Source organism: Rutidosis leptorrhynchoides, chromosome 4 (genome assembly GCF_046630445.1).
Source record: "Rutidosis leptorrhynchoides isolate AG116_Rl617_1_P2 chromosome 4, CSIRO_AGI_Rlap_v1, whole genome shotgun sequence".
Lineage (NCBI taxonomy): Eukaryota > Viridiplantae > Streptophyta > Magnoliopsida > Asterales > Asteraceae > Rutidosis > Rutidosis leptorrhynchoides.
In genome coordinates this window covers 483,151,879-483,440,236 of record NC_092336.1, presented here as the reverse complement: position 1 = coordinate 483,440,236, position 288,358 = coordinate 483,151,879, and the positions used below count along the sequence as shown (strand labels likewise).

Here is a 288,358-nt window from a genome sequence, read left to right as displayed (position 1 = left end):
AGGCTCGTCTGTTTATTCAAAGATTGACTTACGTTCCGGGTATCATCAAATGCGGGTGAAAGAAGATGATATTCCAAAGACTGCTTTCAGAACACGTTACGGTCATTACGAGTTTATGGTTATGCCGTTTGGTTTAACTAATGCACCAGCTATGTTCATGGACCTTATGAACCGAGTGTGTGGACCATACCTTGACAAGTTTGTCATTGTTTTCATTGATGACATACTTATTTACTCAAAGAATGACCAAGAACACGGTGAACATTTGAGAAAGGTGTTAGAAGTATTGAGGAAGGAAGAATTGTACGCTAAGTTTTCAAAGTGTGCATTTTGGTTGGAAGAAGTTCAATTCCTCGGTCACATAGTGAACAAAGAAGGTATTAAGGTGGATCCGGCAAAGATAGAAACTGTTGAAAAGTGGGAAACCCCAAAAACTCCGAAACACATACGCCAGTTTTTAGGACTAGCTGGTTACTACAGAAGGTTCATCCAAGACTTTTCCAGAATAGCAAAACCCTTGACTGCATTAACGCATAAAGGGAAGAAATTTGAATGGAATGATGAACAAGAGAAAGCGTTTCAGTTATTGAAGAAAAAGCTAACTACGGCACCTATATTGTCATTGCCTGAAGGGAATGATGATTTTGTGATTTATTGTGACGCATCAAAGCAAGGTCTCGGTTGTGTATTAATGCAACGAACGAAGGTGATTGCTTATGCGTCTAGACAATTGAATATTCACGAACAAAATTATACGACGCATGATTTGGAATTAGGCGCGGTTGTTTTTGCATTAAAGACTTGGAGGCACTACTTATATGGGATCAAAAGTATTATATATACCGACCATAAAAGTCTTCAACACATATTTAATCAGAAACAACTGAATATGAGGCAGCGTAGGTGGATTGAATTATTGAATGATTACGACTTTGAGATTCGTTACCACCGGGGGAAGGCAAATATGGTAGCCGATGCTTTGAGCAGGAAGGACAGAGAACCCATTCGAGTAAAATCTATGAATATAATGATTCATAATAACCTTACTACTCAAATAAAGGAGGCGCAACAAGGAGTTTTAAAAGAGGGAAATTTAAATGATGAAATACCCAAAGGATCTGAGAAACATATTAATATTCGGGAAGACGGAACCCGGTATAGGGCTGAAAGGATTTGGGTACCAAAATTTGGAGATATGAGAGAAATGGTACTTAGAGAAGCTCATAAAACCATATACTCAATACATCCTGGAACGGGGAAGATGTACAAGGATCTCAAGAAACATTTTTGGTGGCCGGGTATGAAAGCCGATGTTGCTAAATACGTAGGAGAATGTTTGACGTGTTCTAAGGTCAAAGCTGAGCATCAGAAACCTTCAGGTCTACTTCAACAACCCGAAATCCCGGAATGGAAATGGGAAAACATTACCATGGATTTCATCACTAAATTGCCAAGGACTGAAAGTGGTTTTGATACTATTTGGGTAATAGTTGATCGTCTTACCAAATCAGCACACTTCCTGCCAATAAGAGAAGATGACAAGATGGAGAAGTTAGCACGACTGTATTTGAAGGAAGTCGTCTCCAGACATGGAATACCAATCTCTATTATCTCTGATAGGGATGGTAGATTTATTTCAAGATTCTGGCAGACATTACAGCAAGCATTAGGAACTCGTCTAGACATGAGTACTGCCTATCATCCACAAACTGATGGGCAGAGTGAAAGGACGATACAAACGCTTGAAGACATGCTACGAGCATGTGTTATTGATTTCAGAAACAGTTGGGATCGACATCTACCGTTAGCAGAATTTTCCTACAACAACAGCTACCATTCAAGCATTGAGATGGCGCCGTTTAAAGCACTTTATGGTAGAAAGTGCAGGTCTCCGATTTGTTGGAGTGAAGTGGGGGATAGACAGATTACGGGTCTGGAGATTATACAAGAAACTACCGAGAAAATCATCCAAATTCAACAACGGTTGAAAACCGCCCAAAGTCGACAAAAGAGCTACGCTGACATTAAAAGAAAAGATATAGAATTTGAAATTAGAGAGATGGTCATGCTTAAAGTTGCACCTTGGAAAGGCGTTGTTCGATTTGGTAAACGAGGGAAATTAAATCCAAGGTATATTGGACCATTCAAGATTATTGATCGTATCGGACCAGTAGCTTACCGACTTGAGTTACCTCAACAACTCGTGGCTGTACATAACACTTTCCACGTCTCGAATTTGAAGAAATGTTTTGCTAAAGAAGATCTCACTATTCCGTTAGATGAAATCCAAATCAACGAAAAACTTCAATTCATCGAAGAACCCGTCGAAATAATGGATCGTGAGGTTAAAAGAATTAAGCAAAACAAGATACCAATTGTTAAGGTTCGATGGAATGCTCGTAGAGGACCCGAGTTCACCTGGGAGCATGAAGATCAGATGAAGAAGAAATACCCACATCTATTTCCAGAAGATTCGTCAACACCTTCAACAGCTTAAAATTTCGGGACGAAATTTATTTAACGGGTAGGTACTGTAGTGACCCGAACTTTTCCATGTTTATATATATTAATTGAGATTGATATTTACATGATTAAATGTTTCCAACATGTTAAGAAATCAAACTTGTTAAGACTTGATTAATTGAAATATGTTTCATATAGACAATTGACCACCCAAGTTGACCGGTGATTCACGAACGTTAAAACTTGTAAAAACTATATGATGACATATATATGGATATATATATAGTTAACATGATACTATGATAAGTAAACATATCATTAAATATATTAACAATGAACTACATATGTAAAAACAGGACTACTAACTTAATGATTTTTAAACGAGACATATATGTAACGATTATCGTTGTAAAGACATTTAATGTATATATATCATATTAAGAGATATTCATAAATGATAATATCATGATAATATAATAATTTAAAATCTAATTTGATATTATAAATATTGGGTTAACAACATTTAACAAGATCGTTAACCTAAAGGTTTCAAAACAACACTTACATGTAACGACTAACGATGACTTAACGACTCAGTTAAAATGTATATACATGTAGTGTTTTAATATGTATTTATACACTTTTGAAAGACTTCAATACACTTATCAAAATACTTCTACTTAACAAAAATGCTTACAATTACATCCTCGTTCAGTTTCATCAACAATTCTACTCGTATGCACCCGTATTCGTACTCGTACAATACACAGCTTTTAGATGTATGTACTATTGGTATATACACTCCAATGATCAGCTCTTAGCAGCCCATGTGAGTCACCTAACACATTTAGGAACCATCATTTGGCAACTAGCATGAAATATCTCATAAAATTACAAAAATATGAGTAATCATTCATGACTTATTTACATGAAAACAAAATTACATATCCTTTATATCCAATCCATACACCAACGACCAAAAACACCTACAAACACTTTAATTCTTCAATTTTCTTCATCTAATTGATCTCTCTCAAGTTCTATCTTCAAGTTCTAAGTGTTCTTCATATATTCTACAAGTTCTAGTTACATAAAATCAAGAATACTTTCAAATTTGCTAGCTCACTTCCAATCTTGTAAGGTGATCATCCAACCTCAAGAAATCTTTGTTTCTTACAGTAGGTTATCATTCTAATACAAGGTAATAATCATATTCAAACTTTGGTTCAATTTCTATAACTATAACAATCTTATTTCAAGTGATGATCTTACTTGAACTTGTTTTCGTGTCATGATTCTGCTTCAAGAACTTCGAGCCATCCAAGGATCCGTTGAAGCTAGATCCATTTTTCTCTTTTCCAGTAGGTTTAGCTACTAAACTTGAGGTAGTAATGATGTTCATAACATCATTCAATTCATATATATAAAACTATCTTATTCGAAGGTTTAAACTCGTAATCATTAGAACATAGTTTAATTAATTCTAAGCTTGTTCGCAAACAAAAGTTAATCCTTCTAACTTGACTTTTAAAATTAACTACACACATGTTATATATCTATATGATATGCTAACTTAATGATTTAAAACCTGGAAACACGAAAAACACCGTAAAACCGGATTTACGCTATGCTTAGTAACACCGCGGGCTGTTTTGGGTTAGTTAATTAAAAACTATGATAAACTTTGATTTAAAAGTTTTTATTCGGAGAAAATGATTTTTATTATGAACATGAAACTATATCCAAAAAATATGGTTAAACTCAAAGTGGAAGTATGTTTTCTAAAGTGGTCATCTAGACGTCGTTCTTTCGACTGAAATGACTACCTTTACAAAAACGACTTGTAACTTATTTTTCCGACTATAAACCTATAATTTTCTGTTTAGATTCATAAAATAGAGTTCAATATGAAACCATAGCAATTTGATTCACTCAAAACGGATTTAAAATGAAGAAGTTATGGGTAAAATAAGATTGGATAATTTTTCTCATTTTAGTTACGTGAAAATTGGTAACAAATCTATTCCAACCATAACTTAATCAACTTGTATTGTATATTATGTAATCTTGAGATACCATAGACACGTATACAATGTTTCGACCTATCATGTCGACACATCTATATATATTTCGGAACAACCATAGACACTCTATATGTGAATGTTGGAGTTAGCTATACAGGGTTGAGGTTGATTCCAAAATATATATAGTTTGAGTTGTGATCAATACTGAGATACGTATACACTGGGTCGTGGATTGATGCAAGATAATATTTATCGATTTATTTCTGTACATCTAACTGTGGACAACTAGTTGTAGGTTACTAACGAGGACAGCTGACTTAATAAACTTAAAACATCAAAATATATTAAAAGTGTTGTAAATATATTTTGAACATACTTTGATATATATGTATATATTGTTATAGGTTCGTGAATCAACCAGTGGCCAAGTCTTACTTCCCGACGAAGTAAAAATCTGTGAAAGTGAGTTATAGTCCCACTTTTAAAATCTAATATTTTTGGGATGAGAATACATGCAGGTTTTGTAAATGATTTACAAAATAGACACAAGTACGTAAAACTACATTCTATGGTTGAATTATCGAAATCGAATATGCCCCTTTTTATTAAGTATGGTAATCTAAGAATTAGGGAACAGACACCCTAATTGACGCAAATCCTAAAGATAGATCTATTGGGCCTAACAAACCCCATCCAAAGTACCGGATGCTTTAGTACTTCGAAATTTACATCATATCCGAAGGGTGTCCCGGAATTATGGGGATATTCTAATATATGCATCTTGTTAATGTCGGTTACCAGGTGTTCACCATATGAATGATTTTTATCTCTATGTTTGGGATGTGTATTGAAATATGAAATCTTGTGGTCTATTATTATGATTTGATATATATAGGTTAAACCTATAACTCACCAACATTTTTGTTGACGTTTTAAGCATGTTTATTCTCAGGTGATTATTAAGAGCTTCCGCTGTCGCATACTTAAATAAGGACGAGATTTGGAGTCCATGCTTGTATGATATTGTGTAAAAACTGCATTCAAGAAACTTATTTTGTTGTAACATATTTGTATTGTAAACCATTATGTAATGGTCGTGTGTAAACAGGATATTTTAGATTATCATTATTTGATAATCTACATAAAGCTTTTTAAACCTTTACTGATGAAATAAAGGTTATGGTTTGTTTTAAAATGAATGCAGTCTTTGAAAAACGTCTCATATAGAGGTCAAAACCTCGCAACGAAATCAATTAATATGGAACGTTTTTAATCAATAAGAACGGGACATTTCACCATTCACCATGGGGCGCTCCGATTTTGTTTATTAAAAAGAAAGATGGATCCCTACGAATGTGCATCGATTATCGTGAACTAAATAAATTGATGGTTAAGAACCGGTATCCTCTTCCGCGCATTGATGACCTCTTTGATCAACTACAAGGGTCTTGTGTATATTCAAAAATCGATCTCCGCTCGGGCTATCATCAACTAAGGGTTAAGGGGGAAGATGTCTCCAAAACCGCTTTTCGGACTCGTTATGGTAGTTATGAATTTCTTGTAATGCCATTTGGTCTCACTAATGCACCGGCAGTGTTCATGGACCTCATGAACCGCGTGTGCAAACCATACCTCGACAAATTCGTTATCGTGTTCATCGATGATATTTTGGTCTATTCTAAGAGCGAAGAAGAACAGGAGGGACATCTCCGACTTGTGCTTGAACTTTTAAGATAAGAACGACTCTATGCCAAATTCTCCAAGTGTGAATTTTGGTTGAAGGAAGTTCAATTTCTTGGTCATGTTGTAAGTTGTAACGACCCGTCAAAGTACACTTGACGACCATCGTTATCTTGGTCTCACAGCTTGATCATAACTCTATATGAATTTAATAAATAACCTTGCATTCTTTGTTTAAAAATGATTTCCTATAAAGGAAATCTACCAAAATATGTAAGTTTAGAAAAACCATACATTATTACTTAACCAAAAGTTGACCAAAACAAAGTCAACAACACCCACTATTAAATGTATCAAAATAGAATGCAAGTTATTGTTTAACAAAAGCTGCCATCATAAATATGCAGATTCTCTAAGCACAGCGAAAGCAATCAATCATGAACCTGAGAATAAAACATGCGAGTAACTGTCAACAAAAATGTTGAGTGAATTATAGGTTTAATATTGCAAACAATATTTAATTTAAACAATAAAAATTTATGTTTGAAAACATAAAAACTCCTTTTCGGACCACAAAATTATATGATAGAAAACATATAAAAACATTATTCCATTTACCGTGAGCCACCTGGTAACCACTTAACCATTTATTTACCCTTGCCAAACACAATAAATAATATACACCGAACAAGTGTATCTACAACAAAATACGAAGTACTAAACATTCCGATTATAAATTGCTAGCGCGACTAGCTCGAAATGGGGTTGTCAAACCCGATAGATCTATCCGTAGGATTCGCGTTCACCAGTAGAAACCAGTGATTACAGTTACCAGACTAGGGAATATTTTTGTTCAACTCACAATTTAAACCAACTTCCACATGTATCCAAAAATATAAAATAAATTGCGTGTATTCTCATCCCAAAAGATTTAAAATAGAAAAATGGGACTATAACTCACCTTAATAGCAAACGAAGTAACCATACAAATAAGCGAACAGCAATCGAAGTAAAGTGATCAGGAATGATCACAACGCCGACCTATAAATAAAGCAGGTCGATATAAATAACTAACTTAGGTCAAGTCTTAGTATGATAGCTATTGTACATGTTGCAAGTAGACATAGAACAATACTCAACATCCATCGGTTTGATCGGAACAGCGTACGGACACACACTTTCTATTTTTAGAAAGTTTCTATTTTTAGCAGGTTTCCATTTTTGAAAATTTTCTATTTTTGGAAAGTTTCTATTTTTGGAAAGTTTCTATTTTAGGAAAGTTCCTATTTTTGGAAAGTTTCCAAATTAAGAAAGTTTCTATTTTTAAAAAGTTTTAAGTTAGGAAAGTTTTATTATTTAGAAAGTCAACAAAAGTCAACTAAAAGTCAAAGTCAACCGAAAGTCAACTCAAAAGTCAACCTCAGTCAAACATAGTCAACATTAATTTTAAAAGTATAAGTTATAATAATAATATAAGTTATAATGTTAATTAAAGTTAAATATGTATAATTATGTCATAACATAAGTTTAATTAAATTAAAATGAATTATTAAAGTTAACATAAGTTTAAATGATATATTTAATATAACATAAGTATGTAATTAATTAATTAAATATTAGTCATATTATAAATATTATTAATTAATAATTGATTTTAAATCATGTCATAAGTATTATTAATTAATAATGAATTATTAATCATATCATAAGTTTCTAATTATAATTATTAAATCATAAGTATTTAATAATTAAATTATAATTAAATAATAACTAAGCCTTATAATAAATAAATAATTAATTAATCCTTATTATAAGTCTTGTTATAATAATCTCATAACATAAGTTTAATACTTACCATAAGTATTTTTCATTAATAATAAAAGTATTATTAATCATAAGTTTAATTAAAAGTTTAATTAAATCATAAGTAATAATTAAATGATATAATAAATATATAACATAAGTCTTAAATTATAATAATTACTTTTTATATCATAAGTAATTTAATAATAATGAAAATCATTATTTATGTTATAAGTTTTATTTAATAACCATAAGTTTTAATCAAAAGTTCATCGGGTCATAGCTTGAGCCCCGGGAATCAGTTTTTGGCGAGCCTTATATATGTCTTCGCCTAAGCAACCCACCCGACACATTAGTGTGCTCAAGAACATCCCAATAACAGTCACCAAGTCGTGACTTACAGCACTTAATCAGTTTGGACCTTTAATCCGCTCAAAAACGTGTTTTAGTCATAACGGGTGATCCGTGGCTCGGATTTCGATGACCCGAACATGAAAGTTCATCCCATCATCAATCATAACACACTAGTACATCCTAAGGACTCTAAAAATGGTCAAAAAGTCGGACCAAACCTGGTTCAATTCGTTTTCATAGTTTAATCTCCACATAACACCATTTTAATCATATCTTAAGCTCCGGGAATCGAAATGACATGAATCCGGAGTCTAAAATTAATGTCTTGATGAGATAAACTCATCTAAATACTTCAATTTTACTTTTATAACAGTTACATAACCAGAAATGAAAGAAAATGCTGTTGTCCCAAATTAATCAAACCGAAAACATATATAATCGAGCAATTCTACGCATACAATCATCAATACAACAATGCACAAGTGTTATACTATCATAATAACATCAAATACATACATAATCAGTAGAAATGAATAAGAATTGAAAAATTAGGGTTCATAGGTATACCCAAATCAAAGAACAAAGGATGTAATCGCGTAGAGCTTGAAGAGTAGAATCCGATTATGTGAAAAGCCTAAATCTTCAAGGTGTAAATCAAAAGATGATGATGATGATGTTTATGGTGGTGGTTGACGGCTCCAAAAGGGAGAAAAGAGGAGGAGAGAGCAAAAAAAGATGAGAGAAAAATAATAAAGACTTGCTAGTTTTAGGTTTAAGAAAGAAATGAGAAATAAAATGAAATAAAAATTTGAAAAAAAGAAAATGGGGTAAGGGTGGAAGTATTTCGGCCAAAAATGAAAGGGTGGGCCCCTTTGTGGCCCAAATTTGTAAAATGTTCAATAGCTTGTGGCCCGAATGCCCGAACGAAGCCCGAAACGCGAAAACGCTACTACGCGATTGAAAATTCGGAGAGATAACAAATACGCGACGAAAAATATATATAAACACTATATATAAATATATAACACTAAAATATCATATTTAAAATAATTAGGATTTAAAAATCCCAAAAGCTCAACCGTTGGTTTGAAAACCGAAAAGATTCGCCGGATAGAAATCCTCGACACGTAGAAACGTACGATTTAAAATATGAATACAAATATTCATTTAACACATAATAATTAATATATTATTACAAAAATAATAATATAGGTCATAGAAATGACGTGGCACGAATAAAAGTTAACGGTCGTTAAATAATTAACTGTAAAAGATAACGGAAAAGTAGGGTCGTGACAGTACCTTCCCGTTACGGAAATTTCGTCCCGAAATTTAAGCAGGTGCAGGGGTTGACTCAGCATCTGGGAACAAATGCGGGTACCTCTGCTTCATCTGATCTTCACGCTCTCAAGTGAACTCGGGACCGCGTCTGGCGTTTCATCTAACCCAGACAATAGGAATTCTACTCTGTTTAAGAGTCTTAACCTCTCGGTCCATAATTTCAACAGGCTCCTTAATAAAATGTAGTTGCTTATCAACATGAAGTTCCTCCAGAGGAATAGTCTTATCGGCCTTGGCCAAACACTTCTTTAAATTCGATACATGAAAAATATCGTGAACAGCACTGAGTTCTTGTGGCAGCTTCAAACGATAAGCCAGTGGTCCAACTCTCTCAATAATCTCAAACGGTCCAACAAAACGAGGATTCAACTTTCCCCTTTTACCAAAACGTACCTCACCTTTTCAAGGAGATACTTTCAACATAACACGATCACCGACCTGAAATTCAATATCGTTCCTTCTTTTATCAGCATAACTCTTTTACCGACTTCTGGCGGTTCTCAATCTTTCCTTAATCTGTACGATCTTCTCGGTAGTCTCATGAATAATTTTAGGACCTGTGAGTTGAGCATCCCCAACCTCATTCCAACAGACAGGAGACCTACACTTCCTAGCATATAGCGCTTCAAACAGTGCGGCTTTAATACTTGCATGATAACTGTTGTTATAAGAAAATTTAGCTAGCGGCAAATATTTATCCCACCCATTACCAAAATTAATGACACACGCTCGTAGCATATCTTCTAACGTTTGAATGATCCTTTCACTCTGACCATCCGTCTGAGGATGATAAGCGGTGCTCATATCTAACTTAGTTCCCAAAGCTTCTTGTAAAGATCGCCAAAACCTCGATATAAATCGACTGTCTCGGTCTGAAATAATGGATACAGGAACACCATGTCTAGAAACAATCTCCTTCTAATACAAACGAGTAAGCTTCTTCATTGAATCTGTTTCCTTAATTGGCAAGAAATGAGTTGACTTAGTGAGTCGATCAACAATCACCCAAATGGTATCATAACCACCCACAACTCTCAGTAACTTCGTAATAAAGTCCATCGTAATACCTTCCCACTTCCACTCGGGAATTTCAGGTTGCACCAAAAGTCCTGACGGTTCTGATGTTCAGCTTTAACCTTAGCACAGGTCAAACACTTAGCAACATACGTAGCCACATCAGCCTTCAAATGAGGCAGCCAATATAACTCCTTAAGATCATGATACATCTTTCCTGAACCAGGAATGAATAGAGTACCTAGACTTATGAGCCTCATCTAAAACAAGTTGTCGCAGATCACCAAACTTCGGAACCCAAAGGCGTCCCGTAAAATACCGAGTACCATCGGTTCGTACCTCTAACTGTTTACTCAAGCCTCGGACCTTCCCGTTACAAAATTCTCCTCCTTCAAGGCTTCTTGTTGTGCCTCAAGAATCTGCCTTGCGAGGTTTGTTCGAATGGTCATATTTAAGGCCCTAAACCTATGAGGTTCAGTCCTCTCTTTACGACTTAACGTATCGGCCACAACATTAGCCTTCCCCGAATGATATAAAAGTTCACAATCATAATCATTCAACGTCTCAATCCATCTCCGTTGCCTCATATTCAACTGTTTCTGATCGAGGATATGTTGAAGACTTTTGTGATCTGTGTACACTGTACTCTTGACCCCATAAAGATAATGTCTCCAAATCTTAAGCGCAAACACAACAGCTCCCAACTCTAAATCATGAGTTGTATAATTTTGCTCGTGAATCTTCAACTGACGTAACGCGTACGCAATAACTTTCTTTCGTTGCACCAAAACACAACCAAAGCCTTGACGCGAAGCATCACAATAAACAACAAAATCATCATTACCCTCAGGTAGTGACAATATCGGAGCGGTAATCAACTTCTTCTTCAAAATCTGAAAAGCAGTCTCTTGTTCATCCTTCCACTCATACTTCTTCCCCTTGTGCGTTAAAGCAGTCAGAGGTTTTGCTATACGAGAGAAATCTTGAATGAACCTTCTATAGTAACCTGCCAACCCTAGAAACTGACAAATCTGAGTAGGAGTTTTCGGAATTTCTCACTTTTCAATCGCCTCAATCTTGGCAGGATCAACTTGTATTCCCTGTTTACTAACAATATGTCCAAGGAATTGAAATTCTCTTAATCAGAAAGCACACTCAGAGAACTTGGCGTACAACTCTTCTTCTCTCAATAAATCAAGCACCAACTTCAAATGTTCTTCGTGCTCTTCATCATTCTTAGAATAAATAAGGATGTCGTCGATGAAAACAATAACGAATTTATCCAGATAGGGCCTATACACGATGTTCATGAGATCCATGAACACAGCATGTGCGTTTGTCAATCCGAACGGCATAACAAGGAATTCGTAGTGACCATAACGGGTGCAAAAAGCAGTTTTTGGAATATCAGATTCTTTAACACTTGATGATAACCGAAACAAAGATAGATTTTAGAATAAACAGATGAACCTTGAAGCTGATCGAACAGATCATCAATTCTCGGAAGAGGGTAACGGTCCTTAACTGTAAGCTTGTTCAACTCGCGATAATCAATACACCATCGAAACGAACCACCTTTCTTCTTAACAAAAAAAACAGGAGATCCCTAAGGGGACGAACTGGGACGAATGAAATGTAGTTGCAACAATGAAGGAAGAAATATATGGAATAGTCACATCGGTGGCATAGGTATTTAAGGCAATTCTCTCAAAGGAGAAAATGAGGATCATGGACTTCAAAGAAAATTTTCATTACATTTCCGATAGGAAGACGTACGAAAGGTGTGATATTTCAACAAGAGTGAACTTCCTTGTACAATGAGCGAGGAAATCTAGGATTCATCCATATTCTTAAATTTATGTGTGGATGAAAAGAACGCCAATCATGGGTTATAAAGAATGGTCGACTCCAGGTGAGATGAATCTCCAAAAATAATTTCGTGTACCTCAAAGTATTGAATCCTAGGATTGATGTTTACGAGGGTGTTGCGGTTAACAACGAATTTTGAGAGTAGAAATTCCTCAAACGGTCTAGTGTAATATATATCCATGATACCCACTATACAACAGTTGGGGTAGAAACCCACCTAGCGCCTTTTCTACAATAGGGTGACCACCGAGTGTACCCCAGAAAATTGATTTATCGATCCGCATTTTGGCCATGTCCAACCATAAGAGGGAAAATTTTATGAGCGCAAAGACTTTCCAACAAATTTTATAAAACCGGCATCCAAAGTGGTGTAAGAGTTTCTATCAATGAACTTAATGGTAAGTTTCATCCTTAAATGGAGGATGAGAAGAACTGTGATCCAAACACTCTGTAGAGTAATGCGAAAATTGATAAAATCAATCAAAGGAGTTTTGAAAAAGCTTTAAACGTTTGATGCGACAACATAAACGGAGCGAAGTTCTTAGTAATTTAGAAGTATGTACAACGTATACCATTTTATATAAAACAAATTGACTTAATCAAACAGCTCAATAAATGGGTGGTTTAAAATAATTTTTGAAGGTATGATTTAGTATATACTAGCCAAAATAGGTAAGGGTAAATTTATTCATTTGAATCCATACGTACATATATGATTTTATAAATTGTATACATGACAAAATATTTCATTACTTCTATTTGCCCATAAATCTCGTGAGAACCGCCCAATTAAACAAATGTGTAAAACTCCCGATGATAAACAGAGTATCTGTATTGCAGAGGTTACAAGTTGAAGTAAGATCGTGGAAGATCGAGTAAAGGACTTGAATCGTCGTGCGACATTTGACCAACAAATGTTACGAGGTCATGAAAACCAATGAGTTAAATGTTGCGTTGACTAATATCAGGACATAAGTCCTTGGGCTAAAACTGTTCCCGAGCGAAGCTGTCACGACCCGGAAAATTTTGACTAATTTTAAACCAAACTCTCGATACGATATTATATCTTTGACACGATAAGCAAAGTATGTTAGGTTGAATCTCAAAATTTTTGAACTATTTCATATATTCAATTGACCTTCGACTGTTCTCTGCAATTCACGAACAACTATTTGTATATATATATATATATATATATATATATATATATATATATATATATATATATATATATATATATATATATATATATATAATTTAAAGTATTATTTGAAATAATATATGATTAAATTGTTAGAATTAAATATATAAAATAATATGCGATGTAATGGGAACTATATTTATAAATATATAGATATATATAATTATATATATATATATATATTACTTGTAAATATATAAAGTTATACTAAATATATTTGTTTAAAAATATATAATATATTTGCTTTAGTAATTAAAACTTACTCTTTAAAACTGTTTGCATATAGAAAGAGAATATACTAAAAATAATTGATTTCGAGCCTAATTAGTAAACGTCAGTGATACTCGGTTGATGTTTCGTTAGTTTTAATATAGATATAATACATGTACATGAAAGATTAAGATAAAAGTTGGACTGTAAATTGATTACGAATATTTTAGGTTTGTTAGAAATATTTTTACATTTTTAAGTTTAAATATTAATACTCCGTACATATGAATTGGAACAGAAAATAAATAATTATCGAACCTTTTTGATTAGGTTTCAAACAGTTAATGAGTGAAATAATTAAATATATTTAATCTAAAAGTTTAGGATTTTTAGGAACACTTTTATACGCTAACTGTTTTGCAATGGACACGATATAGCCATTCGGGATAAATCGTCGGCACAATACTCCAAAATAAACGGATGCTAATGAGATTACTATTAGAAATTACTGTGCTTCTTTTGAATCATGCATTATTAATTATTAATTTAATATTATATTTATATATTTATAACTCCTATATATATGTATGCATATATATATGATTCAAAAACAAACAGCAACCATGATCGATCACCACCATCTCCGGTAACCCATCACCTCACGGCCATCTTCACCACCACCGTGAACCATAGCAGACTACCACCACCACACAATTACTCTTTTTCTCTTCGCTCTCTCCTTTTTACCTTTGTTCTTTTCTTCGAGAACCAAGCAATATCAAGAATATCAACCATCGTGAGTTGCTGCCAACTTCCACCATCTATAACCCACCACCCCATGATCATAAACCACCACCACGACCTCCACAGCCCAACCGTAAACCACCACACCCAATCCTCATCCTTCTCTCTCTACTTCTCTCTATCTATATATAAATTTTTTTTTTTTCGTGAAACCCATTACACCATCGATACCACTGTTTATGCTGCTGTACGTGCCCTACCACTTCTGCTACAGTAACGATAACAGAAGAAGATGACGAACAGTGAACCTGCAAACCTTTTTTTTTATTTTCGTTACTGCTTCGCTGCTGTTTACTCCGTATTATTTATGTTTCAGTTTTGAATCGGTGATGATAACGAGGAAGCAATGGAGATTTTGATGATGATAGAAGATGAATGATCATGATGATGGTTAGATATGATGATATAGATAGTGACAATTGATGATGGTGCGTATGTTTCTGTTAACCAACAAACCCCACATCCACTAATGTCGAGTAATTGAATTGAAATCATGTTGTTGGACTTTATATTAAGTGGGCTTATGAACTAAATCCTAGTTGGGTTCGTTTAACTCTATTTTTGGATTGCCATTTTCGGTTTACTGTTGGGCCGAGTATCCCCTGTTGGGCCGAGTTGATATAAACTAAAACCTAGGATTTCCATATAAATGATGATACAATTAAAATGATGATGATTGATTTATGATAATATCGGTGATGATGATAAAGATTAATGATGATCGAATCGATAATGATCATGACTTTGTGAGGAACGATAGGATGTTAAGTTGATAATAATGATACGTATGATGACGATGATATAAAGATATCATGGTGAATAAGTTGTGATCATAATATACGATAGATGATGATGATGATTGAATCACGATGACGTCTTGATAATGAAAATTCCATGATATGATGATGATGATTAACGAATACATGACGATGATGGTATAAAACTCTTATTATCCTTACTAATATAATTATTATTATTATTATTATTATTATTATTATTATTATTATTATTATTATTATTATTATTATTATTATTAAGATTATTATCATTATTATTATTATAATTATAATTATTAATATTATGAAAAATAATAAAAATTATAACATAATTACAATTTAAAAGAATGATTAATGTTAATGTAATTATTGTCATTATTGTTATTATTATTATTATTATCACGATTAACATTTTTATTAGGCTGTAATATTATTAAGTAGTAATATTAAAATTATTATCATTATTATTTTCATTATTAACATGATTATTATTATCATTATTTTTATTATTATTATTATTATTATTATTATTATTATTATTATTATTATTACTATCATAAGTATCAGTATTATTATTAGTAGTAGTATTATCATTATAATTATTAATTAATATAAATATTAGTATCATTATTATTATTAGTAAAATCATTATTTTTATAGTTATTATTATTAATATTCATTATTATTAAAATTAACATTTTTTTTAAAAAAAGTATCATTTTATTAAAGTTATCATTTTTATCATTAATATTAAAAGTATCAGTATTTACTCTATTATCATTATTATTATTTTTATCATTACTAATATTATTTTAGTATTATTATAATTTTAACAAACAAATGATATATATATATATATATATATATATATATATATATATATATATATATATATATATATATTACATATAACATAACAAAATTTATATTTTGTTTATTTTAAATATATAAAATGAATATGATGAAATATATAATTTACTAAAATAACAAATAATATATAAATTTGTTCGATTACCAATTTATGTGTTAATATATATATAAATGTTATAGGTTCGTGAATCCGAGGCCAACTCTACAGTTGTTCAATATCGTCATATGTATTTTTTACTACAAAATACATTTGGTGAGTTTCATTACTCCATTTTTATATATATTTTTGGGCTGAGAATACATGCGCTGTTTTATAAATGTTTTACGAAATAGGCACAAGTACTAAAACTAATTCTATGTGGGTTTAAACCAAAAATATACCCTTAGCTTGGTAACATTAAACTACTTGTCTATGTACGGTAGGTGCGAATCCTAAAGATAGGTCTATTGGGCCTGACAAACCCCATCCCGACTATGGGATGCTTTAGTACTTCGAGGTTATTTAAAACACACCTAATCTGGTGTACTTCAGAGGGTAAAATATGAATGTTAAGGCTTGTTACCGGGTGCCTACAACTTATAGAATACTTTTATACACTTGCGAGTGTACATATATTTATAAACGGAAATATTGTAGTCTATTAATATATTGAAATGATTGATATGATAAACCTATGAACTCACCAACCTTTTAGTTGACACTTTTAAGCATGTTTATTCTCAGGTATGAAAGAAATCTTCCGCTGTGCATTTGCTCATATTACATGGAGTCGTTTATGGCATATTTAAGTCAGTACCTCGCAATGGAACCAAATGTTGAAGACTTCGTCCAGGAGGATTAGGACGGGTCATCACAGGTGGTATCAGAGCGGTGGTCTTAGCGAACCAGGTCTTGCATTAGTGTATCTAACTGATAATTGTTTAGATGCATTAGTGGGTCTGGACTTCTACCGTGTCTGCATGTCAAAAATTTTGCTTATCATTTCGTGTCAATAATTACCTGCTTATTATCCTTAGAAAATTACCTGCTTATCATTCTAAGTCTAGACACGTCCTACTGCCTTTATTGCATAGATAGTGTATAGACAAATTCATATCTTAGCGTATCTATTACGGAATACTTTGCCTGATTTATTTCGTAAATTTCTCCGTAACTTATGCATTGAGAATACCATCCAACTATCAATTGCTGTCACTAAACTCTTCATACCAAAAATCTTTCCTGAGATCGCGTAAGATGGCCTCTACGAATCGACCAAGTTCCTCTGACTCCGAAGACAGCGTGACAGGAGCACACCAACCAATCAACTACCGTGATTACTGGAGAAAATGGGGATGGGTTCGCGACATACTCATCCTATGGAGAAGGGAAGAAGGTACTCCATATCATGAACCGAATCTACCACCTAACCTTGGAGTACTCGACCCGCTCACCGGCGAACCTGTTCGCAACACCGTTTATACCCTTTTTGTGAGAATTTTTCGTCTTGAGACTACCATTAACGGAACTAGAGATGATATCCGATCTCTACCTCACACTGATAACCAACCAGGGATAGTAGAAGAAGTTAAAGAACTTCGAGCTCGAGTGCTAACCTTGGAGAATATGGTTCAAAACTTACAAGCACCAGCAGCATCACCGGCACTAACAGTACCACCAACATCAGTACCAGCAGCACCAGTATCACTAACCACAACATCCGCATCACACATCTCGACACCATAATCTATACCTCGAACATCAACATCATACGCACCATATATACCAAGGTGTACCAACAATAATTAACGATGAAGTATTGATCCATAACTTCATTAATATTCTGCGAAGAATACGTGGTTCCTAATAATTTTAGAGATTACTTATTATAGCACAAACCGAAAAGCAAATGAGATTAATATCATATTAACTCATTAGATCCATGATTACATCTGAAGAAAATATATATGCAAGTATATTTTCATAAAGATTGTAATTAAAAATTCTTTCGTACAAACTGTTAATGTTGAAAATATTTTAACGGGTAGGTAATACCCGAGGAATATTCAGATTTCACATTAATAAGTACACTGTACATTCTTCTAAATCTAATTCAATAGTCATTTACGATCATATTTACAACCACCGATATACGTATCCGTTCACCACAGAATAACCATTTTCATTCAATTTCATATTTGGATTTTGACCTATCAGAATCCAACAAGTGGCATAATGAAGAAAACACTGGACAAAATAAAATTTGTTAGAAACAAAAAATTAACTACGAGAAAAATTTTGTTAAGAATCCACGCTAACTGTTCCTAGCTAACTGTTCCTAGCTAACTGGTTACATTTTATTTACCGCAATTTAATTATCGCAATTTATATTCTCGCAATTTTATTTATCGTCATTTAATTTCCGTTATTTATTTTACGCATTTTAAATACTGGGACACGTATACAAAGTTTTGACATATCATATCGACGCATGTATATATACTATTTGGAATAACCATAGACACTCTGTATGCTGTAATGTTCGAGTTTACTATACAGGGTTGAGGTTGATTCTACAATAATATATATACTTTGAGTTGTGATCGAGTCTGAGACATGTACACGAATTCTGTAATTGTATATATGTATAATAATATTCTTGGTACATCCTAACACAATAAGTATACAATACGTTTTGATAAATTCTAAGACAATACGTACACAATACATCTTAGTTAATTCTAAGACAATACGTATACAATACATCTCTGGGTTAATGCAAAGACAATACGTATACAATACATCGTGGGATAATTCTAAAATTATATATATATAAACCGATTATTGGACTATCAACATTGGACAATTAAAAAAATGAATTAAAATATTGATTATAACATATGAAACTAAACAATTCTTCAAGTTTGCCACTTGATTTCATCTTAACCCTCATTTGTATCTTGACGATTACAATCTGCGCTCAAACCTTTAATGATTCTTGAAAACACCTCAACCGAGAGGATGAACCAACCGCACTTCATCTACGTAAGAAGAGATTGATGCATATAGTTATGCACCTAAAAAAAACTCTCAGAAACTGAGTAAATGTTTAACCCGTATATGTGCTAGCTCATTTGGCGTTGTTATTACTGAAAACAGCTTTGTAATCCCTTTTCGAGTAGCAAATTTTGTCACAGCTCCATCAAGTTAATTTCAACTTTTCGTTCGAAACAACCTTATTATAACCTTGAAATATATGCGTACTCATTTATTGTTATCAGAGAACTTTTTATATTCCACCATACTACCATCAGCGATTAATCATCTAAAAACACAATTCTCCTGAAAATACCTCGGATTGATAACCGACGATTCAGATATGGCTGCATTAAATGCAGACGAAACAGTAAAATTGTAGATGGCCTAAATGGCCAAGAGTTTGATGATAAAGAATGGAGTGTTAGGAACGCTCAATGGAAAATTTAGTACTGAAAAACGAATTGAGTTAACCACGAAGGAGACCAAGGACAAATACAAGGACCAAATTCTATATTCAAAGAATCCAAGTAACGCTGGATCCAATGAAGTCTTCAACGAATATCTTGCTCCTTATTCATGTTAAAATCTTGCGGAAAATCTTTCTTCATCAACCTTCGAATTTAGAAATCCCAAAATATCATCATAAATATCTTCGATATTTCTGAGGATATTTTCATAAATATACTCGTCCGAAATTATATACCTCTTCGTACTATCTGTATTTCACTATATTGGAAATTTCTGTAAGATCTAAGTATAAATTATGAATGAATTGTGGAGAAGTATTGGGAATTGAAGCATGGGTTAGTATAATATAATGACGCTTGGTCAACATGATTATATTACAGTAAGTCATGCTGAGTTTCTAATGAAACATGATGATGATTCACAGTAGATAATACCATCATCATGTGTCATGTTACATGACTCTATCATTTTACTTAACCTCTGAACATATCAAGAAAATGTATTCTTGATGGTTCTACCTTCCGTAATGTTGATAAATTTGAAAATCAAATTTCGGGACGAAATTTCTTTAACGGGTAGGTACTGTCACGACCCGGAAAATTTCGACTAATTTTAAACCAAACTCTCGATACGATATTATATTTTTGACACGATAAGCAAAGTCTGTTAGGTTGAATCTCAAAATTTTTGAACTATTTCATATATTCAATTGACCTTCGACTGTTCTCTGCAAATCACGAACAACTATATATATATATATATATATATATATATATATATATATATATATATATATATATATATATATATATATATATATATAATTTGAAGTATTATTTGAAATAATATATGATTAAATTGTTAGAATTAAATATATCAAATAATATGCGATGTAATGGGAACTATATTTATAAATATATATATATATATATATATATATATATATATATATATATATATATATATATATATATATATATATATATATATATATTACTTGTAAATATATAAAGTTATACTAAATCTATTTGTTTAAAAATATATAATATATTTGCTTTAGTAATTAAAACTTGCTATTTAAAACTGTTTGCATATAGAAAGAGAATATATTAAAAATAATTGATTTCGAGCCTAATTAGTAAACGTCAGTGACACTCGGTTGACGTTTCGTTAGTTTTAATATAGATATAATACATGTACATGAAAGATTAAGATAAAAGTTGGACTGTAAATTGATTACGAAGATTTTAGGTTTGTTAGAAATATTTTTACATTTTTAAGTTTAAATATTAATACTCCGTACATATGAATTGGAACAGAAAATAAATAATTATCGAACCTTTTTTATTAGGTTTCAAACAGTTAATGAGTGAAATAATTAAATATATTTAATCTAAAAGTTTGGGATTTTTAGGAACACTTTTATACGCTAACTGTTTAGCAATGGACACGATATAGCCATTCGGGATAAATCGTCGGCACAATACTCCAAAATAAATGGCTGCTAATGAGATTACTATTAGAAATTACTGTGCTTCTTTTGAATCATGCATTATTAATTATTAATTTAATATTATATTTATAACTCCTATATATATGTATGCATATATATATGATTCAAAAACACACAGCAACCATGATCGATCACCACCATCTCCGGTAACCCATCACCTCACAGCCATCTTCACTACCACCGTGAACCATAGCAGACTACCACCACCACACCATTACTCTTTCTCTCTTCTCTCTCTCCTTTTTACCTTTGTTCTTTTCTTCGAGAACCAAGCAATATCAAGAATATCAACCATCGTGAGTCGCTGCCAACTTCCACCATCTATAACCCACCACCCCATGATCATAAACCACCACCACGACCTCCACAGCCCAACCGTAAACCACCACACCCAATCCTCATCCTTCTCTCTCTACTTCTCTCTATCTATATATAAAATTTTTTTTTTTCGTGAAACCCATTACACCATCGATACCACTGTTTATGCTGATGTACGTGCCCTACCACTTCTGGTACAGTAACGATAACAGAAGAAGATGACGAACAGTGAACCTGCAAACCTTTTTTTTCTTTTCGTTACTGCTTCGCTGCTGTTTACTCCGTAGTATTTATGTTTCGGTTTTGAATCGGTGATGATAACGAGGAAGCAATGGAGAGTTTTATGATGATAGAAGATGAATGATTATGATGATGGTCGGATATGATGATATAGATAGTGACAATTGATGATAGTGCGTATGTTTCTGTTAACCAACAAACCCCACATCCACTAACATGTCGAGTAATTGAATTGAAATCATGTTGTTGGACTTTATATTAAGTGGGCTTATGAACTAAATCCTAGTTGGGTTCGTTTAACTCTATTTTTGGATTGCCATTTTCGGTTTACTGTTGGGCCGAGTATCCCCTGTTGGGCCGAGTTGATATAAACTAAAACCTAGGATTTCCATATAAATGATGATACAATTAAAATGATGATGATTGCGATATGATAATATCGGTGATGATGATAAAGATTAATGATGATCGAATCGATAATGATCATGACTTTGTGAGGAACGATAGGATGTTAAGTTGATAATAATGATACGTATGATGACGATGATATAAAGATATCATGGTGAATAAGTTGTGACCATAATATATGATAGATGATGATGATTGAATCACGATGACGTCTTGATAATGAAAATTCCATGATATGATGATGATGATTAATGAATAAATGACGATGATGGTATAAAACTCTTATTATCCTTACTAATATAATTATTATTATCATTATTATTATTATTATTATTATTATTATTATTATTATTATTATTATTAGTATTATTATTAGTATTATTATTATTATTATTATTATTATTAAGATTATTATCATTATTATTATTATAATTATTAATATTATGAAAAACAATAAAAATTATAACATAATTACGATTTAAAAGAATGATTAATGTTAATGTCATTATTGTCATTATTGTTATTATTATTATTATCACGATTAACATTTTTATTAGGCTGTAATATTATTAAGTAGTATTATTAAAATTATTATCATTATTATTTTCATCATTAACATGATTATTTTTATTATTATTATTATTATTATTATTATTATTATTATTATTATTATTATTATTATTATTATTATTATTACTATTATTATTATTATTATTATTATTATTACTATCATAAGTATTAGTATTATTATTAGTAGTATTATTATCATTATAATTATTAATTAATATAAATATTAGTATCATTATTATTATTAGTAAAATCATTATTTTTATAGTTATTATTATTAATATTCATTATTATTAAAATTAACACTTTTTTTAAAAAAGTATCATTTTATTAAAGTTATCATTTTTATCATTAATATTAAAAGTATCAGTATTTACTCTATTATCATTATTATTATTTTTATCATTACTAATATTATTTTAGTATTATTATAATTTTAACAAACAAATGATATACATATATAAAATATATATATATATATATATATATATATATATATATATATATATATATATATATATATATATATATATATATATATATATTTATTACATATAACATAACAAAATTTATATTTTGTTTATTTTAAATATATAAAATGAATATGATGAAATATATAATTTAGTAAAATAACAAATAATATATAAATTTGTTCGATTACCAGTTTATGTGTTAATATATATATATATAAATGTTATAGGTTCGTGAATCCGAGGCCAACTCTACAGTTGTTCAATATCGTCATATGTATTTTTTACTACAAAATACATTTTGTGAGTTTTATTACTCCCTTTTTATATATATTTTTGGGCTGAGAATACATGCGCTGTTTTATAAATGTTTTACGAAATAGGCACAAGTACTAAAACTAATTCTATGTGGGTTTAAACCAGAAATATACCCTTAGCTTGGTAACATTAAACTACTTGTCTATGTACGGTAGGCGCGAATCCTAAAGATAGATCTATTGGGCCTGACAAACCCCATCCCGACTATGGGATGCTTTAGTACTTCGAGGTTATTTTAAACACACCTAATCTGGTGTACTTCAGAGGGTAAAATATGAACGTTAAGGCTTGTTACCGGGTGCCTACAACTTATAGAATACTTTTATACACTTGCGAGTGTACGTATATTTATAAACGGAAATCTTGTGGTCTTTTAATATATTGAAATGATTGATATGATAAACCTATGAACTCACCAACCTTTTGGTTGACACTTTTAAGCATGTTTATTCTCAGGTATGAAAGAAATCTTCCGCTGCGCATTTGCTCATATTACATGGAGTCGTTTATGGCATATTTAAGTCAGTACCTCGCAATGGAACCAAATGTTAAAGACTTCGTCCAGGAGGATTAGGACGGGTCATCACAGAAGCTGTTGCTAACAAGCGAGTTATTAAGGATAGAGCATGAGATAGATAATCCGGTTAAAACGAGCTTCCCGTATATCAACAAATAAGATAATGAATATTTTCCCTACGCATGTAATACATCGGAATTTTTGAATGAGTATCGTAAAAAAAAATTTTGACTCACTTTCTATTCCTCATGTCACAATATTGGGACTTCTTTATGAATTAACGTAATATAATCACGTTGGCCTGACGCCATTATATTTCACTAATTCATAGTTCCATTCCAATAGCACTACATGAGGTCAAGACACGCGATCAACCTCGAATTTCCACACAATTTCTCTAAAATGATTTCTTAAACAATGTGCTAAGGATAGCACAAGAGACAAAATATCAAAAAGTAATGAATAGGAATAACGATGACATAAAAATGTCTTCGAAGTACCAAGAATCTCTAAAAGTCAAGAATGACGTTTTTCGGTTCAAAAACCAAAGCACATAGGCACAACGGTACAAAGGCACGTAATATAACAAGAATGTTATATACCTAAACATAATAGCTGACATTGAAATGCCGAGCATTTAGAAGTCAAGAATGACATCTCGCGTAATATAACTCAAACGTTATATACATAACCATAATAGATGACATAGAAATGTCGAGAATTTCAGAAGTCAAGAATGACATTCCTCGGTTTCACTATCCGAGGTGTTCTTATAAGGATAAGTTCGCATGAATCGGAGAATACGTTTAAATCAGAATGAGAGTTCCTCCCAGATTCAGAACATAATAGAGATGTATGTATGATAACAATATACATACCAATACGATACAAATAATCACATATAATAATATATTATAGGCCAGGCTGTAGACTAGACTCACTAATGCACCCTATTGACTCGGGTAACGACATCAATGCAGCCTAATTCCCTACAACCTGGCTCTGATACCAGCTGTAACGACCCGTCAAAGTACACTTGACGACCATCGTTATCTTGGTCCCACAGCTTGATCATAACTCTATATGAATTTAATAAATAACCTTGCATTCTTTGTTTAAAAATGATTTCCTATAAAGGAAATCTACCAAAATATGTAAGTTTAGAAAAACCATACATTATTACTTAACCAAAAGTTGACCAAAATAAAGTCAACAACATCCACTATTAAATGTATCAAAATAGAATGCAAGTTATTGTTTAACAAAAGCTGCCATCATAAATATGCAGACTCTCTAAGCACAGCGGAAGCAATCAATCATGAACCTGAGAATAAAACATGCGAGTAACTGTCAACAAAAATGTTGAGTGAATTATAGGTTTAATATTGCAAACAATATTTAATTTAAACAATAAAAATTTATGTTTGAAAACATAAAAACTCCTTTTCAGACCACAAAATTATATGCTAGAAAACATATAAAAACATTATTCCGTTTACCGTGAGCCACCTGGTAACCACTTAACCATTTATTTACCCTTGCCAAACACAATAAATAATATACACCGAACAAGTGTATCTACAATAAAATACGAAGTACTAAACATTCTGATTATAAATTGCTAGCGTGACTAGCTCGAAATGGGGTTGTCAAACCCAATAGATCTATCCGTAAGATTCGCGTTCACCAGTAGAAACCAGTGATTACAGTTACCAGACTAGGGAATATTTTTGTTCAACTCACAATGAATAATTTAAACCAACTTCCACATGTGTCCAAAAATATAAAATAAATTGCATGTATTCTCATCCCAAAAGATTTAAAATAGAAAAATGGGACTATAACTCACCTTAATAGCAAACGATGTGATGCCCCGTACAAAACCATCGTGTACGAATTATCAACAACAGGATCATTACAAGGTTAAGTACTATATGCTGTAATTAAAGAAGTTGCATTCACGATAAAAGGTGATGTCATAACCGACATCAAATGTTTTATATTTCAAAAGCATGCTTCACTAAGTAGAAGCAAATAATAAGTGTACGTGACCCCAAATGGTCGTTACAAGTCATAATTCAAAAGTACTAATGTTTGAATGCAAAGTAAAGTAGTTCATGCGTGGACAACTCTAAGCAGCGGGTGTCTACAGCACAACAAGTAAGACAGTGGAAGCAACCTCAAGCACCTGAGAAATACATGCTTAAAAACGTCAACACAAAGGTTGGTGAGCTATAGTTTAAGTATAACAGTAAGTAAGGTAGGCCACGAGATTTCAGTGCTGCAAAGAGCGTTTCAAAACAGTATGATAAAGTATATGTTAACCGTGGGCACTTGGTAACTAACTTAACGTCTATACCCCCTGAAAGTACACTTGGCAAGTGCGTATGTCTACGAAGTATTAAACACTCATTAAATGCTAGCGCGACTAGCCCGAGTGGGGATGTCAAACCTTATGGATCCATATCTAAGATTCGCGTTCACCGGTTCAAAAACCAATGACTAAACGTTACCGAGCTAAAGGGAATGTTTCTGCCGTTGTATAACCCACACATATATAAGTTTAAGTACTCGTGCCTAGTATGTAAAACATAAAATCCGCATGTATTCTCAGTTCCCAAAATAAGTTAAAGTAAAAAGGGAATGCTATAACTCACAATGATATGTAGCGGTAAAGTAGTAGTCGGGAAAGGTGTACAAGTAAACGGTCCGAAGGTCCTCAACCTAAGGAAAATAGTAATAAGTCAGTAAATCATCTTAATAGGTTTAAAAGTATGTAATTAAGGTCTTAAGGGTCATCATCAATCATCATTAAACAAAAGGCGTAAAGTAGGTTTCGTTTATGAAAGTAGTTTAAAACAAAGTCTGACTTCAGTCAGTCACCACGGCCTCTACCCTTACTGAATTAAGGTGAGACCAGTGGCCATGGCTCCGTCTATGAGTCCCTTAAGTGTGGTAAAATTTACAGAAGCAAACTCGTCTTGGTTTGACCGTGGCGACAGTCTAAGTGCGAGTAGGTCAGAAATTTCTGCACAACGTTAAAGGACATAGTAACGATCGGAGGGCCATAAATCCTAAACCGTAACTCGGATTAAGACGAGTCCTATATGAAAAGTTATCTACTCGAAAAGATCTATCTAAAAATCAAGGTTAGAACAGCCCAGGTCTACTGGTCTATTACAGAATCACCAGACCAGTAGCTTTTGGACAGAACAGTGAGTTTAAAAGGATTCCGGTGGTCTTGGTGCTTGATGTTCATCATGGTTCTCATCCTTGATGCATATAGCTTCAAGTGTACAACTCATTGATGTATCTACATCATCTTAACCAAGTCTTGACCATCATAATCCATGTGCAAGTCTAAGACATGAAGCACAACTCACTTAAGAGTTGTATGAAGTTTGATGAACCAAAGTTGCATCAAAGTCTTAGATCTAACACATACATGGACTTTAAAGCTAATAACAAGTTACAAACTTGAAAGTAAACTAACTAATCAAGATCATAAGTAGTAGAACATAGTTCTTAGTTTGATCTTGAAGATCCAAGACTCAAAAGTCTAGATCCAAAGTTATATTTAAAGAAAACTTATTTGTGTGTTCTTGAACTTTCAAAGTTAACTTAATTTGTTCAAGAGATATGAGATCAAGACTAACTTGTAGTACTTGACCATATAAACTAACTACATGAAATTAAAGTGCATAAATTGAAGAAGTAAACTTAAATAAACAAGAAAAGGTTCATGGTTGTTCATACTTTAAAGATTCAAACCAAAGTTTGATCTTTAGAAAGTAAACTTTAAAGTTTACTTCATGAGCTTCAAGTGTGTCTTTAATCAACACATGGAACTTGCAACTTTTGAAACAATTGAAGTAGAATCATAAACTAGTGAGTTTATGTTCTTGTGTGTTCTTGTAAATACAAGATAATATGAAGAACAAACTAAAGAGTTTGGTTCTTAGTAACAAGTAAGTAACTACAACAACTAACAAGTAAACAAACAACAAACAAAGATTGATGATGAAGAGGTGTTTGGTTTCGGTTTTGGTCAAGAAAAGGAAGAAGATTTATTCAAGTTACTTACAATCTTAGAGAGAAAAGATGAGAGAAATATGAAGGCAAGTAAGAGTGTGTAAAAGTGAGGAAGTGAATGAGAGAATACAAGTAATAAGTTAACAAAGTTTGAAAGCAAAAACCACTCCCCCATGATGCTCTAGCCGACGGTTTTTGGGGTTCCAAGGGGGGAGGGATTAGTCCACAAGTCCATTGCATGTTAAAGGTTCAAAAGTTGGTTATTAGATGTATTTGCATGGGAAGGATGAGTAAGTAAATGGTAACTAGATTCCTTAAGTGTTTAATCCATTTAGTTAAGTTTGAAAGTAATACTTACATGTAGTATGGGCTAACTAAGTCCACTAGTAGTGTAGGGTGGGCTTGGAAGTCCAATAACATGAGTCCATTACACTAACAAAGCCCAAGTTCAAATAAATCACAAGTTAAACCAATTAAAGCCCAAGTAACTAACTAATAGCCTTAGTTAATTAAAATGATTAATAAATTTAATCATGAATGTAAATAATATCTAAAAATATTATTCGTGAAGTTTCGTGTGTCACAAAGACGTTTCGGGCACTTAAAAGTCAAGTACGGGCAATCATGGTAACATGTAAATGTAATAACATACATTCGTTTAATCACACGTATTAATAATAATTATTATTAATAAATAAACGTTGGAAAATCCAGGGTCATTACAAATGAAGTAACCATACAAATAAGCGAACAGTAATCGAAGTAAAGTGATCAGGAATGATCACAACGCCGACCTATAAATAAAGCAGGTCGATATAAATAACTAATTTAGGTCAAGTCTTAGTATGATAGCTATTGTACATGTTGCAAGTAGACATAGAACAATACTCAACATGCATCGGTTTGATCGAAACAGCATACGGACACACACTTTTTATTTTTAGAAAGTTTCTATTTTTAGCAGGTTTCCATTTTTGGAAATTTTCTATTTTTGGAAAGTTTCTATTTTTGGAAAGTTTCTATTTTAGGGAAGTTTCTATTTTTGGAAAGTTTCCAAATTAAGAAAGTTTCTATTTTTAGAAAGTTTTAAGTTAGGAAAGTTTCCTTATTTAGAAAGTCAACAAAAGTCAACTGAAAGTCAAAGTCAATCGAAAGTCAACTCAAAAGTCAACCTCGGTCAAACATAGTCAACATTAATTTTAAAAGTATAAGTTATAATAATAATATAAGTTATAATGTTAATTAAAGTTAAATATGTATAATTATGTCATAACATAAGTTTAATTAAATTAAAATGAATTATTAAAGTTAACATAAGTTTAAATGATATATTTAATATAACATAAGTATGTAATTAATTAATTAAATATTAGTCATAATATAAATATTATTAATTAATAATTGATTTTAAATCTTGTCATAAGTATTATTAATTAATAATGAATTATTAATCATATCATAAGTTTTTAATTATAATTATTAAATCATAAGTATTTAATAATTAAATTATAATTAAATAATAACTAAGCCTTATAATAAATAAATAATTAATTAATTCTTATTATAAGTCTTGTTATAATAATCTCATAACATAAGTTTAATACTTACCATAAGTATTTTTCATTAATAATAAAAGTATTATTAATCATAAGTTTAATTAAAAGTTTAATTAAATCATAAGTAATAATTAAATGATATAATAAATATATATCATAAGTCTTAAATTAAAATAATTACTTTTTATATCATAAGTAATTTAATAATAATGAAAATCATTATTTATGTCATAAGTTTTATTTAATAACCATAAGTTTTAATCAAAAGTTCATCGGGTCATAGCTTGAACCCCGGGAATCAGTTTTCGGCGAGCCTTATATATATCTTTGCCTAACCAACCCACCCGACGCATTAGTGTGCTCAAGAACATCCCAATAACAGTCACCAAGTTGTGACTTACAGCTCTTAATCAGTTTGGACCTTTAATCTGCTCAAAAACGTGTTTTAGTCATAACGGGTGATCCGTGGCTCGGATTTCGATGACCCGAACATGAAAGTTCATCCCATCATTAATCTTAACACACTAGTACACCCTAAGGACTCTAAAAATAGTCACAAAGTCGGATCAAACCTGGTTCAATTCGTTTTCATAGTTTAATCTCCACATAACACCATTTTAATCATATCTTAAGCTCCGGGAATCGAAATGACATGAATCCGGAGTCTAAAATTAATGTCTTGATGAGAGGAACTCATCTAAATACTTCAATTTTACTTTTATAACAGTTACATAACCATAAATGAACGAAAAGGCTGTTGTCCCAAATTAATCAAACCGAAAACATATATAATCGAGCAATTCTACGCATACAATCATCAATACAACAATACACAAGTGTTATACTATCATAATAACATCAAATACATACATAATCAGTAGAAATGAATAAGAATTGAAAATTTTGGGTTCATAGGTATACCCAAATCAAAGAACAAAGGATGTAATCGCGTAGAGCTTGAAGAGTAGAATCCGATTATGTGAAAAGCCCTAAATCTTCCAGGTGTAAATCAAAAGATGATGATGATGTTTATGGTGGTGGTTGATGGCTCCAAAAGGGAGAAAATAGGAGGAGAGAGCAAAAAAATATGAGAGAAAAATAATAAAGACTTGCTAGTTTTAGATTTAAGAAAGGAATGAGAAATAAAATGAAATAAAAATTTGAAAAAAAAGAAAATGGGGTAAGGGTGGAAGTATTTTGGCCAAAAATGAAAGGGTGGGCCCCTTTGTGGCCCAAATTTTCTAAATGTTCAAAAGCTTGTGGCCCGAATGCCCGAACGAAGCCCGAAACGCGAAAACGCTACTACGCGATTGAAAATTCGGAGAGATAACAAATACGCGACGAAAAATATATAAACACTATATATAAATATATGACACTAAAATATCATATTTAAAATAATTAGGATTTAAAAATCCCAAAAGCTCGACCGTTGGTTTGAAAACCGATAAGATTCGCCGGATAGAAATCCGCGACACGTAGAAACGTACGATTTAAAATATGAATACAAATATTCATTTAACACATAATAATTAATATATTATTACAAAAATAATAATATAGGTCATAGAAATGACGTGGCACGAATAAAATTTAACGGTCGTTAAATAATTAATGGTAAAAGATAACGGAAAAGTAGGGTCGTGACATAAGTGATCAAGGTATTAAAGTTGATCCATCAAAAATCGAAGCCATTAGTAAATGGGAGACTCCTACTACTCCTACTCACATTCGTCAATTCTTGGGTCTCGCCGGATACTATCGTAGGTTCATCCAAGATTTCTCTTTGGTTGCTCGTCCTCTAACCGCGTTAACTCACAAGGGGAAGAAATTCATTTGGGCAACCGAACAAGAATCCACATTTCAAATCTTGAAGACAAAGCTAACCACCAATCCTATCTTGTCACTTCCCAAAGGCAATGATGATTTGTTGTATATTGTGATGCCTCGAAACATGGTTTTGGGTGTGTATTAATGCAACGAAAGAAAGTCATTGCTTATGCCTCTCGACAACTGAAAATTCATGAACGGAACTATACGACACATGATCTCGAACTCATAGCCGTTGTCTTTGCACTTAAAATGTGGAGGCACTATCTTTATGGGACCAAAAGTACCATCTTCACCGATCACAAAAGCCTCCAACACATCTTCGATCAAAAGCAACTAAACATGAGACAACGACGGTGGATTGAAACCTTAAACGACTATGATTGCGAGCTTCGCTACCCCCCCGGGAAGGCAAATGTAGTAGCCGATGCCTTAAGTCTAAAGGAAAGAGAGGTGCCTCTTCGTGTCCGAGCTTTAAACATCACCATCCACACCAATCTTAATAATCAAATTCGTGTAGCCCAAGATGAGGCTCTCAAGGATGAAAACATCTCTCGCGAACACTTGAACGTCCTCCCCTCTCGATTCAAAGTTAAGGAGACCGGACTCCGATATTTTACCGGAAGGATTTGGGTGCCTAGTTATGGGGATTTGCGAAACCTTATTCTAAATGAAGCCCACAAGTCACGATACTCGATTCACCCCGGTGCCAATAAGATGTATCACGACCTCAAAGAACAATATTGGTGGCCGAACATTAAAAGGGACGTTGCTACTTATGTTGGAAAGTGCCTAACTTGCTCCAAAGTCAAAGCCGAACATCAAAGACTGTCCGGACTACTTCAACAACCCGAAATCCCGCAATGGAAGTGGGAAAGGATAACGATGGATTTTATCACCAAACTACCAAAGACGGTGGGCGGTTATGATACTATTAGGGTCATTGTTAACCGACTCACCAAATCCGCACACTTCCTAGCTATGAAGGAAACCAACAACATGGAAAAACTTGCACAACTTTACATTAAAGAAATTGTAGCCCGTCATGGTTTGCCTTTATCGATTATTTCCGACCAAGATGGCCATTTTGTTTCTAGATTTTGGCGTACTTTTCAAGAAGCATTGGGAACACGTTTAGACATGAGCACTGCATATCATCCACAAATCGACGGACAAAGCGAACGCACGATTCAAACTTTGGAAGACATGCTATGAGCTTGTGTTATCGACTTTAGAAAAGCTTGGGACAAGCACTTGCCTCTCGCCGAATTCTCCTACAATAATAGTTATCACGCGAGTATTAACACCGCACCATTCGAAGCTTTATATGGCCGAAAATGTCGTTCACCTCTTTGTTGGGCCGAAGTAGGCGACACACAAATTACCGGACCCGAACTCATTCATGAAACAACCGAGAAGATCATTCAAATCCGAGATAGACTTAGGACGGCCCGAAGTCGTCAAAAGAGCTATACCGACAAGAGACGCAACGACCTCGAATTTCAAGTCGGTGACCGCGTAATGTTAAAAGTCACGCCTTGGAAAGGTGTAATCCGTTTCGGGAAATTCAGGAAGCTAAATCCGCGGTATATTGGTCCTTTCGAAATCTTGGAGCGTATTGGAACCGTTGCTTATCGTTTAGATCTTCTGCCTCAATTGAGCTCCGTTCATCCTACTTTCCATGTATCCAACTTGAAAAAGTGCCTTGCCAAACCCGAACTCGTCATTCCTCTCGAGGAGCTTACTATTGATGACAAACTTCATTTTGTGGAGGAACCTGTTGAAATTGTGGACCACTCCGTCAAAACGCTAAAACAAAGCCGAATTTCAATTGTCAAGGTCCGTTGGAACGCCAAAAGGGGACCCGAGTTTACTTGGGAAAGACAAGATCAAATGCAAAGGAAGTGTCCTCATTTATTCGTGAATTCGAAAACGCAAGATCTCGAGGAAGAAACAACGACTACTACGCCTACTTAAATTTCAGGACGAAATTTCTTTTAATGAGTAGGTAATGTAATATCCCGCCTTTTTCCGTTTACTTTCCGTTAGACTATTTTAAAGTCCGTTATATGATTATAACATCTTCCGTTAATACGCGTTTTAAATTATCTCGTTTAGGTAATTCACGCACCCGATTCAAACTTGAGGGACTAAACTTGCCAAGAGGGTAAAGAGGTGACTAGGTCAACTAGTCAACTCTACCCTCCTCCATTCATTATCCTCTTTCTCTCTTTTACTACTTCAATTTTTCTCTCAACCTTCAAACAAAGAATTATCATCTATTTCAAATCGAGCAAGCATCAATCCAAACAAATTACATAGTTGGAATCCTCGTATCTTCCTCTTCGAATCCATACCGATTACATTTCATTTGGGTAACTTTCTAAAAACACTAGATTTTGTGTTCTTGATAATTTTAACTTATAGAAGTGTTAATTAGTGTCTATGGCTCAAGTCTAACATGATTATGTGATTTGTATGCTCGATCTCGTTATTTTAGTGTAACTAGCATAAACTTGAAAAGTGTGTTTGATCTTGAGTTTTGGATGATTAAATGTTGTTGATATGCTAAAGTGCAAGTATTAATTGTGTTACTAGCATCACTAGCTTCATTTTGATGTGTAGGTTGATTAAGAAAACTTCAATAACATGATTTATGAGTTTATGATTTTTGGTTAGGGTTTGATGGTCTTCAATGTGAATTTTGATGCCTTAAATGCTTGACAATGTTGCTTGCAAGTGTTTAGTTGCAATGTGTGATTAATTACCTTCGAAACGGCATATCATTTATGTAAAATGGATCACCGAATCATGAAATGAGATTTATGAACTTGGATGCAATAAATGATGAGCATTAAATGCGGTTTTGATTGTTGTAAGTGGTAGATTGATTGATGAAATGTGTTTAGTTATTTTCCTCATCAAATTATCTTCCCAACGGTATAAGATACATGTTTTGATTGTTTGCGGATCATAAATTGTGTTTGTTTGGGTTTTGGTTCGTGCACTCGTGAAAAATCAGCAATCAGACCTGGGCACTGATCTGGACGCCGTCCAGATTCCTGGACGCCGTCCAGGCCTTCACATCTGGACGCCGTCCAGCAAATCTGGACGCCGTCCAGATGAACTGTCAGGTTCTGATTTGGTTGGTCATTTTTCATTTAATTCTAAGTATGATACGCACCTCCGATTCACATGTAACTTGTTCTAACATGCTTATATATGATTAAAAACCTCAGAAAAATAGTTCGGAACCTGACCCGAACGTGTTGACTTTTTCGTTGACTTTGACCCGACCAAAGTTGACTTTTGATCAAACTTAACCAAATACTTATGCAATCGTTCTAACGTGCTTTCATACATGTATCTTGCATGAAACTTGACAACGTGACTCACATGCTATATTATCGAGTCGTAACGAGCCATAGGACTAATTGAACAACTTTGACCAATCGTGTTTACCGTTATTGATACAACCTACTTGTTTAGGTCAAGACTAGCAATTGTCCTTGCACACGTTTACTTGTGAAGTACTTTATTACTCGTACACTCAAGGTGAGATCATAGTCCCACTTTTACTATTTTAAACTTACGTTTGGGATGAGAAAAACATAAACGTTTCGATTAACAAAGTGAACACAAGTACGGAAACAAACATTCTACGTACGAGTTAGAACAAAAATCCTCAATTCGATTATCATTAGTTACACTTACCGGGTGTAAGCGAGAACTTATGTTTTATGTCCATATGGGTTTGACAAACCCTCATTCGGACGGTTCGCTACCGTTATGCGGATGAAATATATTTAAGAAAAAAAGTGTATGTTCTAACCCTATTGTGATGGGGTAATGTTAGTTAAGCATTGATAATTGGGTGCTCGTGAAAACAACTTTTAGAATGTTCTTACAATTACTTCAACGCTATAAATCTTGTGGTTCAACTTACTTACGTACTCACTTACTAAACCTATGATTTCACCAACATTTTCGTTGACAGATTTTCTATGTTTTTCTCAGGTCCTTGAACGATAGGTGTTACATACTTCCGCTCACTATTTTGATACTTGCTTGGAAATCAAGTTTACATGCATACATGGAGCATCTTTTGACTTTACATTTAAACTGTGTCGCATAGGTTTCATTTGTACGTAAAACATCGTAATGTCACTAGTTGTTGAACTACTTTTGTAAACTTGAAACATCTTTACATTTGAAATGAATGCGACATATTTTGGTCAAACGTCATATTAAAGACTTATGATCACGTGACGGGACCTAAGTAGACGGCACCGTCAATGACGATATTGTCGGGTCGCTACACTTATGTTTTCAGTTGGGCCGCTATGTTGTGGACTATCGACTAGTGGGCCGTGAACTTAATAAGACTAAATAATAAAAATGACCACAAGGTTGATAAGTGTTAGAATAGCAAATGAAGATGATGTTACGAAATAATAATGATAATAGTAGGTGATGATCATGAGGAATAGAGTATGATGAGGACCGAATGCACAATGATGATAAAAAAAAAAGAATGATCACTAGGGTTTATAGATATTGAGGTAGTACATGATGACGATGGTGATGGTATTTGATACATGATACATAAAATAACGATAGATGAATAATATTACAAGAATGATAATGATCGTGAATGATAATCATGATATGATCACCGATTATGATGGTCTTATGATAATAGTTTGTAACGAAAAAGGATGAACATGATGATGATGGAGATATCAAATGAGTTTAGTAGAAGGCAGTAGACTTATAAAATAAAATACATTAATGTGAGAATTAAATTAGAAAAGAAACAGCGGAGCATTGGTTTAGGAGTGTGGTTGTTGAACGAGAGGTCTCGGGTTCGAGCCCGGGCTGCGACGTTATTTTTGAAGCTATTTCTTTAAGGTAGTATACTTATTATTCCTATTATTTTTATTTTTATTATTATTATTATTATTATTTTTTACTACTAATATCATCATTATTATTATTAACATTACTAACTATAACTTTAGTTTTAAATGTATTTTGTATATAAAAAAAATAACTATATTTTTATGATCTTAAACTAAAATAAAGATAGATATTATAAGTTAGATACAAACATTAGATATATTGAAGTATATATAACAAGTATACTACTTTTACTAATAAAATACTTTTGTTCAGTTACGATTTAATATAACTCAAATTTATTAAAAATACTATCATATTAAAAATTATGAGTATTTAAAAATATTAATGCTAATTATTTATTCAAAATATATTAATAAATTATATAATATATTATTAAGATGATTTAATAAATATATAAAATAAAAATATTTAAGAAATTATTATTATTATTAAATTTAATATCACAAGTATATTACTAATATCAAAATATATATTTATTTGAATATTATTATATGTGTTAATATACATACTTGATATAGGTTCGTGAATCCGAGGCCAACCTTGCATTGTTCAGTTCCGTCGTATGAATATTTTTACTACAAAATATCGTATAGTGAGTTTCATTTGCTCTCTTTTTAAATGCTTTTACAATATATATTTTTTTGGGACTGAGAATACATGCGCTTTTATAAATGTTTTACGAAATAGACACAAGTAATCGAAACTACATTATATAGTTGAATGATCGAAGCCGAATATGCCCCTTTTGCTTGGTAACCTAAGAATTAGTAAACCAGTCTACTAATTGACGCGAATCCTAAAGATAGATCTATTGGGCCCAACAAACCCCATCCGTTGTAGCGGATGCTTTAGTACTTCGATGTTTTTTATCATGTCCGATGGATGTCCCGGAATGATGGGGATATTCTTATATGCATCTTGTTAATGTCGGTTACCAGGTGTTCAACCCATATGAATGATTTTTGTCTCTATGTATGGGACGTATATTTATGAGAAATGAAAATGAAAATCTTGTGGTCTATTAAAATTATGGAAATGATCGATTATGATAAACTAATGAACTCACCAACCTTTTGGTTGACACTTTAAAGCATGTTTATTCTCAGGTATGAAAGAAATCTTCCGCTGTGCATTTGCTCAATTTAAAGATACTACTTGGAGTCAATCATGGCATATAGAGGTCCGTTCATCGCAATGGTACCATATGTTATTATATTCATTCAGAAGAATTTGGACAGGGTATGACATTGCCTACCAGAATTCTCGCATTCACGAGATATCATTCGAGGTCATCTTCCAATCGTGAACTCCATTTTCCCTATCGTGAATCCTGTCCACTCCAATCTCGCGATCGCGACATACAGTCTCGCAGTCGCGAGTTCTTTTGTCTCGCTGTTCTTGTTCAAGCTTCTTCACTCCAACAGTTTGCGGGTGGTTTTGGGTTGCGACGGTTACCAGTGTAACATTTGAGTCATTTTAAGTTGTGGCAAGTAACTAGAGATATGAGTTGTTTGAGTTATAAAAATTTGCATGATTATAAAATCTATTGGCAATTTCGCATGATCTCGAGTATATGATTTTGAAAATCACCTATAATGATATGTTGGTTATATACTAGCATCTATGAGTTCAAAATCATAATTTTGCTAGTTGATCATATCCTTTGTTGGGTTATATGAAATAGTCATGTGGATTGTTGATAACTTTCTTTCGGGTGAGTTGCATAGTAGCATCGGGTGGTTGCGATATTAGATGGTGATTGCAAGTGGTTTGTGTTGGTATTTTCGTGCTTTATAGGCAGCGGCGGAACTTGAACTCAGATACAGGTGGGGCGAGTGTAAATTTTTTTAATTCTTTCATAGTCAGCAGGGACGAACACTAAAAAAAACCTTATTTTTTAGTAATTTTTTTTTAGTGTAAAAATTTTTGTTACGTAAAATTCAGGGTGGGCGGACACCACCTTTGGGATACCTTAAGTACCGCCACTGTTTATAGGTCATAGTGTTAAGGGTGATCAAGATCAATGTATAAGATTGTTATGATTTTATTCAAGGTTCATGATCATTGTTTCTAGGTTTATGTTCGTGAAATTAAATTTGTGTGTTCGGGTTATTTCGATATTTAACTTTGAGGTGATTTCATGCTTGGGGGTTCTTGTTGATTCGATGTCTAGCGCAGGATGCAAGTCATGGATATTGGTTGTAATTTTACATTCATAGTTTCTTTTTCCGCTAAAATTTTGACATTTCACTATACCATCACTTGGTTAGATTGTGTGGTCGACAGGTTTATCGTTGTTGTCGTGGTGTTGGTCGTGGCTAGTTTTTCGCCTGGTTTTACATTTTATAACTAGTGTTGCCCTTATATGTGGTCTTGTGTGATATTGATTTGGACGATGATTAGAAACTTAGATTGTTAGATTGTAACCTTATTTATCGTACTTTTTCGAGGTCTATAGAGTCGTTAAATCGTGGTTGTTGAAGTTACAGAGTATTATTTAGGATTGTTGTAATTACTAGCTTCTTGCTAGTTTTATTTATTTATAACATTTATTGCTTTCAAAAAGAAAAAAAAGTTTATATGTGAACATTATATTGAGTAAATTATCAATTCTAACGAGTTGTAAACTAACCTCTTAATGGTGTATCCTAGGGGATACATGCATAAAAACATTATTTTATACAGAAAAATTGAACAAAGAGCACAGAAAATAACAAAATCTAGCGGTGTTCAGTATTTGTCGTCCAGCGTTAAGCAGGCCGCCCAACGTCAAGCGTAAGCCCTGCAAGCAGCTTCTATGCATAAGCCCTTTAACTCTGCACGTGAATGGCACGCAGCCACGTCAGCACACGCCACTGATATTCCGGATACTTCACGTAACAGAACCATTCAGTGATTGACACATGTATCCAGTAAATTTCGGACATTCTATGCCTATAAATAGACCCCCTGGGTCACCACATTTCAGGGGATTCTGATCTGAACTTCCGTCAGAGAGAAGTACACTTTCTCTCTCACACAGTTCTTTCTCGCTCTAAAACAACATTAGCCGCTTAGCAGCAGTGCGCTAGACGGATCATTACAGATTGATCCACAGATTGATTGAGGCCACCCCACAGATCTTACATCTGTGTTCCGGGTCTGCGGAGATTATTTCTCGAGGGCAAACAACAATCAACATTATAAGCCATACGCTAAGCAGTTATTCTCTGTACTAGTACCTTACAGTCGCTATACGGAAAATCGTACTAACAAATGGCGCCACCCGTCTCAAAGACCACCAAAATCACCAAGAGCACAAAGGCAACTGAAACAACCTCGCCAAAAACAAAACGTGAACTAGTCGATGAAAACCTCATTGAAAATATACCAGTTGATCAGTTAACTCTTGAAGAGACTTCCGTTGAAGAAGAAGATCATTTGCACACTGACTTAGCAGATGATCAAGTTCATGAAACCATACCACGATTGAGAAAATCATTGATGGGAGGTTCCAGCACAGGAATATGGAAGGCCAGGCGAGGAACACATAATGTCTCTTTCAAGAAGACTTCTGATGTGAACGCTAGGCATAACAGCAAAGGGAAGTCAATTTCCAAATCACAATTGTCCAAGCTATTCAATCAGTTGAATGCCTTAGTTAATGATACAGACAATCAACACAATGATGAAGGTTTTTTGGACGATGATTGGAATTTTGAAGACGAAGGTGAACAATTTTTTATGACTGAAGAAATGGCAAGCAAGTTACTGGATGGAATTTTAACTAAAACAGCGCCATCACGATTTAAACAAAAGTTAGCACAACCAACCATCCGTGCAACAGCTGTGGATAATTTGTTTGCTTTGATTACTGGTGATGAAGCTATCAAACCACCAGCAATGGCAGAATCAACACAGTGTTTTATTTCTCGAATTGCAGATTATCCATTACCAAGAAATTTGGGAATTCCATCAATCGGTGTTTATGTACAACAGATCCGGAGGATTTTTTGACTATGTTTGAAGGTGTTATGAGGTTACAGCATTGGGAAGATGAAACTGCGTGTCATATGTTTCCAATGGTACTGCAGAAAATGGCATGCGAGTGGTTTGCTAGTTTGCCACCAAGGAGTATTACCAGTTTTCTTTCGTGATGCAGTATCAGAGTTTGAGAAGCTGCACGTTGTCACATCTTGATGCACATGAGATAACAATGCGTCAGAATGAATCATTGAGTGATTTCATGAAGCGTTATACCATTTAATGTCAGAAAATACCAGACATACCAGAGTCTCAGCTTGTTTCAGGATTTATATTTTGTCTCGATCAGCGACGTTTTGGACGATTAATTCATGCTTTACGTTATGATATTCCAAAAACATTGCATCAAGCGTTGGGTATTGCTCAGAAGCATTTACGAGCAGGTGAAATGGGATATCCAAGAGTGGATAATTATCAGAGAAATTTCAGGCAGCAAGGCGGAGAGCAGAACAGGAATGACAATTATCAGAGGCAAGGGGGCTATGACAATAATTACCAGCAACAGCAAAGCGGTTGGAGAATAAATAATCATCCAAATGACAATTATCACCATCGAAAGCCATTAGACAGGCATCCACTTATTATGGCATTAACCAAAACTCCAAAAGAAATCTTGTTCACCGAGCCAATTAAGGAATCATTTCACCCTCCACCACTGATGGAAGAGCGTCAGGGACCACAGAGTGATAAGTGGTGTGACTTCCATGAGGCATATGGACATGAAACAGATAATTGCAAGTCATTAATGAGAGAGATCATTGCAAAGATCAAGGTTGGAGAGCTGAATCATCTTTTGCCAGAAAAAAAGTATCGACGAAATGATCCAAACAAACGTTTTACTTGGCAGGGAAAAGTGCGTCACGGTGGACGATGTGATTGGCACAGAAGGGAAGAACGGAATGATGAAAGGGATCCAACTCCAGAAATGCACATCAAGATCATATGGAATGAGGAGCAGGAAAATGAAGCAGACGGAGAACGCAGAACGGAGAGCTGTATGTATGCTCCAATCATATTTCATACCATTCCAAATTGGCGCCTGTCAGAAGAGCCTGTGGTCATTTCAGCTGTAATAGCAAACAGAAACATCACTCGCATTTATACTGACACAGGTAGTGAAGCAGATATTTTGTATTTGCATTGTTTTAAGGAGTATCCGTTCAGCGTGAAGGATCGGCTACGCTACACGAACTTAAAGATTGCTGGTATTATAGGTGAATCAATAAGAGCAGTTGGTAAAGTAAAACTGGATGTCACACTGGGAACACACCCTTTGGTCCGTACAGAAATTGTGGACTTTACAGTTCTTGATGGCAGATCACGGTTCAGTGCGTTGTTCGGTAGGCGGACCCTTCGCAAATTTGGAGCAATTACCTCTACACCGCATGCAGAATTGTGGTTCTCAACACCAAACGGTGTAACAGTAATACACTCTGAATATGTTGAACCATCAAGGGAGAGATCAGTTGTTCATGAAGCTCCAGAAAATTTTGTCGGGGGGGGGGGGGGGGGGGGGGATCATCAAGGCAGTTGTTTAGTAGAAATGATGTGAACGGGTACTTCAAACCACCTAAAATGTGGCAATATTGAAAGCAGGACGCAACACGATACACGGAAGATAGTATAACAGCATGAATCTCGCAGAACAGTTTTTATCACATTTTTAATTTTCATCAGTTCAGGAAACAACACAATACACTTTTTGTAATTTTCTGATTGAGACTTGATCACCCCATACGAAGATATTATACAAAAATGTTGTATGTGTGACAGTGTTATCAATAAAAATTTTTAAATTTTTCTTACACACAGCATTACGCGTTACGAATGTAAAGCATGGCATTCATTTCTACCCACATAAGGCAAGGCATTTTTATGTCCCCGATGGTAGAAGCTCTTGTGTCAACATTATAGACACAAGGGATTGACTAGCGTAAAGTGTTTACTTCGCTAGAGGGCATCGAGGCAAAACTAAAGATCTCATAATGTCATGACATACAGAATGGTTTATCACAACGGCATAAATCCATTTATAACTTGTAAACAGAAAACATTAAATACAAGCATATTTTATAAAGCCGCACAAAACCTAAGCGCAACACGCTAAACGGAACATTGCTAGTTCCATAAACAGAATTATCTCTAACACATTTATCAATTTTTATAACATATAGACAGAATACCATCATTATGATTCATTCACATCCTATTTCAGAAGTTATCAAAAGACTTCTCGATATTTCTTCATAACATAATTCAGCTAATGCAGAACGGAGAATGGATAAGTTGTTTACGCAGTAATCATAAAAATTATACATGTTTTGATCAGCTACAGGCCAGATATACAATTTTTAAACCGAATAACACAATGACATTTATGTAGCAGCATACTTTAGATTCATAAAGGAGAATGCTGTGATGGGGTATTACGAACAACGGACGACGGATTACAGTTCAATGCATAATCAAAAATCAGTTTAAGGCAAACATCATTTCATATGACATGCTATATGAAATTCAAATGCACATAGCAGCAAAATAATAATAAGAATAGCAAAATATGCTAACATTAAGCATAATGGAAGTATACACAAACAAATTATTAAGTTATTACATATTGTTATTACAGAGAAAATATTTCCTTAAATAGGCACATCTAAAATGTCCTTAACTGACACATCTTTCCTAGCACACACCTCCTCTACAGAGTTAATCTTCAACGAAGTAACTTCATACATGGCCACTTTCAGTCTAGCATCAGCACTTGGTTTGATAAATTTTGCAACAGCAGCTGGTAGGGGGTCAGGCTTCACGGGAAGAGCATCCAAAATTTAAAAAGTAGCATATGAAAGATCACTTTCTGTGGATGCCTCAAGATATCTATGAAAAGTTTGCCCAACAACGGGAGAACTCAACACCCTCTGCATTAGTGCAGGAATCCCATTCTTCATTTCCACAAATTTTTTCTCTGAAGCAGCAGCAGTAATGTCTTTTTCATCAGCATGACCTTTTTCTCGTTCAACCATTCTTTTCAATTCTTCTACTTCTTTCAACAGTTTTTCTTTCTCTTCTATAACCTTCTCTTTCTCAGTCCTCTCTGCAACACATTTTTTCTCAATTAGCTGCAATGCCTCCTCCTTCTTTTTTGCCATGTCAACTGCCGTTTTCCACTTAAGATCAGCATCTTTTAAGTCAATCTCCATCCTTTTCAGCTTGCTGGCAGTATGGATAGCATTATCCACAAGAGTTGCTTGGGCCTCTTGCATTTTCAGACCATGAAGAACATGGTGATTCAGAAGCAGTAGTGATGCAGCTGTTGATTGGCAACTTTGTAAAAGGGTCATTGCAGATAGAGAAGAAGAAAGATCAGCAATTGTATTTCCCTGCAACATAACCATACGATCAATAAATTACAGTCAAAATGAACAATACAGATAGATTTCCACGAATTAGCTGATAATATGCACCTTCGGAAAATTGGCAAAGCTGTCAGATTTATTGACAGGATTTTCTAAAAACCCTCTTAAGCCGGCCAGGGGAACAACGGAAGGCGGCTGCGATACGGAAGAAGACTGTGTTGTATCAACCCTTGATGAAGTTAATGGATTAGTATAAGGAGGAGTTTTAACAGTATTATCTTCATCTGCTTCTTCATTCTCTTCTTCATCATTATCATTCTCAGCATCAACAACTTTATCACTCTTATCACCACTAGCAGTGGCCTTGTCACCATCTATTGATAAATTCGGTTCTGCATCATAGATAATCAATCTTACAGATAAACATTAACAAACATTGTATAGTACAGAAGAAAATGATGAAGACATACTTCTTTTCTTTGATTGTTGAGAAGCTTTGCTAGATGCACGATTCCACAAACGCTTTATGCGTTTTCCAGTTTTCTTAGTGATAGGCGGTTTTGGATCAGACTCAATAATTTTCACATCCGATGAGGAAGGTTGCACAGTATCATCATTATCACCTTCCGTAGGCCGTTCAGGGCTTTTCAATTGTTCTTCAAATGCAGTATCTCTGGCCTTGTCAGCCTCAAGTTCAGCAGCAGTTTTTGGCCGTTCAGAAACAGTAAGAGCATCCAGATTGGCCTTCTTGAATATTTTAAAAACCTGCATTTCGTTTTCTGCAAAGCATAATAAATGCATTGAATGCAAGGCACATGCGAATACATTTTACAGTAACATAATGTAAGTAAGACACATATAAGTTGCCTACCACAGCCTTTCCAATGCAACACTGGCACAAATCCATCACGCCAATTATCACTCATTCCACACCGTGCTAAGATGGCTTCATTATCAGCATATGAACGCTGTGGTAATTCCAGTGATTTCCATTTTTCAACAGTAATTCTTTCATCATCAGACAAAACAGTTGACTTACTTACCCCTATTTTGGTTTTCCTCCATTTTCGAATGTTTGCCCAATTATCCTGAATAACTCTTTCATTAACAAAGAAAAAGGGTTCTTTCCATCCTTTCAGAGAAGTTTCTTTTGTTCCAGTAAAGGCTTTATTAGCTTTACAATCAAAAGTATACCAGCATTTACCAACCAATCGAGTCCTAAACAACTCGTGAAAAATATTTATACTTGGAGTCTTGCTAACAGCATTGCAGTATAGTTCAAAAAGCACAATTTTTTGTAAACCTAGTGGGTGAACCTGACTAAGGCCAATCCCACAGTGAGATAACAGTGTCTGCAGGAAAATTGTGGGGGGAATACGAAGATTTCCAATTGTAAGCTGAAGCTTATACAGTGTAATCATCTTCTTAGGGGGATTATTTGCCCTCGCATCAGGAGAGGGAACCATGGGGTTCAATAGTCTAAGGTTTCTATGATCTATACATAGCTTGTCGATTTCAGCTTCAGTGATACTGGACAGAATAGTGCTCGCATCTCGATTATCTCTTTGAGATGAAGTGCTACAGGATTCGGCCATGGTAGTGTGAAAAGTTAAACAGGGAAAAGAGGTAGACAAGTGACGAATAATTACACTAACCTTGAAATTCACAGCTTTGCTAAAACAAATATTTGCAGTTGTCTTCAGCACAGATGATAGGTTTTCGAAAGAGTAAAAAGAAAAAAGGGAACGGTTTATGTATAAGTAGATTAATGAATGGAAGAGGGGACGAGATTACGACGCGTGTATGGATCAGATTAATCGAACAGAACAATTTGAATTTTGAAAATATATCAAAAAGATTTTGGGGGCAAATTCATAATTAGATATGTGACGTCAGAGCAGAAAATCAGACGGCTGCAGCAGTTTTGTGTCTTCGAGGAAAAAGGCATTTCTTATTTTTTAGTTTAATGACTTTATTTTTTACAAAAATAAAGACATTAAACTGGGGGGACTTAATGGTGTATCCTAGGGGATACACGCATAAAAACATTATTTTATACAGAAAAATCGAACAAAGAGCACAGAAAATAACAAAATCTAGCGGTGTTCAGTATTTGCCATCCAGCGTTAAGCAGGCCGCCCAGCGTCAAGCGTAAGCCCTGCAGGCAGCTTCTATGCATAAGCCCTTTAACTCTGCGCGTGAACGTCACGCAGCCACGTCAGCACACGCCACCGACATTCCGGATACTTCACGTAACAGAACCATTCAGTGATTGACACGTGTATCCCGTAAATTTCGGACATTCTATGCCTATAAATAGACCCCCTGTGTCACCACATTTCAGGGGATTCTGATCTGAACTTCAGTCAGAGAGAAGTACACTTTCTCTCTCACACAGTTCTTTCTCACTCTAAAATAACATTAGCCGCTTAGCAGCAGTGCGCTAGACGGATCATTACAGATTGATCCACAGATTGATTGAGGCCACCCCACAGATCTTACATCTGTGTTCCGGGTCTGCAGAGATTATTTCTCGAGGGCAAACAACAATCAACATTATAAGCCATACGCTAAGCAGTTATCCTCTGTACTAGTACCTTACAGCCGCTATACGGAAAATCGTACTAACACCTCTCATTCCATGGTGACTCCCCAATTCTTCATATAAAATTTTCAATTTAGTCTCGAAAATTTATCTAACCGTTACTCAAACAATAATAAATATACATTTGTTTTGCCAACCCAAATTTAAACTATAAATAAAATCACCAATATTCGCGTGAATCAATATGATATCATCACCTTACATAAAGAACAGAGCTAGCACCATAATATATAATGATATGCGTGTCATGAAACACTTTCCAAGATTCATTGTAATAGCTTTTCTATTTTATTTAACAACCATGATGCAAACACTCAGTCAATAATTTATTGTTGTACCCCACTGTGGATCAGATCTCTATTTTCTCCATTATTATATTATTTAGTTTTATTGTAACCTGCAACTCTCAAAATCAGTGGCTACTTTCAAGGTTTTATTCTCTGAAGATTTGTTACTTTCATATTTCATAATAGTTCAAGAATCTATACTTACTTAAACTTTCTGTTTTTAGCTCTTTGTTTCTGCAACTGTTTTTGGTATGTACGTCAATTCAGCCTTTTGTATTTAGGTATTTCTGTTTGGATTCAGTTGGGTTAAGTTCTCTATTGTTCATCAACAAGTGTGAATTGAAGCATTCTTCAAAAAAGTACAAGCTTTACTTCCTATTTGCTAATGCTATGAGTAGCATATACTATATTCTTGATTTTATCTTTATTAGGTAACAAATAATAGGAGTAATCATGATATTTGCATGTGTTTTACTTATGTTTAGGACAGAACATAACACTAGTTATTAGCATATATGTTGCTAGATCCTAGTGATTAGCCTTAAAAACTGCTGTGTTTTGCCTTTTCATTTTTTTAAATCTTGAAAATGGGTTTGTATTTTTTGTTTTTATGTTAGTTTTGGGGTAGTTTAGCATATTTGAAAAAGATTCATTTGGGTTCAGTGTTATAAAAATAATTTGGGATGAGGTCAATAGAGGATAAGGGTTGCATAAATCATAAGACTCCTGGTGTCGGTTGTGGTGTGAGCCGCGGCGGTGGTGGTTCGCATCACCACCGAGCGGCTTTAGGCAAACCGACACCATCAAAATTGGACGATGCCCAAAAATGGTTAGTGAAGTTGTCTAGGGGTGGAGAAAAGAGTCACTCAAATAGTGAGCCGCGTAATTCGAATGCGGATGATAGGAGATTAATCGCACCGGTTCCTAAAAAGGAGTACCCGAGTAATGAAGACGAAGAAGAAAGTGGAGTTATTGTACATTATGGAGGAATAGAAACAAAAAAAGTTGATTATGATGATTCAGTATGGAGATCAAATGAGAATAATAATAATCCGGGGTCAGTTGTGAGATCAATTTGTGTTCGAGATATGGGAACCGAAATGACCCCAATGGCTAGCCAGGATCCTTCAAGAACGGCTACACCAATTCGAGCCACAACTCCGGCTGCACGGAGTCCTATAGGGTCCGGTTCCTCGACTCCTGCTAGATTATTTCCGAATGGTGGACATGGTGTGGATGTGGGTGGACCCACGAGATTTAATCGAGAAAGGGTTGAGAGTAATGCTGAAAATGTGCTCGAAAGCAAAACGTTAGATCAAGACTCTAAGCGAAATAGTCTTGAAACCCGAGCTATGGCTTGGGATGAGGCGGAACGCGCAAAATATATGGCTAGGTATTAACCTTTTCTCAACCTTTTTAAAGTACAATTTTAAAGTTGTATAATTATTAAACTTTTACTTGATCTCGGCACATTGACTGGTTTCATACAAGTTTTGATTCATCAATTCATATGAAAAATGAGAACCACAAAAAAGTTTTTTTTTTTTTTATTATTTTGTTTTACAAAATTACTTATGTTCAGTGGCAAAAACATAATTTTTTATTTACCGGGGGCGAAAATTTTGTTAAAAACGTAGCAACTTTTTTGGGTAAAAATATGGAGTTTTTTGAGCAAAATATAGAGTTTTTTGAACAAAATATGAAAGTTTTTGAGCAAAATTTGGAGGTTTTGGGGCAAAATTTGAAGGTTTTGGGGCAAAATTAAAAAACCCAAAATTTTTACACTGAAAATTGTAAATCCATTGGGGGCGAGTGCCCTTGTCCCTTAGTGTTTCCACCACTGCTTATGTTGTTGCTGTTTGGAAGGTACAAACGCGAAGAAGTGAAGATACAATCTTGGGAGAATCATGAAAAGAGAAAAGCCGAAATGGAAATGAAAAAACTGGAGGTACATCTTTATCATTTTACATTCACAAAAAAAATGTTTTTAATCAATTCGGACTCCATCATTAATACGAAAGACAACCAAAACTTGCAATAATTTTGTTGCATAAGGTGCCCAAACTTATTAGGTAACGATTACAGTACAAGTTTTCAAAGGCCTTTTGTGCCACTGTGGTCAGAAATTTAAGGGAATGGGTTGTGTTTATATTTCAAACTTGTCAAACAATTATTTGACTAATTAAAGTCAAACTGGGTGAAAGTTGCCTATGTAGTTTTAAGTGATTGGGTTGTGTTTCTATTTCAACCCATGTTTTAAGTGATTGGGATGTGTTTTTATTCCAAACTTGTCAAACAATTATTTGACTTATTAGAGTCAAACTGGGTGAAAGTTGTCCCATGTAGAGAGTTTGATTATAGGTGTAACATTAATATTTGTAAGTAGTACAGTGATTAAGAGTAACCCAAATAGACCCGACCCATTTCACACCATTCTAAGAAATACTTGTCTTAATCTACGAATCAAACCGCCCTTCTTGCCACCTCTATAAACAGTGTTACACAAAAGGCAAAACAATTGAAAACACAAAACACAGAGACACACACTGATTACTTGTCTATGGTTGTTTGAAATCTTTGATTAGGCGAAGGCAGAAAGATTGAAGTCTCGAGCGCAAGAGAAGTACACAAATAAACTAGCTTCAACTAGACGTATTGCAGAAGAGAAGCGAGCGAAAGCCGAGGTTAATTTGAATGAAAAAGCAGTGAAAACATCTGAAAGAGCAGATTACATTAGAAGAAAAGGATACCTGCCTTCTTCTTTCTCAATAAAGCTGCCTTATTCAAGTGTATTTAGATCGCATTGTTATAGTTGTAACAGTTAGTTAGTGTTATAATTCAGTAGGCTTATAACTACCTTTAGTGGATTGGTTCTTGAATATAGACTTTGAAAATCTTAAGAACAAGAATATATGAGTAAAGAGAGAAAGGAAGAAACACTATGGATGTAAGTGTGAGAAATGGTCCATCTTTACAAGCATAACTCATGGGTATTTATACTACAAAAAGATACTATGGAAGTGACCCCAAGTTGACTATAAAATTGTACCAAAATTGACTATCCATACTTGCATTATTGTAGTTCCATACTTGCACAATTATTATTATTATCATAACACTCCCCCTTGGATAGCAATTTTGTTTGTTAAAGATCAACTGTAAGTTACTGCCTCGTTAAAAACCTTGGCCAAAGAAAAACCCAGTGGGATAAAAACTTTAGCTAAGGGAAAAAGAGTGCAGCATATAGTTGACTCCCCCTCAAGTAGACATTGCTGAGCTGTTACATCTTTTGAACTTGCCTCATGCCAATATTGTGAACATGCGTTCTGAAAATAGCAGTTGAAAGTGCTTTGGTGAAAAGATCAGCAGAGTTTTGATGGATTGAACATATATCATTTCAATCTAGTTGTCCTTAATGATGTCTTGAGTGTATGAGAAGAATCTAGGAGGTATGTGTTTTGTTCGGTCACTTTTGATATATCATTCTTTCATTTGTGCTATGCAAGCTGCATTATCTTCATAGATAGATGTTGGACTTTTATCGGGTTCTAGTCCACAAGAATAAGTAATGAGTTGTGTCATTGATCTCAACCAAAAACATTCCCAAGTAGCTTCATGTAATGCAATCACTTCGGCATGATTTGATGATGTTGCAACAAGTGTTTGTTTTTTTAGAACGCCATGATATTGCAGTACCTCCATTTAGGAATACATATCCAGTTTGAGATTTAGCTTTATGTGGATCAGATAAATAACCTGCATCTGCATAACCAACCAAAACTTGTTTTGATTCGTTAGAATAAAATAATCCTAAATCGGTAGTTCCTCGAAGGTATCGAAATATGTGTTTGATCTCATTCCAGTGTCTTTTGGTAGGAGCAGAGCTGAACCTTACCAACAAATTAACTGCAAAAGAAATGTCAGGTCTTGTATAATTTGTAAGATATACATAAGAGCTCCAATTGCCCTAAGTTATGGTACTTCTGGTCCCAGAATATCTTCATGATCTTCACATGGACGAAATGGATCAGCTTCAACATTGAGTGATCTAACAACCATAGGAGTACTTAATGGTTTTGTCTTGTCCATATTAAAATGTTTCAAAATCTTTTCAGTATATGTTGTTTGATGTACAAGTAAACCATTAGGCATATGCTCAATTTGTAAACCAAGGTAATACTTGGTTTTTCCGACATCTTTCATTTCAAATTCTTTCTTTAGAAGTTGAATGGCTTCATGGATCTCTTTATTTGTACCTATGATGTTAAGATCATCGACATAAACAGCTATGATCACATATCCGGATGTTGTTTTCTTAATGAATACACATGGGCAAATATAATTATTTGTATACCCTTTGCTTATCAAGTAATCACTTAATCGTTTATACCACATGCAACCCGATTGTTTCAACCCATATAAAGACCTTTGTAACTTGATTGAGTACATTTCTTTAAGTTTTGCATTGGTTGCTTCTGATACCTTAAATCTTTCAGGTATCTTCATATATATATATATCACTATCAAGTGATCCATATAGATAAGCAGTCACAACATCCATGAGATGCATTTCTAAATTTTTAGAAACTGCCAGGATGATTAAGTATCTAAAAGTAATTGCATCCATAACAGGAGAATAAGTTTCCTCATAATCAATTCCTGGTCTTTGAGAAAAATCTTGAGTTACAAGTATAGCTTTACCTTGTAACTTCATTTTTCTCATTTCCTTTTCGGGTAAAAATTCATTTGTGTCCCATACGTTTCACATCTTTAAAGTGAAAATGATTTATCCGAAAACTTTTCTTTTATTGAGCAATTCTAATTCAGCTCGTATATAGTCATGTCTATTTTGACATTCAATGACAGATTTTGGTTTCAGCTCATCATCTTTATTCATGATGTCATTATATGAAAAATTCTCATCAATATTTGTCATTCCATTTCGATTCCATATTATTGCATAATTTATTGCAATTTATGTATTTACATTTATCAATACCCTCTGCAGAAGGAATATTGATTTGTGGTTCTTCTTGAACACTTTCTTTTACCTCATTATCAGCTGATTTTTCTTTTCGAGGATTTTTATCTTTGGAACCAATTGGTCTCCCACGTTTCAGGCGTGGCAAAGACTCATGAGTGACATTTCCAACTTTTAGAATTTCAATTCTAGCTGAAGCATTTACTGCTGGTATACATGATTTAGTCACTCCTTTTTGTATCTGTAAATGCATCAGGTAATTTATTTGCAAGTTCTTGCATATGCATTATTTTTTTTTAACTTTCTTTTCGCATTCTTTTGTGCGATGATCAAGATACATTAATTTATGTTCACACCATGAAACATCCTTTTCTTTATTTTTCATTTCTCTCCCTAATCTAGGGAACAATGATAATCAGCAAAACGTGCTGTAAAAACATTATCCGTTATAGGTTCAATATATCTTATAATTGAAGATGTTTCATATTTAACATATATATATATCCCCATCCTCCTTTGAGGACCAATTTTAGTGCGTTGTGGTTGTGTAACTAGAATATACACTGCACAATCAAATGTTCTAATGGTGGGAAATATTTAGCTCTCGGCCAAAATCAAGTTGTAGGGGAGAATATTTATGAGTTGCACTTTGTCAAAAGTGAAATAATATCGCAGCATGTAAATTTGCATGTCCCCATATATATCACCTTGAATTCTTTCAAGAAACATTGGTGATTCTTTCTCAATGTGTTTTTCATTAATCACCATATGTGCTTTTCATTAATCACCATATGTGCTTTTCATTAATCACCATATGTGCTTTTAATTAATGGTTTTTCATTAATCACCATATGTGGTTTTCATTAATCATCATATGTGCTTTTTATCATATGCACTTTTAATCATATGCGTTATGGTCTAAAACCATTTATTTATGAGTGATACATAACAAGCTAGGAATCTTAGAAAATTCAAACCATTCAAGTCTCAAGGTAGCTCATGGTTTATTTAATTAAGATTTTTCAACAGATTCACTCTCGTTTTCTTTTCTTTTGGGACTTATTTGTAGAGCTAAATAAGATGTTCATGTATTCAAGAAATAGTTACGCACAAGGAATTCAAATGATTCCAAACTTTAATCACGCTCACAATTTGAGCATTATCTTCCCTTTCATTAATTTGGGGAGTGGTTCAGGCAAGAACCTCGCAAGATTCAACGTTGCCAGATAAAAGAACATCTTTTACTATTAACACATGAAGTTCACACTAGTAAACTTTTCCGATTTCTCGGCATGAGAGAACCGAGCATGCATGCTCGAAGTGGGGACAACTTACTCAATGAACCCCACAATGTCAATCATACATGATCAACATATATCATTAACCTTATGTATGCATATAGCAAAACAATATAAAGCAAATAAGCATGCTCATATCTAATACTCCCTCCAAAAACAACAGTAGTAGAGGTCATGATCAATTATGGGCTGAGATAAACTCTAGAATGGATATATTTCAAAGATAGAATTTTGTTATCTACAATCACAATGGACATGTCATAATCACAAATAGATATAGACTAAATAATTCAAAAGTCCATGACTATTGATTTATATGATCGTGCATTCGTAATGGCTACAAAATAATCACATATGATATGTTAGTTTAATAAAAAAAAAAATCTCACCATTCTGATCATAATTGACATATATTATTATATTATTATAATACAATAATACTTTTGAGTTTTGACCATAGTAAATAGACATATGCATTACCATTACCATTTACAACATATGCATAAAGAATTAGATATTTTCAGACGAATCTTTTAAACCAATTAGTTGTTCATAAAAGCAGTTCAAATACAAAAGCATATAAGCAGTTATATGGTCACTAAAATTAACAACCAGTTTAATTGTATCTAATTCCATGGCATACTCTTATTGACCATTATATCTAGTGGTTGACCATTATTCAAATACTCGTATATGTGTAATAGTCAGTACAAGTCTTTAAATTAAAGAGGCCCACACATATTTACAAGATATCCAATTACCCATTATCTAAGTGGACCCATGAAAATGTATTCAACAAGATCATTATCACATAGCCTTGATGAAATCATATTAATTTAAACCATACATATTAATTTAAACCATATAATCAAGGAATACATTAGGAACACATATGGACAGAATGATTAATTTAGCATTATGCAGTATAGCATATCATCAACAACTATGCTCAACAACTACACTAGCACAATTATAAATAGCCCCACTATCATCATCTTTATCTTTATACGTTAATATAAAAATAATCCATATCAATAATTCATATAAATCAAATGAACCATTATTTGCAACAAAATAATAATCTATACAATATATATAATCTCTATATATCTTTATGTCTATATTATTTATGCAACAAATAACTAATCCACAAACCAACAGAATAAATAGTGAACTCTGTCAAACGAGTTTATATATTCCGATTTTAGAAATGATAGTGAGCATCTCTTTTTCAGGCAACTTTTAAGTAAGATATACATAAATTATCAATATTGACTAATTTATAACCAACTCGGCAAATTTATGACCACCCAAAGTATCCGCAAAATAAATATGTACGTTAACTATTGGAGATTTTTTATTTATCAACACATAAATACAAAATAAAAAAATCTACCCAAAAGCTGTCTGTACACTATCTGATACATGTGGTAGATAATCGATATATTAAATCAAACGATATCATATATTGAAAATCCATTATTATGGTCATAAAGGACATATAATAATAAAGTAATAATAGTTTCAACATAGGTGTTTACAGCCAATACCTATCAAATCAATAGGATATATATTTTATATACATATTACAAAGAATTTTATATGCTGTATGTTCATAAAAGTGGACCGTGGATAAAAAAACGGCACCGGTGTTTATCGAAAATAAACGAACAAGTCAGTTTGTCTTATAAAACCTTTTGACCAACGAATGATCTGTTGTTTATAAAAGCTCAGTTTCGTTTATCGAGTCTGTTTAAGATTGTAAGGAAATTGTTATGAAACTGAATCAGATAAACTTCTCATGTTAAACGGATTTTAAACATGTATAATCTAACTATAAGCAATCATAACAAATAATCAGATTATGAACAAAGATTGAAACGATCATACCACAAATAGGTTGAACAGGTACTCTGCGGTTCCGAAATCTGCAAAAGAATAACAAAACCAGTGGAACCGGGCTTGTGTTTGACACAATTTCCTTAAACAGATTCGACGTCTGTTCCCAGGGTACACCGGTTCGAAGCAGCGTACTGCCGGACTTGAATATTTATCTTGATTAGTGACTTGTACTTGCTTAGATAAACCTTGTTTATACGGAGCACTTCGTGCTGATAACGTGTTATAATTCAGTAGGCTTATAACTACCTTTAGTGGATTGGTTCTTGAATATAGACTTTGAAAATCTTAAGAACAAGAATATATGAGTAAAGAGAGAAAGGAAGAAACACTATGGATGTAAGTGTGAGAAATGGTCCATCTTTACAAGCATAACTCATGGGTATTTATACTACAAAAAGATACTATGGAAGTGACCCCAAGTTGACTATAAAATTGTACCAAAATTGACTATCCATACTTGCATTATTGTAGTTCCATACTTGCACAATTATTATTATTATCATAACAGTTAGTTAGTTGTTTCCCTTAATAATAGTTAGAACTCAACACATATATTCTGTACTACTTTTTACGTTACTGACTTTGGTTATTATGTGATTTTAATATTATGTATTAATTATTAATTATGTATCCTTAGTTCAACATAAATTCCCACTACCGCACCCTTTTGTCTCCAAAGATTTGCTTATGATCGTTGTCATGGCTCTGATATGAGTTACTACTATATTAATTCTTTTCATTGAACAAGTTACACCTAATTAACTAAAACTATATACACCAAGAAAATACATTTTAAATGACATAAATTTATTTATATTTATATTTATATTTATATTTATACATTATATTATATACTAGTCAATACGACGGTGAAAACTCAGATTTTTTCGTTATTGCCTTTTGTTGAAGGAGACTGCCAATTCGTTACTTGGGGTTACCTTTAGTCTCATCTAGACTTATGCATCGAGATTGTAAGTTGCTGGTGGATAGAGTTCGGGCTAAAATAAGTGATTGGAAGAATAAATTTCTTTCATTTGCGGGTAGAGTGCAACTCATAAATTCAGTCCTCATATCGATGCAAGTGTATTGGTGTTCCGTGTTTATTCTTCCAGTAGCGATTATTAAGGATATTGAAAAACTCATTCGGGGTTTTCTTTGGTGCCAAGGGGAGTATAAAACGGGTAAAGCCAAGGTGAAATGGGACGATGTATGTTTGCCTAAGGATGAAGGTGGATTAGGTATTAAACGGTTAAATTATTGGAACACTGCCTTAATGGCATCTCATCTACGGAGGCTTATAACAAATAAGGAGTCGCTTTGGGTGCGTTGGATTCATGAATACAAATTGGCCGAGAGTAATATTTGGGTTGTTACGGTTTCTGCTAACTCTTCTTGGACGTGGCGAAAACTGTTGCAAATTCGCTCGTTGGTTCGTGATTTTTTTGTTTTTCATATAGGTGATGGTCGACAAGCTTCTGCATGTCTTGACATCTGGAATGTGTCTGGGCCCTTGGCCAATGTTATTTCTGGTAATGATATTAATGAGGTAGGTCTCACTATGACAGCTAAAGTTTGTGATATTGTTTATAACTTGGGTGGCCAGAGGCTTGGTTACAAAGGTACTCGACTCTTTAGCAAGTACAGGTGCCAATCTTAACTGATGAACCTGATAAACTGGGATGGATGGACCTAAACCATCATGTTCACGATTTTTCGATAAATATTGTTTGGGATACTATTCGGTCGAAAGCAAGTAAAGTGGCGTGGTTTAATGTGGTGTGGTTCTCTCAATGTATTCCTAGACATGCTTTTTTGTTGTGGTTAGTGATGGGAGAAAGGCTCAAGACTCAGGATAGGTTGAAACCGTGGGAGTTACGACATAATCATGTGCTCGTGTGTTCTTTATGTAATCAATGCATGGATTCGCATAATCATTTGTTCTTTGAATGTGTGTTTTCTGCGAATGTTTGGGGCAGGTTATTGAGCAAGATTCGGCTAAATTTAGGTAGTACCGAATGGAAGCTCATTATGGAAAACATAGCTCGAGTTAATAATCGGAAGTTTGCTCGTTATGTAGTGGCTAAGCTTTGTTTCGCTGCGGCTGTGTATATGATTTGGCAAGAGAGGAATTATCGAATTTTTAAGCGAGTTAAACGGTCTACAGATCAAGTGTTCAAGGCTATTGTTTCAAATGTCAGATTAAAGTTGATGACGGTTTGTTTTAAACCTTCGGTTCATGTGGATAGATTGAAGGTGGATTGGCAACTCGTTTAAAAGCGTGTTGTATTGTGTCTTGGTCTAGCTGTCCGCGTCTTTTGGATGTTGTTTAGCTAGTTGTTTTTTTTTTTTTTTTTTCTGGGCTGACAGGTATGCTGGCAGATCCGCTTTGTATTGTTCTCATTCTTTATTATTTAATAATATTTGCCTGGGTTAATAACCCTTTATCAAAAAAAAAAAAGTACTATTCCGTTTCCGTAATATGTAAACATAAGGGTCAAAATTGAAAATTCAGTTTAAAAGATACAGGCCACTGTATTCCCCTACTTACAAACTCTTTCTAATCGATCAGCAACATCATTCGCATCTTTTTCTGAACTATCAAATCTCTTTACAATCATCGTACCACGCCGCCATCTTTCGCTGCCGTCGGTAAGCCATCCGACAATTCGTAATCTCCTACACAATATGAACTATTCGATGTGTAGAACTTTCTAGGTTTGGTTTATTATTTCATATATTATTCGGCTTCTAGGGTTTCGTAATTGATCCGAACTTCGAAAATTGAAGGTATTTGATTCAGTTACAATTTGGTTCGTATTACGTGTATATAATTGCTTGATAATTGCTCGTTTATAAAGATCAGAATTAATAGAATTGAGGATATTTTGTTCCTAGGGTTAGGGTTTTGGTGCTGAATTTTTGTGATTTATTTGATATATATATATATATAAGAAAGTATATGGCGGCAGGAAGGAATGGGGGATTCCATGATAATGAATTTACAGAGCGTGATCGTGTAAGGAACGGTAATAATCAGAGTTATGATAGCAGAGGTGGAGGTAGGGTTAGGCGGCGGGATAATAAAGAGAGGGAGATGGTGAATGGTGGGGGTTATGGTTCTGTATCCAGGAGTTATTCAGGTGGAAGTGGTGATGGTGCAGTATTGAGGCGTAGTGATCATCATGTTAGAGTTGGGGATCGAGAGCCTGGTGAGTTGTCTAGTGAGAGTGGGTCTGATGGAGGTGTTGATTCGGAAACACATGGTACTAAGAATAACGAAAGTTTTAAGACTGAGAAGGATTCTCAGTCGCCTTTAATTGCTAAAAAGAGGAAGTTTACACCAATTGTTTGGGATAGAGATGATAAGAATGTTAGTAATACAATTTTGAACAGGTCTTCACCTGTTAATGTCAAGTTACCTCCCCCACCTCCGTTGCCTAAATCTTATCATCGATCGCCTAACGTTGTTCCTGCAGCTGTTCTAAAAAGCTGCACGGTAGAAAGTAGCAAGGTTGAGAATGTACTGCAGTCTCCAGGTAAAAATGTAACTGATATTGGGAAGCATGTTTCTTCTGAATTTGAAGAGAATGTTGGTGTATCTTCTTATTCTGTTCAGGAAGAGTATGTAGGTTTATCTTCTTCTCCTGTTCAGGAAGAGCTTGTTGGGAATGGTATGGATATAAGAGAAGCAGAGAATGAAGATTACATGCCTATACCGACAATAAGATCTTCTCGGTGGGCAGATGCTGAATCTCCAGCTGATGAAGGTGAACTTTCTGATGCATCGGGTGATGGTAGGACCCAGCGGAGGAAAGAATCATCACGCGGGTCTATTGATATTAGATCAATACGAAAGCGTTCATCAAGTCCAGAGGCTGATGAGCGTTTTAGAGAAGGGAGATTATCTGAGTCCGATGAAGAAGGTTACCGTGTAAGGTCTTCAAGTATGGACGATTGTGCAAACATTGATTTGGAAAGGAAGGACCAAATGGAGATTGATGATGAACACAACAAAGATGATGATGCTCTAAGTCAATCAGAATCGGAGAATGAAGATGGTTCTCCGAGTACTCCAGATCCTGTTGGCCCTCCTCAAAGAAGTGTGAATATGCTGCAAGGTTGTAGAAGCGTTGATGAGTTTGAAAGATTGAACAAGATAGACGAAGGCACATATGGGGTTGTTTATAGGGCCAAAGATAAAAAAACAGGAGAAGTTGTTGCTTTAAAAAAGGTCAAGATGGAGAAAGAAAGGGAAGGGTTTCCTTTGACTGCTTTAAGAGAAATAAATGTTCTTCTCTCATTTCATCATCCATCAATTGTGGATGTGAAGGAAGTAGTAATTGGGAGCAATCTTGATAGCATTTTTATGGTAATGGAATACATGGAACATGATCTTAAGGCACTGATGGAGACAATGAAACAACCTTTTAGTCAGAGTGAAGTTAAATGTCTCATGCTTCAGCTATTGGAAGGAACAAAATACCTTCACGACAACTGGGTTCTTCACCGAGATTTAAAAACTTCAAATTTACTTATGAATAATAGAGGCGAGTTAAAGATTTGTGACTTTGGATTAGCTCGTCAGTATGGGAGTCCTCTAAAACCATACACTCATTTGGTGGTGACTCTTTGGTATAGGTGAGCAGCAATATTTCTCTTTTCGAATGTCAATTTATCTATGCTACTCTGTTATTGTACCATTCTTTGGCACTTTCAAGAATATATGTTTCTGCATTAGGTGCTTACTTGCATTCGTCTTGACTAGATTTGTAGAAGTATTTAATGTTAAGAAATTCATATTATAGTATGATTGCTGAAAAATATATTGCGTTATAATAGTGAATTACAAAATATAATTATATTTGTATTATATCAATATGTTGGTGTTTGTTTACCTTAGTTATGTCGGGTGGTTTGACATGTTTGCTATTATAATCTTATTTGGTGGCTTAACATTTTTTTAGGGCACCTGAACTTCTGCTGGGAACAAAATTATATTCTACAGCTATTGATATGTGGTCATTGGGTTGTATCATGGCTGAACTATTATCAAAGCAACCACTGTTTAATGGGAAAACCGAATTTGACCAGCTCGACAAGGCAAGTTGATCACGTATAGTAATGGTTCATATTTATAGGACATCAGTTGAATCCTTTTTTCTATTGTATCCTACTCTAGTATCGTTATATTGTTATTATATTTCAGGTTTTAAATTCCTTTTATTTTTATTTTTAATCCCAGATATTTAAGACACTTGGCACACCAAATGAAGCTATCTGGCCTGGATACTCTAAGCTTCCTGGAGTGAAGGTGAACTTTGTGAAGCATCAGTAAGTGTCAACTTTCTTGAATTAAATATTCTCTCATGTTGAATTTGAAGTTAACATTTCTTTTTTGCAACTGTTTTCCCAGGCTTCTAGCTTTGGGTGATTTTCTGGTCTGGCTTTCTAGCTTCTGTTGGTGACAGATTTATTTACATTTTAAATGCTCTTGGTTATATTCACTACCTTGCATTTATTGTAGGTATAATTTGTTGCGGAGAAAATTCCCGGCAACATCTTTCACTGGATCACCTGTTCTGTCTGATGCTGGGTTTGATTTGCTGAATAAACTTTTAACCTATGACCCCGAGAAGGTATCAATTCGCAATTTGACAAGCACACTTAATTGGTAAGTGAATAAATTCTAAATGAATATTCGGAATATGTACAGCGGATAACAGCCGGAGAAGCTCTTAATCATGACTGGTTCCGTGAAGTTCCTCTTCCAAAGTCTAAAGATTTTATGCCCACTTTTCCTGCTCAGCATGCTCAGGACAGGTATTTTAACTGTTCCTTTTAGAACTCTCATTTATAGATAAGGGCCAACTTTATTAAATGCTAGCCTACTTTTTTCAAATATCTATGTTGGGTAGCATTGTTTCTTAACACTATTCGGAGTAACTGCTAAGCATGACGTTTGTAATTAGTAAACTTGACGTATATGCGAAAAGACCAAATTAAAAAATATGAAAGTTGCTTGGCGTATATGCAAATGAATGTGGAATTCCCATATGATCTTTCTTTCTGTCTTTATGGTGTTGAAAATGTGTCCCTTTTTATGAGTGAAAAAGTAACATGTTACCCATAAAAGGGATTTTTTGAGGAAAGTTGATTGCTTTTCTATGCAATCCTTTCTAATATTAAAAATAAGTGAATCCCCTTTTCTTTGTTGATTCTAAGATATGGTTTTGTTGGTTATTTATTTGTTCACTTCAGACGCACACGGAGGGTAATGAAAAGTCCTGATCCCTTAGAGGAGCAGCGTCGGAAGGAGTTGCATCAAGCTGAATTTGGGACAGGTGGTCTGTTTGGTTAGGTTATGGATGAAGCTTTGATATTAATGATTTCTGGTTTTTATGCCATACTCACAAATTGATATTGTTGAGGTGAATGGAATTGCTAATATTGGTTTGAGATTATCATCCATGCTATTTTTAGCAGGCACCCATCATCATCAACATCATCATCTGGGTTGGGAGATCACTTCTGTTTCTCTTCTCAAATCTATACGTAGGAGATTGACTTCTTTGTGTAAGGTGTTACTCTTTAGCAGAAAGTTTCTTTGGAACTTGTATTTGTAACATATCATAGCTGACATACTGTAAACAGTTTACAGATTTGAATTTAGTACCATGAAGCATTGGTATTTATTATACTGTGTTTTTATCTCATCTTAGTTACCGTATTGTGTTTGCAAGAGATGGTTGGTGTATGGAGGTGGTGTTATTAGCTTTTCATTGACTGGAGTTTTTTCAGAATATGTGCTATTTTAAGGTAATATATCCCAATAACACATAGTGCTGTTTAGGACATACGATTGCTTGGGTAGTTGTATTATTTTGAGCCTAAAGGATTTTTTGAGACATAAAATCTGTGTGATGTCATCATTTAGTTGTGAACTCATAATGGTACTGACAAGTAATTGGATTGTACTTATCCCCTATACTTTGAGTCATCTACTTTGATACATATGCAATAGCTGTTAAGATTTTTCGAGTCTCAATCCACACCTTGCCCGACATAAATGTCCTCATTGTTGATGTGGTTGGGTTTTTGCAATGTAATTAGGTGTGTATGAAATTGGGCCTAGGTGATGGCTTTTAACTCTAGATAGCATATTGAATTTTACGTCCTTGCATACGTTTTGGCCTAATATGCGTTGATGTTGACAATTGTTTAACCACCTGATTTATACTTTGTATCTTTATGGGGAACAATAGGAAGTGTGTTTTTGCATAATTGCATGATTGTAAGTTCTAATTATTTAATTATGTGGCTAGGCCATCGGTAATGATAGCGTAACTGGTTTTGAAGTACCCAAGTGAATCATAGATATGACCCCACTTTTTTTTCCTCGTGTTTGTAATTTTATTAGTGCGGGAGATGCAAAGTTTTTGTATCTTGAACTTTTATGACATGTATCTGCAAATGTCACTGCAGTATGAAAGCAAGCAGGTTGTGGAGGTCACCCTGTGCAGCTTGTTACTTTTAAAGTTTCATCCAATTTTCCATTCTTCAGGTATTTTTGTCCTTCCGGCGTCATCATTATAACTCCCATCTCTATGTTTAAACCGTTTGGTGTCTACCTAATTAAAGTATCCCAACATTATGTGCTAGGCACTACTTTTTGTTAGGAAACTCGCCATTTGACCTTTGCCAGAATTGCTGAGTCACAGGTCTATCTTTATTAAAGTGACTGCAGTTTTGACTCATTCACTATTGAAAGGGATTTATGCTATGAGTTATGTCAAACAGATAAAATAAAAAATAGTCAACTGAACTGAAATTGGTCAAATGAGTCGATCTTATTTTCTCTAGATTAACCTAGGTCTCCGTCCGGTGAACCTTCATGTCCTCAAAGGGGTATATTTTTCTTCTCCAAGGATTTGAGCTTGGGACCTGTAGGTCTTTTCATCCTTGGAGACCAAGTCGATCTTCAATGCACGAACCCTGTAAATCTATATATTTAATAGATTTGAAGCTGCATTGATGGATATATTACAGCAACACTAATTATTATCTATTATGTATTTATTATCTATAGAATAATAAGAATGTATCAGAACTAAACTGTACAATTAAGTAACTGTAATCAGCCCAGTCCTCTGTCACCTCTGGGCCTCTTAATCAGGTGAAAATCTGTGAAGGGATTAGAAAACCTGTTTACTGATTACTGATTCCTTTATTGGGGGTAACCAGTTTTCTATCCCAATTTTTTGTCTACTGCCACTCATAGCTTTTGGTAGCCAAGTTGTTGAGGTTTAAGAAATTTACACCAACACTTCATATGAAATATATCTCTATTTTGTCTTTATTAAATGAGCTACATCTTTTATAGTCTTTTAACTGAGGAGAAAAGTTTTATGAATAAGTTAATGAGTTAAGGTTGGTTTAAGCTATGTAGTATCTGGGAGAAACAATTGAAATTTTATATAGTTGAGCATAATTACTGAGGTTTAACGAATGGAACACGGCAAGGGATTACTTTGCCCGATGCGAGTTTCTTGACCAAACAATTACAGATTGATCATGCCCCCTCTTGGTTTGCATTCCAAAGGGATTTGTGTTGATCTGCTGGAATCTCTTGCCATTTTCGTTAACACCCTATTTTAGAGATATGTAAAGAAAGCAAATAAATGAAGAGGAATAGAGATAAAAGAAATGAGATATTTTTTTTTCCCAGCGAAAAACGGATAAACTTCTATATAACAAAAGGAGCTTCATCCAAAGAATGATAACTCCTTTAACTTACAAATACAAGAACCGAGCATTACTAAACAAAACCTATTCAAAGCTCGAGAAACCAATAACAAAGTCGAAAGCCTTAAGAAACTAAACAAGAAATACACGAGGAACATGAAATCCAACCTACCTGAGAACCAGAAGATTAAGATTCATCAAAAGACGACACGGAAGACCGACATAACACGAAACAACGGAAGACCGACATAACACGAAACAGAGACGCTCAAGCGTCTTTGATGAAATCGCCGAATACCTCCAACTCTTCTTCATGAGTCAATTTCTTTTTTCTTTCCTACACAGTCATACATTATTATTCTTTTAAGCGTATATGAGATATTTATACTTTGGTAGCCGAATACCTCCAACTCTTCTTCATGAGATATTTATACTTCGGTCAGGAAAGATAGTAAAAGCATTAGTCATACATTATTATTCTTTTAAGCGTAGATGATGCAAATGTTCATACAAATCAACACATTTTATGGGTAATATTTCTATCATTTATGATAGATCCGCTATCAGTGTGCATTTTTTTGGACAGTTGTTAGGATCACCCAGAGGACTTAACCACCTACGCGTTCATCTCCTACATAGCCCAGGAGGAAACCCGCACCAATCCCATACGGGACATGGACGGTAAAACCCCCCTCCTCCCCTTTACCACCCCAACGCGATGTGGGAAAGGTGTCATGGGTGAAACTTCGATGAAATTGTGGGTTAATATGTAGCCAACGGGGGTCGAACTCCTGACCTCCCCTAAAGGAGGCAGGCCACCAACATGCTAGACCACATCACAACTTCTGCTATCCGTGTGCATTATTAGACCAAAAGTTTGTTTATACACGTTCCTTACCAGTTGCAACAAACCTCGTACTTGTAACACTTGAACTGAAAGTTTGTTGCATGCCATTAGACCAAAAGCTCGTCTGGATAGATTCAAAATAAACCAATGTTTTCAGGGATTCATATCCTACTAGTACTTTTTTTTTTTGGATATGTCAAAGGTGTATACCCATAGCTAGGAAAATCTACGTGGGAGGGTATGTGTCAATTTTTTTTCTTTGAAAAGCATGTCTTGTGTTACTAGCTATATGCCTGGAACTTGCGGGCATAGGCCAACGGTTCACCTCATGTTATTGAGTTATGGGATAGGGAGAGGTCATGGGTTCGATCTTTATAGATGCCCCTGATTTCTTTAAACCAATTGATCACTAATACTGGTGGTATATATTGACTCTATAAGGAGGTTTTACCGGTCCGCACGATGGGATAAAGGCTTGTCCACATGCCCGTATGGTTTGTGTTTCGATGTCCCCTGGTTAGCGGTTCGGGTTTCCGCCCGAACGTGTGCGTGGGTGACAAATGAGAGTATTCGATGTAAAAATTGCCGTAAAAAAAAAAAAACTAGCTGTATGCCTGCATACCTACCGTCTATAAGTTTTCTACGTGAATCATTCTTGCAGGGTGTAAATGTAATGCAAATTATTCTGTTAAAAATCCGTTGATTATTTTAGTTAGACTATCAATAAAATTTATTTCATTAAATTTAATAACTAATTTTACTAAAATGGGGCGTTTGTGAGCGTTTGGCAATGTAAAACGCAGCAAAAAGGTGCGCTTGTGGCTTCTTATATATTATTTTAATTATTTTTCTATTTTTTAATCACTTTTTAATCCAACTTCCAATTATATTTGGCCAGATCACCCACAATACTCCTCAACAACCTTCCCCATTACAACCTCCGTCAGTGCCATAACCCGAAAAAAAACCCCTTATCCCACTCCACCTCAACGTTACCATTATCCGTGGTGTTACTGAATTTAACTTGAAAAAACTGAGATAAGTTGCCTCATACAAGAATTGAATAGTTTGTCATATCTAATCTCTAAGAAGTAATATAAGCTTAAAATTATAATGCGTACAAAAAGTTTAATCATATGTAAACATATGAATAAGAGCCATTGTGTACCTCCCAACATGTATACACATCACCCGCGTCACCCCAAATAATTACTTTCCAAAAATAGCTTCTTTTGTCACAAGTTTAATCCCCCTAACCCATAACTCAGCAACCTCAACACCACCCTCGCAAACAAAATGCACCTCTTTGTTCTTAGTTGTTATCACCCGAAACAACCCGGCTTCATCACCATCATTTTTCTTCCTCCGGTTCCACAACCCGGCTTCATCACCATCATTTTTCTTCCTCCGGTTCCACCTAAACGACGAGCTCGGACCCACCTCAGCCCGTTTACAAACAACATTCCGTCTACTCGATTTCCCCCATCTCAAAATTCCACTCCCTTCAACCATAACTAAACTTTTGTTATGTGGACTCCCTTTACCCTCATTACAATGTTTCTTGACCCGACCCCCACTTGAAACGAGCCCACGAGCCATATGGTCTAGTAGCACCCCTTCAGCATCGTTTCCGACACCATTTACACGCGATAACTTAAGTGCGGTCTCGTGTCTTGCATTTTCAATGTCACAAATTGCACCGTTTGAGATCAAAAGCTCACATATTTTCCCGTGTCCTTCTCTCGCGGCTAACATAAGTGGCGTGTGTCCATCACTATCAGGGGCATTTATGTCATTTTCACTATTTGTTAACGATTCCACTGCATCATAATCGCCCCTACAAACTGCACGATGAAGAGTGTAAAATCCATTGTTACACGAGTTGGGCGTACCCTTCATAACTCCATATTCGTGTATAACCTTTTCAAATGCACCACAATCGATATGTGCTTCGGATAAACTAATTCCGGTTTCACCATACTTGTTTTGAAGGTTAACATTTGCGCCTGCGTTAACAAGCAACCGAAACGCCTCAACGTGCCCATTTATAGCAGCTACCATAACCGCCGAGTACCCGTTTTCATCTTGTTCATCAAGGTCAACAACACCTGTTAGGTCAACAATCTTTTTCAACGATTCGATATCGTTTACTCGTGTAACAAACATCAAAGTGGAGAATGTTGAAGCATCGGTCGAGTAAAGAATCTTCCCGGATCGAACCACCTCTAAAATGACTTGCCTTAACCCGAGTGTCCATCTAACCGATCCAGCAATTGACTGAACACATTGGTTAGCCTTATTAACCAGCCCAAAATCAGCACCTGATCCTGCTAAGAGCTTAATACAGTCAACATATTTATGTCTCACACATATCATTAACGCGGTCTCCCCTGTTTCTGTTCTCGAGTCAAGATTACAACTTGCGTCAACCAAGTGGTTCAGAACCCCGTGATAACCTAACGTTGCAGCCAAATGGATTAACCGGAACCCACTTCCATGGATGGTTTGAACCGGTAGCTCCGGGTCAGCACCACATTTTAATAAAACATCAACCGCTTTTAGATTTGCACAAACTATAGCATGATGGATAATTGATCGTCCGAAATGAGGAACGTTTGGGGAGATATATTGCAGTAGCATGTTTAAGATTGTACCGGTTTCTTCAAAATATTCAACCGCACACCATGTAACACTGTATGGCTCAGCTAGTCCCGCACCTACTCGAAATTCTTCTCCCGTGGTCATGTCCCATGACCATGCTCCTAGGCTCACCTTGCTGTCGGTTCTCGCACCGGCCTGGTCAACAAACAACATTTCTCAGTATTATAAATTGACTCTTTTTTGATTTTGTATCCACACAAATAGGTTACTAACTTCAACCTATTTACTTATGAATGTAGCACTCGGAATTACTCGGTAAGTACTCGGTCAAACTTAGTCAAGTTTGGTCAAACTCGGCCAGACCTTGGGATTACTCGGAAAATCGGTCAAAATTTTGGAAATTCAGTCAAAATTGTTCAAATTCAAATTTAGTCGACATCCTAGTACTCCTAGACGAGTACTCCCTAAAAAGTCTCGACCGAGTACTCCATGAGTATCGAATTTAGTAACCTTGCGTATGCATATGAATGATTATGTCTTACTTATTGAACTTCACCTGCAAAAGAAGCCGAACAACGGAGATGTGCCTATTAACTGTGGCGGCAACAAGAGCGTTACAAGTCACATCGGTATGCAGAAAAGGCTTGGATGACCGAAGCGAAACTCGCGCCGTTCCATTGATGTCTATTCCACACTGCAATCATATAGAAACAGGTACATTACATTACAGTACATTACATTACATTACATCTCTTATACAAATAAATGTAGTTAGTTTGTTACTAAACATTGTAATGAAGTTTTATACAAGTTATAATAACATGTACATTTAAAAGTGTGTCAACAACATCCACAAATCCTCTACACGATGCGATGACTAAAGCATGAACTGCAACGTTAGGACGAATGAGGTCGGATTTTATTAAAGTTTTAGCCGGTCTGGCTGAACCGATGTGGCTAGCTTCGATCAAAGCCTCTTCACAAGCAAGTTGAGACGCTCCAGCTTCAAGTAACAACTCTAGTATCTCAACATGGTTTCCCCTAACTGCGGCCGTCGTTGCGTATCCACGGAACAATTTCTTGTTTACATTAGCCCCAAAGCTCTACAGTTTAGCATCAAAACAATTAAAATTAAAAATGAATTCATAACAATGGTGGTTTTCATTTTTTGAACTTAACTTGTTCAAGTTGCTTGTATATTGTATTGTATGGTATAGTAATAGTAACATATATTAAATTGAGTCTTAATTAAATAATAAGATGTTATGATTGATAATTTAATTAAACATTAACTCTGCAAATCTGACCAAACATTCAAAATTCAAATTCAGAAACCATCACTTTCATAATCCACTTAAAAATAACTAACAAGTGCCTCTAATTACAATGTTTTCTAAATTACTCAAACATTGAAAAAGGCATGAAATATTTCTGATAAAAATTTGTTCTAAATCTCAAGTTGAAAACTGCTAATTTCACTTCAATTTTTCACTTCAATTTCGATAATCAATCGAAAAAACATCAAAACGCAATAATCAGATAACTATCAATAACAAGTTCTTGATCAGCTGATGATCTTACCAGTAACTTTTTAACGAGTGTCGCATTTCCAGAATGAGCAGCAAGGAACAAAGCGGTAACATCAGTTTTAAACTCTTGAAACTCGAATCGAACCTCGGCTGCAGACTCATCATGTAACACAATCTCAGTCTTTTTTGAATTTAAACACACAGTTCCAACAAAGTTTACATCAACAAAAGTATCTGCTAAGCATTCAAATGCAACCTTCTGATCATTAACATGTGCAGCTTCCACAAGGCGTTGTGAGATCTTTTCTTCGTAATCTTCTACCGGAAATACTTGCTTCACGGCCAAGTATCCGGCACCGAATGTGGACCCACCGGAGTTGTACACCGTCATATTTTTTGGTATGTATGTATGTATGATGAGTGTTTATAGGAGCGAAAATAGTTGAGACATGGTGTGTTTATATAACCTGTTTTCTTAACCGCGTTTACATTTACATATTTACATATAATAATGTAACGGATATTTCTATACTTTGTTGACTGATTATTTCACGTTCATATATATTTTAAAGTATCTAATGTACATGCTTTAGATTAACTAAACATAACAAAAGGAAAAAACAAGTTAATATGAAAAATATAAGTTTGAATAAGTCATGGATTATATATTTCTTCCCCTTTAGCAAATTTGTTGAATAAACGTTATTTTTAACTCTATATTTAACGCAAATTTGACTGAAAATCTTTACGAAAAAAATGATTGAAAGTAATAAATGAGTAGGACTTGAAAAGATTAATTAGTTTTAAAGCAGAATCCTAAACGTAGCTCTACATTTAAATTTATCATATTTAACTTTTCAAACTCTGTTGAATTAATTTTAAAATATAACATTTCCTTTTTATCATCGACTTTTCTTATATAATTTTAATCTTAATGTTATTCATGACAACTCTTAGTAATAAATATGTGATTAATTTATAATTAGTATGCTTAATGTAGCCTAACGTTTATCATGTTCCTATTTTAACTTTTAAGTATGCTTAATGGATCTCAAATCGATCGCGAAAGCTTACAATTGATTAGAACCAATGGCTTCTCAATCCTAGCATCTACGACGACTGGCTAATCAGATAAATGGTCATTTTTAGGCTAAAACTTCGAATGTAATATTTTGTGTTGTTCGTTTGTTTTGAGTTTTCTGTAAGTGCCAAAAGCTTTTCTCCTCATAAGCTTTTGGCGAATGTAATAGTTCTAGTTTTCTTTAATAAAATGGTTGCTTTTCCAAAAAAAAAAAAAAAAAAAACACAAATAGTTAAAATAAATTACTCGTATGTTAAAAATAAATAACAATTGGAAGGAGGAAAGTAATAATTGTACTTATTTATATTAATATCTAGTAACAGTAAAGAGGATCATTTGAATTCGGTGAACAAGAAGGATGTTGGCGTTACATGACCGGATTAGGCCGGCTAGCTCTTATGTCATTCAAGTAAGATTATCCCTCATTATTAATTATTAATTATTAATTATTAATTATTATTTTAATCCTTACATACAAAAACTCATGCCTAATGGTGTAGTTTTAATTAATTTGAATTGTATTTTTGAATACGTGCTCACACTACAATCGGTCCCTCAAACAGACCCTCAACTTTACACTTTCTCGGGGGTAGAAAGTGTAATATTAAAATAAAAGAAACTAATTCCCCCGAATATATAACGGGCCCTATCTTCTTGCTCGGTGCGAGTTAAATTTTTCCGAGACCACCTTTCAACTCGAAAAAGTCTCACGAACCCAACGGGACTAACTATATGCCAAACAGACACTTTTTAAAAAACGCTTAACACAACGACAGCCTGTATCTTTCTGTTCGCCGCAAGTTAAATTTTTCCGACAGCACCGTTACACTCGAAATTTTTTTATGAACAAAACGAAACAAACTACATTCGAAACGGACACTTTTTAAAAAACGCTTAAGACAACGACATCTAAAACGACGCTTAAGACATGAGCCGTTTTCCCCTCTGTAAATACACAACGCTACGTTAAATATAAATACACAGGCCGAAAGCCCCCACCGCATCGCGCGGGCCGGATCCGGCCTAGTTTAAATTTAAATTAGAAATAAATAATTATTATTATTATTATTATCAAATAAAAATAACTATAAATATAAACTAATAAACAATTGAAGCAGAATCAGTATGATATTATATCTTTTTAGATAATTTTATTTTAAGTCATGGGCTAAACACATTATATGTTACATGTAAATACGAAATGATGAATTGTACCTTTTGATTCTATAAAATTGTTCATCAAATCAATTAGACACTGTTTACTTAATTCAGGCTTTTATAACTAACTAGTTGTGGAGCCCTCGCTTCGCGCCGGGGGCTCCGTTTTGAATGCGAGTTAAAAAAAAGTCTTGATCTATTTTGTAAAAAAGAATTTTTTTCGACATAACATTGAAGGGTTGTTCCTTTGTGAAAGTTGCTTCTTTTAGCGTTCGGGTTTAATTTAAAAAAAAAAAGTTAGTAAAGTGGGGGTTCGATTTGTATTTTAATAAAAGTTAGTGGGTTAAGTTTGTGAAATTTGAAAAAAATTTACGTATAAAGTGGGGGTTCGATTTGTATTTTAATAAAAGTTAGGGGGTTAAGTTTGTGAAAATTGAATATTAGTAAAAAAAATAAAAATTAGTAAAGTAGGGGTGCGATTTGTATTTTAATAAAAGGTAGGGGGTTAAGCTTGTGAAATTTGGGAAAGAATATACTTATAAAGTGGGGGTTCGATATGTATTTTAATGAAAGTTAGGGGGTTAAGTTGGTGGAAATTGAAAAAGGAATAGTACTATTCATTTCCCCTTTACCTTTTAGATATAAAAAAGTTAGTAAAGTGGGGGTTCGATTTATATTTTAATAAAAGTTAGTGGGTTAAGTTTGTGAAATTTGAAAAAAAATTACGTATAAAGTGGGGGTTCGATTTGTATTTTAATAAAAGTTAGGGGGTTAAGTTTGTGAAAATTGAATGTTAGTAAAAAAAAAAGTTAGTAAAGTGGGGATGCGATTTGTATATTAATGAAAGTTAGGGGTTAAGTTGGTGAAAATTAATAAAGGAATAGTACTATTCATTTCCCTTTTATGTTTTAGGTATAGGTATATAATAAAAATACGGTATTATTTTCCCATTTCAACCATATCATCAGCTCATGGGCACAAAATCAGCCTAATTGAGTTGGCTAATACAAATGACCCTAAACATGCCTCTAATAGGGAACCAAAACTATGTCTTGTAAACTTTAGCAGTGCATGATGGGTCATATGCTAAAGTTTAACATCCTGGAAATGTGCAACATACAGACTACCTTCTTATTTCAACACACTATCTAAAAATGTATTAGTACACTGTATGTATTATACAACAACGAGATACGAAATGGGCATATAAGGATCGAAACAAACTTCAGGCAAAATCACCTTACGTCGATCTGTATTTGTACCAGACCATATTAAAGTGCCGCTGACTCAAAAGAACTCAAAGCCTTGATGATGGATTCATAGACCTTAATTCCCTCCAAAAAAACCGTATCCTTCAAATACTCGTTATGATCGTGAAGTAATATCGGGGTGTTCTTCATAGGAGAAAACCCAAACGTCGGTATACCAAGCTGTCGCACATATCTAGCATCTGTAGTCGAAGCCAATATTTCCGGCTTCGAAAGTTTCCCGCCGCACGTTTCAACAGCATCCTTAAAAACCGTCCACCATGGATTCGATTCATTTGTAACAGTCATTAAAGGCCTTCCCTTTAAATCTCTCAAAGGTCCTTTTTCCAAAATATGAAAACTCATGTTCCTAATTGCTGGGGCCCATTCATCACTAATCCGTTTTTTCAACAAATCCGGATCAACGGTTGGTGGTAACCGAACATCGTAACCAGCTTCCGCCTCAGACGGTTGCATGTTCATCGCAAAGTTCCCGTCCCCGGATGAAATACCCGCTTTTAAATAAACCGGGTTTGCTGAAACAACCTCGGAGTTTGTAAAAATTCCGGCTTTAACCAAATCAAACTGATGTTCCCTAAATTTCGACACAACCTCGACGCTTTTCATTAAATTTTCCATCGCGCTATTATCGTACATTCGCGAACCGTGTCCCGGGACACCAATAGCTTTAATGACAATATGCCATGGTGCTCTGTCAGCATAAAAAACCCGGTACTGATAGTTAGGTGAAGCTTGTCCCTCGTCTAAAAAAAACCCAACGTTTAATTTTTTAAATTCGTTAGATTCTACGAATTTGGCCATCCCATCGAGCCCGCCAATTTCTTCTTCAGGCACATAACATATATGAACCGTTCGAACCGGTTTAAACTCAGGGTCTTTTTGAAGGATGTTTCTAATGGCTTCTAGGTACTGAATGGCGATGCATTTGTCATCCTGTGCACCTCGAGCGAAAATTTTCCCATCGTCCGTTTTGAAAGCGGAAAAAGGCGGGTGGGACCACTTTGCGGGTTCAGCTGGGACCGAATCGAGGTGAGAGTTTAAGAGGATGGATGGTAGGGACGGGTTTAAGCTGGGAAACGTGACTAAAAGGAGAGGTTTTTGCGGGGTGGTTAAGTAGATTGTTTGAGTTTGAAGATTGGGAATCGATTTGGCTAATGCGTCTAGATAGGAAACCGCAGTGATGTAGTCGGGGTTTGGGTGGGCCGTGTTTATTCTTAGGTATTGTTGAAAGTGTGTTATGGCGTCTTTGTGTACTAGTTGTGTTGTTGGTGAGACACGAGCTAAGAGGATTATTGTGAGTACAAGTAGGCGTACGAACTGATGGTTGTACCAAGTTGGTTTAACCATGGTTATAACTCTGTTAGCGATAACCTGAAATAATTAGCATTCAACAGTAGTTACATTTTTCATAAATTACATTTTTATAGCTCACCTTTTCAATAAGCTCATTAAATATATTTCAATCACACAAAGTTAGAATTTTGAGCTTTCATAAACATACCCTTTCACTCACAAATACCTCTTTAGTGCATAGGCTTATAAAGTGGGTTCAACAAAAGCACAACTCAGCTTTAAAAAACAGGGAATTTAACAAGCTAAAACACAACAAGCAGTAAGCAATTACCAAAACTGTTACTAATTTATTTAAATAAGATTATATAAAAATCAATAAAGTTAGCGGCTAAACTACAGTACTTAATGAGCTTAAACCAAAAAAGTCAACAGTGAATCAGAAAGCATATGTTACATTGAAATTGTAGTAGTTTAGTAAAGCAAGCATATATATAGTTATAAACCTATAAAATACAAACCCTAGAAATAACAAAATTGATAATTTAATATTTGTGGTTTTTAATACCTGTGATTAGTTGTTGTTGCTGATGATGATGGTGTTAGAAGACCGGATCCCGGAGGTGGACTGACACCACCGGTGAGTCGCCGAAATCGAACAGGGAAGTAAGAGATGAAGCACGTGAGATAATTCTGATGAAACAGTACCTAATAACGATTAATATGGGTAGCTTATCAATTTTAGTTTTATTTACAGCTATTAGTTCACCCGAGGAGACGCACCAGTTGCAATCATCTTTAGTTTTGACTATGGTGACGCAGTGATAATAGCCCCGCTCCCATCGTTGCCCGAAAGGAAATCTTGAAACCGATCCAAGAGCACGACCAAATCGTCTTTTTTCTTTTTTTCTTTTTTCCTATAAATATTTACTCACTTTCAACTCATTTTTCTCCACCACTTTTATATCTATCTTTTTTTTCCATTCGATATCAAGCAATATTTGTCTTTTAATTTTTAATAACAATGTCATCTTCGAGTTCGTCGGACGATTTTACAAACTATACGCACGACACCTTAGATGAGCTTAATTTTTCAAACGATGATGGTTCAAATTCCCGTCGTTACATACGTCGTGATCATTATGGTGCACATGATCGTTTAATGGACGATTATTTTTGTCGAGGGTTGCAAATATACGGATGAAAATTTCAATCTACGGTTCCGGATACGGCAACATGTTTTTCTAAGAATTATGGATGATACTAGTGAAATGACTCGTGAAACCACGGGTGTGTTTAAACGAAATAGTTTAATGATATGTTTTAGTTATTAAGTGAATGTAAATGCTAAAGTCATTCAGTTTAAGGACCCATGGTACTACAGATTCTGACTAAAAAATTTGTCGTTGTTTTTACGAACATGTTGAGACATGTATTTTCACATACATATTAACTAATTAATCCCGTAAAGAGAATCCGTATTTGAATATTAATAATTTATTAATAAAAAATAATAATTATAATTATAATAATTAAAATAAATAACAATAATAAATTGAATATTTATATTTTTAATAATAATTAATAATTATTAGTAATAACAAAGGCCTTGAAACTTTTTTAAAGATTAAAATACAATTATTATATAAGGTTGTATAGTATTTTTCAAAATTTGTACATGTGTTCATTGAGTGTTTTGTAAAGATTGTACATGTTGTTTTAAAATTTATACATATGATCATGAGGTGTTATAAAATTGTACATAATACTTCAAATATTGTATATATGTTCATGCGGTGTGTTACCATAAGGTTGTACATAATGTTTCAAATATGTTAATGGGGTTTTATCATAATGTTGTACATAATGATTCATATATTGTATAATTAATATGTTAATATTTTTATTAAAAAAATTAATTATATTAATGACATTATCATGAGGGGCTTATAATTTTTCTTTTTCTTTTTGAATTTTTTTAAGCTTAGATAATCTTTATTTATAATATCATCATTTTAGAGATTTAATTGATAGTATAGATTCTAAGCTACTCCACAATTCCATTACTGTCATATTTTAGATGGTTTCAGATGAGACAAGATTAACGTGGCAAATGGAGTATTAGTACGCATTTGAAGATTACCGCCACACTACGTCAGCTAGCATATGATTATACACCAGATGCATTTGATGAGTATTTGCAAAAGTCCGAACGTGTTGCCCAGGAGTCTTTGCTCAACCTTACAGAATGCATCATTATTTGTATGCAAATGACTACCTAAGAGAGCAACGAGGCATGACATTGAAGAATTGTACGCGGCTCATGAAGAGATTCATGGTTTTTCGGGAATGATGAGTAGCATAGATTGTATGCACTGGGCGTGGGCAAAATGTCTAGTTGCTTGGAGAGGCCAATATATACGAGGCGATCACAGTCACTCAAACTATTATGCTTGAATCCGTTACCTCGTATGATAATTGGATTTGGCAAGCGTTTTTTGGTGTGTCGGGGTCAAACAACTACTTAAATGTCTTATATACTAGTCCTTTGTCCAACTCAATGCTTGTCGAAGACATGCCAGACATCCCTTATCATGTAAACCGTGTGGAGTACAAAATAGGCTACTAATTAGCAGACGGGATTTATCCAACATGGGCATCATTTGTCAAGGCATTTTTAAGCGACGTTGATGACAAGCGTGTTTACTTTTCAAAGAAACAAGTCGCGGCTCGCAAAGTTGTTGAAAGAACTTTTGGGATTCTACATGGGCATTGGCATATTCTACAACAACTGGCAAGAGCTTACGGGGTTAACCAAATGAAACGTCTTATGTATACGTGCATAATACTACACAATATGATTATTGAAGACAATGGTTACAACATATATGAGAATGATTGGGTTTATAAACCGGTTCAAAATATGCAACGTACTTGGACCGAAAAATTAAAATATAAAAATGGACACTGAAATAGACATGCACCTCCAACAAGTCCATTTCAGTGTCCAAAACGGAAGTCGAAATGGACAATGAGAAATTGACATGGACACCCTGTGCTCAATAATCAAACTCGTAAAACTGGTAAACTTTGTATATAAGATAACCTGATATTTAATGGTTTATCACATGGTTTACACGCATAAATTCATCATTTCTATATGGAGGAAACACTTGAAACATAGGAAAATAGTATTAAAAGTATTTTTTTAAAATAATTATCCATTAAGCGTTTTCCATCTAGATTAACAAATAAATCACACATCAGGCCGCCCAACATCATGCGTAAGCCCTGAAGGCTTCCTTTTATGCTTAAGCCCTAAAAAGAAGACGTGAGCCGTACACATGCCACGCCAGCGTAGAGCACAATGTCGGTTACACATTTCTCACATAAATCAATCAATAACAGCATGATATGTGTCTCCGAATATCACAGAGCACTCATGCCTATAAATGGGCTACCTGGACCATCACTTTACAACTAATTGTGCTTGTAGCAAAGATCACATTTTTTCTCCCACATAGTAGTTTCTCTCTCTCTCTAGAACATCAATATTTAGCTCCAGAGCGCTAGACGGACCAACTCATAGTTTGGCTCCACGAGATTGATAAAGTCACACCACGGTATTCTGGCCGTGAACCGGGTCTGCAGGGATTTTTCCCGAGAAAAAACATCAATCAACAATTTACCTCATCACACTAAGTAGTTCTAGTTCTAGTATTGTACTGGTACTTCTTAGCCGCTAGACGGAAATAGGTATCAACAATATTGAAAAATCATTATCATCCCGAATTTCAAAGCCACTACAGAAATTCAGCACAAGATTCTTAGGAGAAAAAAATTCATAATGAAAGAAAAAGAAACTAAGTTTGTCTTTTGTGTTCATAGAAAATATTTACAGAGTATTACCATCAAAGAACCAAAAAACAATTTCTGTCTCCGTAAGTACCATCCATCCATATGAATTAAATATATATATTTATAGAATACTACTCATTAGAAATAAGTAGAACACCTTAGTGTGACCCTATTACAGACACCTTACAACTTTCCATGGAAATGGTCAAGAAAGAAATTAAGTGTACATTAGGGGGCTTAAAATGACTGTAAGATTTGACTCGTTTGTAAATCATCTTGATAAACTTCGAACGCTCATCTGAATCTTCAAACGTCGTTCACAAATTATCATGTATTGTATCTGAAAAATGCAACCATAAGAATGCTCATCCTGTTATTCTTATTATGAAACATAAACACAAAACAAGCAATTTACAAAGATGTTATGAAAGGATACCTTAGTTGTAACATATCAGCTTAAAGGAGTCTTTAAAAGATCATAGTGTCCGTAATCATGATAAAGAACACTAACTGGGCTTTCGCTCCCATACTCTTGTCCGTATTGTGCTATAACCTTGATAGAATTTGACTTCTTATCCCTCATATAAACCTTGATAGGTACCCTGCAAACAGAGGATAAAATCTAGCAAAATAGCTTCAGAAAACGCGCATCATATAAACATTTATCATAACCATCCCAACATAGCATGGTGGCTGGGACTGAATATATTCAGGTTTGATGTTCAAATCTCACTTAAAACATAACTTTGGTGGCCAGTGAAAATGTTTGGAAACGGTCACGGATAACTCGGTTAGACCGTGTACATCTGTAAAAAAAAAAAAAAAAAGTAGCCTGAATGGAGAATACCTTATCTGTTTATAAACATGTATCATAGACTTCATATATTTAGTAAATGAATGCTTCATATCAGATTGCTAACAGTTAAAAATATCTTTTTTAGTTGAGATGCAAACATAAAGTTGCATCATAATATCATATTAAAGACTTAAAATAAAAGTATATCAGATGAATCATATATAGTTGAGATACATACTTAAGGACATGTGAGGACATAAGCAGTTCTGGTTCCCCACCCCAGACTTGTGACCGTTTCATATATGAGATATACGTCTGAAAATCGCCTTCAACAAACCTGAAAATTGAAAAACCGTAGTCTGATACATGTATTTGCTAATAACGATTAGTAACCAAACATATTTGTTGAACTAAGTGTCATCTTACCATTCGGTTTCATTTCGTCTCTTGATCAACTCATTTACAACCTATTTATGATTTGCAACCGAGCATCCAATTAAAATCTTATTATCCATTTCTGGATCAAGATGTGAACATTGATAATAGTAACATACATTTGTAAATTTGAGTACCTTGTTTCTTAGGTCATCAGCAAGTTGTTGCATAACGTTCTCTGATGGAACTTGCTTACCTGATCTCAAACGAGCACCAAGTACAACAGATCGAAACAAGCATCTTCCATCTCCACGAATACCTGCTCATCAAACTGTAACTATAAATCTCTTCAACAAATTGTCAAATTGTATATAAGATTTTAACTTCATACGAGACAACAACACGTACTGATCACACCCAAATCAGTTGGGAACAAATTATTTATAAGTTTAGACATGAATGTAACCAAAATTTAGATTGAAACTTATTAATTACTAATATTTTACCTGCTAGGAATTGAAGGAGAATATGATGTTTGGACAGTTGAAAGTGGAATGATAGAACTGGAATCATATTCCATATCTTATGTGTGGTGAATTGTTTTTTTGTATGGTTTGTATTCATTTAACCTAAGTTGGCTACTTTCGTTTTTATTCCTTTCATGTCATTAACTAGTTTTGGAAATTTGTTTTAAAATTGAACACTAATAGGTATGATATGGCTCAACTAAGTTATATTCCCGTTTCAAATTCGATATCAAGAAAATGAATACTAATACACTTCACCACTTATCACTAATATATACACATTTGTCCATTTCAGAACTTGAACGCTTAACCTCATAATTGAAAAGTGTGATATTGCTAAATCAATGGCCTTTGATACAAAGTTGTAAATTAAAACTCAAAGAAACATCCTCCTTAACTTTTAAGAACTTTGTCCAAATCTATTGTCTAAAATCACACGAGTAACTACCGATAGGGGTGTTTATCAATCGGTTTTCTCGATTTATTCAATTAAATTTGTTTGATTTTCAAAGTTTTGGTAGTAAAACTTAAAACCGAATTAAAATCGAATTTAAAATTTGAAACGAAAACTAATTACATTTTTTAATTGTTTTGGATGCTACCAAAATCTGATGACAAAATAACAAACACATTTCTTAGCTTTTTTCAACCTTTAACGGCCGATTATCGGGTAACGAAGATGAAAAAATGGAAGATGCTAGCAAATCTGAATTACGTGGAGGACTGAATTTGAACAAATCTGGAAAAGGAAGGTGAAAACTTACAAGAGACAAAATTCTTCTGATTACAAAGACTCTACAATCTCTTTTTGTGATGGAGGAAAAAACTACAAAATAAAATACCACCAGGTAAAAAAACTGAAATACTTTACTTTTTACACTTTCTACCCATGAGAATCAGAAATCAACATTGGTACACAGAAAAACTTTTGTTCTTCCTCCAAAAGCTCCATCCTCTTCCCATCTTTCGTCTCGATGTCGATTTACTCAACACTTTCCGATCATCTCCACCATCACACTCACACCACCCTTTATCGCCACCCTGGACCACAACCAGTGGGTCCCTCTGCCGCTGCTCTCGAAAAACCATCAACAACTTTTGCGCGTTTTGTTTCCCTTTCATCGTCCCATTAACCGAAATAGCTACTAAAGAAGGAATCACCCCTTCTTGAAGCACCATTTCACAACACTTATCGCTTCCCGTACACAAAATCAACAAACAAGCAACCGCCTGCTCTTGAACCTCGGGTTCACCCGTGTCAAGCAACATCGATAGCCCACTAACTAGCCCGTTAGCGGATATGATTTCAGCCCGGCCCGAATTAGTCACTGCTAAGTTTATTAACACGGCTATGGCTTTCTCGGTCCATGAGTTGGAGTCTAAGTCGGTGAGATACGGTTGAAGGGCGGTTAAGATACCGGACGATATGAGTCTTGAGATGTTAGAATGGAGCGATGAGAGGTGGTAAAGAGCGTGAAGCGAGTCGATTTTGCATTGTGTATCGAAAGTGCCTTGAAGGACCGAAATTAGAAATGGGACCGCCTCGCTTGAACCTATGATTTGTTTGGCTTCATCTAGACACGAAAGGGTTAAGTACAATGCTATGGCTGAGTTGATCGATTTTGAACCTTCGATCATTTGCGCAAGTAACAAAAGTATCCCAGCAGCTAACATCATTTCTTTGTTCCTGAAAAGTACGAGAATGTGATTTGTCAGCATTCACTAATATTTGTGAAAAAATGACACCAAAAACCGAAAAAATTAGGTTCTTCGCGTCAGATACGGGGCCTAGATGTTGGAAAGCAGGTAACGTTTTTTATGGGTCGGGTTAACCTGAAATTATTTTTGTTCCATTACTTTTTAATAGTAAGTAAGCATTAGAAATGACACAATCTAACCTTCTTGACCCATCCCTTTGAAAGTTATTATGTAACCCAAATCCACCCTCATAAAAGTAGATGGGTTGAAGTTGACACCCTAGATAGTTATTTATTTGACATAATCCTAAATAAATACAACCCAACATAACCTGTTTTTACACAGTTATACCAATAGATGTTGGAAAGCAGGTAATTTTTTATATGGGTCGGGTTAACCCACAATTATTTTTGCTCCATTACTTTTTAATAGTATGTATGCATTAGAAAAGACACAATCTAACCCTCTTGACCAATCTCTTTGAAAGTTATTATTCAACCAGAATCAACCCATGACAAAAGTAAATGGGTTGAAATTGACATCCTAGTTGGTTACTTATTTGGCATAATCCTAGATGAATACAACCCAACATAACCTATTTTTACACAATTATACACCAAAAATGGGGTAAAAAAATACCTATTGTTATTGACTGCAAGGTTAAAGAGCGCCATGGCACCACTTTCTTGAGCGAACTTGTTTTTTTCGTTCAAACCGCACTCCAAAAAACGTACCAACGCTTCAACAAAACCATTTGCACCCATATAAATCCTAGCCTCTTCGTCGTCCTTTAACAAACGTCGTATTTTCTCAACAACTCTACATTTTTTCCTCAAATTCTCTTCGGTATGCAAAATCATCAAGAACTCATCGTACCTTTCGAACACATTAACTTCGGGCTCAACCTCAACCGCCACCTCATCACCTTCAATCTCCTTAATAACATTGTTTTCTTCAAGAGGAAAAGGTGCCACCTTTATACCCTTAGTATACTTAAACGACCCGATACTCTCCATAGATTTCGAATTTACCGATTCACTTTCCGATAACGAGAGACGCCAGTAGTTAAAATCGAGGTGCTCGGGTGGGCCATCGGGAACCATAACCCCATTTTGTTCGCACCAACTAGCAACCAAACCCTTGACACAATAATTAGGAGTCAACCCAAGATGACTCAACTGCAGTTGACTTTTCGGGCACGTGTTATGCCCGTCACTAAACCATTTCTCGATGCAAATTCTCTCATACGTTTGCCCGGATGAGATAATAACCGGATCGAACATAAGTTGTAACGAAATCGGACATCGTAGTTCTTCGGGCGGCATAGGTACCTGCCCCGATCTACGAAAGTTAGGTTTAAAATTAAAAGAGCTTAGTTTCGAAAGTTGTCTTTCAAAAGCGTGGGTCCCGGTCCCACTTAAAGCCTCAAAAGAACCGTATAATGTTGGTGAACACGGTGTTGAGCCCTGTGAATCGTTATCGTCTGAAAAATCACTTCTAAATAACTTTGAGTATTTTCTCATGAGATGTAAAAGATAAGCTACTATTGATTCTTTTCTTTTGTCTTCTTCGATTCGGGCTTTTTCCACAAGTTTTTTAAGGGCCCGCCTTTCTCGAAGTGCGGCCCGTGAAGACGTAATCCCGAGCTTAGATACAGCTTGGTGGAACGTTTCTAATTCGTTATTGTCACTATTGTTGCTAAAGTTTCTACCTTGTTGAAGTAGCCCGATTATCTCATCGCCTATTTGCTTCTCCAACGGATAGAGTGAAAACTTGATTCCTTCAAGTTCGCATAACATTTCGGAAATCTACAACATTTGAATTCATCGTCAGATCCAAATGCATCACTATTTTTTTAAAAGATAACATTGACCAAATGTGTGCATTTAATGTTGCCTCTTAAATGTAATGACTTGACCCAAATAGAACAGAGAACTGACCTGTCTTGAACAATGACCCATTTTGACCCAAAATCCAATCTGACCCGACCATTTTGCCACCCATAATTATGATTAATATCAGGCAACTTCAATTATACAGCTAGCTGTGACAATTGTCGCCCATATCCTTATAATGGGCCGGTTCTTAGATGAAACCTCTAAATTATTTCATTTTAAATACCATATATACCATATACCATATTATATTAATGTAAAACAAAATAGGAAACTACAAACTTCTTGATGGAAGTGCTTCAACCAGCCTGACCAGCCTGTTTTGACCCGTACGGAAAATTTAAACACATTTTAGCCACTAACCAGTCCGTGCGATCCGCCCATTTTGCAACCACCACTAAAAAAAGGTTTGGCATAGAAGTTGCTTATATATACCTGACATCCTATAGTTTGCGGAACTATATCTTCAACCCTTCTAAGGCCATCTTCGAGAGCTGATCTCGCCTTCTCAAATTTCAAGACAACCGAGTCTCCAGTTATAGCCTGTGAAACATTAAAAACAGTCAAATAGACATAAATTAAATAGAAACGTTACTTGACCGTCAAAATATTAAATCTTACGGTACCAAATAAATTTTGCTACATTCAGCACAATGTTGAAGAACCATCTTTGCTTTCTCTAATGCTATATGCAAAGAACATAATGCCTGAATCCCTGATGTGCTACGTGGACGAGCATTTTCTAGCTCCGGAAAAACGCTCAATACTTTGACATAAATCAAAGCGAGCGTTTTGCACATTTCTCCATGTAGCTACAATTGATAATACCACATTGTTAGTCTTACACGAATGGGCTACGAGTCTGATAATCGGCCGGGCCCCAAAGTTGCAGCCCGTACGTGGTATTCATTAGACGCATTAACAACTAGTGATTGATCACAACACCAGGGGCGGAACATAGTGTATCACAAAGGGTATACGTCCCACCTGGATTTAACGGAAGAAAGAATTTTACACTAAATTTTTTTATTTTACCAAAAAATAAGGTTTTTTTTTAGTGTTTACACCCGCTGACAAATGAAAAATTTATTAAATTTTTACACTCGCCCCATCTGTATCCGAGTTAAGTTCTGCCACTGCAACACATTGGTCTAACTTTCTAAATACTTACCACATTATAGGTTTGATAATACACAAACAACGACTAGCGAAAACGATGCATACATATTTTTAAATACAGAAATGCAGAAAGTGATACATCACAACCACATCACTAAATTTGACTGCCATTTTTAAAAAAGATTACATTAAAAGTAACCTGTATCTACCTTTGGTTCACCAAGAGCAAACAAACTCTCTTCGATTTCGGAATTTTCCATTATTTATATTCCCCAAAATCTGAATTTTCTTCGACTTCAGATAACCTGTAATAGTAACAATTTTAACAATAATTAATAGCTTAGCAAATAATGATAATGATAATGATAATGATAATCATTTATTATTAGCTGAAAATATGGTCAAAGATCAACAAAATCTTAGATATAATACAATAAAATAAAAAAAGTTTCAACCAACCCATTTACATAAAGTATACATAAAATGATCACTGGATTTCAGATTTTAATAAAGGACATGAATTTGACTTGAACCGAGCTGCAAAACTAGTATCAGTAAAAATGTAAAATACATAAACCAAGAAAAATATATTAACCCACTTGCAGAAACATTTAATAATAAAGTTAGTACATTTTTGTAATTTCGTTGAAAATGAAAATAAACCCAGAAGTTAGGGCATGAATAAGATTGAAAATAATAACTTACGGTGATAAACAGGGAAGCTTCATGAAAAAACATTAAAGCTGGAATAATTGAAATAATAGTTGTATTATACTAGTAGTTTAGATTTAGACTTCAAAATATGGAGATATCATCATTTGATATTATTAAATTAATTGAGATATTTAAAAAGTTGAGAAACATAGATTGCAATTGATGCCTAATCTCAAGGGAGAAACAAAGTTAAGTTGAAGATAACGACTGTTATAAGGAGGGTGATGACTTTAGGTGTGTGCGACTCTAGATGGAGATATTTTTAAATCGACACGAAGTATAGAGATCCGTATTACAGAATATTAATATTAATATTTTTTTAAAAGGCATATTAATATTTAATATTAATATTAAATTAAATTAAACTAATAAACATTAAGAGTGACTTAGTATTTGGATATATTTTGAGGTGATAGTAAAATAAACATGGGATAACTTGAGGAATATTCAAATAAATCTAATTTTTAAGTTGATATACAAGGAACCAATCAGAGTGCGACATGTGGAGCGATAATCATATGTGATAGAAGAAAAAAAATTCAGAATTTTTTTTTTCGAATTTTTTTTCAATCACATGTGATTGGATTTGACAAGCAGTAAATTACATGTGATTCTGCATGCCAATCACACGTGATTGTAAAACCCAATAAAATGTGGGTCTGCATGTCAAATCCAATTACATGTGATTGTCGCGCCACATATCGCACTCTGATTAGTCCTTTAAATTTCAAAAAAATTGTTGAATTCACATTATTACAACTCTTGGATAACTTAATTAAATTGTATATATGTAACTAATAAATATTTGTACTTTACAATAATTTGAACATTAAAATTATATTCTTATTTACATATGATTCATCTAATTCTAATATATATATAATATAGAATAATAGTAAAGTATTTATTTGAATTGCATTATATATTTCTCATATCTATATACCCGAGTTACACGGATTATACTATCTTTGATATTGTATTTGGAATAAAAAAAAATACGATCTTTTGACATGATTTATTATATTTTTAATGTTCTTGAATTGATTCTTTTTATGACCCTATATATTATCACAACCGACCAAGATCCAAAGACACTCGCTCTGTGCGTCCACACGACCTAGACGAACAAATTGAAATCAGAGCGAGCACTATTGAAATTGCAAATTAAAAAATACAAACAAGTAACAACCGCCAGTCATAAACCTAAAACAAACATATAAACCCGACCCCATATCTTATCCCGCGATTGTCACTCTATAACACCCCGCCAAATTCTCATCTGACGGAGTGTTAATCGTAGGTCCCACAGTAACAGTTACTCCCTCTATATAAAACGTTTCAAAAGCAATCGCATTTAATTTTATTAACACATTTGACTTTAAAACATAAGTCAATAACCAAAGGTAATACTATTATGATCGTAACTATAAGCCAACAGTATTAAACAAGTTCAGAAGTTTAAATGCGAAAGTAATCAATGTCTTTATTAAATCATGCTGACTCCACGGCCACACCAAAGCATCAAACACACAGCGGAAGCTATACCTCTTATGGACCTGAGAATAAAACACGCAAAAACATGTCAACAATAATGTTGGTGAATGTACAGGTTTAAGTATGTATAACAGTATCTGAAAAAACAGTATTCAGAAAAATAATTCATTTGCATTTGACCACGAGATTTCAATAAGCACAACCCAACGTTGCATAAAGTTACATAATCCATGACCACTTGAATACTAGTATAAAGACCTGCGTATAGTATACACTACACTTATCCTTTACCCTATAAAACGTATACACTTGTTCGAGTGTACATACAGTTCAAAGTAAATGCACCACAGTTATAGTAGGGTGAGGTTTGTCTAATCTAACGGATCCGTCCATCTAAATTGTCCTTACCCGAAGGTAATAAAAGTATTCAAGCTAGGAGCTTTGTGAACAATAATTCAATATGTATAATATAGTACTCGTGTCAAACATAAAAGCATTTGTAAAATGTAAATGTAATCAACGTGTATTCTCATCCCAGAAAATATGTAAAAAGCGGGACTGTAGACTCACCTTTGAAAAGCTTTGTATGAAAAGTAAGCGAAATAGCTTGTACGGTTTACTGCCGATTAATGCAACCTAGGTATACGTATTTAGGTTGGTCAATATTTATATCTTATACAATACTGGTTTCATATAGTAAGTTGTCCTATTGTTCAGACCGACGCGTTTCAAAGTAAAAGTCAACACATAGTCAACTAGTTCATGCAATTCAACAAAAGTCAACCAAAGTCAAACTTGGTCAAAGTGGTCAACCAAAGTCAACACCTCAATAGGTTCATGTCAAATGTTGGTCAAATAATCAAAGTTGGTTCATAACATGCATTTTCAGTTTCGGTTTCAAGTTTCATCGATTTCCGACTTTGTTGTCATGCCGCATGTTAAGTAGTGTGCAACTAAGACACGTATGAGCATATGACAAATCAAGCTTCTCTTAAGGCATGATAGTGCTCCAAATGAACATATATTTAGGCACAATATCCTTCCAATATGTAAAGCTTTTAGTTGCAATTGTTCTATTTTTATGTAATATTCGTTTAAATAAATAAGTGCGAAGACAAAAAAAAGAAAACGATGATTTAAAGACGCAAATGACCAAAAAGCTCAAATGTACAAGATATAATTCAAGTGGTTAAATTTAATGATGAGAAACGTCTAAAAATTACAAGAGTACAAGCCGCGAAAGGCAAAGTACAAGATATCTCCGCGCACGAAAAGACGTTCAAAAATTCGGAACCGGGACATGAACCAACTACCAACGCCGACGCAACGGAGCTAAAATTACAATTCAACTATGCACATAAATATAATATAATATATAGATAATTCTTAAAATTATGTATATGATATTATATATTAAAAACCGTCGGCAAATTAGAAAACAAAGGGATTGAGCTGGATCCAGCTGGCCATGCGATCGCATGGCCAGGAAGACCATTATTCATGCGATCGCATGAAGCCAGAAACCTGGCCAGGTCCTATAAATTCAGCATTTTTCGACGAGTAAAACACATCTTTTTCTTTTCCTTTCTATGTAACGTAAATATATATATATATATATATATATATATATATATATATATATATATATATATATATATATATATATATAATATATTTTTAATTTTAAGTTAATAATAATAAGGTTATTTTAAGAATGTTTTACGGGTTTTAAGTCAAAATTCTGTCCGTGCAACGCTACGCGATTAATCACCACTGTAAGCTATGTTCTTCCTTTTTAAATTAATGTATCGTAACTAAGTTATTATTATGCTTATTTGAGCCAAAGTAATCGTGATGTTAGACTAAATATTAAAGACGGGGTTATTAGATTTTGTACCATAATTAAGGTTTGGACAAAAGACCGACACTTGTGGACATTGGACTATTGACTATTAATAGGAAGGGGGTATTGTCTAATTGAACGACAACTCATTGGAACCTGTCGAACCTATCTTCAAATTAGTTAAACTAATAATTATTAAAATGATTATGTATGTTCTATTTAGTGACGTTTATACGACATCTTTTACGATAATTTAATTAATTATTCGGGTTGGGTAATTGATTATTCATTCTGATCAAGTGGGTAAATTAATATTCATATCTCATTAAAACAGTGGTGGATTACATACAAGGATAATTGGTGTAATTTTTAACAAAGTATTAAAACCTTGGATTACACGCAGTCGATAACCGGGTGTAATTATTAACAAAGTATTAAAACCTTGTTACAGTTCGAATCCCTAATTAGTCAGAATATTTGACTTCGGGAATAAGGTTAATTTGACGAGCATTTTATAATTATGACCGATGGACTATTATGGACAAAAACCAGATAGGTATCAAATAAACCAGGACAAATGACAATTAACCCGGGTAACAATTAATTAAAATCAAAACGTCAAACATCATGATTACGGAAGTTTAAATAAGCATAATACTTTTATTTCATATTTCATCGTACATTTATTTACTGTCATTTTAATTACTGCAATTTACTTTATCGCAATTTAAATTCTGTCATTTATATTATCGTCATTTATCTTTACGCTTTATTTAAAATCGACAAACTGGTCATTAAACGGTAAAAACCCCCATTTTATAATATATATATATATATATATATATATATATATATATATATATATATATATATATATATATAGTTTTAAAAATATAGCGTTAAACTTGGCTAGTTCCCTGTGGACGAACCGGACCTACTAAAAACTACACTACTCTACGATTAGGTACACTGCCTATAAGTGTTGTAGCAAGGTTTATGTATATCCACTCTATAAATAAATAAATAACTTGTGTAAAATTGTATCGTATTTAATAGTATTTCGCAATAAAAATATATAACTATTTCGTATACGCTGCTGCACACATCAAGTATTTTTAGCGCCGCTGCCGGGAAACGCCGAAGCGAAACGCTATTTTTCTTAAAAAAAAAATTATAATTTTATATAAGTTTTAAATTTAAATATATAAATTAGAAAAAATATAAAATATAAAAAGTTATATTTTTAAGATTTTGTTTATAAAAGTATTTTTATTTTAAGTTTTTAAAATACAAGTTTATTTTTATTTTATAAAATTTAGCTATCTATTATTTTATAAAAATTAAAATCAGAAAAAAATAATATATATATATATATATATAATTAAAACGGGCCGAACCAAATTGGGCTTCCGAATTGTTTCTGATATATTGGGCCATGCGACCGCATAATCCTGAAGGTTTAAACTCATGCGATCGTATGAGCTGTTCTGACAGGCCAAATCAGAGGCATTTATTACGCAGCTAGGCTTTTAAATTTATTATTATTATTTAATTTTTAGGGTTTAATTAAAATATTAATTAGTAATTTAGTTTTATTTTTAGTTTTAATTAGTTTTATTAAGTTTAATAATTATTATTAACTATATAAATTAATACTTTTATAAAATAATAATATAAAAATAATATTTTTATAAAAATAAGTGATTTTATCATTTTTTGTTTCTTTTTATAAATTGTATATTTTAAAAATTTAATTCGTAACTTTTATATTTATCGTTCGTGCTTAGTTTTAAGATTAGTTTTTGCCGTAGTATTTTATTTCTAGATTTTTAGACTTTGCCGTAAAATTCCTTAAGTGCTTTTTCTTTAAACTAAGATTTAGGCGCTTTAGAATTTTGCGACGCCGTTTATATAATTTAGTGCCTTTTAAGTTATTGCCGTTTTGGATATAGATTTTCTTTTAAGCTTTAATACCTTTAGGCGCAACTTTTTAGATTTAGTTTTTAGACTTTTAAGTTTCGACGTTTTTCTTTCTTATTTTTATTTTTTTTCGATTTTTATTTTTTTTCGACGTTTTTCGACGCACTCTTTTTCTTTCTTATTTCTCGACGCTCTAGTTTTTAAGACATAGATTTTTTCTTCAAAATTTCGACGAAAAATTATTTTAAGCGGTTAAATTGATAGACACCAAAATTTTCTGGTTCGTAGTAATAGTTGGATTTGTTAGTGGCGAGTTGTGGGCTTCCGATTTAAAGGGCCCTGACTACCTGCTGCATCTATTGGCTATTTGAAACGTGGGCAAAATCAGAAAAGTCTATTAATTTGATAACTTATATAATTTTTATATTTATAACTAATAGGATATTCAGTGAATGCACCGAGCAAAACGTTCACCACCTTTCATACGTTCACCACCTGTAACTCGATCAAGACATCTAGCCAATATTATCGCCGTTGATTTTTCTTTAGAATCATCATCTAGTCGAACAAGTACTCCAATTCAAATTTTTGATAATCCATCTTTTGAATCCGATTTCACAATTAAGAACCCGGAGGATATTCAAGGACAATTCCAAGATCCTGAACCACTAATCATTCCTCCTGAACCACAAACCGTTAAATCAGAATCCTCTAGTGATTCGTATTTAACAAATTCAATTATGGAAGTAACTGAACCTCTAAGTATGGAAGACCGAATGAGAGCCACACGCACGGGCCAATGTCACGCCATTATTAAGCCATACATTAATGCGCCAGATTATGAAATCAAGGGACAGATCCTACACATGGTAACTAATCAATGCCAATATAGTGGTACGCCAAAAGAAGATCCAAACGAACATCTTTGAACTTTTAATAGGATTTGTACTCTATTTAAGATCAGAGAAGTTGAAGATGAACAGATCTATCTCATGTTATTTCCCTGGACTTTAAAGGGAGAAGCCAAAGATTGGTTAGAATCGTTACTTGAAGGGGCGATTGACACATGGGATGTCTTAGTTGAAAATTTTCTTAAACAATTCTTTCCGGCATCTAAATTTGTGAGACTTCAAAGAGAAATTGTTACATTCACGCAGAAGCCAAATGAAACTCTATATGAGGCGTGGACAAGATTTGGAAAGTTGTTAAGAGGATGTCCTCAGCACGGTTTAGATACTTATCAAATAGTACAAATATTCTACCAAGGATGCGACATTACTACACGAAAAGACATCGACATAGCAGCTGGTGGTTCCATTATGGAGAAAACCGCAACTGAAGCTTACAAAATTATTGATAACACCGCCTCCCACTCGCATGAGTGGCACCAGGAAAAAGATATTTTTCGTTCATCTAAAGCGGCTAGAGCCGATTCTAGCCATGACTTTGATTCCGTTTCTGCAAAAATAGATGCTTTCGAGAGACGAATGGAAAAGATGACTAAAGATATTCACGCAATACGAATCAGTTGTGAGTAATGCGGTGGACCACACTTAACGAAGGATTGTCACATTGAGCAAACGATGGAACAACGTGAGAATGTTTCGTACATGAACCAAAGGCCGAAAAATAATTATCAGAATAATTATCAACCACCAAGGCCAAACTTCAATCGAAATCAAAACATTCTTTACAATCCAAATGGGCTAAACAATAACTCGTATAACCAACAAGGTCCGAATAACCAACCAACTCAAAACAACACTTTCAATCAACAAAGACCTGGTTTGTATAAACCACCACAACAAACCGAAGAGAAAAAGTCAAATCTAGAAGAAATGATGGCAAAGCTAATGGAATCTCAAACAAAATTTATTACATCTCAAACCCAAACAAATGAGAGGTTTGATCAGTCATTAAGAACTCAACAAGCTTCCATTTTGAATCTAGAAAATCACGTAAGTACTCTTGTTAGCATGATGAGTGAGAGGGAACAAGGAAAGCTACCGAGTAATACTGAAGTAAATCCTCGGAATGAGAATGTTAATATGGTATCAACGAATTCTGAAAAACCATCATCAGAAGATGAGAAGATTTTTGATGTGAGTAACAATGAAGAAGTTACAATACCACCACCACCCGAGTATGTAAAGCCAGTGGTGGCACCATACAGACCACCCATCACGTTTCCAAGAAAAGGAGTTGAGTATGAGTAAGTAATAGGTAATAAAGTTTGTGATACCTCTGGAAAGAAGAAGAAGAAGAAAAATAAGAAAATACAAGAAACAAAAACAGTAGAAGTAAACCCGGTGAAGACAGTTCCACCGAAACCTCCACCCAGGTTGGGTGATCCGGGTGAATTTATTGTTCCTTGTCTACTTATTGATTGTATCATGTATGATGCACTAGCAGATTTAGGTGCGAGTGTGAGTGTTATGCCTCTTTCATTATATAAGAGATTAGGAGTAGGTGAGTTAAGTCCAACAGAGATGCGTGTCCGACTCTTTGATCAAACCATTAGGCACCCAGTTGGAATTGCTGACAACCTACCCGTTCAAATAGGTAATTTAACCTTTCTAGTCGAATTTATTGTCATTGACATAAAAGAAGACTCAAACATTCCTCTAATTTTAGGTCGACCATTCTTAGCGTCCACCGGGGCGTTATTTGATGTAATAGAGGGTAGAATGACACTTAGTAATGATGAAAAATCGATCACCTTTGTATGTCGAAAGACTAAATCTCCACCAACCAAAACCGTTGAACCAACAAAAATGATTGGTAAGAACCATATTGTTTTACCAACTCCAACGGTAGTGCTTAACAATAATAAAACGTCTAAGTGTGGGGAAGATGAAGTAAAACTTAATGATGACCTGATAACAAAGAACCCCATTGTTAATACAAAATTAAATGACCCCGATATTAATAGTTCAATGAAGAAACTTATTAAATGGATTCGCGATGCTAGAACCAAGGGGAACTTTAAGTTATGTAACCGGTTAGTATCCAATCTATTGCCTAAAAAAAGGCGAAACTAGTTGAATTTGTGGATATTACACAGGAATCCGACCAATGGCTTAAAGCAAAAGTCACAGATATACAAGTTGATTATGGTCTAAAAGAAATTGACGATGAGGTTAATCACAATTTCGACACCACAGCTACCTAAGTGTGGGGAGATTCAAATTTTCTAAAAAGAAAATACTGTCTAGAGTTAGTTGTTCTGTTCTTGTGTAGTTTCGAGAATGGAATCCGATTGGTCTTTTCCACTAGCAGACACTAAAGAACTAGTTTTCTCCCTTATTCTGAATTTTTGTAGGTTTTGTATTAAATTAATACGCATTTTAATTTTTGTGTGAATTTAAAAACAAAATTTACTTTATTTCATTAAGTTTAAAAAAATGATTTCTAAAATTCATCGTAAGTTGAAGACTAGGTCATAGAATCGAAATTGCTTTACCCGAGGGCGGGGCGAAAAATTTTGTTATCATTATTTTTAATATTATTGATCTAAAGTATACCAAAAAAAATAAAAAAACCCAAAAATCTTTGCTTTTAAAACAATCGCTTTAAAAACGACAAATTTTAAATTTTGTCGAGGGACGGACTAGGTAAACATACCGAAACTACCTAAAGTAAAAGGAAACAAAATTTTAAAAATTATTCATTTAAATTGTTTTAATAAATAAAGGTTTTATAAAAAAATATAATAAAAATATTATGTATGTTTGTAGTTTATCTTATGTATAAAACAGAGTAAAACAGTGCACTTTCAAAGACAGACATTAAGTTCAGCAAAAGCTACTAATTTTGACGACAAGACGCAAAATATCAAATGTGATATAAAATAATATGTTTGCAAACTCGGTATTTTTAATCACTTTTCTGCACTAATCACTCTCATGAATTTATAATTATAGTCTGATTTTATGCAAATGAGGGCATTGCATGATCTCAAATGTGGGGAAGGGTTATAAATTCTCTCAGGTTTACACTTAGTTTAATTGCCAAATTTTGTGAAAATTTGAAAAATTTTCAACTAAATGAATTCAAAATCATGTTTATACATATTTATGAACGATAAAACTAGGTGTTAATGCCAAAATTATTGTTACCTCAGAGAGAACATAAATGGAGAAACAACCCAAAACGCTTGAATTCATTTAAAATGGAATAGAAGAGAATAAAAAGGCAAAGAAAAGAATAGATAAAAGCTAAGTGTGAGAAGAATTTACCAAGTTCTTTAAAACACATATCACATATCTGGTACAGATTATTGTAGGTACTTTTGTTTTGGACTAAATTAACTGTTTTACCTGATTTACTGTAATATATTTGAAAGAAAGATGGATCTACACAATGAATCAATTCCATCATTAAAAGGAAGTAAAGTCTTCCGGAAAAGACACGCGCTTCTTGATTTAGTTCAGGAAGTTTTCGTCCAGACCAGCTGTAGGTTGACGAAAAATCTAGAAAAGTCATCTCTAAAATCAGCAGGAAATCCACGGACCTCAGCATCAAACAGGGTCGCCAAGTGGTCAGACTTATCCTAACCATGAGAGGATCTGTCTCGTAAAATGGGGAGGGCGCCATGCAAATTAGCATGATAATACTAATGAATCAGACCCCCAGAAAGGATAATCTCCTTAAAGATTAAAAATCAGCTTTTAAGCCTGATATTACTCAATCCTTGAGATTGACCTTAAAGATTGAGAATTACAAACTCATGGAATTCGATGATATCTAAAATCGAGCTTGAACGAGAAAATATTTTGATCAAATTAAAACCGATTTGTTTTCTGAAAACCCTATTTTCAATGCGTTCATTACCATTGAACGTAAAATCCTAGGAATTCACCTAGAATTCATTAGGTCATCTGAACCAAATCGGGTGTCAACCGTAAGAACAGTGGTTACATAGCATGGTCGAAGACAGGACCTTGTGCCAGACAGAAAAACTATAGGGTGATCTTTACTATTGCTCCTACAAAGGATAGTAATTGCATCTGACACGTTTTTGACCATAATTATCCGCATGTCACGGGACATTGCCTTAATAGTTGCTTGTTCAACGCTTTCCTTTACAACCGGACGGTAGTTTACTGAAAGGTAATATACGGAGCAAGTATACTGGACGTGTTGCTTTCCTAATACAAGGTTAGCAAGTGGGTGACACAAAACCACAAGTTTTGAGCTAAAATTTTTAAAACTGAAACCCACAAAACCCACAAAAACATTTTGCAAACACCGGTGAAGGGTTATTCCGGAAAACTTATCTAGGGTAAAATCTAGAATGAATTTTCAAAAGATCAAATGTTTTCATAAAGATCCAATTTCCTTAAAGGATCTAAATTTTCAGTCATGTGGGACTGTAAACCACATCGTTACTATCATTGTTTATACCGCCGTATCAAAATCACTGATGTATAAAGTGTGAGAATAAAAAAAAAGTGATTCGAGTGAAGTGTGATTTTATTTTAAGTTATGTATTGCTTGAGGACAAGCAACGCTCAAGTGTGTGGATATTTGATAGTGCTCCAAATGAACATATATTTAGGCACAATATCCTTCCAATATGTAAAACTTTTAGTTACAATTGTTCTATTTTTATGTAATATTCGTTTAAATAAATAAGTGCGAAGACAAAAGAAGAAAATGACGATTTGAAGATACAAATGACCAAAAAGCTCAAATGTACAAGATATAATTCAAGTGGTTAAATTTAATGATGAGAAACGTCTAAAAATTACAAGAGTACAAGCCGCGAAACGCAAAGTACAAGATATCTCCGCATACGAAAAGACGTTCGAAAATTCGGAACCAGGACATGAACCAACTATCAACGCGCGATGCAACGGAGCTAAAATTACAAGTCAACTATGCACATAAATATAATATTATATATAAATAATTCTTAAAATTATATATATATATATATATATATATATTATATTATATATTAAAAACCGTCGGCAAACTAGAAAACAAAGGGATTGAGCTGGATCCAGCTGGCCATGCGATCGCATGGCCAGGAAGACCATTATTCATGCGATCGCATGAAGCCAGAAACCTGGCCAGGTCCTATAAATTCAGCATTTTTCGACGAGTAAAACACATCTTTTTCTTTTCCTTTCTATGTAACGTATATATATATATATATATATATATATATATATATATATATATATATATATATATATATATATATATATATATATATATATATAATATAATTTTAATTTTAAGTTAATAATAATAAGGTTATTTTAAGAATGTTTTACGGGTTTTAAGTCAAAATTCTGTCCGTGCAACGCTACACGATTAATCACCACTGTAAGTTATGTTCTTCCTTTTTAAATTAATGTATCGTAACTAAGTTATTATTATGCTTATTTGAGCCAAAGTAATCATGATGTTAGACTAAATATTAAAGACGGGGTTATTAGATTTTGTACCATAATTAAGGTTTGGACAAAAGACCGACACTTGTGGACATTGGACTATTGACTATTAATAGGTAGGGGGTATTGTCTAATTGAACAACAACTCATTGGAACCTGTCGAACCTATCTTCAAATTAATTAAACTAATAATTATTAAAATGATTATGTATGTTCTATTTAGTGACGTTTATACGACATCTTTTACGATCATTTAATTAATTATTCGGGTTGGGTAATTGATTATTCATTCTGATCAAGTGGGTAAATTAATATTCATATCTCATTAAAACAGGGGTGGATTACATACAAGGATAATTGGTGTAATTGTTAACAAAGTATTAAAACCTTGGATTACACGCAGTCGATAACCTGGTGTAATTATTAACAAAGTATTAAAACCTTGTTACAGTTCGAATCCCTAATTAGTCGGAATATTTGACTTCGGGAATAAGGTTAATTTGACGAGCATTTTATAATTATGACCGATGGACTATTATGGACAAAAACCACATAGGTATCAAATAAACCAGGACAAATGACAATTAACCCGGGTAACAATTAATTAAAATCAAAACGTCAAACATCATGATTACAGAAGTTTAAATAAGCATAATACTTTTATTTCATATTTCATCGTACATTTATTTACTGTCATTTTAATTACTGCAATTTACTTTATCGCAATTTAAATTCTGTCATTTATATTATCGTCATTTATCTTTACGCTTTATTTAAAATCGACAAACCGGTCATTAAACGGTAAAAACCCCCATTTTATAATGATAATATTATATATATATATATATATATATATATATATATATATATATATATATATATACAAATATAGTTTTAAAAATATAGCGTTAAACTTGGCTAGTTCCCTGTTGACGAACCGAACTTACTAAAAACTACACTACTCTACGATTAGGTACACTGCCTATAAGTGTTGTAGCAAGGTTTAGGTATATCCACTCTATAAATAAATAAATAAATAACTTGTGTAAAATTGTATCGTATTTAATAGTATTTCGCAATAAAAATATATAACTATTTCGTATACGCTGCTGCACACATCAATGCATGTAAATGATCATTAGTTAACCTACAATCATTCATGAGTTCAAAATTATAGTCTTAGCATGGAACACATAACCATATTCACAAAACACGTTGCATGAAATCAGTTTCAATATGCGCATCAATCTCAAAATGGTCATAACCGGAGCTAGGAGCATGAAAAACAAGAAAGGTCAGTGGCCATGGTTCAAGGACAAGTTAAAATACCACATATCAAAAGATGAGATGTTTTTGTTTAGCCAATTGGTACAGTTTATTTCGCAAAGTCAGACCTTCTGTTTCAGCTCAATTCAGTAGTTATTAAATCTTTGGACTTATTGTGCATAATGAATAAACTAGACTTTGGTTACATATCATATAAAGATTAAATATCCAGAAGACCAAGTCCTCAAATTACACAAACTCAACTTATAGTGCTAAAGGTGCATACTTAACAGATTTAGACAGAATTCAGTTTATCGTTTTCGCACGCACATTACACAAGCTATACAAATCCAAACAACACATGGCCTAAATGAAAAGTTATCTACATCGTATGAATTTTACGGATATGCAAAGACTTGATTCAATATTTGATGTGTGCGATGTGGTGTATAAAATACTATTAAATTTTACAAGAAAATACTATTAAATACGATACAATTTTACACAATTTATTTATTTATTTATAGAGTGGATATACCTAAACCTTGCTACAACACTTATAGGCAGTGTACCTAATCGTACAGTAATGTAGTTTTTAGTAAGTCCGGTTCGTCCACAGGGAACTCTAAACAAGCTTAACGCTATATTTTTAACTTATATTTGTAAAAATACAAAAATATATATAAGTAGTATTATTATTATAAAAAGGGGGTTTTTACCGTTTAATGACCGGTTTGTCGATTTTAAAACTTTAGTCGCAGTTACAACCTAATGTAAAATATTAAAAATAAATATAACTTAATTTAAAGCGTAAAGTAAATAACGATAATGAAATTGCGATAAATAAAAGTGCGATAAAATAAAACTGCGATAATTAAAGAGTACGATAATTAAAAGTGCAATTAAATACAATGACAATAAAGAAAAGTGCGATAATTAAAAGTGCAATTAAATATGAAATAAAAGAATTATGCTTATTTAAACTTCTATAATTATGATGTTTGACGTGTTGATTTTTAGTTTATTCCCATGGGTTAATTGTCCTTTATCCTGGATTATTCGATATGTCCATATGGATTTGTCCATAATAGTCCATCAGTCATAATCATAAAGTGCAAAAGTCTTCATCAAATTATTCTTATTTCCGAAGTCAAATATTCCAACTAATTGGGGATTCGAATTGTAACAAGGTCTTAATACTTTGTTTAATGAATACACCAGGTTATCGACTGCGTGTAAACCAAGGTTTTACTACTTTGATAACAATTACACCAATTACCCTTGAATGTAATCCACCCCTGTTTCAACAAGTCTATTAACTATTAATCCAGTTCCGTGTCCGGTAAAATGAATAATTATTGGTATTTATAGAAATCCCGCCCACCGTACCCAGTCAAGCGTATGTGGTTATATATAAATACGTCAAATTATAAGTCTATATATTAAATTAACGAGGTATCATTTAGTTAATATAAAGCCCATTAATAGTCTATAGTCTAATTTCTACAAGTGTCGTTCTTTTGTCCAAAACCCAATTATGGTACAAAGCCCAATTACCCAATTTTAATATTTAGTCTAACATCACGATTACTTTAGCTTAAATAAGCATAATAATAACTTAGCTACGAGACATTAATGAAAATAATTTAAACATAACTTACAGTGATTTATTAATAGCGTAGTGTTACACGGACAGAATTTCGACTTACACCCTTACAACATTCGCTAACATACCCTTATTATTAGAATTAAAATTAAAATTAAAATTAAAATTATAATATATATATATATATATATATATATATATATATATATATATATATATATATATATATATATATATACGTATGTTGAAAAGAAAAAGAAGTGTAAAATATCGATCGAATGCGTTGCCTTTTATAGGCGCCATTTCAGTTTTGTTGTGCTCCGCGATCTCGAAGGGTTTCTCCTTCACATCTTCCGCGATCGCAGAGTAGTGGATTACAGCTCATCCAAGTTTGGCTCCTAGCTTGCCGACGGTTTTTTTTAATAAATAAATATAATATATATATAATTTTAAGAATTATTTATATATTATATTATATTTATATGCATAGCTGACTTGTAATTTTCACTCCGTTGCGTCGTGCGATGAAAGTTGAGTTAGGTCCCGGTTCCGGATTTTCGAACGTCCTTGCGTACAATTTAATATGACAAAATTTCATTCCTCGTCCCTGAACTTTACATCGATTTTAACTCCCTGTCCTTTTTCTTTTTTTTGTGCACTCCTCATCCCTAATGTATCATAAATCTACATCCCTCGTCCTCCCGTCTACTTTCAGTCAAAATCAGCCGTTTGTTTAGTCATGTGAAAAGCATGTGAGGGTACTTTAGTCTTTTAATTCTTTTTCTTTTCTTTTTTATATAACTTATTTTTCACCCTCATCCTCTTCATCTCATGTTCATCATCCCAAAATCAAGAACCCTAGTTTTATATTTTATAAAATCAACAAAATAAATTATGAATGTATACAATTACACCTTGTAATTCAGACTCGTTAATTAGTTGCTCCATTTTCCTTAATCTCAATTTTAATTAATATATTGCATATGGAACATCAAATCCATTTCCATTTTATGTTTTACATCATCATCTTCATTGTTCTCACAGTACACTCCCATAAACTTTATATACTTACAACACATAATTATAATATAATGTATAAATTAAATAAAAACATAAAAAATTTACCTAATCTGCATAACAATTACAACAATGATATGTAAAATTCTACAAATAAATATAACAATTAACAAACAAAAACTAACCTCCATAAGAAAATGCAAACTCTAAAACAATTTAATTGACATAATCACATGAAGTTCTTGAACCCTGAGTTCCAAGATCCGATTTGGTGACTGAAATCGTGACCTGAGGCTGCCGGAGTATTGGATCTACACCAAATCGTGACTGAAGTCGTGACCAAATCGTGACTGAAACCGGAGTATTGGATCTACATCCCTCGTGACTGAAATCGTGACTGGTCCCGTCGAAATTTGTAGATCTGGCATTTTCAGATCTACACCAAATCGTAACCACCGACTTTCATTTGTATATGAAGTGGATCTAATTTCCTTTCTACATCTAATTTCCTTTCTTGTTGAACTGGTCCCGTCGAATACATTGGGATCTAATTCCATATCAATGTATTTCTATTTCTAATTTCTAATTCTATATATAACCTCCATAATAATAATAATATAATTATATTATATTATATAATATATATAATAAATAATAAATATAAATGGGAAAATTTTTACAATGACAAAAATACCCTCACATGACATGCACGTGATAAGAGGTAACGGCGGGTTTTGACAGAAAGTAGACGAGGGGACGAGGGATGTACACTTTTTAAAGTTTAGGGACGAGGAATGCACAAAAAAAAAGAAAAAGGATAGGGAGTCAAAATCGATGTAAAGTTCAGGGACGAGGAATGAAATTTTGTCATTTAATATCTTGTACTTTTCGTTTTGTAACTTGTACTTTTGTCATTTCTAGACGCTTCTCATCAATAAATTGAACCTCTTGGATCGTACTTTGTACTTTTGAGCTTTTTGGTCATTTGCGTCTTTAAATCGTCGAATCTGCCTTTTGTCGTCACATTTTAATATTTAAACGAATATCACTTGTAAATAGAACAATTGCAACTAAAAGCTTATCTTTCTTGAGGAATAATGCTATGAATTATGTGTTCGTTTTTAGCATTATCAATATCTCATTTCAAATTGCTTTTAAAATTTATTTAAGCCTACCGAGCAAATAAGTTTTCTCAAGAACATTCATTTAAGCATAACGTGAGTTTTACAACTCCAAATAGCATGATATCCTAGTCTAAATTGAATGTTTTTGAATTCTCTACACAATAGTGATCAGTATATAATTCAATTCCTTACCCATTTTTCCAGAATTCGCATAAAGCACAGATTTATCAACAAAATTTCATTTAATTGTATCTTGTACATATGCTAATGAAAATACGCAAATCCAAAGCCTAAAATTATTAATTTTTCAAGAGGATTCTAAATATGTAATAATATTTAATATTCAACCAAGTTAAGTTTCTGTAACTGTGATGACCCGGAAATTTCTGACCAAATTTAAACTTAATCTTTGTACGATTAATATTTCTGACACGATAAGCAAAGTCTGTAAAACTGAATCTCAAAATTTTTGAACTACTTTCATATATTCAAATACCTTTCGGTTGTTCTTGACGATTCGCGAATAATTATATGTATATAGATACATATATATATATATATATATATATATATATATTCTATAACTTGAAAACGTAACAATGTATTAATTGTTTGATACCGTACATTAAACTTATTGGTTTAAATATTTATTTGAATATATATGAAAAGTTGGAATATTAATTGTATGAATAACTTGCGACGTATATTTAAAACGTGTTTATGAATGTTGAAAATATATATTAACTTGGTTATAAAACGATTTGTTATTATATATATATTAACAAATAGCGAGACAATGATTTATAGAAGTAAATGACCAAAACACTCGAAAGTTTAAGATACACTTAGAATGATATAGTTTATTGATAATTTAAGACTATATTTTAACAAAGGTACGAGTCACAAAACGTAAATTGCGAGTTTTCTAATCGTACAAAAATGCGTTCGAGAAACCGGAACAGGGACATAAGTCGAGTGACAACGTACGAGTCATCGGAACGAAAATTACAAGTCAACTATGCACATGAATTTAATATAATATATAATTAATTAGTTAAATTATATATATTATATATATTATATTTAATTATGTCGACAAACAAGAAAACAAAAAATATGTGAGCTGGATCTGACGGCCATGCGATCGCATGAGAAATAGGCATAAAACCCATGCGATCGCATGGGCATCAAATTTCAAAAAATTGCTTATAAAAGTCCAGTTTCTGCTCGAATTCTTTTACACATATACTCTGTAAGTATTTAATTATTATAATTATAATTATTTTTATTATTATTATTATTATTATTATTATTATTATTATTATATTATTATTATTATTATTATTAAGATTATTATTATTATTATTAATCTTAATATTTTTAGTAATATTATACATAAAATATTACGACGAGGTCATGAGCGTGTCACTTTCAAAACAAGCTTCAAACGGGATAGAACTAAGGAAATTATGGGTTATAGCTATGGAGGTTATGGGTAATGTTCATGGGTATTGTTCGCAAGTCAAACCTAGTATTTATCATCTCTGTTGCGTCTACGTACTTTCCTGCAATATTGAATCTCAATATTGATACGTGAGCATTCATATCTTATCTTTTATATATTAATAGTGTATACATGTCTAGTGCTCGAGTATATATTTATACATGCTTGTATGCTAAATTTTGTCGTTAAACAGTTTATAATGAATCACGAATTAAATACATATATTACTGGTAAAAGGTATATGATATACATGTTTTCGGAAAGCTGGTGAAAAATCAATAACTTTTCATTTAGAAATCACGTAATTTCGATGAACGAATCAAAAGATATGGTCAACTGAATTATAATTGACGTTAATTGGAATTGCTTTTAAATCTGCAATTAATATTTAAACAACCTGTTTATGAGATTGATAAAATACTACTAGCCAAGTAAATGAATCCTTATATAAGGCAAGTCTCGTTTTGTTGAACAATTGTCAAAATTGACTTTTTGAAATGACTTTTGATAACTTTTGTATGTCGATCTCGAGCATTAGGATTGTGATACACTATAACCCAACCTAGTTTATTAGACATGTATTGACCAACATATGTTCTCTAGGTTGAGATCTACGGTTAATCTTGCATTCCGAGTTACAGTCATTTTTTGATGAATGACCTTATGTGCTGCTAAGGTGAGTTTCATTTGCTCCCCTTTTAATTGCTTTTGCAATATATATTTTTGGGCTGAGAATACATGCACTTTATTTAAACGCAATGGATACAAGTACATACTAAATTCTACACTGAGTTTGAACCGAAAATCCCTTAGCTTTGGTAACTAGTAACTGCTGGTTATAAGAACTGGTGGGCGCGAGTAGTTGTATATGGATCCATAGGGTTGATATCCCCATCCAAGCTAGAGCACTAGCCTTTTAACGGACGTATGCTATTTGAGAAGCGTACACGTTGGTTTGCGTGTATTATTAAGATGATTATACAAAGGGTATAAATTATATATACGTTAAGTTTAGTTACCAGGGTGCTCAATTTCGTAGAATATTTTGATAAACGTTTCTGGATGAAACAACTGAAATCTTGTGATCCACCTTTATATACAGATTATGCGCAACATTAAAACTATGAACTCACCAACCTTTGTGTTGACACTTGTTAGCATGTTTATTCTCAGGTTCCCTAGAAGTCTTCCGCTGTTTGCTTATATGATAGACAAGCTATGTGCATGGAGTCTTACATGGCATATTTTTCAAGAAAACGTTGCATTCACCAAATCATCACCATGTATCTTATTTTGACTGCATTGTCAACGGAAGTACTGTTGTAAACTATTATTTACGGTGATTGTCTATATGTAGAAATCTTCAGATGTCGAAAACCTTTAATTTAAATATTCATATATGGTTTGCCTTTTCAAAAGAATGCAATGTTTATAAAACGTATCATATAGAGGTCAAATACCTCGCAATGAAATCGATGAATGACGTATTCGTCCATATGGATTTGGAGCGATCGTCACAGTAACCATGCAAAACAAATTCGGGATTAACCCTAATCACATCAATCGGACAAATTAACGCAAAAAATTAACATAAACGCGTATAGACTTGAGCAATAGACATCTTACACTAGCAAACTTAATCAAAATCAGATTTATAACAATTAGGGTTTAGAGAATTATACGTCAGATCACTAAATTGTTTATACCAACGCGCAGCTATCGATGTGAATTGCAATGTTTGTGTTGAAGGTTTAATCTAAAAAAGCAAAATTTGATGGTGATGTTGTTATGTTGGTGATCGACGATGAGGCAGAAGAGGGAGGGAGGGATCGACTGAATTAGAGTTGGGAATAATGAGCACTTTACTTGATAACAACTTATCTAAGTTAGGGCCTAAAATAAAGACTAGTAACAAAATAAGCCCAAAATAGAAAATAAAAGGGGTGGGGAGGGTGTGTTCGGCTGAATGGGGCCCACATGGGGTTCCCGAGCTCTCGTTGTCCATTAGCGTGTACTCGTGGTCCGTTCCAAGTGCCGTTTAAACGTACCGAAGGCCCGAAACGCTAAACCGATCGTTAAAACGCAACCAGTAAGTTTAATTTATTAAAATACTAAATAAATTAAATATTTTTCAGAGTTATTAATTATTAAAATAATTATTAAAAATAAACCCGAGCGTTTCGTTACTCGAAAAGTAGTTTTTGCAGTTATTCAAACCGTTACGTTTTATTGTATTTCATTATCCGAAATAAGTTTATCAATTAATATTAACCCATATTAATTCACGTAACCCTCCAAGGATCAAGTATGGATTTATTACACGTAAACACATATAAAGTCAAGTAATCACCGTTAAAACGATTAACAGACAGTTAACTACAGTAACGAAAAAAGTAGGGTTGTTACACACTCCTCGAAAATCGCACAACCAAAACGGTCATCGGGCAATCCGAGAACACTTAACCGAGGCCTTCAAACCAAGGCCATCCCTCGTATCCGAAAAATCCAATCGAGTCCCTCGAGTAAGTACCAATCACTGTTCGGGCAGACAATACGACCCCAAGAAAAACCCCAGCAAACATTCGTTTTTCGATGTCAACCAAGTCAACAACGTCGGTAACGGCACTGAGCCTACCCGAATAGACTCGACGACGGTTAAATGAAATGAACGAACGATACGAGTAGCAACCAATAGATCAAAACACGGAACTGCACCATAAATGAACCAGTCATCTGCGTCAATTTTTTGAGGATTTACAAGCCTGTAGACACCAGTAACCAACAGCCAGGAGGTAGCTCCTGTTGACGACCACCAAAGACAACCGGTAGCAGCCAGCAGATCCCGACTACCACCACACCGTCATAGGCTACAGGCAGCCACTAACAGGTGGCAACAGGTCCAGAATCACCAATGGCCGTCGGCATCCAGGTAACCACCGAACAGCCACCATAGCCCCAAGCAGTAGCCCCCACCCACTACTTGTAGCCACCCACAGCCACCCAGAACAGTCTTTGTCCACTAGCAACCACTCAAGGCTGATAGCAGCCACCAACCATCCATAGTAGTCGGATGCAGCAAATAGGCCATTGGAACCCAATGAATTTCAACATAGCAACAACAATCACCGGTTAACTACACACAACCCTAACTATAAAACGAACTGAGAACTGACCTTAAAGATTGTAGAATTCCGTCAAAATTCGTTGCCTACAACCACCAAAAGAAAGAAGACGACTACAATGAGTGAAGAGGAAGATTCATAAGAAAAAACCAAACCCGACAACAACCCAAAGCACAAACAAATCCCAGATTCTGTGAAATGAAATTTGGAATCGTCGCCTGGAAGTCGTTGAGTTACCGGAGAAGCCGAACGGAGAAGAATATCGTCGGAAAAGTAGGACCGAAGGTTGCAAATTATTACACATAAAGCATTAAAAGCATAAACCACCGGCGAGATGTCGGTGGCCGGAAAACGGCATATCAGAAGAACTACAAAACGACGACGGTTGTAGATCTAGAAGAAAAGAAGATGGCGGCTGTAGAAAGGGGAACCGAAAAAGAAGAAGAAAATAAGGTTATGGTACAGAGAGGGTTTTTAGAGAGAGTTTAAAATTATTTAAAACTATACAAGAAATATTAATCAATTATGAATTATTCTAAAGACAACTTTAAAACTGTCGTTAAGGAGTATAAAACCTTTCTACTTAACAATTACTCCGTATATAATTTAGAGTGACAAATATGAAATTATATATTAAATATAGGGCAAATGGCTCAAAAAGGTAACATAAGTTACCAAATTTGACAATCAAGGTAACCCCCAGAAAAACATGTCCGAAAATGATTCCAATTTAGTTTTTGCGCAAGAAAAGGATTGCGTGTTTAAAATTTTTAAAATTAAGGTAATATCCAATGAAAAAAATCTAAAATCTTGAATTACTTCAAATTGAAAGTTGGAACAAATTCGTAGTGCTTCGATTAGCATTTATTGTGAAGCAACTTGATCCAAAACATCACGAAAAACAACGAATCGGGATGAACAAGTCGCACTTGTTTATCTCGATTCGTTGTTTTTCGTGATGTTTTGGATCAAGTTGCTTCACAATAAATGCTAATCGAAGCACTACGAATTTGTTCCAACTTTCAATTTGAAGTAATTCGCGATTTTAGATTTTTTTTCATTGGATATTACCTCAATTTTAAAATTTTTAAACACGCAATCCTTTTCTTGCGCAAAAATTAAATTGGAATTCTTTTCGGGCTTACACGATTTGAGGGTTACTTTGATTGTCAAATTTGATAATTTATGTTACCTTTTTAAGCCATTTGCCGTTAAATATATACATCTTAAAGATGGTTCAAAAAATGAGGTTAGAAAATCTCATATTAATAAATTAATAAAAATATACTCCGTATAACGTACATTAGTTAACTTTAAAAAAGTAAAAAAAGGTGATGGGTATTTTCCCGCTTTTAGTCTCTCCCCGTTCACAGGCCGACAGTTGCCGACCTCCGAAGTTTGTCGGTTTACAGATCTGTTTCATAACTACGCTCTTAAAATATTTAAACTACCCTTCCTTTTTTACATTTTAACAGTTTTCGTCCTTTATAATGAACTAGTTCGGATCGGCCCGCGCGTTACGACGGGTGCTTTCGGGCTGCCTATTCATATTTAACGTAGCGTTGTGTATTTACAGAGGGGAACACGACCCATGTGTTAAGCACCGTTTTAAATGTCGTTGTGTTAAGCGTTTATTAAAACTATCCGTTTAAAACGTAGTTAGTTTTATTTTGTTCAATAAATTTTTTCGAGTGTAACGGTGCTGTCGAAAAAATTTAACTCGCGGCGAACAGAAAGATACGCGCTGTCGTTGTGTTTAGCGTTTCTTAAAAAGTGTCCAATTCGAACGTGGTTAGTTTCGTTTTGTTAATAAAATTATTTCGAGTCTGACGCTGCCGTCGAAAAATTTAACTCGTGACGAGCGGGAAGATACCGGTTGTCGTTGTGTTTAACATTTTTTTTAACAGTTGTTCGTTTCGTGTATAGTTAGTCCCGTTGGGTTCGTAAGATTTTTCCGAGTTGAACGGTGGTCTTGGAAAAATTTAACTCGTACCGAGCGAGAAGATAGGGCCCGTTATAAATTCGGGTGGAATTAGTTTGTTTTATTTTAATAAAATTATGTATTTACACTTTTAACCCCTGGAAAAGTGTAAACTTGAGGGGCCATTGTGTAAATATAGCCGAAGTTGGGGAAATGTTTGTAATGTAAACGGAAACTCAAAACAACAATCCGATATAACTGAAATGACACACATTACCACCGCTTTTAGTTTATAAGTATTAAATATTAAATTAATTAATAATATTAATATTAATATTAATAATATAATATTAATATTAATAATATAATATTAATATTAATATTAATATTAATTACAGTACGTTACTCAATATTTACACTGTCCAACTCATTTTAATACCGAGTAAATAGTACGAGTATTCACTTTTTGACTTAGATAGTTAGATGCAATGCACATGTAAAACATGTGATATCATTAGCTGGTTACCTTTAGAAGTGAAAAATAAGCAATTACTACTATCATACCGTTATCTTCTAATTAAGCTATAATTAGTAATTAATAATTCATTAAAGTAAAGGGTAACTCTGTTTAAATTTGAATTAAGTTAAGTGGGAAAGTTGACTTCCATTTTTTATTTCGCTGCTTCATTATTAGCTTAATACCATGATTACCAGTAAGATTTGATGTAGTTTAATATAGATCCATATAACATGGCGGTATTTGAAATATATTTCCTAAAATAATATAATGTTAATTTACTTCCAATCATTTGGTAATTTTTTATTATAATTATTTAGTTCATCCGTCTCAAATCTATTGTGTATCATTTCTTTATGAGATGAACTAAATTAATTATCCATTTTTACAAATAAATAAGAATAAAGAGGTAAAGTTCTATTTTATTCTTAATATGTAGGTAATACAAAAAGTTTGACAAAAGGTAAGGTGAAATTGAAAAGTAAAAAAAATTACAAAGTAATTATGACATTTTTTAAAACGTGTGTTTTTTGTCCGAGAATAATATATTTGAGACGGATGAACTAAGTTTGATGTTTGATTCTGCTTCCTTAAATGCAATAGTTCATATAAAACTTTATGAATGTCATAATCGAATTAATATGAAGAATTCGATGTTTGATATACACTGAGGAAATAAACTATTAACCCTGTAAAAAAAATTTGGGTTTTTTTTAAAGGAAAGGCGAATTAATAAAAGTAGACAAACTACACAGTGATTGATGTTTTCTCTAATTGATGTATCCTCGTCATTGACTCTTAACCGCCGTTAAAAATGCATATCAACAATTGGTATAAATATGTACGCTTCCCATTTAACTTTTACCCGTGGTGAACTTAATGGAAGAAAAATACGACCGCTAGTATATATAATATATCACTTCTTAATAGTTTTCTTGAAAAATGCATTGAAGGAGAAAGATCGAAGAAAACTACGTATATGAACATGAAGTTTTGCCGCTTCAAGAAAGTTTGAGACTTAGTTTTTGATATGTTTATGAATGGATTGTGACACATGGCTTGTAAAGTGTCAAGTTTGATTGTAGATTGTACGAAACTGATGTGTATATTATCTTCTCGTATTCATATGGATTGATGGTTCAAACGTTACAAGCACCTTAATTTTTGAAATCTTGAAATGTGTAATATACTAGGTAAAAATTTAATTTCTAAAATATTTCCATTGATGCATTGGTTTGATTGATTGTTGAAATTTTAGTAAATCATGTGATATTCTGTGTTTATGTGATACGGTGTAGCTATTTTAGAAACCGTTTCGATTTTCAAACCGATAATGTCTTTTGAGACTTTTAAAGGATTCGAATATCCAAATGCATTTCTATGTCGGATTATTTTTGATATTTGTTTGAGGGTTATTATTATTTATTTTAAATAGTTACTGCGTAGCGTTTTCACGTTCGATTTATGATTCGAAGACTCCTAACCGACAAGCTCTTACATGTTAGTTATCAAAATAGGAAAAATAAAAGTTTCGTTCCCTCCTTGCTCCCTTTGCCGATCGACCCATAGCCTCGAGGGGTGTTTGTGTAACTTTGGTCTAATTAAATATCTAGGTTTTATCCCCATTTTGTGACGCCCCGTACAAAATCATCGTGTACGGATCATCAACAACAGGATCATTACAAGATCAAACACTATATGCTGTTTAAAAACCAGTTTTGCATTCATGAAAAGATAGCGTTTTACAAAAGATAACGTGCTTCTACGAATAGAAAGCATAAACATAAGTACGTGATACAAGGGTCATTACAAAGTCATTATTCAATAATAACATAAGTTGTGAATGCAAGATAAAAGTTTCATGATTGAGAAATCTCTAAACAATGCAGCGGAAGTCTAACACGACAGTCTATTACAGCGAAAGCAATAAGCGTCTTAGTTACCTGAGAATAAAACATGCTAAAAAGTCAACATGAATGTTGGTGAGCTATAGTTTTTGTAATTAACGATATAATGTAGACTACGAGATTTCATTTTCAAAACAGTATGAAAAGTATATGCTTATCCGTGGGCACCCGGTAGCTAACTTAACGTAAGAATAATATATTACCCACTAAAAGTACACTTAGCGAGTGCGTATGTTCTCGAAGTATTAAACACCCGTTAAATGCTAGCGCGACTAGCCCGAGTGGGGATGTCAAACCCTATGGATCCATATCTAAGATTCGCGTCTACCGGTTCAAAAACCAATAGTTAAACGTTATCGTGCTAAGGGGAAAGTTTATGCCGTTATATAACCCACACATATATAAAGTTTAAGTACTCGTGTCAAGTAAGTAAAACATAAAAAGCGTATGTATTCTCAGTCCCAAAAATAGTAAAGTAGAAAGGGAGCTATAACTCACAGTGATAAATGCGGTAAAAGTCGATATGAAAAGTATGCAAGTAGTAAGTCGGTCCGAAAGGTCCTCAACCTAAGTCAAAGGTTACTAAGTCAGTATATTATCCTAAAAGGTTTTAAAGTAAATAAATTAAGTCTTAAGTATCATCATCATCATCATCATCATCATCATCATCATTCGTAAAAGATAAAGTAAGCTTTCAACAAGAATACAGATCGAAACAAAAGGCTGACTTCGGACAGCTGTTACGACCTCTATACAAACTAAAAGAACGCGTGGTCAGTGGCCAAGGCTCCGTATGTGAGTTCCCATACCGTTGTCCAATTTTCAGATCTTAACTCGATGTCGTTTGACCGTGACGACGGTTTAAGCGCGAGTAGGTCATAATTTTTCAGCACGTATTTACAAAGGCGTAGCGATTTTCGGAAGGCTATAAATCCTAAACCGTATATTGGATTTAGGCGAATCTTAAACGAAAAGTCATCTACGCGAACCGAACTATCTGAAAATCAATTTTCCAGAAGTCCCAGGAGTCTGATCAGACCTCGAAAAACAGAAAACAAATGCTCTGGTGGGTTCCTTGGTGCTTAATGCTCATCACGGTTCTCATCCTTGATGCGTGTAAGCTTCAAGTGTACAACTCTTTGATGTTTTAGCATCACTTTGACCAAGTTTCAACCATCAACACATAATGTCAAGACTAAGAAGTAATACAACTAACTTAAGAGTTTTAGATGGATGATGAACCAAGGTTACATCATGTTTTTAGTCTTAACACAAATACAAGTTCTATTCAAGATTAAAGCTACAAACTTTCATTCAATTAAACAAGCAAGACATAAATTTGATCAATCAAAGTAATGGAACCCTAAGCTAGAGAGCTTGGATCCTTTAACAAATAATTATGAGATTTCAAAGCTAGAAAGCTTGAATCTTTTATGTTCTTGAAGATCTTTAAAGTAAGAAGCTAGGTCATCAAGTTTCATGAAGATCATAAACACAAGTTTTGATCTTTTAGCAACAAAAAAAAAAGTGATCTTAAGCTATAAAGCTTAGATCCATCAAAGTAATGAAGATTCAAAGCTAGAAAGCTTGAATCTTTTATGTTCTTGAAGATCCTTAAAGCAAAAGGCTAGATCTTCAAGTTTCATGAAGATCATAAACACAAGTTTTGATCTTTTAAACAAAATAAAGAGATCATAAGCTAGAAAACTTAGATCCAACAAAAGTAATGAAGATTCAAAGCTAGAAAACTTGAATCTTTCATGTTCTAGAAGGATTCAAATCAAAGTTAGAAAGTCCAATAAGCTAGAAAGCTTGAATCTTTCATCTTTCATGTCCAATAAGGTAGAAAGTCCACTAAGACTAACTAGTGAGCATAAGTAAATTACTAAGCGTAATTAAGCAACCAATAAGCCAAGTAATTGTCATTAGAAAATAACAATTAGTATTACGTAGTCATAATATTCCAGTTATGACAAAAGTTAAATGTGTACCAAAATACATAGCTCGTTCTAAACGTCAAGTGACACTAACGGTCATAAAAGCATTCGAGGATCAAGTTAAGTAACTAAGTACTTAATAACACGTTCTAAAATATAAATGAAAGTAATCAACATGAAATAAGATCCCAGAATATAATCTAACACAGTAGTTTCGTGAAAAATATAAAGCACAAATATAAGTCGAAAAAGTCGGGTCGTTACACATTTGATCAAAACACTGTCCAACTTTTCTCTACTCTTTCTCTCTGTTGACATATACCCCACGACAACTTCATCATCATCGACTATTTTCATAACCAAAACATCATCAATTAAATGCCCGATCGTAAATTAAATTATATAGTCGCGATCTATACACAAAGCTCTATATCCGTATCTCTATCCAATTTTGCTTTCTGGACAAAATCTTGAAACCATACTTTTTATGTTTTTCTTTGATTTTAATAATCTTCTTAGTGTATTAGTGTTATGGTGCTTGATTGTTTGTGTATATTGAGTTTTATGCAAAAATACGAACGTTTGTTATATATATATATATATATATATATATATATATATATATATATGCGATTTTGAGCAGATTTATGGGTATACGTGCTTCAATTTTTAAATTGAAAATTGTTGCTCATTGTATTGGTCTCGTCGATTAGTTGAATTTTCATTTAGATTTCGTTAAAATCCGTTGAACGAGTCAAAAGTTATGGCCAAATTAAATAGTACATTTTTAATAACATTATATATAAAATTCAGGTTTGATCGGGTTGTCTCGGGATGCGTGTGACATGAGTCTCGACATCAGATTTATGAGTTCACAGTTGCGTGCATCTCAGAAAAATAATAGGTTTTTAAGCTTTTGAAACACGCCATTTGCAATTTTCTTGAATTAGTTACGAAATTTTTAAAGTTATGAATTTCTAAACTTTTGAAAAACTATAATTTTATAAAGAGGTTCAAGAAAAATTACGTGAATTGTCAAAATTGTATCGATTGCCATGGTCATTCAAATTTGAGTCAGCTTCTGAAATTAATCATGTAGTATCTTTGTGACAAGTAAAAGCCTTCGGCTCTGTCCGTTTACCAATCCAAGTTTCGAGGATTTTTCTAAAAATCATCAAAGTAGGTTAGTTGATCATAAATGTATGTTTTCCGGAAAGCTGATTGCAAAACCTTGAAATGTCAAAATGGTATCGGTTGGTACGAGTTGGTCAGGTCGAATTAGCTTTTGAATATTTTTGCCTAGAATCTTTACTGTAACAAGAAACATTTGGCTTTGATAGTTTGTCAAACGGAGTCCCGCTGATTTTTCTAAGAATTGCTAAAGTGGACAGTTTAGTCATTTTTGCAGTATTTTGATTTTGCATTTTATCGAGTAATTCAACTACCGAGACCTATACTATGTGTGATGACCCGGAAATTTCCGATCAAATTTAAACTTTAATCTTTATATGTTTCCGACACGATAAACAAAATCTGTAATGTTGAGTCTCGAAAGTTTTGAAATCTATATTCATGTAATCAATTACCCTTTGACTATTCCCGACGATTCACGAACAATTGTGCGTAAATAAACATGTAAATAAATATATATTAATTTGAAGTAATAAGATACCATTTAATCATTTGAATTAAATATGTATGTTGTAATATGCATAACAAATATAAATACTAAACATCCAAATATGTTATCTGTAACACCCCGTTTTTCCCCGTATATGATTTATAGGTGTATTGTGTATGTACGATAGGCGTATGAAGGGTTCGGGACACGTTCGGGTGTTGAGGTCTTGTATGCAAGAAAATGACTCAGATCACGCCGTGTGTCACGGCGCGACAAATGAGGCCGCGGCGCGGCAATCAACTAGAATTCAGATCAGAAAGTGTGGTAAAGAAGGCACCAGACTCAGGCAAAGGTCACGACGCGACCATTAATGCCGCGGCGTGGCATACTGCACGAACTGGCACCGGATTCTTGTAATTTGTAAGGAAGTTTAAGGGTAATTTGGTCTTTTCGCATTTGAGCCAGATTTGAGGATTTAACCTCATCCATTCATTTCATTTCTCATTTTAATTTCCCTTTTCTTTTCATTTTTCCTCTCAAACTCAAACACCCATTAGATTTCAAAAGGATTTTTGGAAAGGAAGGATCGGGATTTGATCTTTGGCGTAGTTGACAAGTTTGTTCCCCTCGTTCTTAGCTACACGGTGATACTAGTGGTAATCTCTAACTCCGAATTTCATTTTCGTGTTCATCATTCAAATTTGGGGCTTTTGATTGTATGATTCATAGGTGAAACCCATTTAGTTGTTAATTGGAGATTAACACCAATATTCGTGTTTATTGTTGTTAAAGGCGGGTTTTGGGTTGGTTAATGATTTAACCATGTTTAAGACTTGTGAATTGTAGTGACCCGAACTTTTCCATGTTTATATATATTAATTGAGAGTGATATTCACATGATTAAATGTTTCCAACATGTTAAGCAATCAAACTTGTTAAGACTTGATTAATTGAAATATGTTTCATATAGACAATTGACCACCCAAGTTGACCGGTGATTCACGAATGTTAAAACTTGTAAAAACTATATGATGACATATATATGGATATATATATAGTTAACATGATACTATGATAAGTAAACATATCATTAAGTATATTAACAATGAACTACATATGTAAAAACAAGACTACTAACTTAATGATTTTTAAACGAGACATATATGTAACGATTATCGTTGTAAAGACATTTAATGTATATATATCATATTAAGAGATATTCATACATGATAATATCATGATAATATAATAATTTAAAATCTCATTTGATATTATAAACATTGGGTTAACAACATTTAACAAGATCGTTAACCTAAAGGTTTCAAAACAACACTTACATGTAACGACTAACGATGACTTAACGACTCAGTTAAAATGTATATACATGTAGTGTTTTAATATGTATTTATACACTTTTGAAAGACTTCAATACACTTATCAAAATACTTCTACTTAACAAAAATTCTTACAATTACATCCTCGTTCAGTTTCATCAACAATTCTACTCGTATGCACCCGTATTCGTACTCGTACAATACACAGCTTTTAGATGTATGTACTATTGGTATATACACTCCAATGATTAGCTCTTAGCAGCCCATGTGAGTCACCTAACACATGTGGGAACCATCATTTGGCAACTAGCATGAAATATCTCATAAAATTACAAAAATATGAGTAATCATTCATGACTTATTTACATGAAAACAAAATTACATATCCTTTATATCTAATCCATACACCAACGACCAAAAACACCTACAAACACTTTCATTCTTCAATTTTATTCATCTAATTGATCTCTCTCAAGTTCTATCTTCAAGTTCTAAGTGTTCTTCATAAATTCTACAAGTTCTGGTTACATAAAATCAAGAATACTTTCAAGTTTGCTAGCTCACTTCCAATCTTGTAAGGTGATCATTCAACCTCAAGAAATCTTTGTTTATTACAGTAGGTTATCATTCTAATACAAGGTAATAATCATATTCAAACTTTGGTTCAATTTCTATAACTATAACAATCTTATTTCAAGTGATGATCTTACTTGAACTTGTTTTCGTGTCATGATTCTGCTTCAAGAACTTCGAGCCATCCAAGGATCCGTTGAAGCTAGATCCATTTTTCTCTTTTCCAGTAGGTTTATCCAAGGAACTTAAGGTAGTAATGATGTTCATAACATCATTCAATTCATACATATAAAGCTATCTTATTCGAAGGTTTAAACTTGTAATCACTAGAACATAGTTTAGTTAATTCTAAACTTGTTCGCAAACAAAAGTTAATCCTTCTAACTTGACTTTTAAAATCAACTAAAAACATGTTCTATATTTATATGATATGCTAACTTAATGATTTAAAACCTGGAAACACGAAAAACACCGTAAAACCGGATTTACGCCGTCGTAGTAACACCGCGGGCTGTTTTGGGTTAGTTAATTAAAAACTATGATAAACTTTGATTTAAAAGTTGTTATTCTGAGAAAATGATTTTTAATTATGAACATGAAACTATATCCAAAAATTATGGTTAAACTCAAAGTGGAAGTATGTTTTCTAAAATGGTCATCTAGACGTCGTTCTTTCGACTGAAATGACTACCTTTACAAAAACGACCTGTAAATTATTTTTCCGACTATAAACCTATACTTTTTCTGTTTAGATTCATAAAATAGAGTTCAATATGAAACCATAGCAATTTGATTCACTCAAAACGAATTTAAAATGAAGAAGTTATGGGTAAAACAAGATTGGATAATTTTTCTCATTTTAGCTACGTGAAAATTGGTAACAAATCTATTCCAACCATAACTTAATCAACTTGTATTATATATTATGTAATCTTGAGATACCATAGACACGTATACAATGTTTCGACCTATCATGTCGACACATCTATATATATTTCGGAACAACCATAGACACTCTATATGTGAATGTTGGAGTTAGCTATACAGGGTTGAGGTTGATTCCAAAATATATATAGTTTGAGTTGTGATCAATACTGAGATACGTATACACTGGGTCGTGGATTGATTCAAGATAATATTTATCGATTTATTTCTGTACATCTAACTGTGGACAACTAGTTGTAGGTTACTAACGAGGACAGCTGACTTAATAAACTTAAAACATAAAAATATATTAAAAGTGTTGTAAATATATTTTGAACATACTTTGATATATATGTATATATTGTTATAGGTTCGTGAATCAACCAGTGGCCAAGTCTTACTTCCCGACGAAGTAAAAATATGTGAAAGTGAGTTATAGTCCCACTTTTAAAATCTAATATTTTTGGGATGAGAATATATGCAGGTTTTATAAATGATTTACAAAATAGACACAAGTACGTGAAACTACATTCTATGGTTGAATTATCAAAATCGAATATGCCCCTTTTTATTAAGTCTGGTAATCTAAGAATTAGGGAACAGACACCCTAATTGACGCGAATCCTAAAGATAGATCTATTGGGCCTAACAAACCCCATCCAAAGTACCGGATGCTTTAGTACTTCGAAATTTATATCATATCCGAAGGGTGTCCCGGAATGATGGGGATATTCTTATATATGCATCTTGTTAATGTTGGTTACCAGGTGTTCACCATATGAATGATTTTTATCTCTATGTATGGGATGTGTATTGAAATATGAAATCTTATGGTCTATTATTATGATTTGATATATATAGGTTAAACCTATAACTCACCAACATTTTTGTTGACGTTTTAAGCATGTTTATTCTCAGGTGATTATTAAGAGCTTCCGCTGTCGCATACTTAAATAAGGACAAGATTTGGAGTCCATGCTTGTATGATATTGTGTAAAAACTGCATTCAAGAAACTTATTTTGTTGTAACATATTTGTATTGTAAACCATTATGTAATGGTCGTGTGTAAACAGGATATTTTAGATTATCATTATTTGATAATCTACGTAAAGCTTTTTAAACCTTTATTGATGAAATAAAGGTTATGGTTTGTTTTAAAATGAATGCAGTCTTTGAAAAACGTCTCATATAGAGGTCAAAACCTCGCAACGAAATCAATTAATATGGAACGTTTTTAATCAATAAGAACGGGACATTTCAGTTGGTATCCGAGCGTTGGTCTTAGAGAACCAGAATTTTGCATTAGTGTGTCTTATCGAGTTTGTTAGGATGCATTAGTGAGTCTGGACTTCGACCGTGTTTACTTGAAAAATGATTGCTTAACAAATTTTGTTGGAAACTATATATTTTTATCATGTGAATATTATGTGATATATTAATCTCTTAACGCGTTTGATATTATGTGATAGATGTCTACCTCTAGAACAAGTCCCATTGACTCACCTAATAATAATGAAGAGTCAAATGTAAATTGGAATGATTCGTGGACTGATTCACAAGTTCCCGAAGAGGAACCTGAAGAAGAGTCGGAACCGGAAGAAGAATCGGAACCGGAAGAAGAATCGGAACCGGATGAAGAAATAGAACCGGTGGGGGAAATAATAAAACGGTTAAGTAAAAGAAAATCCTCAACCAACCGACCAAGGTTAATTATGGTCAATGGTGTTTCCGCCAAGGAAGCAAAATATTGGGAGGATTACCAATTCTCCGATGAATCAGATTCCGACGAGAATTCCGATGATGTTATAGAAATTACCCCAACTGAATTTAAAAAGGCAAAAGAAAATAATAAGGGAAAGGGCATAAAAATAGAGAAATATAATTCCAACTCCGATGAACTTTATATGTATCGTCAACCCCCGAAGTCCTTAAGTTGTAACAATGACCCGGGAACCTCTAAACCACCAGGTTTTTCTAAACCAATGTGGAAAACGACGGCTCGTATTAGGGGAACATCATATATCCCTAGAAACTTGGCAAAACGAACCAAAACCGAAGAAGAAGAAACAAGCGAGTCGGAATAAGATAGTTGTATTCGTGTGGTGTAATATATGTAATATAGTGTGCTTATGCTTTATGATATATGTAAAAATTGCTTGTATTAATAAGTATTTTTTTTTATGAATATAACTCTTGTCTATTTTACAGTATAAAAACACAAAATGGATAGACAACCCAATATTTTAAGAGACCTACCCGGAGACATGATTGATGAAATCTTGTCTAGAGTCGGTCAGAATTCTTCGGCACAACTATTTAAGGCGAGATCAGTTTGTAAGACATTCGAAGAACGTTCCAAGAATGCCTTGGTTTATAAAAGGCTTTCGTTCGAAAGATGGGGGATATCACATTGGGAAATCCATAAGTTACGATGTGTTTACTTTGACGCATATATTGCGGGGAACCCAAATGCTATTTTACGCAATGGGTTAAGAAATTATTTTGACTCAATATATCCGAATATTGGACTTCGTGATTTAGAAAAAGCGGCTAACATGCAACATAAAGAAGCATGTTATGCTTACGGATTAGTAATGTTCTCTTCTCACCAAAGTGAGAACAAGAACATCGGGCTACAACTATTAAACAAAACGTTTCCACAAGTGACGGAGTCGGTAATTGGGGTAAGAAATGAGGTTTTTAGATTGTTACGGGACTGTTGGACATTACGTAACCCTCGTCCCTTTGACGACGTTACAACACGCTGTCTTATCAACGGCCATAACGGTTATGTTCCACAAGACCAAGGATGGGAAGTAATCCTAGTAAAACCAGAATGCATGACTTGTTTCTGGACGTATGAATTACGTGTCTTTATTGCCTTTGCTGAACGACTTGTGTACTAGCTAGAATTATCTTCACAACCATCTTGTATCAAATTTATTGTGTGATATATTTCATGCTATATGTAAAATAAGCGGTATTGTAAGTTTGTAAAATATTGTGTAAAAGTTTGAACGCGAAATATTATTATAATTAGTTTTTCATATAGAATCGTAGTAGTTGAATTGTATATTAGCTACTAAGTATGAACTTAACGGGTAGGTACTACCCGAATTTAAACTTATAAAACGCTAATATGAAGAAAAAGCTTTTATAAATGAGTTCATATTATGCTACGAAATACTATTAACTACTCATAATATTCTGTATGATTAACTTGTTCCATTTGACTATTTTGAAGGAAATGGCAACGACTACTCGACACACCGTGAATATGAATGAAGAGGAATTCTGTACTTTTCTAGCTTCAAACATGGCCGCAGTACAGGCTGCGCTACATACCAACAATAACCTTGGATCTAGCAGTACAGGAAATCGTGTAGGATGCACCTACAAAGAATTCACTGCCTACAAACCTTTGGAATTTGATGGAACCGAAGGACCGATCGGATTGAAATGGTGGACCGAGAAGGTCGAATCGGTGTTTGCTATAAGTAAGTGTACTGAAGAGGACAAAGTGAAGTACGCTACGCATACCTTCACATGTTCTGCGTTAACATGGTGGAATACCTATCTAGAGCAAGTGGGACAAGACGATGCGTACGCACTACCGTAGTCAGCATTCAAGCACTTGATGAACGAGAAGTACCGTCCCAGAACCGAGGTCAATAAGCTCAAGACAGAACTTAGAGGGTTACGAACCCAAAGATTTGATATTACCACGTACGAAAGACGATTCACAGAATTGTGCCTATTGTGTCCGGGAGAATTCGAAGATGAGGAAGAGAAGATCGACGCATTTGTGAAAGGATTACCGGAAAGAATCCAAGAAGATATAAGTTCACACGAGCCCGCCTCCATACAACAGGCATGTAGAATGGATCACAAACTAGTGAACCAGATTGAAGAAAGAATTAAAGAACAGACTGCTGAAGAGGCCAATGTGAAGCAAGTCAAAAGAAAGTGGGAGGAAAACGGTGATAAGAATCACCAATACAACAACAACAGCAATTACAACAATAATCGCAACAATTATCCCAACAATCGCAACATCAATCGTAACTACAACAAAAGGCCCAACAACAACAACAACAACAACAACAACAACTACAACAATCATCCCAACAACAATAACAACCGCAACAACAACAACAATCTGAAGCAGCTATGCCAAAGGTGTGAAAAGTATCACTCGGGGTTCTGCACCAAATTTTGCAACAAGTGTAAAAGAAATGGTCATAGCGCGGCGAAGTGTGAGGTTTACGGACCAGGGGTTAATAGAACGAAAGGAACAAATGGTGTCAGAACGAGTAATGGCGGAGCAAGTAGTGTCGGAGCAAGTTATGCCAATGTAGTTTGTTATAAATGTGGAAAACCGGGACACATTATTAGAAATTGCCCGAACCAGGAGAACACGAATGGACAAGGCCGCGGAAGAGTTTTCAATATTAATGCGGCAGAGGTACAGGAAGACCCGGAGCTTGTTACGGGTACGTTTCTTATTGACAATAAATCTGCTTACGTTTTATTTGATTCGGGTGCGGATAGAAGCTATATGAGTAGAGATTTTTGTGCTAAATTAAGTTGTCCATTGACGCCTTTGGATAGTAAATTTTTACTCGAATTAGCAAATGGTAAATTAATTTCAGCAGATAATATATGTCGGAATCGAGAAATTAAACTGGTTAGCGAAACATTTAAGATTGATTTGATACCAGTAGAGTTAGGGAGTTTTGATGTGATAATCGGTATGGATTGGTTGAAAGAAGTGAAAGCAGAGATCTTTTATTACAAAAATGCAATTCGCATTATACGAGAAAAAGGAAAACCCTTAATGGTGTACGGAGAAAAGGGCAACACAAAGCTACATCTTATTAGTAATTTAAAGGCACAAAAACTAATAAGAAAAGGTTGCTATGCTGTTCTAGCACACGTCGAGAAAGTAAAAACTGAAGAAAAGAGCATCAATGATGTTCCCGTCGCAAAAGAATTTCCCGATGTATTTCCGAAAGAATTACCGGGATTACCCCCACATCGATCCGTTGAATTTCAAATAGATCTTGTACCAGGAGCAGCACCAATAGCTCGTGCTCCTTACAGACTCGCACCCAGCGAGATGAAAGAACTACAAAGCCAATTACAAGAACTTTTAGAGCGTGGTTTCATTCGACCAAGCACATCACCGTGGGGAGCTCCTGTTTTGTTTGTCAAGAAGAAAGATGGTACATTCAGGTTGTGTATCGACTACCGAGAGTTGAACAAACTTACCATCAAGAACCGCTACCCACTACCCAGAATCGACGACTTATTTGATCAACTACAAGGCTCGTCTGTTTATTCAAAGATTGACTTACGTTCCGGGTATCATCAAATGCGGGTGAAAGAAGATGATATTCTAAAGACTGCTTTCAGAACACGTTACGGTCATTACGAGTTTATGGTCATGCCGTTTGGTTTAACTAATGCACCAGCTGTGTTCATGGACCTTATGAACCGAGTGTGTGGACCATACCTTGATAAGTTTGTCATTGTTTTCATTGATGACATACTTATTTACTCAAAGAATGACCAAGAACACGGTGAACATTTGAGAAAGGTGTTAGAAGTATTGAGGAAGGAAGAATTGTACGCTAAGTTTTCAAAGTGTGCATTTTGGTTGGAAGAAGTTCAATTCCTCGGTCACATAGTGAACAAAGAAGGTATTAAGGTGGATCCGGCAAAGATAGAAACTGTTGAAAAGTGGGAAACCCCAAAAACTCCGAAACACATACGCCAGTTTTTAGGACTAGCTGGTTACTACAAAAGGTTCATCCAAGACTTTTCCAGAATAGCAAAACCCTTGACTGCATTAACGCATAAAGGGAAGAAATTTGAATGGAATGATGAACAAGAGAAAGCGTTTCAGTTATTGAAGAAAAAGCTAACTACGGCACCTATATTGTCATTGCTTGAAGGGAATGATGATTTTGTGATTTATTGTGACGCATCAAAGCAAGGTCTCGGTTGTGTATTAATGCAACGAACGAAGGTGATTGCTTATGCGTCTAGACAATTGAAGATTCACGAACAAAATTATACGACTCATGATTTGGAATTAGGCGCGGTTGTTTTTGCATTAAAGACTTGGAGGCACTACTTATATGGGGTCAAAAGTATTATATATACCGACCACAAAAGTCTTCAACACATATTTAATCAGAAACAACTGAATATGAGGCAGCGTAGGTGGATTGAATTGTTGAATGATTACGACTTTGAGATTCGTTACCACCCGGGGAAGGCAAATGTGGTAGCCGATGCCTTGAGCAGGAAGGACAGAGAACCCATTCGAGTAAAATCTATGAATATAATGATTCATAATAACCTTACTACTCAAATAAAGGAGGCGCAACAAGGAGTTTTAAAAGAGGGAAATTTAAAGGATGAAATACCCAAAGGATCGGAGAAGCATCTTAATATTCGGGAAGACGGAACCCGGTATAGGGCTGAAAGGATTTGGGTAGCAAAATTTGGAGATATGAGAGAAATGGTACTTAGAGAAGCTCATAAAGCCAGATACTCAATACATCCTGGAACGGAGAAGATGTAGAAGGATCTCAAGAAACATTTTTGGTGGCCGGGTATGAAAGCCGATGTTGCTAAATATGTAGGAGAATGTTTGACGTGTTCTAAGGTCAAAGCTGAGCATCAGAAACCATCAGGTCTACTACAACAACGTGAAATCCCGGAATGGTAATGGGAAAACATTACCATGGATTTCATTACTAAATTGCCAAGGACTGCAAGTGGTTATGATACTATTTGGGTAATAGTTGATCGTCTCACCAAGTTAGCACACTTCTTGCCAATAAGAGAAGATGACAAGATGGAGAAGTTAGCACGACTGTATTTGAAGGAAGTCGTCTCCAGACATGGAATACCAATCTCTATTATCTCTGATAGGGATGGCAGATTTATTTCAAGATTCTGGCAGACATTACAGCAAGCATTGGGAACTCGTCTAGACATGAGTACTGCCTATCATCCACAAACTGATGGGCAGAGCAAAAGGACGATACAAATGCTTGAAGACATGCTACGAGCTTGTGTTATTGATTTCGGAAACAGTTGGGATCGACATCTACCGTTAGCAGAATTTTTCTACAACAACAGCTACCATTCAAGCATTGAGATGGCACCGTTTGAAGCACTTTATGGTAGAAAGTGCAGGTCTCCGATTTGTTGGAGTGAAGTGGGGGATAGACAGATTACGGGTCCGGAGATTATACAAGAAACTACCGAGAAGATCATCCAAATTCAACAACGGTTGAAAACCGCCCAAAGTCGACAAAAGAGCTACGCTGACATTAAAAGAAAAGATATAGAATTTGAAATTGGAGAGATGGTCATGCTTAAAGTTGCACCTTGGAAAGGCGTTGTTCGATTTGGTAAACGAGGAAAATTAAATCCAAGGTATATTGGACCATTCAAGATTATTGATCGTGTCGGACCAGTAGCTTACCGACTTGAGTTACCTCAACAACTCGCGGCTGTACATAACACTTTCCACGTCTCGAATTTGAAGAAATGTTTTGCTAAAGAAGAACCCGTCGAAATAATGGATCGTGAAGTTAAAAAACTTAAGCAAAACAAGATACCAATTGTTAAGGTTCGATAGAATGCTCGTAGAGGACCCGAGTTCACCTGGGAGTGTGAAGATTAGATGAAGAAGAAATACCCGCATCTATTTCCAGAAGATTCGTCAACACCTTCAACAGCTTAAAATTTCGGGACTAAATTTATTTAACGGGTAGGTACTGTAGTGACCCGAACTTTTCCATGTTTATATATATTAATTGAGAGTGATATTGACATGATTAAATGTTTCCAACATGTTAAGCAATCAAACTTGTTAAGACTTGATTAATTGAAATATGTTTCATATAGACAATTGACCACCCAAGTTGACCGGTGATTCACGAATGTTAAAACTTGTAAAAACTATATGATGACATATATATGGATATATATATAGTTAACATGATACTATGATAAGTAAACATATCATTAAGTATATTAACAATGAACTACATATGTAAAAACAAGACTACTAACTTAATGATTTTTAAACGAGACATATATGTAACGATTATCGTTGTAAAGACATTTAATGTATATATATCATATTAAGAGATATTCATACATGATAATATCATGATAATATAATAATTTAAAATCTCATTTGATATTATAAACATTGGGTTAACAACATTTAACAAGATCGTTAACCTAAAGGTTTCAAAACAACACTTACATGTAACGACTAACGATGACTTAACGACTCAGTTAAAATGTATATACATGTAGTGTTTTAATATGTATTTATACACTTTTGAAAGACTTCAGTACACTTATCAAAATACTTCTACTTAACAAAAATTCTTACAATTACATCCTCGTTCAGTTTCATCAACAATTCTACTCGTATGCACCCGTATTCGTACTCGTACAATACACAGCTTTTAGATGTATGTACTATTGGTATATACACTCCAATGATCAGCTCTTAGTAGCCCATGTGAGTCACCTAACACATGTGGGAACCATCATTTGGCAACTAGCATGAAATATCTCATAAAATTACAAAAATATGAGTAATCATTCATGACTTATTTACATGAAAACAAAATTACATATCCTTTATATCTAATCCATACACCAACGACCAAAAACACCTACAAACACTTTCATTCTTCAATTTTCTTCATCTAATTGATCTCTCTCAAGTTCTATCTTCAAGTTCTAAGTGTTCTTCATAAATTCTACAAGTTCTAGTTACATAAAATCAAGAATACTTTCAAGTTTGCTAGCTCACTTCCAATCTTGTAAGGTGATCATCCAACCTCAAAAAATCTTTGTTTCTTACAGTAGGTTATCATTCTAATACAAGGTAATAATCATATTCAAACTTTGGTTCAATTTCTATAACTATAACAATCTTATTTCAAGTGATGATCTTACTTGAACTTGTTTTCGTGTCATGATTCTGCTTCAAGAACTTCGAGCCATCCAAGGATCCGTTGAAGCTAGATCTATTTTTCTCTTTTCCAGTAGGTTTATCCAAGGAACTTAAGGTATTAATGATGTTCATAACATCATTCGATTCATACATATAAAGCTATCTTATTCGAAGGTTTAAACTTGTAATCACTAGAACATAGTTTAGTTAATTCTAAACTTGTTCGCAAACAAAAGTTAATCCTTCTAACTTGACTTTTAAAATCAACTAAACACATATTCTATATTTATATGATATGCTAACTTAATGATTTAAAACCTGGAAACACGAAAAACACCGTAAAACCGGATTTACGCCGTCGTAGTAACACCGCGGGCTGTTTTGGGTTAGTTAATTAAAAGCTATGATAAACTTTGATTTAAAAGTTTTTATTCTGAGAAAATGATTTTTAATTATGAACATGAAACTATATCCAAAAATTATGGTTAAACTCAAAGTGGAAGTATGTTTTCTAAAATGGTCATCTAGACGTCGTTCTTTCGACTGAAATGACTACCTTTACAAAAATGACTTGTAAATTATTTTTCTGACTATAAACCTATACTTTTTCTGTTTAGATTCATAAAATAGAGTTCAATATGAAACCATAGCAATTTGATTCACTCAAAACGGATTTAAAATGAAGAAGTTATGGGTAAAACAAGATTGGATAATTTTTCTCATTTTAGCTACGTGAAAATTGTTAACAAATCTATTCCAACCATAACTTAATCAACTTGTATTATATATTATGTAATCTTGAGATACCATAGACACGTATACAATGTTTCGACCTATCATGTCGACACATCTATATATATTTCGGAACAACCATAGACACTCTATATGTGAATGTTGGAGTTAGCTATACAGGGTTGAGGTTGATTCCAAAATATATATAGTTTGAGTTGTGATCAATACTGAGATACGTATACACTGGGTCGTGGATTGATTCAAGATAATATTTATCGATTTATTTCTGCACATCTAACTGTGGACAACTAGTTGTAGGTTACTAACGAGGACAACTGACTTAATAAACTTAAAACATAAAAATATATTAAAAGTGTTGTATATATATTTTGAACATACTTTGATATATATGTATATATTGTTATAGGTTCGTGAATCAACCAGTAGGCAAGTCTTACTTCCCGACGAAGTAAAAATCTGTGAAAGTGAGTTATAGTCCCACTTTTAAAATCTAATATTTTTGGGATGGGAATATATGCAGGTTTTATAAATGATTTACAAAATAGACACAAGTACGTGAAACTACATTCTATGGTTGAATTATCAAAATCGAATATGCCCCTTTTTATTAAGTCTGGTAATCTAAGAATTAGGGAACAGACACCCTAATTGACGCGAATCCTAAAGATAGATCTATTGGGCCTAACAAACCCCATCCAAAGTACCGGATGCTTTAGTACTTCGAAATTTATATCATATCCGAAGGGTGTCCCGGAATGATGGGGATATTCTTATATATGCATCTTGTTAATGTTGGTTACCAGATATGAATGATTTTTATCTCTATGTATGGGATGTGTATTGAAATATGAAATCTTGTGGTCTATTATTATGATTTGATATATATAGGTTAAACCTATAACTCACCAATATTTTTGTTGACGTTTTAAGCATGTTTATTCTCAGGTGATTATTAAGAGCTTCCGCTGTCGCATACTTAAATAAGGACGAGATTTGGAGTCCATGCTTGTATGATATTGTGTAAAAACTGCATTCAAGAAACTTATTTTGTTGTAACATATTTGTATTGTAAACCATTATGTAATGGTCGTGTGTAAACAGGATATTTTATATTATCATTATTTGATAATCTACGTAAAGCTTTTTAAACCTTTATTGATGAAATAAAGGTTATGGTTTGTTTTAAAATGAATGCAGTCTTTGAAAAACGTCTCATATAGAGGTCAAAACCTCGCAACGAAATCAATTAACATGGAACGTTTTTAATCAATAAGAACGGGACATTTCATGAATGGTGTATAATCACTAGCATTAGTGATTATTGGTGTTTTGAAGACTTTTAGGGTTTTCGTGGTTGACTAATTTTGACTAGAGTCAAAATTAGGGTTTGTTGAGGATTATGACCCGAATGTCGATTCGTTGAGTTTTGTAAACTTAAAATGGATTAAGTTGAAGTATAAAACCGAGTTAAACATGTTTTGGTGTCAAAACTTGTAATTGGTGAGATTTTGACTTTATGGGTCAAAATTAGGGTTTATGGGCGATTTTGAGAACGATAAGTGTTTAACACTTGTGTTCGGGTTTAATTGACATATTAGGACCATTATCACTTGTGTTAGTGATTATTGGGTAGTTTGGGCGCGGTTTGTCCTTGGAAGTGCATTTGGGTCGAATTTGCACTAAGTGTCAATTTGGGTTGGTTTGTAAATCCAATCTAAGTGTGTTGTTGAATTTGTGATAATGGATTAGGTACTTTCCATTGACGAGTTGCAGATTCTTGGAAGCATTCTTCAAGGCGACAAGGTGAGTGTTAATATCCTATATGCATATGTATGTGTAGGATGGGTGCGGGTCGGGTGAAGTGATTCTCGGCTATAGAGCTCACTTCACATATAGGTGGATTTGATGGACTTGTGTATAGGTCCAATTGGCACGGTTGTGCGTTTTGGTTGACCACATTTGGCGAGGTACACGCTTGTGTGTACGTTATCACACGTGGTTGTGATTTGGATGTTATAACCCCAATGGCGAATGGTTGATATTGTTGTGAAGTGGATGACCCCGATGTGGTGGATTTTATAATCCCGTGACTGTGGGTTTTGATATTGAGAAGTGAATCGCGTGTAGTTTGGATTCACGATGACTCGTGTAGTTCGGTCATCTTATTGAGGTAGTAATCTCGTGTGGTTTCGGATTACTAAGGCTCGTGTAGTTCTGCCAACCTCGATGTTGTGAAGAAAGTAATCTTGTGTGGGTTCGGATAATTAAGGCTCGTGTAGCTCGGCCAATCTTCATTGTGGCATTTGGTATTTGGTAATGGGTTAAGGGGTTAACCTTATTCGTTTTATATTGTTATATATTAATGTAATGTTGTGTTGTAGCTAACCCTCCGGGTGTAGCTTATTGGCGTTGTTCACATCGTCGTTGGTGAACATATACTTTGTTGTTATCTTTAGCTTGTTGCTTAGAGATCGTACGGTATGCTTAGTGTAGTTGCCTTATACATGGATGCTTCGGTATGCGGTATTTGATAATTGTGTGGCGTGTCCATTTTATACATATATATGTATGTAGTATATTATCATTCACTAAGCGTTAGCTTACCCTCTCGTTGTTGATATTTTTATAGGTTCGCATGCTTGGCGGCTCGGGTAAGCTTGGGGATTAGAGATCTTGGCTAGGTTGCTTAGAAGATCTTGCTTTTGTATTCGATTAGGATTTGGGTAGCGTAGTCCCAAATCACCATGCTCGGTTTTGGTTGGAAAATAAACTTGTCGGGTCGTGTATGTCCGTTTGGACAATTAATCAATGTATTAAATGTTTTAAGGTTTATTAAACCTTCTATTGTATTAAAGATGTTTATGGAAACACAATTGGGACCTAAAGTGTTATTTAAAGCGTATTAAAAGGAAAAAAAATTATGGGCCGGTTTTAATACGGGTTGGGATGTTACAAGTGGTATCAGAGCATGGTCTAAGGGATTTTGGCGACTTGAGATAGGTACCCAGACTTAGACTTTTGTGTGTGCTTAATTGTTGCGGGACTTGTAGGTGAACGGGTCGGAACGGGTTATAGTTAGTGCCTTGTTTGTAGGTGGACTAACTAGGATTTTTGGCTTGTGTTGTGATGCTATTCCCTTGCGTGTGTTTATATCGAGTGGAATTGTCGTTGTGTTGGTTATATCATCGAGCGAGGCGGTCATTGTACTAACGAGTTGAGACGACGTGTGTGCGTAATAAGGACTTGCAAACCTTATTACGGGTGCAAATCGTGTCTAACAAGTGATGTACGACGAGTGTTGAGCAAGATGGGGCGGTGTTATGCGTGTTGTTTTATACGTTCGTGGACTAATCGTTTTGTATTCTTTAGAATGACGACGCGAAACGAGATCGAGACGAATGACGCGGAGTTTAACTCTAGAGTTGCGTCCACCGTTGCGCAGTGAATGAGTGCGTTTCGAGAAGAAATGGATAAAAAGTATTCCTAATTTCAAGGTAGTGGTGAAATGGAGCGTTGTCTTAAGAGCTTCATGAGGACTAAACCCCCGATGTATGACGGGAAATCGGATCCTTTGATAAGCACAACTTGGATCTCGGATGTCGAAGGGTGTTTTCGCACTATTGAATGCCCTCCCGAGAAAAAGACGAGACTCGCTACTAGTTTGTTGCGGGGTAGGGCGAGGGATTGGTTGGATGGTAAGATTGATCTTGTCGGTGGTGAACCGTTTATGGCGTTATCGTGGGACGGGTTTAAGAAGGAATTCTTCGAGGAGTTCCGGACTTCAGCCGATTTGTGGGAATTGCGTAACGAGTTGCGAAATTTGCGACAAGGATCTATGGATTTGAATACTCTCAAGACGACCTTTATGGCGAAGGCTCGTTTTTGCCCGGAGTATTTGGGGAATGATCGTTTGTTGATGGGGGATTTCTATCGTACCTTGAATGATGACTTGAAGAGTAAAATTAGCCGGGGTCAAGCGAAATCTTTTGCGGAATTATTCAACTTGGCTAGAGGTTTTGAGTAGTATTCACGATCAAAGAAGGGTGAACCTTCAAGTGAGAGAAGGGTTGTTTCGTATGGTGCTCCGAGTAAGAGGACTGAGGGTCCGAGTGTGAGCACGGGTGGTACGCAGACGAGTATACCGGATTCTAGTGCATCTAGATGTTACAATTATGGCATGAGGGGTCACAAGTCTTGGGAATGTTCGGTACCAAAGGGTGATGGTATGGTGTGTTTCAATTACCAAGAAGAAGGACATCGTAAGTCGGAATGTCCCAAGTTAGCGGGGACGGGTGCGGCAAGGAGACGTTAAGGTACGTTTCATTTTAATAAATATGCCCTTTGATTATTTATTAAGTGCCGTTTGAATTTGGGTTGATTAAATGCCTTGTGTTGTTCATATTGTTGTTATGGGTAACATTCCTAATGGAAGTACCCAATGGTGACGTTTGATTGTCGGGCGAAGGGCGTAAGACTTGGTGCAACCAAGCATTCCTTAGTATTTGGGAAATGTTTCTACCAAGCCATGGAAATGGGTTTTGGTGTTCGATTGTTAAGCGCGTGTTCGCTTGTGTGTTGGAGTTGATGAACCATGAGGTTCGACGAGTGGGATGAAACCCTTGAAATTGAGTGTTTTGGATCTCGATGTACGTTGGTAAAGGAGTCTACGTGACGCCACATTAGGTGCCTCTTTTATACCTACTAGCGTGGTGTTCGACTCCGATTATGTTGTGGTTACATTGTACTTAGGGTACCGAAGTGAAACCCTTAGGTACATGAGTGACAAGGTGGAAGTTGACAAACTAAAGCAATTGGATGATTCCGAGGGTGTGGTTTGTGTAATCATGGTACACTTTTTGTTCGAAGTGTTTAAGGATTGATTGAAATCCTTCGTGTGCTCAAGGCTGGAGCAAGATATGGTGATGGGTCGTGTGAGCCCAATCGTTTGTAAAGTCTACCTTTGGTAGCATTGTACGGTTGTACGAGTTGTGGATATGGAACATAGTTCCAAGTAGGGGAGTTGCACTCCCGCACGAGGAAGTTTTAGTGTGAGATTTCGGATGATGCTTTTGGTAGATCCGAAAAATATTGTCGAGACCTGGTTTTGGTTAATTTGTGGTAGATTACAATTTCAGATAAATTGTACTTATGGTTTGGATTTGAATTATCACCGAGGTGGTAATGTGGTAAATCTCGTTGAGAGATAATGGACGTGTTTGGTGAGCAAGGTGAAATCCTTCGGTTAAGGGAGGTGTGTGTCGGATTCTCTTCTAGAGAATTATTGTTTTGTGCCTATGTTTGATATAGGTGGTTCTTGCTCGAGTGTGTGAATGGTTAGTGGTATCCATTAGGATTCACTATGGCGTAGCAGAGCGCGATGTTACGCTACTCGTCGTTCGAGGCCAAAAGGGCGTTGATTGATGAAGCACGACTTTCGGAGTTCGCTGACTTAATCATGGTATTGGTGATTGATGAAGCATGACCTTTAGGGTCCGCTGACTTCATCATGGGAGTATGCGATTGGTGAAGCATGACCTTCGGGGTCCGCTGACTTCATCATTAGCGAGGTGTTATATCGGTGAAGCATGACCGTTGACGGGGTCCGCTGACTTCATCCGGTGTTGAGATTGGTGAAGCATGATCTTCGGGTCCGCTGACTTCATCATGGTAGTGGATCACATGTGGTTTCGGATTCACGATGACGCGTGTGGTTTCGGTCATCTTATTGTGGAAGTGAGTCGCGTGTAGTTCGGATTCACAAATGACTCGTGTGGTTTCGGCCATTGTAATGAGGAGTGAGTCTCGTGTAGTTCGGATTCACAAATGACTCGTGTAGTTCGGTCATTCCTCCGGGATAGTGACTCTCGTGTAGTTCGGATTTACTAAGGCGCGTGTAGTTCGGCCAATCTCGATTGTTGTTGTGGTGAAGGTAGTGAGTCGCGTGTAGTTCGGATTCACTAAGGCGCGTGTGTTTTCGGCCAGCCTTCGTGTTGTGTGATCTGACGGTTGTTTTATACACCGATGGGGGGTCGTAAGGACCGTGATGTTTAAACTATCGGTTGTTTTATATGCCGATGGTGGGGTCGTGAGGACCATGTTGTATGATTAGTGATGCGATAGCCGTGTTTTGCTCACATGTTGCTACGGGTGTGACGATAGTCGATTTTGTAGACCTTGGGATTAATGTTACCATAGTCGTTTTGGGCGTTATCGGTCTTAACCATTTGTTATGATGTTACGGTAGTTGCGTATTGGTCGTATTGCGCACTACAAGGGATGTATAGTGTTTGGTGTTATACGTAAGAATTCGTTTGGTTCGGTCTTCATCGCTTCGGGTTGTTGACCTTAAGTTGAGACTTGGTTGTTTTTAGCGTCGTACTCGGTAGGGGTATGCTAAGGAATTGATATCTCGATACAAGATTGGTTGAGTTTTCCCGATGTGAGGGATTAAGTTAGTGCTAGTGCTCGGAATTATGGAATTTGATAAATCGCGGGTGACGATTTAGCTGTTAAGGGTAACTCTTTAAGAAGAATTGTCTAAGGGACCGTTGTAGACTTCGGTTGTTGCGTGTATTGTACGTCTCGGGATGCGATCAAGTGTGTAATTTGTCATTGGATTAACCATCGGGTTAGCGAATTTGTGGTAGAAGTCGGTTTGAAATGCATGTTCGACGACCATTGAGTGTGGGTCCGTTTGGGTTCGTGACTAGGATCACGAGGACGTGATCGAATCTAAGTGGGGGAGAGTTGTAACACCCCATTTTTCCCCGTATATGATTTATAGGTGTATTGTGTATGTACGATAAGCGTATGAAGGGTTCGGGACACGTTCGGGTGTTGAGGTCTTGTATGCAAGAAAATGACTCAGATCACGCCATGTGTCACGACGCGACAAATGAGGCCGCGGCGCGGCAATCAACTAGAATTTAGATCAGAAAGTGTGGTAAAGAAGGCACCAGACTCAGGCAAAGGTCGCGGCGCGACCATTAATGCCGCGGCGCGGCATACTGCACGAACTGGCACCGGATTCTTGTAATTTGTAAGGAAGTTTAAGGGCAATTTGGTCTTTTCGCGTTTGAGCCAGATTTTAGGATTTAACCTCATCCATTCATTTCATTTCTCATTTTAATTTCCCTTTTCTTTTCATTTTTCCTCTCAAACTCAAACACCCATTTGATTTCAAAAGGATTTTTGGAAAGGAAGGATCGGGATTTGATCTTTGGCGTAGTTGACAAGTTTTTTCCCCTCGTTCTTAGCTACACGGTGATACTAGTGGTAAGCTCTAACTCCGAATTTCATTTTCGTGTTCATCATTCAAATTTGGGGCTTTTGATTGTATGATTCATAGGTGAAACCCATTTAGTTGTTAATTGGAGATTAACACCAATATTCGGGTTTATTGTTGTTAAAGGCGAGTTTTGGGTTGGTTAATGATTTAACTATGTTTAAGACTTGTGAATGGTGTATAATCACTAGCATTAGTGATTATTGGTGTTTTGGAGACTTTTAGGGTTTTCGTGGTTGACTAATTTTGACTAGAGTCAAAATTAGGGTTTGTTGAGGATTATGATCCGAATGTCGATTCATTGAGTTTTGTAAACTTAAAATGGATTAAGTTGAAGTATAAAACCGAGTTAAACATGTTTTGGTGTCAAAACTTGTAATTGGTGAGATTTTGACTTTATGGGTCAAAATTAGGGTTTATGGGCGACTTTGAGAACGATAAGTGTTTAACACTTGTGTTCGGGTTTAATTGACATATTAGGACCATTATCACTTGTGTTAGTGATTATTGGGTAGTTTGGGCGCGGTTTGTCCTTGGAAGTGCATTTGGGTCGAATTTGCACTAAGTGTCAAATTGGGTTGGTTTGTAAATCCAATCTAAATGTGTTGTTGAATTTGTGATAATGGATTAGGTACTTTCCATTGACGAGTTACGGATTCTTGGAAGCATTTTTCAAGGCGACAAGGTGAGTGTTAATATCCTATATGCATATGTATGTGTAGGATGGGTGCGGGTCGGGTGAAGTGATTCTCGGCTATAGAGCTCACTTCACATATAGGTGGATTTGATGGACTTGTGTATAGGTCCAATTGGCACGGTTGTGCGTTTCGGTTGACCACCTTTGGTGAGGTACACGCTTGTGTGTACGTTATCACACGTGGTTGTGATTTGGATGTTATAACCCCAATGGCGAAGGGTTGATATTGTTGTAAAGTGGATGACCCCGATGTGGTGGATTTTATAATCCCGTGACTGTGGGTTTTGATGTTGAGAAGTGAATCGCGTGTAGTTCGGATTCACGATGACTCGTGTAGTTCGGTCATCTTATTGAGGTAGTAATCTCGTGTGGTTTCGGATTACTAAGGCTCGTGTAGTTCGGCCAACCTCGATGTTGTGAAGAAAGTAATCTTGTGTGGGTTCGGATTATTAAGGCTCGTGTAGCTCGGCCAATCTTCATTGTGGCGTTTGGTATTCGGTAATGGGTTAAGGGGTTAACCTTATTCGTTTTATATTGTTATATATTAATGTAATGTTGTGTTGTAGCTAACCCTCCGGGTGTAGCTTATTGGCGTTGTTCACATCGTCGTTGGTGAACATATACTTTGTTGTTATCTTTAGCTTGTTGCTTAGAGATCGTACGGTATGCTTAGTGTAGTTGCCTTATACATGGATGCTTCGGTATGCGGTATTTGATAATTGTGTGGCGTGTCCATTTTATACATATATATGTATGTAGTATATTATCATTCACTAAGCGTTAGCTTACCCTCTCGTTGTTGATATTTTTATAGGTTCGCATGCTTGGCGGCTCGGGTAAGCTTGGGGATTAGAGATCTTGGCTAGGTTGCTTAGAAGATCTTGCTTTTGTATTCGATTAGGATTTAGGTAGCGTAGTCCCAAATCACCATGCTCGGTTTTGGTTGGAAACTAAACTAGTCGGGTCGTGTATGTCCTTTTGGACAATTAATCAATGTATTAAATGTTTTAAGGTTTATTAAACCTTCTATTGTATTAAAGATGTTTATGGAAACACAATTGGGACCTAAAGTGTTATTTAAAGCGTATTAAAAGGAAAAAAAATTATGGGCCGGTTTTAATACGGGTTGGGATGTTTCATTATCACATAACATAAGTATTACATAATCAATAAAATGTAATATTATTATATTAAATTACAATTTAAAATATAGTTATTATATTACTTTCAATATTGATATTTGTATTATTAATATTGTTAATTTAATATATAATATATAAATATGAGATTTGATATTATAAGTATTACTCTCATTGTTATTACTAGTATTAATATTTGTATTATTAATAATAATAAAATATATGATAGATTGATATAAAAATTTAAATATGTAACTTGTTATTACTAGTAGTATTATTATGTTTTGTCATTATTATATATTTATTATTATTATTATTATTATTATTATTATTATTATTATTATTATTATTATTATTATTATTATTATTATTATTATTATTATTATTATTATTATTATTATTATTATTATTATTATTATTATTATTATTAGTATTATTAGTATTATTGTTATAAAATTATATAATTGATTAATATTATTATCAATATCATTTTTATGATAAATATTATTATTATTAGGATAATTATTATAAATTGTATTATTATTATGTTGTTATTGATAATAAATTTCAGTATTATCATTTTGTATTATTAATATAATGATTATTATTAATTTTTTTTAATATAAGAAAATCAAGGAAAAGGACCCAATTCTGTTGCTGGTATCTATCAGACTGTTTACGAATTTGTTTGTTGTCCATAGCTTTATTATAGGAATCGAAATCCAAACCAGATATAGCCAAAATACGTTAGCCATCCCTTTCTCCTGCTATACTTTTTATTTTATTTTTTTTGTACCTGATGGTTTCCTGTCGACACTGGTTTCTTGTTATAACAATCGAATTACTCAACCTTAGTCATTAAGTCATCCAGCTATCCAGTGTCATTATCAATTCAAACCCTTATAGTCAATATTAGGTCTAGATTTTTCAAGAAAAACCCAAGAACCCGTCGCCTGTCCCTGTTTGTGTTCAAAAAATGAAAAAACTCGATTTTTGATTTTAATGTTAAAATGTAATAAAGCATTCTTGTTAGGAATCATTCAAGTAAACTTCCTGTAAAATCTTAACTCTCAATTTTTCAAAACAAGATTGAATTTCTGAGTCAAACTTTTATTTCAAAAAGTCAAACGGATTGTTCATGGCAAAATTTGAAGTCAATTTGATGTTATTGTTTCAATTGTGTGTATAGAAAGATTATACGAACCATTTGGAAACTATTTCGTGTTTTAAGATTTGTCTAAAACTGTTTGAAAATTCGAAAATGGATTTGGTGTTCATCGTGTTTTTCTTTTAAAGCTGATACAGCTATTTTTTTTTTATTTTCTTTAATAAGTTAATCACTTCATTCAAATGGTTTCTGTTTTGAATTAAAGAACCTAAATCGTTTATGTATAATTTTCACAATCTAAAACAAATAAACAATACTCTGTGTGAATTCTTAGTCGATCCAGTTTCTGAATTGGAGAAGAAAGAGATAAAGCAGAAATACCAAATTAAATAAATATGGGTCAGAGTTCTAAACAGATATGACGAGTCAGAGAGATGGTTAAGGGTGTTGCGAGATAGCGGGAGGTCACGGGTTCGAATCCCGCCTAGGGCTTTTCTTTTTAAGTAAAGCTTTCAAAGGGTATAATCATTTATCTTTCATTCTTATTATTATTATTATTATTATTATTATTATTATTATTATTATTATTATTATTATTATTATTATTATTATTATTATTATTATTATTAATTAATGTTAGTATTAATTATGATTATGATTATGATTATGTTTATCACTATTATTATTAGGAAAGAAATAAAAATATATTATTATCATTATTATTATTATTATTATTATTATTATTATTATTGATATTAATGGTATTATAATTATTATTATTATCAAGTTTAGAATTATACGTATTAGAAGTATTATTATCCTTAGTAATTTTAAAAGTAATATTATCAGTATGATTATAGTTACAAAAATTGAATATTATTATTATTATTAAGTATGATGAATCCTTGGGTTATTATTATTAATATTATCATTATTTTTTTAAATTAGTTAATTTATTAAAAACTACTATTATTATCATTATTATAAGATTTATCATTAAAACTATCATTTATATTATTATCATTAATATGATTATCATTATTATTAACAGTATTATTATTATTATTATTATTTTAATCACTACTGATATTATTTTAGTGTTAATATAATTACTATCTTAACAAACTAATGAAATATATACATATAAAATATTTGATACATATAACATAACAAAAGTATATTCTTATGTAGAAATAATGAGATACATAAATTACTAATATAAAAATTATAATATTAATACTAATAATATATATAAATATAAATATATATATATATAATATATATATGTATAAAATTGTTCGATTACAAGAATATGCATTAATAAATATACAAATGATATATGTTCGTGAATCCGAGGCCAACCCTATACTTATTCAATGTCGTTCTATGTATTTTTACTACAAAATACACTAGGTGAGTTCATTTACTCCCTTTTACTCTTTATATTTTTGGGACTGAGAATACATGCGCTGTTTTTACAACTGCTTTATTAAATGCTTTTGAAATATATTTTGAACTGCGAATACATGAAATGCTTTTATAAATGTTTGACGAGATAGACACAAACAAAACATTTCTCGAATGAATTATTATGCAGACCGAAGTTCTGCGGATTATTATTGAATTATGTGGACATGATAATTGCCACTATTAAATTATGTGGACAGGATAATTGCCACCATTGAATTATGTGAACATGATAATTGCCACCAATTGATGTGAATGTTATGTATCGAGAGAATGATTTTATACACAGGTTATGTGTATGTTATTTTTGTGCACGAGATATGTGTACGGTTACTAAGATTTATGAAAGATAATTTCGTACACGAGAAAGGTGTACTGTATTTAAAAGATATCGCATGTACATTACATGTGGGTATAGGATTCGGGTCCATTTGTACCATGCAGCATTTAAATCTTGTGGTCTATCAAAATGATGAATTTTATTGTTTTATGATAAACTTATGAACTCACCAACCTTTTGGTTGACACTTTAAAGCATGTTTATTCTCAGGTATGAAAGAAATCTTCCGCTGTGCATCTGCTCATTTTAAGGACATCACTTGGAGTCGATCATCGCTCTGGGATCAAATGTTGATGACTTCGTCCAGATGGATTAGGACGGGGCGTTTCACTGTGTCAATATTATTATAAATAAACATGTATGAGTTTTAAAAGTCATTTTTTAGTCGTGTTGACTTTTGAGTTGACTGTTGACCATTGACTTTTTGAATAATACGTTTCAAATGGACTTTTAAGATTGACTATTTTGTTTGATTTTTTTCTGAAAAACCTAGGATACTGTTTTAATTTAATCAAGTCTAGCCTTATTAAATATACGTATAGTACTTATCTAAATATTGTTCAGATGCTTTAAACACTAAAAGTTACTAAGGATTGTCGAGTCAAAACCAAGTACCAGGACTACGAATACACTATGACCCAACTTAGAATGTTAGATATTTATTAACCTATTCTATTATTTTAGGTTGATTGTTGACCAATTGTGGTCTTGCTTATTGCGCATTATTTAGTAATTCATTACTATGCTTAATGTGAGTTATAGCCACACTTTTTACACTCTTTATTGTTTTTATAATTGGGGTGAGAATACATGCAAATGTTTTATTTTTACGTAATGGACACAAGTATTAAAAGTTAAATTCTACGTTGAGTGAGTCAAAAAATATTTCCGAGCTTTGTAACTATTAACTGTTGGTTTTTGAACTGTTGTCGTGAATCCTAAATATAAATCTATAGAGTTTGACAACTCCACTTGGGCTGTCAGCCGGGTGTTTAGTACTTTGAATTTTCAACACTTGATTCGGTGTTTATTATTCTATGGGTAACATATACATATCTATTTGTTAGGTTTGGTTATTGGATGCTCAGATTAACGTTAGAGTATATATTTTCATAATGTTTTTAACATGAAAATCTTGTGGCTTATCCTTATTTTTTTTTCCAATGTTAAACCTATAACTCACCAACCTTTGTGTTGACTTTTAGCATGTTTATTCTCAGGTATTTAGATGATTTGCTTCCGCTGTATTATTAGAAGTCGCGTGCTGCATAGTTGGAGATCCAGTTTTTATTTTAAACTTTATTTATTCACATTTGAGTTTTTAATAACTTAAACATTGTTAAATGTGTCATGTTACTTTAAAATCATTTACTTTTTACGTGAACTTATTGTTACTGGAAAAATTTTGAGATAATAAATAGTCTCCGTTAGTTATGAGACCGAAACGGGACGTTACATTTTCAAAGAATGCAACCCTTCGAGTTCACCTTTTTTTTTTCCGCCCATTATAAATAAGGAACTTGTTTTCTGAAAATGGGTTAAACATTTTTGAACTTTTACATACAATACTTTCTACTCTCAATTACTTGTAACCAGAAAATACATTCTACAATTGCCCGTGATTATTCTCCTTTAGCCAAGAAGATAATCCATTCTTTTTCTTATCCCATTCAAAATGGAAAATGATTTTTCTACATACCCAATTAACCTACAAATCAACCTACCAAATAAAATAATGACATGTAGATTACCTTTTTTAAATATTCACTTATTAGTATTTTATCTTTTGTATTATACCAAAACTAACCTTTCCTAAATATTAGTACTAGATTTTCTAATTTTTAATTTCATCCTTAATTCTCTAAAAAACTAAACATCATACAAACAATAACTGGTACTTGAGCTAATTTACATTGACAAAAATCTACAATGACAAAAGATTTAAACATCCCAGTGTTTTTTTATTATTGTTTTTAATTTTTTTAATGACAAAATTGCTGAAATAGTCTCTGTGGTTTGTACCAAAACGCTGGTTTAGTCCCTGTGCTTTTTTTTTGATGGATTTGGTCCCGGTGGTTTATAAAAGTTGCTGATTTAGTCCCTCTGACCGATGGCCGTCAAAAAAGGCCGTTAACTCCAGTCATGTGCCAGACATGTGAGGGTATTTTCGTCAGTTTCCTTTATTTATTTACAATATTGCTGAAATGGTCCCTGTGGTTTATAACAATGTTGCTGAATTGGTCCCTGTGGTTTGTACCAAGAAATAATAATGGAAACTACCTTAAAGGCTTTCCTAAAAAAAATGCCACGAACAAGGCTCAAACCCGCGACCTCTCGAATACCCGTCAACACCCTAAACCATGTAACCATTTCTATTTTTCCTGATTAACATCCCACCTATATTTATTTATCACGTTCCTTCATGCTTCCCCTTTCTTCTCCAACTCAGAAATCAATTGACCAGAGAACCAACCAAAATCATTACAGCTAATTCAGTTTGGTTTACGTTTTGGAATTGAAACATAAACGATCATGATGTGTTTGGATTTGGTTAAATAACAGAAAGAAAGAAAATAAAATAAAACTGCAGCAGACACTTTATGAACACGAAGAACATAATTTTTGGTTTTGAAATTGAGATTGTTTTAGACCACGACTTCAACATGAAATAAGTATAAAATCGTTACTGGAAACTTTCTCCATCATCAATTTAACTTAAAACATCAAGACGTGTTCGAATTTCCTCAAGAACAAATTAGTTGACTTTTGAAAATATAACTTTGACTCTTAAATTGGAACGCGATAGAAAGAATTAGGTTTTGAAAACTTGCAGATAGTTTAAATGGACAATTCCTAACACTACCACATTAATACATTTTGAATTTATTTTCGAATTCGAGATTTTGGAATTTTGAACTCAAGAACAGGGTATATCTGGGTTTCCTTCTGTTGTTAGGTTTTCAATTCAGATTTATATCTATTTAATCGATATATAGTTTTAATCAAATCAAATAGATGTGTTTACTTGTTAAGCATATAGTGGATTTAATTTTAATTTTGGTGTGTTTGATTTTACATATTAATTAAAGTGTTTGAAGAAAATAAAAACTTAGGGTTTGTTCATATTTTTTGCGGATAAAGATGAAGGTGAGGAAGATAAAAATTTTGGGGATAAAGATTTCAGCAATTTTGTTACAAACCACAGGGACCAATTCAGCAACTTTATTACAAACCACAGGGACCATTTCAGCAATATTGTAAATAAATGAAAGAAACTGACGAAAATACCCTCACATGTCTGGCACATGACTGGAGTTAACGGCCTTTTTTGACGGCCGTCGGTCAGAGGGACTAAATCAGCAACTTTTATAAACCACCGGGACCAAATCCATCAAAAAAAAGCACAGGGACTAAACCAGCATTTTGGTACAAACCACAGGGACTATTTCAGCAATTTTGTCTTTTTTAATATTAAATTTTAATTCTTCAAACAATCAGTTAAACATCATCACTTCATATTAACCATAAAATCAATTGATGGAGCGGAAATCATACATTGAAATTTGAAAGCAATGCACAACTCAAACACAAATTAATATTTACGGAGTATCTTTTTATTTATTTATTCCGATTCAATCAGATAATTATATATACCGTTTCATGGGTACAATGATGCTAAGTGGCATTTTTTTAACTGTAAATTCGGCATCGGCTACTCTCGTTTGTCATCCACACACGCGTTAGGAAGAAACTTCTCACATCTATCACGCAAATTGTACCCGAAATGCTTTAGGTTAACTGCTTGGTCCGCACAGAGTGAAGGATATCAGCGGTACAACCTTGGAGAAAACTTCCCCATGATTTGAACTCGCCCCTATTTTATCAATGATACGAGCTCAGAACCAACCGAGATTTTTTACCCCTCGACCAAATTTCATAAACAATATTAAAAAAAAAAGAAAAAGAAAAAAAAACCCTACGAGAATGATAACATGACATAGAATCATTGATGAACTTACGTCTTGTCAAACCATATTCTTTTACTAACATCATTAACTATTTAATAACCAAAATAATTTATATTGTTAAGTGGACGCGAGACTGAGTCGATTGATATCGATTAACATGTGATATTCAAAATTTTAGTGGGATAATATTTAATTTAATTCATGAACGATCAATTATCTTCAAATGTTAGAGATGAATCTCGGATTACACCGAAGAGGAATGACATCAATAACCACTTAAATACTCCGTATTTAATATTTAATATTAACATACTAATAATAAGGAAAGGTTAGTTTTGGTATTATAAAAACCATAAAATACTAATTAGTGAATATTTATAAAAAGTAATCCACATGTCATTATTTTATTTGGTAGGTTAATTTGTAGGTTAATTGAGTAGGTTAAAAAATCATTTTCCATTCAAAATTTCGTGTAACCCGTGATTAATTGAGACGAAATACTTCGTCAAAAAAGTGAACACACAATTAAAAAACAATCCGGTAACTTTATTCTGTTACCCATACAATCCAACACACCCCAAATATCCCAAATATTGTTTCTGTTGTCTCTTACTCTTTTTGTTGTATTTATGGATTGATCATTTTAAAGAAGCTTTCCTAATTAGATATAAAGTTTTATTCCTATGTTTTTTAGAAAATAAATTAAATAAATAAATTAACTAACTATAACTACTATTACTACTTGATACGTTTAGAGAGTGGGGGGTTCACAACTAAATCAGATTTGCAAGTCACGAGGGTTACACGTGATTATCGTCGTCATCCTTCGATTTGTGAAGCCAAAACACCCTTGCCTAATGCATCAAGATCCGTAAATCCCGGTTTTGTGTTTTATGTATTGTAGACTTTAATCAAGTATAATATAAAGTAATATAAATCAAAGTTTTAACTTTTTTGCCTTCAACGGTAGAGTGTTAACTTGTTTAAAGAGAAATTCATAGATTTTTTTTCTATAATATTTAGGATTGACTATTGAGTTTTACGTCGACTTGTTTTAGATTTACATTGCATTAACATTTTAGGAAAATTTTGATAAAGATTTTTGTCTTTATAATTCAGTTACGGGGGTCCACCGAGTTTTGGATCATAGAATTATTTGACAATAAAAATATTCGTTTTCTAGCTAATCATCAAATTACCTAAGATCCATATTTTTTTATTATATATAGTAGTAAAATGACCCGTGGAATCACGAGTTTGTTTAAATGAAACTGTTTAATGATATGTTTTAGGTATTAAGTGAACGTAAAGGCTAAAGTCATTTAGTTTAATGACCTGTGTAACCACATATTCCTACTAAGAAACTTGTCGTTGTTTTTACAAACATATTGATATACTTAACTTCTGATATATACTTAACTTGGTCAAAATAAATGAACTACATTTATTATCCCACCACTTTCTTCCAATTTTCATCACGATAATTATTTTTCTTATCATAAAAGCTACATTACAACATTTTATTGAGACATGTATTTCGCATACATATATAACGTAATTAATCAAAGAGAACTCATATTTGAATTTGAATATTAATAATATAATAATAATAAAGTTTGCTCTAAAATTTAAGTATTTATATTTTTAATAATAATTATTAGTAATAACAAATGTTTCTTTAATTTAAAAAAAAATTAAAATACAATTATTATATGAAGATTGTACAATATGATTCAAAGTTTGTACATGTGTTTATGAGGTGTTCTGTAAAAGATTGTACAATTGTTATAAAGTTTGTACATATAGTCATGGGGTGTTTTATCATAAGGTTGTACATATTGTTTCAAATATTGTACATATGTTCATGAGGGTGTTTACCATAAGATTGTACATAATGCTTCAAATATTGTATACATGATCATGTAGATATTTTATCATAAGGTTGTACATAATGCTTCATATATTCTACAATTAACATGTTAATATTTTTATTAAAAATAATTAATTATTTTAATGACATCATCACGAGGGCTTATAAAGTTTTTCTTTATTTTTATTTTTTTTAGACATGGATAATCCTTATTTATGACATCAACATTTTAGAGATTTAAATGATACTATAGAAGATAAGAATGCGGGTTTTTTTTTTGCTTGATCACTAAACAATTATTTATATTTATACGTATAATTTAATTTATTATTTTTGTTTTGAATGAACCCAAATAAAAATTATATACAAATTATATACACGCATTTGAATACATATTATCTAATAGACAAAATTTGTCTTATTCACTATGAATAGTACTAATTACAATTTCGTTTTCTACAAAACTAACCCCTTAACTTTGATTAAAATACAAATCAAACCCCCCACTTTATACCTATATTCTAAATTCTAAACTATTATTTATCCCATTACTAAAACCAAAAATACTGAATAATAACACCCACCACGCTTTACCGACTTGTACGCTCCGCTTAAACAGTTGGACCCACAAAGGCCACTACTGTGCTACAGTGATTTTTTTTTTGGGTCTCCAACGATAATAGAAGCAACTTTCGTAAAAGAACTAACCCTTCAATGTTACCAAAAGATGTCGAAAAAATACTTTTTTACAAAAAAATCATCTAACTTTTTTCCCTTTTTTTTCCTTCCTCAAGGATAAAAGAAGCAACTTTCATAAAATGAACAACCCTGCAATTCTAAAAGATGTCGAAAAACATTCTTTTTCACAAAATAGATCAACTAACTTTAAAAAATAAAAAAAAAACAAAAAAAAAACTGAACGCTAAAAGAAGCTACTTTCACAAAAGGAACAACCCTTCAATGTTATATATCGAAAAAAAATTCTTTTTTACAAAATAGATCAAGACTTTTTTTTTAACTCGCATTCAAAACGGAGCTCACGGCGCGAAGCGAGGGCTCCACAACTAGTTAAAACTGATATACAAATTAATAATTATTATTTTAAAATCGATATATGATCATTATATTTAACACTTTTATGTACGTTAATGATAACTTTATTTTAAGTTGTTTGTTAAAAAAATCTTACCATTAAAATAACACGTGTCGTCAGAGAAATTGTACGACTATAACAAAGCGCTAAGATTGTCGTAATCCTTTATAACCACTGTACGGCTATACTCTTTCCATCTAAAAAACAGTTATCCTTACTATTTTTGTTTGTACTACAAATATTGCATCGTACTTTTTTTTTTTGAAAGATCAACTTTATTAAAATAAAATTTATATACAACAGGGGCTTAGAACCCTACAATCAAAACGCGACCACTCAAGAATTTACAATCATATGAACAAGAAACAGATAAAAGAAAACACGAGACGTAGGAAAACACCCTTTTCACTAATCAAAGCTTTAGGTAGAAAATATCACTTGAGGCCAAGCTGTGAAGGGAACGATACGCAGTGCCGGTGAACCAGCTACAAAGCATGTCGTCCGAACACATTTTATTTCTATCCCAGAGAATGATCAATGAATCGAGTAAAACACCTACGGGTTAGCCAATTCCTACTTTGGAAATTGGGTTAGCATCATATTCCATTGGATTGAACATCCAGGAATGCCAATCAAGCTCGATTTTACTTGCTCGACGGTTTATCTACTTGAAGGTTTTAACCTAGATATCGGTGACAATTTTCGGGATACTCAATTTGTTATTACCAAACACGAAATCATTGCGGTTATTCCAAATGTGGTAGCACGTGACCCAGACAATGGCTTGCCATATACTAGCACCCGTGGTAGTGGTGAACCGTGAGTTGGGAGATTTAAAAAGTGCGCAATGTCAGAGATGTTTAGTCGATCTATGCTCCACCACTTGCATATACGATCCTAGATATTTCTCGCGAGTTTGCAGGATAGAAGAGTGTGATGGATGGTTTTGATCTCATCATCACATACCGGGCATCTCAACGTGTGGAGATCAATCCCCATATTATCAAGCTTGGTTGTTACCGGTAGTTTGTTTTGTACAACACGCCAAATAAAAATTGCAATTTTTTGCGGTATCAATTTTTTGAGAGCTGTTGGAACCAGTGAGGGCATGTTTGTAGTTTCAAACTAGGCAAGCAGGTTCAAAAGAGAGCCGGAGGAGAAAATGTTGTTGTTGTTAAACTTCCAAATCCATTCGTCCCTGTTTTTACCAGAGCATGTATAAGCATTCAGAAGGGTAACCAAATGTTCCAAGTCAGATCCAGCACGCCACTTGGGCATCAAAGTCCAGTCCCAGCTAAATGTTCCAAGTCTGTTGACAATGTAATTGTTTAGTTTACTGGCGTGTGGTTTTATTATTGTAATAGTTTGTATTTACATTTTACCATGGTAACTATATGAAACTTTTGTAACATGGGAGGTTGTCATATATAAACAACCTCCCCACCACTTTTATAATTTAGTTATCCATTTTATCATAGTCTATATTTACATATTCTCTCTAGTGTTCTTACTAACTAAACTATACCAAACCCACACAAACACACATAAACCGATCGATAATCATCATATTGGAACTAACAATTGGTATCAGAGCGGGACTTGCAATCTTGCTTGTAGATCCAAGGATTGAAGCCTCTCCATTCGTGTTTTGAAGTGTTGTGTGTTCTTCGATTTAGGTATGATATGACCGAAACAGACGGTTTTATTTATGCGGTGTCGTTAGGCCGCAAGGCGTCAGAATCAGCTATCGGGAGGTGAAACAATAGTTTTAAATTTATATTTAGAGGGGCCTAAATTGTACTACTCCTTATTATGGTGAGTAAAGGAAGTATGACCTATGGTCAAATTTTTAAGAGATCAGTAGAATCAAACATATATTTATAACTTAAGATAATCCTAAAGTGAAAGAGTAGTTGTGTATTACCTAATTTTAGGTTTTCTGGCTTATAAGATAAAATAAAATAAATGTGATAAAATTTGTAATTCAGATAAGGTTAAAGCAAGTGCATACTATGATTTCGTTAGTTACTTTGCCGAAATTATGGAATGCTGGCTCATGAATAGGTAGTGACCTTGTACTCACTACACTGGTCTCACCGCCCCTGTCGTAAGACATGTCACCAGTAATGCGTTAGGCTTGAAGATTCTGAATAGACATCAACGTCCCTTACCCCCGAAGCCCGTGCAGTCTGACTACTGGCATACACATTCAAACGGCTCATCCAATTGAGCGACTCGGTTGGGTAACGTATTAACATTCTACAAAGGTCTAACTTTCTTAAGCACAATGAAGTACAAGGTATGTCATATCTGAGAGACGTGATGTGTTTCGATGTTTTCGTTAATGATTGGGTTTAAAAAGATAGTTAGACCCTTAAAAAGAGTTTAACCATAAGGAACACCATGACCAAGTCGGTTTGACTTCCATGAACACGTTTGGTTATCCTAACGGTCCAATCATATATGTGTTTAAACAAACAGTTCCCTAATTAACTAAGAATCCCTCAAGTGGGGTGCAATGCTTGAGACCGCGTTATGGTAAAATGTACTAATCAGCACTGACCGGGTTCTATGGCCTTACTTAGCAGAGGTACAACTTACAATAACCGTTGTGCTTCAACATGCACATACGAAGTTTATATGCTTTGTGACTACACTAGAATGGTCTAGGACCGACAATGTACTATGGGCCTAGTTAGATGTTTCACTACGAAAGAGTCATCAGTCGGAATCCAAGGCTCGGTGGACTTACTACAACCGGTGTGCCTCAGTCAAACTTACGTTGTATTCGATAGACTTCTCTTACCAAGGAGTGACACAGATAGTGTACTCTGAATCGGGGTTCGCGACTTCCCAATAACAGAGCCGATAACTACGTTATGTTAGTTGGAAAAACGATTGAGTTTAAAGCATAATCGGAAAGCATCTCAACAACATACACAAACTATAACATTATTTCAGCATTATAACTAACTACATCATAGCATACACTAAAGATAACTACTCGCTAATCATGGTAACAATATCATAAATCATAATAATGGAAGACATTATGTAAAGATAAATGATAGAAGTACCAGTAGATTAAACGAGTTTCGAATAAAAAAAGTGACAACTTCAAACTCCAGACCGCTCCTAATACAATCTTCGACGTTCTTCTCCGGGTACTAGGTTTCCCGCACGGAGTCAAAGACCTTGAAGTATGAATAATATTGTAGAGAGAGAGAGAGAGAGAGAGAGAAAGAGAGAAGTGAATTGAAGTCTGTGTAAATATAAATGCAAATGGCCCTTTAAATAGGCACAAAATTGGCTGGGAGCCGGCTGGCAGGTCATATGACAGGGCGGCTAGCAAGCCATTTTTGGAGGCCAGTGCCAAGGGCAAGCCGTTTTAGGTGCCCGATGCCATGACAAGCTGTTTGTGATGTGGCAAGCCGGCTGGCAGGCCGTATGGCAGGCCGGTGCTAGTGACGACCCGAAAATTTTTGACCAAATTTAAACTTAATCTTTATATGTTTCCGACACGATAAGCAAATTCTGTAATATTGAGTCTCAAAAATTTTGAACTGTTTCATATATTCAATTGACATTCGACCAATTCCGACGATTCACGAACAACTATTTGTAAATGAATACGTATATATTTAAATGTGTATATATATATATATATATATATATATATATATATATATATATATATATATATATAATAATTTGAAATATAATTTGAAATAATAAAATACAAGTTAAACATTAAAATCAAATATGTAAAATAATATGCAAGATAATAATGTTATTGTTAAAAAAATAAATAAATCTATATATAAATATATATATGATTTCTATACATGATTATTATTATATGTATATTGTAATATATATATATATATATATATATATATATATATATATATATATATATATATATATATATATATATATATGAGAGAGAGAGATATAAATATTGTGTTGAAATTTTTCTATTATGAAATAATATAATATAGTAAATAGGTATATAATGATTATATATATATAAAATATTATTAATGTATTCATATTTACATGATGTAACTAATATGTAAACACAATTATATAATATTATATATAAAATGTGTAAATACTAAATATTTAGTATATGTTATTATACAATATGTTATATTACATAATTAATAATAAATAATATTAAGATATTAAATTAAATTATAAATTTAAAATATAGTTACTAAGGTAATATTATTACCACTTTCAATATGATATCAACATTAGTATTTTTAATATCATTATATTAAATATATAGCATATAGATATAGAATTTGATATATATATATATATATATATATATATATATATATATATATATATATATATATATATATTATCATTAATATTATTATTATCATATAATTAGTATTATTATTATTATTATAATCATTAATAATAATATTATTATTATTATTATTATTATTATTATTATTATTATTATTATTATCATTTTCACTAATATTATTATTATTGTGACTTAATATTTTTATTACTCTCATTATTATTATTCATTATTACTAATTCATTTATCAATATTATTATTAATATTAGTAATATTATTATTTGTATTATTAATAGTATTTACACTTGTTAATTTTCCAGAAATTACGGATTTTATACAGATAGATATAAACTGACAAATAAAACAATTATATATGTATATATATAAATTTATTTATATGCAGATATATAAATAATTATAAATATAATTATATGCATAAAAATTATATAAATTATTGTTGCTCGTACGAATTTTGTTAGATATAACCATCAAACTGTTTATCAAATTTGTTTCTATCGGTAATTTGTTAAACATCTAATTCATTCACATTATCAAACAAAAATCCCTTCATTATATACTTGCGCTGCTGTGATCAAACCAAAGACAGATTTATTTATTTTTTTTATTTTGCTCGACATCTCTGTTTCCAATTATTAAATTCAAAAGCTCGATTTCAAATGATAATTCAAAATCTAAGAATGTAATTTTGTTAGGAATCCTAATGTCAAACTTTTTGCAAGTTTTCAAATTTAAATTCCTCATATCGATTACGAATTCGAGAGTCAAAGTTTTAAATCAAAAAGTCAATGAAATTGTTCTTCGTGAAATTGGAATCGATGTTGATGTTTCAAGTTCAATTAAGGATTCCTAAAGTTTCTAAGAATGAATTGGAACCTATTTCGTGTTGTAACTTTTATCTAAATCAAGCTCAAAATCAAAAATCAATTTATGGTCATGGTTCTTCGCGAATAGGCTGCTGCTATATTATTATTTATTTATTATTATTTTTTTTTCAAACAACAAGAATCACAATTGTTTGTTTCTGTATCTTCGTTTAATTCAAAGGGTAAACTCATTGTTATAACTTTTGGATTTCTGTTCGATTTGAGTTGATGATGAAGAGAAAAGAAACAGAAAATAATAAGTTAAATAGATAGATGGTTCGTACTATTTCGGATAAACAGAAATAGCAGGATGGTTAAGGAGGTTTATGGGTGAGCGGGAGGTCGCGGGTTTGAGCCCGGGCGTGGGTTGTTATTTTTTTGGAACAAATTCTTTTGAGGTAGTCTTTTGTTATTTATTTTTATTTTTATTATTATTATTATTATTATTATTATTATTATTATTATTATTATTATTATTATTATTATTATTATTATTATTATTATTATTATTATTATTATTATTATTATTATTATTATTATTATTATTATTATTGATTATGCTATTATTATTATGTAAGTAGTGTTATTACTAATATTAATATAATGAATGTTATTATCCTTAAAGTAACTAATATTATTATTCTCATCATGGTTATTATTATTATTATTATTATTATTATTACTTATTAGTATTATGGCATTATTAATTGTTATCAATATTATTAATTATATCAGATTATTAGTAAAATAAGTATTATTATTATTATTATTATTATTATTATTATTATTATTATTATTATTATTATTATTATTATTATTATTATTATTATTATTATTATTATGATTATGATTATGATTAAGATTACGAATTAATGTTGTAGAAGCTTTAGTCATTAGTTTTAGAAATTTAACACGGAGATTACGAATATAGAAATCTTGGATATAAATAGTATTATGAAAATGATACAAATTATTATTATCTTCATTTATATTAATATTAGTACCATCTCTATAATTATTAGTAGTTATTAACATAAATATCATTCTTAACAATATCGTTATTATTGTTAGTATTATCATTATCACTAATATCATTAGTAGTAAAATTATTATAATTATTATTATTATTATCAGTATTAGTATTATTAGTAATACCATTATTACTAAAAGTAACATTATTTTCAAACCTTTCGTTTTTGTTAAAACTAATAGTATCATTAAAAGTAACATCTTTATTATTATTATTATTATTATTATTATTATTATTATTATTATTATTATTATTATTATTATTATTATTATTATTATTATTATTATTATTATTATTATTAGTATTATCAACATCATTAAAATTAATATGATTATGAAAAATAAAGGTTTTAAAGATATTGTTAAGGTTATAAGTATAAAATAAAGATTTCATATACACAAATATATTTAAATTACATAACTTAACTATATTAAAATTTCTATATATAAAAATGAAAATACATAAATAAATAATGAAACTTATAAATTATTAAATATAATAAATACATCATTAATAATAATAAATAGAATTATTCGATTACAAGAATATGTTTTAATGTATATATGAATGATATAGGTTCGTGAATCCGAGGCCAACCCTGCATTTTTCAGTTGTTCAATGTCGTCATATGTATTTTTACTATAAAATACAGATAGTGAGTTTCATTTGCTCCCTTTTTAAATGCTTTTGCAATATATATTTTTGGGACTGAGAATACATGCGCTGCTTTTATAAATGTTTTACGAAATAGACACAAGTAATCGAAACTACATTCTATGGTTGGATTATCGAATCGAATATCACCCCTTTTAGCTTGGTAGCCTAAGAATTAGGGAACAGACACCCTAATTGATGCGAATCCTAAAGGTAGATCTACGGGCACTAACTCCCCCCATACTGGAAAATGGTATGCTTTAGTACTTCGAGTTTATATTATACAGATGGATTTCTGTTTTGGGGATATTCTATATGCATGATATTAATGTCGGTTACCAGGTGTTCAATTCATATGAATGATTTTTTTTAAACACTTGCGAGTGTATGATTATTGAATAAAGGAAATCTTGTGGTCTATTAAGATGATGGAAATGAATATTTATGATAAACTAATGAACTCACCAACCTTTTGGTTTGACACTTTAAAGCATGTTTATTCTCAGGTATGATAGAAATTTTTCGCTATGCATTTGCTCATTTTAGAGATACTACTTGGAGTCATTCATGACATATTTCAAAAGACGTTGCATTCGAGTCGTTGAGTTCATCAAGATTATTATTAAGTCAATTATAATTGGATATATTATGAAATGGTATGCATGCTGTCAACTTTCGATGTAATGAAAGTTTGTTTTTTAAAAACGAATGCAATGTTTGTAAAATGTATCATATAGAGGTCAAGTACCTTGCGATGTAACCAAATGTAATGTATTCGTCCAGATGGATTAGGACGGGGCATTTCAGGTGGTATCAGAGCGGTGGTCTTAGCGAACCAGGTCTTACATTAGTGTGTCTAACTGATAGTTGTTTAGATGCATTAGTGAGTCTGGACTTCGACCGTGTCTGCATGTCATAAGTTTTACTTATCATTTTGTGTCAAAAATTACCTGCTTATCATCCTTAAAGTCTAGACACATCTTACTGCATTGACTGCATGAATAGTGTATAGAAAAAATTCATATCTTAGCGTATCTATTACTGTAAACTTTGCCTGACATATTGTGAAGACCCGTCCTAATCCATCCGGACGAAGTCCATATTGATTATAAACGATTCATAATAGTTGATTACATCACGAGGTGCTTGACCTCTAAATGATACATTTTACAAACATTGCATTCGTTTTTAAAAGACAAACTTTCATTTCATCGAAAGTTCACAGGTATGCATACCATTTCATAATATCCAACTATAAATGACCTAATCCGTCATTTACTTAATAATAATCTCTAATGAACTTCAACGACTCGAATGCAACGTCTTTTGAAATATGTCATGAATGGCTCCAAGTAATATCTTTAAAGTGAGCTAATGCACAGCGGAAGATTTCTTTCAAACCTGAGAATAAACATGCTTTAAAGTGTCAACCAAAAGGTTGGTGAGTTCATTAGTTTAACATAAATAATCATTTCATAATTTTAATAAACCACAAGATTTCATATTTCCATTTCTCATAAACATACGTCCCATGTATAGAGACAAAAATATCATTCATATGGATTGAACACCTGGTAACCGACATTCACAATATGCATATAAGAATATCCCCATTATTCCGAGATCCTCCTTCGGACATGATATAAATTTCGAAGTACTAAAGCATCCGGTACTTTGGATGGGGCTTGTTGGGCCCGATAGATCTATCTTTAGGATTCGCGTCAATTAGGGTGTCTGTTCCCTAATTCTTAGATTACCAGACTTAATAAAAAGGGGCATATTCGATTTCGATAATTCAACCATATAATGTAGTTTCGATTACTTGTGTCTATTTCGTAAAAAACATTTATAAAAGTTGCGCATGTATTCTCATCCCAAAAATATAAATTGCAAAAGCATTTAAAAAGGGAATAATGAAACTCACGCATATAAATATTGTAAAACAGTTAATAAAGCATTTGCATGTATTCTCAGCCCAAAAACGTAAAGAGTAAAAAGGGCAAATGAAACTCACCTAATGTATTTTGTAGTAAAAATACATATGACTATATTGAACAACTGAACAATGCAGGGTTGGCCTCGGATTCACGAACCTATATCCTTTGTGTATATATATTAATACACATAATCGTAATCGAATAAATATATATAACTTTCTTAGTTATATCGTTTTTATGTTAATAATTTATATGTTCTATGTATTTATTATATATATTTTAACTAAATAAGATATTAAGTTTGTTATGTTTTATATATATTAAATATATTTATAGACTTATATATATATATATATATATATATATATATATATATATATATATATATATATATATATATATATATATATATATATAAATATATATATAAATCATTTTGTTTGTTAAAACAGTATTTTAATAATGCTAAGATAATATTTGAAGTAATATAATGAAAATAATAATATTAAATATAATGATAGCATTAGTAGTTTTAATAAGATTGATAATTTAATAATAATGGTAATAAAATTAATAATTTTGATATCAATTCATAATACTTCATAACAATAATAATTGTAACAATTTTAATACTAACCATTTATAAATTAATACTAATAATAATATTTATAATAATAATTTTGTATTATGTTCAATAATAATGTTAATAATAATAATAATGATCATAATGATAATAATAATACATAAATTAATATTAGTAATAATAATAACTAAGTAATGATAGTAATATTAGTAACAATAACAATTATAACAACAATAATTAATACTAGTACTAATAATAACAATCATAATAATAATAATAATAATAATAATAATAATAATAATAATAATAATAATAATAATAATAATAATAATAATAATGATAATAATAATAATAATAATAATAATAATAATAATAATAATAATAATGATAATAATAAAAAAAAAAACTACCTCTGATGAAATTCGGCCCTAAAAAGAATGTTGCCACATCCGGGACTCGAACCCCCGACCTCTCGCATACACGAATAACCCTCTAACCATTCGGCTGTTGCCGTTTTTCTGATTTATAAACCCATTTGAATATATATAACTCGTATATTTATGTGGTTTCCCTTATCATCTTCTTCAGCCTCGATCGACTGGAACTTCCCAAACCTCATATGTAACAACCCAAATCCATTTAACCAAAAACAGAGTACATTTTTTTTTTATTTAGTTAGGTCCCATTAATATAATACATTTTCAACTCTGTTTTAATCGAAACATAACATCATAAGGATACGTTTAACAATCTATCATGACCCTTGGCACACAAATTACACTTTACAAAATCATTTGTAATAATGACCCGATCACAAGAAATACGGGTTAAGACTCAATAACCCAACCCAATACCAAGAGCATAATCTCGGGGACTACCAAATCCCCCATCCGCGTCCAAATATCCAAAAGCTACCCCGTCGAGCCCAAGCGCTCCTAAGCATCTAGTCTACAACTAGCTAGCTTCATAATCACAATACCTGTAAAAAGGTAAACAACGAGAGGGGTAAGCATAAAGCTTAGTGAATGCAATAATTATACACATACATATATAATATACCTAATTGCAAACACTTACTCACATACCGCATACATGCTAGCAACACAAATAGCTTATCATCACAATACAAAGCTATAAACCTCCAATGCCACAAGCTAGCACAACAATAGCATATATATAACACGAACAATATAGTATGCTACACTACAACATAATAACCATGGTTAACCAATCGTACAAGGGATGGTACTCGAATTTCCCATTGGTGTTCATAACATCCATTAGTGTACTTAGCACCTCGTATCAGTAACCCCCGGGTGGCATCTTAACACCTCGATACTTCACCCTCGGGTGGCGTCTTAACACCTCGACACTTCACCCTTTAACATGGAGTGGCGTCTTAACACCTCGACACTTCACTCCTAGGTGGCATCTTAACACCTCGATGCTTCACCTCGAGTGGCATCTTAACACCTCGATGCTTCACTCGTCACGTGAAACGTGGTGTCTTAACACCTCGACACTTCACATCTCACGCTACCACAATTAAATATATTATATACCTACGCATATAATTATTCCACTCACCTCGTGAACTCGAGCATTACAAACCATGCGCGAAATCTTCACCACATGCAACCGAGCAAGATTTTACCTACAATACGCATATAGGTATACACATAAACAACATACAATCCCATTTGGACTCTCGACCCGCCCAAATGAACAACAAGTGTAAAATACACCCTTTTGCACTTTTAACGCTACCCGAAGGTTCAAAACTAACGAGACTAGTTCCCGCGTTCTCGAAATACCCAATTATGTCAACTTTAACCTTTAAACGCATACTAGCTCGTATTTTACACAAAACCCATTCCATGGTTGACCAAGTTTGACTTTATTGCTAAAACACCAAATTTTAACCTAAAATCACTTCTCGTGAGTAATTACATGAAAAGCATCATTTAACACTCAACAAAAGTGTTTAACATCCAATTAATCCAAATTAGTGTCATCCTCAATTTTGACCCAATTCAAATTGCTCATTTTGACCAAAGTCATAAAACGCCCCAAAATCACTAACGACTAGTGATTATATTTCCAAGACAACCACTAACACTTAAATCAAGTATTTACCTACTTGATTTACCAAAACTTTACTTGAAACTTAATTTAACACCGAATCAAGCTTACTTGTCCCAAAATACCTATTCGACCCGTTTTGACCTAAATTAGGGTTTACACCCAAAAACCAAGTCAACACAAGTGTTCTAAGGTTTAACCAACACACGCAAGATCCAAACTTACAATTTAATCAATCGAAACCCTAAGTCACCCATCTAGGCTTACTTACATGAATCTTACCCAAAACCCCCAAATTTCACAATAAAATGGGTTTATAACTCTAACTAACACAAACCTTAACTCAAACAAGAAATCAAACACCACAATTCGGATTAGGGTTTACCTCAAGCACCAAAACGAGCTCTAGTAGCTAGAAACACCAAGGAGAACCAAAACCCGCTTCCAATTTGGGCAAAAATCACCATCTTCATCATTAACTCAAGCTTCCTCTCTCTAGAAACTCATCTCTCTCTCTCTCTCTCTAAGATTGGGAGTGTTTGAATGGATGTCAAAATGATCCAAAAGTGGATCTAAAACTGATATTAAAGCCACAAATCCGTCCATAAGTGAAATACCAACTTTGCCCCTCATTTAACTCATTAAAAGGCTGAAAAGTACCAGAACGTGCCTATTGTCGCGCCGCGGAGCAGATTTGTCACGCCGTGGCCCAAAGGGTGGTTTTAGATCACTTTTTTTAAGCTTTCTGACCCTCAAAATAGGCATTTGTCGCGCCGTGGCCCTTCTGGTCGCGCCGCGGCATTTGCCTGTTTCATCTGAACTTCAGCAAACTTGTTTTGGCCATAACTTTTTGACCGTAACTCCGTTTTCGATGAATCAAATATCGTTGGAAACGTAATAAGATTTTCTTTCCAATGGTAAGGCTTTGAAATATCAACACAAACTTTATTTGGGGTCGAAAAGGTACGTACACACCTTGTGACTCCAAACAACGTCCAGTTTTCTTCGACGTTCGAGCAAGCAACACGTACATGTCTCGTACACTTCATACACGCATCGTACACCATAAATACATTATGTACAATAAATATTTGGGTCTTACATCATAACACCAAATTTACGAATTTGTTTTCAAATTGCAGCAAAACAGACACCATCGTATTGTGTTTCCTTAACAGAATTATTCAATAACAGAAAGAAAGGAAATAAAATAATCGCTGTAAGGCTCTTATGAACTCAAAATCACTTTTCGATTTCTAGGTTGTTATAGATGAAACTTATAACATGGAATAGGTTCTAATTCCATCTTAGAAATTTTTTGAATTGTCAATTGAAACAAAATTATTAAAACGAATCCTAATTTCTCTAAGAACAAAACATTTGACTTTTGAATTATAAGGTTTGACTCCAAAAATTCGTTTTCAATTCAGTGATTTGATGACTGAAACTTTTCAGATACAATAAATAGAAGATTCTTAACAATACCACACTTATAGATTTTTAAATAGAACTCGTTTTCGATTTATGAGAAAAATTAATGAAAACAGAGGCTAACGGACTGTAAATGATTTTTCTGTTTAAAAATTACATTCAGAATCTGTCTAAAATAATTGTATTTGTTATTGAGAGAGGAAGTTTGATTGAGTTGTAAATACTATGAGAGTAATTCACCTGACTTAAAGCACTAAATGGTTCGACAGTTTTTTTTATTCCCTCAGACAATAAAACAAATAAAAGAAATTCAAGCTTATCGATATGTTGTGCTAAATTTTGAAGATTTGATATTAACATGTAACTGATTAGAGACCAAAACAAAACTTAATACAGTGTTGATAGCTACTGATAACAAAACGTACGATTTATATGTCATGTTATTCAATTTAAATTAATTAATAATTAATATATATTAACATTAATAATAATATTAGATGACTATAATATTAATTACAGAAATACTAATAATATTTTTTGATAGAAATACTAATAATAAAATTTAAGATAATATGATAACATTCATAACAACAACAATGAAAATCTTAATAATATAAAAAATTTAATAATAATAATAATTAATAATTATAGTAATAATAATAATAATAATGATCTTTGAAAATTATGATATAAATAATCATATCAATAATAATAATAAATATAATAAATCATATGTATCAAATTTCAGTACTATAATTTTAATAATATTAATATTACTGATCTTAATGAATGTATATAATAACTATAACTAAACTTGTAATTACATTTAATTACTAAATGATAATAATAATCTTATTAGTTATAATAACATTAATATTATTAATGATAAAATATAGTAACTTATACATATCAATTTTATATATAAATGTTTTATATTTGACTAATAATATTAATAATACAAATGTTAATATCAATATTAATCAATAAGAAAAGTAGTGATAATAATATTAATATAACAATCATTTTAAATATTGTAATTTAATATAATACTATTTATTATTTATACTTATTTATTAACAACAATTGTTCGTGAATCGTTGGGATTAGTCAAAGGTTAAATGAAACTATGTAAATAGTTCAAAGGTTTTGAGACTCAACATTACAAACTTTGCTTATCGTGCCGGAATTATATAAAGATTAAGTTTAAATTTGGTCGAAAATTTCCCGGGTCCTCACACATATTCCTTAATTCCCTCCGTTATCTACGGGATCATATAGGTATTAGGTATTCTATGTAATTAGAATATTATCTGATAACCAGAAAATCATTTCATATCAAAAATCCTTTATCTGACCATACGAGATGAATCCCTCAACCAGTTCGAGTCCATCAGATTCTGATAGCTATTCCGATAGTTATTCCGACAGCTATTTCGACATGGATATTCACCTAAACTCCGAAAACAGTGTAACCGGAATGATTCAACTAATCAGCCATCATCAATTCTGGATGAATTGGGGCTGAGTTCATAGTCAAATTAATCTGTGGAGACAAGAAGAAGGTGATCCCTTCCACCAACCAAATTCACCTCTTGGTGAAGAACCTGAAGCACTTACCGGCGAACCTATTCGAAACACCACTTTCTCTCTCATTTCCGGATTATCTCGTCACGATTATATAATATCTCAGATTCTAAACCTTATTCATCCACTCGTTCCGACCGACAATCATCCTGGAATAATGGAAGAAGTCAACAACCTTCTCGCCCGAGTTGTAGCCTTGGAAAATATGGTGCAAAACGTACCAGTTTCAGCAACATCACCGGCACCAACAGTACCATCAATAACAGCACAAGTACCATCAACAATCCATGCCTCAACATAGCAATCTGTACCTCGAGCATAATCTTCATTCTACATCTTATCCTACATCGAATACCTTCGATCTTCATGATGATTATGTAATCTCTAATGTTTTAGAGATTATGTATTCTAGATCTAACGGTAAATCAAATGAGTTTAATATTATATTTACTCATTAAATCTATGATTACATCTGAAGAAAATATATATGTATCTATATTTTCATAAAGAATGTAATTAAAAATTCTTTTGTACAAACTGTTAATGTTGAAAATATTTTAACGGGTAGGTAATACCCTAGGAATATTTAGTTTTCACATTAATAAGCTACACTGTACATGCTTCGAATCTGATTCAACAGTCATTTACTATCCTACTTACATCCATAGATATATGTATCCGTTCACCACAGAATAACCATTTTCATTCAATTTCATATTTGGATTTTGACTTATCAGAATCCAACGAGTGGCACAATGAAGAAAACATTGGACAAAATAAAAATTGTTAGAAACAAACAAATTAACTATGAGAAAAATTTTGTTAAGAATCCACGCTAACTGTTCCTAGCTAACTGTTCCTAGCTAACTGATTACATTTTATATATCGTAATTTATTTATCGCAATTTATATTCTCGCAATTTTATTTATCGTCATTTAATTTCTGTTATTTATTTTACGCACTTTAAATATCAGGACACGTATACAAGGTTTTGACATATCATATCGACGTATCTATATATATTATTTGGAATAACCATAGACACTCTATATACAGTAATGCTTGAGTTAGCTATACAGGGTTGAGGTTGATTCTATAATAATATATATACTTTGAGTTGTGATCGAGTCTGAGACATGTATATAACGGGTCACGACACGTATTAATTAATTCGAATATTATATATTAAACTATATATAAATTGTTGAACTACAAATTGTGGACTGCTAACTGTGGACTGTCAATATTGGACAATTAAAATGAATTAAAATATTGATTATAACATATGAAACTAAACAATTCTTCAAGTTTGCCACTTAATTTCATCTTAAACCTCATTTGTATCTTAACGATTACAATCTGCGTTCAAACTTTTCATGATTCTTGAAAACACCTCAATAGGGAGAATGAACCAACCGCACTTCATCTACGAAAGAAAAGATTGATGCGTATAGTTATGCATCTGAAAACTCTCGGAAATTGAGTAAACGTTTAACGCGTAGCTGTGCTAATTCCTTTAGCGTTATCATTACCGAAAATAACTTCGCAATCTCTTTCCAAATTAGCCAATTTTGTCACAGCTCCAGCAAATCAACATCGACCTTTCATTCGGATTAGTCTTATTATAACCTTGATATATAAGTTTGCCTTTCGTCATCATTACCGGGGAACCTTTTATATCCCGCCACGTTAGCAGTAAACTTACCAGCAACTTCATTACTCATTGGCTTAAGTCACTCTGAAGAACCATTATATTTGTTCAATAAAACCCTATCGTATACTCATCCGCATCTTGTAACGAGAATTGCCATACCAATTACCGAGAATAAGCAATAAGTATTTTGAAATCTCGCAGCATGTCTACATCAACAGTTATATGTATACATATAACATTTATCTCTTAGAATTATGATCTTCCATTTTGAAATTCTGCAAAGCACCCAGTTTGCAAATCAATACTCTGAATTTTGAAAAAATGCTAAAAGAAGCAACAGAAAATGTAGACGACCTTAACAGTCAAAAGTATGATGATAAAGAATGGAGTGTTGGAAACGCTCAATAGATATTTTAGTACCAAAAAGCGGATTATGCGAAATTATGAAGGAAACTGTGGACAAATCACAAGGACTAAATTTGTACATAAAGAATCCTGATGATTCTGTTTCTGATGAAATCTTTAGCGAAAACCTTGCTCCTTAATCGCTCTAAATCATCGTGAATGAATTTCTTCATCACAATTGATTCAAAAATTCTAAGATATTATTGTATCTTTCCTTATTAATATCCTCAATATTCCTGAAGATATCTTCATAGATATTCTCGTCCAATATTAATTATCTCTCCGCGCTATCTGTGTTATATCATAAAAGGAAACTGTTTTAGTTTCTATATTCTGTAAACCTACGAGTTAAAAATAAGAATGCTTTTGAAGTAGTGTTGGGAACTGAAGCATGAGTTAGTATAATATAATGACACTTGATCAACGTGATTGTATTACAGTAAGTCATGCTGAGTTTCTAATGGAGCGTGATGATTCACAGATTTTAACGTCATCATGTGCCATGTTACACGACTCTTACATTATATCTAATATATAAACATATCGAGAACATAACTTCTTGAAAGTTTTATCTTTTCTCTTGAATTCTGGTAATTTAATCAATCAATATCGTGCTATTACATTCTCTCTCTTAGAACATTAGTCATGTTCATTCGAAACTTCATACCTACGAATTCTGGACCACTATTAGCTTGACTTAACGGCGAGAAGAGAAAACAAAGGTATGGAACTCCAAAATGTAAAGGAAACAAAGAGAATGGATTTATAGTGAAATATCCGACAGAGCAATCGAAACAGATTATCGCATTTAGCCAAAGAAGATCCTATTTCCTTAATTACCGGAGACTCAAATCTTATTACGAAGATTTTCTTTAAATCCCTTGAATTCCGGAATATAAATCATGACTACGTCAAAAGTTAAACCTCTATCTCAATCTTTTGTGATAGCTTCACTTGTACTCTTCACAAAATCAAAATCATTTTATCTATATTACTTAATAATGATAAAACTCCATTTATTAACTCATATTCGTCATGAAAACATTCTTATTGTTAGCCATGACAACCTCGATCAAATTTCGGGATGAAATTTCTTTAACGGGTAGGTACTGTGACGACCCAGAAATTTTTGACCAAATTTAAACTTAATCTTTATATGTTTCCGACACGATAATCAAATTCTGTAATATTGAGTCTCAAAATTTTTGAACTGTTTCATATATTCAATTGACATTCGACCAATTTCGACGATTCACGAACAACTATTTGTAAATGAATACGTATATATTTAAATGTGTGTGTGTATATATATATATATATATATATATATATATATATATATATATATATATATATATATATATAATAATTTGAAATAATAAAATACAAGTTAAACATTAAAATCGAATATGTAAAATAATATGCAAGATAATAATGTCGTTGTTAAAAAAATAAATAAATCTATATATAAATATATATATGATTTCTATACATGATTATTATTATATGTATATTGTAATATATATATATATATATTGTAATATATATATATATATATATATATATATATATATATATATATATATATATATATATATATATATATATATATATATATATATATATATATATATATATATATATTAGAGATATAAATATTGTGTTGAAATTTTTCTATTATGAAATAATATAATATAGTAAATAGGTATATAATGATTATATATATATAAAATATTATTAATGTATTCATATTTACATGATGTAACTAATATGTAAACACAATTATATAATATTATATATAAAATGTGTAAATACTAAATATTTAGTATATGTTATTATACAATATGTTATATTACATAATTAATAATAAATAATATTAAGATATTAAATTAAATTATAAATTTAAAATATAGTTACTAAGGTAATATTACACTTTCAATATGATATTAACATTAGTATTTTTAATATCATTATATTAAATATATAACATATAGATATAGAATTTGATATATATATATATATATATATATATATATATATATATATATATATATATATATATATATATATATATATATATATATATATTATCATTAATATTATTATTATCATATAATTATTATTATTATTATTATTATCATTAATAATATTATTTTTATTATTATCATTTTCACTAATATTATTATTATTATGACTTAATATTATTATTACTCTCATTATTATTATTTATTATTACTAATTCCTTTATCAATATTATTATTATTAGTAATATTATTATTTGTATTATTAATAGTATTTACACTTGTTAATTTTCCAGAAATTACGAATTTTATACAGATAGATATAAACTGACAAATAAAACAATTATATATGTATATATATAAATTTATTTATATGCAGATATATAAATAATTATAAATATAATTATATGCATAAAAATTATATAAATTATTGTTGCTCGTACGAATTTTGTTAGATATAACCATCAAACTGTTTATCAAATTTGTTTCTGTTGGTAATCTGTTAAACGTCTAATTCATTCACATTATCAAACAAAAATCCCTTCATTATATACTTGTGCTGCTGTGATCAAACCAAAGACAGATTTTTTTTTATTTTGCTCGACATCTCTGTTTCCAATTATTAAATTCAAAAGCTCGATTTCAAATGATAATTCAAAATCTAAAAATGCAATTTTGTTAGGAATCCTAATGTCAAACTTTCTGCAAGTTTTCAAATTTTAATTCCTCATATCGATTACGAATTCGAGAGTCAAAGTTTTAAATCAAAAAGTCAATGAAATTGTTCTTAGTGAAATTGGAATCGATGTTGATGTTTCAAGTTCAATTAAGATTCCTAAAGTTTCTAAGAATGAATTGGAACATATTTGTAAGACCCTGTTTCCATTTCAGTTGATCGGGACGCCGTCCAGGATTCAGGACGCCGTATAGTAAAGAAGAGCTGGACGCCGTCCAATATTTGGGACGCCGTCCAGTTGGCCTGTTGGGCCAGCTGTGATATTTTAAATTTTAAAAAGGAGCAAATTGGTAATTTCACTTGGGTGTCGGTTTGGAGCCCTCAAAACTGATCCTTTGGTCATTTGTGGATCACATTTCATCCTCACAAATACTCTCATCCATATCTAGTGAGAGAGCAAGGGTTTAGAGAGAGAGAGAGAGAGAGAGAGAGAGAGAGAGAGAGAGAGAGAGCTTGATTTAGAGAAGAAGGAGTCAGATTCTCACTAAAGCTCGGGTTCTAAAGTTGTTCATCTCGCTCCTAGCTACATTGTGGTAGTATTGGTAAGCTCAAACTCCGAATTTCATTTGTTAGATTTGATATTCAAGTTAGGGTTTTGAGCTAGTTTGTTGTAAAACCCTCTTAGATGATGAAATAGGTTTATGGTGACTAGTTATTCTTGTCACTTGGTGGGTTTTGGGTTGGTTGACGTTTTGGCCATGTTTAGGCTTTGATTGTGGGTTTAATCACAAGGTTTAGTGATTATGGAAGTGTTGGAACACTCTTGGGTGTGTTTAGTTGACTAATTTTGAAATGGGTCAAAATTAGGGTTTTGGTGTCAATTTGGGTAAGACGAGCGTTTAACACTTGCGTTCGGGTTTAATTGGTGTATTAGGACCATTTTCACTCGTGTTAGTGATTATTGGTTAGTTTGGGCGCGTTTTGTGCTTGGAAGTGCATTTGGGTCGAAATTGCACTAAGTGTCGATTTGAGTTGGTTTGTAAATCCACTCTAAGTGTGTTGTTGTATTGTGATAATGGAATAGGTACTTTCCATTGGCGCGTTGCGGGTTATTTCGGTTGCATTCTTCAAGGCGACAAGGTGAGTGTTAATATCCTATGTGCATATGTATGTGTAGGATGGGTGCGGGTCGGATGAAGTGGTTCTCGATTATAGAGCTCACTTCACATATAGGTGGATATGATGGACTTGTGTATAGGTCCAATTGGCACGGTTGTGCGTTTTGGTTGACCACCTTTGGCGAGGTACACATTTTGTGTGTACGTCATCACACGTGTTGTGATGTGGATGATATATTCCCAATGGCGAAGGGTTTTGATATTGAGAAGTGAGTCACGTGTGGATGCGGATTCACGATGACGCGTGTAGTTTCGTTCATCTTATTGAGAAAGTGGGTCTTGATATTGCTCAAATACGTCATATATATATCTCGCAATATCATGTGAAATACCCTCGAATCAAGGATAGTTAAGGCAGTTTCTACAAGTAATACATAAAGTTATGTAAAGTGCATCGGAAAGTGGTTTATAAAGAGTTTTGGTGAATTATGACCGTTCTATAAGTTGTGATTTCATCATAGTTGATTCCGATACAAGTTATGGTCAAATTAGCGCTCTAAAATGATAAAACGAGGCTGCAGATATGTTGGACACTGTCCAAAATGATTGGGACGCCGTCCAAATGAAGGGAGATTTGGAAAAAAACGAGACAGTGAAATTCAGCACAACTGGACGCCGTCCAGATTTCTGGACACCGTCCTGCCCTTCACAACTGGACGCCGTCCAGAAATCTGGACGCCGTCCAGAAATCTGGACGCCGTCCAGGCCTTTACAACTGGACGCCGTCCAGAAATCTGGACGCCGTCCAGAAGTAGGTTTCAGCCTACTTTTGCTTTTTGACCAACTTTAACTACTTTAAAAAAGGGAGATATGATCAGAAACTGCAGATACGAACCAAAGGAGTTCTGAGACGATTTTAGGAGCAAAATTGGAGAATTCCAAGCTCTTTGAAGAGGTTTAACATCCAAGAATTAAGATTCAACACTTTCTCCATTCAAGATTCATTCTCTATTAGGTTGATTTCTTGTTCTTACAATGAATTCTACTTATCAATTGATTGCTATTTTGTTTGTTAATATGATTATTGACTAAACTCTATAATGTTTGTCTAGATTAAGCAAGAAACTTTTGATTCAGAATCAAGTACAACCAAGCCAAGATACTCTGAATTTGGTGAAACCGTTCAACCTCTAAATTTTGAAATGGAAGGAGAGGCAAGGCAGGTGGTACCAAGACAATCAATGACGGCCAAGATGAAAGCAACCCGAATCGGACAAGGTAGTGCCATTACTCCACCAACAGGTGAGGAAAAATTTGAAATAAAAGATGTTTATGGGCAGAAATTGACCCTTAGTATTGAGGATGTCAAGGTAACTTTTTCCGTTGACCATGCCATGCAATACCCTGAGTCTACTGATGATAAATGTTATTATGTGCAAACCATAGACACATATTCGGAGTTGTTGCAGGAATTTCCAGAATTGAAAGGTTCGGGAGAATGCATTTTGGCAGAAGGTGATGAAGAAAACATGGTGGAAGAAGTGGAGATGTTGACCACCTTGATGGCTAACGGTTATGAGCCAAATGATGAAGAATACAGAAAGTTGGATTTAAAAAATGAGTACCGATGTAAAACATCGATTGAAGAACCTCCCGTTTTGGAACTCAAGCCACTTCCAAGTCACTTGGAATATGCTTACCTTCAAGAGGATTCTACTCTCCCGGTTATCATTTCATCCGAACTCTCTGTAAGTGAGAAGTCTAAACTTGTTTCCATGTTAAAAGCCCATAAACTGGCTCTAGCATGGAAAATTCATGACATCAAGGGTATAAGTCCCTGTTATTGTACACATAAGATATTAATGGAAGATAACTATAAGCCATGTGTACAAAGACAAAGGCGACTGAACACTAATATACAAGAGGTCGTTAAAAAGGAGATTGTCAAACTCCTAGATGCGGGTCTTATTTACCCAATTTCTGATAGTCCTTGGGTGAGTCCAGTCCAATGTGTACCCAAAAAGGGTTGCATGACCGTTATCACCAATGAAACCGATCAATTAATTTCCACTAGGACTATCACGGGTTGGAGGGTATGTATTGATTATAGAAAATTCAATGATGTTACCCGAAAAGACCACTTTCCCCTTCCTTATATTGATCAAATGTTGGAAAGCTTAGCAGGAAAGAACTTTTATTGTTTTCTTGACGGTTTCTCGGGATATTTCCAAATCTCTATAACACCTGAGGACCAAGAGAAAACCACCTTTACATGCCCTTACGGTACTTTCTCCTATCGACGTATGCCCTTTGGCTTATGCAATGCTCCTCCTACCTTTCAAAGGTGTATGGAAGCTATTATTCATGATATGATTGAAGACTTTATGGAAGTATTCATGGATGACTTTTCAGTCTTCGGTGATTCTTTTGACTCATGTCTTCATAATCTTGAGCGTATGTTGATTAGGTGTGAAGAATCTAATCTTGTACTTAACTGGGAAAAATGACATTTTATGGTAAGAGAGGGCATTGTATTAGGTCATAAAATTTCTTGTGCGGGATTGGAGGTGGATAGAGCTAAAGTGGAAGTCATAGCCAAATTACCACCACCGTCAAATGTGAAAGGTGTAAGAAGTTTTCTGGGGCACGCCGGTTTTTACAGTCGATTCATTAAAGATTTTTCTAAAATTGCGACCCCGATGAACAAACTTCTTGAGAAAGATGCTCCATTTGTCTTCACGGACGAGTGTCTTAACGCCTTTAACCTCCTTAAAGCAAAACTCACGCAATCACCCATTCTCATATCGCCGAATTGGTCAATTCCATTCGAACTTATGTGTGATGCTAGTGACTTTGCTATTGGTGCCGTCTTGGGGCAAAGAATTGAAAAACATTTCCAGCCCATTTATTATGCTGGTAAGACATTGCAAGGAGCCCAACTTAATTACACTACCACCGAGAAGGAACTCCTGGCAATTGTCTTTTCGTTTGATAAATTCCGATCCTATTTGGTACTAGCAAAGACGGTTGTCTATACAGACCATTCAGCATTAAAGTACTTGCTTGCTAAGCAAGATGCTAAACCCTGGTTAATACGTTGGGTCTTGCTTTTGCAAGAATTCGACATTGATATTAAAGACAAAAAGGGGGCCGAAAACCTAGCTGTCGATCACCTTTCTCGTCTTGAGAACCCGAATCTTGAGGTTCTCCATGAGACTGTTATCCAAGATAACTTTCCGGACGAAAATCTCATGAAAATTGAGAAAATTGATGATCTTTGGTTTGTTGACATAGCCAACTATCTTGTTGGAGGGTACTTAGAAACCGATTGGTCACATCAGAAAAGAAAGAAATTCTTTAGTGACCAAAAATACTACTTCTGGGAAGACCCTTATCTTTTTAGGCATTGCGCGGATGGTATGATTCGGAGGTGCGTTTCGGGAAAGGAATGCACTCAAATTCTTCTTGATTGTCACCATGGTCCAACGGGTGGGCACTTTGGTCCCCAAAATACGGGGAGGAAAGTTTACGAGACCGGTTTTTATTGGCCTACAATATTCAAAGATGCCTACGTCGTTTGTAAGGCTTGTGACGCGTGCCAACGGGCCGGTCAAATCACTAAACGGGATGAAATGCCTCAACAAAGCATCCAAGTATGCGAGGTGTTCGATGTTTGTGGAATTGACTTTATGGGGCCCTTTCCAAAATCTCATTCTTATCTCTACATACTCTTAGCCATTGATTATGTTTCCAAATGGGCGGAGGCAAAACCTCTCCCCACAAATGATGGCCGAGTTGTAGTAACCTTTTTAATGGAACTTTTCTCAAGGTTTGGCACGCCTAAAGCCCTTATCAGTGACCGGGGCACCCACTTTTGCAATAAGCAATTAGGAAAGGTGTTGAAAAGATATGGAGTGATCCATAAAATTTCAACATCTTATCATCCTCAAACAAGTGGGCAGGTAGAGAATACCAATCGATCTCTAAAACGCATACATGAAAAGACCGTTGGTGCAAATCTAAAAGAGTGGTCTGTTAATTTAAACAATGCATTGTGGGCCTTTGGCACAGCCTACAAAACACCTATTGGAACCACTCCTTTCCGAATGGTATACGAAAAATCATGCCATCTCCCTTTGGAGATTGAACACAAAGCGCATTGGGCGCTAAGAGCATGCAATTTGGATTACAAGGAAGCGAGTCAGTTACGTTTGACTCAGTTGAATGAATTAGATGAGTTGAGGCTTGAAGCCTATGACAACTCTCTAATTTACAAGGAAAAGACTAAACAATGGCACGACAAGCGATTGAAAAGTCCAAAAGAATTCATGGAAGGAGATCGTGTCCTTATTTATAATGCCCGTTTCAAGTTATCGCCAGGAAAACTCAAGTCCCGATGGTCGGGACCATTTGTTATTAGAAAAGTGTCCCCTTATGGTACAATTGAAGTGGTGAACTGGAAGGGCAACATTTTTAAAGTGAATGGCCACTGGGTCAAACACTATGTCGATGGTCCCCTGGAAATTGAAGACGAGGTTAGCCTCAACTTCGAGAACAAAGCCTAAATCAAAATGGGGACGAGTTGGGCGAACGACTCGTTAAAGAAAGTTCACGCGTGTAAATAGTGTGAATCGAGTGTTTTATGATTGCTTTGATTGTTTTTAATGTACAAAATGATCTATGATGATATGAGCTTTTGTGTGTTGAAAATGGGAATTTTTATGAGTTTTATGAAGATTTTGAGCCACCACACCATTGGGACGCTGTCCAAAATCCCTTGGACGCCGTCCAATTTCAAAGGATTTTCTCAAAAAGAAGTCAGTAAAATTTAGTGTAACTGGACACCGTCCAGATTTTTGGACGCCGTCCAGCTTTTCTTGACTGGACGTCGTCCTGATTTCTGGACGCCGTCCAGCTCTTTAATACTGGACGCCCTCCAGAATTTTGGACGCCGTCCAGATGCCTGACCCAGAAAAAAAATGCGTTTTATACCATTCTAACCTAATTTTCAACCACAAAACACACTTCTCTCTTATTCCTTATCCCAAAAACGAACCAACACTCTAAAAACCCTAATTTCTTCCTTCAAATTCGCGATTTCTTCCTTTAATTCCAAGCTTGAATCATGTTTTCTAGGGTATTGCTAATCTCTTTTCATACTTTTCTTTCTTAATTACTTAATTTGTATGTCTATATATATAATTTGGTGAAAGATAAGTGTGGGGTGTTTGATTTGCATGATTTTTGTTTAGATTAACATGCCTTAGTTGTTTAATTACCCATTATGTCTTGATTTTGCAATAATTACATGTTTAAGGGGTATGCTCATGATTCTAGGGTTTGTGATGATTAAATCCGAAATTAGGGTAGTTAATTCAAGATATTGAGTTTGTTTGTGATGTTTATGAAGCTTGTGAAGTGTTTAATTGTTGTTGATGATATAGATGTTAATTTGGCCGGGTCATAAGTTGAATGTTCTTGAATTTTTAGCATGCTTTGAATTGTAATGATCTTATGAAGGATGTATGCTTGATTTTCATTTGTTTAAAGCCTATTGAAGTGGATGGATGGTATGAAATGCTATAATGTAGTGGCGTTATAATGGTCATTTTGAACTAAATTGTGATAAATAGTGCTATGATTGTAATGAATATCATTAGAATGCAAGTTTAAATGTCATGACCTATGAACGCAACATGCTTGAGTCCTAAGTTTATGCCTAATTGTGAATTTTGTGAACCACATTTTTGTGAGAGTGTATTTGCTAGTTTAGGTTGACTTTGGTTGACTGTGATCAATTATTCTAAACATACGCTTTTGCTTATATGAATCACAATGCTTATGAACTTTGAATGGAATGACAAATTCCCCTTGCTACTCGGTTATGTTTTTAGCTAACATTAACACAACGGTTTCTGTGTTCTTTGGTTTGGTGTTATTATGTTTTGCAGGGACAATCTAGCAGAGGTGGACAACCGAAAAGAGGCAGAACATCAAGAAATGTTCCACCACCACCACCGGTTCAACAACATTCATCATCATCATCCGGCGAAGAAGAAGACGCTCAAAATAATCCAATAGTATGGTTAGAACATCTTCGGGACAATGATGATTAGGGGGAAACTTTTGCTCGAATTACCCGTAGGCCAATTAATGCTACGTGGTATCTCGACTGGGCTCCTTTGATTGAGGCGGGTATGCATGCCCATTGATGTGGTAGCGTGGGGGTACGTGATAGTACTATATTTTACTACGAAATACGTTACAAATTACACAAGTTTTAATTATTTATTTACAAATGGGATATACCTAAACCTTGCTACAACACTATAGGCAGTGTACCTAATCGTAGAGTAGTATAGTTTTTAGTAAGTCCGGTTCGTTCCACAGGGAGCGGGCTTATTGCACACTATATTTTTAAACAACTATATTTGTACAAAATATATATAATTATATATAATAATATATAAAAGGGGGTTTACCGTTTAATGACCGGTTTGTCGATTTATATTTTAAGCGAAGCGTATAGTAAATGACGATATTTAAATAACAATATAAAATAAATAACAATAATTAAAATGACAATAAATAAAAGTACGAGGAAAAATGAAATAAAATATATTATGCTTATTTAAACTTCCGTAACCATGATGTTTGATGTTTTGATTTTAATTTATTATCCCGGGTTAATTGTCCTTTGTCCCGGATGTATTTGAAACCTATCTGGTTTTTGTCCATAATAGTTCATCGGTCATAATTATAAACTGCTCGGCAAATTTAACCTTATACCCGAAGTCAAATATTCCAACTAACTGGGGATTCGAACTGTAACAAGGTCTTAATACTTTGCTTAATGAATACACCAGGTTATCGACTGTGTGTAAACCAAGGTTTTAATATTTTGTTAACAATTACACCAATTACCCTTGAATGTAATCCACCCCTGTTTTAATGAGTCCATTGACTATTAATCCATCCCCGTGTCCGGTCAAATGAACAATAATTCGTACTTATAAATATCCCGCCCATCGTGTCCGATTAAGCGTATGTGGTTATATATAGATACGTCAAATCATAACCTTTATATTAAATTAACGAGGTATCGTTAATTTAATATAAAGCCCATTAATAGCCCATTGTCTAATTTCCACAAGTGTCGTTCTTTTGTCCAAACCCCAATTATGGTACAAAACCCAATTACCCCGTCTTTAATATTTAGTCTAACATCGTGATTACTTTGGCTCAAATAAGCATAATAATAACTTAAGTACGAGACATTAATTTAAAAAGGAGAACATAGCTTACATTGATTATTTATCGCGTAGTGTTACACGGACAGAGCTCCGACTTTAAAAACCCGTAAAAATAACTTTTACATAACCCAAACTAATCTAATATAACACTAATCTATACTATATATACATATATATATTTATTTATATTATACTAGGGAGTATTATTATTATTATATATTTTTTTACTCGCAGAATTCGTGACCTTTTATAGGAGTTTTGATTTCTGACAGCTCCGCGAGTCGTGGAGTTTTTAGCCTTCAAACTCCGCGAGTCGCGGAGTTTGAAAATCCAGCTCAGGATCATTTGTCTCATAGCTTGTCGACATAATTTTTAAATATATATAATATATAAATAATTTATATAATTATTTAAATATTATATTATATTCTTGTGCATAGTTGACTTGTAATTTTTGGTCCGTTGCGTCGGGCGTTGATAGTTGACTCATGTCCCGGTTCTGGATTTTCGAACGTCCTTGCGTACAATTTAATATCTTGTACTTTGCATTTTGTAACTTGTACTCTTGTCATTTTTAGACGTTTTTCATCAATAAATTGAACCTTTTGAATTATATCTTGAACATTTGAGCTTTTTGGATGTTTGTGTCTTCAAATCTTCGTTTTCGCCTTTTGTCTTCGCACTTATTTATTTAAACAATTACAATGAAAATATAATACAATTACATATGAAAACCTATTATTTAGGAGGGATATTGCTATGAAATATATGTTCCTTTTTAGCCTTATCAAACATCCCCACACTTGAGCGTTGCTTGTCCTCAAGCAATACAGAATTTGAAATAAAAACATACATGAATCACTTTTTTATTCATCACACTTTGTACATCAGTGATTTTGATATGGTGGTATAAACAATGATAGTAACGATAGAACCATGGTTAAAGGTGGGTGTGTCATCCACAGTTGCCTCGGGTTTAGGTCAACGACACTTGCAATCAAATAGCCGATTTACTTTCAGTTTCCAAAGCAAAGTGCACATTTTAAAGGCGGTTTACAGTCCCACATGACTATGAAAATTTAGATCCGTTAGGAAATTGGATCTTTATGAAAACATTTGATCTTTTAAAAATTCAATCTAGCTTTTACCCTAGACACGTTTTCCGGAATAACCCTTCACCGGTGTTTGCAAAATATTTTTGTGGGTTGTGTGGGTTTCAGATTTGAAAATTTTAGCTCAACACTTGTGGTTTTGTGTCACCTACTTGCTAACCTTGTATTAGGAAAGCAACACGTCCAGTATACTTGCTCCGTATATTACCTTTCGATAAACTACCGTCCGGTTGTAAAGGAAAGCGTTGAACAAGCAACTGTTAAGGCAATGTCCCCTGACATGCTTTTAATTATGGTCTATAACGTGTCGGACGCAATTACTATCCTTTGTAGGAGCAATAGTAAAGCTCACCCTATGAATTTTTCGGTCTGGCACAAGGTCCTGTCTTCGACCATGCTATGCAACCACCGTTCTTACGGTTGACACCCGATTTGGTTCAGGTGACCTAATGAATTCCAGGTGAATTCCTAGGATTTTACGTTCAATGGTAATGAACGCATTGAAAATGGGTTTTCAGAAAACAAATCGGTTTTATTTTTGATCAAAATATTTTCTCGTTCAAGCTCGAGTTTAGATATCATTGAATTCCATGAGTTTGTAATTCTCAATCTTTAAGGTCAATCTCAAGGATTGAGTAATATCAGGCTTAAAAGCTGATTTTTGATCTTTAAGGAGATTATCCTTTCTGGGGATCTGATTCATTAGTCTTATCAAGCTAATTTGCACGGTGCCCTTCCCATTTTACGAGATAAATCCTTCTCATAGTTAGGATAAATCTGACCAGTTGGCGACCCTGTTTGATGCTGAGGTCCGTGGATTTCCTGCTGATTTTAGAGATGACTTTTCTAGATTTTTCGTCAACCTACAGCTGGTCTGGACGACAACTTCATGACCTAAATCAAGAAGCGCGTGTCTTTTTCGGAAGACTTTACTTCCTTTTAATGATGGAATTGATTCATCGTGTAGATCCATCTTTTCTTTTCTTTCATCGGGTAAAATAGTTAATTTAGTCCAAAACAAAAGCACCTGCAATAAACTTTACAGAAACATGTGATATATAGTTTTTAATTGAATAACTTGGTACATTCTCCCCACACTTAGTTTCTTTCTTTGCCTTTTTATTCTCCTTTATTCCATTTTAAATGAATTCAATCGTTTTAGGGAGTTTCTCAATTTATGTCCTTTCCGAGGTAACGATAATTTCGGTATTAACACCTAGTTTTCACCGTTCATAAATATATATAAACATGATTTTAAATTCATTTAGTTTAAAATTTTTCAAATTTTCATAAAATTTAGAAAATAAGCCAAGTATAAACCCGAGAGAATTTATAACCCTTCCCCACACTTGAGATCATGCAATGCCCTCATTTGCATGAAATCAGACTCTAATTATAAATTAATGAGGGTGATTAGTGTAGAAAAGTGATTGAAAATACCCAGTTTGTAATTACAAAGCTCGTCGAATTATAGATGGCGCGGCTCATCGTTCATTCCTTCTTGTTTTATCACACATATTTTTCTTCAAAAACGGTTGCTTTTCTGAACTGTTTGCTAATCTTTAAAAATGCGTCTTTTACCCTAATTTATTATGCATGTTTATTAACGAGTTATGCACTAACCCGAACCCCTAATTTAACGTTAAGTGGGGTTAAACTTCCCCACACTTAGCTGACGACATGTGAAGTCGGTAGAATAAGTTCCAAGAATTAAAATAGTGAGCCAGTTATTTACATCTCGGGTGGTATAAAATATATTAATGGGTTTAAAGTTTAGACCCACCCGATCGTCACTACTTAATTCTTTTTTAAGTGTAGCTTTTAGTAAATGGATATGTCTCTTTTCTGGTTCTTGGTCAAATGGATCGATATACACCGACATACATATTATAGGGTGGACAATTTCTAACGTTTCCTTCCTTTTATTCTCGACGTGAAAGTTTTCACCTCTATTACCCAATTGGGTGAAATTCGAGGTGTCATTATCTATTACAGCTCGTAGTTCATTTCCGGTGGATGACTCGTCTATTGAGAATATTGGGTTGGAAGGTTGTGGAATGGTGAAGTTCGGTTTGGCCTTGGGGGTAAAATTTTCAACGTTATCGTATTCCCAAGAGTACCAATTTGTTACCCTTACTTCTTCTTTATCCATTGATGGATCGATGATTTCGTCGGTAGAGGCTAATGTGTCGATATGTTGTGAAATTGGTAAGACTGAATAAAAAGTATCATCGGGATAGTTGGTGATTTCGGAGCTCTCGAATTCATCAAAATTCGATGATATGAGATTTTCTTGCACACGACTCCTCAGATCAACAGGTGTGTAGTCTGATAGAGTTTCAGCTTGCCGGTTTACAAACTCTCTCATTTGTTCATTTTGAGCATTGAGTTCTTCGAGTTTGATTTTCATATTGTCTAATAAATTTTCAGACACGTAATTTTTCTCGTCTACTGGTTGTTGAGTTTGGATATATTCTTGGGAATAATCCCAATTTGAATTGTATTCTTCATAATCATTCCATTCAGGTTCCGTGGGTGCGTAATTTTTCATAGGAACGTAATAATAACATTCCCATGTTGAGTGATAATCTCCACAGATTTCACAACCAGTTATTGTTTAGTCATTCGTGATCCAAGATTGACCGAACGAATTGTCATCAACACTCGTTTGAGAGTATTGATTTAATTGATTTTGGATATCAAAAAGAGTTTCCATAGCCTTGTTTTCAAAATTTTCCATTTTATTGCGATGGCCAAATTTTAGCTACAATGTGGTGCATTTACTAATTATCCTATTAGTTATAAAAATAGAAAAACTTATATAAGTTGTCCAATTAATAGACTTTTCTGCTTTTGCTCACGTTTCGAATAGCCAAAAGATGCAGCAGGGAGCCAGAACCCTTTAAATCGGAAGCTCACAACTCAGCCACTAACAAATCCAACTATTACTACGAAGCAGAAAATTGTCAACGTCCATTAATTTAACCACTTAAATAATTTTTCTTTCTGTTTGAGATATTAGATAAGAAATAGAGAAAATTTCTAAGTCCTAAAAACTAAAGCGTCGAGAAATAAGAAAGAAAAAGAATGCGCGTCGAAAAACGTCAAAAAATAAAAATAAGAAAATAGCGCGTCGTAACTTAAAAAGGAATTAAAAACTAAGAATTAAAAGTTGCGTCTAAAAATATTAAAGCTTAAAAGAAAAACTATATCCCAAATGGTAATAACTTAAAAAGATACTAAAATATAAATACGGCGTCGCAAAATTCTAAAGCACCTAAATCTTAGTCTAAAGAAAAAGCACTTAAGGGATTTTACGGCAAAGCCTAAAAATCTAGAAGTAAAAATAACTATGGCAAAAACTAAGTTTAAAACTAAATATGAGCTAAAAATACAAATATTACGCTAAAACGATTAAAAAGGGACAAAATATAAAAATATACAAAAAGTTGTAAAAAGTACATTTTTTTTAAAAATATTATTTTTATATTATTTATTTATTAAAACTATTAATTTTACATATAATAAAACTAATTAAAATTTAAAATACAATTTAATTAAAAAAAACTTAAACTAATTATAATAATTAAACTAATTAGGGTTTATTAATAATAATAATAATAAAATCCGTAATTAATGTGAAATTAGGGTTCTGTCACGTGTGTCAGAGTGTCTCCGCGAGTCGCGGTATTTCAAGCAGCAAACCCCGCGAGTCGCGGGGTTCCAAAATTCAACTCTGGTACAGTTTTTAATTTGACGTGTTTTTTTTTTTTTCTGTTTTATATTTTTCTGTTTTAAAATCTAAATATTTATATAATAAAAACTTATATTTAAAAATTAAAATAAAAATAGAACTACTTTATAATTTTATAGATAAAAATCGTAAAACTAGATTTATATATATTTTTTATTTTTATTTTTTCGGTTTTTTTTTTTTTTTTTTAAAGGAGAACATAGCTTACATTGATTATTTATCGCGTAGTGTTACACGGACAGAGCTTCGACTTTAAAAACCCGTAAAAATAACTTTTACATAACCCAAACTAATCTAATATAACACTAATCTATACTATATATACATATATATATTTATTTATATTATACTAGGGAGTATTATTATTATTATATATTTTTTTACTCGCAGAATTCGTGACCTTTTATAGGAGTTTTGATTTCTGACAGCTCCGCGAGTCGTGGAGTTTTTAGCCTTCAAACTCCGCGAGTCGCGGAGTTTGAAAATCCAGCTCAGGATCATTTGTCTCATAGCTTGTCGACATAATTTTTAAATATATATAATATATAAATAATTTATATAATTATTTAAATATTATATTATATTCTTGTGCATAGTTGACTTGTAATTTTTGGTCCGTTGCGTCGGGCGTTGATAGTTGACTCATGTCCCGGTTCCGGATTTTCGAACGTCCTTGCGTACAATTTAATATCTTGTACTTTGCGTTTTGTAACTTGTACTCTTGTCATTTTTAGACGTTTTTCATCAATAAATTGAACCTTTTGAATTATATCTTGAACATTTGAGCTTTTTGGACGTTTGTGTCTTCAAATCTTCGTTTTTGCCTTTTGTCTTCGCACTTATTTATTTAAACAATTACAATGAAAATATAATACAATTACATATGAAAACCTATTACTTAGGAGGGATATTGCTATGAAATATATGTTCCTTTTTAGCCTTATCACCCATGTCACTCGTTTGTTAGCTATACCATATAGTAATATATTGACCTACGCATGGGAACAAATTTTCAGTCTACACAATCAAGTGTTTCCCGTGCTATGTAAAGAATTTTACTCAACTTTCCGATTCAATAATTTTCGTGAACCACTCTCGGATGCTTTCTTTAGATTCCGACTGGGGGTGATGAAAGAAGTTTGAGTAGTTTTGGGTTATGTAGAGTTTTGGGTATTTTTCACGAGCTTACTGACGCACAATTAAGGCAATATTTGATAAGCTCAGAGTATCATGGGAGAGTGAGTTTTAATGAACAATCCTTTTGGAGAAGGATTAGAGGGCCAAATGCTTCTAGCCCGTTCAAATCAAGCAAACACAGGTATAATGAAATAGCAACCCCTGACGATAAGCTACTCCATCGAATTATCGCATGTACCTTTAATGCGAGAGTCGAAGGACATGAAAAGGTTAAATCTCTGGATCTATGGATAATGGATCAAATAAAACGGGGTTGTCACACCGATATACCGGGGTTAATTGGGAACTATTTGCTGGGTATCGCTACGGATGCACGAAGAGACAAACCGCTACTAGGGGCCACTACATTACGCGGATTGCTCATCACTTTAATATTGATCTTAATCGCCTGATAGAATGTGACCAGGCAATGAAACCTTTGAAAAAGGTTTCTTATGTTAACGCTGAGATTTTGATGTACGACGCAAATAGGCGTTTGGTACCTTTTGTGGCAGGTGGTGTGAGTGGTAGTGGAGCGAATGTTCAACAGGAACAACAAGAGGAAGAGGAAGCAGAAATGGAAGCCCAGACAAATGTTCAAGATCAAGGTCCTTGGTATCCATCTCAATCTGGTTGGGATGATTTGGTCAACAATATGAACAACATGAGGGTGAGTCAGCAAGGAATGGAGTAACGCCAGATTGCTCAAGTACATAATCAGGGTTGGAACAGTTATGGTATTGATTGGAATAACCATAACACCAAGTTATATTATTCCAACCCCGATCAGTACTATGGGACAACACGTCTGACACCCCAATACTACACTGATACTGAAAACCCACCTCCGCCTTACCCAATTTATAATACTAACGATGCGATGCAGGATGCCAGGAACCGATTTGAGCAGGAATACCCGCAGGGACGCCGAAGCAGAGATGGCTCAGAAAATTACTTTTGGCCTTATGATAACTGAAGGCCTGCGAGCCTATGATCCTTTTGTTACATTTTCAAACAATCTTTTTATTTATTATGGTGTGTATTAAAACAATATTAGTTTGTATTTTTAAACTAATTGTGTGGTTTGATAATGGTTGTGGTCGGAAAACACCGTTATTTTTATTATTATTTGTGTGGTTTGTTATTTTGTGCAGCATGGTTGAATTTTAAAGACTGTCATTAAGTTCAGCAACATTTGATATTATGATGTATGTATGTTAATAATCGAGGAATGGACGATGCTCTTATGCTGGCAGTAAGTTCAGCGGCATTCGTCTACATGTTCCACGATTTACAGGTTAAAAATTTGAAAAGTCCTACAATCACCCTATCACTTTGTCCTCTAAATTTAATCCTTTTTCTGATTTCATGCAATGAGGGCCTTGCATGATCTTAAGTGTGGGGTGCGAGATAGAAATTTATCGGGAATTCGTTTTACAAAAATTAAGGCGTTTATGATCAAAATTTTAAAATTTGCAGGTAGCCTTAGAAACGAAAATTGTCAAAAAACCATTTTACATACATTGTGTTCTAAAACTAGAAAAGAAATGTTGAGTTATGTTTTAAATTATTAATAGTCTTTGAAGTTGTACTATCATTCAATTATTTGAATGAAAATCCTACTAGTTTAGCAAAGCTAACTTGTAGGTCACTTGTACCAAAACGAGTGTAAATCGTGAGAGAGCGGTGATTATATAGCGTGGTCGGAAACTGGACCTCGCGCCAGATCGAAAACTAAAACAGGACGATCCTCATTGTTTCTCCTAACAAGGACAATGTTGCATCCGACCACTTTATTATTACCCATATGATGTATCCATTCCATCCTCAAGGAAGTAAATTCTTCCGAACGACACACTTGCTGATTTGTTTCAGAAGTTGTAGTCCAGACCAGTTGTAGGGTGACGAAAAATCTTAAAAAATCATTGCTAAAATCGACTGGAAATCTACCAGGCCTCAACGTCAAACAGGGAAACTGGTAGTCAAAGCTTATCTCAATGAGGGAGATTTGCTGGCCAAATGAGAAGCGCACCATGATACACAAAATGTCAGTGATTGATCAGATTCCCAGTGGATAACCTCCGGAAAGGTAAGATATCAGCTTTTAAGCCTGATGAACCTCAATATTTATGGTTGACTTAACGGATTAGATGATTACCTCATGATTATCGATGATATCTGGACGTAATGTGTATCCTCCTAAACGCATTATTTTCTTACCAACACCTAGCGATGTTAGGTACTGTGGGAGGGATTGGCTTGACCAATAGCGGGAAACTCGCACTCATTTTCCAAAATTCAGAAAATCTGACAAAAATTGGAAAACGTGCCTAGTGTAAAAACTAGCATTATATTTTCAAAAACATAAAACGTTTTTCATAAGGTCCTGATTTCCGTAGAATCAAATTTTTCGGATACTTGGCTCTAAACTCCCAAAAATGTGTGCGTGTGTTCTCATTGTATATATAGCGTGAGTGTGATTACAATAAAGGGGTGTTATACTTAAAGCGTGTGTTTCATAGAGCGTGAGTTTGCGTTTCAAATAAACGTGTGTGTTTCATGTGTTTCGCGTAACTTGTGTGATGTGTGTACTCTATATTGTGTAAGTGTGTTTGATAGTTTTCTACTTTGTAAGAATGAATTGCTTTAGGACAAGCAAGGTTTAAGTGTGGGGTGTTTTGATATTGCTCAAATACATCATATATATATATCTCGCAATATCATGTGAAATACCCTCGAATCAAGGATAGTTAAGGCGGTTTCTACAAGTAATACATAAAGTTATGTAAAGTGTATCGGAAACTGGTTTATAAAGAGTTTTGGTGAATTATGACCGTTCTATAAGTTGTGATTTCATCATAGTTGATTCCGATACAAGTTATGGTCAAATTAGCGCTCTAAAATGATAAAACGAGGTTGCAGATATGTTGGACGCCGTCCAAATGAAGGGAGATTTGGAAAAAACGAGACAGTGAAATTCAGCACAACTGGACGCCGTCCAGATTTCTGGACACCGTCCAGCCCTTCACAACTGGACGCCGTCCAGAAATCTAGACGCCATCCAGGCCTTTACAACTGGACGCCGTCCAGAAATCTGGACGCAATCCAGAAGTAGGTTTCAGCATATTTTGCTTTTTGACCAACTTTAACTACTTTAAAAAAGGGAGATACGATCAGAAACTGCAGATACGAACCAGAGGAGTTCTGAGACGATTTTAGGAGCAAAATTGGAGAATTCCAAGCTCTTTGAAGAGGCTTAACATCTAAGAATCAAGATTCAACACTTTCTCCATTCAAGATTCATTCTCTATTAGGTTGATTTCTTGTTCTTACAATAAATTCTACTTATCAATTGATTGCTATTTTGTTTGTTAATATGATTGTTGGCTAAACTCTATAATGTTTGTCTAGATTAATAACTGAGGTATTGGATGTAATCTTATGGATTGAATGTATTATGTGTGATAGATTAGAGCTTGAATCAAAGAACCATGCTTATTGATGTCAAATCATTTGTATCTAGTTAATTGATATGTTGTTGATAAAGAGAACTCTTGTTGATGTATCATATTGATTTACAATCAACTTGTCTTAGATTGATTGTTTACTTAACCGGACCAAGGGGGTAAATTAGATCAAAACGATTAGACGATATTGGGATGAATTGTGTAGAGCGAACGCAAAAGACAATTGGTATTCATGTCTTTGATCTAGCTAATCAACTAGTCACAAACGAAAAGGTCTAGGTGATAGGGAACCCTCTACTTAGTAATTCTAGTTTGAGTACTTGCTAAAGAGAACTCTTGGCAAGTCGATTTGGGTGATTAGCATATATATCATAGTTATTTGGTTACAAACACGAGAACTATAGAGAAAAGAGAACCCTTGATCTTGTAATCGAGTTTGTGTGTTTACTAAAGAGAACTCTTGGTAAATTTATTAGGTAACTTACACACATAGTCATTCAATCGGGTCTTAACTATATAACTTACATCCAATACCGAGGGTAAAATATCTAGATGAACATTTCGTATCTTTGATCTTAATCAAACTATCTTATTTGCTTTCTTTGCACTTGTTTTCATTATATTAACTTAAAAGACCAAAAATATTGTTTTTACTTTTAATCTTCTCTGATTTGGCTAAATCGTTAAATAGCCACAAAAACATAATATCTTGTACCTTTAAGTTTCATTTACTTAGTAATCATAATATAGTTTCTAATTCTAGTTTGACTAATACAACTGTCCTTGGAACGATACACGAAACTAAACCATTATTTATACTACTACACAATCGGGTACACTGCCCGTTAGTGTGTAACAATCTTTAATCGGTATTTTTCCATACTATTTCATATAACAATTCATATACCACGTTTTGCACATCAAGTTTTTGGCGCCGCTGCCGGGGACAGTTTTGTGTCAAAATAGAATTGTTAACTAAGTTGTGATTAAGTAGTTTCTTAATTATTTTAAATTATTAATAGTCTTTGATTTTTAGACTTATAGAATCGGTGCATTTAATAGTTTTGTTAGTTGTGTGACTGACAAATTTTAGGTTGCATATGCCACATACCCGAAGTTCAGATTCTCCATTACTTACACCACTTACAGAACCTGATAGAAAGCTTGGTAGGATCCCAAAAGAAGTACTTGAACTCTTTGAATCTTCATCAAAGCAAGAAACTTTTGATTCAGAATCAAGTACAACCAAGCCAAGATACTCTGAATTTGGTGAAACCGTTCAACCTCCAAATTTTGAAATGGAAGGAGAGGGAAGGCAGGTGGTACTAAGACAATCAATGGCGGCCAAGATGAAAGCAACCCGAACCGGACAAGGTTGTGCCATTACTCCGCCAACAGGTGAGGAAAAATTTGAAATAAAAGGACCTATTCTCCAAATGATTAAAACATGTGTCAATTTGGTGGTGGTCCAAATGAAGATGCAAACGAACATATTCGTCTTTTTCAAGAGATATGTCTTCTTTTCAAACTTAAACCAGACACTGACCAGGCCATAATTTTAAGACTTTTCCCATGGACACTCCACGAGGAAGCAAGAAGTTGGTTAGATTCATTGGCCGAGGCTACGATAGAAACTTGGGATGGTATGTTGGAAAATTTTCTTAAGAAATATTTTCCGGCTTCTAAGTCCGCGAGACTCCAACAAGAAATTACCCAATTTTGTCAAAAGTCGATGGAAACCTTGTATGAAGCATGGAATAGATTTTCCAAAATGCTAACAGGTTGTCCAAACCATGGTTTGGATACCTTCCAAAAAGTCCAAATCTTTTACAAGGGTTGTGATGTTGCAACCCGAATTTCCATTGATCAAGCGGCCGGAGGTTCACTCATGGACAAAACCGAGCAAGAGGCTTATGAGATAATCGAGAAGCTAGCCGATTATTCTCATGAGTGGCATCAAGAACGACCAATTACTCGTAATGCTCAAGTCCAAAGCGCCGGTGCTTATGATGACCTTAGTTCCCTAAGTGTGAAAATAGACGGTGTTGCTCGAAATATGGACAAAATCACCAAGGAAATTCATAGTATGAAGGTAGGTTGTGAATACTGTGGTGGTCTCCATTTAGGAAAAGATTGTGATGCCTGTTTAACAATGGCTCAAAAAGAAGAAGTGGCTTTCATAAGCCAAAGAAATAATAATCAATTTCAAGGAAGAGCCCAATTTAACCGAAACTTTAACAACCCATACAACCCTCAAGGTCAAAATTCTAATTACCAACAAGGGTCAAGTAGTGGGTTCCAACAACAAACTCTGGGTTTTTATCAAAAACCCCAACAGGAAGAGAAAAAGTCAAATTTGAAGAGTATGTTGGAAAAGTTGATTGCATCACAAACTCAGCTTGTCACAAACATAAACCAAACAAACGAGAAAAACGAACACCAGTTTAGAAACCAACAAGCCTCAATTCAGAATTTGGAAAAGCAAATGAGTGGTTTAGCTAGTTTACTGAGTGAAAGAAAACCAGGGAGTTTACCGGGTGATACTAATAAGAACCCCCGAAATGAGCACGCCAATGTTATCACCACACGGAGTGGTCTAGCATACGAAGCTCCAAGAATGCCCTTAATTCTGATTTTAGTGTTCTGTTGAACAAAAATGATGAACAGGTTAAGGAGCCGGAACAAGTGGTTGAAAAGGAAGAACGGGAGAAACCCGTAGTGAAGCCATATCAACCACCGCTCCCATACCCACGGAAGCAACAACAAGAAAGGCTAGAAGCCGAAAGGTCAAAATTTCTAGATATGTTTAAACAAATTAACATAAATATGCCATTCATTGATGTAATCTCAGGTATGCCCAAGTATGCTAAGTTCTTAAAAGACTTACTTACTAATCAGAAGAAAATGGAGGAACTTTCATCAGTCACCATGAATGCTAATTGTTCCGCAATCTTGATGAACAAAATACCAAAGAAGTTAGCAGATCCTGGGAGTTTTACCATACCATGTCTCCTAGGAGATTTGGAATGCATTAAAGCATTAGCGGATTTAGGGGCTAGCATAAATTTAATGCCTTATTCATTATATGTTAAGCTAGACCCCGGGGTACTAAAACCAACCCGAATGGCAATTCAACTAGCAGACCGCTCTGTTAAATTCTCTCGTGGAATTTTAGAAAATATGTTAGTAAAAGTGGGTACCATAGTATTTCCGGCCGATTTTGTAATTTTAGACATGGAAGAGGTACACGTGTGCCTCTTATATTGGGTCGACCTTTCCTCAATACCGCTAGGGCTATGATAGATGTTTATGGACAGAAATTGACCCTTAGTATTGAGGATGTCAAGGTAACTTTTTTCGTTGACCATGCCATGCAATACCCCGAGTCTACTGATGATAAATGTTATTATGTGCAAACCATAGACACATATTCAGAGTTGTTGCAGGAATTTCCAGAATTGCAAGGTTCGAGAGAATGCATTTTGGTGGAAGGTGATGAAGAAAACATGGTGGAAGAAGTGGAGATGTTGACCACCTTGATGGCTAACGGTTATGAGCCAAATGATGAAGAATACAGAAAGTTGGATTTAAAAAATGAGTACCGATGTAAAACATCGATTGAAGAACCTCCCGTTTTGGAACTCAAGCCACTTCCAAGTCACTTGGAATATGCTTACCTTTAAGAGGATTCTACTCTCCCGGTTATCATTTTATCCGAACTCTCTGTAAGTGAGAAGTCTAAACTTGTTTCCATGTTAAAAGCCCATAAATCGGCTCTAGCATGGAAAATTCATGACATCAAGGGTATAAGTTGTAGTGACCCGAACTTTTCCATGTTTATATATATTAATTGAGATTGATATTTACATGATTAAATGTTTCCAACATGTTAAGCAATCAAACTTGTTAAGACTTGATTAATTGAAATATGTTTCATATAGACAATTGACCACCCAAGTTGACCGGTGATTCACGAACGTTAAAACTTGTAAAAACTATACAATGACATATATATGGTTATATATATAGTTAACATGTTTTTATTATAAGTATGTATCTCATTAGGTATTTTAACAATGAGTTATATACATAAAAATGAGACTATTAATTTAAGAAACTCGAAAACGATATATATAACGATTATCGTTATAACAACGTCTTACTAGGTACATATGAATCATATTAAGATATTGATACACTTGGTTAATTATGTTAAATGATAAGTAAATATATTATTAATTGTATTAACAATGAAATACATATGTAAAAATAAGACGACTAACTTAATGATTTCGAAACGATACATATATGTAACGATTATCGTTGTAACGACATTTAACTGTATATACATCATACTAAGATATATTATATATCATAATATCATGATAATATAATAATTTAAAATCTCATTTGATATTATAAACATTGGGTTAACAACATTTAACAAGATCGTTAACCTAAAAGTTTCAAAACAACACTTACATGTAACGACTAACGATGACTTAACGACTCAGTTAAAATGTATATACATGTAGTGTTTTAATATGTATTTATACACTTTTGAAAGACTTCAATACACTTATCAAAATACTTCTACTTAAAAAAAATGCTTACAATTACATCCTCGTTCAGTTTCATCAACAATTCTACTCGTATGCACCCGTATTCGTACTCGTACAATACACAGCTTTTAGATGTATGTACTATTGGTATATACACTCCAATGATCAGCTCTTAGCAGCCCATGTGAGTCACCTAACACATGTGGGAACCATCATTTGGCAACTAGCATGAAATATCTCATAAAATTACAAAAATATGAGTAATCATTCATGACTTATTTACATGAAAACAAAATAACATATCCTTTATATCTAATCCATACACCAACGACCAAAAACACCTACAAACACTTTCATTCTTCAATTTTCTTCATCTAATTGATCTCTCTCAAGTTCTATCTTCAAGTTCTAAGTGTTCTTCATAAATTCCAAAAGTTCTAGTTTCATAAAATCAAGAATACTTTCAAGTTTGCTAGCTCACTTCCAATCTTGTAAGGTGATCATACAACCTCAAGAAATCTTTGTTTCTTACAGTAGGTTATCATTCTAATACAAGGTAATAATCATATTCAAACTTTGGTTCAATTTCTATAACTATAACAATCTTATTTTAAGTGATGATCTTACTTGAACTTGTTTTCGTGTCATGATTCTGCTTCAAGAACTTCGAGCCATCCAAGGATCCATTGAAGCTAGATCCATTTTTCTCTTTTCCAGTAGGTTTATCCAAGGAACTTAAGGTAGTAATGATGTTCATAACATCATTCGATTCATACATATAAAGCTATCTTATTCGAAGGTTTAAACTTGTAATCACTAGAACATAGTTTAGTTAATTCTAAACTTGTTCGCAAACAAAAGTTAATCCTTCTAACTTGACTTTTAAAATAAACTAAACACATGTTATATATCTATATGATATGCTAACTTAATGATTTAAAACCTGGAAACACGAAAAACACCGTAAAACCGGATTTACGCCGTCGTAGTAACACCGCGGGCTGTTTTGGGTTAGTTAATTAAAAACTATGATAAACTTTGATTTAAAAGTTGTTATTCTGAGAAAATGATTTTTATTATGAACATGAAACTATATCCAAAAATTATGGTTAAACTCAAAGTGGAAGTATGTTTTCTAAAATGGTCATCTAGACGTCATTCTTTCGACTGAAATGACTACCTTTACAAAAACGACTTGTAACTTATTTTTCCGACTATAAACCTATACTTTTTCTGTTTAGATTCATAAAATAGAGTTCAATATGAAATCATAGCAATTTGATTCACTCAAAACGGATTTAAAATGAAGAAGTTATGGGTAAAACAAGATTGGATAATTTTTCTCATTTTAGCTACGTGAAAATTGGTAACAAATATATTCCAACCATAACTTAATCAACTTGTATTGTATATTATGTAATCTTGAGATACCATAGACACGTATACAATGTTTCGACCTATCATGTCGACACATCTATATATATTTCGGAACAACCATAGACACTCTATATGTGAATGTTGGAGTTAGCTATACAGGGTTGAGGTTGATTCCAAAATATGTATAGTTTGAGTTGTGATCAATACTGAGATACGTATACACTGGGTCGTGGATTGATTCAAGATAATATTTATCGATTTATTTCTGTATATCTAACTGTGGACAACTAGTTATAGGTTACTAACGAGGACAGCTGACTTAATAAACTTAAAACATCAAAATATATTAAAAGTGTTGTAAATATATTTTGAACATACTTTGATATATATGTATATATTGTTATAGGTTCGTGAATCAACCAGTGGCCAAGTCTTACTTCCCGACGAAGTAAAAATCTGTGAAAGTGAGTTATAGTCCCACTTTTAAAATCTAATATTTTTGGGATGAGAATACATGCAGGTTTTATAAATGATTTACAAAATAGACACAAGTACGTGAAACTACATTCTATGGTTGAATTATCGAAATCGAATATGCCCCTTTTTTATTAAGTCTGGTAATCTAAGAATTAGGGAACAGACACCCTAATTGACGCGAATCCTAAAGATAGATCTATTGGGCCTAACAAACCCCATCCAAAGTACCGGATGCTTTAGTACTTCGAAATTTATATCATATCCGAAGGGTGTCCCGGAATGATGGGGATATTCTTATATATGCATCTTGTTATTGTCGGTTACCAGGTGTTCACCATATGAATGATTTTTATCTCTATGTATGGGATGTGTATTGAAATATGAAATCTTGTGGTCTATTGTTACGATTTGATATATATAGGTTAAACCTATAACTCACCAACATTTTTGTTGACGTTTAAAGCATGTTTATTCTCAGGTGAATATTAAGAGCTTCCGCTGTTGCATACTAAAATAAGGACAAGATTTGGAGTCCATGTTTGTATGATATTGTGTAAAAACTGCATTCAAGAAACTGATTTCGATGTAACATATTTGTATTGTAAACCATTATGTAATGGTCGTGTGTAAACAGGATATTTTAGATTATCATTATTTGATAATCTACGTAAAGCTTTTTAAACCTTTATTTATGAAATAAAGGTTATGGTTTGTTTTAAAAATGAATGCAGTCTTTTAAAAACGTCTCATATAGAGGTCAAAACCTCGCAACGAAATCAATTAATATGGAACGTTTTTAATCAATAAGAACGGGACATTTCAGTTGGTATCCGAGCGTTGGTCTTAGAGAACCAGAAAATTTGCATTAGTGTGTCTTATCGAGTTTGTTAGGATGCATTAGTAAGTCTGGACTTCGACCGTGTTTTCTTTAAAAATGATTGCTTAACATTTTTGTTGGAAACTATATATTTTTAACATATGAATATTATGTGATATATTAATCTCTTAACGTGTTTGATATTATGTGATAGATGTCTACCTCTAGAACAAGTCCCATTGACTCACCTAATAATAATGAAGAGTCAAATGTAAATTGGAATGTTTTGTGGACTGATTCACAAGTTCCCGAAGAGCAACCGGAAGAAGAGTCGGAACCGGAAGAAGAATCGGAACCGGAAGAAGAATCGGAACCGGATGAAGAAATAGAACCGGTGGGGGAAATAATAAAACGGTTAAGTAAAAGAAAATCCTCAACCAACCGACCAAAGTTAATTATGGTCAATGGTGTTTCCGCCAAGGAAGCAAAATATTGGGAGGATTACCAATTCTCCGATGAATCGGATTCCGACGAGAATTCCGATGATGTTATAGAAATTACCCCAACTGAATTTAAAAAGGCAAAAGAAAATAATAAGGGAAAGGGCATAAAAATAGAGAAATCTAATTCCAACCCCGATGAACTTTATATGTATCGTCAACCCCCGAAGTCCTTAAGTTGTAATAATGACCCGGGAACCTCTAAACCACCAGGTTTTTCTAAACCAATGTGGACAACGACGGCTCGTATTAGGGGAACATCATATATCCCTAGAAACTTGGCAAAACGAACCAAAACCGAAGAAGAAGAAATGAGCGAGTCGGAATAAGATAGTTGTATTCGTGTGGTGTAATATATGTAATATAGTGTTCTTATGCTTTATGATATATGTAAAAATTGCTTGTATTAATAAGTATTTTTTTTATGAAACTAACTCTTGTCTATTTTACAGTTTAAAAACACAAAATGGATAGACAACCCAATATTTTAAGAGACCTACCCGGAGACATGATTGATGAAATCTTGTCTAGAGTCGGCCAGAATTCTTCGGCACAACTATTTAAGGCGAGATCAGTTTGTAAGACATTCGAAGAACGTTCCAAGAATGTCTTGGTTTATAAGAGACTTTCGTTTGAAAGATGGGGGATATCACATTGGGAAACCCATAAGTTACGATGTGTTTACTTTGACGCATATATTGCGGGGAACCCAAATGCTATTTTACGCAACGGGTTAAGAAATTATTTTGACTCAATATATCCGAATATTGGACTTCGTGATTTAGAAAAAGCGGCTAACATGCAACATAAAGAAGCACGTTATGCTTATGGATTAGTAATGTTCGCTTCTCACCAAAGTGAGAACAAGAACATCGGGCTACAACTATTAAACAAAACGTTTCCACAAGTGACGGAGTCGGTAATTGGGGTAAGAAATGAGGTTTTTAGATTATTACGGGACTGTTGGACAATACGTAACCCTCGTCCCTTTGATGACGTTACAACACGCTGTCTTATCAACGGCCATAACGGTTATGTTGCACAAGACCAAGGATGGGAAGTAGTCCTAGTAAAACCAGAATGCATGACTTGTTTCTGGACGTATGAATTACGTGTCTTTATTGCCTTTGCCGAACGACTTGTGTACTAGCTAGAATTATCTTCACAACTATCTTGTATCAAAGTTATTGTGTGCTATATTTCATGCTTTATGTAAAACAAGCGGTATTGTAAGTTTGTAAAATATTGTATAAAAGTTTGAACGCGAAATATTATTATAATCAGTTTTTTCATATAGAATTGTAGTAGTTGAATTGTATATTAGCTACTAAGTATGAACTTAACGGGTAGGTACTACCCGAATTTAAACTTATAAAACGCTAATATGAAGAAAAAGCTTTTATAAATGAGTTCATATTATGCTACGAAATACTATTAACTACTCTTAATATTCTGTATGATTAACTTGTTCCATTTGACTATTTTGAAGGAAATGGCACCGACTACTCGACACACCGTGAATATGAATGAAGAGGAATTCCGTACTTTTCTAGCTTCAAACATAGCCGCAGTACAGGCTGCGCTACATACCAACAATAACCTTGGATCTAGCAGTACAGGAAATCATGTAGGATGCACCTACAAAGAATTCACTGCCTGCAAACCTTTGGAATTTGATGGAACCGAAGGACCGATCGGATTGAAACGGTGGACCGAGAAGGTCGAATCGGTGTTTGCCATAAGTAAGTGTACTGAAGAGGACAAAGTGAAGTATGCTACGCATACCTTCACAGGTTCTGCGTTAACATGGTGGAATACCTATCTAGAGCAGGTGGGACAAGATGATGCGTACGCACTACCGTGGTCAGCATTCAAGCACTTGATGAACGAGAAGTACCGTCCCAGAACCGAGGTCAATAAGCTCAAGACAGAACTTAGAGGGTTACGAACCCAAGGATTTGATATTACCACGTACGAAAGACGATTCACAGAATTGTGCCTATTGTGTCCGGGAGCATTCGAAGATGAGGAAGAGAAGATCGACGCGTTTGTGAAAGGATTACCGGAAAGAATCCAAGAAGATATAAGTTCACACGAGCCCGCCTCCATACAACAGGCATGTAGAATGGCTCACAAACTAGTGAACCAGATTGAAGAAAGAATTAAAGAACAGACTGCTGAAGAGGCCAATGTGAAGCAAGTCAAAAGAAAGTGGGAGGAAAACGGTGATAAGAATCACCAATACAACAACAACAGCAATTACAACAATAATCGCAACAATTATCCCAACAATCGCAACATCAATCGCAACTACAACAAACGGCCCAACAACAACAACAACAACAACAGCAACTACAACAATCATCCCAACAACAATAATAACCGCAACAACAACAACAATCAGAAGCAGCTATGCCAAAGGTGTGAAAAGAATCACTCGGGGTTCTGCACCAAATTTTGCAACAAGTGTAAAAGAAATGGTCATAGCGCGGCGAAGTGTGAGGTCTACGGACCAGGGATTAATAGAACGAAAGGAACAAATGGTGTCGGAACGAGCAATGGCAGAGCAAGTAGTGTCGGAGCAAGTTATGCCAATGTAGTTTGTTATAAATGTGGAAAACCAGGCCACATTATTAGAAATTGCCCGAACCAGGAGAACACGAATGGACAAGGCCGTGGAAGAGTTTTCAATATTAATGCGGTAGAGGCACAGGAAGACCCGGAGCTTGTTACGGGTACGTTTCTTATTGACAATAAATCTGCTTACGTTTTATTTGATTCGGGTGCGGATAGAAGCTATATGAGTAGAGATTTTTGTGCTAAATTAAGTTGTCCATTGATGCCTTTGGATAGTAAATTTTTACTCGAATTAGCAAATGGTAAATTAATTTCAGCAGATAATATATGTCGGAATCGAGAAATTAAACTGGTTAGCGAAACATTTAAGATTGATTTGATACCAGTAGAGTTAGGGAGTTTTGATGTGATAATCGGTATGGACTGGTTGAAAGAAGTGAAAGCAGAGATCGTTTGTTACAAAAATGCAATTCGCATTATACGAGAAAAAGGAAAACCCTTAATGGTGTACGGAGAAAAGGGCAACACGAAGCTACATCTTATTAGTAATTTGAAGGCACAAAAACTAATAAGAAAAGGTTGCTATGCTGTTCTAGCACACGTCGAGAAAGTACAAACTGAAGAAAAGAGCATCAATGATGTTCCCATTGCAAAAGAATTTCCCGATGTATTTCCGAAAGAATTACCGGGATTACCCCCACATCGATCCGTTGAATTTCAAATAGATCTTGTACCAGGAGCTGCACCAATAGCTCGTGCTCCTTACAGACTCGCACCCAGCGAGATGAAAGAACTGCAAAGCCAATTACAAGAACTTTTAGAGCGTGGTTTCATTCGACCAAGCACATCACCGTGGGGAGCTCCTGTTTTGTTTGTCAAGAAGAAAGATGGTACATTCAGGTTGTGTATCGACTACCGAGAGTTGAACAAACTTACCATCAAGAACCGCTACCCACTACCGAGAATCGACGACTTATTTGATCAACTACAAGGCTCGTCTGTTTATTCAAAGATTGACTTACGTTCCGGGTATCATCAAATGCGGGTGAAAGAAGATGATATTCCAAAGACTGCTTTCAGAACACGTTACGGTCATTACGAGTTTATGGTCATGCCGTTTGGTTTAACTAATGCACCAGCTGTGTTCATGGACCTTATGAACCGAGTGTGTGGACCATACCTTGACAAGTTTGTCATTGTTTTCATTGATGACATACTTATTTACTCAAAGAATGACCAAGAACACGGTGAACATTTGAGAAAGGTGTTAGAAGTATTGAGGAAGGAAGAATTGTACGCTAAGTTTTCAAAGTGTGCATTTTGGTTGGAAGAAGTTCAATTCCTCGGTCACATAGTGAACAAAGAAGGTATTAAGGTGGATCCGGCAAAGATAGAAACTGTTGAAAAGTGGGAAACCCCGAAAACTCCGAAACACATACGCCAGTTTTTAGGACTAGCTGGTTACTACAGAAGGTTCATCCAAGACTTTTCCAGAATAGCAAAACCCTTGACTGCATTAACGCATAAAGGGAAGAAATTTGAATGGAATGATGAACAAGAGAAAGCGTTTCAGTTATTGAAGAAAAAGCTAACTACGGCACCTATATTGTCATTGCCTGAAGGGAATGATGATTTTGTGATTTATTGTGATGCATCAAAGCAAGGTCTCGGTTGTGTATTAATGCAACGAACGAAGGTGATTGCTTATGCGTCTAGACAATTGAAGATTCACGAACAAAATTATACGACGCATGATTTGGAATTAGGCGCGGTTGTTTTTGCATTAAAGACTTGGAGGCACTACTTATATGGGGTCAAAAGTATTATATATACTGACCACAAAAGTCTTCAACACATATTTAATCAGAAACAACTGAATATGAGGCAGCGTAGGTGGATTGAATTATTGAATGATTACGACTTTGAGATTCGTTACCACCCGGGGAAGGCAAATGTGGTAGCCGATGCCTTGAGCAGGAAGGACAGAGAACCCATTCGAGTAAAATCTATGAATATAATGATTCATAATAACCTTACTACTCAAATAAAGGAGGCGCAACAAGGAGTTTTAAAAGAGGGAAATTTAAAGGATGAAATACCCAAAGGATCGGAGAAGCATCTTAATATTCGGGAAGACGGAACCCGGTATAGGGCTGAAAGGATTTGGGTACCAAAATTTGGAGATATGAGAGAAATGGTACTTAGAGAAGCTCATAAAACCAGATACTCAATACATCCTGGAACGGGGAAGATGTACAAGGATCTCAAGAAACATTTTTGGTGGCCGGGTATGAAAGCCAATGTTGCCAAATACGTAGGAGAATGTTTGACGTGTTCTAAGGTCAAAGCTGAGCATCAGAAACCATCAGGTCTACTTCAACAACCTGAAATCCCGGAATGGAAATGGGAAAACATTACCATGGATTTCATCACTAAATTGCCAAGGACTGCAAGTGGTTTTGATACTATTTGGGTAATAGTTGATCGTCTCACCAAATCAGCACACTTCCTACCAATAAGAGAAGATGACAAGATGGAGAAGTTAGCACGACTGTATTTGAAGGAAGTCGTCTCCAGACATGGAATACCAATCTCTATTATCTCTAATAGGGATGGCAGATTTATTTCAAGATTCTGGCAGACATTACAGCAAGCATTAGGAACTCGTCTAGACATGAGTACTGCCTATCATCCACAAACTGATGGGCAGAGCGAAAGGACGATACAAACGCTTGAAGACATGCTACGAGCATGTGTTATTGATTTCGGAAACAGTTGGGATCGACATCTACCGTTAGCAGAATTTTCCTACAACAACAGCTACCATTCAAGCATTGAGATGGCGCCGTTTGAAGCACTTTATGGTAGAAAGTGCAGGTCTCCGATTTGTTGGAGTGAAGTGGGGGATAGACAGATTACGGGTCCGGAGATTATACAAGAAACTACCGAGAAGATCATCCAAATTCAACAACGGTTGAAAACCGCCCAAAGTCGACAAAAGAGCTACGCTGACATTAAAAGAAAAGATATAGAATTTGAAATTGGAGAGATGGTCATGCTTAAAGTTGCACCTTGGAAAGGCGTTGTTCGATTTGGTAAACGAGGGAAATTAAATCCAAGGTATATTGGACCATTCAAGATTATTGATCGTGTCGGACCAGTAGCTTACCGACTTGAGTTACCTCAACAACTCGCGGCTGTACATAACACTTTCCACGTCTCGAATTTGAAGAAATGTTTTGCTAAAGAAGATCTCACTATTCCGTTAGATGAAATCCAAATCAACGAAAAACTTCAATTCATCGAAGAACCCGTCGAAATAATGGATCGTGAGGTTAAAAGACTTAAGCAAAACAAGATACCAATTGTTAAGGTTCGATGGAATGCTCGTAGAGGACCCGAGTTCACCTGGGAGCGTGAAGATCAGATGAAGAAGAAATACCCGCATCTATTTCCAGAAGATTCATCAACACCTTCAACAACTTAAAATTTCGGGACGAAATTTATTTAACGGGTAGGTACTGTAGTGACCCGAACTTTTCCATGTTTATATATATTAATTGAGATTGATATTTACATGATTAAATGTTTCCAACATGTTAAGCAATCAAACTTGTTAAGACTTGATTAATTGAAATATGTTTCATATAGACAATTGACCACCCAAGTTGACCGGTGATTCACGAACGTTAAAACTTGTAAAAACTATACAATGACATATATATGGTTATATATATAGTTAAAATGTTTTTATTATAAGTATGTATCTCATTAGGTATTTTAACAATGAGTTATATACATAAAAATGAGACTATTAATTTAAGAAACTCGAAAACGATATATATAACGATTATCGTTATAACAACGTCTTACTAGGTACATATGAATCATATTAAGATATTGATACACTTGGTTAATTATGTTAAATGATAAGTAAATATATTATTAATTGTATTAACAATGAAATACATATGTAAAAATAAGACGACTAACTTAATGATTTCGAAACGATACATATATGTAACGATTATCGTTGTAACGACATTTAACTGTATATACATCATACTAAGATATATTATATATCATAATATCATGATAATATAATAATTTAAAATCTCATTTGATATTATAAACATTGGGTTAACAACATTTAACAAGATCGTTAACCTAAAAGTTTCAAAACAACACTTACATGTAACGACTAACGATGACTTAACGACTCAGTTAAAATGTATATACATGTAGTGTTTTAATATGTATTTATACACTTTTGAAAGACTTCAATACACTTATCAAAATACTTCTACTTAACAAAAATGCTTACAATTACATCCTCGTTCAGTTTCATCAACAATTCTACTCGTATGCACCCGTATTCGTACTCGTACAATACACAGCTTTTAGATGTATGTACTATTGGTATATACACTCCAATGATCAGCTCTTAGCAGCCCATTTGAGTCACCTAACACATGTGAGAACCATCATTTGGCAACTAGCATGAAATATCTCATAAAATTACAAAAATATGAGTAATCATTCATGACTTATTTACATGAAAACAAAATAACATATCCTTTATATCTAATCCATACACCAACGACCAAAAACACCTACAAACACTTTCATTCTTCAATTTTCTTCATCTAATTGATCTCTCTCAAGTTCTATCTTCAAGTTCTAAGTGTTCTTCATAAATTCCAAAAGTTCTAGTTTCATAAAATCAAGAATACTTTCAAGTTTGCTAGCTCACTTCCAATCTTGTAAGGTGATCATACAACCTCAAGAAATCTTTGTTTCTTACAGTAGGTTATCATTCTAATACAAGGTAATAATCATATTCAAACTTTGGTTCAATTTCTATAACTATAACAATCTTATTTTAAGTGATGATCTTACTTGAACTTGTTTTCGTGTCATGATTCTGCTTCAAGAACTTCGAGCCATCCAAGGATCCATTGAAGCTAGATCCATTTTTCGCTTTTCCAGTAGGTTTATCCAAGGAACTTAAGGTAGTAATGATGTTCATAACATCATTCGATTCATACATATAAAGCTATCTTATTCGAAGGTTTAAACTTGTAATCACTAGAACATAGTTTAGTTAATTCTAAACTTGTTCGCAAACAAAAGTTAATCCTTCTAACTTGACTTTTAAAATAAACTAAACACATGTTCTATATCTATATGATATGCTAACTTAATGATTTAAAACCTGGAAACACGAAAAACACCGTAAAACCGGATTTACGCCGTCGTAGTAACACCGCGGGCTGTTTTGGGTTAGTTAATTAAAAACTATGATAAACTTTGATTTAAAAGTTGTTATTCTGAGAAAATGATTTTTATTATGAACATGAAACTATATCCAAAAATTATGGTTAAACTCAAAGTGGAAGTATGTTTTCTAAAATGGTCATCTAGACGTCGTTCTTTCGACTGAAATGACTACCTTTACAAAAACGACTTGTAACTTATTTTTCCGACTATAAACCTATACTTTTTCTGTTTATATTCATAAAATAGAGTTCAATATGAAACCATAGCAATTTGATTCACTCAAAACGGATTTAAAATGAAGAAGTTATGGGTAAAACAAGATTGGATAATTTTTCTCATTTTAGCTACGTGAAAATTGGTAACAAATATATTCCAACCATAACTTAATCAACTTGTATTGTATATTATGTAATCTTGAGATACCATAGACACGTATACAATGTTTCGACCTATCATGTCGACACATCTATATATATTTCGGAACAACCATAGACACTCTATATGTGAATGTTGGAGTTAGCTATACAGGGTTGAGGTTGATTCCAAAATATGTATAGTTTGAGTTGTGATCAATACTGAGATACGTATACACTGGGTCGTGGATTGATTCAAGATAATATTTATCGATTTATTTCTGTATATCTAACTGTGGACAACTAGTTATAGGTTACTAACGAGGACAGCTGACTTAATAAACTTAAAACATCAAAATATATTAAAAGTGTTGTAAATATATTTTGAACATACTTTGATATATATGTATATATTGTTATAGGTTCGTGAATCAACCAGTGGCCAAGTCTTACTTCCCGATGAAGTAAAAATCTGTGAAAGTGAGTTATAGTCCCACTTTTAAAATCTAATATTTTTGGGATGAGAATACATGCAGGTTTTATAAATGATTTACAAAATAGACACAAGTACGTGAAACTACATTCTATGGTTGAATTATCGAAATCGAATATGCCCCTTTTTTATTAAGTCTGGTAATCTAAGAATTAGGGAACAGACACCCTAATTGACGCGAATCCTAAAGATAGATCTATTGGGCCTAACAAACCCCATCCAAAGTACCGGATGCTTTAGTACTTCGAAATTTATATCATATCCGAAGGGTGTCCCGGAATGATGGGGATATTCTTATATATGCATCTTGTTATTGTCGGTTACCAGGTGTTCACCATATGAATGATTTTTATCTCTATGTATGGGATGTGTATTGAAATATGAAATCTTGTGGTCTATTGTTACGATTTGATATATATAGGTTAAACCTATAACTCACCAACATTTTTGTTGACGTTTAAAGCATGTTTATTCTCAGGTGAATATTAAGAGCTTCCGCTGTTGCATACTAAAATAAGGACAAGATTTGGAGTCCATGTTTGTATGATATTGTGTAAAAACTGCATTCAAGAAACTGATTTCGATGTAACATATTTGTATTGTAAACCATTATGTAATGGTCGTGTGTAAACAGGATATTTTAGATTATCATTATTTGATAATCTACGTAAAGCTTTTTAAACCTTTATTTATGAAATAAAGGTTATGGTTTGTTTTAAAAATGAATGCAGTCTTTTAAAAACGTCTCATATAGAGGTCAAAACCTCGCAACGAAATCAATTAATATGGAACGTTTTTAATCAATAAGAACGGGACATTTCATAAGTCCCTCTTATTGTACACATAAGATATTAATGGAAGATAACTATAAGCCATGTGTACAAAGACAAAGGAGACTGAACACTAATATGCAAGAGGTCGTTAAAAAGGATATTGTCAAACTCCTAGATGCGTGTCTTATTTACCCAATTTTTGATAGTCCTTGGGTGAGTCCGGTCCAATGTGTACCCAAAAAGGGTGGCATGACCGTTATCACCAATGAAACCGATCAATTAATTTCCACTAGGACTATCACGGGTTGGAGGGTATGTATTGATTATAGAAAATTAAATGATGCTACCCGAAAAGACCACTTCACCCTTCCTTATATTGATCAAATGTTAGAAAGGTTAGCAGGAAAGAACTTTTATTATTTTCTTGACGGTTTCTCGGGATATTTCCAAATCCCTATAGCACCTGAGGACCAAGAGAAAACCACCTTTACATGCCCTTATGGTACTTTCCCCTATCGACGTATGCCCTTTGGCTTATGCAATGCTCCTGCTACCTTTCAAAGGTGTATGGTAGCTATTTTTCATGATATGATTGAAGACTTTATGGAAGTATTCATGGATGACTTTTCAGTCTTCGGTGATTCTTTTGACTCATGTCTTCATAATCTTGAGCGTATGTTGATTAGGTGTGAAGAATCTAATCTTGTACTTAACTGGGAAAAATGCCATTTTATGGTAAGAAAGGGCATTGTATTAGGTCATAAAATTTCTTGTGCGGGATTGGAGGTGGATAGAGCTAAAGTGGAAGTCATAGCCAAATTACCACCACCGTCAAATGTGAAAGGTGTAAGAAGTTTTCTGGGGCATGCCGGTTTTTACAATCGATTCATTAAAGATTTTTCTAAAATTGCGACCCCAATGAACAAACTTCTTGAGAAAGACGCACCATTTGTCTTCACGGACGAGTGTCTTAACATCTTTAACCTCCTTAAAGCAAAACTCACGCAATCACCCATTCTCATATCGCCGAATTGGTCAATTCCATTCGAACTTATGTGTGATGCTAGTAACTTTGCTATTGGTGCCGTCTTGGGGCAAAGAATTGAAAAACATTTCCAGCCCATTTATTATGCTAGTAAGACATTGCAAGGAGCCCAACTTAATTACACTACCACCGAGAAGGAACTCCTGGCAATTGTCTTTTCGTTTGATAAATTCCGATCCTATTTGATACTAGCAAAGACGGTTGTCTATACAGACCATTCAGCATTAAAGTACTTGCTTGCTAAGCAAGATGATAAACCCCGGTTAATACGTTGGGTCTTGCTTTTGCAAGAATTCGACATTGATATTAAAGATAAAAAGGGGGCCAAAAACCTAGCTGTCGATCACCTTTCTCGCCTTGAGAACCCGAATCTTGAGGTTCTCCATGAGACTGTTATCCAAGATAACTTTCCGGACGAAAATCTCATGAAAATTGAGAAAATTGATTATCCTTGGTTTGTTGACATAGCCAACTATCTTGTTGGAGGGTACTTAGAAACCGGTTGGTCACATTAGAAAAGAAAGAAATTCTTTAGTTACCTAAAATACTACTTCTGGGAAGACCCTTATCTTTTTAGGCATTGCGCGGATGGTATGATTCGGAGGTGCGTTTCGGGAAAGGAATGCACTCAAATTCTTCTTTATTGTCACTGTGGTCCAACGGGTGGGCACTTTGGTCCCCCCAAATTATGGGGAGGAAAGTTTACGAGGCCGGTTTTTTTTGGCCTACAATATTCAAAGATGCCTACATCGTTTGTAAGTCTTGTGACGCGTGCCAATGGGCCGGTCAAATCACTAAACGGGATGAAATGCCTCAACAAAGCATCCAAGTATGTGAGGTGTTCGATGTTTGGGGAATTGACTTTATAGGGCCCTTTCCAAAATCTCATTCTTATCTCTACATACTCTTAGCCATTGATTATGTTTCCAAATGGGCGGAGGCAAAACCTCTTCCTACAAATGATGGCCGAGTTGTAGTAACCTTTTTAATGGAACTTTTCTCAAGGTTTGGCACGCCTAAAGCCCTTATCAGTGATCGGGGCACTCACTTTTGCAATAAGCAATTAGAAAAGGTGTTGAAAAGATATGGAGTGATCCATAAAATTTCAACATCTTATCATCCTCAAACAAGTGGGCAGGTAGAGAATACCAATCGATCTCTAAAACACATACTTGAAAAGACCGTTGGTTCAAATCCAAAAGAGTGGTCTGTTAATTTAAACGATGCATTGTGGGCCTTTCGCACGGCCTACAAAACACCTATTGGAACTACTCCTTTCCGAATGGTATACGGAAAATTATGCCATCTCCCTTTGGAGATTGAACACAAAGATCATTGGGCGCTAAGAGCATGCAATTTGGATTACAAGGAAGCGGGTCAGTTACGTTTGACTCAGTTGAATGAATTAGATGAGTTGAGGCTTAAAGCCAATGACAACTCTCTAATTTACAAGGAAAAGACCAAACAATGGCACGACAAGCGATTGAAAAGTCCAAAAGAATTCATGGAAGGAGATCGTGTCCTTGTTTATAATGCCCGTTTCAAGTTATCGCCAGAAAAACTCAAGTCCCGATGGTCGGGACCATTTGTTATTAGAAAAGCGTACCCTTATGGTACAATTGAAGTGGTGAACTGGAAGGGTGACATTTTTAAAGTGAATGGCCACCGGGTCAAACACTATGTCGATGGTCCCCTGGAAATTGAAGACGAGGTTAGCCTCAACTTCGAGAACAAAGCCTAAATTGTAGTGACCCGAACTTTTCCATGTTTATATATATTAATTGAGATTGTTATTTACATGATTAAATGTTTCCAACATGTTAAGCAATCAAACTTGTTAAGACTTGATTAATTGAAATATGTTTCATATAGACAATTGACCACCCAAGTTGACCGGTGATTTACGAACGTTAAAACTTGTAAAAACTATATGATGACATATATATGGATATATATATAGTTAACATGATACTATGATAAGTAAACATATCATTAAGTATATTAACAATGAACTACATATGTAAAAACAAGACTACTAACTTAATGATTTTTAAACGAGACATATATGTAACGATTATCGTTGTAAAGACATTTAATGCATATATATCATATTAAGAGATATTCATACATGATAATATCATGATAATATAATAATTTAAAATCTCATTTGATATTATAAACATTGGGTTAACAACATTTAACAAGATCTTTAACCTAAAGGTTTCAAAACAACACTTACATGTAACGACTAACGATGACTTAACGACTAAGTTAAAATGTATATACATGTAGTGTTTTAATATGTATTTATACACTTTTGAAAGACTTCAATACACTTATCAAAATACTTCTACTTAACAAAAATGCTTACAATTACATCCTCGTTCAGTTTCATCAACAATTCTACTCGTATGCACCCGTATTCGTACTCGTACAATACACAGCTTTTAGATGTATGTACTATTGGTATATACACTCCAATGATCAGCTCTTAGCAGCCCATGTGAGTCACCTAACACATGTGGGAACCATCATTTGGTAACTAGCATGAAATATCTCATAAAATTACAAAAATATGAGTAATCATTCATGACTTATTTACATGAAAACAAAATTACATATCCTTTATATCTAATCCATACACCAACGACCAAAAACACCTACAAACACTTTCATTCTTCAATTTTATTCATCTAATTGATCTCTCTCAAGTTCTATCTTCAAGTTCTAAGTGTTCTTCATAAATTCTACAAGTTCTAGTTACATAAAATCAAGAATACTTTCAAGTTTGCTAGCTCACTTCCAATCTTGTAAGGTGATCATCCAACCTCAAGAAATCTTTGTTTCTTACAGTAGGTTATCATTCTAATACAAGGTAATAATCATATTCAAACTTTGGTTCAATTTCTATAACTATAACAATCTTATTTCAAGTGATGATCTTACTTGAACTTGTTTTCGTGTCATGATTCTGCTTCAAGAACTTCGAGCCATCCAAGGATCCGTTGAAGCTAGATCCATTTTTCTATTTTCCAGTAGGTTTATCCAAGGAACTTAAGGTAGTAATGATGTTCATAACATCATTCGATTCATACATATAAAGCTATCTTATTCGAAGGTTTAAACTTGTAATCACTAGAACATAGTTTAGTTAATTCTAAACTTGTTCGCAAACAAAAGTTAATCCTTCTAACTTGACTTTTAAAATCAACTAAACACATGTTCTATATCTATATTATATGCTAACTTAATGATTTAAAACCTGGAAACACGAAAAACACCGTAAAACCGGATTTACGCCGTCGTAGTAACACCGCGGGCTGTTTTGGGTTAGTTAATTAAAAACTATGATAAACTTTGATTTAAAAGTTGTTATTCTGAGAAAATGATTTTTATTATGAACATGAAACTATATCCAAAAATTATGGTTAAACTCAAAGTGGAAGTATGTTTTCTAAAATGGTCATCTAGACGTCGTTCTTTCGACTGAAATGACTACCTTTACAAAAATGACTTGTAACTTATTTTTCCGACTATAAACCTATACTTTTTCTGTTTAGATTCATAAAATAGAGTTCAATATGAAACCATAGCAATTTGATTCACTCAAAACGGATTTAAAATGAAGAAGTTATGGGTAAAACAAGATTGGATAATTTTTCTCATTTTAGCTACGTGAAAATTGGTAACAAATCTATTCCAACCATAACTTAATCAACTTGTATTGTATATTATGTAATCTTGAGATACCATAGACACGTATACAATGTTTCGACCTATCATGTCGACACATCTATATATATTTCGGAACAACCATAGACACTCTATATGTGAATGTTGGAGTTAGCTATACAGGGTTGAGGTTGATTCCAAAATATATATAGTTTGAGTTGTGATCAATACTGAGATACGTATACACTGGGTCGTGGATTGATTCAAGATAATATTTATCGATTTATTTCTGTACATCTAACTGTGGACAACTAGTTGTAGGTTACTAACGAGGACAGCTGACTTAATAAACTTAAAACACCAAAATATATTAAAAGTGTTGTAAATATATTTTGAACATACTTTGATATATATGTATATATTGTTATAGGTTTGTGAATCAACCAGTGGCCAAGCCTTACTTCCCGACGAAGTAAAAATCTGTGAAAGTGAGTTATAGTCCCACTTTTAAAATCTAATATTTTTGGGATGAGAATACATGCAGGTTTTATAAATGATTTACAAAATAGACAAAAGTACGTGAAACTACATTCTATGGTTGAATTATCGAAATCGAATATGCCCCTTTTTATTAAGTCTGGTAATCTAAGAATTAGGGAACAGACACCCTAATTGACGCGAATCCTAAAGATAGATCTATTGGGCTTAACAAACCCCATCCAAAGTACCGGATGCTTTAGTACTTCGAAATTTATATCATATCCGAAGGGTGTCCCGGAATGATGGGGATATTCTTATATATGCATCTTGTTAATGTCGGTTACCAGGTGTTCACCATATGAATGATTTTTATCTCTATGTATGGGATGTGTATTGAAATATGAAATCTTGTGGTCTATTATTATGATTTGATATATATAGGTTAAACCTATAACTCACCAACATTTTTGTTGACGTTTTAAGCATGTTTATTCTCAGGTGATTATTAAGAGCTTCCGCTGTCGCATACTTAAATAAGGACGAGATTTGGAGTCCATGCTTGTATGATATTGTGTAAAAACTGCATTCAAGAAACTTATTTTGTTGTAACATATTTGTATTGTAAACCATTATGTAATGGTCGTGTGTAAACATGATATTTTAGATTATCATTATTTGATAATCTACGTAAAGCTTTTTAAACCTTTATTGATGAAATAAAGGTTATGGTTTGTTTTAAAATGAATGCAGTCTTTGAAAAACGTCTCATATAGAGGTCAAAACCTCGCAACGAAATCAATTAATATGGAACGTTTTTAATCAATAAGAACGGGACATTTCAGTTGGTATCCGAGCGTTGGTCTTAGAGAACCAGAATTTTGCATTAGTGTGTCTTATCGAGTTTGTTAGGATGCATTAGTGAGTCTGGACTTCGACCGTGTTTACTTGAAAAATGATTGCTTAACAAATTTTGTTGGAAACTATATATTTTTAACATGTGAATATTATGTGATATATTAATCTCTTAACGCGTTTGATATTATGTGATAGATGTCTACCTCTAGAACAAGTCCCATTGACTCACCTAATAATAATGAAGAGTCAAATGTAAATTGGAATGATTCGTGGACTGATTCACAAGTTCCCGAAGAGGAACCGGAAGAAGAGTCAGAACCGGAAGAAGAATCGGAACCGGAAGAAGAATCGGAACCGGATGAAGAAATAGAACCGGTGGGGGAAATAATAAAACGATTAAGTAAAAGAAAATCCTCAACCAACCGACCAAGGTTAATTATGGTCAATGGTGTTTCCGCCAAGGAAGCAAAATATTGGGAGGATTACCAATTCTCCGATGAATCGGATTCCGACGAGAATTCCGATGATGTTATAGAAATTACCCCAACTGAATTTAAAAAGGCAAAAGAAAATAATAAGGGAAAGGGCATAAAAATAGAGAAATCTAATTCCAACCCCGATGAACTTTATATGTATCGTCAACCCCCGAAGTCCTTAAGTTGTAACAATGACCCGGGAACCTCTAAACCACCAGGTTTTTCTAAACCAATGTGGATAACGACGGCTCGTATTAGGGGAACATCATATATCCCTAGAAATTTGGCAAAACGAACCAAAACTGAAGAAGAAGAAACAAGCGAGTCGGAATAAGATTGTTGTATTCGTGTGGTGTAATATATGTAATATAGTGTGCTTATGCTTTATGATATATGTAAAAATTGCTTGTATTAATAAGTATTTTTTTTTATGAATCTAACTCTTGTCTATTTTACAGTATAAAACACAAAATGGATAGACAACCCAATATTTTAAGAGACCTACCCGGAGACATGATTGATGAAATCTTGTCTAGAGTCGGTCAGAATTCTTCGGCACAACTATTTAAGGCGAGATCAGTTTGTAAGACATTCGAAGAACGTTCCAAGAATGCCTTGGTTTATAAAAGGCTTTCGTTCGAAAGATGGGGGATATCACATTGGGAAATCCATAAGTTACGATGTGTTTACTTTGACGCATATATTGCGGGGAACCCAAATGCTATTTTACGCAATGGGTTAAGAAATTATTTTGACTCAATATATCCGAATATTGGACTTCGTGATTTAGAAAAAGCGGCTAACATGCAACATAAAGAAGCATGTTATGCTTACGGATTAGTAATGTTCGCTTCTCACCAAAGTGAGAACAAGAACATCGGGCTACAACTATTAAACAAAACGTTTCCACAAGTGACGGAGTCGGTAATTGGGGTAAGAAATGAGGTTTTTAGATTGTTACGGGACTGTTGGACATTACGTAACCCTCGTCCCTTTGACGACGTTACAACACGCTGTCTTATCAACGGCCATAACAGTTATGTTCCACAAGACCAAGGATGGGAAGTAATCCTAGTAAAACCAGAATGCATGACTTGTTTCTGGACGTATGAATTACGTGTCTTTATTGCCTTTGCAGAACGACTTGTGTACTAGCTAGAATTATCTTCACAACCATCTTGTATCAAATTTATTGTGTGCTATATTTCATGCTATATGTAAAATAAGCGGTATTGTAAGTTTGTAAAATATTGTGTAAAAGTTTGAACGCGAAATATTATTATAATCAGTTTTTCATATAGAATTGTAGTAGTTGAATTGTATATTAGCTACTAAGTATGAACTTAACGGGTAGGTACTACCCGAATTTAAACTTATAAAACGCTAATATGAAGAAAAAGCTTTTATAAATGAGTTCATATTATGCTACGAAATACTATTAACTACTCTTAATATTCTGTATGATTAACTTGTTCCATTTGACTATTTTGAAGGAAATGGCACCGACTACTCGACACACCGTGAATATGAATGAAGAGGAATTCCGTACTTTTCTAGCTTCAAACATAGCCGCAGTACAGGCTGCGCTACATACCAACAATAACCTTGGATCTAGCAGTACAGGAAATCGTGTAGGATGCACCTACAAAGAATTCACTGCCTGCAAACCTTTGGAATTTGATGGAACCGAAGGACCGATCGGATTGAAACGGTGGACAGAGAAGGTCGAATCGGTGTTTGCCATAAGTAAGTGTACTGAAGAGGACAAAGTGAAGTATGCTACGCATACCTTCACAGGTTCTGCGTTAACATGGTGGAATACCTATCTAGAGCAAGTGGGACAAGACGATGCGTACGCACTACCATGGTCAGCATTCAAGCACTTGATGAACGAGAAGTACCGTCCCAGAACCGAGGTCAATAAGCTCAAGACAGAACTTAGAGGGTTACGAACCCAAGGATTTGATATTACCACGTACGAAAGACGATTCACAGAATTGTGCCTATTGTGTCCGGGAGCGTTCGAAGATGAGGAAGAGAAGATCGACGCGTTTGTGAAAGGATTACCGGAAAGAATCCAAGAAGATATAAGTTCACACGAGCCCGCCTCCATACAACAGGCATGTAGAATGGCTCACAAACTAGTGAACCAGATTGAAGAAAGAATTAAAGAACAGACTGCTGAAGAGGCCAATGTGAAGCAAGTCAAAAGAAAGTGGGAGGAAAACGGTGATAAGAATCACCAATACAACAACAACAGCAATTACAACAATAATCGCAACAATTATCCCAACAATCGCAACATTAATCGCAACTACAACAAACGGCCCAACAACAACAACAACAACAACAACAACAACAACAAAAACAACAGCAACTACAACAATCATCCCAACAATAATAACAACCGCAACAACAACAACAATCAGAAGCAGCTATGCCAAAGGTGTGAAAAGTATCACTCGGGGTTCTGCACCAAATTTTGCAACAAGTGTAAAAGAAATGGTCATAGCGCGGCGAAGTGTGAGGTCTACGGACCAGGGGTTAATAGAACGAAAGGACCAAATGGTGTCGGAACGAGTAATGGCGGAGCAAGTAGTGTCGGAGCAAGTTATGCCAATGTAGTTTGTTATAAATGTGGAAAACCGGGCCACATTATTAGAAATTGCCCGAACCAGGAGAACACGAATGGACAAGGCCGCGGAAGAGTTTTCAATATTAATGCGGCAGAGGCACAGGAAGACCCGGAGCTTGTTACGGGTACGTTTCTTATTGACAATAAATCTGCTTACGTTTTATTTGATTCGGGTGCGGATAGAAGCTATATGAGTAGAGATTTTTGTGCTAAATTAAGTTGTCCATTGACGCCTTTGGATAGTAAATATTTACTCGAATTAGCAAATGGTAAATTAATTTCAGCAGATAATATATGTCGGAATCGAGAAATTAAACTGGTTAGCGAAACATTTAAGATTGATTTGATACCAGTAGAGTTAGGGAGTTTTGATGTGATAATCGGTATGGACTGGTTGAAAGAAGTGAAAGCGGAGATCGTTTGTTACAAAAATGCAATTCGCATTATACGAGAAAAAGGAAAACCCTTAATGGTGTACGGAGAAAAGGGCAACACGAAGCTACATCTTATTAGTAATTTGAAGGCACAAAAACTAATAAGAAAAGGTTGCTATGCTGTTCTAGCACACGTCGAGAAAGTACAAACTGAAGAAAAGAGCATCAATGATGTTCCCATTGCAAAAGAATTTCCCGATGTATTTCTGAAAGAATTACCGGGATTACCCCCACATCGATCCGTTGAATTTCAAATAGATCTTGTACCAGGAGCTGCACCAATAGCTCGTGCTCCTTACAGACTCGCACCCAGCGAGATGAAAGAACTGCAAAGCCAATTACAAGAACTTTTAGAGCGTGGTTTCATTCGACCAAGCACATCACCGTGGGGAGCTCCTGTTTTGTTTGTCAAGAAGAAAGATGGTACATTCAGGTTGTGTATCGACTACCGAGAGTTGAACAAACTTACCATCAAGAACCGCTACCCACTACCGAGAATCGACGACTTATTTGATCAACTACAAGGCTCGTCTGTTTATTCAAAGATTGACTTACGTTCCGGGTATCATCAAATGCGGGTGAAAGAAGATGATATTCCAAAGACTGCTTTCAGAACACGTTACGGTCATTACGAGTTTATGGTCATGCCGTTTGGTTTAACTAATGTACCAGCTGTGTTCATGGACCTTATGAACCGAGTGTGTGGACCATACCTTGACAAGTTTGTCATTGTTTTCATTGATGACATACTTATTTACTCAAAGAATGACCAAGAACACGGTGAACATTTGAGAAAGGTGTTAGAAGTATTGAGGAAGGAAGAATTGTACGCTAAGTTTTCAAAGTGTGCATTTTGGTTGGAAGAAGTTCAATTCCTCGGTCACATAGTGAACAAAGAAGGTATTAAGGTGGATCCGGCAAAGATAGAAACTGTTGAAAAGTGGGAAACCCCGAAAACTCCGAAACACATACGCCAGTTTTTAGGACTAGCTGGTTACTACAGAAGGTTCATCCAAGACTTTTCCAGAATAGCAAAACCCTTGACTGCATTAACGCATAAAGGGAAGAAATTTGAATGGAAGGATGAACAAGAGAAAGCGTTTCAGTTATTGAAGAAAAAGCTAACTACGGCACCTATATTGTCATTGCCTGAAGGGAATGATGATTTTGTGATTTATTGTGACGCATCAAAGCAAGGTCTCGGTTGTGTATTAATGCAACGAACGAAGGCGATTGCTTATGCGTCTAGATAATTGAAGATTCACGAACAAAATTATACGACGCATGATTTGGAATTAGGCGCGGTTGTTTTTGCATTAAAGACTTGGAGACACTACTTATATGGGGTTAAAAGTATTATATATACCGACCACAAAAGTCTTCAACACATATTTAATCAGAAACAACTGAATATGAGGCAGCGTAGGTGGATTGAATTATTGAATGATTACGACTTTGAGATTCGTTACCACCCGGGAAAGGCAAATGTGGTAGCCGATGCCTTGAGCAGGAAGGACAGAGAACCCATTCGAGTAAAATCTATGAATATAATGATTCATAATAACCTTACTACTCAAATAAAGGAGGCGCAACAAGGAGTTTTAAAAGAGGGAAAATCAAAGGATGAAATACCCAAAGGATCGGAGAAGCATCTTAATATTCGGAAAGACGGAACCCGGTATAGGGCTGAAAGGATTTGGGTATCAAAATTTGGAGATATGAGAGAAATGGTACTTAGAGAAGCTCATAAAACCAGATACTCAATACATCCTGGAACGGGGAAGATGTACAAGGATCTCAAGAAACATTTTTGGTGGCCGGGTATGAAAGCCGATGTTGCTAAATACGTAGGAGAATATTTGACGTGTTCTAAGGTCAAAGCTGAGCATCAGAAACCATCAGGTCTACTTCAACAACCCGAAATCCCGGAATGGAAATGGGAAAACATTACCATGGATTTCATCACTAAATTGCCAAGGACTGCAAGTGGTTTTGATACTATTTGGGTAATAGTTGATCGTCTCACCAAATCAGCACACTTCCTGCCAATAAGAGAAGATGACAAGATGGAGAAGTTAGCACGACTGTATTTGAAGGAAGTTATCTCCAGACATGGAATACCAATCTCTATTATCTCTGATAGGGATGGCAGATTTATTTCAAGATTATGGCAGACATTACAGCAAGCATTAGGAACTCGTCTAGACATGAGTACTGCCTATCATCCACAAACTGATGGGCAGAGCGAAAGGACGATACAAACGCTTGAAGACATGCTACGAGCATGTGTTATTGATTTCGGAAACATTTGGGATCGACATCTACCGTTAGCAGAATTTTCCTACAACAACAGCTACCATTCAAGCATTGAGATAGCGCCTTTTGAAGCACTTTATGGTAGAAAGTGCAGGTCTCCGATTTGTTGGAGTGAAGTGGGGGATAGACAGATTACGGGTCCGGAGATTATACAAGAAACTACCGAGAAGATCATCCAAATTCAACAACGGTTGAAAACCGCCCAAAGTCGACAAAAGAACTACGCTAACATTAAAAGAAAAGATATAGAATTTGAAATTGGAGAGATGGTCATGCTTAAAGTTTCACCTTGGAAAGGCGTTGTTCGATTTGGTAAACGAGGGAAATTAAATCCAAGGTATATTGGACCATTCAAGATTATTGATCGTGTCGGACCAGTAGCTTACCGACTTGAGTTACCTCAACAACTCGCGGCTGTACATAACACTTTCCACGTCTCGAATTTGAAGAAATGCTTTGCTAAAGAAGATCTCACTATTCTGTTAGATGAAATCCAAATCAACGAAAAACTTCAATTCATCGAAGAACCCGTCGAAATAATGGATCTTGAGGTTAAAAGACTTAAGCAAAACAAGATACCAATTGTTAAGGTTCGATGGAATGCTCGTAGAGGACCTGAGTTCACCTGGGAGCGTGAAGATCATATTAAAAAGAAATACCCGCATCTATTTCCAGAAGATTCGTCAACACCTTCAACAGCTTAAAATTTCGGGACGAAATTTATTTAACGGGTAGGTACTGTAGTGACCCGAACTTTTCCATGTTTATATATATTAATTGAGATTGATATTTACATGATTAAATGTTTCCAACATGTTAAGCAATCAAACTTGTTAAGACTTGATTAATTGAAATATGTTTCATATAGACAATTGACCACCCAAGTTGACCGGTGATTCACGAACGTTAAAACTTGTAAAAACTATATGATGACATATATATGGATATATATATAGTTAACATGATACTATGATAAGTAAACATATCATTAAGTATATTAACAATGAACTACATATGTAAAAACAAGACTACTAACTTAATGATTTTTAAACGAGACATATATGTAACGATTATCGTTGTAAAGACATTTAATGTATATATATCATATTAAGAGATATTCATACATGATAATATCATGATAATATAATAATTTAAAATCTCATTTGATATTATAAACATTGGGTTAACAACATTTAACAAGATCGTTAACCTAAAGGTTTCAAAACAACACTTACATGTAACGACTAACGATGACTTAACGACTCAGTTAAAATGTATATACATGTAGTGTTTTAATATGTATTTATACACTTTTGAAAGACTTCAATACACTTATCAAAATACTTCTACTTAACAAAAATGCTTACAATTACATCCTCGTTCAGTTTCATCAACAATTCTACTCGTATGCACCCGTATTCGTACTCGTACAATACACAGCTTTTAGATGTATGTACTATTGGTATATACACTCCAATGATCAGCTCTTAGCAGCCCATGTGAGTCACCTAACACATGTGGAAACCATCATTTGGCAACTAGCATGAAATATCTCATAAAATTACATAAATATGAGTAATCATTCATGACTTATTTACATGAAAACAAAATTACATATCCTTTATATCTAATCCATACACCAACGACCAAAAACACCTACAAACACTTTCATTCTTCAATTTTCTTCATCTAATTGATCTCTTTCAAGTTCTATCTTCAAGTTCTAAGTGTTCTTCATAAATTCTACAAGTTCTAGTTACATAAAATCAAGAATACTTTCAAGTTTGCTAGCTCACTTCCAATCTTGTAAGGTGATCATCCAACCTCAAGAAATCTTTGTTTCTTACAGTAGGTTATCATTCTAATACAAGGTAATAATCATATTCAAACTTTGGTTCAATTTCTATAACTATAACAATCTTATTTCAAGTGATGATCTTACTTGAACTTGTTTTCGTGTCATGATTCTGCTTCAAGAACTTCGAGCCATCCAAGGATCCGTTGAAGCTAGATCCATTTTTCTCTTTTCCAGTAGGTTTATCCAAGGAACTTAAGGTAGTAATGATGTTCATAACATCATTCGATTCATACATATAAAGCTATCTTATTCGAAGGTTTAAACTTGTAATCACTAGAACATAGTTTAGTTAATTCTAAACTTGTTCGCAAACAAAAGTTAATCCTTCTAACTTGACTTTTAAAATCAACTAAACACATGTTCTATATCTATATGATATGCTAACTTAATGATTTAAAACCTGGAAACACGAAAAACACCGTAAAACCGGATTTACGCCGTCGTAGTAACACCGCGGGCTGTTTTGGGTTAGTTAATTAAAAACTATGATAAACTTTGATTTAAAAGTTGGTATTCTGAGAAAATGATTTTTATTATGAACATGAAACTATATCCAAAAATTATGGTTAAACTCAAAGTGGAAGTATGTTTTCTAAAATGGTCATCTAGACGTCGTTCTTTCGACTGAAATGACTACCTTTACAAAAACGACTTGTAACTTATTTTTCCGACTATAAACCTATACTTTTTCTGTTTAGATTCATAAAATAGAGTTCAATATGAAACCATATCAATTTGATTCACTCAAAACGGATTTAAAATGAAGAAGTTATGGGTAAAACAAGATTGGATAATTTTTCTCATTTTAGCTACGTGAAAATTGGTAACAAATATATTCCAACCATAACTTAATCAACTTGTATTGTATATTATGTAATCTTGAGATACCATAGACACGTATACAATGTTTCGACCTATCATGTCGACACATCTATGTATATTTCGGAACAACCATAGACACTCTATATGTGAATGTTGGAGTTAGCTATACAGGGTTGAGGTTGATTCCAAAATATATATAGTTTGAGTTGTGATCAATACTGAGATACGTATACACTGGGTCGTGGATTGATTCAAGATAATATTTATCGATTTATTTCTGTACATCTAACTGTGGACAACTAGTTGTAGGTTACTAACGAGGACAACTGACTTAATAAACTTAAAACACCAAAATATATTAAAAGTGTTGTAAATATATTTTGAACATACTTTGATATATATGTATATATTGTTATAGGTTTGTGAATCAACCAGTGGCCAAGTCTTACTTCCCGACGAAGTAAAAATCTGTGAAAGTGAGTTATAGTCCCACTTTTAAAATCTAATATTTTTGGGATGAGAATACATGCAGGTTTTATAAATGATTTACAAAATAGACACAAGTACGTGAAACTACATTCTATGGTTGAATTATCGAAATCGAATATGCCCCTTTTTATTAAGTCTGGTAATCTAAGAATTAGGGAACAGACACCCTAATTGACGCGAATCCTAAAGATAGATCTATTGGGCTTAACAAACCCCATCCAAAGTACCGGATGCTTTAGTACTTCGAAATTTATATCATATCCGAAGGGTGTCCCGGAATGATGGGGATATTCTTATATATGCATCTTGTTAATGTCGGTTACCAGGTGTTCACCATATGAATGATTTTTATCTCTATGTATGGGATGTGTATTGAAATATGAAATCTTGTGGTCTATTATTATGATTTGATATATATAGGTTAAACCTATAACTCACCAACATTTTTGTTGACGTTTTAAGCATGTTTATTCTCAGGTGATTATTAAGAGCTTCCGCTGTCGCATACTTAAATAAGGACGAGATTTGGAGTCCATGCTTGTATGATATTGTGTAAAAACTGCATTCAAGAAACTTATTTTGTTGTAACATATTTGTATTGTAAACCATTATGTAATGGTCGTGTGTAAACATGATATTTTAGATTATCATTATTTGATAATCTACGTAAAGCTTTTTAAACCTTTATTGATGAAATAAAGGTTATGGTTTATTTTAAAATGAATGCAGTCTTTGAAAAACGTCTCGTATAGAGGTCAAAACCTCGCAACGAAATCAATTAATATGGAACGTTTTTAATCAATAAGAACGGGACATTTCATAAATAAAAATGGGGACGAGTTGGGTGAACGACTCGTTAAAGAAAGTTCACGCGTGTAAATAGTGTGAATCGAGTGTTTTATGATTGGTTTGATTGTTTTTAATGTACAAAATGATCTATGATGATGATATAAGCTTTTGTGTGTTGAAAATGGGAATTTTTATGAGTTTTATGAAGATTTTGAGCAACCAGACCATTGGGACGCCGTCCAAAATCCCTTGGACACCGTCCAATTTCAAAGGATTTTCTCAAAAAGAAGTCAGTAAGATTTAGTGTATCTGGATGCCGTCCAGATTTTTAGACGCCGTCCAGCTTTTCTTGACTGGACGCCGTCCCGATTTCTGGACGCCGTCCAGCTCTTTAATACTGGACGCCCTCCAGAATTTTGGACACCATCCAGATGCCTGACCTAGAAAAAAAAACGCGTTTTATACCATTCTAACCCAATTTTCAACCACAAAACACACTTCTCTCTTATTCCTTATCCCAAAAATGAACCAACACTCTAAAAACCCTAATTTCTTCCTTCAAATTTGCGATTTCTTTCTTCAATTCCAAGCTTGAATCATGTTTTCTAGGGTATTGCTAATCTCTTTTCATACTTTTCTTTCTTAATTACTTAATTTGTATGTCTATATATATAATTTGGTGAAAGATAAGTGTGGGGTGTTTGATTTGCATGATTCTTGTTTAGATTAACATGCATTAGTTGTTTAATTACCCATTATGATTTGATTTTGCAATAATTACATGTTTAAGGGGTATGCTCATGATTCTAGGGTTTGTGATGATTAAATCCGAAATTAGGGTAGTTAATTCAAGATATTGAGTTTGTTTGTGATGTTTATGAAGCTTGTGAAGTGTTTAATTGTTGTTGATGATATAGATGTTAATTTGGCCGGGTCATAAGTTGAATGTTCTTGAATTTTTAGCATGCTTTGAATTGTAATGATCTTATGAAGGATGTATGCTTGATTTTCATTTGTTTAAAGCCTATTGAAGTGGATGGATGGTATGAAATGCTATAATGTAGTGGCGTTATAATGGTCATTTTGAACTAAATTGTGATAAATAGTGCTATGATTGTAATGAATATCATTAGAATGCAAGTTTAAATATCATGACCTATGAACGCAACATGCTTGAGTCCTAAGTTGATGCCTAATTGTGAATTTTGTGAACCACATTTTTGTGAGAGTGTATTTGCTAGTTTAGGTTGACTTTGGTTGACTGTGATCAATTATTCTAAACATACGCTTTTGCTTATATGAATCACAATGCTTATGAACTTTGAATGGAATGACAAATTCTCCTTGCTACTCGGTTATGTTTTTAGCTAACGTTAACACAACAGTTTCTATGTTCTTTGGTTTGGTGTTATTATGTTTTGCAGGGACAATCTAGCAGAGGTGGACAACCGAAAAGAGGCAGAACATAAAGAAATGTTCCACCACCACCACCAGTTCAACAACATTCATCATCATTATTTGGCGAAGAAGAAGACGCTCAAAATAATCCAATAGTATGGTTAGAACATCTTCAGGACAATGATGATTATGGGGAAACTTTTGCTCGAATTACCCGTAGGCCAATTAATGCTACGTGGTATCTCGACTGGGCTCCTTTGATTGTGGCGGGTATGCATGCCCATGTCACTCGTTTGATAGCTATACCATATAGTAACATATTGACCTACGCATGGGAACAAATTTTTAGTCTACACGATCAAGTGTTTCCCGTGCTATGTAAAGAATTTTACTCAAATTTCTGATTCAATAATGTTCGCAATCCACTCTCGGATGCTTTCTTTAGATTTTGACTGGGGGTGATGAAAGAAGTTTGAGTAGTTTTGGGTTATGTAGAGTTTTGGGTATTTTTCACGAGCTTACTGACGCACAATTAAGGAAATATTTGATAAGCTCAGAGTATCATGGGAGAGTGGGTTTTAATGAACAATCCTTTTGGAGAAGGATTAGAGGGCCAAATGCTTCTAGCCCGTTCAAATCAAGCAGACACAGGTATACTGAAATAGCAACCCCTGACGATAAGCTACTCCATCGACTTATCGCATGTACCTTTAATGCGAGAGTTGAAGGACATGAAAAGGTTAAATCTCTGGATCTATGGATAATGGATCAAATAAAACGGGGTTGTCACACCGATATACCGGGGTTAATTGGGAACTATTTGCTGGGTATCGATACGGATGCACGAAGAGACAAACCGCTACTAGGGGGCCACTACATTACGCGGATTGCTCGTCACTTTAATATTGATCTTAATCGCCTGATAGAATGTGACCATTCAATGAAACCTTTGAAAAAGGTTTCTTTTGTTAACGTTGAGATTTTGATGTACGACGCAAATAGGTGTTTGGTACCTTTTGTGGCAGGTGGCGCGAGTGGTAGTGGAGCGAATGTTCAACAGGAACAACAAGAGGAAGAGGAAGCAGAAATGGAAGCCCAGACAAATGTTCAAGATCAAGGTCCTTGGTATCCATCTCAATCTGGTTGGGATGATTTGGTCAACAATATGAACAACATGAGGGTGAGTCAGCAAGGAATGGAGCAACGCCAGATTGCTCAAGTATATAATCAGGGTTGGAACAGTTATGGTATTGATTGGAATAACCATAACACCGAGTTATATTATTCCAACCCCGATCAGTACTATGGGACAACACGTCTGACACCCTAATACTACACTGATCCTGAAAACCCACCTCTGCCTTACCCAATTTATAATACTAATGATGCGATGCAGGATGCCAGGAACCGATTTGAGCAGGAATACCCGCAGGGACGCCGAAGTAGAGATGGCTCAGAAAATTACTTTTGGCCTTATGATAACTGAAGGCCTGCGAGCCTATGATCCTTTTGTTACATTTTCAAACAATCTTTTTATTTATTATGGTGTGTATTAAAACAATATTGGTTTGTATTTTTAAACTAATTGTGTGGTTTGATAATGGTTGTGGTCGGAAAACACCGTTATTTTTATTATTATTTGTGTGGTTTGTTATTTTGTGCAGCATGGTTGAATTTTAAAGACTGGCATTAAGTTCAGCAACATTTGATATTATGATGTATGTATGTTAATAATCGAGGAATGGACGATGCTCTTATGCTGGCAGTAAGTTCAACGGCATTCGTCTACATGTTCCACGATTTACAGGTTAAAAATTTGAAAATTTCTACAATCACCCTATCACTTTGTCCTCTAAATTTAATCCTTTTTCTGATTTCATGCAATGAGGGCCTTGCATGATCTTAAGTGTGGGGTGCGAGATAGAAATTTATCGGGAATTCGTTTTACAAAAATTAAGGCGTTTATGATCAAAATTTTAAAATTTGCAGGTAGCCTTAGAAACGAAAATTGTCCAAAAACCATTTTACATACATTGTGTTCTAAAACTAGAAAAGAAATGTTGAGTTATGTTTTAAATTATTAATAGTCTTCGAAGTTGTACTATCATTCAATTATTTGAATGAAAATTCTACTAGTTTAGTAAAGCTAACTTGTAGGTCACTTGTACCAAAACGAGTGTAAACCGTGAGAGAGCGATGATTGCATAGCGTGGTCGGAAACCGAACCTCGTGCCAGATCGAAAACTAAAACAGGACGATCCTCATTGTTTCTCCTAACAAGGACAATGTTGCGTCTGACCACTTTATTATTACCCATAGGATGTATCCATTCCATCCTCAAGGAAGTAAAGTCTTCCGAACGACACACTTGCTGATTTGTTTCAGAAGTTGTAGTCCAGACCACTTGTAGGGTGACGAAAAATCTTGAAAAGTCATTGCTAAAATCGACTGAAAATCTACCAGGCCTCAACGTCAAATAGGGAAACTGGTAGTCAAAGCTTATCTCAATGAGGGAGATTTGCTGGCCAAATAAGAAGCGCACCATGATACACAAAATGTCAGTGATTGATCAGATTCCCAGTGGATAACCTCCGAAAAGGTAAGATATCAGCTTTTAAGCCTGATGAACCTCAATCTTTATGGTTGATTTAATGGATTAGATGATTACCTCATGATTATCGATGATATCTGGACGTAATGTGTATTCTCCTAAACGCATTATTTTCTTACCAACATCTAGCGATGTTAGGTACTGTGGGAGGGATTGGCTTGACCAATAGCGGGAAACCCGCACTCATTTTCTAAAATTCAGAAAATCCGACAAAAATCGGAAAACGTGCCTAGTGTAAAAACTAGCATTATATTTTCAAAAACATAAAACGTTTTTCATAAGGTCCTGATTTTCGTAGGATCAATTTTTTCGGATACTTGGCTCTAAACTCCCAAAAATGTGTGTGTGTGTTCTCATTGTGTATATAGCGTGAGTGTGATTACAATAAAGGGGTGTTATACTTAAAGCGTGTGTTTCATATAGCGTGAGTTTGCATTTCAAATAAACGTGTGTGTTTCATGTGTTTCGCGTAACTTGTGTGATGTGTGTACTCTATATTGTGTAAGTGTGTTTGATAGTTTTCTACTTTGTAAGAATCAATTGCTTGAGGACAAGCAAGGTTTAAGTGTGGGGTGTTTTGATATTGCTCAAATGCATCATATATATATCTCGCAATATCATGTGAAATACCCTCGAATCAAGGATAGTTAAGGCGGTTTCTACAAGTAATACATAAAGTTATGTAAAGTGTATCGGAAAGTGGTTTATAAAGAGTTTTGGTGAATTATGACCTTTCTATAAGTTGTGATTTCATCATAGTTGATTCTGATACAAGTTATGGTCAAATTAGCGCTCTAAAATGATAAAACGAGGCTGCAGATATGTTGGACGCCGTCCAAAATGATTGGGACACCGTCCAAATGAAGGGAGATTTGGAAAAAACGAGACAGTGAAATTCAGCACAACTGGATGCTGTCCAGATTTCTGGACGCCGTCCAGCCCTTCACAACTGGACGCCGTCCAGAAATCTGGACGCCGTCCAGGCCCTTACAACTGGACGCCGTCCAGAAATCTGGACGCCGTCCAGAAGTAGGTTTCAGGCTACTTTTGCTTTTTGACCAACTTTAACTACTTTAAAAAAGGGAGATACGATCATAAACTGCAGATATGAACCAGAGGAGTTCTAAGACGATTTTAGGAGCAAAATTGGAGAATTTCAAGCTCTTTGAAGAGGCTTAACATCCAAGAATCAAGATTCAACACTTTCTCCATTCAAGATTCATTCTCTATTAGGTTGATTTCTTGTTCTTACAATGAATTCTACTTATCAATTGATTGCTATTTTGTTTGTTAATATGATTGTTGGCTAAACTCTATAATGTTTGTCTAGATTAATAACTGAGGTATTGGATGTAATCTTATGGATTGAATGTATTATGTGTGATAGATTAGAGCTTGAATCAAAGAACCATGCTTATTGATTTTAAATCATTTGTATCTAGTTAATTGATATGTTGTTGATAAAGAGAACTCTTTTTGATGTATCATATTGATTTACAATCAACTTGTCTTAGATTGATTGTTTACTAAACCGGACCAAGGAGGTAAATTAGATCAAAACGATTAGACGATATAGGGATGAATTGTGTAGAGAGAACGCAAAAGACAATTGGTATTCAAGTCTTTGATCTAGCTAATCAACTAGTCATAAATGAAAAGGTCTAGGTGATAGGGAACCCTCCACTTAGTAATTCTAGTTTGAGTACTTGCTAAAGAGAACTCTTGGCAAGTCGATTTTGGTGATTAGCATATATATCATAGTTATTTGGTTACAAACACGAGAACTATAGAGAAAAGGGAACCCTTGATCTTGTAATCGAGTTTATGTGTTAACTAAAGAGAACTCTTGGTAAATCTATTAGGTAACTTACACACATAGTCATTCAATCGGGTCTTAACTATATAACTTACATCCAATACCGAGGGTAAAATATCTAGATGAACATTTCGTATCTTTGATCTTAATCAAACTATCTTATTTTCTTTCTTTGCACTTGTTTTTATTATATAAACTTAAAAGACCAAAAATATTGTTTTTACTTTTAATCTTCTCTGATTTGGCTAAATCGTTAAATATCCACAAAAACATAATATCTTGTACCTTTAAGTTTCATTTACTTAGTAATCATAATATAGTTTCTAATTCTAGTTTGACTAATACAACTGTCCTTGGAACGATACACGGAACTAAAACATTATTTATACTACTACAGGATCGGGTACACTGCCCGTTAGTGTGTAACAATCTTTAATCGGTATTTTTTCATACTATTTCATATAACAATTCATATACCATGTTTTGCACATCAAGTTTTTGGCGCCGCTGCCGGGGACAGTTTTGTGTCAAAATAGAATTGTTAACTAATTTGTGATTAAGTTGTTTCTTAATTATTTTAAATTATTAATAGTCTTCGATTTTTAGACTTATAGAATCGGTGCATTTAATAGTTTTGTTAGTTGTATGACTGACAGATTTTAGGTTGCATATGCCACATACCCGAAGTTCAGATTCTCCATTACTTATACCACTTACAGAACCTGCTAGAAAGCTTGGTAGGATCCCAAAAGAAGTACTTGAACTCTTTGAATCTTCATCAAAGCAAGAAACTTTTGATTCAGAATCAAGTACAACCAAGCCAAGATACTCTGAGTTTGGTGAAACCGTTCAACCTCCAAATTTTGAAATGGAAGGAGAGGCAAGGCAGGTGGTACAAAAAAATCAATGGCGGCCAAGATGAAAGCAACCCGAACCGGACAAGGTAGTGCCATTACTCCGCCAATAGGTGAGGAAAAATTTGAAATAAAAGGACCTATTCTCCAAATGATTAACAACATATGTCAATTTGGTGGTGGTACGAATGAAGATGCAAACGAACATATTCGTCTTTTTCAAGAGATATGTATTCTTTTCAAACTTAAACCAGACACTGTCCAGGCCATATTTTTAAGACTTTTCCCATGGACACTCCACGGGGAAGCAAGAAGTTGGTTAGATTCATTGGCTGAGGCTACGATAGAAACTTGGGGAATGATCCGAGTATTTGGGGAATGATCGGTTATTGATGGAAGATTTCTAACTAACTTTGAATGATGACTTGAAGAACAAAATTAGCAGAGGTTAAGCGAAATCATTTGCAGAATTATTCGCAGTGGCTAGAGGTTTCGAGTCGTATTCTCGATCAAAGATTGGTGAACCCTCAAGTGAGAGAAGGGTTGTTTCGTATAGTGCTCCAAGTAAGGGTACTAAGGGTCCGAGTGTGAGCACGGGTGGTACACGGACGGGTATATCAGACTCTAGTGCATCTAGGTGTTACAATTGTGGCTTGAGGGGTCACAAGTCTTGGAAATATTCGGTACCAAGGGGTGATGGCACGGTGTGTTTCAATTTCCAAGAAGAAGGACATCGTAAGTCGGAATGTCCCGAGTTAGCGGGGACGGGTGCGGCAAGGAGACGTTAAGGTACGTTTCGTTTTAAGAAATATGTCCTTTGATTTTTTATTATGTGCCGTTAGAGTTTGAGTTTGTTAAATGCATTGTGTTGTGCATGTTATATTGTTAAGGGTGACGTTCCTAATGGGGGTACCCTATGGTGACGATTTAATTGTTGGGCGAAGGGCGTAAGACTTGGTGCAACCAAGCATTCCTTAGTATTTGGGAAATGTTTCTACCAAGCCATGGAAATGGGTTTTGGTGTTCAGTTGTTAAGCGCGTGTTCGCTTTTGTGTTGAAGATGATGAACCATGAGGTTCGACGGGTGGGATGAAACCCGAGAAATCGAGTGTTGATCTTGATGTATGTTGGTAAAGGAGTCTACGTGACGCGACAGTAGGTGCCTCTTTCATACCAACTAGCGTGCTGTTCGACTCCGATTATGTTGCGGTTACTTTGTACTTAGGGTACTGAAGTGAAACCCTTAGGTACATGAGTGACTGGGTGAAATTTGACAAACTATAGTAATTGGATGACTGCGAGGGTAGAGTTTGTGTAATTTGTGGTACACTTTTCGTTCGAAGTGTTTAAGGATAGGTTAAGATCCTTCGTGCGCTCAAGGTTGGAGCAAGATATGGTGATGGGTCGTGTGAACCCAATTATTGGTAAAGTCTACCTTTGGTAGCATTGTACGGTAGTACAAGATGCGGTTATGGAACGTAGTTCCAAGTGGGAGAGTTATACTCCCGTACGAGGAGGTTTTAGTGTGAGATTTTGGATGATGCTTTTAGTTGATCCAAAATTTGTGTTGGGACCTAGTTTTGGTCGATTTGTGGTAGAGTACAATTTCGGTTAAATTGTACTTATGATTTTGGATTAGAATTATCACCGAGGTGGTAATGTGGTAAATCTCGTTGAGAGATAATGGACGTGTTTGGCGAGCAAGGTGAAATCCCTCAGTTAAGGGATGTGTGTGTCGGATTCTCTTCTAGAGAATTATTGTTTTGTACCTATGTTTGATATAGGTGGTTCTTGCTCGATTGTGTGAATGGTTAGTGGTATCCGTTAGGATTCACTATGGCGTATGTAACAACCCATACCAATAACCAACCGAATACGCGAAACAAAGTTTTTTTTTATAACAGTGGAGTGCGCCACGCGCACCACCTCAGGGTGCGCGGCGCGCACAGGTCTGTTTTCAGTTTTGTCCGATTTTGCAATTTTTCAAATAAAGATCTCCCACTTCCCGACATATTTAGACGAAACGCTTTTCACAACATGACATAATAATTAAAACTCACACGATTCAATAATAAAATGAGTTTTACAAAACGGGGCCCCACATCGGCAGTTTTACGAGTTTCATACAAAACAAGAGTTGTGACCACATTAGTTTAAATTCCAAATGACACTATGAGCATGGTGTTTGGGGTTAAACTACCCAAATCTCGGTCAAACTCCAAAAGCTATCACATCCCAAAAGCGTCCCCTAAACAACAAGCGGGATCTCTAATCCAATCGAAGGCCCTTACCCTTGTCAACGCCGGAGCCTATAAAAAGATAAACAACGAGAGGGTAAGCAAAGCTTAGTGAATGCAATAATTATACCCATATATATATATAATATACCTACTTGCAATCAGTTACACAATTACCGCATACACGCTAGCAATACAATTAGCATACCATCACAACTACAAAGCTAATACTCTCCAACAAACCCCTACTAGCGTAATCAATAACATATAATCGATATAATATAATATGCTACAAAAAAATACACAACCATGGTTAACCATTCTCGTGTCATGGTGCTACCGGCTCTTTGGTTCACACCATACGCATTTGTCATGATGCTACCGGCTCTTTGGTTCACATCACAACTCGAGTCATACTCACGCTAGAGTGCTACCGGCTCTTTGGTTCACACTCTAACAACGCTAAGGTGCTACCGGCCCTTTGGTTCACACCCTAACAAATCGTGCTATAGCGCTACCGGCTCTTTGATTCACACTATAACACACGTACTATGACGCTACCGGCTCTTTGGTTCACATTATAGCACGCTCACACATACTATGGCACTACCGGCTCTTTAGTTCATACCATAGCATACAAATAAATACATTACATACATATGCATATAATCATTCCACTCACCTTTAACGATTTGGTGACGATTTATACCTCCACAAGCTTCAAAGCAAAGTACCTAATATAATAAGTGCTTCAATCAACCCACATAACTAGTTGGACTAAATACCAACAATTTCACTTATGTGCATTTAATGACTTAAATGCATTAAATGCCCCATTTTCACCAAAACCGCCCTTTAAGGGTAAAGACCATCATTAATCACTTAAAAGCTAGTGATTAAGGTCCAACAACACTAACCATTACACAATTAGGGTATTTCATACCCATATTTCCCAATTAGGTCAATCATTAGCCCTTTGACTAATTTAAAGTCAACACACCCATTTTGGGTTATCTACTAACCCATCTAACACCCATTTACTAATTAACTAGGTGTACTAGTGATTAACTAACCAATTAGAACTCATAAACATCAATTAACATTTTGAAACCCTAGGTTAGTCACCATTGAGTCTTCATGACCCCGTCTTACCCAAAAACACCCAAAATCATTAAATATGGGTTTCATGTTCATCACTATCCCAAGCCCTAACCCTTACACAAAATCAAAGTAAGGAAATTAAAGTTAGAACATACCACTACAACTAAAACGTAGCTAGAGAAGAGATGAACAACTTTATAACTCGAGCTAAGACTCAAAACTAGCTCCTTCTTCCTTTGCTTGAGCTTTGTCACACAAGAATCTCACACTCTCTCTCTAAAATTAAAGTGAAGAAGATAAGGTTGTTGAAAATGGAGTGAATAACACCCCAAGATCTGACCTACTGGTCTCCAACTCGTCCACAAGTGAAATTACCAAAAAGCCCATCAAAATATCTAATTAAAACAAGCAGAACCCGGCTACAGTGAGGAGTGTGCCACGCGCACCCCTCTGTGTGCGCTGAGCGCACTTTGCCCAGCTCAGCTTCTGACCTCAGTTTTAATGCACAACGTCACCCACGCTTCATGTACTCTATTTACAGCTCTGTACAATAAATATTAGGGTCTTACAACTCTCCCCCACTTGAATCGGAGCGCGTCCTCGCGATCCAAGCCGCATGACAAGAGGGAAGATAAATCAACACAAACTCTTCGGGCTCCCAAGTAAACTCGGAACCTTTACTACGACGCCATTGAACTTTAAAAGTTCTCACTTCTTTATTTCTCAACCTTTTGACCTTCTCATCGAGTAGGGCAATCGCCTCCTCAATATATTCTAACTTATTTTTTAGCTCAATCTCGTCTAACGGTACCCAAGATGAATCATCCGCAAGACACTTGCGGAGATGGGAAACATGAAATGTATTATGGATCTCCGCAAGCTCTTCGGGTAATTCCAAACGATACGCGACTTCACCAACACGAGCTAAAACCTTAAATGGCCCAATAAACCGAGGAGCTAATTTTCCCCGTTTTATAAACCGAATAACACCTTTCCACGGCGAAACCTTAAGCATCACCATGTCACCTTCTTGAAATTTGATCATTCATCTACGCTTGTCGGCATACGACTTTTGTCTATCTTGCGCCTTTTTCAAATGATCCCGAATCATATCAATCTTGTTATTCGTTTCTAAGACCAAATCGGTACTCCCGATTTCTTTTTGACCGAATTCACCCCAACAAATCGGAGTTCGACACCTCCGCCCATAAAGCATCTCGTAAGGTGGTATCCCGATACTAGTATGATAACTATTATTGTACGAGAATTCCACCAAAGGCAAGTGCTCATCCCAACTACCACCGAAATCAATAATACAGGCCCGTAACATATCCTCCAAAGTTTGATTCGTACCTTCGGTTTGACCGTCCGTTTGAGGATGATACGCCGTGCTCAATTTCAATTGCGTGCCCATATCTTCATGAAACTTTTCCCAAAACCGAGATGTGAAACGGGTATCTCGATCCGAAATAATAGATATAGGAACCCAATGTCGAGCGACTACCTCCTTGATAAACAATTTAGCCAAAGTCTCCGATGATATCGCTTCTCGAATGGGAAGAAACAAGGCACTCTTCGTCAATCGATCAACTATCACCTATATCGAATCGAATTGGGTTCTCGCCGTTTTAGGTAACTTTGTGATGAAATCCATAGTAATGTTCTCCCATTTCCACTTCGGGATTTCTAACGGTTGTAATTTACCATACGGCTTTTGTTGTTCGGCTTTAACTTGCAAACACGTGACACATTGCTCAACATACTTAACAACATCACGTTTCATGCCCGGCCACCAATACTCTTTCCTTAAATCAAGATACATTCTCGTTGCGCCCGGATGGATGGAATACTTTGACTTATGTGCTTCATCAAGTAGCACTCGTCGATAATCCCCCATCTTAGGCACCCACACTCTTCCTTGAAAACACAACAAACCACGCGAACCCATAGTAATGAATTCCGATTGCCCCACAATTCGTTCCGCATGCTTGTTGTGAATGTAAGCTTCAATTTGAATCACACCATGTTTTTCAAGAAAATTGTTAGTAATAATCATACGTAACAATCCTAATCGTAACGTCGGGTGGTGACTCTTTCGACTTAACGCATCCGCGACCACATTCGCCTTTCCCGGATGATAAAGTATTTCACAATCATAATCTTTTACCACATCCATCCACCTACGTTGACGATAATTCAAATCTCTTTGATCGAAAAGTTGTTTCAAACTCTTGTGATCCGAATAAATCGTACACTTGACACCATATAAGTAATGGCGCCAAATTTTCAACGCATGCACAACCGTCGCCAACTCAAGATCATGAGTCGGATATCTCGTTTCGTGTTTCTTTAATTATTGAGAGGCATAAGCGATGACTTTACCCCGTTGCATTAGAACACAACCGAGCCCATTTAAAGAAGCATCACAATAAACCGTCATGTCTTCCACACCTTCCGGCAACACTAACACCGGAGCTTGACATAATTTCTCTTTTAACAATTGAAAAGCAATTTCTTGCTCGTTCTCCCAATTAAACCTCGCGTTCTTTCTCGTCAATTTCGTCAATGGAGAAGCGATCTTAGAAAAGTCTTGGATAAACCGACGATAATAACCGGCCAATCCAAGAAAACTTCGGATTTCCGTAGGCGTAGTCGGTCGTCCCCAACCCTTGACTGTCTCTATCTTCTCCGGATCTACTTGAATACCATTTTCGTTCACAATGTGGCCAAGGAATTGAACTTCCCTTAGCCAAAATTCACATTTGAAGAATTTAGCATACAACTTCTCCTTCCGCAACGTCTTTAACACGCACCGCAAATGATGTTCATGTTCCTTCATACTCTTCGAATAGACAAGTATGTCGTCAATGAACACAATTACCAACTTGTCCAACATAGGTTGGCATACTCGGTTCATAAGATCCATGAATGCCACCGGTGCATTCGTAAGACCAAAAGGCATAACTACGAATTCAAAATGCCCATAGCGCGTTCGAAAACCATTTTCTCGATGTCTTCCTCACGGACCCGCATTTGGTGATAGCCGAACCGTAGGTCGATTTTTGAGAAATACGTTGCACCTTGGAGTTGGTCAAACAAATCGTCAATCCTAGGCAGTGGATAACGATTCTTGATCGTCACTTTGTTCAACTCCCGATAATCGATGCTCATCCGCATACTACCATCCTTCTTCTTCACGAATAAAACCGGAGCGCCCCATGGCGAAGCACTCGGTCGAATGAAACATTTCTCAAGCAAATCTTGGGTTTGATTTAACAACTCTTACATTTCTGTTGGCGCTAAACGATAAGGAGTTTTAGCAATGGGGGTAGCCCCCGGAACCAACTCAATGCGAAATTCTACTTGTCTTTCCGCCGGAACACCCGGTAACTCATCCGGAAAAACATCTTCAAACTCATTTACCACCGGAATTTCACGAATGGGTGGTGGCTCATCATGAGTATCAATAACATGGGAAGAAAAGCCATGCCACCACTAACAAGGAAACGACGTGCCCGTGCAAAAGTGCATATCGGCACAAGTCTTCTTCGTTTATCGCCATGAATAATTAACTCTCCCTCACTAGGGGTCTTCACTCGAATAGATTTCTCATGGCATGCAATATCGGCTCTATTATGATCGAGCCAATCCATACCAACAACGATATCGAAATCACCAAAAGTCATCGGGATGAGATTGATTTTAAAGTTTTCGACACCAAACACAACATTACAATCTTTACACACATCAACCACTAGCACCGTCTTGCCATCCGCTATTTCAACTTCTACCGGACGACTTAACTTAGCTAACGGTTTATTAAGTTTAGGCACAAATTTTGGTGACACAAACGACAAGTTTGCATCACTATCAAAGAGTATCCTTGCCGGATTGGAATTAACCTTGAAAGTACCTGAGAAAACTTTGCTAGATTGCTTGGCTTCCTCATTGGTCATCAAATAATTTCGATCCCTAGCCGTACCCTCCGCCTTCTCTAGTCGCTTAACATTATCGTTGCGCAATTCGGGACACTCCGGCCTCTTGTGCCCCTCTTTGTTACAATTAAAACAAAAAATTTTGTTGGAAGATGAGTTCGTACAATCATGGGCCAAGTGCCCTTGTCGACCACAATTGTAGCACGTGGGCCCAAAACTCTTAGAAGCCCCCTTTTTCGCACTACCGACGTTCTCGGTCACACTCTTGTTCTTCTTGTTCGAGTGGCTAGTAGCTTCAAATTTTCGTTTGCCAAAGGTGAAGTCACTCTTTCTTGGAGCAAGCGACTCAAAACCCTTAGCGATATCAAATAGCTCATCAAAAGTCTTCGCCGAATTCCTACTAATCCTTTCTTGATAGTTATCATTCAAGGTTCGGTAGAAATCTTCTTTCAACATGTGATCGTTCCCGTCATACTCCGGGCAAAATTGTGTCTTTGATAAGAAAGTGGACTTGAGAGTGTTCAAATCCATTGACCCTTGCCTTAAAGTACGTAACTCGTCCTTAAGCTTTGAAAGATCGGCCGAAGTTCGGTACTCCTTGAAAAATTCTTCTTTAAACTCGTCCCACGTCAAACTCATACTTTGTTCTTCGCCATAAAGTCGGATTTTCGCGCCCCACCACAACTTGGCATCTCCCCTCATCAGGCTACTACCAAACCTCGTCTTTTTATCGAGAGGGCACTCACTAGTACGAAAATCCCCCTCCATATCGGAGATCCATCGAGCACTCTTGAGTGGGTCTCGTTCACCTTCAAAGGTGGGAGGTTGAGCATCTTTGAAGTTTTTATAGTGGAAGTCTCGCCTCCCCGCGTTATCCTCTTTAAGAACAATTCTAACTTGTTCCTTGACTAGATTGACTACTTGTTCGTCAATCGAATCCAAAAATGTCTTCTTAACATCCTCTAAGAAGGCCTCATGAAGCCTTTGCATAATGGCCTCAACCTTGGCCGTAAACTCAACATCCTCGCTCGAACCCCCTTCATTGGTCTCGGGTCCGTTTCTCGTCTTCATACTATAAAACGGAAAGGTTAAGCAACGAATGAGAAAACTTAACACATATGTATGTACATATACACCACACTACCCCATCTTGCTCACTAATCGTCGTACATCGCTTGTTTGACAAGATTTGAACCCGTAACAATGGTAGCTAATCATTGTTACGCGAGCACATCGCATTAACTTGCTAGTACAACGTCTATCTCGCTTGATGATTGCTAACACAACACAAAACAATTAATGCAAGGTTAGTTCACATAAACCTAAGCCCTATTCAACTCCCGGTCTGACCCGTCTCCTACAAGTCCCGCATAAAGCGCATACACAATTAAATCTAAGTCTAGGCACCTATCTCAAGTCGCCTAAATCCCTTAGACCATGCTATGGTACCACTTGTAACAACCCAAACCAATAACCAACCGAATACGAGAAATAAAGTTTTTTTTTTATAACAGTGGAGTGCGCCACGCTCACCACCTCAGGGTGTGCGGCGCGCACAGGTCTGTTTTCAGTTCTGTCCGGTTTTGCAATTTTTCAAATAAAGATCTCCCACTTCCCGACATATTTAGACGAAACGCTTTTCACAACATGACATAATAGTTAAAACTCACACGATTCAATAATAAAATGAGTTTTACAAAACGGGGCCCACATCGGCCGTTTTACGAGTTTCATACAAAACACGAGTTTCGACCACATTAGTTTAAATTCCAAACGACACTATGAGCATGGTGTTTGGGGTTAAACTACAGAAATCTTGGTCAAACTCCAAAAGCTATCACATCCCAAAAGCGTCCCCTAAACAACAAGCGGGATCTCTAATCTAATCGAAGGCCCTTACCCTTGTCAACGTCGGAGCCTATAAAAAGATAAACAACGAGAGGGTAAGTAAAGCTTAGTGAATGCAATAATTATACCCATATATATATATATATATATATATATATATATATATATATATATATATATATATATATATATATATATATATATATATATATATATATATATATATATATAATATACCTACTTGCAATCACTTACACAATTACCGCATACACGCTAGCAATACAATTAGCATACCATCACAAGTACAAAGCTAATACTCTCCAATAAACCCCTACTAGCGTAATCAATAACATATAATCGACATAATATAATATGCTACAAAACAATACACAACCATGGTTAACCATTCTCGCGTCATGGTGCTACCGGCTCTTTGGTTCACACCATACGCATTTGTCATGATGCTACCGGCTCTTTGGTTCACATCACAACTCGAGTCATACTCACGCTAGAGTGCTACCGACTCTTTGGTTCACACTCTAACAATGCTAAGGTGCTACCGGCTCTTTGGTTCACACCCTAACAAATCGTGCTATAGCGCTATCGGCTCTTTGGTTCACACTATAACACACGTACTATGACGCTACCGGCTCTTTGGTTTTCACATCATAGCACGCTCGCACATACTATGGCACTACTGGCTCTTTGGTTCATACCATAGCATACAAATAAATACATTACATACATATGCATATAATCATTCCACTCACCTTTAACGATTTGGTGACGATTTATACCTCCACAAGCTTCAAAGTAAAGTACCTAATATAATAAGTGCTTCAATCAACCCACATAACTAGTTGGACTAAATACCAACAATTTCACTTATGTGCATTTAATGACTTAAATGCATTAAATGCCCCATTTTCACCAAAACCGCCCTTTAAGGGTAAAGACCATCATTAATCACTTAAAAGCTAGTGATTAAGGTCCAACAACACTAACCATTACACAATTAGGGTATTTCATACCCATATTTCCCAATTAGGTCAATCATTAGCCCTTTGACTAATTTAAAGTCAACACACCCATTTCGGGTTATCTACTAACCCATCTAACACCCATTTACTAATTAACTAGGTGTGCTAGTGATTAACTAACCAATTAGAACTCATAAACATCAATTAACATTTTGAAACCCTAGGTTAGTCACCATTGAGTCTTCATGACCCCATCTTACCCAAAAACACCCAAAATCATTAAATATGGGTTTCATGTTCATCACTATCCCAAACCCTAACCCTTACACAAAATCAAAGTAAGGAAATTAAAGTTAGAACATACCACTACAACCAAAACGTAGCTAGAGAAGAGATGAACAACTTTATAACTCGAGCTAAGACTCAAAACTAGCTCCTTCTTCCTTTGCTTGAGCTTTCTCACACAAGAATCTCACTCTCTCTCTCTAAAATTAAAGTGAAGAAGATAAGGTTGTTGAAAATGGAGTGAATGACACCCCAAGATCTGACCTACTGGCCTCCAACTCGTCCACAAGTGAAATTACCAAAAAGCCCATCAAAATATCTAATTAAAACAAGCAGAACCCTGCTACAGTAAGGAGTGCGCCACGCGTACCCCTCTGTGTGCGCTGAGCGCACTTTGCCCAGCTCAGCTTCTGACCTCAATTTTAATGCACAATGTCACCCGCGCTTCATGTACTCTATTTAAAGCTCTGTACAATAAATATTAGGGTCTTATAGCGTAGCAGAGCGCGATGTTATGCTACTCGTTGTTCGAGGAGAAAAGGGCGTTGATTGGTGAAGCATGACCTTCGGGGTCCGCTGACTTCATCATGGGAGTAGTGTTATATCGGTAAAGAATGACCTTCGGGGTCCGCTGACTTCATCATGGGAATGGTGTTATATCGGTGAAGCATGACCGTTGTCGGGGTCCGCTGACTTCATCCGGTGTTGAGATTGGGAAGTGGATCGCGTGTGTTTGCGGATTCACGATGACGCGTGTGGTTTCGGTCATCTTATTGTGGAAGTGAGTCGCGTGTAGTTCAGATTCACAAATGACTCGTGTGGTTTCGGTCATTGTATTGAGGAGTGAGTCTCGTGTAGTTCGGATTCACAAGTGGCACGTGTGGTTGCTGTCATTCTTTTGGGATAGTGACTCTCGTGTAGTTCGAATTCACTAGGGCGCGTGTAGTTCAGCCAATCCCGATTGTTGTGCGGTGGAGGTGGTGAGTCGCGTGTGGTTGCGGATTCACTAAGGCGCGTGTAGTTTTCGGCCAGCCTTCATGTTGTTTGATCTATCAGTTGTTACATACACTGATGGTGGGATCGTGAGGACTGTTGTGACGATCGCACCAAATCCATATGGACAAAAACGTCATTCATTGATTTCATTGCGAGGTATTTGACCTCTATAGGATACGTTTTGTAAACATTGCATTCTTTTGAAAAGGCACACCATAAATGTATATTTAAATCAAAGGTTTTCGACATCTGATGATTTCTACATATAGACAATCACCGTATATAATAGTTTACAATAGTACTTCCGTTGACAATGCAGTTAAAATAAGGTACATGGTGATGACTTGGTGAATGCAACGTTTTCTTGAAAAATATGCCATGTAAGACTCCATGCATATAGCTTGTCTACCATATAAGCAAACAGCGGAAGGCTTCTAGGGAACCTGAGAATAAACATGCTAACAAGTGTCAACACAAAGGTTGGTGAGTTCATAGTTTTAGTATTGCGCATAATCTGTATATAAAAGTGGATCACAAGATTTCCGTTGTTTCATCCAGAAACGTTTATCAAAATGTTCTACAAAATTGAGCACCCTGGTAACTAAACTTAACGTATATATAATTTATACCCTTTGTATAATCATCTTAATAATACATGCAAACCAACGTGTACCCTTCTCAAATAGCATACGTCCGTTAAAAGGCTAGTGCTCTAGCTCGGACGGGGATATCAAGCCCTATGGATCCATATACAACTACTCGCGCCCACCAGTTCTTATAACTGGCAGTTACTAGTTACCAAAGCTAAGGGATTTTCGGTTCAAACTCAGTGTAGAATTTAGTATGTAATTGTATCCATTGCGTTTAAAATAAAGTGCATGTATTCTCAGCCCAAAATATAGATTGCAAAAGCAATTAAAAAGGGAGCAAATGAAACTCACGCATATAAATATTATATATCGGTTAATAAAGCATTTGCATATATTCTCAGCCCAAAAATGTAGAGAGTAAAAGGGATCTTATGAAACTCACCTTAGCAGCACATATAGTTGTTCATCGTATTGTGACCGAAACTCGGAATATCAAATAATCGTAGTTCTCAACCTAGAGAACATATGTTGGTCAATAAATGTCTATCAAGCTAGGTCAGGTCATAGTGTATCACAATCCTAATGCTCGAGATCGACATATAAAAGTTATCCAAAGTCGTTTCAAAAGTCAATTTTGACAATAGTTTAACAAAACGAGACTTACCTTATATAAGGATTCATTTACTCAGTTGGTAATATTCAAAAATTCAATTTATCAATCTTGTAAACAAGTTGTTTAAATCTTAATTGCAGATTCAAAAGCAATTCCAATTAACGTCAATCATAATTCAGTTGATCATATCTTTTAATCCGTTCATCGAAACTATTCGATATCTAAATGAAAAGTTATCGATTTTTCGTTAGCTTCCCAAAAACATGTATATCATATACCTTTTACCAGTAATATATGTATTTAATTTGTGATTTATTATAAACAGTTTAACGACGAAATTTAGTATACAAGCATGTATAAATATATACACTCGAGCACTAGTATGTATACACTATTAATTTATAAAAGATAAAATATGAGTGCTTACGTATCAATATTGAGATTCAATATTGTAGAAAAGTACGTAGACGCAACAGAGATAATAAACACTAGGTTTGATTCACAAATATACCCCCGAACATTACCCATAACCTCCTTGGCAATAACCCATTATTTCCTTAGCTCTAGCTTGCTCAAAAACTCGTTTTGAAATCATTTGGTCATCACTCCGTCGTAATATTTTATGTATAAATAATACTAATAATAATAATCATAGGATTATTAATAATAATATTAATTTTAATAATAATAATAATAATAATAGTATAAATAATATTAATAATAATAATAATAATAATAATAATAATAATAATAATAATAATAATAATAATAATAATAATAATAATAATAATATAAGTAGAGAGGATAGAGAAAAAGATGGATAAATTCGGCCAGAAACCTGGGCTATTTATAGAAGAATTCTGATTTCTGACTCCCATGCGATCGCATGGGTTTTGTGCCTATATGCCATGCGATCGCATGGCCCTCTGATCCAGCTCACAAACTTTTGTTTTCTTGTTTGTCGACATAATATTTAATTATATATATATATATATATATATATATATATATATATATATATATATATATAATTTATATAATTAATTATATATTATATTAAATTCATGTGCATAGTTGACTTGTAATTTTTGTCCCGATAAGTCGTACGTCGTCACTCGACTTAAGTCCCGGTTCTGGTTTTTCGAACGCATTTTCGTACGCTGAGAAAAATAGTACTTTACATTTTGTGACACGTACCTTTGTCAAAAATTAGTCTTAAATTAATGTAAAATTAACCCACTCAAAGTGTAACTTAATCTTTTGAGTGTTTTGGTCATTTACTTTTATAAATCAAAGTTTCATTATTTAATCAAGTATATTCAAATCCAAAACGTTTTATATCTAGTTAAATATTATATTTAATCATATTATTAAATATATATTTTCAATATTGATAAACACCTTTTAAAATACACATCGCAAGTTATTCATGTATCCAATTCTAACAGTTAATATTTCTTATTATTGTATGTGTTCAAATTACGTTATTTAAACAAACAATTTACCATTTATTCCGGATACCGTTAAAATGAATGATTTATCAAATCAACGTGGACCTCACCATAGAGACCCGTAATAATATCATAATCATTAAAAGACCTGATAAATATACTTTAATTCAATCGTTTAGCATTATCTTTTAACTCTATAGTTAAATATATCAATCAGATAATCAAACCAATTAGGTTAATGCACAGTATCATATACGCAACACTTTGATACGTTTTCAAGTTATAGTATATACATATGTATCTATTTTCATATAATCGTTCTCGAATCATTGAGAACAATCAAAGAGTATTTGAATAGTTCAAGAATTTTGAGATTTAAGTTCATGAACTTTGTTTATCGTGTTGAAAACGTTAATCATATAAGATTAAGTTTAAATTTGGTCAGAATTTTCTGGGTCATCACAGTACCTACCCATTAAAGAAATTTCATCCCAAAATTTGAGTGAGGTCGTCATGGCTAATAATAAAAATGTTTTCATGACGAATATGATTCGATAAATAGAGTTTTATTACCGTTTGAATAATATGGATAAAACAATCCAATTACTCGAAGCGTATGAGAGAAGTTATCGTAATCGAGTGAAATGGAGAATAGAGATGTGTCTTATCTCTTGACGTGGTAACGATTGATTTCCGGAATTTAAGGAATAGAAAATCTTCATAATCTAAATAAGATTTGATTCTTCAAGAATTAAGGAGATTTTGCGTAATCTGCCTCGATTGCTATGTCTGGTCTTTTGATATAAATTCTTCTGTTTCATTATTTTCACCACTCCTACATCTTCTTCCTCGCTTCATACTTTCACAAGATTGTGAAAATGCTTCATCCAGTTCTGATTCTTGATATTATTCTGACTACCACCACAATCATCCTTCTATTCCAACTCCCACCGGAGGAATCTGTTTACTTTTACTTCGCTCTTGGGGTAGTGGTTTTCATAATCCTTCCTTGCATTTGTCTTTCCATAATTATTGACATCTACGGTTAATGATCTCTTCTATTTGCTGTGATTTATACTCCTCTTTATATTTAGAAGCTGTGTTATTGTTTTCTCTTCTCGACCTTAAGGTAAGCGGATAATGGTCCAGAATTCGTAGGTACGAAGTTTTGAATAAACATAGTTAATGTTCTGAGAAGGAATTCGTAATGGCACGATCTTGATTTGGTAAATTATCAAAATATCCGAAAAGATAGAACTATCAAGAAGATATGTTCTTAATATGTTTGGAAATTGGGTAGAATGTAAGAGTCGTGTAAATGGTACATGATAACGGTATGTTCTGTGAATCATCACATTCCATTAGAAACTCAACATGACTTACTGTAATATAATCACGTTGGCATGACGTCATTATATTATACTAATTCATGCTTCAGTTCCCAACACTACTTCAAAACATTCATATTTTAAACTTGAATTTTTCAGGATTTAGAAACTAACACAGTTTCTATTATGATGTAACACAGATAGCATGAAGGAATGAATAATTTCAGATAATCACGAAATTATCCTCAGAAATATTGAGGATATTTATAATGAAAGATACGATGATATCTTAGAATATTCAAGATAAGATGATGATGAAGAATATTATCCGTAAGGGTTTTAGAGTAAGGAGTAAGGTATTCGTTAATGACTTCAGCAGACACTGAATCATTTGTATTCTTTGAAGGCAGGTTCAGTCTTTGTGATTTATTCACAGCCTCCTTCATACTTTGCCCAATCCGTTTTCCAGTTCCAAACGTTCTCTTTTTCTCAGCTTTACCACCATACTATTCCTTATCATCAAACTTTTAACTGTTAAGGCCGTTTACAATTTTTGCTACTTCATCAGCATTGTTCCAAAATTCGGAGAGCTAGTTTTGCAGTTTGGGTGTTTTTCAGAAACTTCACATTCGAAGTATGCGAGTCTAGGAGATAGACATTATATGTATATATATAACTGTTGGCGTAGAATTGTTGCGAGATTCAAAATACTGATTGCTAATTCCCAGTAATTGGTATGGCAATTCTTGTTACAAGATGCGGATGAGTACACGATAGAGTTTCAATGAGTATAAGGATTTTTCGGAAGATCATGGATAAATGAAGTTGTTGGTAAATTTACTGCTAATGTGGTGGAACATGAAAGGTTCCCCAGTATCAAGAACGTATAAGTCAAGGTTATAATAAGGCTAATCTGAAAAATCGAAGTTGACTGGTTGGAAGTGTGAAAAAACTGGATACTTTGAAAAGGATTGCAAGATTATTTTCGATATTAACAACGCTAAAGGATCTTGCACAGTTTTGAAGTCAAAGTATAGCTTTGAAAGATGTAGAGATCTAAGAATGATGTCACCGGTTCAGTGTTATGACTTGAATTCTGATCTGTCAATATCAGAATATGTAATTGAATTTGTATGAAAACGATTGTATATCGTTGTGAAGATAGTGAGTATAGTTAATAATTTTTGAATCAAAATTGAAGAATGTACAGTGTAACACATTAATTGTGAACTTATATATTTCCCGAGTATTACCTACCCGTTAAAGATTTCACAATTAATATTTTGTACAAAAGAATTTTTATTACCCTCTTTATGAAAATATATGTATGTATATTTTCTTCAGATGTAATACAGATTTAATGAGTTAATATCATATTAAGCTCATTTGATTTTTGGTTTGAATTAGAAATGAATAATCTCTAAAACATTAGAGACTTCATAATCTTTGCGGAGTATTTCGCTAATGAAATTAATACTTCATTATTTATTCTTATTGCTATTCCTTGGTAAAGGATGTTGATTTTCGTGGAATTCTTGCAAACTTCGCAAGGTGCAAATGATGTTTTCTAGAGAGTTTCAAGTGCATCGAAGATGAAAGTGTAAAATCAGCCATGTTATTGAATAATACACTTGGTTTATTATGAAATGGAATTCATTGAGTTGAAACAAAGATTGTAGTTAACGATGATTAAGTTGCTAACGAAGAATGTACTTCATAGCATATTATGAATTTAATCGAGTAATATTTACCCTTTTTCAATTCATACATAATAGCTTAGTACGAAAAGATTTATGATGGTTTTAAAATTTATATATACAAGATATACATATAAATTCTTCAGGGGAAATGAGTTAATATTTCATAACTCATTGATACAATATACGTGTTATTGATTCTTAATGATGTCCACAGTGTTTTTCGTGAACTGGCGGAGCTTGTGATATTAGAGGTGCCGATGATTCTAATGATGTTGACAGCACCGACTGCTGGTGAGGCTAAGGGTATTGTTGATGTTGTGATATAACAAGTCTAGCTTGTAAATCATACACCATTCCGATCAGGGTTTCTACTTTATCTGATTTATGGTTAAGGCTAGAATAGATAATCTCTAAGATTACAGATTATATAATCGCCGTAGGATATTTCTCCGATGAAGTTATGAATCCATACTTCATCGTTTGCTGTTGTTGATACTCCTTGGTATCTATGGTGCGTATGATGTTGATGTTCGAGGTACAAATCGTGATGTTGAGGCGTGTGATGTGGATGTTGGTGGTGGTGGTAATGGTACTGTTGGTGTTGTTATCAGTGGTACTAGTGCTGTTGGTGTTGAGGATGGTGATGTTACTGGTGTTGGTGATACTACTGGTGTTTGTAAATTGTGTACCGTGCTCCCTAAAGTTGACACTCGAGCTCGAAGTTCTTTAACTTCTTCTACTAACCCTGGTTGGTTATTGGTGTGAAGTAGAGGTCGGATATCTTTTCTAGTTCCGTTAATGGTAGCTTCAAGATGAAAAATTCTCGCAAAAAGAGTATAAACGGTGTTGCGAACAGGTTCGCCGGTAAGCGGATCGAGTACTCCGACGTTAGGTGGTAAGTTCGGCTCGTGGTATGGAGTACCTTCTTCATTTCTCCATAGGGTAAGTATTTCGCGAACCCATCCCCATTTTCTAAAGAAATCACGGTAGTTGATCGGTCGGTGCGGTCCCGTCACGCTGTCTTCGGAGTTGGAGGGACTTGGTCTATTCGAGGAGGCCATCTTACGTGTTCACAGAAAGTTATGAAATGATTCTTGGTATGAATTGAGGGTTAAATACTGGATGATACCTTCGTCTTCTCGCATACGTATATATAGTAAAAGGATTCCGTAATTTACGGAGGAAATTTCAAAAAACGCCAAATAATATTCACTGTAGATATGATAGGATATGATTTGTCTATACACCGTGTATGCAATAAATGCAAAAACACGTGTCAAGACGTAAGATTGATAAACATGTAATTTCTGACAAGAGTTGATAAGCAAAACTTTTGACATACAGACACAGTCAAAGCCCAGACTTACGAATGCATCCTAACATCTATCAGTTAGACACATTAATGCAAGACCTGATTCGCTAAGACCAACGCTCTGATACCAACTGTGACGATCGCACCAAATCCATATGGACGAAAACGTCATTCATTGATTTCATTGCGAGGTATTTGACCTCTATATGATACGTTTTGTAAACATTGCATTCTTTTGAAAAGGCACACCATAAATGTATATTTAAATCAAAGGTTTTCGAAATCTGATGATTTCTACATATAGACAATCACCGTATATAATAGTTTACAATAGTACTTCCGTTGACAATGCAGTTAAAATAAGGTAAATGGTGATGACTTGGTGAATGCAACGTTTTCTTGAAAAATATGCCATGTAAAACTCCATGCATATAGCTTGTCTATCATATAAGCAAACAGCGGAAGGCCTCTAGGGAACCTGAGAATAAACATGCTAACAAGTGTCAACACAAAGGTTGGTGAGTTCATAGTTTTAGTATTGCGCATAATCTGTATATAAAAGTGGATCACAAGATTTTCGTTGTTTCATCCAGAAACGTTTATCAAAATGTTCTACAAAATTGAGCACCCTGGTAACTAAACTTAACGTATATATAATTTATACCCTTTGTATAATCATCTTAATAATACACGCAAACCAACGTGTACGCTTCTCAAATAGCATACGTCCGTTAAAAGGATAGTGCTCTAGCTCGGACGGGGATATCAAGCCCTATGGATCCAAATACAACTACTCGCGCCCACCAGTTCTTATAACTGGCAGTTACTTGTTACCAAAGCTAAGGGATTTTCGGTTCAAACTCAGTGTAGAATTTAGTATGTAATTGTATCCATTGCATTTAAAATAAAGTGCATGTATTCTCAACCCAAAATATAGATTGCAAAAGCAATTAAAAAGGGAGCAAATGAAACTCATGCATATAAATATTGTATATCGGTTAATAAAGCATTTGCATATATTCTCAGCCCAAAAATGTAGAGAGTAAAAGGGATCTTATGAAACTCACCTTAGCAGCACATATAGTTGTTCATCGTATTGTGACCGAAACTCGGAATATCAAATAATCGTAGTTCTCAACCTAGAGAACATATGTTGGTCAATAAATGTCTATCAAGCTAGGTCAGGTCATAGTGTATCACAATCCTAATGCTCGAGATCGACATACAAAAGTTCTCCAAAGTCGTTTCAAAAGTCAATTTTGACAATAGTTTAACAAAACGAGACTTACCTTATATAAGGATTCATTTACTCGGTTGGTAATATTCAAAAATTCAATTTATCAATCTTGTAAACAAGTTGTTTAAATCTTAATTGCAGATTCAAAAGCAATTCCAATTAACATCAATCATAATTCAGTTGATCATATCTTTTAATCCGTTCATCAAAACTATTCGATATCTAAATGAAAAGTTATCAATTTTTTGTTAGCTTCCCAAAAACATGTACATCATATACCTTTTACCAGTAATATATGTATTTAATTTGTGATTGATTATAAACAGTTTAACGACGAAATTTAGTATACAAGCATGTATAAATATATACACTCGAGCACTAGTATGTATACACTATTAATTTATAAAAGATAAAATATGAGTGCTTACTTATCAATATTGAGATTCAATATTGTAGAAAAGTACGTAGACGTAACAGAGATGATAAACACTAGGTTTGATTCACAAATATACCCCCGAACATTACCCATAACCTCCTTGGCAATAACCCATTATTTCCTTAGCTCTAGCTTGCTCGAAAACTCGTTTTGAAATCATTTGGTCATCACTCCGTCGTAATATTTTATGTATAAATAATACTAATAATAATAATCATAGGATTATTAATAATAATATTAATTTTAATAATAATAATAATAATATAAATAATAATAATAATAATAATAATAATAATAATAATAATAATAATAATAATAATAATAATAATATAAGTAGAGAGGATAGAGAAAAAGATGGATAAATTCGGCCAGAAACCTGGGCTATTTATAGAAGAATTCTGATTTCTGACCCCCATGCGTTCGCATGGATTTTGTGCCTATATGCCATGCGATCGCATGGCCCTCTGATCCAGCTCACAAACTTTTGTTTTCTTGTTTGTCGACATAATATTTAATTATATATATATATATATAATTTATATAATTAATTATATATTATATTAAATTCATGTACATAGTTGACTTGTAATTTTTGTCCCGATAAGTCGTACGTCATCACTCGACTTAAGTTCCGGTTCTGGTTTTTCGAACGCATTTTCGTACGCTGAGAAAAATAGTACTTTACATTTTGTGACACGTACCTTTGTCAAAAATTAGTCTTAAATTAATGTAAAATTAACCCACTCAAAATGTAACTTAATCTTTTGAGTGTTTTGGTCATTTACTTTTATAAATCAAAGTTTCATTATTTAATCAAGTGTATTCAAATCCAAAACGTTTTATATCTAGTTAAATATTATATTTAATCATATTATTAAATATATATTTTCAATATTGATAAACACCTTTTAAAATACACATCGCAAGTTATTCATGTATCCAATTCTAACAGTTAATATTCCTTATTATTGTATGTGTCCAAATTACGTTATTTAAACAAACAATTTACCATTTATTCCGGATACCGTTAAAATGAATGATTTCTCAAATCAACGTGGACCTCACCATAGAGACCCGTAATAATATCATAATCATTAAAAGACCTGATAAATATACTTTAATTCAATCGTTTAGCATTATCTTTTAACTCCATAGTTAAATATATCAATCAGATAATCAAACCAATTAGGTTAATGCACAGTATCATATACGCAACACTTTGATACGTTTTCAAGTTATAGTATATACATATGTATCTATTTTCATATAATCGTTCTCGAATCATTGAGAACAATCGAAGAGTATTTGAATAGTTCAAGAATTTTGAGATTTAACTTCATGAACTTTGTTTATCGTGTCGAAAACGTTAATCATACAAGATTAAGTTTAAATTTGGTTAGAATTTTCTGGGTCATCACAACTGTGTTGTATGATTAGTGATGCGATAGCCGTGTTTCGCTCACATGAGGTTACGGGTGTGATGATAGTCGATTTTGTACACCTTGGGATTTGCGTTGCCATGGTCGTTGGGTACAATCGATTTTAGCCGTTGGATTATGATGTACGGTAGTTGCGTATTGGTCATGTTGCGCACTACAAGGGATGTTAAGTGGTGAGTGTTATCCGTAGGGATTCACTTCTATTCGGTCTTCGTCGGTTTAGATAGTTAACTTTATTTTAATGAGCGGTGGTTACTAACGGTGTACTTGGTATGGTATGCTAGGGGTTGCTATCTCGGCTCGAGATTGGTTGAGTTTTTCCCGATGTGAGGGTTTGAGCAAGGTTTAGTGCTTGGATTGTGATTTGGGAAATCGCGGGTGACGATTTTGTTGTTAAAGGTGATTCATTGGGAAGAATCATCTAGGAAAGTCGAATTGGGACTTACGTTTGAGGACCGTTGAGTGTGGTCTGTTCGGTTAAGTGGTGCAGATCGCGAGGACGCGATCATGTCTAAGTGGGGGAGAGTTGTAAGACCCTGTTTCTATTTCAGTTGATCGGGATGCCGTCCAGGATTCGGGACACCGTCCAGCAAAGAAGAGCTGGACGCCGTCCAATATTTTGGACGCCGTCCAGTTGGCCTTTCGGGCCAGCTGTGATATTTTAGATTTTAAAAAGGAGCAAATTGGTAATTTCACTTGAGTGTCGGTTTGGAGCCCTTAAAACTGATCCTTTGGTCATTTGTGGATCACATTTCATCCTCACAAACACTCTCATCCATATCTAGTGAGAGTGTAAGTGTTTAGAGAGAGAGAGATTGATTTGGAGAAGAAGGAGTCAGATTCTCACCAAAGCTCGGGTTCTAAAGTTGTTCATCTCGCTCCTAGCTACGTTGTGGTAGTATTGGTAAGCTCAAACTCTGAATTTCATTTGTTAGATTTGATATGCAAGTTAGGGTTTTGAGCTAGTTTGTTGTGAAACCCTCTTAGATGATGAAATGGGTTTATAGTGACTAGTTATTCTTGTCACTTGGAGGATTTTTGGTTGGTTGACGTTTTGGCCATGTTTAGGCTTTGATTTTGGGTTTAATCACAAGGTTTAGTGATTATGGAAGTGTTGGAACACTCTTGGGTGTGTTTGGTTGACTAATTTTGAAATGTGTCAAAATTAGGGTTTTGGTGTCAATTTGGGTAAGACGAGTATTTAACACTTGCGTTCGGGTTTAATTGGTGTATTAGGACCATTTTCACTCGTGTTAGTGATTATTGGTTAGTTTGGGCGCGTTTTGTGCTTGGAAGTGCATTTGGGTCAAAATTGCACTAAGTGTCGATTTGAGTTGGTTTGTAAATCCACTCTAAGTGTGTTGTTGTATTGTGATAATGGAATAGGTACTTTCCATTGGCGCGTTGCGGGTTATTTCGGTTGCATTCTTCAAGGCGACAAGGTGAGTGTTAATATCCTATGTGCATATGTATGTGTAGGATGGGTGCGGGTCGGGTGAAGTGGTTCTCGGTTATAGAGCTCACTTCACATATAGGTGGATATGATGGACTTGTGTATAGGTTCAATTGGCACGGTTTTGCATTTTGGTTGACCACCTTTGGCGAGGTACACATTTTATGTGTACGTCATCACACGTGTTGTGATGTGGATGATATAACCCCATTGGCGAAGGGTTTTGATATTGAGAAGTGAGTCACGTGTGGATGCGGATTCACGATGACGCGTGTAGTTTCGGTCATCTTATTGAGAAAGTGGGTCTCGTGTAGTTCGGATTCACGATGACTCGTGTAGTTCGGTCATCTTATTGAGGTAGTGTTCTCGTATGGTCGCGGATTCACTAAGGCTCGTGTAGTTCGGCCAACCTCGATGTTGTTGTGGTATTGAAGATAGTAATCTTGTGTGGATGCGGATTTACTAAGGCTCGTGTAGTTCGGCCAATCTTCATTTTGGTAATTGGTAATCGGTTTTGGTATTGGGTTAAGGGGTTAACCATGGACGTTCATATATTGTTTCGTATATTAATGTATTGTTGTGATGTAGCTAACCCTCCGGGTGTAGCTTATTGGTGTTGTTCACATCGTCGTTGGTGAACTTACTTTATTGTTGTTAGCTTTATGGTTAGTGATCGTACGGTATGCTTAGATTAGCTTGCCTTATATTTGGATGCTCCGGTATGCGTTATTTGTTTATTGTTGTGGCGTGTCCATTTTATGCATATATATGGATGTAGTATATTCTCACTCACTAAGCGTTAGCTTACCCTCTCGTTGTTTACATTTTTTATAGATTGCATGGATGCGGTGGCTCGGGTAAGCGTGGGAACTAGTGAACTTGCGTAGTTTGCTTTATAAGACTTGCTTTTGGATTTGATTAGGATTGGGTAGTGAATCCCCAATCCCATGCTCGGTCTATGCTTTGTATAAACTAAATTGGGTCGAAATGGTCACTTTGTGGTAATTTGGGTACATGTGGGCCCGGTGTTGCAAAACTCGGTTTTATTATGGAAAACTCTTAGTTTTAATTATTATAACATACTGTGTAAGTGTTTTGGTTTAAAAGTGTCGGGAAGCGGGTTTTTCACCCGTGTGTAATCGTTAAACAGATCAGAACCCGGCAGACCATTTGGACGTCGTCCAAAAGGCTTGGACGCCGTCCAAAAGGCTTGGACGCCGTCCAGAAATCTGGACACCGTCCAGATGTGTTGTTCCAGAAAATTTTTTTATGGCACGTTTTTGGAAGGATAACGGGTTGGGTTGTTACACTATTTCGTGTTGTAACTTTTATCTAAATCAAGCTCAAAATCAAAAATCAATTTATGGTCATGGTTCTTAGTGAATAGGCTGCTGCTATATTATTATTTATTATTATTATTATTATTATTATTATTATTATTATTATTTCAAACAACAACAATCACATTTGTTTGTTTCTGTATCTTCGTTTAATTCAAAGGGTAAACTCATTGTTATAACTTTTGGATTTCTGTTCGATTTGAGTTGATGATGAAGATAAAAGAAACAGAAAATAATAAGTTAAATAGATAGAGGGTTCGTACTATTTCGGATAAACAGAAATACCAGGATGGTTAAGGAGGTTTACGGGTGAGCGGGAGGTCGCGGGTTCGAGCCCGGGCGTGGGTTGTTATTTTTTTGGAACAAATTCTTTTGAGGTAGTCTTTTGTTATTTATTTTTATTTTTATTATTATTATTATATTATTATTGATTATGTTATTATTATTATGTAAGTAGTGTTATTACTAATATTAATATAATGAATGTTATTATCCTTAAGGTAACTAATATTATTATTCTCATCATGGTTATTATTATTATTATTATTATTACTTATTAGTAGTATGGCATTATTAATTGTTATCAATATTATTAATTATATCAGATTATTAGTAAAATAAGTATTATTATTATTATTATTATTATTATTATTATTATTATTATTATTATTATTATTATTATTATTATTATTATTATTATTATTATTATGATTAGGATTACGAATTAATGTTATAGAAGCTTTAGTCATTAGTTTTACAAATTTAACACGGAGATTACGAATATAGAAATCTTGGATATAAATAGTCTTATGAAAATGATACAAATTATTATTATCTTCATTTATATTAATATTAGTACCATCTCTATAATTATTAGTAGTTATTAACATAAATATCATTCTTAACAATATCGTTATTATTGTTAGTATTATCATTATCACTAATATCATTAATAGTAAAATTATTATAATTATTATTATTATCAGTATTAGTATTAGTATTATTAGTAATACCATTATTACTAAAAGTAATATTATTTTCAAACCTGTCGTTTTTGTTAAAACTAATAGTATCATTAAAAGTAATATCTTTACTATCATTATTATTATTAGTATTAGTATTATCAACATCATTAAAATTATTATGATTATGAAAAATAAAGGTTTTAAAGATATTGTTAAGGTTATAAGTATAAAATAAAGATTTCATGTACACAAATATATTTAAATTACATAACTTAACTATATTAAAATTTCTATATATAAAAATGAAAATACATATATAAATAATGAAACTTAAAAATTATTAAATATAACAAATACATCATTGATAATAATAAATAGAATTATTCCATTACAAGAATATGTTTTAATGTATATATGAATGATATAGGTTCGTGAATCCGAGGCCAACCCTACATTGTTCAGTTGTTCAATGTCATCATATGTATTTTTACTACAAAATACAGATAGTGAGTTTCATTTGCTCCCTTTTTAAATGCTTTTGCAATATATATTTTTGAGACTGAGAATACATGCGCTGCTTTTATAAATGTTTTACGAAATAGACACAAGTAATCGAAAATACATTCTATGGTTGGATTATTGAATCGAATATCACCCCTTTTAGCTTGGTAGCCTAAGAATTAGGGAACAGACACCCTAATTGACGCGAATCCTAAAGGTAGATCTACGGGCACTAACTCCCCCCATACTGGAAAATGGTATGCTTTAGTACTTCGAGTTTATATTATACAGATGGATTTTTGTTTTGGGGCTATTCTATATGCATGATGTTAATGTCGGTTACCAAGTGTTCAATCCATATGAATGATTTTTTTTAAACACTTGCGAGTGTATGATTATTGAATAAAGGAAATCTTGTGGTCTATTATGATGATGGAAATGAATATTTATGATAAACTAATGAACTCACCAACCTTTCGGTTGACACTTTAAAGCATGTTTATTCTCAGGTATGAAAGAAATCTTTCGCTGTGCATTTGCTCATTTTAGAGATACTACTTGGAGCCATTCGTGACATATTTCAAAAGACGTTGCATTCGAGTCATTGAGTTCATCAAGATTATTATTAAGTCAATTATAATTGGATATATTATGAAATGGTATGCATGCTGTCAACTTTCGATGTAATGAAAGTTTGTCTTTCAAAAACGAATGCAATGTTTGTAAAATGTATCATATAGAGGTCAAGTACCTCGCAATGTAACTAAATGTAATGTATTCGTCCAGATGGATTAGGACGGGGCATTTCAGTGCTGGCCTCTGGTGTGCTGTTTGCTTGGATCGTTTAGCTCGTTCCCGGATCATAACTTGCTTTCCGGGGTCGTAACTTTTCTTTGACCGTTTACGCTCTAGAATCTTCGTTTTAGCTCCGATTCTCTTGATTCTTTTTGCACCGTCTTTGTAATTACTTAATCTTCACTTTTAACTGACAATGCAGGTATTTTAGCGATAAAGCTTGGAACTTTATTATTTTTGGGCCTCAACACCGGGGTGAAAATGTGACTTTTTAGCCGATATCAAATATTCCACACTTAGACTTTGCTTGTCCTCAAGCAAACTTCTCGTTTTTAACTTCAAGAAATCTTTTTGAAGTTTCCTTTCTATCTGCCTAAGCGATTTGCTTTTTATTATAAGAGCGGAAAATAAGGTAAGTCATCTATGTTAGGGTTCATCTATGTTAGGGTTGAAACTATCTTTGCAAGCATGCGGAGAGTTTACATCACTTAGGCTTGCTTTGACAGTCACTCAAATCACACAAGTATTTAGGGTTCCTTATAGATCTAAGAAGTGAATTCACTCATAGCCAGTCATGTTGCACCCATCGTCATAGGCTTGATGAAGATTCAAATCTTTGTTACTAATATGAAAACGGTAATAACCATAGCTTCTAGGTCATTTGTCAATATGTAAGGGTGTAAAAGGAATTAGTAGTGGTGAAGTTGTTTAAAGGGTGTGAAAGGGTAAAATGCTCTTTTTAAGGACTTTTATTCTAAATTTTGGAAATGAAAGATAGATAGGAGTGCTGATGTTTTTGAGAAGCACTTGTGAACTTTTCTTCTTTTGGAGTGATAGGTATTTTTCGGTCAAGTTTTTCTACGGCGTTTCTTTTTAAAAGTTCTACTCCTTTTATCAGAACTAATTTTTAATTTTTTGGAGATTTTTTCTCGAAAAACTTTCTGCCGGTAAACTTTTTGCAAGACCTTTGCCGTGATACTTGAGAAGTTTATAACATTGGGCTTTTGAAAGATATATCATTCTCTGGATTTTTCAGGTGATAGTAAAGATGATGTGGATGGTGGTTTGATGTGGTAGAGGTGGAAGGTGTGAAGGGTTTCTTTGACAAATGGCTAGCTCTTCTGATTATATCTATATCACATTTCGTTACTTGAAAATGCAGATCTAGAGCAAGTTCTAATTTTGAGCACAGACATCGACACTCTCAACGGAAAATAGTGAAGCATTAAAGATGAATGCTTATATGGTCTTATTTGGGTGCCTCACCATAATTAATTTAGGTCGATAATGCCCAGTCATGCAATGCTCTATTAGAGATTGGGTTCGTCCCAACAAGATATCTACATTACTTAAGCCTTAATTTTTATTTACAAACGTTTTTGTTTTGTTTTCGAAAGTACTATTCGGAAAGGCTTTCCTGTGTCAAAAATTTTGAAATTTGGCTTAACAACTAGGAATCTTTGTAATGGGGTTATTTTTAATACAGCATAAAAGATTATACCAACATCTCACACTTAGACGAACATTGTCCCCAATGATCCTAGTGTATCCCACAGTTAGAAGTTTTAGTTAACGATTTTTGGGAATATTTGTCAAGTGTTTATTTGGGTTGGAATTCCACATTTAGTGATAAGCTAGGATGTACTATGATTTAAATTTGAGCTAGTAACAAGAGGAAAGGAACGAGTACTCCACAACGGATTATCGTGGTTGCTTGTGAAGAAACTGACTGACTTGAAGGCAAGTTGTTTCAGCAATCTTGGAAGTTACGCTCTTTATTGATCGGCTCATTTGTCATCCTTTATTCTTCTACTCTACTTTATTGCACGAGTTGTCTCCCGAGAAGCGCTTTTGTTTAGGGTCGTTGGCTCGACCTTAATGATGCCTAAAAAGCAGACATTCCCCTCTGGAAGTTGCAATCGTAGTTTTCTTGAGGGAACGTAAGTCTTGGTGGATAGATTCTGAGAAAATGCCGGACCAAGAGTGGTAGAAGATCCGGTATTTCTCTCGAAGACCTTCTGAAGGAGAGATAATGGGCGGTTTCAGCTCGTGACAAATCTTGAAGTCCGATGAGAACATGGTCCACGGCTATGCTGATTGATCCATGAATGTCAATCATCGAGGCCGTGCTTGTGGTAATTGTTTCTCTGATGAGATGTTTATTTTGGAGGTCTTCAAATAGTGTCAAAAATTGTATCTTCAGTATCTCAAAATCTTCTGAACAGTGGTCTCCATAGTAGGAGTCTGTAGCTTTGCACAAATTTGTTAAGAGGCGAAGCTGAAAAGAAGTGAAAAGCAATCCTGACCCAAGCATTAATGTCACCGTCTTGGAATATATCTCCCGACATCCAGCTTTAAATATGAAACTAGGGTTCGTGGATTCATGGAAGATACGTGCTAACTGCTTCGTAACAAAGGTGGTAATGTTGACTCGGTCTGGTTCCAGATGTGAGAACGGATTGTTGTGTCTTCCTTCTTCTGCTATGACATCTCGTAATTCCTTGATAATCAGATCAGCGTATGACATCTCGTAATTCCTTGATAATCAGATCAGCGTGGTGATCAATTGTTACGTAAATTACTAGTCTGTCTGGTGTGCTTTTGAAATTATCTCTTTGCAAGAGAATGAAGAGGCTGTGAATATCTTTGATCATTTGCGAGTCAGAGTGATAAGTTGGGCGTCCGGTGGAAAGATCCATATGCTTTCGGATGAGAGTCAGTAGTGCTTGTTGGTTTGTGGAGAACAAAAGTGAAGATCCGACTACGGTGTTGTAAACCTTAGAGTAAATGATCTTCTGATCTCGACAAAATCATGTCTCGAGAATAGTGTGAACCACTGAATTGTGCTCTTGTTGACTTTCTTCATGGAAGATATGATCGTGAAGAGTATTGATGAAGTCTTGAATGCGCCTTTCTAAGATTTCAACATTATCATCTTCTTTTGATAGATAGAGGTTGTATTCATCTTCGATAGCCTTGATCTGCTCCTTTAAACGAGGTGTGAAAACGATGGTTGATTTGCGGATGGCTTCGAGAATATCTTCAAATTCATCGGTATCATTGATGAAGGCTATCATGTCAGCATGGTTAGATATGACCGGTATCTCTGAGTGATCTGAAGAAGAGACCGGCTCCTCTTGATCTGCTGCGGGTGGAGAATATGAATCATCCAGAATGTCTTCATTTTGCCCCTTTATCTCGTCATCATCGGTATAACTTTCATTTGTAGATTCGTTTGATGAATGGGTTTCTTTAGTATTCTGGTGTTTCACTTCGACACTAACAAGGTCAATCTCTATATCTTTAACTTCAGTAACCTTACCAGTTTTCTTTGTGAATCGAATAATTAAACTGTGATCCTCCGTCTTTAGCCTCATTAATTCTTCGTGATGTTCGTGATTTGCTTCTAAGCTTAGAGAGGGTACTATCACAGTTTTCTATACGTCTCCCATTTCTTCTTCCTCCTCAGATTCTTCCTCTTCCTCTATTTCTTTGCTAGGATCCTCTTCTTCCATTTTCTGGGTCGTCAGCAGACTATGATTCGACACCTATTTCGATATGATCGGCTGGTGGTGGGGACTCATCATCGGAAGTGATCCATCTGGTAGAAATAGCAAACATCTCTGCCTGTCTAGAAAGATCAGTAAGTCGGTCAATTTTAAAGGTAACGCTCTTCCCATGTGATTGCAAGATCATGGTTTGATTGTACACATAAATGACTCCTAGCCGTGTTCATGAAAGGTCTCCCTAATACTATCGGCGTATGTAGGTCTTCCTTAATATCCATCACTAGATACAAGAATTTGTCAACTTTCACCAAGACGTTCTAAACTATGCCCTTAGGATATCGAATTATGTGATCGGCAAGTTGGATTGTCATTTTGGTTGGTGACAAGTCTCCTAGCTCTAATCTCTTGTGAAGAGAATAGGGAATTAGGTTGATACTTGCTCCTAAATCTGCTAGAGCATTAATGGTTCCAGATTGGTAGATTGAACATGGGAAAATAAATTGGCCCGTATCTCCTAGTTTCTTCGGTAGAGAGTTTCTGAGCAATGCCGAGCATTCTTCACTCAGGGGAATTTTGTTGGAATCTGGTATCCTTTCCTTTGTAGAGAGAAGCCTTTGTATGTATCTCTTCTGGTTGGGAACTTTGGACATGGCGTCCAGGATTCTTCCGTCAAGTTTGTAGGTATCAAGCTTGGGTGGTTCTTCCTGTAGCCTTCCGGGATAAGGTACATGAACTGGAGTTTGAATGGGTAGCTTCTGGGTATATGTTGATTTTTTCTTGAGCCTAGCTGACCTTCTCCGTGGTTCTTCTTTTGGGATTATGGAATCCATATGCTTAGCTTCCTCTATGTGGGGATTTTGGATAGTATTACTAGGTAATCTTCCTTGTGGTTGGGTTTCAAGGCGTTGTGATAACTGTCTGAACTGCGTTTCTAGACTTTTGAGCATACCCAATTGGTTTCGCATGAGTATCTATGTCTGGTCTTGTCTGGACGCGGTTCTCTAATTTAGCTGTTGTTGTCCTTGAATGAACTGAGTCAACTGATCATCAGTCTCGAGAGCAGGGTTGGTTACTTTCGTAATTTGACTGGTTAGAGGATTTTCCTCAGCTGGTGGTCCAGTGAGTGGAAGTGGTTGATAGTAAGTCAATTGATATTGTTGAGGTGAATAAAGTGGGTAATGATAGCGAAAAGGCTGGTTTTTTATTTGAAATTGGTTAACCCTAGGTTTTTGATTGAATTAAGGATTTGATTGACGAGCTGGGTATTGAACGTAACAGACTGAACCGTCAGGATTCTCGTACTCAACTTGATATTCTTTAGTGGGTTGTGGGTTGGTACAGTTGACACATGACTGAGCCTGGTTAACTTGCTGCGATTGCGTGTTCAATTCTCCGAGTGGTTTGGCAAGAGACTCCATTTTGTCCGTGAGGGATTTGATGGCCTTTGTTTGATTATTAAGTACGGAGAGTGGAGCAGATGATGAAGTTGTCTCACCATTATTCCAGTCATGATGATGCATTGTCATGTTTTCGAGCAACTCCCATGCTTCGTGTGCTGTTTGGTTCATCAGATTCCGTTAAGGTGCTGCATCGATCGTCGTCCTATGATTTAGCATAAGACCATTGTAGAAGGTACAATTTTGGGTTGAACGTTCTAACTGGTGATTAGGGCATTTCTTCAGCAGGGTTTTGAATCGCTCCCATGCAGTGTAAAGAGATTCATCATAACTTTGTTTAAAGTTAATGATGTCATTCTTAAGCTTGGTGTGTTTAGAATGAGGGAAATATTTGGTTAGGAATTTAGTAGTCATCTCCGTCCATGACGTGATGAAATCTTTTTCCAATCCTTCAACCATGTTTGTGCATGATGAGTGGTAGAATAGGGGAATAAGTATAGCCGAACTATATATTGTCTTATCCCTGGCTGTTTGTAGGAGTTCGAAAGAGATATGAATTTATCAAGGTAAGAGTTAGGATCGTCATTCAGTAGTCCATAAAATTGACAGCCATTTTGGATGAGCTGTATAATATGATGCTTTAATTCAAACGAGTGTCCACGGATCTCTTGGAATCTGATTGGTCCTCCTCGACCTTCAATCGAGGGTTTGATGTTTTCTGCTAGAGTAACGCGTAACACCATTCAGTTTCTGATTCATTCTTCTTTGCGTACTTTAGAGATTATTGCATCTAGATCAGGTATGAATAACAACGACCCTGGTCTAGATCGGGCTTGGGTCATACACTGAGTATGCCCTCTTGTTTTAAATTTTAGGTAGATATTCTAAGTTCCTAATTTAGTCTAAAGTGATCTTAATCTAAGGTATCTAGGGTAATCTAAAGTAATCTAAGGTAATTATCCTAAGTTTAAATATGTTTTTGCTTCTTGCTACTGATTCCCTGGTATTTTGTGAAAGGACCCGTTCATATACATTATAAATGATTCGCAATAGTTGATTACATTGCGAGGTATTTGACCTCTATATGATACATTTTACAAACATTGCATTCGTTTTTAAAAGACAAACTTTCTTTACATCGAAAATTGACAGGCATGCATACCATTTCATAATATCCACTATCCAACTATAAATTGATTTAATAATAATCTTTGATGAACTCAATGACTCGAATGCAACGTTCTTCGAAATATGCTATGAAAGACTCCAAGTAATATCTTTAAAATGAGCAAATGCACAGCGGAAGATTTCTTTAACACCTGAGAATAAACATGCTTTAAAGTGTCAACCAAAAGGTTGGTGAGTTCATTAGTTTATCATAATCATTTATTTCCATCATTTTAATAGACCACAAGAATTTCATTTCCAGTTCTCATAAATATACGTCTCATGCATAGAGACAAAAATAATCATTCATATGGTGAACACCTGGTAACCGAAATTAACTAGATACATATAAGAATATCCCCTATCATTCCGGGATCCTCCTTCGGACATGATATAAATTTCGAAGTACTAAAGCATCCGGTACTTTGGATGGGGTTTGTTAGGCCCAATAGATCTATCTTTAGGATTCGCGTCAATTAGGGTTTCTGTTCCCTAATTCTTAGATTACCAGACTTTAATAAAAAGGGGCATATTCGATTTCGATAATTCAACCATAGAATGTAGTTTCAATTACTTGTGTCTATTTCGTCAAACATTTATAAAAGCGCATGTATTCTCAGTCCCAAAAATATAAAGGGTAAAAAGGCAAATGAAACTCACCATACTGTATTTCGTAGTAAAAATACATATAACGTCATTGAACAAGTGCAAGGTTGGCCTCGGATTCACGAACCTAAATTAATTATATATATTTATGTGTTGGTCAATATTTGTCTAACAAATTAGGTCAAGTCATAGTGTACCACAATCCTAATGCTCGAGACTAATATGCAAAAGTCAACAAAAGTAAATATGACTCAAAATAATTTCCAAAAATCTATACATGATTAATATATAGTTTAAATATCGTCGTTTTATATTTTTAAATATTTTTAAAAGATTTATTAGAGTAAATAATATAATTTATTTATTAATAAATAAAATTTTATATTACATTTATATAATAAAATATACTTTTATATATATTAAGTAATAAAATTTATAGGGTTCATTTAATATCATAAAGATAATATGATATGTATTATTAAAGTAAGTTATTACATGTAGTAAAATATGTTTGTATCACATATTTATTTGATAAAATAATATCTATAATGATAGTAAGTAAAAGTTGTATTATTTTGTAATAATAATTATTATTATAAAAATATCAATATTTATAATTACTAAGATGATATTATGATAAAACGATAATTCTAATTATGATAACTTTAATATTTACGATAATTTTTAATATTATCTTTAAAATAATAATTCTATTTAAAATAATAATAATAATGATATTTTATAGTAACAATGCCATTTCTATTAAAATGATAATTTTTGTTAAAATGATAGTTTTAATACTAACGATACTTTTAATAATAATAGTAATGATAAAAATAATAAGAACGATAATTTTATCTAAATCAATATCTTATAATATTTTAATTTCATCATGATACTCTTACTCATTATTTCCTAATCGTTTCGTTTAATAGCTTTTAATCATCTTTTATATCGTGTTCATAATAATGATAATAATAGTAATCAAAATAATTAGGTGTTACAAATATTTGTTTTAATTACACTAATATTAATAATGATAGTTACTATAACATTATTAACGATAATACTAATAATTATCTTAATGATAATATAGTAATAATAATAATAACCATAAAAATAACCATTTTTAAATAATGATATATATATTAATAATGATAATAATAATAATAATAATAATAATAATAATAATAATAATAATAATACTACTACTAATAATAATAATAATAATAATAATAATAATAATAATAATAATAATAATAATAATAATAATTGGATAATAATAATAATACTAATTATAACTTTAACGATAATAACGATAGTAATAATAAAAATAACAATTTTTAATAATAAATCCCTTTTATTGATAAAGATAATAATAATGATAATAATAAGATAAAACTAGAACGACGATAAAAACGACGATAATAATAATCATTTTTAATAAAAATATCGAAAATTCAATTGATTATAACTTATAATCCGTTCATCGAAACCATTCGATATCTAAAGGAAAAGTTCTTAATTTTTCGCTAGCTTTCCAAGAACATGCATATCTTATACCTTATCTCAACCGCAAGTGTAACTAATTCAAGATTCAACCTAACCTGTCTAAGGGCAATATCAAAAGTACAAGCATGCATAATCCTAAATATTCGAGCACTAGTCAGGGATACACTATTAGTATGTAAAAGTTAAATTATGAGTACTCACGTATCAATATTGAGATTCAATATTGCAGGAAAGGTACGTAGACGCAACGGAAATGATAAACACTATATTGACCTCACGAGCATACCCATGAACCATACTCAATCACCTCCATAGCTATAACCCATAATTTCCTTAATCCTATCCTACTCGAAAAACAATTTTGAAATCACTCGGACAGCACTCCGTCGTAATATTTTATGTATACTAATAATATCTTGAAATAATACGGAGTAAATATATATATGTAAATCGATTGAGAGAGTTTAGAGAAAAATATTTTCAAGTTTCTATGAAATAATGAAACCTATTGAATTCTATTTATAATAGATTTTTGAATTATTAAAGTGAATTATTAAAGTATGAATTATTAAAGTGAATTATTAAAGTATGAATTATTAAAGTGAATTATTAAAGTATGAATTATTAAAGTGAATTATTAAAGTATGAATTATTAAAGTGAATTATTAAAGTATGAATTATTAAAGTAAATTATTAAAGTTAAAGTAAAGTAAAAATAAAGTAAAGGTAAAGTTTATAGTAAAAGTATAAAATTATGTACGTATAATACGCGTATAAATATATATAATATTAATTTAAATTGTTATATATATTTAATAAAATAAAATATAAATATCGTTATCTTTATCATACTAGTTAAGTAATGAGTTGTCAAAAGTGGTTCTAGATATTTATAGAAGTTATATACGTTTTAATAATAAAGTTCTTTTTAAACTGAAAACGTTTTTGTACGTTTGAAACTAAATAGATCAATCGAGTCTTTATGAGATTCAATCTTCCACTATCCTTTGTCTAGTTCTCAATGATTGACAATTTGTTCTTATTTATAAATCACTTTACCATTTTCCGAATATTGTTAAAATGGAAAGATTTCTCAAATCAACGTGGGCCTTTCAACAGAGACTTGTAATCATAATTCAATATATCTGATAATTCAATCATTTGATCTTATCTTCTAATTCCATTGATAAACATTTTGAAACAGATACAATCATATAAAGTATTTAATCTAATATTTTGTTTACGTTTCAAGTTATAATATATATACACATATACATATATAATCATATTCATTTAATGGTTCGTGAATCGTTAGAACTTGGTCGAGGTTGAATGAATGTATGAACATAGTTTAAAATTCTTAAAATTTAACTTAACAAATATTGCTTATCGTGTCGAAAATATATAAAGATTAAAGTTTAAATTTGGTTGGAAATTTCCGGTGTCGGAAACATATAAATATTAAAGTTTAAATTTGGTTGGAAATTTCCGGGTTGTCACAGTACCTACCCGTTAAAGAAATTTCGTCCCGAAATTTGGGTGAAAAGGTCGTGAATGATAGTAAGTATGTTTTCATGATGCATACGGGCTGAAAATTAGAGTTTTATCATCAGCGAATAATTTGGATAAACAATCCATTTATATGAAGAGTACGAATGAAGCTAACATAGAAGAGTGAAATGAGTAAGTGTAGATTCATCTTATCATTTGACGTAGATATGATTGATTCCCAGATTTCAAGGGATTTGAAGAAAATCTTCTTAATAAGATTTGACTCTCCGGTAATCAAGGGAATTAGGATCCGCTTTAAATGCGATCGTCCATTTTAATTATTCTGTCGGAGATTTTCTTATAAATTCACCTCCTTCGTTTCCTTACAACTCACACCTTCTGTTGATGCATTTTATGCAAGTCCCTAGACATCTACCCACGTCCATTGCAGGTACAACAGTTTACAGGCCACCATGATTGCTCGTTATTATCCTATCCGTGTTTGTATGTGGTTACAGGAACTACAGGAACGAGATTTAGATGTTTGACTATGTTAGACTTAGTCAGACGTACGAGTGAAGCCTCACTAGTACGGCTGACAGGCTCATACGCACGGTTGATGCTGAGCTAAGTCACAATTACAACCTAAATGAGAAGACACGAGTGAGTGATCACCCGTACGGCTGATGAAGCCAACTCGTACGTGTGATGAATGAATCGTATGGGTGAGTCAACAACAGGGGTATATAAAGTCTTATGTTCTTCATTTTAGGTTAAGCCTCTCATTTGTTACACACACTCAGATCTAGTGAGCTCCTCCGATTCTCTCTCAGTCCAAATCACCCAGGTGGTGAATAATAGCTCTAGGTGTTGATCTAATCGCACTTGATTTAGTTGTGGTTTGACTAAATTAATCAAAAAAAAACTTAACCTATCCACTAGAGGGTTTGATTCACTTATTCCGCCATTGTGTGAGTTAAATCTGTGGATTTCTAAGTTCCTAGTCATGTTTCATCACCTTCTATTCTTTCCTCCTCAACTCATATTTTAAAGTATTCATCAATGTGCTCCATCCAGTTCTGATTCTCGATATACTTCTAAGTTTCATATCGGTCATTCTTCTTTTTCATCTACCGCCGGAAGAATCTATTTACTTCTACTATACTCTTGGGTTTATAGTGTTTCTAGTTCTCCCGTGTCTTTATATTGCTATATGCATCGATATATATGGTTTATAATTTCAGGTTTGTCGTTGGGCTTTATATGTTCCCTTATATTTCAAAGTCTCTGCTTCTGTCTTCTATAATTATTATCATTCACAGTTAATGCTCTCTTTTATTTGCTGCAATTTATACCCTAATTTCTATTTCGGAGTTTTGTCCTTTCGTTTCTTCTTCTTGAGATTAAGCACCGCTTGTAATGGTCCAGAATTCACAGATATGAATTTCGGAATGAACATTGTTAATGTTCTCGGAAGGAAATTGTGATGGCACGATCTTGACTTGTCAAATTACTAGAATACCTTGGAAAAGGCCGAATCATCAAGAAATATTTTCTTGATATTTTAGAGGTTAAATAGAATACAAGAGTCGTATAACATGGCACATGATGATGTTATGATCTGTGAATCATCACGTTCCATTTAGAAACTCAGCATGACTTACTGTAATATAATCACATTGATCAAGTGTCATTATATTATACTAATTCATGCTTCAGTTCCCAACACTACTTCAAAATATTCCTATTTTAAACTTGAATGTTTCAGAATTTAGAAACTAAAATAGTTTCTTTTATGATGTAATACAGATAGCGCGAAGAGGTAAATGATTTGAAATAAGAAAAATTAAGAAAATATCTTCAGAAATATGGAGGATATTTATAATGAAAGATATGATGATATTTTAGAATTTCTAATATCAGAGGATGATGAAGAATATTGTCCGCAGGGGTTTAGAGTCAGGAGCAAGGTATTCGTTAATGACTTCAGCAGGTACTGAATCATTTGGATCCTTTGAAGTCAGGTTTAGTCTTTGTAATTTGTCCACAGCCTCCTTCCTACTTTGCTCAATCCGTTTTTCAGTTCCAAAACTTCTCTTTTTCTGCGCTTTGCCAGCACACTTCATCATTATCATCCAGCTTTTACCATTTAAAGTCGTTTATAGTTTTTGCTGCTTCATCAGCATTTTTTCCATTTTCGGAGAACCAATTCGTAGTTCGGAGTGTTTTTCAGAAACTTCACATTCAAATTAAGTCCAGAAGATAGACGTTATATATACACATATAACTGTTGGCGTAGACATGCTGCGAGATTTCAAAATACTGATTGCTAATTCCTAATGATTCGTATGGCAATTCTCATTACAAGATGCGAATGAGTAAATGATGGGGTTTCAATGAATAATTATAATGACTTTTTGGAGAGGCTAAAGTCAAAGGGTAATGAAGTTATTGGTACATCTGCTAATAATGTGGTGGAATATAAAAGGTTCTCTGGTAACGATGGTGTATATCTCAAGGTTATAATAAGGTTAGTCTGACTGAAAAGTCGAAGTTGACTTGCTGGAGCTGTGACAAAACTGGCTACTTTGAATAGGAGTCACAAAGTTATTTTTGCTAATAAATATCAAAGAATCTGACGCGGATACGTTGTTTAAACTTTTACTTTGATTTCAAGAGTTTTTCGGGTACATAACTGTGGGTAACATGTGGTTGGATCATCGTCTCGATTGCTCATCATTCGAAGTGTCTTCAGAAATTTTCGAAGGGTTTGAACACAGATTGTAATCGTTAACATACATTTGATATTCTAACAGTTTTGAAGTCAAAATATAGCTTGTGAAAGATGTAAGGATCTAAGAGTGATGATTTTGGTCATATCTCAAGTTGAATTTTGAGATTTCAAAATCAGAATATGTAATTAAATTTTGAATGAGTATGGTTGTTTTGATTTCTATAAAAGAATGTATATTGTTGTGAAAGTATGGAGTATAATGGATGATTTGCTGAATTAGATTCGAAGAATGTAACATATTAATTGTGAATTTATATATCTCTCGGGTATTACCTACCCGTTAAAAAAATTTCACAATTAATATTTTGTACGAAAGAATTTTATTACAGTCTTTATGAAAATATATATATGTATATTTTCTTCAGATGTTAATGAGTTAATGTTAAATTAAACTCATTTGATTTACGGTTGAAACTAGAATTGAATAATCCCTAAAGGCTTTAAAAAGTACATAACTTTTACGCAGTATTTCTTTAATGACATTGAAATTATGAATCAATACTTCGTTATTTGTTGATGTATGATGTTCGGTTCGTGAAATTCTTGTGAATTTCGCAGAGTACGAATGATATTATCTGAAAAGTTCCGGGTACATCGATGATGAAAGTGTAAAATCAAATATATACTTGATTTATTATGAATTGGAATTTGTTGAATTGTGACAGAGATTGTAGTTAACGCTGGTTAAGTTGCGGTCGAAGGACGTACATTATTGCATATTTGTAATATGAATTAACCGAGTAGTTAAGATTCACACACAATAGCTTAGCACGGAAAGATTTATTTCAATATATATATATATATATATATATATATATATATATATATATATATATATATATATACACACACACACATATAATTTCTTCAGAGGGAATGAGTTAATTCTTCATAACTCGTTAATACAATATACACGTTATTGATTCGTAATGATGTCCACAGTGATTCTTGAACTGACGGATTTTGTAATGTTATCGGTGTTGTTGATTCGGATGTTGACTGTACTGACGATGCTGGTAACGCTGACGGTACTGTTGATGCTGTTGGTAAAGCAAATTTAGCTTGTTAATCACACATCATTTTTGTCAGGGTTTCTACTCTTCCTTCTATCATTTTGGTTCGCTTAACTGATTTATGGTTTGGGCTAGATTAGATAATCTCTAAGACTTTAGAGATTACATAATCGCCGCGGAATGTTTCTCCAATGAAGTTATGAATTAATACTTCGTCAGTTATTATTGTTGGTACTCCTTGGTATCTATGGTGCGTATGACGTTGATGCTCGTGGGACAGATTGTGAAGTTGAGGTTTATGACGCGGTTGTTGTTGGAGGTGGTAATGGTATTGTTGACGTTGATGATGGTGGTACTGGTTATGCTGCTGATGCTGCTGCTGGTGTTTGTAATCTCTGCACCATATTCTCCAAACCCACTACCCGAGCGCGAAGCTCGTTGACTTCTTCTATTACACCTGGGTGATTGTCGGTTCGGACGAGCGGATAAATAAAATCTAAAATTTGATGTAATAAATAATCGTGACGAGATACTCTGGAAATGAGCGAGAAAATGGTGTTTCGGACAGGTTCGCCGGTAAGTGCTTCAGGTTCTTCGTCAAGAGGGCAATGTGGTGGATGGAAGGGATCACCTTCTTCTTGTCTCCAATGATTGAGGAGGCTACGAACCCATCCCCAATTCATCCAGAATAGGTGATGACTGATTGGTTGATCTATTCCGGTCACACTGCTTTCGGAGCTTGAATGGGATTCCATTTCGGAATCTGAGTGACTTGAACTGATGACGAATTCCATTTCGTACGATTGGATAAAGGATTTTTTTTTCTATATGAAATTATTTTGGCTAACGGATGGTATTCTAATTACATAGAATATAATTACATAGAATATATATATATATATATATATATATAGATCAAAAGATTTCGTAGATTACGGAGGACTTTGCGGGATATGTCAGGCAAAGTTTAAAGTAACAGATACGATAAGATATGATTTAGCAGATATGCTAAGATATGAATTTTTGTCTATACACTATTCATGCAATCAATGCAGCAAGACGTGTCTTAGGCTAAAAATGATAAGCAGGTAATTTCCTGAGGATGATAAGTAGTTAATTTTTGACACAAAATGATAAGCAAAACTTTTGACATGCAGACACGGTCGAAGTCCAGACTCACTAATGCATCCTATCGACTTATCAGTTAGACACACTAATGCAGACCTGGTTCGCTAAGACCACCGCTCTGATACCAACTGAAAGGACCTGTTCATATACATTATAAACGATTCACAATAGTTGATTACATTGCGAGGTATTTGACCTCTATATGATACATTTTACAAACATTGCATTCGTTTTTAAAAGACAAACTTTCTTTACATCAAAAATTGACAGGCATGCATACCATTTCATAATATTCACTATCCAACTATAAATTGATTTAATAATAATCTTTGATGAACTCAATGACTCGAATGCAACGTTCTTCGAAATATGCTATGAAAGACTCCAAGTAATATCTTTAAAATGAGCAAATGCACAGCGGAAGATTTCTTTAACACCTGAGAATAAACATGCTTTAAAGTGTCAACCAAAAGGTTGGTGAGTTCATTAGTTTATCATAATCATTTATTTCCATCATTTTAATAGACCACAAGAATTTCATTTCCAGTTCTCATAAATATACGTCCCATGCATAGAGACAAAAATAATCATTCATATGGTGAACACTTGGTAACCGACATTAACTAGATACATTTAAGAATATCCCCTATCATTCCGGGATCCTTCTTCGGACATGATATAAATTTCGAAGTACTAAAGCATCTGGTACTTTGGATGGGGTTTGTTAGGCCCAATAGATCTATCTTTAGGATTCGCGTCAATTAGGGTGTCTGTTCCCTAATTCTTAGATTACCAGACTTTAATAAAAAGGGGCATATTCGATTTCGATAATTCAACCATAGAATGTAGTTTCAATTACTTGTGTATATTTCGTCAAACATTTATAAAAGCACATGTATTCTTGATAATGCTAAAAACGAACATATATTTCATAGCATTATTCCTCAAGAAAGACAAGCTTTTAGTTGCAATTATTCTATTTAAAAGTGATATTCGTTTAAATAATAAAAGGTGAAGACAAAAGACAGATTCGACGAATTGAAGACGCAAACGACCAAAAAGCTCAAAAGTACAAAATACAATCAAAGAGGTTCCAATTATTGATAAAAAACGTCTCGAAATTACAAGAGTACAAGATTCAAAACGCAAAGTACAAGATATTAAATTGTACGCAAGGACGTTCGAAAATCCGGAACCGGGACATGAGTCAACTCTCAACGCTCGACGCAACGGACTAAAAATTACAAGTTAACTATGTATATAAATATAATATAATATATAATTAATTATATAAATTATATATATATTATATTATATAATTAACCGTCGGCAGACTAAGATCCAATTTGGAGTGAGCTGGAATTTCAAACTCCGCGACTCGCGGAGTTTGAAAAGCAAAAATGCCGCGAGTCGCGGAGCCCCAAAAACTGAAACTCCCTATAAAAGCAAACGAATTCTGATCGCAAAAATCATCAAATATCCATCAATCTCTCTATCTATATACGTAATATTTATATTTATAATTTATATTTTAATTTTAATTTTAATTTTAATCCTAATAATAAGGGTATGTTAGCAAATGTTGTAAGGGTGTAAGTCAAAATTATGTCCGTGTAACGCTACGCCATTTTTAATCATTGTAAGTTATGTTCAACCTTTTTAATTTAATGTCTCGTAGCTAAGTTATTATTATGCTTATTTAATCCAAAGTAATCATGATGTTGGGCTAATTACTAAAATTGGGTAATTGGGCTTTGTACCATAATTGGCGTTTGGACAAAAGAACGACACTTGTGGAAATTAGACTATGGGCTATTAATGGGCTTTATATTTGTTTAACTAAATGATAGTTTGTTAATGTTAATATAAAGATTTACAATTGGGCGTCCCTATAAATTACCATATACACTCGATCGGACACGATGGGCAGGGTATTTATATGTACGAATAATCGTTCATTTAACCGGACACGGGAATGGATTAATAGCCACTAGAATAATTAAAACAGGGGTGAAATTATGTACAAGGACACTTGGTATAATTGATAACAAAATATTAAAACCTTGGGTTACACTCAGTCGACATCCTGGTGTAATTATTAAACAAAGTATTAAAATCTTGTTACAGTTTAAGTCCCCAATTAGTTGGAATATTTAACTTCGGGTATAAGGATAATTTGACGAGGACACTCGCACTTTATATTTATGACTGATGGACTGTTATGGACAAAAACCAGACGGACATATTAAATAATCCAGGACAAAGGACAATTAACCCATGGGCATAAAACTAAAATCAACACGTCAAACATCATGGTTACGGAAGTTTAAATAAGCATAATTCTTTTATTTCATATTTAATTTCCTTTATTTTATATTTAATTGCACTTCTAATTATCGCATTTTTATTGTTATTGTATTTAATTGCACTTTTAATTATCGTACTTTTTAATTATCGCAAGTTTATTTTATCGCACTTTTATTATTCGCAATTTCATTATCGTTATTTACTTTACGCTTTAAATTAAGTCTTGTATTTATTTATTATTTTACATTTGGTTTTAACTGCGACTAAAGTTTTAAAATCGACAAACCGGTCATTAAACGGTAAAAACCCCCCTTTATAATAATAATATTACTTATATATATATATTTGTATGTTTATAAAAGTAAACTAATATAGCGTTAAGCTTTGTTTAAAGATTTTCCCTGTGGAACGAACCGGACTTACTAAAAACTACACTACTGTACGATTAGGTACACTGCCTATAAGTGTTGTAGCAAGGTTTAAGTATATCCATTCTATAAATAAATAAATATCTTGTGTAAAATTGTATCGTATTTAATAGTATTTCCTGCTAAAATTTAATAGCTATTTTATATAGACCTCGCATAACATCAAGTATTTTTGGCGCCGCTGCCGGGGAACAATCTAGCTTAAAAGCCGGAAGCGCAACACTAATTAAAAAAAGATTTTTATTTTTAGTTTACTTTTATTAAAATTCACTTTTGTAAAAATACGTTTTTTTATTATTCGAAAATATAAAAAGAAAACAAAAATTTATAAATTTTTTTAAGATTTTATTAAATATTTAATGTGACGACCCGAAAATTTCCGACTAAATTTAAACTTTATCTTTATATTATTCTGACACGATAAACAATGTTTGTTAAGTTAAATCTCAAGGATTTTAAACTATGTTTATACATTCATTTAAACCTCGACCAAATTCCAATGATTCACGAACCATTAAATGAACATATATGAATATGTATGTATATGTGTATATGTTATAAATTGAAATTGTCAACAAAGTATTTAAAAGTATAATGCTTTATATGAACGTATTTGTTTCAATATGATTATCGATGAAATTAAAAAAAAATATTAAATGATTGAATTATCAGAAACATTGAATTATGATTACAAGTCTCTGTTGAGAGGTCCACTATGATTTGAGAAATCTATTCCTCTTAACGTTATTCGGAATAATTTGTAAAGCTATTTATAAATAAAAATAAAAAGTGTCATTTACGAAAGTTAGACAAAAGCTAGTGGAGAATTGGTTTCCATAATATTCTATTAATCTATTTTCAAACGTACAAAAACGTTTTCAGTTTAAAAAGAACTTTATTATTAAAACGTATATAACTATTATAAATATCTAGAATTACTTTTGACAACTCATTACTTAACCAGTATAATAAATATAACGATATTTATATTTTATTTCATTAAATATATATAACAATTTAAATTAATATTATATATATTTATACGCGTATTATACATACATAGTTTTTATACTTTTACTATACTTTAACTTTACCTTTACTTTACTTTTACTTTACTTTAACTTTAATAATTCACTTTAATAATTCATACTTTAATAATTCACTTTAATAATTCATACTTTAATAATTCACTTTAATAATTCATACTTTAATAATTCACTTTAATAATTCATACTTTAATAATTCACTTTAATAATTCATACTTTAATAATTCACTTTAATAATTCACTTTAATAATTCATACTTTAATAATTCACTTTAATAATTCAAAAATCTATTATAAATAGAATTCAATAGGTTTCATTATTTCATAGAAACTTGAAAATATATTTCTCTAAACTCTCTCAATCGATTTACATATATATATATATATATATTTGCTCTGTATTATTTCAAGATATTATTAGTATACATAAAATATTACGATGGAGTGATGTCCGAGTGATTTCAAAATAGTTTTTTGAATGAGTCGAAGCTAAGGAAATTATGGGTTATAGCTATGGAGGTGATGGGTATGGTTCATGGGTATGCTCGTGAGGTCAATCTAGTGTTTATCATCTCCGTTGCGTCTACGTACTTTCCTGCAATATTGAATCTCAATATTGATACGTGAGCACTCATAACTTAACTTTTATATATCAATAGTGTATCCCTAACTAGTGCTCGAGTATATAGAATTATGCATGCTTGTACATTCGATATTGTCCTTAGATAGGTTTGTTGAATCCTGAATTAGATACATATGCTACTGAGATAGGGTATATGATATGCATGTCATTGGAAAGCTAGCGAAAAATTAAAAACTTTTCATTTAGATATCGAATGGATTCGATGAACGGATTTGAAGTTATAGTCAACTGAATTTTAGTATTATTGTTAAAATGATTATTATTACTATCGTCGTTATTATTTTAATAGAAATATCATTGTTATTATAAAATATCATTATTACTATTATGTTAGTATTATCATTTTATCATAATAACATTTTAGTAAATATAAATATTGTTATTTTTTTATAGAATAATAATAATTATTATTACAAAATAATACAACTTTTACTTATTATTATTATGATCAATATTATTTTATCAAATAAATAGGGGATACAAATATATTTTTCACCACGCGTAATATAATTACATTAATAATACTTACCACTATAGTTTTAAGATATTAAGTGAACTTTATAAATTTTACTACTTAAGATATATAAAAGTATATTTTATCATATTTAAATGTTAATATAAATTTTTATTAATAAATGACTTTTATTATTATAAAATCTAATAAATATATTTAAATATATAAAACGACTATAGTTAAGTTATATAATAAACACGTATAAATTTTAGAAGTCATTTTGGGTCAAGTTGACTTTTGCATATTAGTCTCGAGCATTAGGATTGTGGTACACTATGACTTGACCAAAAATTGTTAGACAAATATTGACCAACATATAAATATATATAATTAATATAGGTTCGTGAATCCGAGGCCAACCTTGCACTTGTTAAATGACGTTATATGTATTTTTACTACGAAATACAGTATGGTGAGTTTCATTTGCTCCCTTTTATATATATTTTTGGGACTGAGAATACATGCGCTGTTTTTATAAATGTTTTACGAAATAGGCACAAGTACTAAAATTAATTCTACGTGGGTTTAAACCAGAAATATACCCTTAGCTTGGTAACATTAAACTACTTGTCTATGTACGGTAGGCGCGAATCCTAAAGATAGATCTATTGGGCCTGACAAACCCCATCCTGACTATGGGATGCTTTAGTACTTCGAGGTTATTTTTAAACACACCTGATCTGGTGTACTTCAGAGGGTAAAACATGAACGTTAAGGCTTGTTACCGGGTGCCTACAACTTATAGAATAATTTTATACACTTGCGAGTGTACATATATTTATAAACGGAAATCTTGTGGTCTATTAATATATTGAAATGATTGTTATGATAAACCTATGAACTCACCAACCTTTTGGTTGACACTTTAAAGCATGTTTATTCTCAGGTATTAAAGAAATCTTCCGCTGTGCATTAGCTCATTTTAAGGATATTACTTGGAGTCATTCATGGTGTATTTTGAAAGACGTTGCATTCGAGTCATTGAGTTCATCAAGATTATTATTATGTCAATTATAGTTGGATGTATTATGAAATGGTGTGCATGCCGTCAACTTTCGTTGTAAAGAAAGTTTGTCTTTTAAAAACGAATGCAATGTTTGTAAAATATATCATATAGAGGTCAAAATACCTCGCGATGTAATCAACTATTGTGAATCGTTTATAATGTATATGAACGAGTCCTTTCAGTTGGTATCAGAGCGGTGGTCTTAGCGAACCAGGTCTGCATTAGTGTGTCTAACTGATAGTCGTTAGGATGCATTAGTGAGTCTGGACTTCGACCGTGTCTGCATGTCAAAAGTTTTGCTCATCATTTTTGTCGGAAATTACCTTCTTATCATTCTTAGTCTAGACACATCTTATTGCATTGATTGCATGAATAGTGTATAGACAAAATTTATATCTTAGCGTATCTGCTAATTCATATCTTAGCGTATCTGTTACTGTAAACTTTGCCTGACATATTCCGTAAATTCCTCCGTAATCTACGAAACCTTTTGCTCTATATAATTAGAATACCACCCAATAGTCGGAAAATCATTTCATATCCAAAAAATTCTTTATTCAATCGTACGAAATGGAATTCGTCATTAGTTCAAGTCCCTCGAATTCCGAAATGGAATCCCACTCAAGTTCCGAAAGCAGTGTGACCGGAATGGATCAACCAATTAGTCATCATCTATTCTGGATGAATTGGGGATGGGTTCGTAGCCTCCTTAATCATTGGAAACAAGAAGAAGGTGATCCCTTCCATCCACCACATTGCCCTCTTGGGAACCTGAAGCACTTACCGGCGAACCTATCTGAAACACCATTTTCTCTCTTATTTCTAGAGTATCTCGTCACGATTACATACTACACCAAATTCTAGATTTTATTTATCCGCTCGTCCGAACCGACAATCACCCCGGTGTAATAGAAGAAGTCAACGAGCTTCGCGCTCGGGTAGTGGCTTTGGAGAATATGGTGCAAAGGTTACAAACACCAGCAGCAGCACCAGCAGCATAAACAGTACCACCATCAGCAACACCAACAGTACCATTACCACCACCAACAACAACCGCATCGCAAACCTCAACTTCACAATCTGTCCCATGAGCATCGACGTCATACGCCCTGTAGATACTAAGGAATACCACAACGATGAAGTATTGATTCATAACTTCATTGGAAAAACATTCTACGACGATTATGTAATTTCTAAAGTTTAGAAATTATCTATCCTAGCCTTAACCATAAATCAAGGGAGTTTAATTTAATATTAACTCATTAAATCTATATTACATCTGAAGAAATATAAACATATATTTCCATAAAGACTGTAATAAAATTCTGTTGTATAAAATATTAATTGTGAAATTTTTTTTAACGGGTAGGTAATACCCGAGAGATATATAAATTCACAATTAATATATTACATTTTTCGAAACTGATTCAGCAATCATCAACTATACTCCCTACTTTCACAACAATATCCATTCTTTCATATAAATCAAAACAATCATACTCATTCAAATTCAATTACATATTCTGATTTTGAAATCGCATAATTCAATTCGAAATATAACCAGTATCATCACTCTTAGATTCCTATATCTTTCAAAGCTATACTTTGACTTCAAAACTGTGTTAGAACATCATATGTATTAACGATTACAATATGTGCTCAAACCCTTCGAAATACCTGAAGACACTTCAAATAATGAACAATCGAGATGATGATCCAACCACATGTTATCCACAGTTACGTACCTGAAAAACTCTTGAAACCAAATTCATAATTTAACATGTATCCATGTCAGACCTTTTGGCATTTACTAGCTAAAATAACTTTTCAATCCCTTCTAAAAATAGACAGTTTTGTCACAGCTCCAGCAAACCAACTTCAATTGTTCAATCGAATAAGCCTTATTATAATGATTACCTGTTCATCAATATTACCGGGGAACCTTTCATATCTCGCCACATTAGCAGTAAACTTATTAATAACTTCATTGATCTTTGACTTTCCGAAAAATCTTTATATTTATCAAAACCCCATCATTTACTCATCTGCATCTTGTAACGAGAATTGCCATACGAATCATCGGAAATTAGCAATCAGTATTTTGAAATCTCGCAGCATGTCTACGCCAACAATTATATGTGTCTATCTTCTGGACTTATATACTTTGAATGTGGAGTTTCTGAAAAACACCCTAAACTGCAAACTAGTTCTCGAAATACTGATGAAGCAGCAAAAACTATAAACGACCTTAACAGTAAAAAGTTTGATGATAAAGAGTACTGTGTTGGCAAAGCTCAGAAAAAGAGAATATTTGGTACTGAAAAATACGGATTGAGCAAACCATGAAGAAGGCTGTGGATAAATCACAAGGACGAAATCTACCTTCAAAGAATCTAAATGATTCCGTGTCTGCTGAAGTCATTATCGAATACCTTGCTCCTGACTCTAAACCCTTACGGACAATATTCTTCATCATCCTCTGATATTAGAAATTTTAAGATATCATCGTATCTTTCATTATAAATATCCTCCATATTTCTGAAGATATTTTAATAATTATTCTTATCTGAAATCATTTACCTCTTCGTGCTGTCTGTATTACATCATAAAAGAAACTATTTTAGTTTCTAAATTCTGAAACTTTCGAATTTAAAATAGGAATATTTTTGAAGTAGTGTTGTGAACTGAAGCATGAACTAGTATAATATAATGACACTTGATCAACGTGATTATATTACAGTAAGTCATGCTGAGTTTCTAAATGGAACGTGATGATTCACAGATCATAACATCATCATGTGCTATGTTACACAACTCTTGTATTCTCTTTAACCTCTAAAATATCAAGAAAATATTTCTTGATGATTCGGCCTTTTTCGAGGTATTCTAGTAATTTGACAAGTCAAGATCATGCCATTAGAATTTCCTTCTTAGAACATTAACAATGTTCATTCCGAAATTCATATATGCGAATTCTGGACCATTACAAGCGGTGCTTAATCGCAAGAAGAAGAAACGAAAGGACAAAACTCCAAAATAGAAATTGGAGTATAAATCGCAGCAAATAGAAGGGAGCATTAACTGTGAATGTCAATGATTATAGAAGACAAAAGCAGGGGCTTTGAAATATAAGAGAAGATATAAAACCCAACAACCACCCAAAAATTATAAACCGTATATATCGATGCATATAGCAATATAAAGACACGGAAGAACTAAAAACACTATAAAACCGAGAGTATAGTAGAAGTAAATAGATTCTTCCGGAGGCAGATGAAAAAGAAGAACGACAGATATGAAAGTGAGGAGTATATCGAGAATCAGTACCGGATGAAGCATATTGACAAATACTTTAAAATATGAGTTGAGGGAGAAAGAATAGAAGGTGTGAGTTGTAAGGAAACGAAGGAGGTGGATTTATAGTGAAATACCCGACAGAGAAATCAAGATGGATTATCGTATTAATTCGAAGAGAATCATAATCTCCTTAATCACCGAAGCATCAAATCCAACATAGATTACAAAGATTTTCTTTAAATTCGGAGATCAATTGTGATGACGTCAAAAGATATGACGAATCACTATAATCTTATTTCCTTCATTTACGATAACTTCCCTCATACGCTTTGAGTAATCGAATTATTTTATCCATACTTCTTAGACATGATAAAACTTCATAATCGTCATAATAACATTCTCATTGTTAGCCATAACGACCTCTATCAAATTTCGGGGACGAAATTTCTTTAACGGGTAGGTACTGTGACGACCCGAAAATTTCCGACTAAATTTAAACTTTATCTTTATATTATTCTGACACGATAAACAATATTTGTTAAGTTAAATCTCAAGGATTTTAAACTATGTTTATACATTCATTTAAACCTCGACCAAATTCCAATGATTCACGAACCATTAAATGAACATATATGAATATGTATGTATATGTGTATATGTTATAAATTGAAATTGTCAACAAAGTATTTAAAAGTATAATGCTTTATATGAACGTATTTGTTTCAATATGATTATCGATGAAATTAAAAAAAATATTAAATGATTGAATTATCAGAAACATTGAATTATGATTACAAGTCTCTGTTGAGAGGTCCACTATGATTTGAGAAATCTATTCCTCTTAACGTTATTCGGAATAATTTGTAAAGCTATTTATAAATAAAAATAAAAAGTGTCATTTACGAAAGTTAGACAAAAGCTAGTGGAGAATTGGTTTCCATAATATTCTATTAATCTATTTTCAAACGTACAAAAACGTTTTCAGTTTAAAAAGAACTTTATTATTAAAACGTATATAACTATTATAAATATCTAGAATTACTTTTGACAACTCATTACTTAACCAGTATAATAAATATAACGATATTTATATTTTATTTCATTAAATATATATAACAATTTAAATTAATATTATATATATTTATACGCGTATTATACATACATAGTTTTTATACTTTTACTATACTTTAACTTTACCTTTACTTTACTTTTACTTTACTTTAACTTTAATAATTCACTTTAATAATTCATACTTTAATAATTCACTTTAATAATTCATACTTTAATAATTCACTTTAATAATTCATACTTTAATAATTCACTTTAATAATTCATACTTTAATAATTCACTTTAATAATTCATACTTTAATAATTCACTTTAATAATTCACTTTAATAATTCAAAAATCTATTATAAATAGAATTCAATAGGTTTCATTATTTCATAGAAACTTGAAAATATATTTCTCTAAACTCTCTCAATCGATTTACATATATATATATATATTTGCTCTGTATTATTTCAAGATATTATTAGTATACATAAAATATTACGATGGAGTGATGTCCGAGTGATTTCAAAATAGTTTTTTGAATGAGTCGAAGCTAAGGAAATTATGGGTTATAGCTATGGAGGTGATGGGTATGGTTCATGGGTATGCTCGTGAGGTCAATCTAGTGTTTATCATCTCCGTTGCGTCTACGTACTTTCCTGCAATATTGAATCTCAATATTGATACGTGAGCACTCATAACTTAACTTTTATATATCAATAGTGTATCCCTAATTAGTGCTCGAGTATATAGAATTATGCATGCTTGTACATTCGATATTGTCCTTAGATAGGTTTGTTGAATCCTGAATTAGATACATATGCTACTGAGATAGGGTATATGATATGAATGTCATTGGAAAGCTAGCGAAAAATTAAAAACTTTTCATTTAGATATCGAATGGATTCGATGAACGGATTTGAAGTTATAGTCAACTGAATTTTAGTATTATTGTTAAAATGATTATTATTACTATCGTCGTTATTATTTTAATAGAAATATCATTGTTATTATAAAATATCATTATTACTATTATGTTAGTATTATCATTTTATCATAATAACATTTTAGTAAATATAAATATTGTTATTTTTTTATAGAATAATAATTATTATTATTACAAAATAATACAACTTTTACTTATTATTATTATGATCAATATTATTTTATCAAATAAATAGGGGATACAAATATATTTTTCACCACGCGTAATATAATTACATTAATAATACTTACCACTATAGTTTTAAGATATTAAGTGAACTTTATAAATTTTACTACTTAAGATATATAAAAGTATATTTTATCATATATAAATGTTAATATAAATTTTTATTAATAAATGACTTTTATTATTATAAAATCTAATAAATATATTTAAATATATAAAACGACTATAGTTAAGTTATATAATAAACACGTATAAATTTTAGAAGTCATTTTGGGTCAAGTTGACTTTTGCATATTAGTCTCGAGCATTAGGATTGTGGTACACTATGACTTGACCAAAAATTGTTAGACAAATATTGACCAACATATAAATATATATAATTAATATAGGTTCGTGAATCCGAGGCCAACCTTGCACTTGTTAAATGACGTTATATGTATTTTTACTACGAAATACAGTATGGTGAGTTTCATTTGCTCCCTTTTATATATATTTTTGGGACTGAGAATACATGCGCTGTTTTTATAAATGTTTTACGAAATAGGCACAAGTACTAAAACTAATTCTACGTTGGTTTAAACCAGAAATATACCCTTAGCTTGGTAACATTAAACTACTTGTCTATGTACGGTAGGCGCGAATCCTAAAGATAGATCTATTGGGCCTGACAAACCCCATCCTGACTATGGGATGCTTTAGTACTTCGAGGTTATTTTTAAACACACCTGATCTGGTGTACTTCAGAGGGTAAAACATGAACGTTAAGGCTTGTTACCGGGTGCCTACAACTTATAGAATAATTTTATACACTTGCGAGTGTACATATATTTATAAACGGAAATCTTGTGGTCTATTAATATATTGAAATGATTGTTATGATAAACCTATGAACTCACCAACCTTTTGGTTGACACTTTAAAGCATGTTTATTCTCAGGTATTAAAGAAATCTTCCGCTGTGCATTAGCTCATTTTAAGGATATTACTTGGAGTCATTCATGGTGTATTTTGAAAGACGTTGCATTCGAGTCATTGAGTTCATCAAGATTATTATTATGTCAATTATAGTTGGATGTATTATGAAATGGTGTGCATGCCGTCAACTTTCGTTGTAAAGAAAGTTTGTCTTTTAAAAACGAATGCAATGTTTGTAAAATGTATCATATAGAGGTCAAAATACCTCGCGATGTAATCAACTATTGTGAATCGTTTATAATGTATATGAACGAGTCCTTTCAGTTGGTATCAGAGCGGTGGTCTTAGCGAACCAGGTCTGCATTAGTGTGTCTAACTGATAGTCGTTAGGATGCATTAGTGAGTCTGGACTTCGACCGTGTCTGCATGTCAAAAGTTTTGCTCATCATTTTTGTCGGAAATTACCTTCTTATCATTCTTAGTCTAGACACATCTTATTGCATTGATTGCATGAATAGTGTATAGACAAAATTTATATCTTAGCGTATCTGCTAATTCATATCTTAGCGTATCTGTTACTGTAAACTTTGCCTGACATATTCCGTAAATTCCTCCGTAATCTACGAAACCTTTTGCTCTATATAATTAGAATACCACCCAATAGTCGGAAAATCATTTCATATCCAAAAAATTCTTTATTCAATCGTACGAAATGGAATTCGTCATTAGTTCAAGTCCCTCGAATTCCGAAATGGAATCCCACTCAAGTTCCGAAAGCAGTGTGACCGGAATGGATCAACCAATTAGTCATCATCTATTCTGGATGAATTGGGGATGGGTTCGTAGCCTCCTTAATCATTGGAAACAAGAAGAAGGTGATCCCTTCCATCCACCACATTGCCCTCTTGGGAACCTGAAGCACTTACCGGCGAACCTATCTGAAACACCATTTTCTCTCTTATTTCTAGAGTATCTCGTCACGATTACATACTACACCAAATTCTAGATTTTATTTATCCGCTCGTCCGAACCGACAATCACCCCGGTGTAATAGAAGAAGTCAACGAGCTTCGCGCTCGGGTAGTGGCTTTGGAGAATATGGTGCAAAGGTTACAAACACCAGCAGCAGCACCAGCAGCATAAACAGTACCACCATCAGCAACACCAACAGTACCATTACCACCACCAACAACAACCGCATCGCAAACCTCAACTTCACAATCTGTCCCATGAGCATCGACGTCATACGCCCTGTAGATACTAAGGAATACCACAACGATGAAGTATTGATTCATAACTTCATTGGAAAAACATTCTACGACGATTATGTAATTTCTAAAGTTTAGAAATTATCTATCCTAGCCTTAACCATAAATCAAGGGAGTTTAATTTAATATTAACTCATTAAATCTATATTACATCTGAAGAAATATAAACATATATTTCCATAAAGACTGTAATAAAATTCTGTTGTATAAAATATTAATTGTGAAATTTTTTTTAACGGGTAGGTAATACCCGAGAGATATATAAATTCACAATTAATATATTACATTTTTCGAAACTGATTCAGCAATCATCAACTATACTCCCTACTTTCACAACAATATCCATTCTTTCATATAAATCAAAACAATCATACTCATTCAAATTCAATTACATATTCTGATTTTGAAATCGCATAATTCAATTCGAAATATAACCAGTATCATCACTCTTAGATTCCTATATCTTTCAAAGCTATACTTTGACTTCAAAACTGTGTTAGAACATCATATGTATTAACGATTACAATATGTGCTCAAACCCTTCGAAATACCTGAAGACACTTCAAATAATGAACAATCGAGATGATGATCCAACCACATGTTATCCACAGTTACGTACCTGAAAAACTCTTGAAACCAAATTCATAATTTAACATGTATCCATGTCAGACCTTTTGGCATTTACTAGCTAAAATAACTTTTCAATCCCTTCTAAAAATAGACAGTTTTGTCACAGCTCCAGCAAACCAACTTCAATTGTTCAATCGAATAAGCCTTATTATAATGATTACCTGTTCATCAATATTACCGGGGAACCTTTCATATCTCACCACATTAGCAGTAAACTTATTAATAACTTCATTGATCTTTGACTTTCCGAAAAATCTTTATATTTATCAAAACCCCATCATTTACTCATCTGCATCTTGTAACGAGAATTGCCATACGAATCATCGGAAATTAGCAATCAGTATTTTGAAATCTCGCAGCATGTCTACGCCAACAATTATATGTGTCTATCTTCTGGACTTATATACTTTGAATGTGGAGTTTCTGAAAAACACCCTAAACTGCAAACTAGTTCTCGAAATACTGATGAAGCAGCAAAAACTATAAACGACCTTAACAGTAAAAAGTTTGATGATAAAGAGTACTGTGTTGGCAAAGCTCAGAAAAAGAGAATATTTGGTACTGAAAAATACGGATTGAGCAAACCATGAAGAAGGCTGTGGATAAATCACAAGGACGAAATCTACCTTCAAAGAATCTAAATGATTCCGTGTCTGCTGAAGTCATTATCGAATACCTTGCTCCTGACTCTAAACCCTTACGGACAATATTCTTCATCATCCTCTGATATTAGAAATTTTAAGATATCATCGTATCTTTCATTATAAATATCCTCCATATTTCTGAAGATATTTTAATAATTATTCTTATCTGAAATCATTTACCTCTTCGTGCTGTCTGTATTACATCATAAAAGAAACTATTTTAGTTTCTAAATTCTGAAACTTTCGAATTTAAAATAGGAATATTTTTGAAGTAGTGTTGTGAACTGAAGCATGAACTAGTATAATATAATGACACTTGATCAACGTGATTATATTACAGTAAGTCATGCTGAGTTTCTAAATGGAACGTGATGATTCACAGATCATAACATCATCATGTGCTATGTTACACAACTCTTGTATTCTCTTTAACCTCTAAAATATCAAGAAAATATTTCTTGATGATTCGGCCTTTTTCGAGGTATTCTAGTAATTTGACAAGTCAAGATCGTGCCATTAGAATTTCCTTCTTAGAACATTAACAATGTTCATTCCGAAATTCATATATGCGAATTCTGGACCATTACAAGCGGTGCTTAATCGCAAGAAGAAGAAACGAAAGGACAAAACTCCAAAATAGAAATTGGAGTATAAATCGCAGCAAATAGAAGGGAGCATTAACTGTGAATGTCAATGATTATAGAAGACAAAAGCAGGGGCTTTGAAATATAAGAGAAGATATAAAACCCAACAACCACCCAAAAATTATAAACCGTATATATCGATGCATATAGCAATATAAAGACACGGAAGATTTAGGTACTTTAGAATTTTGCCGTAAAATTCCTTAAGTGCTTTTTCTTTAGACTAAGATTTAGGTACTTTAGAATTTTGCGACGCCTTTTTAAGTTTTAATCTCTTTTTAAGTTATTTCCATTTGGGATTTAGTTTTTCCTGTAAGCTTTAATATTTTTAGACGACTTTTACCTATGTATCAATTATCATTCCAAATAGTAATCTCAATTTGCGATTATAATTTTAAGTTAGTTGTAGTAATAAGGTTAGGTTAGTCAAGTGTTTTTAAGTGTTATAAGTTTCTTTTATTTTTCCGTCACCTTTTATTTTTCAACCATTTTTCTTTTTCGACCTTTTTCGGCGAACTCTTTTTCTTTCTTATTTCTCGCTATTCTAGTTTTAGGACATAGATTTTTATTCTACTTCTTATCTAAATTTCTTAAAATTACGAAAATTTATTTTAAGTGGTTAAATTGATAGACATCAAAATTTTCTGGTTCGTAGTAATAGTTGGATTTGTACGTGGACCGGATTATTGGAGCCAAACAGTCCTCAATTATATTGAGACCAAACGAATCATGCCCCTCTGCTGCATCTTTTGGCTATTCGAAACGTGAGCAAAATCAGAAAAGTCTATTGATTGGATAACTTATTATAATTTTTCTTTCCTTTTAAAAACTAATAGGATATTCAGTGAATGCACCGAGCAAGACGTTCACCACCTTTTGTACGTTCACCACCTGTAACTAGATCAAGACATTTAGCAAATATTACTGCCGTTGATTTTTCTTTAGAATCGTCATCCAGTCGACCAAGTACTCCAGTTCAAATTTCCAATAATCCATTTTTTGAACCCGACCTCACAATTGAGAATCCGGAGAATATTCAGGGACGATTCGTAGATCCTGAACCACTAAATTTTCCTCCGGAACCACCAATCATTCAAACAGAGATTGTTGAGGAACGAACCATTGAATCAGAATCCTCTAGTGATTTTGATTCAACAAATTCAATTATGGAAGTAACAGAACCATTAAGTATGGAAGACCGAATGAGAGCTAAACGCACTGGCCAAGGTCACGCAATTACTCATCCAGACATTAATGCGCCAGATTATGAAATCAAAGGACAAATTCTACACATGGTGACTAATCAACGCCAATATAGTGGTGCGCCGAAGGAAGATCCAAATGAACATCTACGTACCTTTAATAGGATCTGCACACTATTTAAAATCCGAGAAGTAGAGGATGAACAGATATATCTCATGTTATTTCCCTGGACTTTAAAGGGAGAAGCCAAAGATTGGTTGGAATCGTTACCTGAAGGGGCGATTGATACATGGGATGTTTTAGTTGAAAAATTTCTTAAACAATTCTTTCCTGCATCTAAAGCCGTAAGACTTCAAGCAGAAATTGTTACGTTTACACAGAAGCCAAATGAAACTCTATATGAGGCGTGGACAAGATTTGGAAAGTTATTAAGAGGATGTCCGCAACATGGTTTAGACACCTGTCAAATAGTACAAATATTCTACCAAGGATGCGACATCACTACAAGGAAAGACATAGATATAGCAGCTGGTGGTTCTATTATGAAGAAAACCGAAACTGATGCTTACAAAATTATTGATAACACTGCTTCCCACTCACATGAGTGGCACCAAGAAAAAGATATCATTAGATCATCTAAAGCAGCTAGAGCCGATTCTAGCCATGACTTAGATTCCATTTCCGCAAAGATAGATGCTGTCGAGAGACGAATGGAAAAGATGACTAAAGATATTCACTCAATACGAATTAGTTGTGAGCAATGTGGAGGACCACATTTGACAAAAGATTGTCTCAGTATTGAATTAACAATGGAACAAAGAGAGAATATTTCATACATAAACCAAAGGTCTGGAAATAATTATCAGAATAATTATCAACCGCCAAGACCTATTTACAATCAAAACCAGAATTATAACCGAAATATTCCATACAACAACCAACAAGGTCCTAGCAATCAACAAGTATCCAATAATACTTACAACCAACAAAGACCTAATTTTCAAAACAAACCACCACAACAAACCGATGATAAAAAGCTGAATTTAGAAGATATGATGACGAAGCTAGTTGAAACTCAAACGCAATTTTTCACATCTCAGAAACAAACTAATGAACAAAATGCTCAAGCATTTAGAAATCAACAAGCTTCTATTCAAAATCTGGAACAAGAAGTAAGTAACCTAGCAAGGTTAATAGGTGAAAGAAAACCTGAAATTCTACCTAGTGATACAAATGCTAACCCTCGGAATGAAACAGCTAAAGCCATTACCACAAGAAGTGGTACAACACTTAAACCACCTGAAATACTTGTAACTTCTGATGAAGCTATTCCTACTCCACAAGAACCAAAACCTGATCAAGATAAGGAAAAAGAACCGGTAGTTGAAAAGGTTAATGAAGATAACACAGTTAAGGCTAAACCTTATGTTAAACCATACCAACCACCACTTCCTTACCCGAGTAAAATGAAGAAAGAGAAACTTGAAGCCGAGCAATCCAAATTCTTGGATATGTTTAAACAGATAAATGTAAATCTTCCTTTCATTGATGTGATTTCAGGAATGCCTAGATATGCTAAATTCTTGAAAGATCTAATCTCAAATAGAAAGAAAATGGAAGAACTCTCGGCTGTTACCATGAATGCTAATTGTTCAGCAGTGCTGTTGAATAAGATACCAGAAAAACTATCTGATCCAGGAAGTTTCACAATTCCATATTTTCTGGGTAGTCTTAGTTCAATAGAAGCATTGGCAGACTTAGGTGCTAGTATAAATCTAATGCCATATTCACTATACGCTAAACTAGACCTTGGAGAATTGAAACCAACCAGAATAAGCATACAACTATCCGATAGATCAATAAAATATCCTAGAGGGATAATGGAGAACATGCTAGTTAAAGTTGGTACTTTAGTATTTCTAGTAGATTTTGTTGTTCTGGACATGGAAGAAGATTCTCAAGTTCCTCTCATATTAGGAAGACCATTCTTAAACACGGCTAAAGCAATGATAGACGTGTTCGGTAAGAAACTGACCCTAAGTATAGAGGACGAGAGTGTTACCTTTTCAGTTGATAGAGCAATGCAACAACCTCAATCTGCAGATGATACATGCTATTATATTCAAACTATAGATTCACATGCAGAATTATTAGAAGAATTTCCAGAATTACAAGGAACAGGAGAATGTTCTTTAGGAAAAGGAACAGAACAAATTGATGAAGCTGAAATGTTAGCTACACTTATAGCTAATGGATATGAACCAACAACAGAAGAAATTCAAATGCTAAAAGAAGAAGACATATATCGATATAAATCATCGATAGAAGAACCACCGAAATTAGAGTTAAAGCCACTTCCAAACCATTTGGAATACGCTTATTTACATGGTGAATCTGAATTACCTGTAATAATATCGTCTTCTCTTACTGAAAATGAGAAATCACAACTCATTTCTGTGTTGAAAGCTCATAAACCAACCATTGCATGGAAGATTCATGATATTAAAGGAATAAGTCCTTCGTATTGCACACATAAAATCCTTATGGAAGAAGGTCATAAAACGTATGTGCAACGCCAACAAAGACTAAATCCTAATATGCAAGATGTAGTTAAGAAAGAGATTATTAAACTGCTAGATGCAGGTCTAATTTATCCAATCTCTGATAGTCCATGGGTAAGCCCAGTTCAATGCGTGCCTAAGAAGGGTGGCATGACTGTCATTACAAATGAAAAAAATGAGCTTATTCCTACTTGAACTGTAACAGGATGGCGTGTGTGTATTGATTATAGAAAATTAAATGACGCCACCAGAAAAGATCACTTTCCCTTACCTTTCATTGATCAAATGTTGGAAAGATTAGCCGGAAATAGTTACTATTGTTTTCTAGATGGATTTTTCGGATATTTTCAAATTCTAATAGCACCCGAAGATCAAGAGAAAACCACATTCACGTGCCCTTATGGTACTTTTGCTTACAAACGCATGCCATTTGGACTTTGCAACGCCCCTGCAACCTTTCAAAGGTGTATGATGGCGATTTTTCATGACATGATAGAAGAATGCATGGAAGTTTTCATGGATGACTTTTCAGTCTTCAGTGATACATTTGAATCATGTCTAGCTAATCTTGAATGAATGCTTATTAGATGCGAATAATCAAATCTAGTACTTAATTGGGAGAAATGCCATTTTATGGTTAAAGAAGGCAGCGTTCTTGGACATAAAATTTCAAAAGAAGGAATTGAAGTGGATAGAGCTAAAGTAGATGTAATTGCTAAACTTCCACATCCCACCAATGTTAGAGGAGTTAGGAGTTTTCTAGGGCACGCCGGTTTTTACCGACGTTTCATAAAAGATTTTTCTAAAATTGCCACTCCTATGAATAAACTCCTAGAAAAGGATGCTCCATTCATCTTTTCAGATGAGTGTATCAAATCTTTTAATATTCTTATAGAAAAACTCACTAATGCGCCGATCATGATAACACCAAATTGGAATCTACCATTTGAACTAATGTGCGATGCAAGTGATTTTGCAATGGGAGCCGTTTTAGGACAAAGGATTGAAAAACGATTTCAACCTATATATTATGCTAGTAAGACGTTACAAGGAGCACAAACGAACTATACAACTACTAAAAAACAACTCCTTGCTATTGTCTTTGCTTTTGACAAATTTCGATCATATCTCGTTCTAGCAAAAACGGTGGTCTATACCGACCATTCTGCTCTTAGATACCTATTTCAAAAAAAGATGCTAAACCAAGATTAATCCGTTAGATCTTACTCTTACAAGAGTTTGATATTGAAATTCGCGATAAAAGAGGAGCAGAAAATCTCACCGCTGATCATCTTTCTCGTCTTGAAAATCCCGAATTAGAAGTTCTAAATGAATCGGCCATACAAGACAACTTTCCTGATAAATATCTATTGAAGATAGATTATAAAGAAATTCCATAGTTTGCAGACTATGCAAACTACTTAGTTTGTGGATTCCTTGAAAAAGGATTATCGTACCAAAGATGAAAGAAATTCTTCAGTGATATAAAACACTATTTTTGGGAAGATCCACATCTGTTTAAAAGTTGTCCCGATAGAATAATACGCCGATGTGTATTTGGAGATGAAGCTAGTAAAATTTTAAACCATTGTCACACAGGACCAACAAGAGGGCATTATGGGCCTCAACTAACAGCAACAAAAGTTTATGATGCTGGATTCTATTGGCCTACAATTTACAAAGACGCACACCTTCTTTGCAAATCCTGTGATGCTTGTCAAAGGGCCGAAAAAATAAGTCAACGTGATGAAATGCCACAATATGTCATACAAGTATGTGAAGTATTTGACATTTGGGGTATTGACTTTATGGGTCCATTTCCAAAATCTCATAATAATCTATATATACTCGTAGCCATTGATTATGTATCTAAATGGACGGAAGCACAAGCTCTCCCAACTAACGATGCACGAGTTGTAGTCAACTTTTTAAAACGTCTTTTTGCAAGGTTTGGAACACCGAAAGCTTTAATAAGTGATCGGGGTACTCATTTCTGTAATAATCAACTTGAGAAAGTTCTTAAAAGATATGGAGTAACTCATAAAATCTCCACCGCATATCATCCACAAACAAGTGGACAAGTTGAAAATACCAACCGAGCTTTTAAACGTATTCTAGAGAAAACCGTAGGATCAAATCCGAAGGAATGGTCCATTAAATTGGAGGATGCACTCTGGGCTTTTAGAACAGCCTACAAAACTCCAATTGGAACCACACCTTTTAGACTTGTTTATGGAAAAGCATGTCATCTTCCAGTAGAAATTGAACACAAAGCATTTTAGGCTTTGAAGACATATAATCTTGATTTACATGAATCTGGACGTCTACGATTAAGTCAACTAAACGAATTAGAATAATTAAGACATGAAGCATACAAAAATTCGTTAATCTATAAGGAAAGAACGAAGAAATGGCATGATAAAAGAATCAGAAGTTCAAAAGAATTTAAAGAATGAGACAGAGTTCTTCTTTTCAATTCACGATTCAAGCTATTTCCTGGAAAATTGAAATCAAGATGGTCTGGACCATTCATAGTCAAAAGAGTTTTCCCATACGGAACGATAGAATTAATAAATTCAAATGGAATTGAATTTAAAGTTAATGGTCACAGAGTTAAACACTACATAGATAGTCCAATGGAATTCGATAATGAAGTTAATCACAATTTCGACACCACACCTAACTAAGTGTGGGGAGAATCAAGTCTTTAAAGGATAATATGTATTTCTGTTAGAGTTAGATTGTCTGTTTTCATGTAGTTCTCGAAAATGGAACCCGAATGGTCTTTCCCTAGCAGACCCTAAAGAACTAGTCTTCTCCCCCCATTCTGAATTTTTATTTTTTTTAGGAAATGAAGACTGCCTGTGAACTAAACCATGGTCTAATGCTACACGCTTTGATCACTAAACGTAATAATGACACACTTCCGAGTGAAATAGTATCAGTAATCAGAGAAAGATTGGACGTAGTTAGAAAAGAATCCAGATGCGAAGATAATAAGTTACAATTTGGTAAAGGAAAATCAAAATCCGCAGCGAAAAGAAAGCACGACACCTAGAAAGATGTCACAAATGCGGAAAATGGTCACATGGAGGTAAATGTTCAAATAATCAAACCTATTCAAATACCAAATTTGTTACTTTATGCAGAGACGGACCGTTCATATGTTTAGAAGAAAAAACACTGAATGCTCGAGGTTACGCCTATGTAGCCATGGAAAACCAATTAATCCGACTATCTTATGAATGGGATAGATCATATAACTAAGAAATCTATTTCACAGGTATGTTTGTACAGTTTTTATTTTTTTTATTTTTATTTTTAACCTTTTGATAATAAACGCTAATTTGTTCGCTATAAAGTATTAAATTGGTATTGAATAAAATTAGGTTTGGCGACCGAAATTATTGATATCATTCAAAAATTTATTACATCACTGCGAAATTTAACGTTTATTCTTAAGGTATAAATATCTTTAATCAATCAACCCAAAATATTTCAAAAATTCGTCATGAGTTAAATTAGGTCATGGAACCGAAATTACTTTACCGAAAAGAGGGGCGCATATTTTTGATAATATTTGATTGATTAAAGTGGGATAAAAAGCCAAAAAGATTTTTAATTTTATTTTTACCATGTTTTTAAAATTAATATATAAATCTTAAATTAATATTGTAAACTTTGTAAAATCAATATATTTAAAATTGTAAATATTTGAAAAATTAATATAAGTTTGATGTGAATTTATAATATGAATTTTTAAAAAAAGTTTGGTGTGAATTTTTAATTTTTAAAATATGAATTTTTAATTTTATGCATTTCAAATTTTAAGTTTGGTGTGAATTTTTAATATTAATTTTGAATTTTATATTTAAGTTGTGTGAATTTAAAAACAAAAATTTACTTTATCTCATTAAGTTAAAAATATAATTTTTAAACTTCGTCGTAAGTTGAAGACTAGGTCTTTGAACCGAAATTGCTTTACCCGAGAGAGGAACGAGAACTTTTATTATCATTATTTTTAATCTTATTGAATTAAAGTATGACAAAAACATTAAAAAAACCCCAAAAATCTTAGCTTTTAAAACAATCGCTACAAAAAGACAAATTTTAAAAATTTTGTCGAAGGACGGACTAGGACATCGATCCGAAACGACCTCTTCCTAAATAACAAGGGAAACAAAATTTTAAAATTAATTACTTAATTGTTTTAATTACTATAAGATGTTTAAAAAAAAAAAAAAAAAACTCCACGACTCGCGGAGTTTGAAGAGTAAAAACCCCGCGACTCGCGGAGTTCCAAAAATACCGAAAAAAATAAAAGGGGCAGAACTGATCAGTCCCCAACCCACACCACACATACAGCGAAAATAAACCCACAAAAACCCGAGAAAACACCCCCAAAATCACAATTTTTAACCGTTAATCATCAAATCTTTTACTAAAATCATGTTAAGAAGGATGCTATCAAGGAATTACTCAAGAAAAACGGTAAATTTCTACACCTAAACACCATTTAATCCGAAAATTAGTGTTCTTGAGCAATTTTATACCCAATTCGATTTTGATGCTTTTTAGTGTAATTATGCTTCAATTGTTTATGTATTATGCTTGTATAACCTAGATTGATGCTATTTAATATGATTAGAAGCCTTAAACTTCAAATTTTGAGTAATCTAGGGTTTGTGTTCTTGAGCAAATTTGGGGCTTTTTGATATAAACAGGTTATGGCCGATTTTTGTCATGAATTGTTGCTAAATTAAGTAGTGTAACATGTTTAGGTAGTTAAATGATCCAAACTTTGAGCCTAAACATGATTTTGAGAATTAAAGTGGACTTTTTCAAGTCTAAAAATTCATGAACTTGATTTTAGAGAGATAATGCCATTTGAAACTTGTTTAATTGCTAGTGATGATTATTTTGACATGTTATTTGAGTTGAATGCTTATGAACTTGGCAAACATTTTCGTATATGCTTATTTGAAAAAGTGTAGATTTGATGAAAATATGAAAATGAGCTTAAGTTTGATATAAATTGATCATGTCATTGTAATTATTTTGATTGATGATTTTGCTGACACTAATGCATATTTGGATGCACAAAAATTGTGTTTGATGTGTTTTGCAGACTGAAAGGGGTGAATCTTCATCCCAAGCTCGCAATGCTCCTGCTGAGAATGCGGAACAACAGGAGGTGGATAACTACTACAAACAAAATATACCTCATCCAGTCATGACATTTTCTGATATGCACTTGGAAGATTTGCACCCGAACCTGAGATTTGACAGACTTTGGATAGATTATCCAAAATACCAAAGGGGTTTGCATACTCTTCATTCTAAAGTTGTTGAGGTACCTAGAGTCATAGAATGGGGACCATTAGAAGCTGTAGAATTGGCCGGGCCAATTAGGGAATTACTTGCACAGAGGTATGGTAATTCTACTTTTAACGACTGGGTACGTTTATTCACCATGCGTAGACCTGTATATAAAGTATGGTGTGAAGAATTGTTGTGTAGTATAGAATTAAATGATCGGGTAGCTAGTTTAACCGATCGATCTTTTATTAGATTTTTGTTAGGAGGTTCGATGCGCCACATGTCTTTACTAGACATGGCTCAGGCTTTACGTATTTATACGCCTGAGGAGTTAGCATCTGCCGATTGTAGAGG

The 288,358-nt window shown here is 34.0% G+C and overlaps 6 protein-coding genes and 1 non-coding gene across 10 annotated transcripts; 3 read left to right on the top strand and 4 right to left on the bottom strand.

Moving 5' to 3' along the window:
- The first annotated feature begins 47,106 nt into the window (after positions 1 to 47,106).
- Positions 47,107 to 178,837, top strand: LOC139844589 (uncharacterized). Its single transcript, XM_071834823.1, has 4 exons — positions 47,107 to 48,255; positions 48,729 to 48,810; positions 49,448 to 49,692; positions 178,828 to 178,837. The coding sequence occupies exons 1-3, from the start codon at positions 47,546 to 47,548 to the stop codon at positions 49,685 to 49,687; spliced, it is 1,032 nt and encodes a 343-aa protein (XP_071690924.1). The 5' UTR covers positions 47,107 to 47,545; the 3' UTR covers positions 49,688 to 49,692; positions 178,828 to 178,837.
- LOC139844587 (cyclin-dependent kinase G-2-like) lies at positions 57,609 to 61,804 on the top strand. Of its 3 annotated transcripts, none has more exons than XM_071834819.1 (6): positions 57,609 to 59,681; positions 60,008 to 60,143; positions 60,286 to 60,374; positions 60,568 to 60,679; positions 60,757 to 60,863; positions 61,302 to 61,804. In XM_071834819.1, exons 1-6 carry the CDS (start codon positions 58,003 to 58,005, stop codon positions 61,399 to 61,401), a joined length of 2,223 nt encoding a protein of 740 aa, XP_071690920.1. In that variant the 5' UTR covers positions 57,609 to 58,002; the 3' UTR covers positions 61,402 to 61,804. The 3 variants fall into 3 exon arrangements, with proteins under 3 accessions (XP_071690920.1, XP_071690921.1, XP_071690922.1); XM_071834820.1 differs by lacking the exon at positions 61,302 to 61,804 and adding an exon at positions 60,457 to 60,470; XM_071834821.1 differs by lacking the exons at positions 60,757 to 60,863; positions 61,302 to 61,804 and adding an exon at positions 60,457 to 60,481.
- LOC139842350 (uncharacterized) lies at positions 65,842 to 69,153 on the bottom strand. The gene is made up of 4 exons (XM_071832500.1): positions 68,815 to 69,153; positions 68,061 to 68,336; positions 67,790 to 67,927; positions 65,842 to 67,428 (listed from the first exon to the last, which is right to left on the bottom strand). Exons 1-4 carry the CDS (start codon positions 69,151 to 69,153, stop codon positions 65,842 to 65,844), a joined length of 2,340 nt encoding a protein of 779 aa, XP_071688601.1.
- On the bottom strand, positions 71,926 to 74,311 carry LOC139839504 (uncharacterized). Its single transcript, XM_071829579.1, has one exon. It carries the CDS (start codon positions 73,614 to 73,616, stop codon positions 72,273 to 72,275), a length of 1,344 nt encoding a protein of 447 aa, XP_071685680.1. The 5' UTR covers positions 73,617 to 74,311; the 3' UTR covers positions 71,926 to 72,272.
- On the bottom strand, positions 77,499 to 79,202 carry LOC139839506 (OVARIAN TUMOR DOMAIN-containing deubiquitinating enzyme 4-like). 2 transcript variants are annotated; one of them, XM_071829580.1, is made up of 6 exons: positions 79,095 to 79,202; positions 78,786 to 78,907; positions 78,640 to 78,680; positions 78,452 to 78,550; positions 77,854 to 78,019; positions 77,499 to 77,757 (listed from the first exon to the last, which is right to left on the bottom strand). In XM_071829580.1, the coding sequence occupies exons 1-5, from the start codon at positions 79,159 to 79,161 to the stop codon at positions 77,869 to 77,871; spliced, it is 480 nt and encodes a 159-aa protein (XP_071685681.1). In that variant the 5' UTR covers positions 79,162 to 79,202; the 3' UTR covers positions 77,499 to 77,757; positions 77,854 to 77,868. The 2 variants fall into 2 exon arrangements, with proteins under 2 accessions (XP_071685681.1, XP_071685682.1); XM_071829581.1 differs by lacking the exon at positions 79,095 to 79,202 and adding an exon at positions 78,997 to 79,081.
- LOC139839503 (U-box domain-containing protein 45-like) lies at positions 79,876 to 84,673 on the bottom strand. Its single transcript, XM_071829578.1, has 6 exons — positions 84,533 to 84,673; positions 84,037 to 84,132; positions 83,335 to 83,520; positions 83,144 to 83,251; positions 81,453 to 82,621; positions 79,876 to 80,802 (listed from the first exon to the last, which is right to left on the bottom strand). Exons 2-6 carry the CDS (start codon positions 84,085 to 84,087, stop codon positions 80,019 to 80,021), a joined length of 2,298 nt encoding a protein of 765 aa, XP_071685679.1. The 5' UTR covers positions 84,088 to 84,132; positions 84,533 to 84,673; the 3' UTR covers positions 79,876 to 80,018.
- A 75,069-nt stretch (positions 178,838 to 253,906) lies between the features above and the next one.
- LOC139845814 (small nucleolar RNA R71) lies at positions 253,907 to 254,012 on the top strand. The gene has a single exon (XR_011758570.1). It is a non-coding gene; the product is annotated as a small nucleolar RNA R71 (small nucleolar RNA).
- The last annotated feature ends 34,346 nt before the right edge of the window (positions 254,013 to 288,358 follow it).

What these genes read in the sequence shown, in the direction of transcription:
- LOC139844589 (XM_071834823.1), top strand. Translation starts at nt 47,546, where the DNA reads ATGAGGTCAATAGAGGATAAGGGTTGCATAAATCATAAGACTCCTGGT. An exon ending in CGCGCAAAATATATGGCTAG is followed by an intron (nt 48,256 to 48,728) that starts GTATTAACCTTT and finishes GCTGTTTGGAAG; the next exon opens with GTACAAACGCGAAGAAGTGA. An exon ending in TGGAAATGAAAAAACTGGAG is followed by an intron (nt 48,811 to 49,447) that starts GTACATCTTTAT and finishes ATCTTTGATTAG; the next exon opens with GCGAAGGCAGAAAGATTGAA.
- LOC139844587 (XM_071834819.1), top strand. Translation starts at nt 58,003, where the DNA reads ATGGCGGCAGGAAGGAATGGGGGATTCCATGATAATGAATTTACAGAG. An exon ending in GTGGTGACTCTTTGGTATAG is followed by an intron (nt 59,682 to 60,007) that starts GTGAGCAGCAAT and finishes ACATTTTTTTAG; the next exon opens with GGCACCTGAACTTCTGCTGG. An exon ending in AATTTGACCAGCTCGACAAG is followed by an intron (nt 60,144 to 60,285) that starts GCAAGTTGATCA and finishes TTTTAATCCCAG; the next exon opens with ATATTTAAGACACTTGGCAC.
- LOC139842350 (XM_071832500.1), bottom strand. Translation starts at nt 69,153, where the DNA reads ATGACGGTGTACAACTCCGGTGGGTCCACATTCGGTGCCGGATACTTG. An exon ending in TTGTTGACACACTTTTAAAT is followed by an intron (nt 67,928 to 68,060) that starts GTACATGTTATT and finishes ATATGATTGCAG; the next exon opens with TGTGGAATAGACATCAATGG. An exon ending in TTGTTCGGCTTCTTTTGCAG is followed by an intron (nt 67,429 to 67,789) that starts GTGAAGTTCAAT and finishes TTTGTTGACCAG; the next exon opens with GCCGGTGCGAGAACCGACAG.
- LOC139839504 (XM_071829579.1), bottom strand. Translation starts at nt 73,616, where the DNA reads ATGGTTAAACCAACTTGGTACAACCATCAGTTCGTACGCCTACTTGTA.
- LOC139839506 (XM_071829580.1), bottom strand. Translation starts at nt 79,161, where the DNA reads ATGATTCCAGTTCTATCATTCCACTTTCAACTGTCCAAACATCATATT. An exon ending in CTGATGACCTAAGAAACAAG is followed by an intron (nt 78,681 to 78,785) that starts GTACTCAAATTT and finishes AATCATAAATAG; the next exon opens with GTTGTAAATGAGTTGATCAA. An exon ending in ATGTCCTCACATGTCCTTAA is followed by an intron (nt 78,020 to 78,451) that starts GTATGTATCTCA and finishes CTCTGTTTGCAG; the next exon opens with GGTACCTATCAAGGTTTATA.
- LOC139839503 (XM_071829578.1), bottom strand. Translation starts at nt 84,087, where the DNA reads ATGGAAAATTCCGAAATCGAAGAGAGTTTGTTTGCTCTTGGTGAACCA. An exon ending in CGCAAACTATAGGATGTCAG is followed by an intron (nt 82,622 to 83,143) that starts GTATATATAAGC and finishes CAAATGTTGTAG; the next exon opens with ATTTCCGAAATGTTATGCGA. An exon ending in CTTGCAGTCAATAACAATAG is followed by an intron (nt 80,803 to 81,452) that starts GTATTTTTTTAC and finishes CGTACTTTTCAG; the next exon opens with GAACAAAGAAATGATGTTAG.